The following is a 288,358-nucleotide window of genomic DNA, read 5'->3' as shown; positions in this document are numbered from 1 at the left end:
TAAACAATGAGGAAATGATTCCCTATTTAATAAATGGTGTTAGGAAAACTGGCTAGCCATATGTAGAAAGCTGAAACTGGACCCTTTCCTTACACCTTATACAAAAATTAACTCAAGATGGATTAAAGACTTAAACATAAGACCTAAAACCATAAAAACCCTAGAAGAAAACCTAGGCAATGCCATTCAGGACATAGGCATGGGCAAAGACTTCATGACTAAAACACCAAAAGCAATGGCAACAAAAGCCAAAATTGACAAATGGGATCTAATGAAACTAAAGAGCTTCTGCACAGCAAAAGATACTACCATCAGAGTGAACAGGCAACCTTCAGAATGGGAGAAAATTTTTGCAATCCATCCATCTGACAAAGGGCTAATATCCAGAATCTACAAGGAACTTAAACAAATTTACAAGAAAAAAAGCCCATCAAAAAGTGGGCAAAGGAACAGACACTTCTCAAAAGAAGACATTTATGCAGCCAACAAACATATGAAAAAAAGCTCATCATCACAGGTCATTAGAGAAATGCAAATCAAAACCACAATGAGATATCATCTCAGCCAGTTAGAATGGTGATCATTAAAAGTCCGGAAACAACAGGTATTGGAGAGGATGTGGAGAAATAGGAATGCCTTTACACAGTTGGTGGGAATGTAAATTAGTTCAACCATTGTGGAAGACATTGTGGTAATTCCTTAAGGATCTAGAACTAGAAATACTATTTGACTCAGCAATCCCATTACTGGGTATATACCCAAAGGATTATAAATCATTCTACTATAAAGACACATGCACACATATGTTTATTGTGGCACTGTTCACAATAGCAAAGACTTGGAACCAACCCAAATGCCCATCAATGATAGACTGGATAAAGAAAATGTGGCACATATACATCATGGAATACTATGCAGCCATGAAAATGGATGAGTTCATGTTCTTTGCAGGGACATGGATGAAGCTGGAAACCATCATTCTTAGCAAACTGACAGAAGAACAGAAAACCAAACACCGCATGTTCTCACTTGCAAGTGGGAGTTGAACAATGAGAACACATGGACATTGTTGGGGGACATCACACACCGGGGCCTGTTGGGGGGTTGGGGGCTGGGAGAGGGACAATATTAGGAGAAATGCCTAATGTAGATGACGGGTTGATGGGTGGTGCAAACCACCATGACACGTGTATATTTATGTAACTAACCTGCACGTTCTGCACATGTACCCCAGAACTTAAAGTATAGTAATAATAAAAAAAGGAAATGAAAAGAAGTGTAAAGAAAGCATCTACTGTGAATATATATGTAAAATCTATGTAAATATATATGTAAAATCCAACATGCTACTTGAGATTTTTGGTGGGAATTTTGCAGTTAGTGATTTGGGAGCTGCGATTTTTATCGCAGGGCCTTGTGCACGGTGAGTACAAAAATTAATGGGGTTTTGTCGTGGTAGCTCACACCTGTAATTCCAGTACTTTGGAAAGCTGAGGCAGGAGGATTGCTTGAGCATAAGAGTTTGAGACCAGCCTGGGCAAAATGGCAAAACCCCATCTCTACAAAAATTAACAAATTAACCGGGTGTGATGGTGCATGCCTGTGGCCCCAGCTACATGGGAGGCTGAGGCAGAAGAATGGCTTGAACCCAGGAGGTCCAGGCTGCAGTGAGCCATTCTTGTGCCAGTGCACTCTAGCCTGGGCAACAGATCAAGGCCTTGTCTCTCAAAAAAAAAAAAAATTAATTAATGTTCACAGATGGCTTGGATCTCTACTGAGCACACTGCTGCCACCATAGCTATCTTTCCAGTTAACAAGCTGGAGATAGAGTCACTTTCTGAAGGATTCCTGGTGAAAAATCCCTTAGTAATGAAATTGTACTCCTCTATTGTGAAAAATCACCCTGAATCTCTGTTTTTTAGGGTTGAAATTTTAAGATACTGGCCTTTACTCAATTGAGTGGTTGCCATGTATAAAGCACTGTTTTCAATTCCTTTCATAGATTAGATTATTTAATTTTCACAACTCAAAGAGAAATTTTTTAAAATTATTCTCCATTTTGCAGATAAAAAACTGAAGTGGTAAAGGACCAAGAAACAGTTTTCAGGGTTGTAACATTTCAAGAACAAGGAAAGAGATAGAGCCAGGACTTGAACTCAGGCAGCTCAACCTTAGAGTCCACAGTCTCATATATTAGATCACACTGCCCCATGGAGCTCTTCACTTCACATTTCAGTTCTTACCAAGGAAACAGCTACTTAAAAGACAGAACTTACACTGATGAAGTTTACAGCCACTCTTGGAGGATTGTTCGGTTTGTTCACATTTCAGAATACACTGGCACTCTTCAAGGTTATCTTATATCTAAGAAAAAAGGAGAGGAAGAAGAAACGGAGCAATTGAGCACTTGAATACCTACCATGTAAGCAAGTCCATGTTGGGCATTTTTACACATCCTATAAATTAGATTGCATCAGATCTATTTTTCAGACAAGAGAGTTAGAAGCTCACAGACATTAAGTAACTTGACCAAATCATTGGTTAGTAAGTGACAGAGCTGATATTTGAGTCTATAGATCTTTAACACTCATGCTCTGCCACTATTAACATAATACTTCAGATAATAAAGATCTTAAAGAATAAGTAAGAGGGGAATATTTTGTTTCTATTTAACTTTTCAACTTTGTTTATTATTCATGGCATGAGCCATAACTACAACCCATAACTGTAGCCAGAGCCTTCATCTCTCCTCTTTGATATCTTATTCTAATTGGAATCCACAGAAGTCATCATTCTTTTTTGCTGTACCTATTAACTTTGGTTTCATTTACAACATTGCCCTATTAGAATTGTGAAGATTATTATCTTGGATTTTCAGATCAGATTTCTTACAACTCTGCTCAAGGCAACCTTATTTTACCAGTGGAACAATGATGTATTTTCAGTGAGTGGTCGTAAATATTGAAGAGTTAGTTCCTAGCTAATTTAAAAGAATAAAGGATAGGGCATCCTTCAGATTTCATTCTGATCTAATTTTGGTTGAGTAAGCTGTTTGCAAAGGTCACAAATGAAAACAGTCATAAAGAGCACCAAGAGGAATATATACAGGTTTGGCTCTGTGTGTGTGTTTGTGTGCATTTTCACATTTGAAAAAAAGTAAATTTAAGCATGAGGGCATTAAAACAACCAGAAATAATAAAATGCTGAGCTCTTTTTTCGTAGAGCTATACAGTAATTGTTGATATTCCCATCAGTCACCTGAAGCTCTGCAAGGTTTTGAGGCTTTCTGAATTACCAAAGAAGGAATAAATCTCTCTCTGCTTTATTTTATGGTCAGTCATGTTTTCTTATGGTCAAGGCTCTGCAAGTTAGAGATTATACAAGTTTTATAGGTTCAGTAACATTATTAACAAGAATATTTTAAAACCTTGATGACTCTGTCCTACCACTTTTTAAAAAATTAAATAGGGTTTATTAAACTATGAATGATAGAATGTCATCTAACTTTAATGTCTTTACCATATTGCTGTGGGGCAGGTATCATCAATGCCAATTTAAATGTTTCTTCCATCTGACTTTTCCCCCTTTCACTGCTACCTACCTTGTCCAAACACATCTTTGTCCCTGTATATTTCTCTCTCTCTCTCTCTCTGTGTGTGTGTGTATGTATTTTAATACAAACATGCTAGCCCATGCTTTCCTTTGCTATAATTAGAAAAAGGTGCCCCTTCTGGGTGGACAAATTAGATAAAGTTGCTCTTTTCTCCACTTCCTTTCTCAACTGGGCTCCTTTCTGTAAAACCTATTGAACTGTATGCACTTGATTATTAATTGTGAAATATTTATAAGCTCTTAAAATTTATGCCTGAAGTAGTAAATGACCTCATAATTGGTCTCCCTGCCTTCAGCTTTTTGGCATCCCAATGTCTCGTACATGCTTCATTAACCTCCATCTTCAAAGAGCTTTGACATCTCAGCTGTTCATGCAATGCCATCAGTGTCTCCCTAACACTGGCAGAATGAAGTGTCAGTGCTCCCCTGATGTTCAGGAACTTCCAGAGTCTGGCTCTGTGACTTCCTTTTCCAGCCTTAACTCCCACTCCTCTTCACTGTGGGCCCTCCGCTCCTGTCAGACTGGCTTATTCAGCATTTTCCAAGCAGGTTTTGTCATTCCTGCCCCTAAAATGGCATCCCATCTATCTGAAATGCATCTCTGCATTTCCTACGTCTATAGATCTGTGAGCCGTGTGCCACGGCATTCTAGCACCAACTTTCCATCAATGTACAACCGTCATTTTTATTTCCAGTAAGTATACATGTGATTTTGACCATAATGAAAGATTCTGCTAACACACAGTACATCACTTAAGTCAACAACAACAAAAGGGGACAGATTTGGCAGAATGTTCAAGAACCTTATGAGAACCTGGTCAAGACAGTAACAAGTCTCCTCTGGCAGCAGTATCACACTGAGGTGTGAGTGAGGAATTAGGTGATAACTGTACAAGGTTTGTGTTTTTGTTTTCTGAAACTTGCTTTAAATAACAAATAGTGTTTACTTTTTAAGCCCTTCAAGTTTGTTGGTGAAAAACTCCAATATTAGAAAGGGCATCATGAACAAAAAAGAGGTTCACTACTTCTAATATCCAAAACCTTTATATCTGGGTCAGGCTCGGTGTTTGCGCCTGTAATCCCAGTGCTTTGGGAGGTTGAGGCAGGATGTATGCTGTGGCAACATAGCAAGACCCTGTCTCTACAAAAAACACAAAAATTAGCCAGGTGTGGTAAATGCCTGTAGTTCAGCTACTTGGGAGGCTGGAATGATAGGATCGTTTGAGCCCCAAAATTTGAGGCTGCAGTGGGTTATGATCATGCCACTGCTCTCCAGCCTGGCCAATAGAGCAAGACTCTTTCTAATAATAATAATAAAATAAACTTTTGTATCCTTAAAAGACCAGATGAAAGCTTGCCCTGATTTCCTTTGCCTATGACAATATCTCCCTCCCCTAAGCACTGATACCACGAATCCTCTGCGCCACTCTGGAGTAGACAATGTCACTGCTCTGCCCATGTCTCTCGACATAGCTCAGGATTCACTTCCGTTGCACTTCCTGCAAATTTTTGTCTGAGGCTGTCCTCCCAGCTGGGTGCCTCTCTGGTCCATACACAGGGTTGGGTTGGAAGTGTATGGGGATTAATGTCCCAGGAGCTACCTGCAACATATGGGGCACAGGAGTTGATAAATAGTGAACTCATTTATCATGCAATGGGATAATCTTCAGGTGTGTTCCACTTCCTCTCAGAGGGTCTCCAGTAGATTGAGCTCATTACTCATTTTAGAGACTTGCTCAATAACACACCTATTGGCTTTCCTCCCTTTCCCATCTTGCTATTCCACTTCATCTTAGCACATTATGGAATCATCTAAATAAGCTATTTGCACCAAGATTCTGGTCTCTGATACTCTCATTAATATTATACTCAGTTCCTTGTTACCTTTTTTCTTATGTTTTTTGTCTCCTTGAGGATTATTCCAATCCCACCTCTACAACATTCACTCTTAATATAGCACCAGGGACACAGTAGTTGATTAAGGCAGATTTGTTGATCAAATAAATGCTGTGGAATGAAGAAAATCCCGGTGGAATTTTCTGGGAATTGATTCCGTTGGGGGATTTTGAATAAAAGTGGAATTTTATTTCTAAAGTATAGCAAAAATATCAAATGATTTGATAGATTCTTTTTTTATCATACCTGACTGCAACCTCCACAGCTTATTTTCCATATCACTTTGATTCAAGTGATGTTATTAACTCTTTTCCTTTTTATGTATTCCATCCTGCCTCCTGCCTCAGGCAGAAATCAGCACCAGAATTAATGGGGCCAGTGCATGGTGGGGGGACTCCAGGTGTCCTCAGCCCTGTGGGCTGTAGCCTGACAGTCTAGAGAACCCTCAGACAGGGAGCCAGCACTTTTGTCTTCCAGAATATCATCATGCACATTACATCACTGGTTCCTGGCAGCATCTAGAAAATCTAATTAGAAACTTATCCAAGGCAGGTATTTTTCCACTGAATTTCAAGTCCATCTCTTTTGTGATAGCAGAGATTTGACTGCGAGAGGTTTAGGGAGGACAAGTTGCTTGGTTGCCCTTTCATAGTGCAGAGGAGTGCAATTGAGGAAGAAAAAAAAACTACCTTGGAGCTGTGCTTCATTAGTTCTCTTATGAATATTAGATCTTTGGGTGATTGTAAAATTTGCATTTACTTACTTTGTATTCCTTTTATGAACCCTGGTAAGGGAGTGAAATATATAAGATTTTGTTATTACTCTTTGGGTAAGGCAATGCCAGTCAGTCCCATCAGTCTTCCAGAGGCAATCTAAATGATGAATGTTTATTTTCAATATGACATTTTGGTTTGTCTTGGGTTCATTACAGTGTCATGTAGACATTCCACCATTTTTAGTGTGCTTATTGGTCAGAGTTCTCAAGTTTGAAATTGTGCAAAGAACAGTTCTCACCTGAGGTGGACTTTTCTTTCCACACCCCCACTCTCCTCTTCTCTCTCTCTCTCTCAATCCATTCATCTTCTTTTAGGATCAGTTTCTCTTACAGGAGGGTGGATATCTTACTCATAGGAGTAAAACTTGAAATGTTTTCTTAGTATATTTTTGATGAGATCATTTCAAGTATCCAGCACAATAGTATCTATAATATAGAAGGCTCTCAACAAATACCTGCTGAATAAATTAATCACATGGGGAATGGATCCTGGCAACTAAGTGCTCAGATACTTACATTTACATAACTGTGTCTTTCAAGTACACCTATCTTTTGGATGCTATAATGTTACAATTGCATTTACTAGCAAAGATTGAGATGGTTACATTTGAATTTGGAAATCCGAGACTGCAGATCTGAGTTTATAATCAGATATGAAGGACCTAGAGGAACTGCTTGCTTTCAGATATGCCTTAAGAAAAAAATTATACATTAGATAGAAATCAGGAAAGCGGTGTTTTAGTCCTGGTTCTGCCACTAAAAGTCAATGATTGCCTATGTTTCAGGGAGCTTATTTTCCTCATTTATTAAATGTTGTGTCAACAACCTGTACTGTACTGTTTTCCCTCAAAGGATCAAGGACTTCATGATCTTCTCTAAAGAACAAGAGACTGGCTCATGTCTGTAATCCCAGCACTTTGGGAGGCCAAGGTGGGCAGATCACGAGGTCAGGAGATCGAGACCATCCTGGCTAACATGGTGAAACCCCATCTCTACTAAAAATACAAAAAATTAGCCAGGTGTGGTGGCGGGTGCCTGTAGTCACAGCTACTCAGGAGGCTGAGGCAGGAGAATGGCGTGAACCCAGGAGGCAGAGCTTGCAGTGAGCTGAGATCGCAGCACTGCACTCCAGCCTGGGCGACAGAGCAAGACTCAATCTCAAAAAAAAAAAAAAAAAAAAAAGAACAAGAGACATACTTTTGAAATCCTCTTCATGAGAAATGTCCAATATTGTTTAAACAAAAGGAAGTTATTAATATGTGGTTGCCAGGGAAGCTCTGAGTTGTTCTTCCACTTGACCTGCAGGCCTTTCCAGTCACCTGCATTAGAAGAATGTGGTTTCTACTCTTGCACTTTTTGCTAATTATATTGAGAAGCCGAGAAAGACAGAAGAGTAGAAATTCTGTTTCCTGAAATATTTCTTGAGGGGAAAGAGGGAATTGACTTGTTCTGATGTTTTGTTGTCAGAGAAACATTACTTAATGTCTTTATCACACACCTGATTACTCTTTTTTTTTTCAGCTCCATAGTTCTGTTTCAGATACTCAAATGCAATTTCCAGATGGTTGCCTTCTGTAAGGTATGATGCTTCTTTCCATAAGTAATCTTTACCTCCTTTCCTCCCACATTCAATATGTTTCTTATATACTTGGCCTGTAAATTGTTTTCTTTTACATTTCAAATATAATAGCTGATGGTTTTGATTTGTGCTTTCACTAGTAACTGACACTTGTGAAGGACGCTTTATTTCTGTAACCCAAGTGCTGCCACTTTCTTGGTAGAAATCTGCTTCAAAAGATCAATAGGGGTTAATTTCATTAGTCAATGTTAGGTCAGTGCCAATGATAAATCCAGTACAATTTTTCTCAGATTTTATTCAATTATGACTCTACTGCATCCCTTGATCCATCCCTTTTTGTATAAATTGGGTTGAGGGAGAGACAACTATTGCTACTGCTCCATGCCAGAAAATGGGTACATTTCCTTCCATTGACTGATGCTACTCATAGCTCTGAAGCCAGCATATTTAATGTTTTCTTGAAGAATTAAAGGAAGGAATTTTCTCAACATGGTAGGTGATGTTTACTGTAGTCTTCCAAAGAGCACCTGCCACTGAAATGAAGGTAGGAATTGGAATTAAGTGTAACTGGCCTCACATTATGAGTCTGTTTCCAAGCAATCTTATGCTCTCAAACTCTGATTTTTTTCACAGAAAAATTCCATAGACCCACAGTCCACCACTGTCACAATAATAGCCATCTCTGCCAATACCACAACTTCTACCATTTCAATTTGTCTGCTGTCACCTTTGACATAACATAATTACCAGCCACTCATCACCTTACAATCCTAACATCACTTTAAGTATTTTTTGGAATATTATGACTAAAATTTTATAATGAAACTATTTAAAATAATAACATATATTAAATGATTGTGATGTATCATACTGTTTTGTGTATATATTAACTCATTTAATCATTACAACAATTTTATGAACTAAGTAATACTATTAACTATATTTTACATATATAAAAATTGAGGGGAAGTGATATCACTAAGATGGCAGAATAGAAGGTAACCTGCTCATATTCCCCCACAACAACAAGAATGCTGCACCCATCCACACTGAAAAGTCTCTCTGTGGGAGCCTTAGGGTTCAGGTCTGCGAAACCCCAGTGGAGCCAAAACCTAAAAGGGTTATTTTGAGAGTGCAAACCGACACTCAGGTGGCTGATCTACCCTCCAAACTTGCTTCTGGGTTCAAGCCTGGAAATGGCCAAGTCTCCCAAGGGTCTTGGCTACTCCTCCCAGTGCATTGGTGGAAAGGCTTGTCTGCCCGCTAACATTGGTCTTGAAGTGTACCTGAAAGTTCCCCTACTGTGCTGCTCCAGCATTCCTCAGCTAATGTCCCAGCTCATAACTGTTTGCACAAAGACCCAGAGAGAGATGTGCACAAATCTCACAGTCTGGCAGCCTGAGCCTCCCTCATGGGCTTGCAAAACTCCATCCCACAGCAATCCTGAGGAAGTCCAGTCTCAGCTATGGTCCCTCTCACTGCAGTTGGAGATCTATCCCATCTGTACTGAGAACTGCTGGGAGATACATACCTGTCTGGGCCAACGAGATGGGCTCTTCAGCCTCTGTCCCACAGCAGATTCTGAAAGTGAGAAGTCTCAGCTCTAGCCCCTTCTGCTGCACTCATTATCCCATGTATACAGCATCTTCCTGGGTGACAGACACACCTCTGAGCCAACAGAACCAGCATATCAAGACTTCATCACACAGGAGATCCTGAGAGCACCCAGTCTCAGCTCCAGATCCTCTTGCTGCAGTCAGGGAACTATTTCAGATGTGTAAGGTCCTCCTGGGAGATGCATGTCCTCTGAGTCAACAAGACTGGCTCTCCAGCTTCTGTTCCAGAGTAGATCCTGAGAGGGCCTAGTCTTAGCTCCAGCCCCTCCTCTTGCAGTTGAAGAACTACCCTACTTGTGCAAGAATTTGATGGGTCATGCACACCCATCTGAGCTAATGAGATAGGCCCATCAGCTTTCTTCTCACAGAAAATTCTAAAGGCACCCAGTCTCAACTCAATCTCCTGTCAATGTAGTTGGGGACTCATTCCACCTATACAAAGATCTACTGATGGGCATGCCCATCTGGGCTACTGGGACACTTTTCTGGACTCAGTTCCCTTGTCAGCATTCCCACACAACCCCGGTATACTCCTTGGGCCTCCTCCAGGTCTATCTGGGCTGGAAAGCCATGTTAGCCTCAGAGCCCTTGCAGAAAGCCTGGATGTAGAACATCCTCTAGTGCTGAGATGATTGCAGTGGTCACAGGCTCTGGGAACTTAATAGCCAATTGGCTTAGAATCCTTGGAAGGCCTTCTGAAGGACAGGCTCAAACAAAGCCAGACTGTGAAGACTAAAGTATGTACTTAATCCCTCAATATGCAGGCATTATCACACTTCTACAAGCATCAAGAATATTCAGGAAAATATGACCTCACCAAATGGATAAGATAAGACACCAGAGACTGACTATAAAAAGGTGGAGATGTATGATCTCTCAAAGAATTCAAAAGAGCTGCTTTAAAGAAACTCAATGAACTTCATTAAAACACAGAGAATCAATTCATAAATCTTTCAGGGAAATTTAACAGAGAGATTAAAATAATTTTAAAGAAAATCAAACAGAAATCCTGGACCTAAAATATACAATGAATGAAATGAAAAATGCCACAGAAGGCACCAACAGCAGAATTCATCAGGCAGGAGAAAGAATCAGTGAATTCAAAGATTAGTGAATTCAAAGACAGAATATTTGAAATTACACAGACAGTGGGGGAAAAAAGAATGAAAAGAAATGACAAATCTTATGGGATCTATGTGGCAACATGAAAAGAGAAATTATTCAGGTTATTGGAGTGAAATAGAGAATTGAGAAGACAAAAGGGTAGAAAGATTACTCGGAGAAATAAAAACAGAAAATGTTCCAAATCTGGAAAAAATGTAAATATTTAGGTATAGGAAGGTAAATGTCTCCAATCAGATTCAACCTAAATGAGAATACTCCAAGACATATTATAATTAAACTTGCAAAAGTTAAATACAAAAAGAGGAATCTGAAAGCAGTGAGATAAAAGAAGCCAGTAACTTATAAGGGAGATCCAATATATCTTATAGATAGCAGATTTCTGAACATAAACTTCAAAGGCCAAGAGTGAGTGGGACAACATATTCAAAGTGCTGAAGTAAAAACATTGCCAACCAAGAATGCTGTACCCAGCAAATTTATCTTTCAAAATAAAGGAGAAATAGACTTTCCCAGACAAACAAAAGCAGAAGGAATTTATTGCTACCAGATATGTCCTATAAGAGATGCTAAAGGAAATTCTTCAAACTGAAAGAAAAGAATGCTAACATAGTTGTTATACTAATTTTATAATTGTAGTGTTGAAACATCTTATATATTTAGTAAGAAGATGACAAAACTATTAAAAATGATAACTACTCTGTCAAGAGATTGGCAGTATAAAAATATAAATTGTGACATCAAAAATTCAAAATGTGGGGGAGGGGGAGTTAATCTCTACAGGTTTTATTTTGGCTTTTTTCTTTTTTGTGTGTGATAAAAGTTAAGCTGGTATCAGTTTTGAGTGTTTGTTATAATTAAAGAATATTCTGATAAGCCTCATGGTAGCCACAAAGCAAAAACCTATAACAGACATACTAAAAATAAAAAGCAATGAATTAAAAAATATTATCAGATAAAATCACTTCACACAGAGAAAAACATTAAGAAAGAAAGACAGGAGTTGTAAAACAACAAGTAAATAAGTAACAAAATGGCAGTAGTAAGACCTTATTTATCAATCATAACATTGAATGTATATGTACTCAATTCACCAATTAAAAGACATAGAATGGCTAAATGGATAAAAAGCAGGACCCAATTATATGCTAACTACATGAAACTCATTTCACCTATAAAGACACACATTAACTGAAAGAAATGGGAAAAAGATATTCCATGAAAATGGAAACCAAAAAAGAGCAGGAGTAGCTATATTTATATCACAAAAAGTAGACTTTAACTGAAAACTTTAAAAAGAGACAAATGAGAAAGGTGTCAATTCAGCAAAAGGATATAATGATAGTAAATATATAAGCGCCCAACACCAGAGCACCCAAATATGTAAAGCTCATATGAAGAGATCTAAAGGGAAAGAGATGCAATACAATAATAGTAGGAGACATCAACACCTCACTTTTGTAAAGCACAGATCATACAGGGAGTAAATAAGAAATAAACATTGGAATTAAGCTATAGACTAAATAGACCTGACAGACATTTACAGAACATTTTATGCAAGTACTGTAAAATACATATTTTTCTTATGAGCACATGGAACACTCTCCAGGATAGAACATATTTTGAGACACAAAACAAGTTTCAACAAATTCAAAAGAGTCAAAATTGTATCAAGCATCTTTCTGACCACAATGGAATAAAACTACAAATCAATACCAGTAGATACTTTAGAAACGGTACAAATATATGGAAATTAAACAACATGCTCCTGAATGACCAATGAGTCAATGAAAAAATTAAAAAGAAATTAAAACATTTATTGAAACAAATGAAAATGGAAACACAAATGGAACACAGCAACAGTGGCACTAATAGGAAATTTTGTAGCCATAATGGCCTACATCAAAAAACAGACTCCACATAAATGTTCTAATCATGCACCTCAAGAAACTAGAAAGGCAGGAACAAACCAAACCCTAAATTGTAGAAGAAAATAAATAATAAAGATCAGAGTAGAAATAAATGAAATTGAGCCTCAAGAAACACAGAAGGGCAACAAAGTGAAAACTGTTTTCTTAAAGAGATAAAATGAGCAAACTCACAGATAGACTAAGAGAAAACAGATCAGACAGAAATAAAATAAGATATGAAAAAGAAAACATTAGAACTAATTAGAACCACAGAAATGCAAAGGACCACTACAGACTATTATGAATAACTATATGCCAACAAATTGGAAAACCTAGAAGAAATGAATAAATTCTTGAACATGTACAACCTACCAAGATTGAACCATGAATAAAGAGAAAACCTAAACAGACCAATAATGAGTAATGAGATTGAAGCAACAAGAAAAAGTCTCTGATCAAAGAAAAGCCTAGGACCTGATGGTTTCACTGTTGAATTCTACCAGACATTTAAAGAAGAGCTAATACCAATTCTACTCAAACTATTTCAGAAAATTGATGGGTACAGAATACTTCCAAACTCATTATACAAGGCTAGAATGACCCTGATACCAAAACCAAAGACACAACAAAAAAAGAAGACTATAGGCCAATATTCCTGAAGAATATAGATGCAAAAGTCCTCAAAAAATACTAGCAAAGCAAATTCAATAATACATTAAAAAGATTACTCACCATGATCAAGTGGGATTTATTGTAGGGATATAAGGATGATTTAGCATATGAAAATCAATAAGCATACTATACCATACAAGTAGAATCAAGGACAAAAACAATAAAATCATTTTAATAGAAGGCAAAAAAGCATTTGATAAAATTTTGTATTTCTTTATGATTAGAAACCTTCAAAAAGTTGGTTACAGAAGGAGCATAGCTCAACATGATAAAGGTCATAAATGACAAGCCCATAGCTAATATCACACTGAACAGGGAAAAATTGAAAGCCTTTTCTCTAAAACCTAGAACAAGGCAAAGATGCCCACATTCACCACTTCTATTTAACATGGCCCTGGAAGTCCTAGCAGAAGAATTATGCAAGAGAAAGAAACAAAAGACATCCAAATTGGGAAGGAAGAAGTCAAAATATCCTTGTTTGCAGATGACAAGATCTTATATTTAGAAAATAACTAAACACCAAAAAAAAAAAACCATGTTACAACTGATAAATTTAGTGAAGTTGTAGAATACAAAATCAACATACAAAAAACAGTAGTGTTTCTATATACTAACAGCAATCAATCTAAAAAATAATAAAAATAATCAAGAAAGCAATCCCATTTATAATAACTGCAAAAATAAGATACCTAGCAATAAATCTATCTAAATAAGTGAAAGATCTATACAAGGAAAACTAAAAACACTATGAAATAAATTGCAGGGGACACAAAAAAATGGAAGGATAGCCAATGTTCATGAACTGAAAGAATTAATACTGTCAAAATGTCTACACTTTTCAAAGTTATCTACAGATTCAATTCAAGACATCAATGACATTCTTGTCAGAAATAGAAAAAACTTTTAAAATTTATATCGAACCACAAAAGACCCTGAGTAGCTAAAGCATTACTAAGCAAAAAGGACGAAGCTAGAGACTTAATACTACCTGATTTCAGATGAATGTACCAAAAACAGCATGGTACTGGCATAACACACACCAGTAGAACACAACAGACAACCCAGAAATAAATTTACTCACTTACAGCCAACTCATGTTCCACAAGTTATCAAAAACACAAATTGGAGAAAGGAGAGTATCTTGAATAAACGGTGCTGGGAAAACCGAATATATGTGTGCAGAAAAATGAAACTAGATTCCTATCTTTCACCATATAAAAAATAAACTCAAAATGGATTACATACTTAAATATAAGACCTGAAACTATAAGAACACTAGAAGAAAACACTGGGCAAACACTACAGGACATTTATTGTGGCAAAGATATTTTTGGGTAAGTCTCCAAAAGCACAGACAGCAAAAACAGAAATAGACATACAGGATTACATCAAGCTAAAAAGCTTTTGCACACCAAATAGAACAGTTAACAAAATGAAGCGATAACCTACAGAATGGGAGAAAACATTTGCAAACCATCTGTCTGACAAGGAATTAATAACCAGAATACATAAGAAACTCAGACAACTCAATAGCAAAAAAAAAAGTCTGATTTGAAAATGGGCCAAAGACTCGAATAGACATTTATCAAAAGAAGACATAAAAATGGCCAACAAGTATATGAGAAAAATGCCCAACATTACTAATCATCAGGGAAACACAAATCAAAATCACAATGAGCTATCATCTCACACCAGTTAGAAAGGTTACTATTAAAAACACCAAACAAAACAAAACAAAATAAAAATGCTGGTGAGGATATAGGGGCACTCTTACTTTCTTGATGGGAATGTAAATGAGTACAGTCGTTATGGAAAACAGAATGGAGATTCCTAAAAAACTAAAAATAGAACTAACTTATGATCCAGCAATTCTTTACTTATCTAAAAGTATGAAAATCACTATATCAAAGAGGCATCTGTACTCCCATGTTTACCACATAATTATTCACAATAGCCAAGATAGGGAATCAACCTAAGTGTCCATCAATGGATAAATGGAAAAGAAAATGTTGTATATATACATAATGAAACATTATTCAGCCATAAAAAAGAATGAAGTCCTGTCATTTGAGCAACATAGGTGGCGCTCAAGGTCATTATGTTAAATAAAATAAACCAGGCAAAGACTTATACAGAAAGACAAATATTGCATGTTCTCATTCATATGTGGGAGCTAAAAAGTAAATCTCATGGAGGTAGAGAGAAGAATGGTGGTTACCAGAGGCTGGGAAGGAAAGAAGGAGAGGGACATAAAGAGTTGTTGGTTAATGGGTACAAAAATACTGTTAAATAGAATGAATATGCTCCAGTATTTGGTAGTACAGTAGGGAAATTATACTTAACAATAATTCATTGCATATTTCAAAATAGCTAGAAGAGAAGAATTGTAATGTCTCCAACAGAAAGAAAAGATAAATTCTTGAAGTGATGAATATCTCAATTACCCTGACTTGACCAATACATATTGTATATATCTATCAAAATATCACATGTACACCCAAAATATGTACAACTATGATATATCAATAAAATAAAAAAATTGAGGTCCATGAAATTAAGTAGCTTACCCATAGTCATACAGCTAGTAAGTGGTAGAACCTAGATTGTAACTTAGACTAAGAATCTCAATTTTTAGCCACTATGCTAGAAGAAAATTTTCACTGGGAATACTTCAATTTGAAATGTAAACGAGTTTGTCAAACACAAACACATACAAAAGTACTGCTTTAGACAACAACTAGTAAACTTGTAAAATTTATTTCCCTTTGAATTTGCCAGTTCAATGCAAATTGCCTCGTCCTTCAGGGTACCATTCCACCCTATAGTGACTCAGGAACCCAAGCTCTGTCCAGGGTTACTGATGCAAGAGAGACAGCATATGGAAAGCTCATATGCTTTTAAGTACCTCAAATGGAAACTGATACACTTCACATCTGTCCACATATGTTCATAGCCACTAGCCAGAATTGGGTACAAGATCTTAAGCTAACAACAAGGAGCCTGAGAAGTATAGGGATGGCAAGCACATGCAATATTTGAGAGCCCTACTGATATGGTTTGGCTCTGTGTCCCTACTCAAATCTCATCTTGAATTGTACTCCCACAATTTCCATGTGTTGTGAGAGGGATCCAGTGGGAAATAATTTGAATCATGGGGGCAGGGTCCCTCATACTGTTCTCATGGTAGTGAATAAGTCTCATGAGATCTATTGGTTTTATCAGGGTTTTTTTTTCTTTTGCATCCTTCTCATTTTCTCTTGCTGCCAGCATGTAAGAAGTGCCTTTAGCCTCTCACCATGACTCTGAGGCCTCCCTAGCCATGTGGAACTGTAAGTCCAATTAAATCTCTTTTTCTTCCCAGTCTCAGGTCTGTCTTTATCAGCAGCATGAAAATAGACTAATACAGTAAATTGGTGCCAGTAGAGTGGGGCGCTGCTGAAAAGATACCTGAAAATGTGAAAGCGACTTTGGAACTGGGTAACAATCAGAGGTTGGAACAGTTTGGAGGGCTCAGAAGAAGACAGGAAAATGTGGGAAAGTTTGGAACTTCCTAGGGACTTGTTGAATGGCTTTGACCAAAAGCCTGAAAGCGATATAGACAACAAGGTCCAGGCTGAGGTGGTCTCAGCTGGAGATGAGGAACTTGTTGGAAACTAGCATAAAAGTGACTCTTATTATGTTTTAGCAAATAGACTGGCAGCATTTTGCCCTGCCCTAGAGATTTGTGGAACTTTGAACTTGAGAGAGATGATTTAGGGTATCTGGCAGAAGAAATTTCTAAGCAGCAAAGCATTCAAGAGATGACTTGGGTGCTGTTAAAAGCATTCAGTTTTAAAAAGGTAGGAGAGCATAAAAGTTTACAAAATTTGCAGCCTGACAATGTGATAGAAAAGAACAATCCTTTTTTCTGAGAAGAAATTCAAGCCAGCTGCAGAAATTTGCATAAGTAACGAGCAGCTGAATATTAATCCCCAAGACAATGGGGAAAATGTCTCCAGGGAATGTCAGAGGTCTTCACGGCAGCCCCTCCCATCACAGACCTGGAGGCCTAGGAGAAAGTGTTTTGTGGGCTGGTCCCAGGGTCACCGTGCTGTGTGCAGTCTAGTGACTTGGTGCCCTGCAACCCACCCACTCCGGCCATGACTAAAAGGGGCCAAGGTACAGCTCAGGCTGCTGCTTCAGAGGGTGGAAGCCCCAAGCCTTGGCAGCTTCCATGTGGGGTTGAGACTGTGGGCACACAGAAGTCAAGAATTGAGGTTTGGGAACTTCCACTTAGATTTCAGAAGATGAATGGAAACACCTGGATGCCCAGGCAAATGTTTGCTGCAGGGGTGGGGCCCTCATGGAGAACCTCTGTTAGTGTGGAAGGGAAATGTGGGGTTGGAGCCCCCACACAGAGTCCCTACTGGGGCATTGCCTAGTGGGGCTGTGAGAAGAGGACCACTGTCCTCCAGACCCCAGAATGGTAGATCCACTGACAGATTGCACCATGTGCCTGGAAAAGCCACAGATACTCAATGCCAGGCAATGAAAGCAGCCAGGAGGGAGGCTGTACCCTGCAAAGCCACAGGGGTGAAGCTGCCCAAGACCATAGGAACCCACCTCTTGCATCAGCATTACCTGGATGTGAGACCTGGAGTCAAAGGAGATCATTTTGGAGCTTTAAAATTTGACTGCCCAACTGGATTTTGAACTTGCATGGGCCCTGTAGCCCCTCTGTTTTGGCCAATTTCTCCCCTTTGGAATGGCTGTATTTACCAAATACCTGTACCCCCATTGTGTCTAGGAAGTAACTAGCTTGCTTTTGATTTTTCAGGCTTGTAGGCAGAAGGGACTTGCCTTGTCTCAGATGAGATTTTGGACTATGGGCTTTGGTGTTAATGCTGAAATAAGTTAAGACTTTGGGGGACTGTTGGGAAGACATGATTGGTTTTAAAATGTGAGGACTTAAAATTTGGAGGGGTCAGGGGCAGAATGATATGGTTTGGCTCTGTGTCCCACCCAAATCTCATTTTGAATTGTATTCCCCTAATTCCCATGTGTTGTGGGAGGGACCCAGTGGGAGATAATTTGACTCATGGGAGTGGTTTCCCCCATACTATTCTTGTGGTAGTGAATAAGTCACACAAGATCTGATGATTTTATCAGGGGTTTTCACTTTTGCATTCTTCTCATTTTTGCTTGCTGCTACAATGTAAGAAGTGCCTTTCACCTCCCACCCTGACTCTGAGGCCTCCCCAGCCATATGGAACTGTAAGTCCAATTAAACCTCTTTTTCTTCCCAGTGTTGGGTATGTCTTTATCAGCAGCATGAAAATGGACTAATACACCAACCATCTCTGTTGTATTGCCTGGAAAGCATAAAGCATAATCCTTTCAAATAAATTAATTCAATCATAAATTAGTGTATCCACAAGTACAATACCAGGGGACCCTGGACAATCCTGCCTCAGGAATCCAAGTCTCTTGCTGACTTGTGAGAATCCTTCTTTTGACTGAAAAATGTATGAACTTGGTAAACTCTCATGGGATAGCATAGTCCCCCAAGGCTTGAGCTGCTGAATTCCTAAGTTATTTAACAATAAAGGCGAGGAAAGAAGGCATAAAATCTTCTTCAAAATCTTTATATCTTGTTCCATGTCATGTCACATATTGGCCTTTAATTTTTTTAGATATTCAAGAATACAGGAAGTACCACCTCTTGGGCTCTACATAAGAAAAGAAGTGTTATAATTGGGCATCGTCATTGTAATTTGTGTTAGGTATAAAAAAGGGAGACATGTCATTACCTAACTTGCAGGGAAGAAGAAACCAGGGATGTCCATAGGATTTGCTAAAGGATAAGCCTTTCTTTTTCCAACATTCTTGATATGATAGAGTTGCTTTCACTATTCAGCCTTTGGAAGTAGTTTAAGAAAGGAAATTTCACCAGCAGAGGGCTGAAAAACTAGAACTGGTGATATTTGATTATTACTTGATATTACTTTGAATAAAGAATAAAAAGGACTATATTGTAAACCTCTCTGGCTAATATTTGTCTCTTACAGTTCTAAGTCTTTTATTCACTGTCTTACAGTAGGGATTAGCAAGGGTAAAGGAAGTTATTATAATTTTGGGGTACATAAAGGGCACTGAACATTTTCCAGTGTATATTCCCAGTCTTTGTAGACAATATCATGGAAAACAGAGTTACTGTTCTCATACATTCCATCTCAGGGTCTGGCTGCATGCATTTTTGGCCTGTCTTTTGCAGCTTCTCCTACATTCATATAGCCTACACTTCGTCATAAGTGCTGGCTAAAAGAAGAAGGCGTGTGCCTCCATGCTTTGCCTAGGGCTGGAGCCACTTATTTTTGTTCAAATGCAGCAACTTTAAACATTGGCTTTCTTCCAAGAAAAGATATAACATGACCTCAGACTAAAAGTGTCCTGCTATCTCTCAAACAGAAATGTCCCTAGTCCCACCATGTGTAGATTTTCTGCCATAGTTGCCACCTTTCAAAATTTCTTGTCTGGAGATGGAGGTTTTGAATGCACAGTTTCTCATTATCTCTGTTTCTTGTGATGTTCTCCATTTGGTAAGCTGGATAGACCACAAAACTACTTTCTGCACTGTGAACACATCTCAGGGCACAAACTATTTTCAGAAAGATAAGTCACACGTGCATGGTCCTGTGCTTAAAGTGCCTTGCTATCTTTATCTTAAGGCTGTTCTCTCTAGCCATCACACTTTACATAGTCTGCTTTAGCTATTCCATAATAACTTTATTTTCTATTTTACCATCAATCCCTTCTTATAGAATTATACAAAGAAGTCTCCAGTCCTCTGTCTTGTTTATTTCTGGCCCATCAAGTCAAATTTATTCTCAGAAAAGTGTTCTAACTGCATCAAACTCTTTCCTTTGCAGAATCTGATCTCTCTCTCTCTCTCTCTCTCTTTCATACACACACACACACACACACACGCACGCACACATGCACACATGCTGTAAGAAGTTCAGGAGAATTGAAACAGCTATGTATCTGGGAAAGAGGGCCTACCTGTAAGTGGGAAACTATGCAAATATTAAGTATTATTATCTGGAAATGAATGGCTTAAGCTTGAAAGTAAGACCACATGAACTGAAATAGACATCCTTCCTTATGTCCAGTGAAGTTGAAAGAGAAATAGTTTTAATCCATTTCCAGAATAGGAGCATGGGAGGAACTGGTGATGGAAATTTGGAATATCCAAAGACCTGAGCTAAAAAAAAAAAAAGCCTAATTAAGATTGACAAAATAACAAACTAGTAAAGGCCTGATTTAAAAGGTCTATCAAGCTAGTTTAACAGGACTGCTGATATGATTTGGATGTTGATATTTGTCCCATCCAAATCTGATATTGAAATGTACTCTCCAGTGTTGGAATTGGGACATGGTAGGAGGTGAATCATAGGGGCAGATTCTTTGTGAATGGCGCAGTGCCATTCCCTTGGTGATAAGCAAGTTCTCATTTTGAGTTCGTTCACATGAGACCTGGTTGTTTAAAAGTGTGTGGCATCTCCTCCTCTCTTGCTCCCACTCTCATCATGTGATGCACCTGCTCCCTCTTTGTCTTCCAATATGATTGTAAGCTTCCTGGGGCACTTACCAGAAACAGATGCTGGCACCACACTTCCTGTACACCCTGCAGAACTGTGAGTCAATTAAACCTCTTTTCTTTATGAATTATCCAGTCTCAGGTATTCCTTTAGAGTAACAAAAACGGCCTAATAAAAAAAAATTGGTACTGAGGAGTGGGACGTTGCTATAAGGATACTTGAAAATGTGAAAGCAACTTTGGAACTGGATAATGGAAGAGGTTGGAAGAGTTTGGAGGTCTCAGAAGAAGACGGGAAGATGACAGAAAGTTTGGAACTTCTTAGAGAGTTTTTAAGTGGTTGTGACTAAAATGCTGACAGAAATATGGGTAGGGAAAGCCGAGCTGATGAGGTCTCAGATGGAAATCAGGAACTTATCGGGAACTACAGTAAAGGTAATCCATGTAATACCCTAGCAAAGAACTTGGCTGCAATGTGTTCATGTCCCAGGGATCTGTGGAAGTTTGAACTTAAGAGTGATAACTTAGGGTACCTGGTGGAATAGATTTCTAAGCAGCAAAGCATTCAAAATATGGTGTGGCTGCTTCTAAAAGCCTATGATCAGATACAGGACAAAGAAATTACTTAAAGCTGGAACTTATATTTAAAAGGAAAGCAGATCATGAAAGTTTGGAAAATTTTCTCTCTGGCCATTTGGCAGAGAAAGAAAAAGCACTTTCAGAAGAAGAATACAAGCAGGCTTTGGAGAAAACACTTGCTAGAGAGATTAGCATGACTAAAAGGGAGCCAAATGCTAATATCCTAGACCATGAAGAGGTGTTGAAGGCATTTCAGAGATCTTTGGGGCAGTCCTCCGATCATAGTCCCAGAGTAAAATAATCATTTTAGGGGCCAGGCCCAGGATCCTGCTGCCCTGCACAATCTTGGGACACTGCTCCCCACCTCCCGGCTGTTCTAGCTCTAGCCTCAACTCAAAGTGGCCCAGGTACATATAGCTCGAGCTGCTGCTCTAGAGGGTGCAAGCCATAAGCCTTGGTGGCTTCCACTTGGAGTTAAGCCTGCAGGTGTGCAAAATAAAAAAGTGAAGGAATTTGGCAACTTCCACCTAGATTTTAGAAGATGTATAGAAAATTTGGGGTGCCCAGGCAGAAGCTGTTGCAATGGTGGGGAGCCTCCACAAAAAAAAATTTAGTAAGGCAATGCTAAGGGGAAATGTGGGATTGGAGTCCCTACACAGAGTTCCTACCAGGGCACTGCCTAGTGGAGCTGTGGGAAGGGGGTCACCATCCTCCAGACCCTAGCATGGTAGATGCACCAGTTTCTTGAATCCTCTGCCTGGAAAAGTTGGAAACACTCAACTTAAACTTGTGAGAGTAGATACATGGGCTACATCCTGCAAAGCCACAGGGGCAGGGCTGCCCAATATCTTGGGAGCCCGCTCTTCATACTAGGATGCAGGACATGGAGGCAAGGATTATCTTGGAGCTTTAAGATTTAATGCCTACCCTGCTGGGTTTCAGACTTGCATGGGGCCTATTACTCCTTTCTTTTGGCTAATTTCTCCCTTTGGCAGTGGGAATGTTTATCCAATGCCTCAACCATCATTGTATCTTGGAAGTAAACAACTTGTTTTGATTTTACAGGATCAGATGTGGAGGAATATGAGTCTCAGTTGAGATTTAAGACTTTGAACTTGAAGCTGGAATGAGTTAGGGCTTTGGAGGATTGTTGGGAAGAGATGATTGTGTTTTGCAATGTGAGAAACACGTGAGATTTGGCAGCCAGAGGCAGAATATATGGTTTAGATATTTGTCCCCTCAAAATTTCATATTAAAATTTAATCTCTAGTGTTGGAAGTGGGGCCTGGTGTGAAGCGTTTGGATCATGGAAGTGGATCCTTCATGAATGGTTTAACATCATCCCTTTGGTGATGAGTGAGTTCTTACTCTGAGTTTGTGCTAGATCTGGTTGTTTAAAACTATGTGGCACCTCCTATCCCACCTCTCTTTCTCCTTCTTGCATGATGTGATGTTCCTTCTTTCCCTTCACCTTCCACCATGATTATAAGCTTCCTTAGGCCTCACCAGAAGCAGATGCTGGCATCACACTTCCTGTACACCTTGCAGAAGCATGAGCCAATTAAACTTCTTTTCTTTATAAATTACCCAGTCTCAGGTATTCCTTTACAGTAATGAAGATGGCCTAATACAACTGCATACTCAATAGTAGGGTTTTTTTTTTTGCATGTAAGTTAAAGTTTTTATTCCATCACTCTTGTTTTTATTTTTGTCATGCAGAACTTGCCTTATCTGAAGGCTGAGAATCAAATTAAAACAAAGTCTCTCATTATAAACTTAAAAGTTGGCCTGAGGGGAAGTATTGAGCTTGTCTCTCACACATGACTAGGGCTGACCTGGCGCAGACAGAACCACAACCACAACCAGCTTGTGAACCAGCTACTCTATGGCCTCACCAGGGTCACAGGCATTCTTGGGTCTCAGCCAGTTACAAAGCCAAATATTAAACAGGAGGTGATCCCAGTTTGGGGAATGCTTTAGTAACTGCCGTTCTATTGTGTATGTGGATACAGCATAGGGAGAGTCAAATATGGTTATTTTATTATCATCACAATTGCTTTTATGGTATATCATTTCACTAGATCTGGTTTTTTATTCCGATTGGTTTCCGGGGTAGCCTTAAGTTTCAAAAATTATTCTGGTAAACAAGAAAGTTCTCCTTTTTTCTTTGTCATTTCATTTTTCTAAAACTGGAATCTCTTGGTTTACCAACTAGAGTCTCTTTTTATGCAACAGGAAAATTAGTTAACTGACTCAGTCATATTTTCCCATAAATGGCAACATGAGCTGTCCCGTGATATATTTTTAGATACTGGATTAGTCTCAGAATGTAAGTTCTGCACTGTGGGAAGGAATGACATGACCCTACTAAGATTTGAACTCTGCTTTCTGTCACCATGGTTACCATTTGATCATCCTAACTAGCATACTTGGAAAAAAAAGAAAATCGAAATAAAATCCTCTGTAGAAGACACGGGTCAAAACATAAAATATATTGTTTTTTATATGAACAACATGAATCACGTATGGACTGTAGAACAAAAATGCCTGCAGAACAAAACAGAGCAGAGATATGTTTTGCCAGAAAATTCAAAATTTGAGTTGGTCTTTACAATTAATTATTTAAGGAATATAGGTTGCAGAACTGCTTAGCAAAAGTAAAAATGTGATAATGAATGCAGCAGTCCAAATGTTTCATGGAGTCACCATATGGAGCATATTTTACCTGCACCTTGTTGCGCCTTTAAAATCTTCTATAGCACCTAGCTCAATATTTTGTTATCTCAGTGACTGGTCTGGGCTGGATCCTACTTCCTTAACCTTCTTTATTAAAACATAACCTTAAGCAGAATAAAAATAGGCTTTATTAAAAGCTATCAATCTGATCTTAAACTATTCTAATCGTAAAATATCTGAAGGATGGCCACCATTAAATAAGCATTCATCCAGCCCCAACCTTTTGAGAAGATGAGTCTATGGCACCAATAGTAAGATACCTATTCTCTCAAAATGACTTTTTGGAGATTAAATTTCAGGAAAAGAAAAAAAATTAATTAAAAAAACAAATAGCTATTGCAAAGAAGCAGTTATACTTATACTCATCTGGCAATTTTCATCTTGCATTTTTATTTTGCAGAGCACACCTTAACCCTTATAACAAAGTTACATATTTGAGTATATTTTACAGTTTAGGTTCTCCTTTTTGAACCCAGTGAATAGGCAATAAGAAATGTTGAGAATATTATTTCAGCTTTTTTGAAAAGATAAACCTTAAAATTCCTCTATATTTAAAGGATTATAGAAATTCTAGTTGATAAGTTGAGTGGACCAGCCCCATTGTGTATCGTTTTTTTGACTGTGGCATTAGTGGGTATTCATGTATGGGAGGTGGGTGAGGCTACGGCTCACTGTGGAGTTTAGGTAAGTAGAGGGTCTTGATTTCTTTTGAAGGGAGGAGTTCAGCCCTAGAACACTTGCTGGAGGTGGAGCCACGATTTCTTTTCATTGGGCTTAAGGGCTTTTATTCAGAAAGCAGTGGTGCTGGACAGTTCCCTCCCAAATAGGCAAGAGGTGGCCAGGAGTGGGCCCAGGATTTTGGGGTCAGATTAATAATAATTTTTAAAAGTTGATGTTATTGTGACCTTGAATAATAACTTTGTGCTCTGATTCATCATTCATTTCAGATTGAAATTATATATTTTTTAGTTTGATCTAACCCTAATTTGTTTTTGCAATCTTGTTCAATAATAAAACATTTGAAATTTGGAAGTAGGACTTTTGAATCAGTATTAGTAGGAGTGGTCAGGAAATGAGATTTCTTAATCCATGCTCAGGTTTCCCTAATGTACAAGACACTCAACACACTCAACAAACAAACATTGCTGGCTTTTTCCAAGGCCTGTAATTCCACCACTCCTTTGGGTTAGGTATACTTACTCCAGGACCAGTGTGTGTGCATGCACACATGCCCGCCCATGCAAGCATGTGTGTGTCTAGACAGCTAAATGTTAACAAGTATACTAGTGTTTCCAATGCAGGTAGTAACTGAGAAACACCCACATCTAAAGAAAGAGTTTCTATTTTGCATTTGTCTATTCTATCCAGGAGATTGTTCCGGTTACTATTGCTGTGCAACAAACCATTCCAATACGTAGTGGCATAAAATAGCCATTTTGTTATGCTCATGGATTCTGTAGTTTAGATATTTAAACAGAGCACAGCAGGGAAAACTTTTTCTTGCTCCACAATGTCTGGGGCTTTGGCCAGTAAGACTTGAAGGCTGAAGGTGACTCTACTGCTTTGGGCTGAAATCATTTGGAACTTTCTTCATTCACATGCCTGATAGTTGGGAAGATTGCTGGCTAAGCCCTCAAATTGAGGTGTTGGCTGTAACTTCTGCACATGATCTCCGCATGTGTTTTTTTCTCATGGGATAGTTGGGCTTCCTTGAATGTGGTGCCTGGATTCCAAGAGTGAGGTCTCAGGAGAGTAAGATGGGAATATATGTTATTTTTGCAACCCAGTTTGGAAGTCACATAATGTCATTTCTATTGTACTCTGTCAGAGAAATTACAAAGATCTGTCTAGGTGCTTAGACTGCCAAGGGCACATTATAAGAAAAGCATATAGGATGGAAGTATTGTGACTATCTTTGGAAAATATAATCTGCATAGAAATCATTTAATTGAAAACAGTTCAAAAATTAAAGAGGAAAACTGAAAGTCCAATATGGTTGAAAACATTATAATAGAACACTTTTCTTGCTGTAAATGTGTTAAAACCTCTTCACCTGGATGAATTGCATTCCATGGTAATAAGAAAACTCACAAATCATATCACTGAGGTGCTTCAACAATGTTGAAGAAACATAAAAATGGGACACAATGGCATATGGGGAAATTGGTATATATTGTTATGTCTAAAGGAAAGTGATGGACTCTCTAAATGGCAGGCCAGATAAGATTCTAGAGTCTAGTAAATTAAGGTCTAGATTTTAAAAATCCAGGTCAGGGATGACATATAAATATGTCATAAGTGTGCCACCATTTCCTTATCTTGTGTATCCAGGCACTGCTAAATAATCAGGTAATGGTCTTCTTGATGGCTATGCCTGGATAGGACCTAGAGTTATGGTCAAAACTGTGCTCTGCGTAGCCATTAACAATTAATTTTTGTTGACCCATGAGTTAAAACCTATTCCTCATCTATAAACAAAACGCTGGGTACAATGTACACTATTCGAGTGGTGGTAATACTAAAAGCCCAGCCAAGATTTCATCATTATGCAATATACCTATGTATCCAAACTGCGTTTGTACCCCCTAAATTTATACAAATAAAAAAAATTTAAAAATACAAGGAAAATACATAACTGAAGGTTGCTACAGGAGCAGTAACAAAAAGTACTTCCTGACAGCACAAGTACAATGGTGTATTTTAATTTAAAACAACAAATTAAGAATTATTTAATTTCAGTTTATATCTCCTATCTTAACTATGTCAGGTATCACAGAACAAATAAAGATGAGATGCTTTGAAAATAAGTAGAGTTTCCTAGGTCCCAACATTATTTCAATAAAAACAAATTATGCCACACTAACTTTATTTTTTTTTTCTTTTTAAAAGTTGGCAGACTGACAGAGCAAGGTACTGTGATAGACATGGTATAATGTGGCTTGTATCAGGGACTCTGACACATTCTTGTTTACGACATCTTTGTAAAAAAAAATAACAAAACTGGAAAATCGCAGTTGAGTGTAAAAATGATTGAAGAGACCTGCCACTGATATAAACAATCCCTCACAAAGGTTGATGACTTCAACTTGGTTGGAATATTCTAGTGTGTTCAACACTTTGTAAGATCATAGGCTTGAAAAGATTATGGGTATATTCATTATATTTAAGGATGACATGAAACTGGAGTAGAGTAGATAGGTTGCATGACATAATGAGAATCCCAAAATATCTTGATATATCTTGTATCCAACACGATAAAATCCAATAGAATATATAGTCATACAACTTATTTTTAAAAAGCATAAAACATATAAACCTGACTTTGCAACAGCATGGGTAAAGAATACTTCTGTATTTTAATTAAGAGTTAAATTAAATCAACCATGTGATGCAATCTCCAAAACAAAACTGCTATGATTTTAGCATTCGCAAAAGTTCTTTCCAGAACAAGGAAGGTGGTAGTTCCAACCTACTCAGTAGGTAGGTACTCCAACCGACTACTTCCCTGCTCCAATCACAACTGGATAATTCATTCAGTAATTAACATTCCAATGTAAAGGAATAAAAAAAAGGAGAGCATTATTCAGGATCTGTGTTCCCTGCTGAAAACTCAGGGTATTCTATATACATTTAAGTGATATGTGCTAAGCGTTGTATTAAGAACTTTATTAATATTACCTAAGTTAACTCTTAAACTAACGCTGTAAGTTAGGCATTATTATGACAATTTTGCATGTGGGGACACTGAATCAGAGTTTAAATAATTTTTATAGGTACATAGCTATAGAGTGGAAGAGCCAGGATTCTAACACAAGTCTGTTTTCCCCAAAGCCCCTGTTCTTAACATCTGTGATAGGGGTTCACAAAATTCTAGTGTGCATAGGTAGCACATGAGGAGCATGTATAGAAACATGGATTTTCAGGCTTAGATATTATGAGTCAGCAGATCTTGGGTAATTTACTTTAAAATACTTCAGCATAGATTATGTAATTTGAACATGTTTGTGTGTGTTTGTTTTAATCTATACCTTTACTGTGGTTAGTTGCTTTAATCAGAAATATCCACTCCAGAGAAGTTAGCTAACATTTAATAAAAAGGCCATGACCCAGAGAAATTCAATTATATTTATCTCCAGTTAACATAAAAAGTTTTGGTAATTTCACTAGTGAATGATAGAACTGGGGATTTCTTGCCAAAATCAGTGGTTTTCATTTTTTGTAGATTTTCTGGAAATACTAGAGAGAGTCTCGGTGTCTTTGCAGAATACAGACCAGCTGGCTCGGTGATCTGTATCCTTAGGAATGGCACCCAGAGCTTTGAGTCTTCAAGGGCCTATGTTCATCTGATGATTTGGAGACTTCTTGGTCTCCTGTCTCTGACTAGATAGCAGAATCTTGCAGCTGGAGTGTGGCTTCCTTCCCATCCAATGAGATGTTCATGGAAGAGTCCATTAGAGCACTTAGAGGAATGGACAGCTATAACTCCAAGGGGTTTTGACAAACTGGTGGTATGAGTGTTGAATGTTTGCTAAGAAATGCTAAGGTGTGTACCAAGATTCAGTCTGAGATTTGGTTTTAGGGGGGTTGTGGAAAGAAAACCCATAACCTTCACCTACAACTGTTGGAGGAGCCTGATATTTATTTATTTATTTATTTATTTATTTATTTATTTATTTATTTATTTATTTTGTTTTTGATATTTATTTTTAAAACCTTGAAAATTGTGCATACCCAAGTTGGATCAGGTCAGGACTGAATTATAAGGAGCAGCTTAAGTGACTCTGATTTGAGACATGCTCTATTAACTTATATCTTCTTCTCTGTTTAAATGGAGAATGAATGAACATTTGGCAGTGGGTTGTGGGAGTGTTTCAAGCACTGGATAAGTAGCCAGATCTTCCTCAAAAAAAAAAAAAAGTCATTTCTAATCTTGAGATTCAATCAATTTTAAAAAGAAATTTTATAAAAATCTTTTGATCTGGTTAATAAAAAGAATAAAGTTTTGTGATCCTTAGGATATGCCTAAAGCCTCACAACCAATAAGATTTTCTGTGAGTGCTTCTCACTGAACCACTGCAAAGAGCCTCCATCTGTGAGTCAAGATCTTTGCAAAGTAATTTCACAAGCAAACACAATTGAGTCATACACTTTAAAAAAGAAAAAAAGCTATATTAAAGTTGTTTCAGGAAGCTACATGTATCTGTTGGAAAATAAGGGGTGTCATTAAAATGCTGTGCTTAGAGTTCTATTATTATTGTTTATACCTAAAATTATGTTAAGAATGGCACATTAAAGATTTTTTTTTTTTTTTTACAAATAAGCCAGGCACAGAATATTTTTTCAACACTTTAAGGATTTTCTAGAAGAAAATCATTGCCTAACATTATTTTTGCAAAATTTCTAATGATGAAAAAACACTGGAATGTTTCTGGGAATAAATCTTATAGCTATAAATAAACATCAATTCTTAAAATATTTAAGTATATTCTTCAATACTTAGACAGTAAGTGCAGTGAAAGTAATGTGTCTTTCACATAATGGGAACAATATAAATGTTTGCTTATTGACAAACTTTTTGATTGCTATAGACCAAGTGAGGGAAGTATTAAATGTAACAAAAAGTTAAATAGGCACATAGGAATGAGATTACAAAAATAGTGTGTGAAGCTTACGAATCTTGAGAAATTAATAAGGGCAGCAAAGAAACGATTTTAGCACAGAAGACAAAATCATTAAGGCAACATCTGTTCATTCCTAGATGAAAAATGACAATTGCTGAATACTGAGAAGGTCCTTGTTTTGCCTGGAAATTTGTATTGAAGCAATAAGTGGAACTAATAAGTTGGTAGTGGGGATTCTTTAAAATTTTAAAGTGACACGTTATTTTTCACAAGATGTTGGTAGGTTCCATCTAATCTATCAAGCATTTCAGCACTATGCAGCACCGAATAGGTCATGCCTATTCTTGTCTGAGAGAGTGCAAATTTTATATGGCCACTAAGTTATCCAAAGAGAATTAATTATATTGTATGTAGTTTCAGTAGATGTAATGATAATATATTTGAGTTATTTGGCTATGGCAATCAATACATGAGATCTAGTTCCATCTTCACTGATTAACCTACCCCCACAACCCTGTCTCCTTTTCTCAAATACTGCCAATGATAGTGACTTTATATTGTTTTGTTACTGTTTGTTTGATGTGGCTTCCTTTAATAATATGCACCCCTTTTAAAATGAAGCACCTTGAAAAATACCCTTTTCAGGAAAAAGGTTGCTAATTTGATATAATAGACTACCCAGTTTGTTGATATTTTAACACCGATTATACTTCTGATGTTAAATAAATTACTCAATTTAGTTTATCTTGTGTATAAAAGCAGGCTGGTTTATTTGGTGACATAAAAAATAAACAACAATTTGACTGATTGTAATTTTCATTTCTTAATAAGGTGCTTGGGTTTTTCCCTTCTAAAATTGTAAGTTATATTAAAGGACTTCCTGTTTTGCACATTGCCATTCCCCAGAGGGTAGGGCATTAAGAACAAGAATAGTTTGACAATGAAAAGTGTCTGGGGAATGAGGGGGTAATCTGAGTGTATAATGTCAAGAAAATGGTAGAAATGCTGGTTAGCTCTCTTGATTTACAGTAAACAAAATACATTGTTTCATTATGCTATTTTGTAGAACATTACTCGTTTATTAGTAGTCACAACCTTAATGATGAGGTAGTATTTGTTTCAAGTTTTTCTTCTTTCAAATTGTTTCTTTGTTTATGCCATTGCATGTTATGTTTAATATAAGCTAGGTTTGTGTCTTTTAAAATGGTATTTATAGAGACTATTTAAGTATATTACCCACTCAGCCATGGTAGCTTGACTATTCAGAGGGCCCCTCTGTTTCAAGGGCTGTTGTGAATCAAGAGCACCTCTGATATCGCTCAGCTGTAGAACTCCTCAGGATGCTGGGGATGAACTTGTCCAACTCCATTTCACAGATGTTGAAATTGAGGATGAAAGAGGTTGAGTGACTTGGATCATGCTTGTTATGGGAAGGGCCTGAACTAGAACCTGGTCTTGTCAGTCTCAATCCAATGCTTTTTTTTTAATTAAAGTTTTTATTTTGAGATTCTTGCATATGCAGTTGTAAGAAATAATACAGAGGCCCCTTGCATCTTTTACTCAGTTTCCCCAAGTGGCAACATCTTCAAAAACTATAGTACAATATAGTACAACCAAGATATTGACATTGATATTGTCAGGTTACAGAACATTTCCACCATTAGGATGCTTCAGGCCATTCTTTTACAGCAATACTCACTTTCAACCTACCCAATTCACTTTTTCACCATTGGCAACCACTCTAATCTGTTCTCCATTTCTATAATTTTGTCATTTTATGTTGAACAAATGGAATCATACAGTATGTAACCTTTTAGATTGGCTTTTTAAACTCTGCATAGTCTCTGGAGATTTGTTCTTTTTTTGAGAAAGGGTCTCACTTTGTTGCTCAGGCTGGAGTGCAGTGGTGTGATCATAGCTCACCGCATCTTCCAACTCCTGGGCTTAAATGATCCTCCCACCTCCGGCTCCTGAGTAGGTGGAACGACAGGTGCATGTCAAGATGCCCGAGTAGCCTGTAAATTTTTTTCTTGTAGAGAGAGGGTCTCACTATGTTGCTCAGGCTGGTCTCAAACTCCTGGTTTCAAGCTGTCCTCCTGCCTTGGCTTCCCAAAGTGCTGGGATTACAGGCATGAGCCACTGTTTCTGGCTTTTACTTTGGAGATGTGTCACTGGATTATTGTGTGTATCAACAGTTTATTCCTTTTTGTTACTGGGTAGTATAGATATATCACACTAATGCTCTTTTTGTGGCATATTTCTGTTCTAATCTTGGGAAATCTTGGCCATTTCTTTCTTAACTTGGCCATTTCTTAACTTTCAAGTTAAGGAGCATAATTATGAAGGAATAATTCAATTTTGACATTTCTCATTTTGTGTCTGGAGAGACTTGGAAGAGGTGATTATAAAGATAGCAGAAATCTATGCAGTATCAAGGGTGTTTTGGTGATGCCACAGCCTCCTTTGTTTTGTGGTGAGAGTGAGATGGACTTTAGAGAGTGCCTCCAGTATGTTTTCTGAGGGATATGATTAGAAGAGGTCTCTGCTAAATACTGTGTTCATGTGAGGCAGCCTTCCCGGGGAACCAATGTCTCAGCTATTACACAGGGCAAAATGATTTCAGATCTCATTCTAGTGTCACAAAGGGGATTTGCAGGTGCCAGTTGCCATTACTGAAAGTGGAGTGCAGCCAGAAGAGAGGAATTAGCACCTGTCCACCCTGTAACCGTGCCCTGGGTTTTTAATGACCCGAAATAGTTGAGGCTTGACACTCTTAAACCCTAAAGATAGACTCATTAGAAAGACAAAATGCTCCAAGGTGAAGAATGTATTTTAATTCTTACACTAAATTTTAGTTTGCTAAAACTAGTGGGCTGCGTGGCACTTACCCTGTGGCCATTTGTAGGTCTACTCAGTGTCAAGAAAACTTCCACATTTTCAGGACAGTCAGTTAGGAGATGGGAAGTCACAAAGCCGTACCTCCCACTGCATTTATATGTTCTAATCATTTGAAGATGACTTGAAGAACCTATGATGAAAGGAGAAAGATGTGTCCTAGGGGTTGGAATTGAAGTATTGGGAAGGTGGAGAGCAGTCATTTGAATAACTATTAGATAATAAGACAAAGACTTTGGACAAATGAAACAAGTAGCAATATAACATAGTTTGCAAAATCTGGTAAACAACCTTTAAGAAAGTGGGAGTTGAACAATGAGAACACATGGACACAGGGAGGGTAACATCATACACCGGGGCCTGTTGCGGGTGAGGGGCGATGGGAGGGACAGCATTAGGAGAAATACCTAATGTAGATGATGGGTTGATGGGTGCAGCAAACCACCATGCCACATGTGTATCTATGTAACAAACCTGCACATTCTGCACATGTGCCCCAGAACTTAAAGTATATATATATATATATATGTCCCTTAATGTAAGGCAAGGTATGCATGTAGTATGAACCCTAGAATTCTTGAGAGGGAGAAAATGAAAATGTGGGGGTATGGAAAAGGGGCTTGTACAGGAGCATGACGGACTCTTGAGGCTAAGTCAGGTCAATCTCAGGCATTAGAAGGGACTAGAAGGAGCTAGAAGGAACACAGTGATTCATCTAGGTTTTTATTTTCATACCAGCCTTTTTAATGTGAAGTTGCCTGTCTGAGACTCAGTAACACTAATAGATTTTCCTGCCAGTGCTATGAAATCCGTTGTGAAGCTGAGGGGTAATCAGATTAGTATTAAAACTGAACAGCCTGGAGAGTCATTTCTGTAACTTCTGAGGTCAGAAATAAATTATTGTTCTTCAGAAAGCCAGGCCAGGCTGCTTGTATCTCTGATTTCAGGTTCCCTCCCTGCAGTGTGAGCTGGCTTGGGATTTTGCCCATAAACACTTAGGGGTGATTTTTAGGTAACTTGTTCCCATCTCTGGGGTTCCTCGCTCCAAGTGGCCTGTTGTCACAAAGGGAATGCTAGAATTTCTGAAGTACAAAGTCACAGCATAAGAAGTGATCAAAACATTTGGACTGTTGGTAGTTTGGGGGAAGCCAGGTACAATGTTTCAAGTCAGATTAGCACAAATTCCCTGGCACTTTCCACATTGCAAGCCTAGTGTCAAGGTGACCTGACTCCTCCCTAGGGGTCATATCCAAATCACTCTCTCTTTTTCCCATCTTAAGTCCAGAGGGCCACTCTGGGGCCTCCCAGTTGTCTGTTGTGGAATTGCTGCTAAGTATCCACATAATTCCTGACTTCAGGGTTCAGGCTGTAAAACAAAGTTTATTTCTTGTTGCCATTTTATTTTGCTTCTGTAGAGACAGGCCTGGGTATGTTGCCTGGGTTGGTTGTGAACTCCTGGCCTCAAGTGATCCTCCTGCCTCAACCTCCCAATAAAGTTTATGAATTTGTTAAAGCATGCTGGAGAAATCAGTGCTCTCTCTAGGTGTATTCTGTGGTCACATAGGGTAGGAAAATCTAACCAGGTAAAGGAGATGAGGCAGATGACAGCGGAGTGAGATGAATGGCTTCTCCAAGGCTGCCTCCAGCATCAGCTCCTTGTATTGCAGATGTTGGAAGGAATTGGTGCGAGTTTCCCAGAAAGCTTGTACTTGTCCAGTCTCCCATGTAGGGGTGGGATCTAATGACTAAAGCTGGTTTTGAATTGGTAGGTGTGATCTGCTTGAAATAATGGTATTTTACCTCCTATGTGCCTATACACATTTTTTAAAAGATTAGTATATTTTCTTCTTCCCCTACCTCTCACAACAACTTTTTACTTTTCCTTGATCTCAGTGTTTTTTTTCTTGTAGGGAAGAGGCGCATATAAGAAGCAGCATAGAATAGAGGCTAAGAGCATAAACTGATAAACCAGATTGCTTGGATTTGAAACCAAGCCTTGTCACTTTCCTTGGAAAAATTAGGTACTCATTCAGTGCCCTAGTTTTTCCTCATCTGTAAAGTAAAGGTAATCATACCTATTTCACTGAATTTTTATAAAGATTAAATAAGTTTCAAACATCTATTACTGCATAACAACTCCAGAGTTAGTGCCTTAGAACAACAGCAATCATTTTATTATTATTATCACTCCTGGTTCTATCAACTGATTGGGCTCAGCAGGGTAATTCCTGTTTAAGTTCTGTTATGCTCTGGCCGTCAGATGGTGGTGGCTGGGGCTGGAATCATCTTGATCTCAGCTAGGGCTGTTGGTTCGTACATCTCCATTTGGCCTTTTCATGTGGCCTAGACTTCCTCCCAGCATGGAGACTGGGTTCCAAGTGCTAGTGTTGCAATGGAACTCTATGGAAGGTGTATCACTTTTTATGAACTAGCCTGAGAAGTCTCATGGGGCCATCTCTGCCATATGCTATTGGTTAAAGTCATTATAAAGATCCTTTCTGGTTTAAGGGAAAAGATTATAGATCCTACCACTCAACAGGAGGAGTGTCAATAGCACTCTGTAAGAAGAGCATATGGGACAAGGTAAGTTGTGGTAGCCAATGTGCTGCAGAAGATAAAGCACTTATAACAGTATCTGGTGCATAACAAATGCTCAGTAACTCTTAATTATCATCAGTTCCTGGATTCCAAGCCTACTGACCCAATTTGGGACATCTAACCACTTATTCCAGGAAAATTTGGGGAATGTTACTCTACAGCCATGCCATTTTAATGATGCTGCTATATCGCTGTGTCTAAGGCTCTATGAGGAAGAACACCTGGGTCTGAGGCTGTTGTATCCTTTGGAAGCAAACCTTGAAACAAAAGACAAGGAGGAAACGCTGGCCAGGCTAAGAAATGTGTCTGGGTCATTTAGTTATAGCATGGCCACAACAATATTGGAAACCAAGTACATTTCACCCCAGCACAGTTGACCCACAAACTGTCCTAGTCACTCAGCATAATTAATCTCTGGAAGAAGCCAACTAAAGTCCCACCTTCATGTTCATTAAGACTCATCAACTTTGGTTAAAACTGAGTAAAGTTTTCTTTGGCAATGGGCAAGGTCCCTTTGAGGCCGAATACTCCTGAGGCCAATCACCTCATAGATATCCTGGGAAGCATTTCTTTGACTTTGGAGTGACCCTCATTTGAATCTGAATCTCAAAGGCAAATGAATTAGGTGGCTTAGTCATGGGAACACCAATCCAAAGCCAGAGCTTTAGGGCTCTTGTTGCAAGCAAATGAAACATAGGAAAAGTCTTCTTATGTGCCATCTGCTTCATTATAGACCACATAGCAGCAATAGCAAGACTTGGGCTCTGGGCAGTGTGGACAGATTGGAGCAGCTTTCTTCGGATGTGTCTGAGCCCTCCACGACCTCCTTTGCCTTTTCCTAATATATCTCCCACCTTTTAAAAAAATAAACAGTAGCCTTATTCCTATTCTTTATGGAATAAGGAATGTATCTGACTCTGAAACAGAAAAGTAGATATATTGAAAACTGTAGATTTGTCCTAAAAGTATTCAAATAGGAAAATCACTCAAGAGGCTTGTGCTGCTCCTGTTGACGTCATTCAGCCATGTGCAACATTGCCTAGGGTGTTTCTCACTTACATGTAGCTGGTCTAAAGGTCCTAATGGAGATTTGGGGATTAGAGGAAACTATCAGTTAAATTTTATGGTGATTCAGTGGCTCATAATTAAGTCCTTGTGGATGGGTTATACTGAGGTAATATCGATGTGGAGAGAGAGAGAGAGAGAGAGAGAGAAAGAAAGCAAACAGCACAGACCTCCAGACAGATCAATCGAGTCTCTCATTGGCTGGCTCCATCTGCTGAGAGCATCGAAAGGCATTCACGGAAGAGGCGCCTTTCTACAGATGGGCTGAGGGAGAAATGAGAGAACAAGAGAAGTTCATGAGTAAGGGAAATATTCTAATTAACACATGCTCAAAGAGCAGAGGCCAACAAAGGATGAAGGGGCAATAAAAAATAATGAGTGTTTGTTGTATGAGATGGCAATGCCATCTGAAGACTGATAACATCTTGCTATTGTACTAGGCTGAAACTTTTTTAAGTCCCAAACAACAGCAAAGATTAATTATACAATATTTTTATTTCATCTGTGTCTTGTTTGAATTCACCCAAAAGCAACACTGAGACAAGGACTTGGGTGCAAGTAATTTATTTGAGAAGCAGTAAGCACAAGTGAGAGAATAAGGAAAAGTCAGTAAGAAGAGTATTAATAACTAAGTTGAGGGCCTCTAGATCTCAGTCTTGCTGGGGACCCTATGAGGAACCATGTCTAGCACACCAGGACAGAGATATTGGGATATTTAGTCTTTCGATCCAGTCTCTATTGATTGAGGGTTTCCCCCAAGGGTGTTATGTTCCCTTCCCTCCTCTCCCCTACCCTTACCTTCCCCTCCCCTCCTCTTCCCCTCCCATCCCTTCTTCCATTCCCCTCCCTTCTTCCCTTCCCCCATCTTCCCTTCCCTTCTTTTTCCTTCCTTCCTTTTCTTCTTCCTCCTCCTCCTCCTTCTCTCTCTCCTTCTTTCTTTTTTCTCTCTCTTTCTTTCCTCTCTTCCCCTTCCTTCCTTCTTCCTCCTCTTCCTCCTTCTCTTTCTTTCTTTCTCTTTCTTTGTCTCTCCCTTTCCTTTCTCTTCCTTCCTTCTTCCTCTCCCTCCTTCTTCTTATTCTTTCTTTATCTCTCTCTTTCTTTCTTTCCTTTCTTTCTTTCCTTTCTTTCTCTTTGTCTCTTTCTTTCCTCTCTTCTCCTTCCTTCCTTCCCTCCTTCCTCCTCCTCTCCCTCCTTCTTCTTATTCTTTCTTTCTCTCTTCTTTCTCTCTCTATTTCTTTCTTTCTCTCTTTTTCTTTTTCTCTTTTTTCTGTCTGTCTCCTTCCTTCCTTCCTCCCTCCCTCTCTCTTTCTCTTTCCCTTCCTTCGTTTCTTTCCTTCTCTCTTTCTTTCTTCTTTCTTTCTCTCTTACTTTCTTCTTTTTCTTTCTCTTCCTTTCTCTCTCTCCCATCCTTCCTTCCCTCCCTCTCTCCTGTTTCCTTCCCTCTCTCCCTCCCTCCCCCTCCCCTCTCCTTCCTTCCTTCCTCCTTTCCTTCCTTCCTCCCCTGTTTCTCTCCTTCTATCCATCTATCTATCAATCCATCTTTCCACTCTAGACTTGCGTGCTCATTGATTAGATTCTGGTGGTAATGTAAAAACCATGCCCAGTTGAAATTTGATCCAATATATGTAAATGAGAGATAGACAGATAGATATCAATGGAACTATATTTAGAAAAGCGTAGATGGCCTGTTCATACTTTATTTTTGAAACAGTCTTATCTCACTTACCTGAAAGAAGAGGGTGAAATATTTTATCTCTCTCCCACTGTCTACTCTCTGAACAAAAGCTCCAGAGTTTGTTCAAAAAGATAACTGACTATTCATTTCTTTATTCTATCAATTTTGCTTTTGAAAGAGCTGGTATACGATGCCTCTCCAGAATCACCTTGCTCTTTCTGGATCTATTCGGAATCTGAAACTCCTAGAAAAGAAAAATGCAAGATGCATGAGGTAAGCGAGACACTGCATTGAATCTTGATAGATGTGTGATAAGGTTTGGATTTGTGTCCCCACCCAAATCTCATGTCGAATTGTATCCCCAGTGTTTGAGGAGGGGATTGGATCATGGGCAGACTTCATCCTTGCTGTTCTCATGATAGTGAGTGAGTTCTCACAAGATCTAGTTGTTTAGAAGTGTGTGGCACCTCCCCCTTCACTCTCTTTTCATTCTTCCCTGGCCATGTAAGACATGCCTCCTTCCTTTTCATCTCCTGCCATGATTGTAAGTTTCCTGAGGCTTCCCAGCCATGATTCCTGTATAGCCTACAGAACTTTGAGTCAATTACAGTTTTCTTTTCTTTTACAAATTACCCAGTCTCAGGTAGTTCTTTACAGCAATGTGAGAATGAACTAATGCAATGTAGCTCCCTTGAATAAGACTAGGAGCTAGAGGAAGTGACCACGTAGCATTATGCCCTGGGTATTTTAATTTTCAACATAATGCAGTAATTCAGAATATCAGTTATATATTTGGCATTATTCTCTCAATTTTCTTTTTCTAAATTAAAATTTTTTTTTAAATGTACACATTTATGGGGCACAGGGAGATAGTTCGATATGTACAATGTCTAATGATCAAATCAGGGTAACTAGCATATCCACCACCTCAAACATTTATCGTTTCTTTGTTTTGAGAATATTCAAAATCATCTCTTCTAGATAATTGAAAATATACAATAAATTATTTTTAACTGTATTTACCCCACAGTGCTATAGAACACTGGGACTTATTTCTCCTATCTAGCTATAATTTTTTTCTTTTATTTTTAGTTGACATAATACTTATATATATTTATGTGGTATGGAGAAATATCTCAATACATGTGTACCATGTGTAATGATCAAATCAGGGCAATTAACATATCTATCACCTCAAACGTATTATTTCTTTGTGGTATGAACATTCAAAATCCTCTTTTCTAGCATGTTGAAAATACAATAAATGTTAATCACATTTATCCTACAATACACTAGAACTAATTCTTCCTATCTAACTGTAATTTTATATCCTTTAACCAACCTCTCCCTGTCTTCTCCTCTCCCAATCCTTTCTGGCCTCTAATAACCACAATCCTACTCTCTACTTCTATGAGCTCAATTTATTTTTAGCTCCTACATATAATTGAGAATGTGTGGTATTTATCTTTTTGTGCCTGACTTATTTCACTTAACACAATGTCATCCAGGCTCACCGATGTTTCCATGAATGACAGGATTTCATTCTTTTTATGGCTGCAGTATTTCGTTGTTATACATGTCACATTTTCTTTTCTTTTTATTTTTTATGAGATGGAGTCTCACTCTGTTGCCCAGGCTGGAGTGCAGTGGCATGATCTCGGCTCACTGCAAGCTCTGCCTCCCGGGTTCACGCCATTCTCCCACCTCAGCCTCCCTAGTAGCTGGGACTACAGGTGCCTGCCACCATACCCAGCTAATTTTGTTTTTGTATTTTTAGTAGAGACGGGGTTTCACCATGTTAGTCAGGATGGTCTCGATCTGACCTCATGATCCACCCATCTCAGCCTCCCAAAGTGCTGGGATTACAGACGTAAGCCACAGTGCCCAGCCACATGTCACATTTTCTTTATTTATTCATCTGTTGATGGACATTTAGGTTGATTCCATATCTTGGCTATTGCGAATAGTGCTGCAATGAACGTGGGGTTGTAGATATATCTTCAATATACTTTCTTTCCTTTGGATAAATACTCAGTAGCGGGACTGCTGAGGAACAAAAGATGTATTCTGCAGCTGTTGGATGGAATGGTCTGTAAATAACTATTAAGTTCATATTGCAGATTAAGTCCAATGTTTCTTTGTTGATTTTCTTTCTGGAAGATATATCAAATGCTGAAAGTGGGGTGTTGAAGTCTCTATCTGTTATTGCATTGGAGTCTATCTCTCTCTTTAGCGCTAATAATATTTGCTTTATATATGTGGGTGCTCCAGGATTGGGTCCATATATATTTCAAATTGTTATATCCTCTTACTAAATTAACCCCTTTATCATTATATAGTGACCTTCTTTGTTTCTTCTTGTAGATTTTTGTCTTGAAATCTGTTTTTTCTCATATAAGTATAGTAACTCCTTTTTGGTTTGTTTGTTTCCATTGGCATGGAATATCTTTTACTATTCCTTTAGTTTCAGTCTATGTGTGTCTTTTTAGATGAAGAATGTTTCTCATAGGGAACAGGTCATTGGTTTTTTTATTTTATTTTTTTTAAAACCCATTCAGCCACTTTATGTCTTTGGATTGGAGAGTTTAGTCCATTTAAATCCTGACATTTTGTTATTTTTTTTTCTGATCATTTTGTGGTCTTCTCTTTTTTCCTTCCTTCCTTTCTTCCTTTTAGTGAAGGTTATTTTCTCTGGTGGTATGATTTAGTTTTTGGCTTTTGATTTTTTGAATCTCTTACATGTTTTTTGACTTGAGGTTACCCTGAGGCTTGCAAATACTGTCTTATAACTCATTATTTTAAGCTGATAACAAATTAGCACTCTTTCCATAAACAAACAAGCAAAAACAAAACTAATAAAAACTGTACATTTTAACTTTGTCCCCTCACTTCTTAACTTATTGTTGTTTCTATTTGTATTTCATGGTACTTTCCATATCATAGTTGTTATTTTTGATTGAAGTTCATCATGTAGCCTTTTTATTAGAGATAAAAGTATTTTACACACTAGTTACAGTATTATAATATTCTGTGTTTTTCTGTGTACTTACTATTACAACGTGAGTTTTGTACTTTCAGATGATTTGTTATAGCTCATGAACATCCTTTTTTTTTTTTTCTGATTGAAGTATTCCCTGTAGCATTTCCTGTTGGAAAGGTTTTGTCTTCTCTGACTGTGTATTTTTCAATAGCCTGTCTTTGAGCTCACTAATTCTTTCCTCTGCTTCATCCATTCTGCCATTAAAGGACTCTGATGTATTCTTCAGTGTGTCAACGCATTTTTCAGCTCCAGAATTTCTGCTTTATTCCTTTAAATTATTTCAATCTCTTTGTTAAATTTTTCCGATATGAATTCTGAATTCCTTCTCTGTGTTATTTTGAATTTCTTTGAGTTTCCTCGGAATCGCTATTTTGAATTCTCTGTCTCAATGGTCACTTATCTCTGTTTCTCCATGATTTGTCCCTGGTGCCTTATTTAGTTCATTTGGTGAGGTCATGTTTTCCTGGATGGTCTTGATACTTGTGGATGTGCATCTGTGTCTTGGCATTGAAGACTTATGTATTCATTGCAGTCAGTGCAATCTGGACTTGTTTTTTCTCTTTTTGAGACGGAGTCTTGCTCTGTCACCCAGGCTGGAGTGCAGTGGCGTGATCCTGGCTCACTGCAAGCTCCGCCTCCCAGGTTCACACCATTCTGCTGCCTCAGCCTCGCAAGTAGTAGCTGAGACTACAGGTGCCCGCCACCACGCCAGGCTAATTTTTTGTATTTTTAGTAGAGACAGGGTTTCACTGTGTTAGCCAAGATGGTCTTGATCTCCTGACCTTGTGATCCGCCCGCCTGGGCCTCCCAAAGTGCTGGGATTACAGGCGTGAGCCACCACACCCTGGCCAATCTGGACTTGTTTGTACTTGTCCTTCTTGGGAAGGCTTTCTAAGTATTTGAAAGCACTTGAGTGTTGTGATTTAAGCTTCATCGGCATTAGGGGGCACCCCAAGCTCAGTAGTGCTATGGTTCTTGCAGACTCATAGAGATACTACTTTGGTGGTCTTGGACAAGATCCACAAGAATTCTCTGGATTACCAGACAGAAACGCTTGTTCTCTCCCCTTACTTTCTCCCAAACAAATGGAGTTTCTCTCTCTCTCTACTGAGCTGCCTGGAGCTGGAGATGGAGTGATATAAGTACCCCTGTGGCTGCCACCACTACGACTGTGCTGGATCAGAGCTGAAGCCAGCACAGTACTGGGTCTCAGCCAAGGCCTGTGAGTGGTTACATCCAATACTGTAACCACTCCCTGGTTATAGTCTAGGTTCGCTCATGGCCTTGGGGCTCTACAATCAGCAGGTGGCAAAGCCAGCCAGGCCTGTGTCATTCTTTCCAGGGTGGCAAGTGTCCCCAGGCCCCAGATGGGTCCAGAGGTGCTGTCCAGGAGCCAGGGACTAGAATCAAAGACCTTAGAAGTCCACCTGGTGTTCTAATGTAGTGTGGCTGAGCTGGCACTTAAACCACAAGATGCAGTCCTTTCCTCCCCTTTTCAAAGGCAGAGGAGCCTCATCTCATGGCCACTGCCACCACAGGCCCATGAGTAGTACTGCTAGATTACCACTGATGTTCCCTTACGGCCCAGGGGCTCTTCAGTCAGTTTGTGGTGAATGCTTCCTAGGCTGGGACTCACCCTTCAGGGTAGTGGGCTTTCCTCTGTCCCAGGGCAGGTTCAGAAATGCCATCCAAGAGTCAAGGTTTAGAATCAGGGACCCTAAGAGCCCACTTGGTGCTCTAATGCTATGTTTGTGACTGTGCTGGTACCTAAAGTTTAAAATAAAGTCTCCTTTAGTTTTCCCTCTACTTTTCTCAAGTAGAAGGAGTCACTTCCTGTAGCCACCAAAGCTGGGGATGTGCTGAGTCTCACCTGAAGCCAACAAGTGTCAGAGTCTCATCCAAGGGCCGTTGTATACTACCTATGTATCACTGCTGATTATTCAGGGCCCAAGAGCTCTTCAGTTAGCAGGGGATGAATCCTGCCAGGACTGAGTCCTTCCTTTCAAGGAAATGGGTTCTCTTCTGGCCCAGAATGTGTCTAGAAATCTCATTTGGGAGCTAGGGCCTGGAAAGGGAGCCTCATGGCTCTGACTGGTGCCCTATCTTGTTGTAGCTGAGCTGGTATCCAAGGAGCAAGACAAAATCCTCCCCACCCTTCTCTCTCCTCTCCACGAGTGGAAGGAAGGGGCCTCTTTTGGAGTTGCTGTCTGTGCAGCCTGGGGTTGGGTGAGGGGTAGAGCCAGCACTCCCTTAGCCACCCTGGCTGCTCTCTCAGTAGGTTATATGCCCCACTAAGTCCACTGGCTCTGAGCCCAGCTCATCAATAGGACTCATGTGGGAGTTGCAATCCTTGTGACTTAGACTGTCTTTCACATTTATTTAGGGCCCCAGAGCATTTTAGACCATGAGGAGAGGCTTGCAGGAACTCGAGTTTCTACCACTGGGATATGTGATTCCTCTTTGACTAGGGCTGATTTAAATGCACTCTCCATGGGTGGGTGTCAGCTGAGTTTGTTCTGGTTTTGCTTTCTGCTATAATGAAGAGGCACTGAATGCAATGCAATGCTTCACAACTGCTGTGCTCTCCCTTTTCCAAGTGCTCACATTGTCTCTGCACCACACTGTCACTGCCAGGGGATTGGGTAGGGGTGACATTGGTGATTCAAAACTGCTTTTCCTATCTCTTCTGTGTGTTCTTTTGGTCTACATTTCTTTTTATTATTATTATTATACTTTAAGTTCTAGGGTACATGTGCACAACGTGCAGATTTGATAGATAGGTATACATGTGCAATGTTGGTTTGCTGCACCCATCAACTCATAATTTACATTAGGTATTTATCCTAACCCTATCCCTCCCCCAGGCCCCCACACCCCAACAGGCCCTGGTGTGTGATGTTCCCCACACTGTGTCCAAGTGATCTCATTGTTCAATTCCCACCTATGAGTGAGAACATGCGGTGTTTGGTTTTCTGTCCTTGTGATGGTTTGCTGAGAATGATGGTTTCCAGCTTCATCCATGTCCCTGCAAAGGACATGAACTCATCCTTTTTTATGGATGCATAGTATTCCATGGTGCATATGTGCCACATTTTCTTAATCTAGTCTATCATTGATGGACATTTCGGTTGCTTCCAAGTCTTTGCTATTGTGAATAGTGCCACAATAAACATATGGGTGCACGTGCCTTTATAGCAGCATGATTTATAATCTGTTGGGTATATACCCAGTGATGGGATTGCTGGGTCAAATGGTATTTCTGGTTCTAGATCCTTGAGGAATCGCCAAACTGTCTGCCAGAATTGTTGAACTAATTTACACTCCCACCAACAGTGTAAAAGCATTCCTATTTCTCCACATCCTCTCTGACATCTGTTGTTTCCTTACTTAAATGTTTGCCATTCTAACTGGTGTGAGATGGTATCTCATTGTGGTTTTGATTTGTATTTCTCTGATGACCAGTGACAATGAACATTTCTTCATGTGTCTGTTGGCAGCATAGATGCCTTCTTTTTTCTTTTTCTTTTCATTATACTTTAAGTTCTAGGGTACATGTGCACAACGTGCAGGTTTGTTACATATGTATCCATGTGCCATGTTGGTGTGCTGCACCCATTAACTCATCATTTACATTAGGTATATCTCCTAATGCTATCCCTCCCCTCTCCCCACACCCCACAACGGGCCCCAGTGTGTGATGTTCCCCTTCCTGTGTCCAAGTGTTCTCATTGTTCAATTCCCACCTATGAGTGGGAACATGCAGTGTTTGGTTTTTTGTCCTTGTGATAGTTTGCTGAGAATGATGGTTTCCAGCTTCATCCATCTCCCCACAAAGGACGTGAACTCATCATTTTTTATGGCTGCATAGTATTCCATAGTGTATATGTGCCACATTTTCTTAATCCAGTCTAGTATTTTGAGAAGTGTCTGTTAATGTCCTTGCCCACTTTTTGATGGTTTTTTTTTTTCTTGTAAATTTGTTTCAGTTCTTTGTAGATTCTGGATATTAGCCCTTTGTCAGATGGGTAGATTGCAAAATTTTCTCCCATTCTGTAGGTTGCCTTTTCACTCTGATGGTAGTTTTTTGTTTTTGCTGTGCAGAAGCTCTTTAGTTTACTTAGATTCCATTTGTCTATTTTGGCTTTTGTTGCCATTGCTTTTGGTGTTTTAGTCATGAAGTCCTTGCCAATGCCTATGTCTTGAATGGTATTGCCTAGGTTTTTGTCTAGGGTTTTTATGGTTTTACGTCTGACATTTAAGTCTTTAATCCATCTTGAATAAATTTTTGTATAAGGTGTAAGGAAGGGATGCATTTTCAGCTTTCTACATATGGCTAGCCAGTTTTCCCAGCACCGTTTATTAAATAGGAAATCCTTTCCCATTTCTTGTTTTTGTCAGGTTTGTCAAAGATCAGATGGTTGTAGAAGTGTGGTGTTATTTCTGAGGACTATGTTCTGTTCCATTGGTCTATATATCTGTTTTGGTACCATTACCATGATGTTTTGGTTACTGTAGCCTTGTAGTATAGTTTGAAGTCAGGTAGTATGATGCCTCCAGCTTTGTTCTTTTTGCTTAGGATTGTCTTGGCAATGCAGGCTCTTTTTTGGTTCTATATGAACTTTAAAGTAGTTTTTTTCCAATTCTATGAAGAAAGTCACTGGCAGCTTGATGGGGATGGCACTGAATCAGTAATTACTTTGGGCAGTATGGCCATTTTCACAATATTGATTCTTCCCATCCACGATCATGGAATGTTCTTCCATTTGTTTGTATCCTCTTTTATTTCCTTGAGCAATTGTTTGTAGATCTCCTTGAAGAGGTCCTTCACATCCCTTGTAAGTTGGATTTCTGGTATTTTATTCTCTTTATAGCAATTGTGAATAGGAGTTCACTCATGATTTGGCTCTGTGTTTATCTGTTAATGGTGTATAGGAATGCTTGTGAGTTTTGCACATTGATTTTGTATCCTGAGACTTTGCTGAAGTTGCTTATCAGCTTAAGGAGATTTTGGGCTGAGACAATGGGGTTTTCCAAATATACAATTCATGTCATCTGCAAGCAGGGACAATTTGACTTACTCTTTTCCTAATTGAATACCCTTTATTTCTTTCTCTTGCCTGATTACCCTGGCCAGAACTTCCAACACCATGTTGAATAGGACTGGTGAGAGAGAACATCCTTGTCTTGTGCCAGTTTTGAAAGGGAATGCTTCCAGTTTTTACCAATTAAGTATGATATTGGCTGTGGGTTTGTCATAAATAGCTCTTATTATTCTGAGATACATTCCATCAATACCTAGTTTATTGAGAGTTTTTAGCATGAAGTGTTGTTGAATTTTGTTGAAGGCCTTTTCTGCATCTATTGAGATAATAATGTGCTTTTTGTCTTTGGTTCTGTTTATGTGATGGATTACGTTTATTGATTTGTACATGTTGAATCATCTTTGCATCCCAGGGATGAAGCCCACTTGATCATGGTGGATAAGCTTTTTGATGTGCTGCTGGATTTGGTTTGCCAGTATTTTATTGAGGATTTTTGCATTGATGTTCATCAGGGATATTGGTCTAAAATTCTTTTTTTTTTTGGTTGTGTCTCTGCCAGGCTTTGGTGTCATGATGATGCTGGCCTCATAAAATGAGTTAGGGAGGATTCCCTCTTTTTCTATTGATTGGAATAGTTTCAGAAGGAATGGCACCATCTCCTCTTTGTACCCCTGGTAGAATTCAGCTGTGAATCCATCTGGTACTGGACTTTTTTTGGCTGGTAGGCTATTAATTACTGTCTCAATTTCAGAGCCTGTTATTGTTGTATTCAGACATTCCACTTCTTCCTGGTTTAGTCTTGGGACGGTGTATGTGTCAAGGAATTTACCAATTTCTTCTAGGTTTTCTAGTTTATTTGCATAGAGCTGTTTGTAGTAGTCTCTGATGGTAGTTTGTATTTCTGTGGGATCGGTGGTGATATCTCCTTTATCATTTTTTATTGTGTCTATTTGATTCTTCTCTCTTTTCTTCTTTATTAGTCTTGCTAGCAGTCTATCAATTTTGTTGGTCTTTTCAAAAAACCAGCTCCTAGATTCACTGATGTTTTGAAGGGTTTTTTGTCTTTCTTTCAGTTCTGCTCTGATCTTAGTTATTTCTTGCCTTCTGCTAGCTTTTGAATGTGTTTGCTCTTTCTTCTCTAGTTCTTTTAATTGTGATGTTAGTGTGTTGATTTTAGATCTTTCCTGCTTTCTCTTGTGAGCATTTAGTGCTATAAATTTCCCTCTACATGCTGCTTTAAGTGTGTCTCAGAGATTCTGGTACATTGTGTCTTTGTTTTCATTGGTTTCAAAGAGCATCTTTATTTCTGCCTTCATTTCATTATTTACCCAGTAGTCATTCAGGAGCAAGGTGTTCAGTTTCCATGTAGTTCTGCAGTTTTGAGTGAGTTTGTTAATCCTGAGTTCTAATTTGATTGCACTGTGGTCTGAGAGACAGTTTGTTGTGATTTCTGTTCTTTTACATTTGCTGAGGAGTGCTTTACTTACAATTATGTAGTCAATTTTGGAGTAAGTGCGATGTGGTGCTGAGAAGAATGTGTATTCTGTTGATTTGTGGTGGAGAGTTCTGTAGATGTCTATTAGGTCTGCTTGTTGCAGAGCTGAGTTCAGGTCCTGGATATCCTTGTTAAACTTCTGTCTCATTGAACTGTCTAATATTGACAGATTTTTAAATTTATTATTTATTTATTTATTTATTATTTATTTATTATTGTGTGGGAGTCTAAGTCTCTTTGTAAGTCTCTAAGGACTTGCTTTATGAATCTGGGTGCTCTTATATTGGGTGCATAGATATTTAGGATAGTTAGCTCTTCTTGTTGAATTGATCCCTTTACCATTATGTAATGGCCTTCTTTGTCTCTTTCGATCTTCCTTGGTTTAAAGTCTGTTTTATCAGAGACTAGGACTGCAAACCCTGCTTTTTTTTTGCTTTCCATTTGCTTGGTAGACCTTCCTCCATCCCTTTATTTTGAGCCTATGTGCGTCTTTGCATGTGAGATGGGTCTCCTGAATACAGCACACTGATGGGTCTTGACTCTTTGTCCAATTTGCCAGTCTGTGTCCTTCAATTGAGGCATTTGGCTCATTTACATTTAAGGCTAATATTGTTATGTGTGAGTTTGAACCTGTCATTATGATGTTTGCTGGTAATTTTGCGCATTAATTGATGCAGTGTCTTCATAGCATCGATGGTCTTTACAATTTGGCCTGTTTTTGCTGTGACTGCTACCAGTTGTTCCTTTCCATGTTTACTGCTTCCTTCAGAAGCTCTTGTAAGGCAGGCCTCATGGTGACAAAATCTCTTAGCATTTGCTTGTCTGTAAAGGATTTTATTTCTCCTTCACTTATGAAGCTTAGTTTGGCTGGATATGAAATTCTGGGTTGAAAATTCTTTTCCTTAAGAATGTTGAATATTGGCCTCCACTCTCTTCTGGCTTGTAGGGTTGCTGCCTAGAGATCTGCTGTTAGTCTGATGGACTTCCCTTTGTGCATAACTCGAGCTTTCTCTCTGGCTGCCCTTAACACTTTTTCCTTCATTTTGACCTTGGCGAATCTGACAATTATGTGTCTTGGCATTGCTCTTCTCGAGAAATATCTTTGTGGTGTTCTCTGTATTTCCTGATTTTGAATGTTTGCCTGCCTTGCTAAGTTGGGGAAGTTCTCCTGGATAATATCCTGTAGAGTGTTTTCCAGCTTGGTTTCATTCTCCCCATTACTTTCAGGTAGACCAATCAAACATAGATTTAGTCTTTTCACATAGTCCCATATTTCTTGGAAGCTTTGTTCATTTCTTTTTACTGTTTTTTCTCTCACCTTGTCTTCTTACTTTATTTCATTAATTTGATCTTCTATCACTGATACCGTTTCTTCCACTTGATCAAATTGGCTATTGAAGCTTGTGCATGTGTCACCAAGTTTTTCTGTCATTGTTTTCAGCTCCATCAGGTCATTTAAGGTCTTCTCCACACTGTTTATTCTAGTGAGCCATTTGTGTAATCTTTTTTCAAAGTTTTTAGCTTCCTTGTGATGGGTTCGAACATTCTGCTTTAGCTTGGAGAAGTCTGTTATTACTGACCGTCTGAAGCCTACTTCTGTCAGCTTGTCAAAATCATTCTCCATCCAGCTTTGTTCCATTGCTGGTGAGGAGCTGTGGTCCTTTGGAGGAGAAGAGGTGCTCTGATTTTTAGAAATTTCAGCTTTTTCTCCTCTGATTTCTCCCCATCTTTGTGGTTTTATCTACCTTTGGTCTTTGATGTTGGTGACCTACAAATGGGGTTTTGGTGTAGATGACCTTTTTGTTGATGTTGATGCTATTCCTTTCTGTTTGTTAGTTTTTCTTCTAACAGTCAGGTCCCTCAGCTGCAGGTCTGTTGGAGTTTGCTGGAGTTCCACTCCAGACCCTGTTTTCTTGGGTATCACCAGTGGAGGCTGTGGAACAGCAAATATTGCAGAACAGCAAATATTGCTGCCTGATCTTTCCTCTGGAAGCTTCATCCCAAAGGAGCAGCTGCCTATATGAGGTTTTTGTTGGCCCCTACTGGGAGGTTTCTCCCAGTTAGGCTACATGGGTGTCAGGGACCCACTTGAGGAAGCAGTCTGTCCATTCTCAGCCCTCAAATGCCATGTTGAGAAAACAACTGCTCTCTTCAGAGCTGTCAGACAGGATGTTTAAGTCTGCAGAGGTTGTCTCCTGCCTTTTGTTCAGCTATGTCTTGCCTACAGAAGTGGAGTCTAGAGGCAGTAGGCTTTGTTGAGCTGCTGTGGGCTCCGCTCAGTTTGAGCTTCCTGGCCACTTTGTTTGCCTACTCAAGCTTCAGCAATGGCAGATGCCACTCCCCCAGCCAAGCTGCCACCTCACAGTTTGATCTCAGACTGCTGCACTAGCAGTGAGCAAGGCTCCATGAGCGTGGGACCCCCTGAGCCAGGCACGGGAGAGAATCTCCTTGTCTACTGGTTGCTAAGACCTTGGGAAAGCACAGTATTTGGGTAGGAGTGTCCCGTTTTTCCAGGTAGTCTGTCAAGGCTTCCCTTGGCTAGGAAAGGGAAATCCCCTGACCCCTGCACTTCCCAGGTGATGCGACACCTTGCCCTGCTTCGGCTCACCCTCTGTTGGCTGCACCCACTGTCCAACCAGTCCCAGTGAAATGAGCCAGGTACCTCAGCTGGAAATGCAGAAATCACCTGTCTTCTACGTCAGTCATGCTGGGAGCTGCAGACCGGAGCTGTTCCAATTGGGCCATCTTGGAATGCCCCCCACCTTTTTTTTTTTTTTAAGATGGAGTCTTGCTCTGTAGCCCAGGCTGGAGAGCAGTGGCATGATCTTGGCTCACTGCAAGCTCCACCTCCTGGGTTTATGCCATTCTCCTGCCTCAGCCTCCCAAATAGCTTGGACTACAGGCACCTTCCACCACGCTGTGTGTGTTTTTTTTTAGTAATATGAAGTTAAAACCAGGTACCATGAATGCTCACCAGATTTTGCTTCTTATGAAGGTGTTTTTTTTGTTGTTGTTGTTGTTGTAGAATGTTGTTAAATTTGCATTCTTGCAGGGTGGGAGATGAGCAGTGGAGTCTTCTATTCTGCCATCTTCCTCCACCTTCTTATTCTGGCATTTCTGTTGAAGGACTAATTCCTTTTATTTCAGAACAATATTGTGGCTCTTATCCTCTTCCACTTTCAAACATATACATTTTTATATTGCTCCCTCTTTATCACATTATCTGTAAGGTCTAAGACATATTACTTCATAAACTTTATTTTTCCTCAATGCCTAAGACCCAGGCAACACAGATGATGAGATCACCTGATAGGCTGAATGATGCTCAGGTACAATTTTAAGATCTCTTCCTTGTGAAGTGACAGGTAACATGTTGCACAGGTGGGGCAGAAGAGGCAGAGAACCAAATATCACCACAAACTTTCCTAATATCAATCAGTGACTACTGACACATGAAGACATATTAGATACCAGGGTGTCCAGCTCTTGCTTTAGAAATGAGGAGATAGAAGGAAAGAGTTTTCAAGGGGGAACTGCTGGTTAATCACCTTTCAAAGACCAGAATGTAAGCCTCCTAACTCTCAATTTACTGTTTAAAAATTGTGTCTTAGTTTTTTCTTAAAAATGAGTCATAAATGATGAAGCACTGGGTGAAGAAGAAGGGGATAGTGAGGTCCGGAAAGGCCTTCCCAATGAGCCCTCTACATACTATTATCCAAGCCATGGTTAAATTACTTCATGTGTACCTCTCCTTCTTGATCATCACCTCGCAATTAAGCCTACTATTCCCTGGTCTAAATTTTGCTATCAGAGCCATCCTCTGAAATAAGTGACTTTCCGGGTACATGATGTCTTCACTTCCCTTATAAGGAGTCCCTTTGTTTCCCCTGACAATTTCTATCTCTCACTGCTCAGTCTGAGCTGCCTTATGTTCCTCTTAATGGGTTTCTCTCCAGAGGGCATTAGCTGGATGCATCTTTGAATATATGCCATATGCTTTATTTCCCTTTCTTCTTTTGCTTTTTCAGATTTGCTTTCAATCCTAGATTATTGGAAGCTCTTCAGATTGAACATTGAATGCTTTCCAGTTTGTCTGATTTTTTTTTAACAATCTTAACCAATTTTAAATGTACAGTTCAGCAGTTTTAAGTGTGTTCACACTGTTGTACAACAGATCTCCAGTACATTTTATCTTGCAGATTGAGACGCTGTACCCACTAAACAACGACTTCCTTTTTTCTCCTTGGGCTTGATTTTACATTAGGAAGAATAAGAACATATAACAAGATAATTCTCTGGACTGCAATCAGGGAAGGAATCAGCTCCCAATTCCTAGGGCCTAGTTTTATGTAAAGAAGTGGATGCTAGGATGGATGTCTTAAAATTAGGGGGGAAAACTCATCTAGAAGAAGCAGTCATCTCTTTGGATGCAATAGTCATCTCACACAAACACACACACAGCTTGAATGATATTTCTTCTCTGACTCAACAATATTTAAAATACAAAACAACCATATCCATGAGTGATGTGCAGCACACAAGACCCAGACCTTTCTTGTGGCAATTCTTAAATGAATTTGTAGTTACAACACCCTCTCCTTCTGGTCTTCTAACTTTATGCAATTCTAGCCCTAAATCTTTCTATTCCCAGATGAAGCCTGCCATCTGTTCATCAAACTTGTAGTTGGAGGGAGCAGCTGCAGTTTCTATCTGAATCTGAATGTGTATGTGTTAGTCATTAAGAAAAAAATTTGTGCTCCTGTATGTTTTGAGTCATAACTATGCCATCAGTTGGTCCCAACAAAACTGTCAATGCCAATCCCACAGGAGCTAGTCTGGGATCTGCTCCCAGCAATAGGCTCCTGGTGGATCTTGGGCAGCTTATATAAAATCTTTTCTATTTGTCTTTATCTAAACATGGAAATTATTTTTTAAAAAAGTCACCTTTTTTCCTTTTTGAGAATGAAGCAGCAGCTCTTTGATCTCCTTCCTTATTGTCTCTGGGGAGAGCTGCTTATGTTGAGCTCTTGGAAGAAAGTTCTCCTTGAAGAGAGAGTCTAAGTTGAGGAACTATGGTGTCCTAGGACTGGAACAGGCTTTGGAGATCAATTGGTCCAGTCTCCTCAATCTTTATATTTACATATGATCTTGCCAGATTTTGCTGTATCTTTATATTGCTTATTATTTACTTAATATATACTTAAATTCTAGATTGACTCACTTTTAACACTTATCTACACGAAAATATCTGTAAATTATAGCTTAGATGTGTCACATATAATATATTGATTTTATATTATACATAAAAATCTAGAATTTATATATATTTTTCACAAATCACATTAAAATAAATGCAATCTTTAAAATAAAAAATAACAGATTATGTACCATCTAAACTCAGTTGTTCACATATCATACTTCGGAGAATACTGGTTTAAATCAGCTTCATCAATTTATACATGCATAAAATGAGCTTCAGAGAGTACAAGTGACTTTATAAAGTTCCTTGGTTAGGTGGAAGCCAGAACTCCTGAACTCCAGTCCAGTTTTCTAAATCATAGAAATGTAGATGGAAAAAACTTTCTGGGTGATTAAGTTTATCTGGAATTTAGTTTGGGGAATTTGGGGAGATGAGACTGTTTATAAATAAAGCTTGAGAAGATTATGGAGGACCTTAAATATTAGGTATAGGAGTAGAAACATCTCTCTGGGCTTCAAGGTCTTAACCCAGGGATCTAAGGAACATCTAAGGTTGTACATAATGTTTAGAGGATTTATGCCTTTGTATATTTGGGTTAGGAGCGGGGAGATTCCTCCAAAAGAGGTTAATGACCACTGTTCTTGGCACTGGGAGCTACTTTGGTTCTCAAATAGAAGGAAAAGTTTATTTTAAGAAGATCACTGTGGTGCAATATGATAAATAAAATGGAATGAAGGTGCCGTAAAAGATAGAGACCATGAGGTAGTCCCAGCAAAGTTTGTCTGAACAGGACGATAGAGAGTCATTCTTTCAGGATGGACTTAGAAACATGGACTTAGATAACAATGGATCAGATAAAACTGACTTGGATTTTCTTCATTTATTTTCTGAGGACAACCTAATGGAGCCAAATTGTTGAGTGAGAGTTATATAATATAAATATTACTCAAACAAGTCTGATTTCTGTGTGTGGTTGTGTGGGGGGGGGGGGGGGAAGGAAGGAGAACAAAAGGTAGTAAAAGAAGGAGTTCCTGCATTATTGGAGAGCTGCTGATTATGCAATTAGATTGTGCATGTGGGAAGGAATGTTTTCTGTTACTTTTGCTTGAGGTTTAGTAATTTTAAAGTAACTGTTGGCACTTACCTCTGTGAGAGTACTGTGGTGCCTCAAGAATGAGAAACATATTTAATGTACAAAGCAGCCCCCATGCAGGCACTGTGCTGGGTGGTTTTACAGGTTACTTCCCATGGTCATTACAACTGAAGAGAATTAAAATGAGAGATATCTACCCAGAGAATTGAATATTGAGCCATGTAGAATGAGGATTTATTCATTTGTTTACCAAATGTGTATTGAGCATCTATTATGATCATGGTGCTGATGGGCACTAAGACCACAGGAAAGGAAAAGTCATAGTTCTTATCCTTAAGAAAGCCACATTCAGTTAGAAATAGCAAAACAAATACATGCATTTATCTACACACATACATGAAAGCACTGCATAGCAAGTTCAATTAAGAAAGAAAAATAATCATACACTCGAAGATTAATTATATACCATTTTGTTATAATGTTTTTATGTAGGAGTCGGTGCTCCCCCTGCCTCTGGAGATCATTATCTTAATTTTTTAAAGCAGTTTTATTGAAAACCTGAAAAAATAGACTACATAAGGGATGATATAGACGAATGAACACAGAAGGAGATAGCCACTTGGGAATTTACTGATGAATGAGATAGCCTTTACATTGTATGAATGCCTCTGCATGTAGCTCAGATTGCTACCAATGGAAGATCACAATTATTTAATATTTTGGAGATTACATCTATATTCAAGAGATTGCTTCATAAAAACAGGCTCCCATAAATAACAAAGACATGGTCTGCTTCGGAAATTGAAATTGAAAACTGGAATATGACTGTAAGTGGCTAAGAGTAAGAGAAAATAAAAGATGGGACATTCAGGAAATCTATTTTTGGATGGACTGTAATTTGGGAAACACTGATGAAGCATAATATAGAAAACAATAGGCCAAACACAAAGTTTAGATTGTGTCTGGGAAACTAAGGCAAAAAGTCAGGCTGGGAAAATCAGAAATAGAAGAGAAACTTGTGCCTTTTGACTTTGTACAAATAATAATATAAAACTCACTTTTTGAAAAAATGAAACAAAATAATCTTCTAATTTATTAAAACTTGATATTGCATTTGCATGAAATTAAAGCAGGAGTTTAAGAAATCAGCAGAGTGGAATTTACCCCCTCAGATGCTACTGATTTGAAATAGAAAAGAAAATCATTTCCTTTTACTTAACATCTCTTTTTGGAGTTGTTTAGTAGGGCCCATGTCAGTAGGAAAGAAATTAAATAAGTAGATTAGCCAAGTGCAGTGGCTTGCAACTGTAATCCCAGCTACTCAGGAGGCTGAGGCAAGAGGATTGCCTGAGTCCAGGAGTTCAAATCTGCAGTGAGCTACCATCATGGCATTGTACTCCAGCCTGGGTGACAGAGTCAGACCTTGTCTCTCAAGAAAAAAAAAGTAGATTACATGGTGCAGCTCCCCCTTAAATATAAGATATCAAATACCCCAATGACCCTTTTTAACTTCTTAGTAATAACTTTAATAACTTTCTCAAAAATGTCAATTAGAGTTGATCTTCTGGGTTACTATCCTCATAATTGCAAAAACATAAAAATTTTAATGAAATTAACAGTAATGTCAAGCTTAATCTGTTGATAGCATGTACACTGGTTAGCCATTGCTACAAAGCAAACTACCCCCAAATTCAGTGGTTAACAACAATAATAATTTACTATTATAGCTTTATAGCTACAGATCAACTCTGGGTTGGGTGCTTTAGGTGGAGTTTGCCTGGGATGGCTCTGTTCCACGTGTCTCTCATCCTCCCCTTGGGACCAGTGAGCTGGCCTTCACAAACATGTTTCGTGGTCATGGTAGAGGGCCAACAAGGCAAGAGGAAGACATACATGGCCTCTGAGGGCTTTAGCAGACCATAACTTCCCCCCTCATTCTACTGGTGGCAATAAGCCACATGGCTACACCCAAAGTGAAAAAGTGGGGAAATGGGTTTCCTCTGTGTAGTGAAGAGACCTACAGTTATATGCAAAGGTTATAGATACAAGGGAGGGTAAAGACTTTTGGGGGTGGGGTATTATGCCATCTCTCTCACTGTGCAAGGATGATAGAGATGTTGATATAAATTTTAGCCCTATTGTTTCTAATTAAATGTGTTGGAGAGGTTGCTTAATCTTTCTGAATCTTCATTTACTCATCTCCGAAACTGGAATAATGAAATGTTCAGATGGTGTTGGTAAAACGGCTGGGACTTTAAGTCATCCTTTTTCTTTTTCCTATTCTGTATGTATGGCTCTGCTGTTATCACATTCTTGCAATGATGCCCATGCACACCATTTGTGCTGCTCCGGATTGCCTCTATCACCTTTCAAAGATATGTTCCTGACAAAAAAGGAAAAGAGAGTGAGGTGGAATTCTGCTCCAGTGACGTAGTGTCCAATAATGCAAACCTGGGTAGGTGGGAGCATTTCTCTCTTGGTCTTGGGAATGACTATCAACACCATATTAATTTTTTTCTGGCTCTTGCCCTCATCCAGAAATATGAAGGATTTACTTTACTGGAATAACTAGTGCTTTTCCTTTGTACCTCCAATAGTTAACATCAGAATGCTATTTAATATTGACAGTGACATCTTCGTTTGGTCCACTGTGAAGTCTACAAGGGCATCTACAACTGCATGGAAGATTGCATTAGGAAGGTATCCTAGAAAGGCAGTAAGGAACATAAGCTAAGTAGCTAAGTGCATCATATGTCTTACATTGTTTAATCCTCAGGTTCATATTTTTATTTTCCCCATTTTACAGACACATACTTTAATGCTTAAACAGGCTAAGTATCTTGCTTAAGGTCATATAATGTAATTTTAAGTTGTAGAATCTAGTTTTTAATGCAGATCTAATTCTTACCTCTATTACTAACTACCTTTAAAAAAAAAAAAAGCAACAGTATTATAATTGGGAGCTGCATTCCTGATTTAAGATTTAGAATTAAATAGCCATGGATATAATCTTTGCTGCCAAAACATAAAAATACAGCAGCAAAGGCATCTAAAATAATTGAAAATATTATTTTATTTTGTGTTCTCTGAAATATGTTTATATTGTACACATAAGTCTCCAACATATCATTAAAGGTACATATTTCACATAATAATTCAACTTCACAATATATTTAACCTGTCATCAACCCACTAACTCCAGTGAATGTCAGTTGAACATTTGAGTCACAATAATTTTGCTCACTTTTGAAAAAATGTTAAGGCCTATTTTTGGAAATGATTTGAGTGGTCCAGTACTGTTTTAAAAGCAGTCTGGGGAATTCTGAGCTGACACTTTCCCTTTAGCTTTATAAATTTTCCTGTAGCAAGCAGAGGTCCTCTAAGTTATTTGCTTGACCCTAGATTGTGCTCCAAGTTGAGATCATACTTTTCCAAAATAGCAATTGGACATCTAAAGGTTTGAAGGTCTGGCTGAAGATTTAAATGATGAGAATCTAGTAGAAGAGACATCCTTCTAAACCTACTCGCTTTTAAAATCTTTCGTTCTTTGCTTTCCAATATGTCTCTTTTAGTTCCTCTCCCACACCAACTGCTCATTTAAATAAGTCACAAAAGTTGAGTATGAGAGTATGAATGGGGAAGTTATATGAAGGCAGATTTTATGAATATGAGCTTTCTCTTAGACCAACTGGCAACCTCTCAGCTAATTTTCCTTTGCTTTCCCAAGCAATTGCCCAACATAACTCATGTTGCCTGTAACACACCAAGAAATGGGCAGGCAAAGTTTATAAAACATGGAGATATACAGGATAGTAGAGAGTGGAGAAATATTAGTATTCAAAATATACCAAATGTGGAAGTGAGTTAGCTACCACAATTGAGAACCAGGTAAGTTTCCTAAAAGCGAGTAAAGAAGAAATTGTTTTCTTCTCAGATGTCATGACACCACTGTCCTGTTTTTCATTTGCCTCTCAGGCCACTACTTCTTGTTATCTTTGCATTCTTCCCCTTAATCAGGCCTCTAAATGTAGGAGCTCTTAGGACTTTGGCCTGGGCTTTTTTTTTTTTTCCAATTTACATTACACTTACTTTATTAGAAAATCTTGCCCTCTAACAAACTCTTACATATCATTTATAAGCCAATAAGTTAAGCATTTTTTTTCTATCTCTACCTTGAGTTTCTCTTCTAAGTTTCAGATCTATATATACAACTGCTGACTTGATAGCCCCACCCAGATACCTCACAAGCATCTCAAACTCAACATGTTTGAAACTTTAATCAGCTCCCTTTTATTTGTGCTATGTTAATAAATGCTAACTCTATCCACCTAGTTGCTTGTGCCAGGATCCCAGGAGTCATTCTTTTTATTTATTTCCTCTTTTAAATCAGTAATTTAAAGTTTATTTTAGCTATAATGCATGCTTCTCTGGCATGCTTCGGAGTCCATTGCTAAGATATTCTGTTGTGCTCATCTGTCTGATTTATGGATCTATGGGATTTCTGGCACTAGGACATCATCTGAGTTTGGGCTATATAGCAGTGACAAAATGAGTAGAATAACTTTAGAAACAATAAAAGCAAGAGACCACTGTGATTCTAAGACGAATGCTCCCATTATTATTTAATGTTTGAGTGATATATTAGAATCATTCACATTTAAATATTATTTAAAATTTAATATTATGCTAATATTTGGATGACGAATTCCAGTTATAATGCAATATTGTGTCAAAAAGAATATACTGCCTTGATAAGGGCTGTCATTAGGGCCTATAATTGTGGTTTGCCAATCTGTAACAGGCCAAATGTTTAATTTCCTTATCGGTGGTTTTAGTGCCATGATCCATGCTTTTTCTCTGATTTTTCACCTTCCCAGTGTTGATGTCTGACCAAACTCCAGGGTAGTGGAAAGAGTGTCCTTTCGTCTCATATCACTTTTGCTGAACACAGGTGCTAAATGGATGGCAGGTTGAGAGGTGGGTCAGAGCTGAGGGCAGTAAAGGGGAAGTAAAGGATACTCTGGGAGTCATCTTAAACATTTTCTTCCCTCAGCTCACTCTCCACATCCAACCAATCACTCACCCTGACAAAACTTAAACACACCTGGTCTGTCTACTCCACTAACCTCCATGATCTTTCCCCGGACCGTCGTTAATAGCTATCTAGGGGGTCTTCCCTCTTTCAGTCTTTCCCACTTTGAACCCATTATCTATACCACAGCCAAAGTGAGCATAAATGAGAGAAAGGTGGAGCAAGGTGGTGGAATAGAGAGCTCCACTGATCATCCTCCATGTAAGGACACCAAGTTAACAACTATCTACACGGAAAAAACACCTTCATAAGAGCCAAAAATCAGGTGAGCACTTATATACTTGGTTTTACCTTTATAACGCTGAAAGAGGCTCTAAGGAGATAGACAAAACAGTCCTGAATCGGTGACACAACCCCTTCCCTCCCCTTTGGCATCAGCAGAGTGGGGCAGAGAGTGTTTCTGGGCACTTGGGGAAGAACACAGCAATTGTGAGGCACTGAACTCAGTGCTGCTCTGTTAGAGCAGACAGTAAAATCCAGATCAGACTCAGCTGATGCCCACCCACACAGGGAGCATTTAAACCAGCGCTAGTCAGAGGGAAAACACTGATCCCAGCAGTCAGAACTTAAGTGCCTGCAAAACTCACCACTGAGGGCCAAAGGGCTCTGGGTCTCTAAGTAAACTTGAAAGACAGTCTAGGCCGTAAGGACTGCAACTCTTAGATGAATCCCAGGGCTGAACTAGGCCCAGAGACAATGGACTGGGGGGCAAGCAGCATACCGAGACACCAGCTGGGGCAGTCAAGTGAGTGCTGGCCTTACCCCTCCACTAACCCCAGGCTGCACAGCTCATGGCTCCAAGGGAGACCCTTTCCTTCCACTTGAGAGGAGAGGGAGAAGCGGGGAGGACTTTGTCTTGCATCTTGGATACCAGCTCAGCCACAGCAGGATAGGGCACTAGTCAAAGTCATGAGGCTCCCATTCCAGGCCCTAACTCCCAGACAACACTTCTAGACACACCCTGGGCCAGAATGAACTGCTACATAAAAGAAAAAGACACAGTCCTGCCAGCATTTATCCCCTGCTAATCAAAAAGCCCTTGCATCCTGAATAACAAGCAACAATACCCAGGTACAACACTGAGGGCCTTGGTGAGCCTCTGAGATTTGCTGGCTTTAGGTGACACTCAGCTAAAGCCAGCTGTGGTGGCTGTGGGGCAAAACTCCTGCTTGAGAAAAGCAGCGGGAAAAGTAAAGGGAACTTTGTCTTGCACCTTAGGTACCAACACTGCCACAGAGGTGGAGTACCAAGTGGGCTCTTGGGGACCCCAATTCCAGGACTTGACTCTTGGATGGTATTTCTAGACCAGCCCTGGGGCAGAGGGGAACCAACTGCCCTGAAGTATGAGTCCTAGGCCAGGCAGCATTCACCACAAGCTGACTAAGAGACCATGTGGCAGCTTGGGATGAGGCTCCTCTGCCTTTGTAAAGTGGAGGGAAGAGTGGGAAGGACTGAGTTTTGTGATTTTCAATATAAAGAATACCAGGTAGACTTCTAAGGTTTTTGACTCTAGTCTCTGACTCCCAGGTGGCACCTTTAGACTTACCCGGGACCTGGGGACATCACTGCCTTGAGGGAAGGACACACACCTGGCTGGCTTTGACACCTGCTGATTGTGAGCCCCAGGGCCTTGAGCGAACATAAGGGGTAATCAGGAAGTGGTTACAGCAGGCCTTGGGCGAGACCCAGCACTATGCTGGTTTCAGGTCTGACCTAATACAGTCATAGTAGTGGTGGCTACAGGGGTTCCTGTGTCACTCCACCCCCAGCTTTAGGTGGCTCAGAAAGGAGAGAGATACTCTGTATGTTTGAGAAAAAGCAAGAGGAGATGCCTAGTAATCCAAGGAATTCTCCTGGATCTGGTCTAAGATCATCAAGACAGCACCTCTATTAGTCTGTAAGAACCACAATGTTACTGGGCTTGGGGTGACCTCTAAAGTACAAACAGCTTAGATCACAACACCCAAGTCCTTTCAAATATCTAGAAAGCCTTCTCAAGAAGGATGGCTACAAATAAGGCCAGACAATGAAGACTATAATAAATACCTAACTCTTCAATGCCCAGTCACCAAAGAACATCTACCAGCATCAACACCATCCAGGAAAATATGATCTCACAAAATAAACTAAATAAGGCACCAAGGACCAATCCTGGAGAAACAGAGCTATGTGACCTTTCAGATACATAATTTAAAATAGCTATGTGAGGAAACTCAAAGAAATTCAATATAACACAGAGAAGGAATTCAGCATTCTATCAGACAAATTTAACAAAGAGATTGAAATAATGTAAAGGAATCAAGAAGAAATTCTCGAGCTGAAAAATGCAATTGGCATACTGAAGAATGCATCAGAGTATTTTAATAACAGAATGGATAAAGCAGAATAAAGAATTAGCTTGATGACAGGCTACTGGAAAATACAGTCAGAGGAGACAAAAGAAAAAATAATAAAAAAGAATGAAGCATGCCTATAGGATCTAGAGAATAGCCTTAAAAGGGCAAATCTAAGAGTTATTGACTTTAAAGAGGAGAGAGACAAAGAGACAGGGGTAGAAAGTTTATTCAAAGGGATAATAACAGAGAACTTCCCAAACCTAGAGAAAGATATCAATATCCAACTACAAGAAAGTTATAGAACACCAAGTAGATTTAATCCAAAGAAGACTACCTCAAGGCATTTAATATTCAAACTTTCAAAGTCAAGGATTAAGAAAGAATCCTAAAGGCAGTAAGAGAAAATAAACAAATAACATACAATGGAGCTCTAATACGTCTGGCAGTAGATTTTTCAGTGGAAACTTTATAGGCCAGGAGAGAGTGGCATGACATATTTAAAGTGCTGAAGGAAAAATAAAAACTTTTACTCTAGAACACCATGTCTGATGAAAATATCTTTCAAATATGAAGGAGAAATAAAGACTTTCCCAAACAAAGAAAAGCCAAGAGATTTCACCAGTACCAGACCTGTCCTGCAAGAAATGCTAAAGGGAGTACTTTCATCAGAAAGAAAAGGACATTAATAAGCAATAAGCAAACATCTGAAAGTACAAAATTTGCTGGTAATAGTAAGCGCACAGAAAAACACAGAATATTAGAACACTAACATTGGTGTATAAACAACTCAAGTAGAAAGACTAACAATGAACCAATCAAAAATAAGTACAACAACTTTTCAGTACATAGTCAGTACAATACGTTATAAATAGAAACAACAAAAAGTTAAGAAGCAGGAGGACAAAGTTAAGATGAGTTTTTATTAGTTTTCTTTTTGCTTGTTTGTTTGTTTATGGAAATAATGTCATTGTCAGGTGAGAATAGGGGGTTATAAGATAATATTTGCAAGCCTCATGTATACCTCAAACCAAAAACATGCAATGGATACACAAAAAATAAAATGCAAGAAACGAAATCATATCACCAGAGAAAATCGTCTTTGTTAGAGCAAGACAAGAATTAAAGAATGAAGGAAAACCACAAAGCAGCCAGAAAAGAAATAACAAAATAGCAGGAATAAGTCCTTACTTATCAATAACATTGAATGTAAATGGACTAAACTCTCCAATCAAAAGATGTAGACTGGCTTAATGGAGGAAAGAAAAAAAGACTCATTAAAGAACTAGAAAAGCAATGAAAACCAACTCAAAATTAGTAGAAGCAAGAAATAATAAAGATCAGAGCAGAAATAAATGAAACTGAAATGAAAAAAATGCAAAAGATCAATGAAACAAAAAGTTGTTTTAATAGAAAAGTTAAACTAAATTGACCAACCTTTAGCCAAATTGACTAAGAAAAACAGAGTGAAGATCCAAATAAAATCAGAAATAAAAAAGTAGACATTACAACTGATACTGCAGAAATTAAAAGGATCATTAGTGGCTACTATGAGCAAGTACGTACTATAAATTGGAAAATCTAGAAGAAATGGACAAATTCCTAGAAACATACAAACTACCAAGATTGAACCATGAAAAAATCCAAAACCTGAACAGACCAATAACAAGTAACAAAATTAAAGCCATAATAAAACACTTTCCAGCAAAGAAAAGCATGGGACCTGATGGCTTCACTGCTAAATTCTACCAAACATTTAAACAAGAACTAATACCAATCCTACTCAAACTATTCTAAAAATAGAGGAAAAGGGAATACTTCCAAACTCATTCTATGAGGCCAGTGTTACCCTGATACCAAAACCAGAAAGACATATCAAGAAAAGAAAACTACAGGCCAATATCTCTGATGAATATTGATGCAAAATCCTCAAAAGTCAGACAAACAGAGAGACAAATCATGAGTGAACTCCAATTCACAATAGCTACTAAGAGAATAAAATACCTAAGAATACAACTTACAAGGGATTTGAAGGACCTCTTCAAGGAGAACTACAAACCACTGCTCAAGGAAATAAGAGAGGACACAAACAAATGGAAAAACATTCCATGCTCATGGATAGGAAGAATCAATATCATGAAAATGGCCATACTGCCCAAAGTAATTTAAAGATTCAATGCTATCACCATCAAGCTACCATTGACTTTCTTCACAAAATTGGAAAAAACTACTTTAAAGTTCATATGGAACCAAAAAAAGAGCCCACATAGCAAAGACAATCCTGGGAAAGAAGAACAAAGCTGAAGGCATCATGCTACCTGACTTCAAACTATACTACAAAGCTATAGTAACTAAAACAACATGGTACTGGTATCAAAACTGATATATAGACCAATGGAACAGAACATAGTCCTCAGAAATAACACCACACATCTACAACCATCTGATCTTTGACAAACCTGATACAAACAAGCAATGGGGAAATGATTCCCTATTTAATAAATGGTGCTGGGAAAACTGGCTAGCCATATGCAGAAAACTGAAGCTGGACAGCTTCCTTACACCTTATAAAAAAATCAACTCAAGATGGATCAAAGACTTAAATGTAAGACCTAAGACCATAAAAATCCTAGAAGAAATCTTGGGCAATAACATTCAGGACATAGGCATGGGCAAAGACTTCATCTCTAAAACACCAAAAAGAATGGCAACAAAAGCCAGAATTGACAAATGGGATCTAATTAAACTAAAGAGCTTCTGCACAACAAAAGAAACTATCATCAGAGTAAACAGGCAACCTACAGAATGGGAGAACATTTTTGCAATCTATCCTTCTGACAAAGGGCTAATATCCAGAATCTACAAGGAACTTAAACAAATTTACAAGAAAAAAACAAACAACCCCATCAAAAACTGGGCAAGGGTATGAACAGACACTTCTCAAAAGAAGACATTTATGCAGCCAACAGACATATGAAAAAATGCTCATCATGATTGGTCATTAGAGAAATGCAAATCAAAACCACAATGAGATACCATCTCACGCCAGTTAGAATGGTGATCATTAAAAAGTCAGGAAACAACAGATGCTGGAGAGGATGTGATGAAATAGGAATGCTTTTATACTGTTGGTGAGAGTGTAAATTAGTTCAACCATGGTGGAAGACCATGTGGCAATTCCTCAGGGATCTAGAACTAGAATTACCATTTGACCCAGCAATCCCATTATTGGGTATATACCCAAAGGATTACAAATCATTCTACTATAAAGACACATGCACTTGTATGTTTATTGTGGCACTATTCACAATAGCAGAGACTTGGAAGCAACCCAAATGCCCATCAATGATAGACTGGATAAAGAAAATGTGGCACATATACACCATGGAATACTATGCAGCCATAAAAAAGATTAGTTCATGTCCCACATGGATGAAGCTGTAAACCATCATTCTCAGCAAACTATCATAAGAAGAGAAAAACAAACACCACATGTTCTCACTCATTGGTGGGAGTTGAATAATGAGAACACATGGACATAGGGAGGGGAACATCACACACTGGGGTGGGTGGGGGGTGGTGGGCTAGGGGAGGGATAAAATTAGGAGAAATACCTAATGTGGGTGACAGGTTGATGGGTGCGGCAAACCACCATGGCACATGTATACCTATGTAACGAAACTGCATGTTCTGCACATGTACCCTAGAACTTAAAGTATAATAAAAAAAAAATCCTCAACAGAAAAAATACTAGCAAACCTAATTTGACAATACATTAGAAAGATCATTCATCATGACCAAGTGGATTTATCCCTGAGATGCAAGGATGGTTAGACATATGCAAATCAATCATTGTGATACATTATATTAACAGAATAAAGGATAAAAACCATATGATCATTTAAATTGATGCTGCAAAGCATTAGATAAACATCAACATCCCTTAATGTTAACCCCCTCCCCAAAAAAACTGGGATTAGAAGGAACGTAGCTCAATATATTAAAAGCCACATACAACAGATCCACAGCTCGTATCATACTGAACGGAGAAAAACTAAAACTCTTTCCTCTAAGATCTGGAACATGACAAGGATGTTCACTGTCACCACTGCTATTCAACATATTACTCAAAGTCCTAGCTAGAGCAATCAGAGAAGAGAAAGATACAAAGGACATCCCAAATTGGAAAGGAAGAAGTCAAATTATCCTTGTTTCCAGATGATATGATTTTACATTTGGAAAACCCTCAAGATGCTACAAGAAAACTATTAGACCTGATAAATTCAATATAGTTGCAGGATACAAAATCAACACACAAAAATAAGTAGCATTTTTATGCCAACAGTGAACAATGTGAAAAAGAAACCAAAAAGTAATCCCATTTATAATAGCCACATATGAAATTAAATATCTAGAAAATAACCAAAGAAATAAAATAACTCTATAATAAAAACTATAAAACAGTGGTGAAAATAATTAAAGAGGACATCAAAAATGGAAAATATTCAATTTTCATGGATAAGAAGAGTTCATATTGTTAAAATATCCATACTACCCATAGCAAACTATAGACTCAATGCAATCTCTATCAAAATACCAATAACATTCTTCACAGAAATAGAAAAAATAATTCTAAAATTTATATGAAACCACAAAAGACCCAGAATAGCCAAAGCTATCCTAAGCAAAAAGAACAAAAGTGAAAAAATCACCATTACCTGACTTCAAATTATACCACAGAGTTGTAGTAACCAAAACAGCATGGTACTGGCATAAAAACAGACACATAGAGCAATGGAACAGAATAGAAAACTCAGAAAAAAATCCACACGTCTACAGTGAACTAATTTTCCACAAAGTTGCCAAGAACATACACTGGGAAAAAGACAGTCTCTTTAATAAATGGTGTGGGGAAAACTGAATATCCATATGCAGAAGAATGAAACTAGACCCCTATCTCTTGCCATATACAAAAGTCAAATCAAAATGGGTTAAAGGCTTACATATAAGATCTCAAATCATGAAGCTACTGTGAGAAAACATTTGAGAAAATCTCCAGGACATTGGTCTGGGCAAAAATTTCTTGAGCAATACCATACAAACACAGTCAATGAATGCAAAAATTAACCAATGGGATCACATCAAATTAAAAAGCTTCTGCACAGCAAAGGATACAATAAATTAAGTGAAGAGGCAACTAACAGGATGGGGGAACATGTTTGCAAACTATCCAGCTGACAAGGGATTAATAACTAGAATATATAAGGAGCTCAAACAACTCTACAGGCAAAAAAATCCAATGATCTGATAAAAAAAATGGGCTAAAGATTTGAGTAGACAATTCTCAAAAGAAGATATACAAATGGCAAACAGGCATATGAAAAGGTGCTCAAAATTATTGATCGTCCAAGAAATGCAAATCAAAACTACAATGAGATATCATCTCACCCTAGTTAAAAAGGCTTCTCACCAAAAGATGGGCAATAACAAATGCTGGAGGGTATGTGGAGAAAAGGGAACCCTTGTATGCTGTTTGTGAGCATGTAAATAAGTGCAACCACTATGGAGAACAGTTTGGAGGTCCCTCAAAAAACTAATAATACAGTTACCATATGATCCAGCAATCTAACTGCTGGGTATATACCCCATAAAAAGGAAATAAGTATAATGAAGAGATATCTGCACTCCCATGTTTGTTGCAGCACTGTTTACAATGGCTAAGATTTGAAAGCAACCTAAGTGCCCATCAACAGATGAATGGGTAAAGAAAATGTGGCATATACACAATGGAGTGTTATTCCGCTATAAAAGGAATGAGATCCTGTCATTTGCAACAACATGGATGGAACTGGAGATCATTATGTTAAGTGAAATAAGTCAGGCACAGAAAGACAAACATCATATGCTCTCACTTATTTGTGGGATCTAAAAATCAAAATAATTGATATCATGGACAGAGAGAGTAGAAGGATGGTTACCAAAGGCTAAGAAGGGTAGTAGGGGGTTTTGAAGGGAGGTAAGGATGGTTAATGCATACAAAATAAATAGAAAGAATGAATAAGATATACTATTTGATAGCACAGCAGAGTGACTATATTAACTGTACATTTTAAAATAACATAGAGTGTAATTGGATTGTTTGCAACTCATTGGATAAATGCTTGAGGGGATGGATACCTCATTTTTCATAATGTGCTTATTTCACATTAGATGAATGTATTAAAGCATCTCATGTACCCCATATATATATATGTATATATATCTACTATATATATATCTACTATGTACCCCAAAAAATTAAAAATAAAAATTTAAAAAGTGAGACTAAATCAAAATATAGGTATACTTTGGAGATATTATGAATTCAGTTCCAGCCCACTGCAGTAAAGCAATAAAGTGATTCACAGGAATTTTTGGTTTCCCAGTGCATATAAAAATTATGTTTGCACAATCCTATAGTCTATTAAGTGTGCAGTAGAATGTCTTAAAAAATGTACATACATGACTTAGTTAAAAAACTTTTTGTGGCCGGGTGCGGTGGCTCACACCTGTAATCCCAGCATTTTGGGAGGCTGAGGCAGGAGGATCACGAGGTCAGGAGATCGAGACCATCCTGGCTAACACGGTGAAACCCTGTCTCTACTAAAAAAAAAAAAAAAAAAAAAAAAATTAGCCGGGCGTGGTGGCGGGCACCTGTAGTCCCAGCTACTACTTGCGAGGCTGAGGCAGCAGAATGGCGTGAACCTGGGAGGCAGAGCTTGCAGTGAGCCGAGATCGCACCACTGCACTCCAGCCTGGGCGACAGAGCAGACTCCGTCTCAAAAACAAAACAAAACAGAACAAACAAACAAACAAAAACTTTTTTTTTTTGCTAAAAACTGCTAACAATCTTTTGAGCCTTCAGCAAGTCATAACCTTTTTGCTGGTGGAAGATCTTGCCTCAGTGTTGACGGCTGCTGACTGATCATGGTGGTGACTTATGAAAGTTGGATTGGGTATGGCAATTTCTTAAAATAAGATAGCAACGAAGTTTGCTACATTGATTGACTCTTCCTTTCATGAAAGCTTTCTCTGTAGCTTTGTGATACTGTTAGTATTTTGTTGAACAGTATTTTACTTACAGTAGAAATTTTTTCAAATTGGGGTCAATCTTCTTACAGTCTGTTTCTGATTTATCAATGAAGTATAAACTTATAAATCTTATTACTTATAAAGTTATAAGTATATTCTAAATCCTTTGTTGTCATTCCAACAATGTCTACAATATCTTCACCAAGGGTATATTTCATCTCAAAAAACCACTTGCTTTGCTCATCTGTCAGAAGCAATTCCTCATCTGTTAAAGTTTGATCATGAGATTGGAGCAATTCAATCCCACCTTCAGGCTCCACTTCTTATTCTGGTTTTCTTACTATTTCCCCCATATCTATAGTTACTTCATCTACTGAAGTCTTGAACCTCTCCAACTCATTAATGAGAGTTGGAATTAATTTCTTTCAAGCCCTTATTAACGTTGATATTTTGACCTTTTCCCATGAATCACAAATGTTCTGGATGACATCTAGATGGTGAACTTTTTTCTGAAGGTTTTCAATTTACATTGTCCGAGTCCATTAGACAAATCACTCTCTATTGCAGCTATGGCATTATAAAGTATATTTCATAAACAAGAAGACTTGAAATTAGAAATTACCCCTTGATCCATAAGCTACAGAATGGATGTTGTGTTAGCAAGCGGACAATCAACAATAACCTCCTTGTACATCTCCATCAGAGCTCTTGAGTGATCAGGTGAATTGTCGATGAGCAGTGATATTTCAAAAAAGATTTTTTTTTTCTAAGCAGTAGGTCTCAAGAGTGGTCATAATATTCAATAAACCATACTATAGACAGATGTGCTGTCATCTAGGCTTTGTTGTTCCATTTGCAGAGCACAGACAGAGTAGATTTATTAATAGCATCATTCTTAAGGGCCCTAGAATTTTCAAAATGGTAAATGATCATTGGCTTCAATGTAAAGACACAAGCTGAATTAATCCCTAATAAGAGAGTCAACCTGTCCTTTGAAACTTTGAAGGCAGATATTGACTTGTCCTCTTTATGAAAGTCCTAGATGGCCTCTTCTCCCAGTAGCAGTCTGTTTTATTTACATTGCAAAATCTGTTGTTTAGTGTAGCCACATTCTTCAATGATCCTAGCTAGATCTTGTGGATAATTTATTGTAGCTTCTACATCAGCACCTTTTGTTGTAGGTTCTACATCAGCACCTTTTGTTGTAGCTTCTACATCAGCACCTTGCTGCTTTACTGGTACTTCACTTATGGAGATGACTTCTTTCTTTTAACCTCATGAACCAACTTGTGATAGCTTCCAACTTTTTTTCTGTAGCTTCCTCTCCTCTCTCAGCCTCCACAGAATTGAAAAGAGTTAGAGCCTTGCTCTGGATTAGGCTTAGTTCTAAGGGAATGTTTTGTCTGGTTTGATCTTCTGTCTAGACCACTAAAACTTTCTCCATATCCAGAATAAGGCTGTTTTGCTTTCTTATCATTCACACGTCCATTGAAGTAGCACTTTTAATTTCCTCAAGAACTTTTCCTTTGCACTCACAACTTGGCTAAGTGGTGCAAGAGGCCTAGCTTTTGGCTTATCTCTGGTTTGAACATGCCTTCTTCACTAAGCTTAATCACTTCTAGAGTTTGACTTAAAATGAGAGATATGAGACTCTTCTTTCACTTGAACGCTAAGAGATCATTGTAGGATTATTGGTTGGCCTGATTTCAATATTGTTATGTCTCAGGGATTAAGTAGACCAGAGAATAGAGAGAAAAATGTGGGAAAGGCTGATAGTGGAGCAGTCAAAACACACACAATATTTATTGATTAAGTTTGTTATCTTATAAGGGTATGGTTCATGGCATCCTAAAACAATTGTGATAGTAACATCAAAGATCACTGATCACAGACCACTATAGCAGATATAATAATCATGAAAAAAGCTGGAAATATTGCAAGAATTACCAAAATGTGACACAGGCACAAACTGGTCATATGTTGTTGGACAAATGGCACCAATAGACTTGCTCAATGTAGGGTTGCCATAAACCTTCAATTTATAAAAAAAATGCAATATTTGAGAAACATAGTAAAGTGAAGTGCAATAAAACAACATATGCCTGGATGTCTTTTCTTCTCTCAAAATCCTTTGATGGCTTCTCAGGGAACTTATGATGAAATCCAACGTTACAATGCGTCCTACAAAGGCGTGCATGATCTGACTGATTCTCCAACCTCCTTTACCATAACACTCCCTTCCACTGTTTACAATCCAGCATACTTTCTTGTGTATACCCAGGGCTTTCCACATCATGACCTTGGGGCACACTCTTCTGTCTATCTGGAAGCTTTTCTCCTAGGTTCTGATTCTCTCTACCTAATTAACGTCTACAAATCATCCAGATCTAGGCTCAAATGTCACTTTCTCAGAGAGACACTTTCCAAATGTATTGATCTAAATTATTATTCTGTATTTATTCTCACATAATACTTTTCCTTAAGTGCTTACTAAAATTTGTAATTCTGTGTTTATTTATGTAACGACTGTTTCCTTTACCAGCAAGTGAGCCTCACAAGGCAGAAGCAATATCCAGTTTGTTATTATTAGCATATGGATAGCATGTAGTTTGTTGGCAACAAATATTTGTTGGAGTAAAGGTATTATGATTTTTATTGTAAATATAAAAATATATATTTCTGGAAAGTCTAATTTTGGGGGAGACTAAATTTATTTTTGGAAGAATTTATCACAGAAATTCTCATATAAAAGACATTATTAGATAGTGTAACATAATATATTAAACTAGAATTTATGTGAGATATGAAAATATTCATTAAATTAATACTGAAAATGTAATACTGGCTTTTTTTTCAATCATAAAAAGTAATATTTGTATAAGTGGCACATTGAACAGGTAGGACTCTTGGGATGTATTAGAAAAGCACATTTATTTATTTTTTTAATCTCCCACTGTCTGTATAAAATATATTCAGTGGAGAAAGCGTTTCCCCGCCCTGGTTTACTTTTACATAATAATAATAAAAAATAATGTTATAGTCACAATCACGGTTTCAATTCAGAAATTGAGACATCCAGTCCCAAGGAATGATCCAAACTCTGACCTTGATTTAAGGTTAAAGTATTTCCACTCCCTTGGCTGGTGGTTTTCTTCAGGCAGGAAGGCAAGGAAGGAGAGGTATCACCCTTCTCTTTCCTTTCTCAAGTTAGGCTTCCATCCCCTTGTTTTTATGTTGCTAATTGTGGCTTTCTGTCTTTACCAGGATTGGTGTGGTGGTGGGGATGAGGGGTGTAGTGATATAAGAAGGAGAAGCAACAGGGATAGAAAAACTCTAACTGTATGGGCCTTTTTGTTAGATGGCTGTGCATTCTTTGGCCTGGGCAGGTGTTTACTATGGACTCTTCCTCTCTCTTCCTCTTCAGAAGTCTTTCTGAGAACTCCCGAATGTGTGTCCTGAGAGGCAGGCAATGAATTTCCTCCTCCTGGCAGCTCCTCTCTCAGGCTTTGTGTTCCAGAAGCTCACTTGACACTGACTGTATTGGCCAGGGTTCTTCAGAGAAACAGAAACAAGAATGAGAGCAAGAGCGAGAGTGAGAGAGAGAGAGAGAGAGAGAGAAAGTTATTTTAAGGAATTGAGTCATATGACTGGAGGCTGGCAAGTCCAAAATCTGTAGACCAGGCTGGCAGGATGGAAATTCAGAGAGGAGTTGAGCCTTCTCTGAATAAGACTTGAGTCTGAATCTGAAGACTGGAAGCTCGGGTCAGTTTTCTGTGTTGCAGTCTTGAGACAGAATTGCTTCTTCTTTGGGAACCTCAGTCTTTGCTTTTAAGGCCTTCCACTTATTAAATGAGGCCCACCCCCATTATGGAGTATAATCTGCTTTCCTTAAAGTCTAGTGATTAAAATGTTAATCTCATCTAAGAAGTACCCTTACAGAAACATCTAGACTAGTGTTTGATCAAACAACTGGATACCATAGCCTAGCCAAATTGACACATAAAGTTAACTATCACACAGACTATTTCTGGTAAGTCACATCACCCTTCCAGGATACTCTGTTGGACAGATTACTCTGTTCCAGGATACTCTGTTGGACTAGATTTAAAATGGCTTCAGCATGGCTTTTCTCAAGTGACACATCTAGTCTAAAAGAAATACTCATACATCCTTTGTCCCAACAAATTTCAGACTTTTGGGTCACCTAGTGCAACAAACTCACCTTTGATCCCATTATTGAGGGGACTTGCCAGTGCCTTCCAGGTGAGAATCAGACACAAGTTCATTGTTCCCCCTGAACTGTAAGTGGCACATAGGAAACTGAATTGAATGCCCTCTTTATAGGCTTGATGTGAGGGCCAAGCACTAGAATAGAACAGAACAGAAAATTTCCGCAAAGAAATTTTCCTTACAAATCCCTTTTCAGATTCTTTCCCAATCACTAAGCCCCACTGTTCTTTAGCCTTCTTGTGGGTGAGAGGTTTAGGAGTTATGGACTCTTAGAATGTCTAGATATTCCCTTTGAAAATTTGCATCTTTGCCTCATGTCTTACCTTATGTAATTCTACTTAATCTTGGTGACTTAGTCAAAACTTCAGTTGTAATTCCATTTAGAAACTCTGAAACACCTAAAAACACAGCATTAAAAACTTAGAAAATGAAAATCACACTTGTTATCATCATCCAGATCATAGTAAACATTTTGATATACATCATTCTTGTATGGTAGGGACAGACAATTCTTAAAGATACTAAAGTGATATCTGATTAAATTCTCAATATTTCTTGTGGCTTTGGATTTACAATCTAAAGTCATTCTATGTCTAAGGTTACTCTACTGTCACCTCTCAACAGCAGTTGTTTATGACTATGTTCATATGTCATATAAACATATACATTTTAATAAAAATGATGATCATATTTTTCATATTATTTTTTATAATTACTTTTTTCACCAATATTTTGTGAACATGTTTTCATGCCATTAATTTTATTTATTACATAAATTGTAGTGGCTGCATGGTATTCCACTATCCACAATTTAACTAATCCCCTATTGTATACCATAATGTTGTTTCCTTTAAAAATGTTCTTGTTTGCTTATTTTCTTCATAATACAAGCATTCTTATACACCAATAACAGACAAACAGAGAGCCAAATCATGAGTGAACTCCCATTCACAGTTGCTTCAAGGAGAATAAAATACCTAGGAATCCAACTTACAAAGGATGTGAAGGACCTCTTCAAGGAGAACTACGAACCACTGCTCAACGAAATAAAAGAGGACACAAACAAATGGAAGAACATTCTATGCTCATGGATAGGAAGAATCAATATCGTGAAGATGGCCATACTGCCCAAGGTAATTTATAGATTCAATGCCATCCCCATCAAGCTACCAATGACTTTCTTCACAGAATTGGAAAAAACTACTTTGAAGTTCCTATGGAACCAAAAAGGGACCACATCACCAAGAAAATCTTAAGCCAAAAGAACAAAACTGGAGGCATCATACTACCTGACTTCAAACTATACTACAAGTCTACAGTAACCAAAACAGCATGGTGCTGGTACCAAAACAGAGATATAGACCAATGGAACAGAACACAGCCCTCAGAAATAATATCACACATCTACAACCATCTGATCTTTGACAAACCTGACAAAAACAAGAAATGGGGAAACGATTCCCTATTTAATAAATGGTGCTGGGAAAACTGGCTAGTCATATGTAGAAAGCTGAAACTGGATCCCTTCCTTACATCTTATACAAAAATTAATTCAAGATGGATTAAAGACTTAAATGTTAGACCTAAAACCATAAAAACCCTAGAAGAAAACCTAGGCAATACCATTCAGGACATAGGCATGGACAAGGACTTCATGTCTAAAACACCAAAAGCAATGGTAACAAAAGCCAAAATTGACAAATGGGATCTAATTAAACTAAAGAGCTTCTGTACAGCAAAAGAAACTACCATCAGAGTGAACAGGCAACCTACAGAATGGGAGAAAATTTTTGCAATCTACTCATCTGACAAAGGGCTAATATCCCGAATCTACAAAGAACTCAAACAAATTTACAAGAAAAAAACAATCCCATCACAAAGTGGGCGAAGAATATAAACAGACACGTCTCAAAAGAAGACATTTATGCAGCCAACAGACACATGAAAAAATGCTCATCATCACTGGCCATCAGAGAAATGCAAATCAAAACCACAATGAGATGCCATCTCACACCAGTTAGAATGGCAATCATTAAAAAGTCAGGAAACAACAGGTGCTGGAGAGGATGTGGAGAAACAGGAACACTTTTACACTGTTGGTGGGACTGTAAAGTAGTTCAACCATTGTGGAAGACAGTGTGGCAATTCCTCAAGGACCTAGAACTAGAAATAATATTTGACCCAGCCATCCCATTACTGGGTATATACCCATAATACATAATACTATTATGAAAAACCATGTATGTAAATGGTGCATCTCTATTCTTAATTGTTTACTTAAGATTTAGGATTAATTCCTAGAAGTTAAAGTATTTTTGTGGGCATGGTTTTAAGGCTTTCATATGTATTCTTGAATGACTCTCCAAAAACTCTGGAGAATGCATTTTCTACCGTAGTAATACCCCTAACCTGAGAAACATAAGCTACGTCTGTCAAAACATTGTTAAATTGGTTTTTATCTCTCTGATTATTGGCAAAGTTGATCCTTCCTTCCTTCCTTCCTTCCTTCCTTCTTTCCTTCCTTCCTTCTTTCCTTCCTTCCTCTTCGTCTTTTTGCAGATTCTCCATTCAACGTCTGTGCCAATTATTTTATCGGGGTGTTCATCTTATTTTTAAAATCAAGTTCTTCTTAACATAGCAATAATTTAAATACCTGTCAATATGTTGCAAATACATTTATCCAAGTAGTTGCTATTATATATACACTTTTTTTTTCAGTTGAGACAGGATCTCACTGTGTTGCCTAGCATGGACTGGAACTCCTTGGCTCGAGAAATCTTCTTGTCTCAGCCTCCCAAATAGCTAGGACTATACGCACATGCTACTACGCCTAGTAAGTTTCTTTTTAACCTTATAATATTTTAACATATAAAGTTAATTCATTTTTAATGTATATATTAATAAATTTCCTTAGGTTTTTTCCCTTTGTATTTATGCTTTAAAAACTTTTCCTACAATGAAATTACATAAATATCCACCTATTTTTTCTTATAGTTCTAAAATTAAAATTTTTTTTTGTCTGTTTTATTCAACTCTCGTGTGGAAAGACCAATACAGGTATCCGTCATTACCACTGACACCTTCTGAACGAAGAGTCCTATTTAGCTTCTTGTGCAGATTTCCATATGCTCTGTCATGTGACTCCACTTATCTACTCTGGCTGCCACTGAATGAGCCAGAGGTGTGCACCTATCCCAAGAGAACCAATCTTCAGGGAACCAATTTCATAAGTCACCAGCTAGGAGGCTATGAGGTGGCCTTGCATGATAGCTCTGTCCAAATGGGAATGACTGGACAAAGAAGTTTCTTTTATAACTTGTCTTGGGATTGTAAACAAAGATATAGCTGGTTAGTAGCAAAAGGATATGATGAGAAAATGCATGCAAAATTCCCACGAGACAGAGAAAACCATTAGTAAGCAGAAGATATAAGTAAGCAGAAGCTATAAAACAGAGAATATAAAGTAGCTAGCTTTTCGATAGCACCAAGAGTGTAGAAATAGAATGGAAAGGTGCAAGGTCATCTGCTATTGAGGATGAACAATAGAGTAACATTAGATGTAGAATTACTTTAGATTGCAAAACCAAAGACTTGAGAGATATCAAGAATTCAATCAGATGTCACTTTGATATTTGTAAGAGTTTTTTGGTCCTATGAAACGAAAATAAAAGATAGAAATCCATCAAATTCAGAGTGCTTTATAGTTATATGGAAACACATTTACATGTCTTAAAATCCAAAGATTGAAGTCAATTGGATGGAGGCTCCAGATTCTAAGGTAACTTGAAGATTAACAATAATATGAGCAAATCTAGGGTATGTGAGTTACGTGGCTTTCTCCTTTAAATTTTGGAGCCATTGATACAGCTATAAATAGACCCTTCCCATCAGCGTAACAGACAAGGATCTAGCCCCATCCTCGACTGATATCCTCTGGTTACTGGGAAACTTCAGCAAACTAAGAAGACAATGCCCTCCTCTTAATTATTTGGGATGACATATTTACTTCCTTAGTGAGTATGCTGGATATTCTCTTATTTGCTCTTTACTCCTTAAGATTCACTCTCTTTCCCTCTCTACTATTCTCTGAACCCCCAGGAAGCTGATCTGTAACAACCAGATCAACAAGGCTCTCTTGTTTTCTGGCTTCCAGAGGTTCAGAGGGTGACAGAGAAGAGAGGGGTGAAGTATTTGCTCCCCTGTCTTTCTACATGTCAGGCTTCAGATTGGCAGTGGCTGTGCTCCCCGACCCAAAGCCACGGCTCCTGTCAGGGGACCACCCGACAGCTCCAGGTTTTACTGCATTCTGATAAATGCCCCTTTAGACCTAGATACGGTATCTGACCGCTTGTCGCTAGCCCTGGGTTTTTTTTTTTTTTGCCATTATTGTTAGTTTCCACCACATTTTTGTCAATAATCATTTAGCTAAACTTTTGTCCATTACCGTGTCTGAATGTGTCATCAATGTCCTGCAAGCACCCTAATGATTTCATAACTGGTACCAAGAGGGGTCTCAGAAATAAGCTATTAAAATGGGATTTTGGGATCGAGTGTCTCACTTCTTTGATGCAAAGATAAATAATCTTGTTTTTTTTGGCTGGGACACTGGTAATCCATGGTATGTGGTGTTATCATGATTACTCAAACTATCATCAGTAGTAGCATAGAATGGAGTGCAGGTGGAGGGTGAGGGATTAGGAGATAAAGCTGTCTAATTCTCCCGGCATCCTTTATTGAATAACCCAGTTCATTAATTTATATTTAACATTTTAAATGTTTCTTTACTGATTGAAATAGCCTTCTTTACCATAAACTAAATTCTTTTACATACTAAGGTCTGTTCCTGGGCTATTTATTTTGTTCTATTTATTTGGGTAAGTCTCATGAGATCACTTTATTTTATTGATCCTTCCTGTAAGTCAAGACATAACACTGGCTCATAATAATAAAAGCTTCTACTTACACAGCATTACTTTGTTCCAGGCAATTTTCTAAGTGTGTTATATATATTAACTCACTCCATCTTCACAACCACTCTGAATAGCAGCTGTTGTTATCTGTGTTTTGCAGGTGGAAAATGAAGCACAGAGAAGTTCAGTGATGGACCTCAGATACTACCAGCAGAAAGCAGAAGAGCTAGGATTTCAACTTAGGATGTCTGGATCCACAGTCTGCACTCCTACCCACTATGCTACACTGCCTCTAACTATGAGGAAGCAGGGGCATTTTTTTTTTTCTGGTGACTAAAAAGTTAGAGTTCAGGTATGTGGCTCCTGATAATCTAACTTATACAGCCTGGAAAAATTGATAGTTACTATATCCAGACTGTCTCATTCAATTAACAGTTTCTCAAGTAATCTTCTAGTTACTGTCATATTTTATCTGTATCAACTTAGCAAACCAAGTCCAAAACATTTTATATGTGTCTATCTTTCCTGCTGTTCATATTATTGAATTAGCCAAATAAATTCAATTTTTTTTTCTACTGTTTGTTTCTCACAAATTATGACTGGCATCTGTATATCTGTGAAGGTTCTACTGCATTGCTATATTATCACTATATAATTATAAGAGATCACAGAGTGCATTGATGAAGGCCATGATGAGACATGATGAAACAGGGTCCTTGTGACTAGGTGAAACTCTTCAATTTCCTGGTCTATAAAGCAGAGGTGAGAACAACTGACTCATAGCACTGGGGTGAATATTAGGTTAAATAAGATTACGTATGTGAGAGTATCTAATTGTGTCTGGCATGGGGTAGGTCTTCATGCAATGTAAGTTGAATCTAAATCATTGTAGGCTGTGGTTATTATATGGCCAAGACTGTAAGAGGAGATGAGGAGTTTTATATATTCATCGAATACTTTCCATAGTCTAGGCACTATACTTGGTGGTTACATGCATATAGTTTTATATAATGGAATTAGTAAGTACTTTTATAAGATTACTTCCCTATGAGGTATAAGGCCTAAAATTAAGTTCCAACATTTTGCGCTGCCTTTATATCTGGTGAAATCAGGGGCCTGGAGGGTCTTGAATATCCCAATCACAAGTTCTCCCCACTCTGCTCTTGTGGATAAGGTCTCCAACCAGATAACCCTCTTAATCAAAGGGACCAGGGGCAGTTCCTACTTATCCTTGAGTAGGTATTTCAGTTCCTGATAGCCTGTAGATTTATTTTTAAAAGTCACTTATATTTTCCCACAGGAAATAGGGCGCAGCTCACCCTCTTGAAACTAAAATGTCTGCCTCCCATAACCCTCAGTTATTGACTCTATTCCTGAGTGCAATCTCTCCATGGCCCAGTGAATTGTGCTATGTATCTTATGCCACCATGTGCTGTGGGTATATGTACTAACAAACAGCTGTGATCACATTGGTTCAGTTTCAGGTGTTGTGTGTTTTGTCATCCCCATAAGTCTAAGCTGAGAATCCTTTAAACAACAAGGTGAAATAAAAGGTTGTCAAACACCCTAGGAGAAGAAATTGTGCTGAATGAGTCCCACTGAATTTCCCAGATCATTGCTTCCCAAACTTTAATGTGGAAACCAGTTACCTGGGGATCTTGTTAAAATGTTCATCTGACTCAGTAGGTCTGCAGTGGGGCCTGAGAGTCTGTATTTCTAACAAGCTCCCAGGTGATGCAGCTGTTCTTCAGACTGCATATTGACTAACAAGGCTCTAAGAGACAGATGCTAGCCAAGGGAGAATGGAAAATTCACTGTGTCACTTGTTAATGACCTTCCAATCTTCTAAGAATCTGTAGCTCACAGAATGGCTGGTAGCACCCACCAGGATCTGGGACATTCAGCCTGAGAAATAAAACACTCATCAGGATCTGTGAAAGACACGAAGATAGAAATAGTACTAGAAGAAAGAAAATGCTTAGAAGTCATATGTAGGTAGGGGAAAAGGTACTTATTAATCTCTGACACTGATCAAAGAGCATCACCATTTTAAAGAAGGATGCATTAGTACTCATAAAACTTATCATTGGACTTCTTAGCAATAAAGAACTTGGCTTGAGAGGGCATTCCAAGATGGTCAAATAGGAACAGCTTCCATCTGCAGCTCCCAGCATGATCAATGCAGAAAATGGGTAATTTCTTCATTTCCAACTGAGGTACCTGGTTCATCTCATTGGGACTGGTTGGACACTGGGTGCAGCCCACGGAGAGCAAGCCAAAGCAGGGCGGGGCTTCGCCTCACCAGGGAAGTGCAGGGGTCAGGGGATTTCCCTTTCCTAGCCAAGGGAAGCCATGACAGACTACGTGGAAAAACGGGACACTCCTACCCAAATACTATGCTTTTCCCAAGGTCTTAGCAACTGGCAGACAAGGTGATTGTCTCCCCGGTCCATGCCTGGCTTGGCAGCTCCCACACCCATGGAGCCTTCCTCACTGCTAGTGCAGCAGTCTGAGATCGATCTGTGAGATGGCAGCCTACCTGGGGGAGGGGCGTTCCACCATTGCTGAGGCTTAAGCAGGTAAACAAAGCGGCCCAGAAGCTGGAACTGGGTGTAGCCAACCACAGCTCAATAAGGCCTACTGCCTCTAGACTCCACTTCTGTGTGCAGGGCATAGCTGAACAAAAGGCAGCAGACAACTTCTGCAGACTTAAACGTCCTTGTCTGACAGCTCTGAAGAGAGCAGTAGTTCTCCCAGCATGGCATTTGAGCTCTGAGAACAGACAGACTGACTCCTCCTGTGGGTCCCTGACCCCTGTGTAGCCCAACTGGGAGACACCTCCCAGTAGGGGCCGACAGACACCTCATACATGTGGCTGGCCCTGTGGGACAAAGCATCCAGAGGAAGGATCAGGCAGCAACATTTGCTGATCTGCAATGTTTGCTGTTCTGCAGCTTCCACTGGTGATACCCAGGCAAACAGGGTCTGGAGTGGAACTCCAGGAAACTCCAACAGACTGGCAGCTGAGGGACCTGACTGTTAGAAGGAAAACTAACAAACAGAAAGGAATAGCATAAAATCAACAAAAAGATCATCTACACTAAAACCCCATCTGTAGGTCACCAACATCAAAGACCAAAGGTAGATAAAACCACAAAGATGGGGAGAAACCAGAGCAGAAAAGCTGAAAATTCTAAAAATCAGAGCACCTCTTCTCCTCCAAAGGATTGCAGGTCCTCACCAGCAGCGGAACAAAGCTGGAAGGAGAATGACTTTGACAAGTTGACAGAAGTAGGCATCAGCAGGTCAGTAATAACAAACTTCTTTGAGCTAAAGGAGGATGTTTGAACCCATGGCAAGGAAGCTAAAAACCTTGAAAAATGATTACACTTATGGCTAACTACAATAAAGAGTGTAGAGAAGACATTAAATGACCTGATGGAGCTGCAAACCATGGCAGGAGAACTTTGTGATGCATGCACAAGCTTCAATAGCCAATTTGATTAAGTGGAAGAAAGGGTATCAGTGATGGAGGATCAAATTAATGAAATAAAGTGAGGAGACAAGGTTAGAGAAAAAGGAGTAAAAAGAAACAAACAAAGCCTCCAAGAAACATGGGACTATATGAAAAGGCCAAATCTAGTTTGACTGGTGTACCTGAAAGTGATGGAGAGAATGGAACCAAGCTGGAAAACACTCTTCAAAATATTATCCAGGAGAACTTCCCCAACATAGCAAGGCAGGCCAACATTCAAATTCAGGAAATACAGAGAACACCACAAAGATACTCCTTGAGAAGAGCAACCCCAAGACACATACTTGTCATATTCACCAAGGTTGAAATGAAGGAAAAAGTGTTAAGGGCAGCCAGAGAGAAAGGTCAAGTTACCCACAAAAGGAAGCCCACCAGACTAACAGCGGATCTCTTGGCAGAAATCCTACAAACCATAAGAGAGTGGAGGCCAATATTCCACATTCTTAAAGAAAGGAATTTTCAACCCAGAATCTCATATCCAGCCAAACTAAGCATCATAAGTAAAGGAAAAGTAAAATCCTTTGCAGACAAGCAAATGCTGAGAGATTTTGTCACCACCAGGCCTGCCTTACAAGAGCTTCTGAAGGAAGCACTAAACATGGAAAGAAACAATCGGTCCCAGTCAATGCAAAAACATGCCAAATTGTAAAGACTATTGATGCTATGAAGAAACTGCATCAATCAATGGGCAAAATAACAAGTGAACATCATAATGACAGGTTCAAATTCACACATAATAATATTAACTTTACATGTAAATTGACTACATGCCCCAATTAAAAGACACAGACTGACAAATTGGATGAAAAGTCAAGACTCATCAGTGCGATGCATTCAGGAGACCCATCTCATGTGCAAAGACGCACATAGGCTCAAAATAAAGGGATGGAGGAAGATCTACCAAGCAAATGGAAAGCAAAGAAAAGCAGGGGTTGCATCCTAGTCTCTGATAAAACAGACTTTAAACCAACAAATACCAAAAGAGACAAAGAAGGACATTACATAATGGTAAAGGGATCAGTTCAACAAGAAGAGCTAACTATCCTAAATATCTATGCACTCAACACAGGAGCACCCAGATTAGTAAAGCAAGTCCTTAGAGACCTACAAAGGCTCTTAGACACACACATAATAATAATGAGAGACTTTAATATCCCACTGTCAATATTAGACAGATCAACGAGACAGAAGGTTAACAAGGATATCCAGGAATTGAACTCAGCTCTGCACCAAGCAGAACTAATAGACATCTACAGAACTCTCCACCACAAATCAACAGAATATACGTTCTTCTCAACACCACATCACACTTATTCTAAAATTGACCACATAGTTGGAAGTAAAGCACTCCTCAGCAAGTGTAAAAGAACAGAAAGAACAACAAACTGTCTCTCAGACCACAGTGCAATCAAATTAGAATTCAGGATTAAGAAACCCACTCAAAACCACACAACTACATGGAAACTGAACAACCTGCTCCTGAATGACTACTGGATACATAACGAAATGAAGGCAGAAGTAAAGATGTTCTTTGAAACCAATGACAACAAAGACACAAAGTACCAGAATCTCTGGACACATTTAAAGCAGTGTGTAGAGGGAGATTTATAGCACTAAATGCCCACAAGAGAAAGCAGGAAAGATCTAAAATTGACACCCTTACATCACAATTAAAATAACTGAGAAGAAAGAGCAAACAAATTCAAAAGCTAGCAGAAGGCAAGAAATAACTAAGATCAGAGCAGAACTGAAAGAGATAGAGACACCAAAAACCCTTCAAAAAATCAATGAATCCAGGAGCTGGTTTTTTGAAAAGATCAACACAATTGATAGACTGCTAGCAAGACTAATAAAGAAGAATAGAGAGAAGAATCAAATAAACGCAATAAAAAATGATAAAGGGGATATCACCACCGATCCCACAGAAATACAATCTACCATCAGAGAGTACTATAAACACCTCTACTCAAATAAACTAGAAAATCTAGAAGAAATGGATAAATTCCTGGACACATACACCCTCCCAAGACTAAACCAGGAAGAAGGTGAATCTCTGAATAGACCAATAACAGGCTCTGAAATTGAGGCAATAATTAATAGCCTGCCACCCAAAAAAGTCCAGGACCAGACAAATTCACAGCCGAATTCTACCAGAGGTACAAAGAGGAGCTGGTACGATTCCTTCTGAAACTATTCCAATCAATAGCAAAAGAGGGAAACCCCTCTAACTCATTTTATGAGGCCAACATCATCCTGATACCGAAGGCTGGTAGAGACACAACAAAAAAAGAGAACTTTAGACCAATATCCCTGATGAACATTGATGTGAGATTCCTCAGTAAAATACTACCAAACTGAATCCAGGAGCACATCAAAAAGCTTATCCACCATGATCAAATCAGGTTCATCCCTAGGATGCAAGGCTGGTTCGACATACACAAATCAATAAAGGTAATCCATAAACAGGACCAAAGACAAAAACCACATGATTATCTCAATAGGTGAAGAAAAGGCCTTTGACAAAATTCAACAGCCCTTCATGCTAAAAACTCTCAATAAGTTAGGTATTCATGGAATATATCTCAAAATAATAAGAGCTATTCATGACAAACCCACAGCCAATTTCATACTGATTGGGCAAAATCTGGAAGCATTCCCTTTGAAAACTGGCACAAGACAGGGATGCCCTCTCTCACCACTCCTATTCAACATAGTGTTGGAAGTTCTGGCCAGGGCAATCAGGCAAGAGAAAGAAATAAAGGATATTCAATTAGGAAATGAGGAAGTCAAATTGTCCCTGTTTGCAGATGACATGATTGTTTATTTAGAAAACCCCGTTGTCTCAGCCCCAAATCTCCTTAAGCTGATAAGCAACTTCAGCAAAATCTCAGGATACAAAATCCATGTGCAAAAATCACAAGCATTGCTATACACCAATAACAGACAAACAGAGAGCCAAATCATGAGTGAACTCCTATTCACAATTGCTACAAAGAGAATAAAATACCTAGGAATCCAACTTACAAGGGATGTCAAGGACCTCTTCAAGGAGATCTGCAAACCACTGCTCAAGGAAATAAAAGGACACAAACAAATGGAAGAATATTCCATGCTCATGCATAGGAAGAATCAGTATCGTGAAAATGGCCATAATGCCCAAGGTAATTTATAGATTCAATGCCATCCCCATCAAGCTACCAATGACTTTCTTCACAGATTTGGAAAAAACTACTTTAAATTTCATATGGAACCAAAAAAGAACCCACATTGCCAAGACAATCATAAGGAAAAAGAACAAAACTGGGGGCATAATGCTACCTGACTTCAAACTATACTATAAGGCTACAGTAACCAAAACAACATGGTACTGGTACCAAAACAGATATATAGACCAATGGGACAGAACATAGGTCTCAGAAATAATGCCACACATTTACAACCATCTGATCTTTGACGAACCTGACAAAAATAAACAATGAGGAAAGGATTTCCTAGTTAATAAATGGTGCTGGGAAAACTGGCTAGCCATATGTAGAAAGCTGAAATTGGATCCCTTCCTTGCACCTTATACAAAAATTAATTCAAGATGGATTAAAGACTTAAATGTTAGACCTAAAACCATAAAAACTCTAGAAGAAAACCTAGGCAGTACCATTCAGGACATAGGCATGGGCAAGGACTTCATGACTAAAACACCAAAAGCAATGGCAACAAAAACCAAAATTGACAAATGGGATCTAATTAAACTAAACAGCTTCCGCATGGCAAAAACAAACAAACAAACAAACAAACAAACTACCATCAGAGTGAACAGGCAACCTACAGAATGGGAGAAAATTTTTGTAATCTACCCATCTGACAAAGGGCTAATATCCAGAATCTACAAAGAACTCAAACAAATTTACAAGAAAAAACCCCATCACAAAGTGGGCGAAGGATATGAACAGACAATTCTCAAAAGAAGACACCTATGCAGCCTACAGACACAGGAAAAAATGCTCATCAGCACGTTCATTAGAGAAATGCAAATCAAAACCACAATGAGATACAATCTCATGCCATTTAGAATGGCAGTCATTAAAAAGTCAGGAAACATCAGATGCCAGAGAGGATGTGGAGAAATAGGAATGCTTTTACACTGTTGGTGGGAGTATAAATTAGTTCAACCATTGTGGAAGACAGTGTGGCAATTCCTCAGGGATCTAGAACTAGAATTACAATTTGACCCAGCAATCCCATTACTGGGTATATACCCAAAGGATTATAAATCATGCTGCTATAAAGGCACATGCACACATATGTTTATTGCAGCACTATTCACAATAGCAAAGACTTGGAACCAACCCAAATGCCCATCAATGATAGACTGGATTAAGAAAATGTGGCACATATACACCATGGAATACTATGCAGCCATAAAAAAGGATGAGTTCATGTCCTTTGCAGGGACGTCGATGAAGTTGGAAACCATCATTCTCAGCAAACTATCACAAGGACAGAAAACCAAATACCACATGTTCTCACTCATTGGTGGGAATTGAACAATGAGATCACTTAGACACAGGGCGGGGAACATCACACTCTGGGGTTGGGGGTTGGGGGAGGGATAGCATTAGGAGAAATACTTAATGTAAATGATGAGTTGATGGGTGCAGCAAACCAACATGGCAAATGTATACCTATGTATCAAACCTGCACATTGTGCATGTGTACCCTAGAACTTAAGGTTTAATAATAATAATAATAATAATAATGATAAAAAGAATTTGGCTTATTTCTATTAGTTTTCTAGTAAGGTTCATTGGGAAAAATATCTGTTGACTCAGAAGAAGGAGGAATTATTTAGGATTTATTTCATAGTACTCTAATAACAATCATGCCAGAATCTTCTCACTGAGAAGGACAGGAGGAAAAGGAGAGAAGTAGGAGAGGGCTGGATGAAATCAAATCTTGTTTCCTCCAGGAGGTCTGACTTCAGTGAAGATCCAAAGGCAGAGGCCCCATAGGAGTCCTTCTGCTCCCTGGAGACCGTAAGTATTAGATTGGCCTTACACTTAGCAGACAGGCCTTAATACTAATTTCTCTTGACCTTCTCATGTGATTCGTGTCAGCTTGGCCCTCATTTGTTAAGCTTGCTTTAATTATGTGCATAATGCCTCATTATTTTTTATAAAGGAAGCAGCAAAGGAAACAATTATGCAAATGAATGAGGTGTGTTGTTCACTGAGGAGTTGTGGGCTAATTGGGCACTGGAACAAAAATACCATTGCCAAATACAGTGCTGCCAAAAAGATTCCCACCAATTCCTATTTCAGATTAAGTCTATCAGTGCCTACAGGATAAATGTCCAAGAAGATAAAATGCCCTGAGAACTCAGATAGGGCCAGGATTTTCTTGCTAAGGTTGAAGGCTTATCTAAGTTGGCCAAGGTGAAGCTTCTCCTAGAAACATCTTTTTAGTTTTGTCTGTGGTTGTTGCCAAATGGGAATAATTTGTGTGTTGAACCTAGTATTGTTTCCCTTTGTCTCTCCTTTGGAAAGTCTCACTCATTTATTCATTTTGTCTATTTTAATTCAATCTAGTTAAAATCTTCACCTAGGCACTTCATGTGTGATTTGGCGCCTTTATACCTTAACTCAGGTCACCTCTCATTGTCACTCTATCTTCACCCCGCCGTGTGACCCCTAATTCTGTTTTATTAGATCAGGTCAGGAATAGATGTCCTATGCTTCCATGTCACCCTGTGTTTTTCTCTCAGGACTCAGGACATCTGTATTTCAATTCATTGCTGTTGTAAAATGACCTAAGCCACCTTGGTTGTTTGCAATTATCATGTTTTCTCCAGAACGCATAACCAGCGGGGATATTACACTGAAGGAAAGTTTCAAAACAGATTCTTCACAACAAATACCAAGCAGGCATAAAAACTGTCACACAGCTTGTTCTGTTGGCACAGTGAAATCCTCGCTTTCTTTTTTCTTTTTTCTTTCTTTTTTATTTTTTTGAGATGTAGTCTCGCTCTGTCGCCCAGACTGGAGTGCAGTGGCATGATCTCGGCTCACTGCAAGCTCTCCCTTCCGGGTTCACGCCATTCTCCTACCTCAGCCTCCCAAGTAGCTGGGACTACAGGCACCTGCCACCACACCTGGCTAATTTTTTGTATTTTTAGTAGAGATGGGGTTTCACCGTGTTAGCCAGGATGGTCTCCATCTCCTGACCTCATGATCCGCCCACCTCAGCCTCCCAAAGTGCTGGGAGCTGTCTTTTTAGTCTTTTTAAGAACCCAAACTAGCCCTTAATTAAAGAGTTCATTTAAGGCAGATGTGAAAATATTCAGTAATAAGAATCAGCTAAACTTCTAATCAGGATCAAATACTGACTAAATGGTAGGATCCAAAGAAATACCAAGGTCTAGGGCATTATTTCAAAAGATATAAGGCTATTAGTTTTGCTAGATTTTTATATATGTTTATTGCAAGGTTGGGAGTGCCTATAGAATATTTTTGGTCATTCCATACAACTGGCAGATCTTTCATTTGACCAAAGAAAAATCATCTATAATATCCATTGTACTAAGTAACAAACCTGCTGTTGATCAGATATTAAGGTAACTAGCTTTCTGATAGCTGCCTCCTGAGTGTGGATTTTGATTAGTCTTTCAAATGCTAACTAATCATCCTGGAGATTTTCGATTAGGGTAGTTCAGATATTAATCAACCACCTCTAAGATATAAATTAAAATGCCCACTTATTGATAAACACAGTCTATGAAGTATTTAAAGTTACTTGCAGACAACGTAGCAGTTGTTAAACTTGGAAGTTATTGTCTGACTTACTTGCTGAAATGCAAGCCCCATGGAGGGGAGGAGATTTATTCACATCACATACCCAGATTCTGCATGGTTCCAGACCTGGAGCAGGTGACCAAGAAATGTTTTTGGAATAAACGGGGATCATCTGACATCCTCACTTCTTTGCTTCTCAATTCTCCCTTTGCTTCTCATTTTCTTCTAACACTCTTCTTTCTTTTTTTCTCTGTCTCTCTTGTGATTCCCCTCCACCCCTTTTTTTTATTTGTGTGGGAAACTCATGTGGTTTTTAAACAATTGTGGCCATATATTCTGCTGTTGAAGAATTAGGATGTTTGAAGATTTGCTTTATCTTGATTGGGTCACTTGGAGGCTTCATACTTTGTGTTTTTGTCTGTAAAAGAAGGATAGCAGTAGTGCCTATCTGGAGGCTGTGAGAATTTGTGGATTGTGCTTAGCATGCTTAATTCTTCTTCTCCCTCGCTCTTCTGATTTAGCCCTAGACCTGCTTTACTAATAACCTGATTACTTGAATTTCCTTAGCCATGATGTCATTCATTTATCTCTCCTTTGGTCTTGAGAGTGTGCCAACGCAGTGTTTTCTTTGTTGGGTGTGTATATATAATGTAAAGTAGGTGGGCAGGGGCTAGCAGGCCAAGGAGAATGCTTTGCTGCACTTATCCTCTTCTAGCTGGGTTCTCTTAGACAAGCCAGTTAATCTCTTTCAGCTTTTGTTTTCCTATCTGTAAGAGGAGGTTATGACGTCAACCTCACATAGAGACCATAAGAATAAAATGAGATTAGTGTATGTGGAAGACATTCGGCCCAGATCAATGTTCAACAAATGTTAATGGAATGAAATAATCCTTTTTAGCCAATTGTCACATCAAGAGTTTAGCCAGGAAGCTGATCTTTCTGAGCTATGGATATGAGATTTATTATAGGAATGAGATCCTATACAATTGTGGGAGGGTGGGGGAAGTGAAATGAAGGGTGACTGGGGGATCAAAGAAGACATAAATCTGAAAGCCAGGCACATCCAGCCATCAAAGTGAGACCAAGGGAGAGCTGATGGAGAGGTCCGTGGGGGCAACTATTGCCTGTTTGGATCCACAGCCATGTTTGTTAATGGACCTGGGATCTCTTAAACAGCAGAGGGAATGGTCAGGAAGAAAAGCTTGACCTTGAGTGGAGGAGGGTGACAACAATGTGGACCCCTCTGGCATGTGCATCTGTCTGACACCGCATCGAAGGATGATGTTCAGAGAATAATGGCTACTGTTTCATTTCCATCTTCCAAATCTATGCAAATTCCACTGTTGACCAATATAACTCTGTATAATATACAGCATAGGTATAAGCATTCTAGGAAACGTAGCTTCAGCTTTTCCAAGTTGACACAGAACAGACCACCATACCAATATTTTCCAGTTTAGAGTTAACTTCTTTCGGCTTTGATTTAAACTACTCTTCATCCCCACTAAGGAATTCTGAAGATTACCCTTTAACTATGACTTAAGTTTATGGAGTCATATGAAGTATTAAGTCTAAAGAGGCTCAGGATCCCTACTTCACACTTAAAATGCAATCTCACGTAAGGGAAGGATTTTAATGTAATTATATATTAGTTTCCTTACAAATAAGAAAGGGAGTTTTATTGATTATAATTTGGGTTTAAATTTCAAATATACAGTATTACTTGTCAGGTCCTTTATGGTTTATTCATTGGTTTATTATTTGTCTTCTCCCATTAGATTTAAAGTTTTCTGATAATAGAAACATTGTCTCTCTTGCCGTCTTTTCTGGGAGCCCCTTGGGACTCTGGCATGAGAGGTCTGGACTCTTTTGAACCTGTGTCTCTGTATCTCTGGTGGACCCAGAGCATCCATGGGTAAAAAACTGAAGTAACGAGTACCATCTTCCACTTGTTGAGGAGAAATTAAGTGTTACGGTTCTTGGTTTTTTAAGGTTTGTTCCTTACATTTTTCTTAATAAAATTTGCTTCCTTACTTGAGGCTAATAGCACAACTGTGACACTGATTACTTCAATATTTTAGTGTAGGTTAAAAGCATTAATCTTCTGCCTTGTTAAGCATGTGGGAAGGAAAGAGGAAGGAGACGCTGGCATTACTGTCAAAGAATTTAAAATCTAGCGGGTTTCGGAAAAGGGGAGAGTACAATAGTAAGATGACTTTGGTCTCTGGAGGAGAATGTGGCCAGTTCTTGGGGAGGTGAGAACAAAAATCATGAGAAGAAAACTAGAGGGGATGCCCTCAGTGGTCAGCCTTCTAAGAGTTCATTAAGCAAAGAAAGTGGGCAGTGTATGTTTATTCCCAATAGAGGAAACTCGAGGAGATCTGAGGACTGAATTAATCTTTTAACAGTTCTGGTTGAGTGAACTGAGAAGCTTAGTTCTTATTTTAACAAACTGAAACCTAACAAGAATAGATAGAGGAGAAGATAGCAACCAAAATGGAATGTCTGTGATAGCAAACAGGTAAATCGCTAAGGTGGTGAGGTCTATTTTTAGCGTCTCCATTGATCCCCTGGGGGCCTTCTCACCCCTTTGCACCCAGGCACATGGGACCTTTTGCTGTCTGTGGTTGCTCCGCCCGCTTTCATGCTACACCATGGCTCAGCAGGACTCTTTCTCCCATTGAACCTTACCTGCTGTCTTAGTCAGTTCAGACTACTACACAAAATACCATAGACCAGATGGCTTATAATCAACAGAAATTTATTTTTCATAGTTCTGAAGGCTGGGAAGTTTCAGGTCAAGGCACTGGCAAGTTTGGTGTCTGATGTGGGCTCACCTCCTCATAGGTGTCAGTCTTGTTTGTGTCCTCACATGGTGGAAGAAATGAAGGATCTTTCTGAGGTCTCTTTTTAAAACAGCACTAATCCCATTCCTGAGGGCTCCACCCCCATAAACTACTAACCTCCCAAAGACCCCACCTCCTAATAGTACCACCTTGCAGGTGAGAATTTCAACACAGGAATTTGGGAAAGACATAAACATTTAGATTATACTTCCTATCTTCATCTTATTCTTCTGGGGCTCTTTTGTTTATTAAATTATATTTTTACCCAGACAATTACTATCATCATTAGAGTTTCTTACATTTGTAGAGCTTCTTTAAAGTTTGCTAAGTGCTTTTAAGTATATCATGTCATTTGATCAACTTATTAAAATGAATTAATATCTTAATAATTTAGTCCCCCTAGGTAACACATTGATACATTAACTACTGGAAATAGTACCATACTCCCCCAAATATCTTAGATTTGCAGAGTTCTTTATACTTGGCTAAGTGTTTCAATAACAACTGTTATTGAAAAGGCTCTAGAGTATTGAAAATTGGGCACTGGGGTAGACTGGTGGGGACTTTTGGGCCAGGGCCACCACACTGCACAACCTCAGAGAGTGCTGTTTGCACTGTGGACACTGGGAAGAGTATCTGGCAGCTGTGCAGGGTACTGTCTGTGAGTGACCAGATGCAGCAGCTTTGTTTGTGGCCTTTAATTCACCCCCCTGGTTCTGCAGCCCATGCCCAAGAAGATGGCTTAAACCTCCTAGCCTGTAATGGGTTGGGGTAGGGGTTGGGTGGAGGCGATCCTGACCCTTATACTTTCCAAGATGGAATAACTGAAGGCCCCACAACACATCCTTCTTCCTTTAGCCCAGGGGCAGTCATAAAGCTATGCTCCACAGAAATTTTTTTTTCTGAAGATTCAGAGTAAGTCTCCTTGGAGTTGGGAATAAAGCAGAGGTCAGAGATCATAAAAGTACACAAAGCACAACAAGCTTTATTTTTATTTATTTATTTTTTAGACGGAGTCTCGCTCTGTTGCCAGGCTGGAGTGCAATGGCTCGATCTTGGCTCACAGCAACCTTCACCTCCCAGGTTCAAGCAATTCTCCTGCCTCAGCCTCCCGAGTAGCTGCGATTACAAGTGCGTGCCACCACGCCCAGCTAATTTTTGTAATTTTAGTAGAGACAGGGTTTCACCATATTGGCCAGGATGGTCTCGATCTCCTGACCTCATGTTCCACCCACCTCAGCCTCCCAAAATGCTGGGATTACAGGCATGAGCCATTGTTCCTGGCCAACAGGCTTTATTTTTAAAAATATGTAGTCCTCCACAGGAAGGGGAATATCACACTCTGGGGACTGTGGTGGGGTGGGGGGAGGGGGGAGGGATAGCATTGGGAGATATACCTAATGCTAGATGACGAGTTAGTGGGTGCAGCGCACCAGCATGGCACATGTATACATATGTAACTAACCTGCACAATGTGCACATGTACCCTAAAACTTAAAGTGTAATAAAAAAAAAATGTAGTCCTCTCTCCTAGGCAGCTGTCATTTACAGCTCAGTTACTATGCTCATGTTGCCTAGGACTTGCACACAGGCTGCTGCGATCTTCAGATGAATTTGCATATGATACTCTAGTTTTAGACATAGTTTGTTTGAGTGCCAAGCACTGGATGTCAGGTGCCCTTCTTTTTCTTTCTTTCTTTTTTTTTTTTTGTGACTTAAAACAACAGAAATTAATTTTCTTACAGATCCAGAGGCCAGAGTCTCAAACCAAGATGCCAGCAAAGTTGGTTGCTCCTGCAAGCTCGAGGGAGAATCTGCTCCATGCCACTTTCCTACCGCCTTGGCAGTTTGCTGGCAATCCTTGGCTTTCCTGGACTTCTTGATGCCCCGTCTCACACAGCCTTCTCCCCTGTGTATCTGTGTTCGAATTTCCTTCTTATAAGGGCTCACACTGATCCAGTGTGACCTTACCTTAACTAACTACATCTTCAAAGATCTTATTTCCAAGTAGATTGTATTTCCATTCTGAGGGTCTGGTGGATGTAAATTTGAGGGGTACAGAAGGAAAAAGGTGTGTAGGCAAGATCTGGGGACTGCAGAAGTCTTCTCTTCTTTCCTTCTTTCCCTTCTTTTCTACCTGCTGGTGCTTACCTTGAACATGCATTTAAAAAGCAATAGAGCAGAATGGGTTAGGCTTTGGGCCCTCAGTCACAGCATCTGTATATCTCAGCACTGCCTCTCGCCGTGTGAAGTTCTACTTCTTTGCTTCTGTCTCCTCACCTACTAAATGGGGATAATGATAGTCTTCACTTCAAAGGCTTATTCTGAATATTATCTACATTAATTAATGTGGAGTGCTTAGAACAGTTCCTGGCATATGGTTTGTGCTCAGTAAATGTTACCAGCTGCTGCCTATATTTTCTTTTAAATATTTTCAACTTTTAGATACAGGAGGTACATGTGCAGGTTTGTTACATTGGTATATTGGGTGATGCTGATGTTTGGGATATGAATCCAGTCACCCAGATAGTGAACATAGTACCAAATAGGCAGTTTCAACCCCTTTCTCTCCATCCCTCCCCCTCCAGTAGTCCCTGATGTCTACTGTTCCCATCTTTATGTCCCTGTGTACTCAATGTTTTGCTCCCACCTATAAGCAGGAACATGCGGTATTTGGTTTTCTGTTCCTGTGTTAATTTGCTTAGGATTAGAGTCTCCAGCTACATCCATGTTGCTGATATACATGATTTCATCCTTTTAATGGCTGTGTGGTATTCCATGGTGTATATGTACCACATTTTCTTTATCCAATCCTCAGGTGATGGTCACCTAGGTTGTTTTAATGTCTTTGCTGTTGTGAATACTGCTGCGATGAGCATTCGAGTGCTTGTATCTTTTTGGTAGGATGATTTATATTCCTTTGGGTATATGCCCAATAATGGGATTGCTGGGTCAGATAAAAAGGTAGTTCTGTTTTAAGCTCTTTGAGAAATCTCCAAAATGCTTTCCACAGTGGCTGAACCAACTTACATTCCCACCAGCAGTGCATAAGAATACCCTTTTCTTCACAGCCTTGCCAGCATCTATTACCAGGGTCTCTTCTTATCAATCTTTCACATCAAAATGGTGTTTTCAGAACTTCCTGGTTCTTCTGCTATAAACTCACTGTGATGTTTCTGCTTCAGAGGCCCAGGAGCTCTGCAAGGACTTCTGAGACCTTTGGTTGTCCTAGCACTTTATCAAGACGTCATCAGAAAGTGTGATGATTTTACAGGGAAAAGCAATGACCATTTTCTCCATATTTATTTCACATATTTGCAATACTAGATTAATTATAGGCTTTGGAGAAATTCTGTTACATTCTTAACAAACAAAAATGTTCTGAAAGTGTTGCTTCTGTCAAAACACCATGTGGGTCAGCTATTTCTGCTGACATCTGGTTCATCTTCATTACCATGTTCATGTTAGGTTTGAATTTCAAAGAGTTTGGAATCACTTCACCAGACATACAGAGATTTTGTCTCAGGCCCCATAAGGAACAAGAAAAAAATGACAAAATCAAGGTTTCTTTAAACATTTAGGCATTCCCCCTTTCCCAATCTCAATTTGCCATGTAAGGAATGCAGGAGCAGGTGACATTTTCTTCAGATCTTGGTGGGAAACATGGAGAGCCATAGAGATAACACAATACATTTGAGCAGCTCTGCAGGGCTTAGGGCAAATGAATGTACAAGTAGCCGATGCTCCTCACAAACTCTTACATGAAAGCTGCCTGTAAAGCCACTTTGTTTGAGGATGGTTTTGAAAGTCAGAAGGAAGTAGGGTCTGTGGGGTGTGGGAGTCTAACCCTCCAGTCCTCACTGTCATTTCCTCGGCCAGATGGCCATTCTACCTTCCTCTATCTGTCCACAACTGTTTTCTCTGAACTTTAACCCCACAGTCAATTCATGCCAAAACTTAAGAAATGGGTATTACCTGATATTACTGATTTAAAAATATATGGATGTTATCTTAGTGCCCCAATTTATGCCTAACATCTTAATCAATGTCATTCATACTACATGCTTGACACATCTGAACCCTCACATCAGTAACTCTTTGCTTTACAGTTGTGACACTCACAAGCTCTTCATCCAGAGAAACTAAACCATCTCTAGTTGCACCTAAACTGGAGATGAGGTCTTCACAATTTTGCAGAGAAAATCTGACAAGTTGAGTAATTTTTCTCAGCTCCTCTCTAGCATTGTGTTTTACCATTGGTGTTGTTATTTATATTTGTTATTTGTTATTTTGGTTGTTGCATGATATCCTGATGTTGTCAAAGTGATTCAAAGCCCTAAAAGGGTTTATTGATGTATAAACATAATTAGGCACTGTGAAATTCCACAAACTGGGACAAGTAACTCCATGGGGATAATGATTTTACACAAGAAAAAATATATTATTAGAAAGCATAACAATAAATACCTGAATTTGAGTGTTACTGGACTGACAATTTAATTTTCCCTTATAGTGTATTGTCCTTTGGAAAAAATGGCATGGAGTCATTGTACTCTTTTTCAAACAAAGTTTAATAATACACTCATTGGGGATAATTTCAGCTGCATATAAGAAATAACTCCAAAATAACAATGACTTGAGATTCATTTCTCTTTCTCGAAGAAGTCTGGGGTTAGGCAGTCTGGGGTTGGTATAGTGGCACCATGGTGTCATCAGAGCCCAGGTTCTTTACTCTTTATTCCACCTTCTTAGTGTATGGCTTCCTTCTTACCTTTAATTCATCGTCAAAGATGGCTGCTGGAGTTCCAGGCAACACACTCTTACTGTAGCCAGCAGGAAGAAGTAAGGATGGGTGCACCCATTCTCCTTCCAGAAGGTTTCCTGTAAGTCCTAACATAAACACATCTATTTATATCTCATACCAGGATGTAGTCACATAACTATCCTAGCTGTAAGGAAGGTGGGCTGGTAGTCTTCCATCTGAGCATCACAGTGTCCATCCTAAATTTGAGGTTCTAATACTAAGAAGGAAGGGGAATATGGGCATTTTACAGTCAACTAACAGTTTCTTCCACAAATGACCTCCACAGCAAACTACTTTGTTTCCCAAGGAAAAGCACAAAATGATGATTTCTAGTACAATACCAATAAATTTTATTGCTAAAGGTGAAGAGACCAAAATGGAAGAATAAAGTAGTATTGCTTATGACAAAAAATTAGCACTTATTACACAAATCACAAGAATCTTATAAAATTGGTCACAAAGTTAATGATAAATATGTTTGAAGACTATTGGTAAAATTCCTTTATGAATTGGCTCCATTGTGCATTGCTCAGCATCAATGAAATGTAATGTGAAGAAGCAACTATTATCATGATAGCATAATAATGGTAAATATTTTACTTGGCAGTTGTATAAAACCACAGAGATTCAGAGTTTTAAATTAGCCCCGACATTTGTCAAGTTATATATGAAGGAAAATTGCTTGATTTTTTTTGTGTTATCTATTCCTGAAAACCCATGATATAGGAGATTTGTGTTCTTTTAGTTAGGAATAACTTTGTAAATCATGATGTATATAGGAAACATACATGGAGATTAGTACTGAAGAAGAACCAGACATGTTTATATCAGGTCAAAGAGATTCCACTGAAATGTGAAATCACTCACTGTTTTATTTACATGGGATAGTTGGTGGTCAAGCAGGCCATAGGTCTTAATTTTAGAGGGAATAGTGAAAATTGTAAATATACATAGTGGTTACCTAGTGTTTTATGTTCAATGCATTATTCAAAAAGTTGGGCAGCAAGTGAAATCTACTGATGGAAGGTAGAACACAGATAGCCTGAGGCGTGTGATGGTGGTGCAGTTGCTGAACATTTTAATGGTGGTGAATTACATGATGTGCAGCCAACACCCTGACTTTGGCCTTGTGAGATCTTAAACAGAGAACCCAGTTGAGCCTGCCTGGACTTCTGACCTACAGAACTGGGAAGTAATATATGTGTGTTGTTTTAAGCTGCTAAGTTTGTGGTAATTCTTTGTGTAACAACAGAAAATTTAACACAAGATGTTCTAGAGGGTGAGAGATAAACACTAAGAAAATTCAGGGGCTCACAAGATGAATGAGATTTTTGGCCTAATAGTCTGAGGCACCCTGAATATTCTCTCCAAAGTTAGGGGAATATTATTGAATCTTATGCTTCCCATTACCAGGGAGGAACACAATGCCTGGCGGGCATCTTTGATTTATAGAGGCAGCATATTATGCACCTAAGAATATTGCTTCAACCCATATACTGGGTGACACATAAGACTTCCAACTTTGTGTGGGGCTCAGGACAGAAAAGGATCCACAGTAAGTATAGGCTGTGAGACCCCTTCTGCACTGGATTTGACACCTATTCCAGATATGGGTTTGCCTTTTCTGTCTGCAGGGCTTCATCCAGCGCCATTAACCAAGGGCTGAGAGAGAGTTTGAGCTATAGCATGGGATCCCACATAAAGCTGCAATGGGCCAAGATGCCCATTATATAGCAAAGGAGGTGCGGCAGGGGGCACATGGCCATGGTATCCACTGGTCCTATCAAATACCCCACCACCTAGAGGCTACTGGACTGAGAGTAAAGCAGTCTGTCAAAGGCCCAGCTGACATACTACCTGGGAAAGGATGTCTTGTGCAGATGGGACACCATCCTCTAGGATGTAGTATACACCCTAAATCCATACACATACCATGTTACACATATAGTGTTTTCAAAACGTAGAATATATAGATCTGGAAAGCAAGAGGTGAAAGTAGCAGTGACCCTGTTACAGTCAGCCCTAGTGGCCCCCTTAGGGAAATTGTGTGCTTCCCTTCTCTGCAACTCTAGGTTCTGACGTTTTAGTGGCCTTGGTTTTTAGAGGGTAAATCGTTTCACCAAGGAACACAGAAACATATTTTTAAGGTAAGAACTGCTGCTCAGTTACTTCAAAGACCTTGTCCCAAGAGACCAGTAGGCAAAGAAAGTAATTGCCATACTGGCAGGAATAATTGACCCTGATCATCAGCTGCTGCTGAGCAATATGGGAGCAGAGAATGATATATTTGGCACTCAGGTGATCCACTTGGTTTGCTCTTGGCAACCCTTCGCTCAGTTTTGATGGTAAATGAACAAACACAGCCATCATGCCCTAAGAAGGTCATGGTGACCGGTGAGTTGACAATGGCGACCCTAGGAGTCTATCACATCAGCAGCCTAGCTACCTATACCAGCAGAGATGCTAGTTGAGGGAAAAGAGACTCCAGCATTGGTAGTGGAGGACAGGGAAGATGACTGTCTGTTACTTCCTTGAGATAGCTGCAGTGACAGGAATGGTAGTTTCTCGCATTAACCTTTCTCTTGTAAGAGTCCCTCAGAATACTGGAGTTTTCCCAGAATTTATTACATGAAACAAGTGGACCTAAATGGTGCCAAAGTTGTCTACGGTGGAGGTCATGGTGTGCCACCCAGATCCCCTTCCAGGTCTGTTTTTTAATCCCCCCAGCTGGCAGGAGGGTTGGTGGCAGATAGTCTCAGTTGAACTTCCTTTCTGGGACTTGCTATGGAGTGGAGAGAGCTGTCTTGCCTGAATTTATGTCCCTGTGGGGTGAGGAGACAGGTGAACCTGTAATACTCACCAACTTAAGACAAAGCTGAAGGGGCACCTCAGACTCAGAGATCCTCACAGGATTGGCTGAAACCTTTGCTGCAACTGTACTGCAGTTCCAACTTGCCCTCTGCCCAATCCTGCTTCTTTCTCTCCCTTTCAGGTGCTGATCCCAAATTCACTTTCCAATAAGCCTCCTGCACACAAATCTCCGTTTTGGAGAATGATCCTCAGGTTTCTGATCTGTGAGAGGTTTCTGCCAACTTATATTCCACTAGAAAAAATAATCATTTTATTAAAGCATGTCTGGCATTGGATACCTTGATTTTTAAAGTTGGAAATGTGTTTTTTGTTGTCTAATTTTACTATGCAAAAATGGTATATCAGTTTTATTTAGAATTTAAAAAATGACTACCAAGGTTGAAAATATTCTTACATATTCATTTACTAGTTACACTTTTTCTTTCATAAAATGTCTGCAGGCATGAATATTTCTGGACCTGACCTTTTAACGTCATCCATACCAATAACTGTTTCTTTTCCACCTTTCCTACTTCTTTTATGTGGTGCACAGCAGAGGATTTTGAAGCATGCTGATCTTGTTTACTGTCAGGTTTAAGACACTATTCTATTCTTCAATCTCGCAAATTCCTAGAAGGGCCTATTAATAAAATTGGGTAGAATATTGGGTTGAAAATATGCTAAATGCAAATAGGTTTTTTATTAAAGAGCAATAAACATACTTCATTACTCCTTTTGCTTGTTTAAGCTTTTTGAGCTTGTGACTTCAACTTTTCCAAGGCTGGGCTATTTACTCTGGATGTAGGATTACATATTTCAGGACTAAATGTGCAGACATAACACTCAGTATTCATGACTCTGTATTGGGACCCTCTTCAGACTGACAAAAAACTTCAGCCTTCTTTTGACTACTTAGAAAAGATTACACAGACTTAAGGATATTTGGAAGTCTTTTCAAAAGTCAGAAACACTTTTATATCACTCCAAACTACTACTGACATTTAAAAACTTGATTATGCAAAGAACTTCATCTCTAGGACATGGAATTACCAAATGCCAAAAATAACTCAAATGAGACCCAGAATTTTTTCCTAGCTCTAAGAGAAGTGATGTTAGTAGGATTAGTTAACAGGCCAGGGTACTCATTTTGAGCAAAGACATTGTATGTGATTAATGGTATATTTGGAAACAGGCACCACTTGACTTATGATGGTTTAACGTGAGAACTTTCATCTTTATAGGCTTATCATAAGTAGGGCTTTAATCATAAAGAACAAATTTTTATTTACGATTACCTAACAGCTGAAACTGATGTGCTCTCAGAATAAAGTCAATGCAAATAATTAGTGATAAGACAATGTGATGTGCTAATTTGAGAGGTGGAAAAATTGTGATGATATGGATTCATGATTGGCTAAAGAACATGCCCTTCAACTAAGCTATAAATTTCGGCAAGGGCAGTAATTATCTCTTTTTAAAACTCTTACATACAGAGTTTGTGAAAGCATCACAAAAACATGGTAAATGGAGTGAAAGATGGTTTGAACATTCCAAAAGAGAACTGATTGTCAAATTATTAAATTTTAGGGCAAGCTGAAAGGGTTGATATAGAGAAGTTAGCTGAAGTCTTTGCAAATAAAAGCTACTGTTCAAGGTGGGTGCTTAATTTTTGAAAAGGAAACAGGAGATCTCTGTAAGAGAAGTCACCTGGAAAACTCCTCCCTTAGAAATGACCATTCATCTTCACTGGCTTATCAGTGGAAAATTTTGCCCCAGACAATCCAAATATTGAACATTTTTAGGTCTCTGGAGCAAAGAGAATTGCTGATTCTGACTACTTAGAAACCTACCAGGAAAAGAAGGCCTCTTTAGTCCACTGGACTCTCATTTTCAGGAGCTAAACAATTAGCCTATATCCTCCCTCATCACAGACATTTTCAAATGTAGATTTATATCATGTGTTTGGTTTTACATACTAAATATATTTTTATCAAAGTGTGTATACAAAGTGTGGGGGGTTTTCTTTTCATGATTATTCGGCATTTTAATCAAGCGAAATGGGTTTTTAGGAACAAAACTCAAATTTATAAAACTTCAACTAATTTAGCTGACATCCAGAAACTTTATTGTAAATAATTTGTCAACAAGATTTGCATTTCTAATTTCAGTTTTTCATTCTTTCTGAGGCACAGAGAAAGGAAAAGAAAAATGACAGCTAATGTTTGTTGAGCACTATACACAAAGGATCTTATTTAGTCCTTATAAACAACACTGCCAAATAAGACTTAACATCTGTAGTTTTTTAGGTGAGGAATTAGAAGCTATGGGAGACTGAATTATGTGCCCAAGGTCATTAAAGCCAGTAACTGGCAGAACTGAGACTTAATTGCAGGTTTATATTCACATGCCAATTTGCCAATAATCTATCCAACAAGAAGATAAAGATGTGGCATGAAGTTATTAGTTTGAAGGTAAACATTGTGAGTCCAGGCTGGGCGCGGTGGCTCACGCCTGTAATCCCAGCACTTTGGGAGGCCGAGGCGGGTGGATTACCGGAGGTCAGGAATTTGCGACCAACCTGACCAACATGGTGAAACCCCGTCTCTACTAAAAATACAAAAAAATTAGACGGGCGTGGTGGTGGGCGCCTGTAATCCCAGCTACTCGTGCGGCTGAGGCAGGAGAATCGCTGTAACTGGGAGGCGGAGGTTGCGGTGAGCCAAGATGGTGCCACTGCACTCCAGCCTGGGGGACAGAATGAGACTCCGTCTCAAAACAAACAAATAAAAAACATTGTGAGTTTTACTTTGTTTTATCCTACAATACGCCTAGTTTAGGGCTGGGTACATAATAGACGAACAATGGGAAGGTGAGGAGATGGATAAAGCATGGACTTGGGAACTATAGCACTCAGGCTCCAGAGTCTAACCTTTGGGCTGAAATAATCCTTGATTCACCACTAACCAAATAGGTTACCTTGGGTGAGTAACTTTTACCTCCTAGCTGTGCCTCAGTTTCCTCACATGGTAATGTCACAGGATCCTTGGGGTGTTGTTTTGCCAGCTGGAAACCTCTGTGGCTGGTGGCACCTTCTGCCTGAGCATTGCTCAGGCCTGCTGGGCTTGTTCCACCCACTCGGCCTAGCGGGCTGCGCTTGGCTTATTCTTCTGGCCCAGATCCCACACCTGCCAAGGGTGAGCTGGGCATGGAGCTGCAAAGAGTGTGTGGGTGAGTGAGTGCGTGGTCTGGCCACTGTGCACAGCCAGGCATGCTGGCTGTTGCGGCAGGGCAGGCAGCTCCAGGCGCCAGCACAGGTGTCAGCCCTGCGCAAGACTGCGGCTGGACCAGATGGACAGCATGCAGCTTCTGCTGTGGATACCTGCATCTGGACGAGGGGAATGTGTTGGTGCCTAGAAGCTTGGAGATGCCAGGAACTGCAGGGCCTCAAAGAGGATGTCACAGTCCTGACTCAGAGAGCCCCTAGGTCTGGGCTCCCTGAAGGGCCCCAGCTCTTCTCTCCTTCTTGTTGCCCACAGCATGGTAAGGTGGCAAGGGTATTTCAGCTCTGTTTGTGTTATGGCTCTTTCAGTCCTGCCATTTGGCAGGTCCTGAGTTCTTGTCCTGCGTCCAGGAAGAAAGAGGTATGTAGACAACTGGAGGGTGAACAAAGCAGAGAGGAGCTTCATTGAGAGGCAGAACAGCTCTCAGGAGACCCACAGTGAGTAACTCCTTTCCACAGGCAGGTCGTCCCATTGAGTGTCCAGCTCTCAGTAGAGCGGGTAGCTCCTTTCCGCAGGCAGGTTGTCCCGATATCTGTTGGATGCTGGCTGAATCCAGGGTTTTTATACGCTCAGGAGGGAGGCAGTGCTTGCTGATTGGTTCATGGACGACCATGGGTGGGCCTGGAAAAAGTATCATAAATTCTCACTCCTGGCCAGGGACTTCACCCGGAACTGTCCGGCCCCCAGGCTTCAGGTCATCCCTGGCTTGAAGATGGGGTTTCACCAGGGACCCACCCCTTTCAGCCCAGGAAACTGTCTGCCTCCTGCCATCAATGGGCCATCCATGGTGCCCAGGCTGTTCCTGCCAAAGGGTGCAAGCACGCCCCAAGCAGCCCTCAGCACTCCTTCATCCTCCCTCCCATGCTGGTTGGTGCCCAAAGTCCAGAGGGGCCTGAGGTGGCAGGGGCTAGTGTGTCAGTGCTGCCCTGAGCACGTGCACACCCAGCCAGGTTGCAGCAGTGCCTGCCTGGGCTTGGCCGCAACTTTGCGCCAGCCCGGAATGGGCACCAGGAGAGGGAGCAGGCACTTTCAAGCCTGTTGGGGGAGGGAACTTCCTGGACCCCGGAAAGCGCAGTGATGCCTGGGTCCAGAACCATGGCTGGGCGGCGCCCGGGAATGCGGGTCTCCTGTCCCACCAACTGGATAAGGGGTGGGGCCCCCGCCTGTTCCCAGCCTTGCCAGCTCCTCCTAGCACAGCCCCGGCCATGCCTCCCAGGCTGCAGTTAGCATCCCCACAAGGGGCTGCTCCAGACAGGCCAGTGCCGTCATTAGTAAAATGGGGATAAAATACCTATCTTTTAGGGTAATTGTGAGGATTGAGTTGATCTTGGTAAAACACTTAGAATAGTATCTGGCACATAATAAGTGCTCAGTGAATATTAGCTTTTATCATTATGATTAATCAGATTCTACTACACTGTGGCTGTGTTCAACTTGAATGTCTCAGTTTCCTCATCTGTAAAATGAGGAAAATCATTTACCTTACATGGCTATTTGGCAATAATATGCTTTTATTATTTCTAAATGAAATATTTTATTATGCTGTGGATCTAATGAAACAACATTTGTAAATTTGCTCTGTGCCAGGTACTATTCTAAGCATGCTGTTGGCATTGATTCATTTAACTTTCATAACAGCCTAATAAGGCAGATGCCATTCTGATCCCCATTTTACAGATGAAGAAACTGAGGAAACAAGAGGTTAAACAATTTTTTTCAGGGTCACACAACTGGTAATTAGCTCAGCCGAGATTCAAACCCCGACACAGTAGCTCCACAGTAGTCTAAGTCTATGATGACTACACTATGCTATGGATCTAAAGAAATAACATTTGTAAAGAACCTGCCCAGTTCCTGACATAGAGAAGAAGCTTAGTAGATGTGAGCACTTTGCCTATCTTTTCAATAAATACCCTTTGAAAGTCTCATGGAATGCAAAATGATATAAATTTTTCAGCTGGCCTACATGGTTTACTAAAATGTCCACTTTTAAGTAATAGTGGCATCCCTGTACTCTTGGAAGGCACACAGAAATATATGAACACACCTCTCTCTGATTAGGCCCACCTTGGATCATCTTTTCTGTTGACACTTAGGAGTTTCAGTTAGCAAGACATCAACATGCACTCATGTGTGTGCAGTGATATCCTGCAGAGCAGCTGTCCATGATGACAGTTTGGAACAGAACAGCTGGAGGGCAGACCTGAGTTTCTAATGACTGAGAAAAAGTCATGGAAATAAGGCAGCCAAAGGGCTCGTGGCTGACAGTGGTGCGCACCTCCCCACGTTACTGTTCTGGGTTTCTTAATGGGGATGCTGTAAAAATTGTAGGTGGTACAATTCCAGGTTGTGCAGGACTGTCCTGAACAAATCAACCTAGACTATTTCTTTCTCTGTAGCATTTGCAGCATCCTTGACTCCCAGATACTAAATGCCAGTAACTACACCAGTCATAGTAACAACTAAAAAACACAACTAAGAGATGCTGCCACACTTTGTTGCCCTGGGGGAAGATGTGGTGTTATCACCCCTGTTGAGAACTGCATCCTGTGGGGCCTTTTGGGTTTACCAGGCTTATGTGTAGAAGGTTGCGTCTTACGTATTATCTCCCTTCTCAAAATTGGGGGCAGTATCCCAGCATTAGCACCACCTGGGAGGTTATTACAAATGCAAATCTCAGACTCCACCTCAGAACTATGAATTAGAATCTGCATTTTAACAAGATCTCCAGTAAGTTGCATGCGCATTAGAGTTTGAGAAGCATTTCCATCCTAGGTAGAACATGGATTTTGGAGTAAGAAGGTCCAGGGTTAAAATTCAGTCTCTGACTCTTACTAGCTGTGTAACCATGGGAATGTCACTTAACCTTTCTAAGCCTCAGTTTTCTGCTCTCTGAAAAGATCTTAATTCCTCATGTGTAGGCACATAACAGGTATTCAACAAATGTCATTTCTCTTCTCCTCTCCAACCTTTCATCAGAGAACATAGTCAAGAAAACCACTTTAGCTCTTTGGATATCATTAGGGAATTATTACCATAGGACAGTGTGGCAAGATAAAGAAAGATGACTACTTTCTCTCTTTTTCCACAGTTAAAGACACACTATATATCAAGTTCCAGTTGTGGCATTGCTGGGCATGGCAGATACTCGAAGAGGGGTTGATCTGGGTGTGACCAGGATTAGAAAAGGCCAATACCCCTGGTTCAAACATGTCAGTTAGGAGGAACAAATCAAATTCCCAGATGAAATCTGGGACTGATGGCAAAGGATAGATCTTCACAGGGAGAGCCCAGAGAACAAGTTCAGGCCCAGGAAGTCAGTTAGGCAGATGGTGGGGCATGAGAATCAGAGAGACATCTGGAAATAAGGAAGAGAGGAAACACTTATCAGGACGCTCTCACATCCTTTGGCCTTATCCTCTTCTTGCTCCTGGTGTACCCCGCACATTGCTCTACCAAGGTGCCCTTTATACACTACAGAATCATAGATTGGACTGTTTCATTAACAGATTCAAAGCATTTTGAAGATGAGTTTTTGAGAGGTCATGTCTTGTTTTATTGTTTCACCTAAATATCGTATGCAATTTCTAAGAAAGTATCTGGAATGTGTAAAAGAATACTATTTGTTAAATGATTGAAGGGATGAGTGAATGAATGTTTTGCTTCCAACACTGTAATTTCCATCAGAGGCCATTCCTTAGAGAAATCCATGGGGCTTTTAGGAGAGCAAACATTGAGACTCTCTGTGAACAAACACATCCTTGTTGGTTTCAACTCCCATTAGCCTGTAATCAGGTAGCAGCCTGGATTTCCCACTGCCACCTGTCTTCTTACATCCAGTGTCTCAAGCCTATGCTTCTCTATAGGAGAAACCAAAGGAAAAAGGATATAAAGTTGTCAGAATTTTCAGTCTACCAGTTTTTCTTTGCTCATGGTTTTGGCTATGGTTAGATTGAGAGTCTGTTACTTTTCAAGGACCAGCTGCCTAAGTTTCTAGGAGATCAAGGAGGCTAGGAAAGAATGATTGTGCCTTTCTTTACTGAAAAGCCACCTGCCAGGCCCCTGGGATTGCTCAGATGGTCAGTGCCCCAAATTCTTGCTCAGGGATTTACCTGAACTCTCATAGATGAAGCAATGAAACTGGCCTATAGGAGACAGACATGAAATCCAGCCTCTCCACCCTTTGGAGGAGAAGCCAGCAGGTAGGTTACACTGGAAACCCTTAGAAGGGGACAGGTAAAGGCCTCAGGTTGTGTTCCCTTGAGTAGAGCTGCTTGATGAACTTGGCTCCTTTCCAGAAATGGATGTTCAGAAGGAGGATGGGACAACCCGTCAGACAGACCCTGGGCCTAAGGACGTGAGATTAATTGTCATTGAGGATTACTCATCCTATAAAAGTTAAGTGTATTTCATTTCATTGCTTATCAGCTCCAGAGCTTGTTATCAGTGGCTCAGTAAAAGCATTTGCAGCCTGAAATGTGTATGAAATGGCTCATGGCACTTCTAAGTTGGAAGTGAATACATTTAAGAAAACCTTGTTCTTTCTCTCCCCCACACTTCCTGGCATGTCTTTTATCAACTCCTCGCTGTCTGAAGGATGCATAGGTCTTCTCAGAAGAGCTCAAGCAGAGATAGGAGAGCTGGGGGGAGTTAGTGGGCAGATGGGGGCATGGGATGGTCCATGGCTCTTCAGGCATCAAGCCAAGGGCTGAGAATGGTTCTGAATCCCTTCTCTATTTTCTCCTCCACTTTTTCTTTACCTTTTTGGTAAGAGTAGGTGAGGTGGGCTGAAAGGATGGGGGAGGAGAGAGGAAAAAAACAATGAAAATAGGAAGGGGAATGTATTTGGAACATTACATGCAATGTGAGCTGGTCTTTCTTTTCAGTGGTAGAAACATTATTCAGTTTAGCAGCTCCCTTTTTCTTTTCTAGTACCCAAGTGTTAGCCGTATTCTGAAGGCAGCTTTGAGTCACCCTGCCACATAAAGAACCAGGACGAAATGAAATGTCGACTGAGGACAAGATGAACATGCAATGATCAGTGGAAGAAGAAAGTTATAAATATCAATATGGTCATATGACTAGGGGTAAAAGGGAGTCTTTAGTAACTATGCATATTCTCTTGTTTGCTTTGATATGTATATGTGTGTGTGTATAAATCAGTTCTTTTTCTGTCCTTATTCCCTTCTGTCCAATATAAAGTGAGTTAAAGTAACTAACCCTATAATTTGGTATCAAAGGAAGACTGCATCTGAACTGGGAAAGGCATGAACATTCCCAGAGAGAAAAGCAACATATGGAATGATGTGTCTTTCTTTTTAGGGAGAAGGTGTGTGCATCCTCAGTTGTGTAAGGAACAGTTGCATAATGTTACAGATAACATACTGTTGTTATTGACTTTTTGCCAAGTTCTCATTTGGGGTAACAGAGGTGGCCTGTGATTATTTGCTTATTTTTAGCTCAGCATTATCACCTTTTCTAAGATCTTTGTAATACAGAGGAGAAGCCAGAAATTACATTTCTCAGAATGCTCTTTCCCTTATGGCTCTGGCTAGAGTTTGTCTATGAGAGGTTCTCAGGCAAGATATGGAAGATGGAAAAAAGGCAAAGCCATTCTTCTTCAGGAACAGTTGCATCAGGTGTGTGGGCAGGTGTGACTTTCCAGTGAGCTCTTGAGAACCATTCACTTCACTGTTGTAGCCTAAGATGGTGGCCATTTTCCAGAAACCCTGGCATTTTAGCAATTTTCTACTGGTGGTTTCCCTAATCTTTTCTCCTGCTCTCTCAAAGTCCATATAAGAAACTAAGTTTTATATGAAATCCACAACTTTGTATTAAAACTTTTAACATATATTCCAGAAATACACAGAGCAGTTTTTTGGTTTCTCATGTCGAACCTCTGAATGTCTTGGCACAGTGGCTGGCAGTGAGCATTTGTGTCTCACACTACCTGACAACACTTGACTTATGACTGAGGTGAACTTTTCAACACTCTTCTCAGTGGTGTTTGTTGCAGCGAATTCTGTCCAAATGCCGAGGGAGAAATGGCTAGTGGGAGAACAAGACAGTAGTCTAGACTGTCTCATTACAGCTGCTGTATGGACCTGGTGACAAGGGAAGGGTCAGCCTGGAGTGTCCTGCTGTTGAGTTGGTGGTTGTCAGATGAGTGACTTTGACTGGAAGTGCCATGGTGTAGACAGAGACAACTCACAGTCTGCCAGGTCATCAGTTCTGAGGGTGCGACTGCTTTCAAAAGATCCCAAGCTACCATCCTGACAAACATGAATATGTAAAGGCTCAACCACAGAGCTGCCCAGTTGTGGGTGCCCTTAAAATAGGCCCTTTGGGCCACTCTAGAAACCTTCTTCAGGGAGAAAGCTGCTTCTGCATTGGATGCCCAACTTTGGCTTCAGGTTGTCTCACACGGCTGGGCATGTTTGGTGGGCAGCAGCACGTACATGTCAAGAATCTCTGGCATGGAGTGAAAATTTGGCTTGGGAGTGGTCCAGAGCATGGACCCTGGAGACCCATGGTCCCCATTTCAATTCTGCCCCACCGCTGTGTGACCTTGGTCAATTTTCTCCACCTCTTTGGCCCTTAGTTTTCTCTTCTGTACAATGGAGATGTTAATAATATCTATCTCATAGGGATGTTAACCCATGTAAAGTTCTTACAACAGTATCTAGTTCATAGTAAGTGCTATGTGAGAATAAGCTGTCAATATTATTACTACCCTGAGGAAAGACAAGTTGGCCCAGTGATGGAATCTCAGGGTAAGATCAGGGAGAGACTCCGAGGGCAGCATCTCTAGTCTAGGCTGCCATGAATTCACATCTGGTTCTTGGGAAGAGCAGGGAGGCTGCAAGTTGAAATTAGGAGAGGTTTTCACCAAAATTCTGTGAGACAATGGGGCTCTGTGCTGGTGTCCTGACAGGACAGGAGGGAAGGCAGTCTTCCCTTTGGCAGAGAACACAGCCATAGATGTGGGAGTCAGCAGAAAGAGACAGTGTCTGGCAGGGGATATGTGCTTTAAGAGCTGACTGGGCTTGCTCTGGACTGCATGCTAGACACCCTTGAGAGTGCCTGAAATAGCTGAGAGGGACTTTGCAAGGGGCAGAAGGTCTCATATGAGCAGCAGGTATGAGGGTCTTAAGACCCAGGTTAGATTTACATTGGACACCAGTCCTTTGGGTGGTAAAAGACCAAGGGCTCTGGTGCCAGATGGACATGGTTTGAACCCCACCTCTTCCACTTACTAAACTGTAAATACTTGGAGGACAGGGACTATCTTGTTCATTACAGAGTACATAGAAGGATTCAATATGTGGATGAATAAATTTAATATTCTGGAACTTCAGTTTCCCCATCTGTAAAATGGAGATAATGTAATGACCGCTAAAGCAGATGCAAGGATTACACTAGATAATGCTCACAGACACCCAAGTTCCCTAAAGAATATTATACTTCTGTTTTTGTAGTAATTATTGTATATCTTGCTCAGGATAAAAACTCAGTATATGTGTTGACTCAAACTGATTAATGGTGTTTTGGTGCAGTAAATGTAGTCTACATCTGCCAAAGACTAGGTCCTTTAAAGGAAGGCATCATGCCTCTTATAGGTTTTTCCCAACATGATCAGTGCTTTTAAAGGTCATTTATGATTCAGTGCTTTCTGACAGAAGTCAAAACATAGTCAGCTATTGAAGAGTGCTATTGAATTTTGGGGGAGTAAATAATAGGGTTTTTAGTTGCTTTTGTGCCCACGAAATGCTCCTCGAGAAATGACCAAATAATTAATGGAAAGGGCCTGTTTCATGCTCAATCCTCATTCCATATCTTGACTCTTCCCAGTCAATCCTCCATGCTATGTCACTGGGAGCCGAGTAACTAAACTTATGAAATCTGACCAAGTAACTAAACCTATTAAACCTGACCTCAAGTTTATATCCATCATCTAATCAACAAGTTCTAGCTTGCAGGTGATCCATTCCTTTCCTATGGAACAAAATGAATGGGTTTTGCTGCTGCTCTTTTCTTTGGAATCAGAATCATCTTTAGTTTGATTTTGGGGTTTGAAATTATATTTTGGATGACTGAAATTGCCTGCTATTTAACTGTCAGATAAGGATGAGTATGCTGAATTTAATTTTTAAAGGGGAGTGAAGCAAATGTCAAATGTATTACTAATGCCAATATACTTTAATATGACTTGATTATGTATTGCTATCAACTCATTGAATCAAAGTGTTTGTTTTTACATCTATTTTATAAGGTCCAGAGTATATTTGAGAGTAAAATCACTGCTTGAAAAGTTTCTTCAATTCTTCAATTCTTGACAAGTTTCTTCAATTCTGGCATTCTTCAATTCTGTTTCAAGGTCAGAAAGACCTTTCTGCTATGCAGAAAATATTTACTGGTGTGGGATACATTTTCTTTAAGAACAAGTCAAAACTACTTAATATGAATTGTGCTGAGCATATCAATCAAGTGGTTTGAATAACAAAATATATCAAAATGTGAATCACCCACAGCCAGATGGAAGCTTTTATCAACTTTAATTGATATAATTATAATTGGTATGCAATATGTCTTACAACAAATGTGGATACAATGACATCAAATATCAAAGAATTTTCCCACCTTTCCATCTTTAAATGACTTCAGCTAACTTACCCCAAGAGAAAAATCTGGCATTGATCTCTTGGTTAGCATTATTACCAATATCAACTAGCACTATTAAAATCAAAGTTGAAATGGTACATTCATTTGCCAAAAAAAAAAAAAAAAAAAAAAGGCTTAAAGGCAAAGAAGGTGAATCAACGTGCAAATTAGCATCTGGCCCAATTGCAAAATTCATTTCCTGGATGTGAGGGATTGAACCATGCACACTTGCAAGCAAGATGAAGGGCGAACAGATGACATCAAATCAAAATTAACCCCACAAAGAATCCAGAAGACCTCAGATGGTAAAGGACAGAGGTCTACGTCTACTGCTGTTAGTGCTCAGGTATCCATCCTGTTTTCCCTAATCTCCTGATTCTGATCCAAGAGTCTTTGAGACCTATGTCCTAGGCCATCCTTTCATCTAGAAATGGAAACCATGGCTGTGGCACCAGGCATGGTCAACCCTGCAGTGATTCAGCTGCACAAAGGGGTAGTCCAGAGCTTAGATAGCTGTCTGATGTGGCTAGGACACAACTGTCATTTTATGGAATAAGTTAAAACAACACATTAGTATCATAGCAAACAAGAAACTGAGATCACTTATATATCTATGTAATAGTTAAACTGTCTATAAGTATTTTTCTCCAGAAACTGAAAATACCATAGACATAATTTTATTAATCCTCACAACACATCTGTGAGGTAGTATGGGGTGAGGTCAATACGAAAGCATCACCCCCATTTTAGAAATGAAGACACAGACGTGCAGGGAGGGCAGGAGGTTTCATTGGGGCCACAGGAAAAGAAAACAAAGTTGAATCCCGCTCTTTCATCATCTGCAGTCGATGGCCGAGAAGAGGCAGCTTGCCTCTCTCCTGCTCTGACATTCTCTCTAAAGTGTTATGACTAGACCTATCCATGGATAGGATGTGGTTGTTTAGACCCACTGGAGCCATTTCCTTTAGGTAGACCTGGACAGGTGCTCTCCCTGAGGTCAAAGACGTCAATTTTCGGCATATATTTCAGATGTGTGTGTGTGTGTTATAAGTAACATTTGTAGAATATAGTTGCTAAAATCTTTTGCCCAATTCAAAAGCAGAAAAAGATACATTTGGCAAAATAAGGTTCAACCCTTAAATATTTTATTCTCACATAAGATAAGAAGTGTTAGAATTGTTATGGGAAACTGTCACCTTGCTGAATATATCTGCTCTAGGCCCACATCTCTCTCTTTGGCATGCACATTTGGAAGCCAATAAGAGCAACAGACCCATTATGTGCCCTTGCACAGTAGCAGCCTTTCGGTAAGAAAAAAAAAACGCCTGCTTGAGTTCACGGTTTATAGAAGGCCATGGTTCCTGGGAAGAAGCTGATCCCTTGCCCCAGGATTTACGGCAGAGGCAGCATTCAGAAGTGCACCTCTCCAAAGGTGTTTCACAAACATTGTGTCAAAATGTTTTTGGCCAATGGAGAAAGAAACATATGGAATGTTCTGTTTTTATCTGCTTTTCCTTTGCCAAACTGAAAGCCCTGTGATGGGGGTGGGGAAAGAGAGACAGTTACTCAAGCCAAGCACGGCCAGAAGGGGCGCCCTTGGTCATTTGCTGCCCTTTTTTTCTGAGAAGGTCCACTTTTTTAGTTGTTGTTTTCAATATTCAGAGATATCACGATTCCAGTAAGCCCCCTCCTCATTACCCACTCTGGTTGTAAAATACTTCTGGGGCTTGCTCATTCTCCGTCCGTACTTAGAGAGTTTAGGAATAATTTTTTTCAGAATTACTCCAGTGTGTGGGTTGGCAGGTTGTAGAAAGTGGCACTGCCCCTACTGTCTTTGAGACCAGAGGGGTTTTCAGTGCTTTGCCAGGCCACAGCCAGAGACAGGATGAGCCGGGGTCAAGTTTCTGTAAACTAAACAGTCATGGCAGCAAGGTCCAACTTTAGAAACAAAAGTTCATTTTCAGGTTCTTTATGACACTGTAGGACAATACAACACATTTTGAAGTCGGACCCAATGTTTGTTTTCTACTACATGAAATCAGGACATAAGATGCTGCTTGCTAATATCAGCTGTTACAAGAAGACAGAGTTGTTGCCATGAAATAAAGCTCTCTAGGAAGCACACAGAAATAAAAAGGTCACCATGCATACCAAGAACAACTCATCAGCCAATAAACTAAACACTTTGGAAATAAAAACTTAACACATCCTTTCATTTTGTTAAAAATAAAACGTATCACTAATCTGTGAGTGTCTTGTTCTGTCACAGTGGGCATTGTGATAAATCAGGGCTTCTCAATCTCGGCACTACTGATATTTTGGGGTGGATGATTCTTTGCTGTTGTAGGTTGTGCTGTGCATGGTGGAATGTTTGGCAGCATTCCTGGCCTCTAGTAGCACCCCCAAGTCATGACAATGAAAAGTGTCACCAGACATTTTTGAATGTCCCTGGGGTGGAGGCAGGGGGCAAAATCACCTCGTGGTTGAGAATGATTGCAATACACAGATACCTACAAAGAGGAACAATTCTTTCTCAAAATTTATTGTGCAGAATTTTAAGACTATACCCAGGGTTGCTCATTTATTAAAGCGAAGAATTAGTAAGGTAAGTGTGTGGGAAGAATAAATGGATTAATCATAGTCTGTTTCCTATGAAAATGCCTCATTGAATAATTGCAGATAGACTAGTGCCTCTTTTTTGTTTTGTTTTGTTTTTAAACAGTTTACAGCCATTATCCAACAGACAGTAAAGCAGTGGACCAGTTGCTGTGTGGGTATAAAGCAAACAGTCTCTGGGCTCCTCCAAGCTGTGGATATCTCTGGCCATTATCAATAGCTGATTCTCACTTGTCCTAATGAAGTACTCAGTGCAGGTTAGCCTCCTTCTCCCCCGCCAGCTTCTCTTCCACTTCCCCACACCGTACATGCCTCTCTCTTTCTCTCTATAACTCAGCTCATCTCATAGCCTTTTTCTTTGGAAATGCAACTCTGCTGATCACTTGTGGGCTGGGATCCCAGCTGCCTTTTGAACAGAGCAGACATCCTTTACAGAGACAGGTGGCCTGGAGGGGAGAACAGGTAGGGGCACACTGAGATCCCACAGCAACCTGAGAGATTCTGCCCCGTGACCTGCTGGCCCCCTCCAGGGCACTTCCTATTTTCATCTTTCATTAATTAGGCAGCTAAGAAGCTGCTTTCCAGCTTGTAGAGCCAAGCAGGCAGCATCCTGTCAGAAACAACCAGATAAATAGAGATTAAAAAGGAATCTGAGAAAACCCTGCTCTCTCCCATGCAGGGTGAAATCCTCGTAGAGCTCATTTCCTTTCCCCTCATTAATACTTAATGTAATTTCCTAAATAGAAGTTTAAGAAATAACACAAATGAAATGTTCCCCTGAAAGTAACCCCTAACAAAACAACCCAAATCCTCCTCCTCGGTCCTTCTCAAAGTGGGTCCTGCAGTGGGGAAAGAAGCCTTCACCATGGTGGTCTGGCCTGGCTGGTGCAAGGCTGGCCCACTTCAGCTGCAAATCAGCCTCCACTCACCTTTAAAGAATGGTTCTTCTTGTACCAGAAAGGGGAAGTTGTAGCAGCCAGAGGAGAGGGAGGAAAACAAAAACAACCATACCAACAAAACAGGGCTTAAGATTGTCGTTCAATGCGCATCAGGTACTTATTAATTCTACTGGATAAGCACTTATAAATAAAGAACAGTTAATCCTCATCCCAGGCCATATTCCGTTGTTAGGAGTCATCGTACAGAGGGTTGTTGTAGTTTCCCCAGGACCCGTAGTCATGGTCGTCCAAAAGTCTTCCATAGGAGGAATGCCTGGTGGAGAAACAGAAGAGGGTTGTGATTACTTGGAAAAGTTGCCCATCTGAGGACAGCATAATGCCCTGCACTGAACTGGGGATGCTTATGGGGCCAGGGAGAGGGAAAGGTGTGACGTTCTCACTAGGACAGCAGACCCACCCACCGTGGAGGCCTCCGTCTACCAAACACCCTGTCAGTGACAACTCTTCCTGCTAGAATCCTGACTGGCATGTTCTGTTGGGATCATCTGAGTCCTTGTTGTCTTCTGGATCCCAAGTGCTGGGGAAGGAAGAGGAGGCCCCATTTCCATAGTAATTTAATAAGAAGAGATGGGAAAGGGAAGCTTGCATTCCTAACATTCTGACTTAGGTTCTGGGCTTAATTTTCCCTGAAATAATGGTGACACAACCACAACCACTGTTGCTATCACCACCTCTCCTGACACTTATATTGTCTTATAATTTATAAAGTGCTTCTATATTTAGTTTTTACTTGATCCTCAAAATAAGGCCATGGGGCAGGTATAGTTTAAACTTATTTCTCTGACAAGGAAAATGGGGCTCAGAGATGTTAATTGAAGTGCCCAAAGTCATCCAACTGAGCTGTCAGCCAAATCCCCATCTCCATTATCTAAATCCAGCACTTAGAGCACAAGTTCTCAGAGTCTCATTAGCACCTTAATTGAATGGCAATATGGGTTAAGCAGAATTTGGTGGATAATTAATTGTGAGACCCTCTTGCATAATTAATAATATATCTATAAGAAATGAAATCAGATTGTTATCACTCCTCTGTTCAAAACCTTTGAATGGATCCTCATCTCAGAGTAAAAGCCAAATCATTAAAATGCCTTGCAAAGCCCTATGGGGTCTGGCCCCAGCTACTTTTCTAAGCATACCAGCCCCTATTATAGGACCCTTGCTCCCTCTGCTATAACCATACTGGTCTCCTTCTCTTCACTCTCATGCCTGACACACCTTTGCCTCAGGGCCTTTGCACTGACTGTTTCCTTGGCTTGGAACAATTGTCCTCCAGGTCTCCACACAGCTCATTCTCTCATTTCCTTCAAGTCTTCGCTCAAATGTCACCTTCTCAGTGAGGCCTTCCTTAACAACTTGATATGGTTTGGCTGTGTCCCCACCCAAATCTCATCTTGAATTGCAACTCCCACAGTTCCCATATGTTGTGGGAGGAACCCTGTGGAAGGTGATCAAATTATGGGGGCGGGTCTTTCCTGTGCTGTTCTCATGATAGTGAATGAGTCTCACGAGATCTGATGGTTCTGTAAGGGGGAGTTTCCCTGAACAAGCTTTCTTTTTTATTGCCTGCTGCCATCCACTTAAGATGTGACTTGTGCCTCCTTGCCTTCTGCCATGATTTTGAGGCTTCCCCAGCCACATGGAACTGTAAGTCCAATTAAACCTCTTTCTTTTGTAAATTGCTCAGTCTCGGGTATGTTTATCAGAAGTGTGAAAATGGACTAAAACACAATTCAATTTAAGTTTTCAACCCCCACCCCAGACTCCCAGCTTAATATTTCTCATAGTACTCCTCACCTTCTAACATACTATATAATTTACTTGTTATTGCTTCTCTTCCACAACTAGACTGTAACCTCCATGCAGGTATGGATTATTTGCCTGCTGTGTTTATTCTTAGCTCTAACTCCAGCACCCAGAAGAATATCTGACACACAGTAAGTCCTCAATACGTGTTTATGAAAGAAACAGTGATTGGAAAAAATAAATCCAGAGATCCCCCCAAAACTGATCTGTTCATAAGACGGGAGCTCCCTGGAAAGGAATATGGTCATTTTAAGACTAAAACTAATGGCAGGATTAGAAGAGCATCACAAAATGAGCATTTGTTACCTCTAAGGCTCATGCTAGCATATGAATTATTATACCTTGCTACTGGAAATCATGTATGCTAGATACAGTACAAAAAATGACCACTCCCACTAATTTTTATCTCAGCTAGATGTGAAAATTAAACAAAATGAAAACACAATTCGAAGGTGCAAAAAGCATTTGGTATACTTATATCTGTTGCTAAAATAATTGCTATTGCAATTTTGAAGCTTATTTACATCTGCCAGGTATTTGCAAAAAGACAATTTTTTTTTTTTTTTTTTTGCAAAGAACTAGACCTTTGCTGTGCTCGTTTCAAACTCTTAGCCTTCAAAATTCTGATTTATGTCCTGAAGGCTGATTCAGCTGACCTAATCTACGTACCTGAAAACCTGAAGATGTTCCACAATTTGCTTTCCCTAAAGGCTCACATTTATTTCTGTGGGTATGGGAATGAAAGAGACCATAAATAGAAACCCAGAAACACCACTGCTTCTTTGATCTATAGAAATAAGGGAGGTAGTTTTGGTAAACAAAGGTCATGGGCTGTCTATGGCCAACACTCTCCCCAAATGTGAAACCTCCAGTTCCAATCAAATCCTTTAACAGGATGGTTGAGAAATGGAAGCTGTAGAATGAACAAGTTAAAATCCGGTAACAAAAGCCCTGGAGCTCTGCCTAAATTTCAGCATAACTTACTGCTACAAGCCTGGCAAAATATACTCAATAAACATGCTCCTTTATTGATAGGGTACTCCTGCTTCACCTTGTATGGTAATTGAACTTCTCACAGAATTTTTATCTCTATCATATATTTTTATTCCCATAAAATGTGAGTTTGGTCAATAAATGTATGTCCTTGAATAAGTTTTTAACCCCCTGTTTCTTCATCTATAAAATGGAGAAACTTTAAAAAAAAATTGCTTTATGGTTGTTAGGAGGATTAAATAAGGTAATGAATATAAAAGGCCTGCCACATAGTAAATGTGCAATGAATGTTGGCCAATATTGTTTTTAAATTTTTAATATAATAAATCTTATACAAGCACATGGTGAATCTGCCAAATAGTAAAAAATGTCATTGAATGAAAAGTGAACCTCCTCCCACTGGGAACTCTTGAAATTATACCCCAGGCATAGTTATAAAACCAGTTTCTTACATGATTGTTATTGTATTTGAATTTTTAAAGTTTATTATATGTTGGAATGGGGGTTACAGAATTGAAAATCTTCTGGCTGTCAGGTTTACTGGCTATGGTTATTTTAGGCAAGACTATTTGGTTAATGCTATATCTGAATCTCCTATACTGTAAGACACACCTCCTATACAAACACTAGTAAAATAAAGGAAAAAGATTGGCCTTTACTTTGTTTTTTTTTTTTTCCTTCCCATTAAAGAAACAGTGAGTTGAGTAAAATGCTGATAAGTGAGGAAAGATATACAAGAGATATGGATGAACCAAAATTGGGAATGTACTGAACCCATAGGGCTTATTTACCACATTAACGAGCTTAAACAGGAAAAATTGGGTGTACTGGGATTCCAGCCAGGTTTGGACAAATTGGATACTATTGTAGTAAGAGTAAGACAAACACGTTTTTTGTACGTGTGATAAGAGGACAATAATTAGTGAGCATGTTAAACTTTCTCTCTAGGTCAGAACCTCTTAAATCATGGCACATTTTGGATGGAAATGGGGAGGTTTTCAGATTGGCATTTGCATAGTGTATGAGGTTAAAAAAAAAAAAAGACAATCAGAAACCAAAAAACAAAGCAACTCCCATTCTCAAGATAAGTAAAGTGGGACCCAAGGAATTTAGGTGACTTTGTCAATGTTATTTAATGGTAGTGCTGCTAATGAAACCAAGGTCTCTTTGCTTGCTTTACAAGGCAACATTGCTTCATCTAATTTCAACCTGAACAGCAATCTGGATGAATGATGTCATTGTAAGGTCAAAGCAATTTTATTTACTAAAAGTCTTAATAAAGACTGGCACTGATTCAATATAGCCATGTTTTCTCTTTGCTGTGTCTTGGCTCCGCTTAGATGGTAAAATTCTTGAGGGCAGACTATGTCCTACTTTTCTTCTAACTACCTGAAACACCTAACATGTTGCTGTTGATATAATGGTTATTTTATAAATATTTGATGATAACTGCTTATATGCAGCAGCATAGATAGTGTATATGGAGTGTCTATGGGGTTTGGCTAATACCAGCTAGGATTAATATGGCCCATGGAAATTCATTGTATAGTATAATTGGAAAAATGAAAACATCCCATAAGGAATATTGATGGTCAAAGTCACTGTTTTGACTTTAAACATAGGAAGGGGAAAGAGAATTATGGCTGGACTAGCATGCGATGATGTGGCTTTAAGGCCCTTAGCACAGTGCTCACAGCCCGTTAATCAATGGCACTGTGCTTATTGTCAATGTGATTCTATTGTATCACATGGTGCAGTAAGCAAATTAAAACCCGAGGGGGAAAAATGAAGAATGATTTCTTTTAAACTCTTCCCACATTGCTCTCTTTCTCTAGTGGCTTTTCCCTAATAGAAAGCAGCACTCCCTACTCCCTGCCCCTACTTGGTGACCACTTGTTGGTGACAAATGGTAAATGATGTGGTGACATTTGTGGCTTGAGGTATTCTCCAACACTGCAAAATGGTACCTATTTAAAGGTAACTGTAGCATCAATACTTAATGAAACTCTATTGTCTTTGAAAATGAGTGAAGTGTCCCTTTTCTTGCGTTGAAACAAAACATATTTTAGGAAACACCTTGTCCTTTACAAGGGTCAGCCCCAGTTCTCCACAAGTCTCCACCTTTATTTATGACTATGCCCCACAAAGCCCTCTCCTCTTTAGTCAAGCAAGTCTTGCCATTCAATCATTAGTGCTTACCATGTGCTAAGGATATGAAGAAATATGGAAGAATACAAAGATGATTAAGACATGGCTTAGTGCTGGAAAAATACAGCTGAACTTTCAGTTCATTAGCCATGAGTAATTAAGCCTTAGACTCTTGTCGTCCATTAACAAAACTGTTTGATGCAGCTGTCACTGTCTCCTTTTTATTGTTTCGATTGTTTCCTCTTTTTTTCTGATTATCATTTCCTGCCTGGCTTCTTTAAGTATTCATTGAAAACTTACCATCTATCAGGCCCTATTCTAGCACCTGGTTGATACCTTAATAAACTGAACAGATCAAAATCCCTGTCCTTAGGGAGCTTACATTCTACGTGGGGAGACACAATAAATAATATACAAATAATAACATGGTGAATGTTACTAAGTCCATGGAGAAAACAAATAGAAGAAGTGGGTGGGGTGGTGAGGAGTTCCCAGTAGGAGGTGGGGACTGTAATTCTGAATATGATGATCAGGAAGGTCTCACTAAGACATCATTTGAGCAGACACATAGAGGAGATGAGGGATGAGCCATGTGGATAAGCGAGGGATACCGTGTAGACAGAGGGAGCAGCAAGTACAGAGGCCCTGAGGCAAAAGCAAAAAATATATCCTTGTGGTAGCTACTGAGTCATAATTTAAAAAAAATAAACTTTGTATGTTGGAATGATTTTAGATTTAGAGAAAAGTTGCAAAGATAGTACAAAGATTTCCCGTATACCCTTCACCCAGCTTCCACTAATGTTGATACATAATTGTGGTACATTTGCCAAAACTAAGAAATTAATATTGTGAGCCACAATTTTGGGGCTAAGAAAACTGAAATCATTACAATTTATTTTATTCACCCAAAGTTACGACAGCAAGTTAGTGGCAGAGTGAGTATCACAACTAAGGAATCCTATCAGTTCCATCTTTTAAACAAAAATCTCACTGATGGGAATATTTCCAAATATTTATTTTTAAAATCCTTTTTTTCCAGACTCTGGGTTTCTTTTAAAAAGCTGTTACTTTCAAGCATATCTTGAAATAATTACCTTTGCTTTGAAGGGGCAGGTCATATTTGTTTATTTAAAAAATTATCTGCCAGATGGCATTACTATTGGCAGACAGTCATCACAGAAAAGGTCTACACATTGGCACATCTGTTTATTTGTAAACTAGCTCAGTGTCACGACGTAGCTAGTAAAAATCTGTGTGGTTTAACAGATTCCCATGGCTTCCCCTTCCCCAAACCCTGGTTCTTCTTGATTAGGAGTAAACGAATGTTATTGCTGCACCCCCAAACTTTCCTATTCAGACTCATGAACTCATCCAATAAATGTTCATTAAGCAACTACTATACATCAGGTACGGCCAGGGACTTGATATTGTTCTAGTGGAGGAAACTGGTAGAGAATGCACTGATTGCAGTACAGGGAAGCACATGGTATGAGGGAAGCATGCACAGCAAGGAACTCAGTATGGAAAGGTGGATGAAGGCTTCCCAAAGGAGATCTCTCTTGAGCTGGACGACTTGAAATTAGCCAGATTGAGAAAGGGGTGAACCAAACACCTCTCACAGAGGGATCAGCATGTTCAAAATTACAAAGGCAATATATCTGAAACAGGGCAACATATCTGAAATATACATGAAACAACAGGGCAATCTATCTGGGAAACTCTACAGCAGAGAGTGTGTTTGGAGTGTTAGAAATGGGTAAAACAGGGCTACTGGAGTGTTAGAAGCGGGTAAAATAGGGCTACTCAAAGTGTGATCCTTGGACCAGCAGCACTGGCATCACCTTTGAGCTAGTTAGATATGTAAATGCAAGGGCCCCACCTGGACCTACTGAATCTGAATCTATGGGGATGAGACCCAGGAAACTGTTTTTTTTTTTTTTTTTTCTCGCTATGTCACGCAGGCTGGAGTGCAGTGGTGCGATTTCGGCTCACTGCAAGCTCCACATCCCGGGTTCATGCCATTCTCCTGCCTCAGCCTCCCGAGCAGCTGGGACTACAGGTGCCCGCCACCAGGGCCAGCTAATTTTTTTTTGTATTTTTAGTAGAGACGGGGTTTCACTGTGTTAGCCAGGATGGTCTCGATCTCCTGACCTCGTGATCTGCCCGCCTCAGCCTCCCAAAGTGCTGGGATTACAGGCGTGAGCCACCGCACCCGGCCGGAAACTGTGTTTTTAATAAACTCTTCCATTGATTCTTATGCACATTAAAGTTTAAGAACCACTGAGGGAGCAAATTGAGTAAACAAGACCTACAGAACTCCAAAAGGTGACCTGAAAAAGTCAACTGTGTATAACAAATTCTAGAAGATCTTGGCCTTTATGGCTGGCTGGGCCTACTCTAACAACCAGAAGGAATCCAATTGTACAACATGCAATCACTAGAAGACAAAATAGCAAAATCACTAGAAGCAAAATAGGTGACTTCTAACAAGACATCTTAAAAGACAGGTCCTGTTGTGTCTATAAATCAAGACTGCATTTATTTTTGTGAAGAGAACAGCCCATGTAGTCTGTCTGGGTCACCAGCACACCTAATTACAGCAACATCCACATCACTGGTCTTAGCAGATACGGTCTCCTGTGCAGGGAGATTATGTCTTGGCTGAACAGTTTTGAGCCAACTTAAACAAATCAAAACAGACTTATCTCATTCTTCAATCATCACTAATTAAAGATAGTTCTGCAAAAGGCAGACAGGGCCTTTGCTTTCTTTTAAAGTTGCAAACAAGCCCTGGCATAAAGACTGCTCAGAGATAGTTTCCATTTATAAATGTGTAACATGGATTCAACTTCACAGACGTTTCAGAATAGCACTAACGAAACTGCCAAACTGGAACATGGAAGACCGCCATATCAATATTCAATTAGGAAATGAGCTGCTGTGCCATCTTCCTCCTCCTTCTCTCCCCGGTCCTTTGAATCCCTATCCTACTGAATGGAAATGGTAGGATGGAGACTGTGCTCCCAACCTCACAGCCTATGTGTTGGTGGTTACCAGTTTACTGAGTCCCTATTTGCTAAGCACTGTTCTAACAACTACAGCAGTAACAGTAATTCACCTTCCATCATCCTCACCTCATACCAGGCACTGAACGTTTATATGTATCATAATTTAATCTTTGTAACAATCTTGAGTTAGGTACTATTATTATTATAGTCTCATTTTACATGAAGAAACTGAGCACAAAGTGATTAAGAAACTTGCCCCAGGCTGGGCGCAGTGGCCCACGCCTGTAATCCCAGCACTTTGGAAGGCCAAGGTGGGCGGATCACCAGGTCAGAAGAGCGAGACCACCCTGGTCAACATGGTGAAACCCTGTCTCTACTAAAAATACAAAAATTAGCCGGGTGTGGTGGTGTGTGCCTGTAGTCCCAGCTACTCAGGAGGCTGAGGCAGGAGAATTGCTTGAACCCGGGAGGTGGAGGTTGCAGTGAGCCGAGATCACGCCACTGCACTCCAGCCTGGGCGACAGAGCGAGAGTTCGACTCAAAAAAAGAAAACTTGCCCCAGAGTGCATGTTCTTAGTCACCATGCTAGTCTCTCCAGTTACTCTGCATTCATTACTTCATTTCGTCTTTAAAACAACCTTGAAAGATACATATTATTAACTCTATTTTTTGCAGATTGAAGAAATTGAGGATCAAGGAGTTAATAATTTGCCCAAGGCCGCCTAAATAGTAAGTAGAAGAGTCAGCATTAAACTTGACTGCAAAGCTCACATTCTTCCCTCCACACCACACTGCTGCTGGTTAAAAGGTGGGGTCATAAACCAAGAAGGGCCCTGGGTTCAGGGCAGTTCATTTTATAAGTCACATCCAAAAGTGGCTCGGGTCATTGTGACAAAACTAGGGGTAATGGGTCCCTGGAGAAAGGGAGTGTGAAAAGCAGATGGCTCTTAAGTTTACAATGCCTTTAGAGGAAATGAGGATTTGGGAAGAAAGGTGAAAAGTCCCCACCCACTGTTAGCAGAGCTTGCCAAGCATTCTATTTTTCTGATCATGAGGCTGCCTTTTCAAGCAGATTCTCCCCTCGCATTTGCAGAGAACTTGGCTGGGCCAGGGCCATATCCCATGGTTGCAGGTCAGAAGCTAATGGCTCCCTATGGGTTGTGATTTTAGTCACTCGCTGCTCCAGCCAAACAAGCTAAAAGACCACAGAAAACAGATCTTTTGTTATGTTATTGTTTTTAGAAATCTGGGATGAAGAAAGAAGAGTAAGTTCCCAACCAAAGCAAAGCCTATCCTTAGGAACATACATGCACACACACATGTCAATTAAAGTATTTTTGATGAACGATTAATGGGGCTTTCCAACAACCTGGCAAAATAACAGCTGAAGGGGTTTTAGCATAGCCTTAAGATTCATAACAACGATTAATCTCCTTATGTTATCATTTTACCGAAATAATTAATAGAGAAGCAGAAAGGGGCTTTCCTTAGGGGGTTTCTGAAACCCCTTAAGGGTCTAATAACTGTATCCATTCTTAAGTTTATAGTGCTTAAACTTAAGTAGCATAATAGATAAATAGCAGCCTTATATTTATGCCACTGTATATCTTACTACATTTAGGAGACAGAAGCTGTATGGGGAAGAATAATAATGATTTATTCAATTTAATCATTTACTTAATTTATCTGGTGCTCTGAACGCCTGGGGAAAATATAGCTTAAAATAAAATTTTAATCAGCACTCATCAGAGCAAATTGTAATGGCCTGCTAACAAAATTTTCCAAACATGGTAAGTACTGTGATGGCAGAACTGTGTCACACCACTGATGTGGCCTGGCACATGGCTGACGCTCTACAGCTATCTATCAAGGACTGTCTTCCTGGGGCTCCTTCCAGTCTACCACTTTGATGATGATGATGATGTTGGCAGTGCTATGTACTTGCTTCCAAACAACGCTACAAGGTAGAAACTACTGCCCTTATTTTACAGGTGAGGGAAATGAGGGTTAGTGGTGCTCTGTGACATGCCCAGGTCACAGTGCTGGAAGTAGTAGAGCCAGGATTTGAACTGAGGTCTCCCTGCTTCTGGAGTCTGAATTGTTAATCACTGTTTTAGACTGCCTGCCTATAGCCAGTGTGGGTTGAGAGGTGGTAAACTTGAATTCTTGCCAAAGTGAAGAGGAAGAGTCCTTCCAGTTATTTCAGCACCGTTTTGGGGAAGTGTGTAGCAAGAAGGAAGTGTTTCTATTTCACTCCACACTTCAGTGAAGGTCGTATTTTTGATAATGTAGCCTCTTAGGAACTCATCATTGGTGATTCTAAAATGACTCTAAAATTTATGTGTAAGTTCCTTTTTGGGAAGGAGGGGCAGAACATATTTTTCAACAGATACTTTGTTATAAAATAAAAACGAGGTTCCCAGAGTAGTTCATAAAAGCCAATTTAACTCGTAATTAAAATACAGTGTATCTGCAGCAACAAACTAATAATTAAACCAGATGGAAAAAGGTACCATTCAGTAAGATATAATTTATAAAATTAAGTTTAGTGCTCAAGGACATGCAGACTTAATGAAGAGAAATATTTTTTTTAAATCTGGGGGAAACTTCTGGATGCTTTTATAAAATGTTTTATTAGAAACAGGTCATGCGGGCCCTTTAATTCCAATTTCTCTTCAAAACCTGGCTTTCCTGTTCTTTGTATCGTAGACGCAGGTGATATTACAAGGCACTCTCATACTTGACATTATCGAGATTGATTTGATGCACATTTAGAACACAAGATGGAGGGAGATAAAAGGGAAGGAGGAGGGAAGCGCTCCCAGTTGGCACTGGGTGGGGCTGGGTGGCGAGTGGGGATGAGAGGAGGCAGCAGCAGAGTGGATATGTGCTCTGAGATGAGGAATCATATCCATGAGCTCCACGTGGGGTCAAGGGCAGGAGGGAAGGACAGGGTGGCACAGCCTCTTGAGGAAGAAACATGGCTGCTTGGGGGACAAGTCAGGGGTGTCGGTGTGTGTGCGCCACAGTGCCCATGGGATTGTGTGTCCTTATGGTTCACTGCTCATTTGTTCAATATCTCAAGCACCGTCTTGGTCCCTAGCAGTGTCCTCACAGACAAATCCAGGTCGTCAAGGACCTTACACTTTTTGTGGGGAAAAGAGACAATAAACAAGCAACACATATACAAAAACAAAATGATAGCAATAAAATAAAATAATAGACAGTGGTCACATCCAGGATAGACTCAACAAGGCACTAAGAGAGTAAATAACAGGGGCTCTAAACTGGAAAGGACATCTCTCAAAGGAAGTGAGATGAAAGTCAATGTACACAGCATGAGAAGGAGCTAGAAGACAAGCATCTCATGGAGGAAGTAGCAAGACTGCAGGGTCTGGGGAAGGAAGGACGGAACCTGGTGTGTCCTAAGAATTGGAGGGAGCTGGAGTGACTGGAGTTCAGGACTTCAGAGGGAGAGAGGGATGTGATGATTGGAAAAGGGGAGGCAGGCACGGTCCAGGATGACTGAGGGCCACGCTGAGGAGTTACAATTTAATTCTCAATGCAAGGGGAGCTACTGGGGTTTTTCAGGAAGGGAATGACAGGGCAGAGGAGCTTGCATAGAAATGGTTCTGGCTCCTGGGAGGAGAACGAATTGGAGGTCAAGGGTGAGTGTGCTCACCATGCAGCTTGTGTCTTTCTGTCCTTTGTTATGGGCACTGCACAGACTAGGAAATAAGACTGTCACTTGCCATCTGGCATTTTACAGCTGGAAGGACACTCAGAGACTGTGAGTAATGTGGTGTTGAGACTTGATTTCAAGGAGCAATAGAAAACAAAAATGGAGGACTCACAGAGTATTGCAACTTCCTATTAGGCTAAAGAAAGTAAAATCTCAGCTACTATCACTTCATTTCATAGGAGAAAAGATATTTTAAAGCCAAAAATATAAAGACATAATCTCAGGGGAAAAAACGGTTTTATAGGAAATGCCACACCTTCCTTATATTTTTTACATTTTGCATTGGAATCAATGAAAACCTCGTTAACAGATTGGGTACAAATCCACAGTTCAGTATTCGGAACATCAGAATTTAGGAACCATCGATCCCACCTTTCTACCCCCTTTCACAGATGAGAATAGCTGAGCTTTAGGAGGCATGTGGCTTTCCCAGGGTAATGAGGTACATTCGGGGCAGGGAGCCTAGGCTTCAGTCTCCCGACTCCACGTTAATTCTTGTTCCATTGCATCATCATGCTGTATATCTCAGCTTGCTTCTTCTACTTTGCCAAGGTTCAGATACTATACGTCTATACCTGTGTTGTGTGGTGTAGGAGTACACCCGCCATTTTTCACTTCTCTGCCAATATTTCTAAGGGCTAAGATACCTATTAAGGAACAAGTATCCAGCAAAACAGCGCTCAGCCCAGAGCCCAACAAAACAGAATCCTTTTTTTTTAAGAGTAAGCTGCGTCTCACCTGATTTTTAGGTAGGCTGCAACTCCAAACACCAGCAGCACCACGGCAATGACTGTCACGGTAATGGCGGCGATGCTGCCTGTGAAGGAGGAAGGGCACAGAAAAGAAGATACATGAGGATACGGGGCATCATGTGACTTTGGCGTGCATAGTATCCACCTTCTGCCTGATCCCATCTTTTCTCTGAAAGGTGAAAAAGCTACTTCAGATCATTCTGCATGACATTCACAGCTAGAATAAAACCCAGAATTTTAATTCTGTTACCAAAACACTTTTTATGCAGGTGAAATTGGGTAAATGGTCAATATTTATCAAGACTTTTTGGCTGGCCTGGAATTTAGAGAGGAGTAGTACTTAGTCATATTTTGATTATCTTTTTAAGAATGACATCAATCTGTTGTTGTTGCTGCTGCTGTTGTTTTCAGGGGTAGTGGGTTTTAGATTTCTTGATGTCCTATTTTCTTCTTTTATGTGCTCTGCCTCATCTTTCTATTACTTGTGAAATATTGAGAGACTTCGGATGTTTTATTCAAGGGTCAGTGCAAAGTAATTTTTTTTCGTTTTTTTCATAAAAATATTGGCGGTATCCACTTCAAAAAGGTCGTCTTGGTAGGAAATGCACTAATTTTAATGAGGCAATCAAGTCAAAGCATTTTAAAACATTCCTCTGTGGGAAATATGTTCAGTTTTCATTCTCGAATAGTAAACTTGGTTTTATAGAGACTAAAGTGAAGTTTGATATATAGAATAAGGTCAGGTCTGATAGGTAACACTATTTTTTGCTTGTAGAAATATCTTGGTGCAATATAAAGTCACGTGAATATTTTATTCTGTAGTTTGAAATCTGGTTCCAAAAGCAACTATTAATGGGCAGTTTAAAAAAACTCTTTGAGCATGTACCCTTGTAAGAATAACCACACCTCCTCCAAATACTACTTTGAAGCACAACATGCTTTTTGTGTGAGCTTTGCATTAATAATGAATATACTTCAGTTTTATTTCACCTTAAAAATGGCAAGAATCAACTGGGCTCTTGTCCCCTAATACTTAAAGTGAGTTTTCGGCACTAAAGCTGGTGTTAGGGACCCCATTTACTCTTTTAGGCAACTGGGAAATTATTTATTAGTACTTCAACAAATGAATGGGACTCTTAAACACACTGCAAAGAGCACCAGAGATGTGGAGTCTGAATATGTGGATTCGAGTGTGGTTCAACCATTAGTAGCTGTGTGACCATGAACTATTTACTTAACCCTGACGACTCTTATACTACTTACCTGCTGAGACAGAGGAATAAGAGTGTTCTATCCATCTTGCATGATTTTAAGGGGATTAAATGAGATGCCAGGTGTACCAATCTAAAGAGCTATGCAAATATATGATCCTGGACCAATTCTCATCTCTTGTGTACTAGGTCTCAAAAGTGATGAATCTCCCCCATATTTTTGGAGATTTATCACTGTAGATTATTTTAGTATCTCTTCTTTTATTTATTTATTTTTGTCTGCTGGTATGAACGGCTCTTGTTACTGTTCGTTTTATTAGCCTTCCCACCAAAAGAATTGTAGCACAGTTAAGAAGCAAATCAGTCCACTTGTTAATTCTTTAGTAACTTCTAAAAAGCTCTGGATGAAAGAATGCTACATCAGACATCCATGATCCTGCTGGTTATAATTTCTAAAAGACCAAAAAAAAATCATTGCTAACATTAAGACTAAGACCAGAGCTTGTCATGTCTGCGAAGACTGATCATATTCAACCGTTTCAGAGCTTACAAGCTTCTGAACACTCACAGATCCATTTCTTTGCTCCTGGAATCATTTTGAGCCAGATTGATATAATTATCAGAATAATTCTCTTTCCCTTTTTACTATTGTAAAGACAGAATTATGGCACTGAATGCTCAAATGTGCAGACTGGGTCAAGCAGAGAAAGTCCGAGGTCAGTTCCCCTTATGGAAAACCTCCACTCCTACTTTGAAAGGCTCCTCTTGGCTTGTTGGCCTCTAAACTGTGTTGAAATTAGAACAATTCAAAGTTCACTGAAGCCTTGTAATAGCTCTTTTAAAAGCTTATGAAAGGAGGGTTATAACCATAGGGTAAGGTGATGGGAGTATTTTAAGATTCAAAAAGATACAGTCATTGCAATTAAGAGCAGTGTAAAAAACTGACCTTTTAATTTAATTTCTCCTTTTAAAAAATCAAGAAAAGAATGAATATAGCTGATTTTTTTTGCAAGACTCTTCTTTCTTGCTCCAGGGATAGTTTAATATAGGAAATCACAGGTTTGGCCTTTTTTCAAAGATTCTTCTCTAACTTTAAGCAGTTGGGTCCCCTCCAACTTTGTGATTTACTGAATTTATTTATATACCACCTCTTTCTAAAGATAAATCAGGCAGGTTCTCCAACTAAAGTGTGATCTTTTTTTTTTTTTTTATTGTAAGTGATAGAGTGACCACTTCTCCTCCATATGATGGGTGGCTCTCTAGCTCCAAGTGTACCCCCAATCTTCAAATGGGGCTCTTCCATGTCACCCTTCCATGTCCACAGAAGATAGCCTATATGACCAGAGCTGGAATTAGCCAGCTATTTTCCTCCTGATGGGCCCTTGAGGGCAGCTGGGCAAAGGGGCACTTCTAAGAGTTTGTACAGCCCAATATAAGGCCAAATGGTATAAGATAAAACAGATAGTGATTAAATATTTGAACCACTGTATTAACTATTCTGTTACCCACTGGCTCTTCTCAGTGGATGCCATCCATGGGAACAAGAGTCCTCCAAAAGCAGAAAACCTTTATCTGGCCCTAAGCCTAGGAGATCTTGTATCCTGAGCTTGCTGTTACCTCCACAGCAGTGGCTGCTTTCAGAAGCAGCTGGTAACCATCAGCCCTGGGAAGTTCCACACCTGAGGGCATCACAGTTTGAGAACATGAAGGGGTTGCTGAGCCCATGTTAGCGCAACTTTATAGGGTGACTGAAAAGGCTTTATTTCCTCCTTGTGAAAACAAATGCCATTTCCCCCTGAGTTCTGTTTAAACTAAACTGGAATTCCCCTCCTCCTCCTCCTCTTATATTTTTCAATATGAGGAAGGGACAGAAAAAATGAGGAAGGTGTGGCTGGGGGGCAGGGGAGCCTCTGCCTTATGAGGAAGGTGTGGGACACTGACGGGCAGTCCACTGGGAGTGGAGACATGGGGAAGGTGGCTGGCGTTTCATTTCTTCCTCATTGGGTTTGTGAGTTAGAGACTGGGTGTGACTCATGTTATAAAGCCCTGGAATGGGCAGAAATTAAGAACTGGAGGAAACTTATCTATATGTTTTATAATCCCAGATACAAGAATATTCCACTGTGCTAGCACGTTTCACTCTACCAACATGTTCTGCCTATCCAGAGGGCTGGTGAAGGCCTGTGAACCAAAACCTCTTTGAATTTTGGGCCTCCCTGAAGTCTGGAATTCCTCAGGGTTGCATTTTGCCACTTTTTTTTTAATGGCCCAGGACCAGAAATAAATGGGCTAAAGAATAACCATAGCTACCATTTGCAGGTGATTACTTTGGGCTGAGACTATGCACAAAACTGTACAGCTATCATCTTATTTAATTCTCTTTACAAGGCGGGCAGAATTATTCCCATTTTATAGATGAGGAAGTTAAGGCTCAGAGAGATTAAGGTTTTACATGTGGTAAATGATTGAACTATCATTTGGACCCAGTACTATTTAATCCTGGTTTTGCATTTTTAATCATTAACTTTTCTTAGCCTGGCCAGCTCCTATTCTTCTTCACTATCTAGCTAAATATCAACTCTTCTGAGCCGTTTTCCCTGACACCCCTGAGTAAAATTACAGTGTTGCTCTGTGTTCTCAGATCTCAGCATCAATTTCTTTCAAGCATTCTGTATTATGTTTATGGGCTTCCCTAGGTCATTTCTATTCATGGCCATCTTGCATCTCTTCCCATTTCTTTGTGCACTGTTAGCTTAAGGCACCATCTTTGGCCCACAGTGGGTACTTAACTCATGTATTTAATGTTGAATAAACAAATATACTTTTAGCTTAAAAAAGATTACCAGAATTTTTTTTTTTACCCTAATCATTGTCCTAAAAAAGTTTCCACACAGCTGACTCACCACCTATTCACCTTGGAATCACCTGCTCCAGTTCTTACCTGAGTACCTACTCCTATGATTACATCTATGATCCCACCTCCCCAGCCCCCTCCCCTTCTCACTGTGCACTTGAAAGTCCCCATCAGTGACCAAGGTGGTTAGTTGGAGGAGAGTTCTTTTAGGAATGAATTAGTCCATTCTCATGCTGCTAACAAAGGCATACTCAAGACGGTAATTTATATATAAAAAAAGGTTTAATGGACTCACAATTCCACATGGCTGGGGAGGCCTCACAATCATGGTGGAAGGTGAAAGGCACGTCTTACATGGTGGCAGGCAAGAGAGCATGGGCAGGGTAACTTCCTTTTATAAAACCATCAGATCTTCACTATCACGAGAACAGCATGGGTAAAACTCGCCCCCATGATTCCATTACCTCCCACTGGGTCCCTCCCATGAAACATGGGGATTATTACAATTCAAGGTAAGATTTGGGTGGGGACACACAGCCAAACCATACCAAGGAATAATTGTCTAAATAGAGTCAGATAACATCCTGGAAGCAGCCAGAGTAAACTCCTGGTCAGCCTCGTCGGCCACTACTCCACTGCCCTACAACCCTGAGGAAGGAGGCTGCCTTTGGGGGTATTCCTTTCCCTGCCTTAGCTCTGTTCTATACCCTGAGGTAGTCCAGGAATCAACTGTGGCATCATTTAAGAGTCTCTCTCCCCACACTCACACATCCCCATGGGCCCGCACGCCACACACATGGGCCCCTTTTCTTGATCACACACTCAGAAGGGGTTCTGTTCATGTCCAAGCCTCCTGCCTCTCACTTGACCAAAAGGGTCTTTCTATATTCCTGGGCTTAGCAATATTCTCAAACCTCAAATGTTCTTCTAGGGACTCTTCTCATTAAGGGATTTTCTTTTTATTTCACTTTAAACATGAAATAAACATTTTATTTGAGCTCTTTGGAAGAAATATTAATATTCACCAATTGTATCCAAAATGTAAATATTAGAACATGATGGGATGAACCCAAACAACCTCTGAAGAAAGAACTTTGCTGGGCTCTTTAAAGAAGTTGTTACTCTGAGAGAGCTGGGGGTGGAGGAGGTGATGGTGGAAAGTTTCCAGAGGTGAAAAAGAGGTGAGTGTCTCACTGCTATCCATAGATGACTCCTGAGCTACATTCTCCTTGAAAATTCACCAGTCAGCTTATTTAGAAGGTGGGTGTAAATACTTGACCAAGTTCCTGAGTATGTGTGCATGCCTCTGATCTATTTTGAGAAGAGTCTTTAACAAACCTCTTGACTGTTTTTCAATATTCTTGCTCTTTTCTTTCCACTTCCTGGTCCAGAGATTAGGTAAGAATTGGAGAAGAGGAGCAGGTGGCCACTTCAGGGTGTGCGGCAGCTCCTTCAGTCAAGGTCACCAAGGGGAAAGGAACATTTTGTCTCAGAGGAATTCTTTCTCTTTAAAAGCATGTGTCTGTGGATGTGCTGGAGGAGGGAAGTGGGCGACTGGCGAGGGCTTGACAGTTAGAACTCTGTGTGTGCTGAATCTCTATTTATTATGCTAGGCTCTTCACTTTCACAGCAAGAGCATCAGATCACGTCTCCTTCCTCCAAAGAACAACAGTAATAGCAAGAGAAATCAACGACAACAAAAATAATAGCAACTAACACTTTCCTGTTACTTACTGTGTGCCAGGGACTGTTCTATGAGCTTCACTTATTTCAGTTCATTTAATCCTCATGAGAAAGTAGGTATTCTTGTTATCTCCATTTTACAGTTGGGGAAACTGAGTCACAGAGATGCTAAGGACCCAAAGCCACAGAACTGCTAAGTAGAAGAACTGGGATACAAGCACAGGTTCGAGAGTCCATGTGTTACCCACTAGGCTCTCCTGCCACCCTGGGCTCTAGTACTAAATCCTCAACTGTTTTTAAATAAAACCTACAGCTCTGGTACATCCTCTGTCTGCTTTCTGTTAGCTGCCCAGGAATCAGGGCCTGCCTTAGGCTGTGTGATGGCTTGGGTCCTCTTGTACATACTGGTGAAGGAAGAATGAAGCTCAATAATTCAAATTAATTGGGAAGAGGGCTAGTTAGAAGCAGACAACAGTTCTAGAACAGCAACCTTAGATCGTTCGGGTCATTGGTTTCTAGTGTGTGCTGTGGTGCAAAATAACTGCTCAGAATCCTGCCAAATGCTGTTCATTTCAGTGTGTTAAATAACCCAGGGTACATGGTAACTGCAATTTGCTTCTAGTGGGGTGGTAGTGGGAGTGGGGTGTAGTTTGTGAGATGGAGAGAAAGTGAGAAAAGAAAACCTTAGTTCTTAGACACTGCAACCTAGGTAGATCTTAATTTTACCATTATTGGAAGTCTCTTTGTCTTCTGGCCTTGTCTGCTTGGATTTCATGCCCATTCTTCTTTCCGTTCTACCCCATGCCAGAGGAAGCACATCTTGTCTCCTCCCTCTTACCCCAAATCCACCCTACAAGCCTCTCCTGAATGAGCTCCATGGGCTCACCTTAAGCCAGGACAGTGTGGGGTGTAGAGACCCAATAGGCAGGGGCCCTGAGGTTTCACCACTCCATGGCGGAGACAAGTGTCAGGCCCCGGGAACCATTCTGGGGTGTGCAGGATTGGATGGGATAGGCAAGCAGGGAGGTAAGAGAGGTGAGTAGTGCCAGCCTCTGTATTTCTGCCTGTGGGTGGAATGGTGCCTAAGGTGGGTGGGCCTGTAAAGTCTGGAGCAGTCTTGGAAGGAGTTGGGAATGAAGCTGTTCTCTGATGGATGGGGCAGGACTTGGACAGACAGCAATGGAGGATCGAGGCAGGAACCACCTCGGAGGAGGGCAGACACCCAATATTTATGGGCTTGAAGGGTTTGCACTGGGCTTGAAGACAGAGCACCTTGACTGGTGTTCTTAACTAAAAAATGGGTTAATCCCTGTCCTCTCCACCTCATAGGGCTACTGGGAAGATCAAATGCTTTGTAAATTAGCATGAACCAAGGGGGCTGTTGAGATCTTTGTAGAGGCCAGTGTCTTCATTTTATGGATTAGGAGACTGAAATGCTGCAGGACTGACTAAGTAACAAAACGAGGACCACAGGCTATATAAGAAGGCGTAATGGAAATTAAGGAGATCATGTAAATGGTTGAGTACTCAGGACCAAATCAAAAAAACTCTGAAAGCCAGGGATCATGGTGTTTGGGCTTGATAGTTTGGGGAGCAGGGACCATGGAAGTGCTTTGGGAATAAGGATGCACCTTTTATGCAAAATCCTTCTCAAGTCCAACCTTCTCTTGGAACTCATCCCCGATGACAGTCACTATCTTGAGTCCTCTTTTTCTAGACATTTGCTGTTTTTATTTTGTATGGGACAATTTAGTAAATTTGTTTTAGTATGTAACTGATACTGCCATATGTAGCTGTGGGTGGTTATGCATATTATACATATAAGACATAGATGTATGAAATACACTGTAATACCAGTGGCTTTATGAGAATACGTTCTGCCTACTCTCTAGACTGAAAGTCTCTTAAAGCCAGGTATAGCAAATTATACTTTATTATTTGTCTAGGCCCAAAGTAAGTGATTCACAAAATAACTCTGATTTCTTCTGAAGCACAGCTATTTTTTAAAAACCTGAACTTTATTAGTAGTTATGTTGCAAAAAGAAAGCACCTTTCTAACGAAAACAGCTTGCATAAAAGTATGCTACAGAAGTATTTTTAATTAACACAACCTAAGCTTGTCTCTGTAAATTAGTAAATTAGTCCTTTTCCCCATTACTCCTCTCTCAAAATCTTTACATCATTAAGTTACCAGTCATTTGTTTACACAGAGAGGCAGAGGTAAACTTTATAAAAATTAGCCAAGTATTATCACGGCTGGAATGTTTTAGCTCATGTTTATACTGTTATCTACATGCTAGTTAGTGGGCAGAATTGGGATTCGAACTGTGGGGTAGGATCCCAACATCTATATGTTTCCACTTCATGTCATCAGAAGACCTGGTTTAGAGACTGGCTTCACTTTTATCTAAAAGGATGTTACCTACCTAAAGCTTGTAGTTAAAAATATATGCTAGAAATATTAATCTTGGTTGAGATAATAAAATACTTGCACTTGCGCAAGCCCAGTGCTTGTTTCCTCTTCCTTCATTTCTCTCTCATGGGGGCACGTCAGCTGTATTTTAAGGACCTGGGGAGCGCACATTTGCAATTAATGCAAACCAGGCACACATGACGGCACAGTTCTTGGTTACCATGGTTTTAAAGTTTCTTCACTTCACTTAGAATTACAATCTTTTCCCACACGAATGAAGCCTCTTTTCCACTTGGAATTTATTTTAACTGTGTGTTCAGATTGTTCAATCTCAGCTGTCTTTTGACACCTGTAATGTGAACTATACTGGTTTTCTAAGAATAATGAGAGATATTCTTCATTGCCTTTTCTCAAGGCAAAGCAGCTGTCTTCCACCTTAGAACAACCGATTAACACATAGCAACTCCAGCTAAGTGTCTGGGATCAATCTCCTCATTCAGCTGTGCTAATGGTGCTCCCCAGATCAAAAGGAGTGTGCCAGATATGAGGAACAACAGAGGCCAGGCTGGGGAATCTCAACTCCTAGGTCATCTCTGTGAATGAAGCTTAGAGGGGTGAATATGGACTGCAGTTAGCATGCCACCGTTTTGCTCAGTAGGTGCCAGCATCTCCATGAACAATGAGAGAGAAGAGCTTTTTGTTGTTGCTGTTGTTGTTACCCTCTCCTCTATCTCTAGTATTTCAATGATGAAAACAAGGCATGACCATGGATAAAATACTACTAAAGGGGCTGGGAACAGTGGCTTACGCCTGTAATCCCGGCACTTTGGGAGGCCAAGGCAGGTGGATCACCTGAGGTCAGGAGTTTGAGACCAACCTGGCCAACATGGTGAAACTTTGTACTAAAAATACAATAATTAGCGGGTAGTGGTGGCGGACACCTGTAATTCCACCTATTCAGGAGGCTGAGGCAGGAGAATCGCTTGAACCCAGGAGGTGGAGTTTGCAGTGAGCCGAAATCAAGCCATCGCAGTCCAGCCTGGGAGACGAGAGTGAGCGAAATTCAGTCTCAAAGAAAACAAACAAACAAAAAACTAAAGGGAAAAATAAACGAGAAAAGTTTGCATATGTCCTTTGGAAAAATCATCCAGTCTGCTAAGGTGAAGGCTCAGATCCTTGTGGGGTTCACCAACCTTGGCAAGTGAGAGCTTCCACACTGGTATTTTCTTGGTTCAGGGGACATAAGCAAGAAGGAAGAACTTCTAAAAGCCCAGGACAAAGTCCTAACTCTGGTTGCCAAGCAGTGTGCAAGTTTATCTTTTTTAATCACAGAATATGGGCAGGGAACAGAGAGTCATAGTTTCAGGTTACCTATCCTGACACCTTGACCAAGGGCAGTGACATCAATATAATTACTACAGTCCCAAGGACTCAGGGACCTCCTAGGAACCACTAGCTAAATTTAGCCTTACTCCATGTCATTAATCAGCAAGGCCATGCAGGAACTTGCTATTTTTTTTTTTTTTTTGACAGAGTCTCGCTCTGCCGCCCAGGCTGGAGTGTGCAGTGGCGCAAGCTCCGCCTCCCGGGTTCACGCCATTCTCCTGCCTCAGCCTCGGGATTAGCTGGGACTACAGGCGCCCGCTACCACGCCAGGCTAATTTTTGGTATTTTTTAGTAGAGACGGGGTTTCACCGTGTTAGCCAGGATGGTCTTGATCTCCTGACCTCGTGATCTGCCCGTCTCGGCCTCCCAAAGTGCTGGGATTACAGGCGTGAGCCACCGCATCTGGCCAGGAACTTGCTTTTGAATACTGTATTTACCAAGTGTTAATTTCCCCCAGACTCAGGAATTCAAAGTTTTGGAGTTAAAAACGTGGGAAAGAAAAATAATTTCCAACTTTGATGCCAGTTAAGGGAAGAGTACAACTTCTAGGTCTCAACTGTCCAACCTCAGGGGCAGATGGGACCCAGGCTAAATCCTGCAGCTCAGCCTTTTTTCCCCCAACGCCCCAAGATTGCCTTTCTCTTAGCTAGAAATCTTCAGTTGTTTGGACTCTTTAACACTTTTCTTTGGATTTTCCAAGTTTTCTGAAACTGTTATTATTTCAGATGTGAACATAGCTATTTTTCTCCTTTATACTTTTTGGACTATGCTTTTCTGTATTATGCTGTAGGCAGGTACTTAAGTGAACTTTTATTACCTAATATTCACAGTAATAATCACTTTGGGAATCTTAAAGTGTTCTTACAAACATTCTAATTCTTCAAGTTAAGAAAATCAGAGTCTAGAAGAGTCAAAACTCTTGCTGGTTGGTATCCACATTGAGAATTAAGGACCCAACTGTAATAATAATAGCTAACGTTTATGTAGTGCTTACTATGTAAGAGGCACTTTATATACTTGTCTCATTTAACCCTACTAAGAATCCTGTAAAACAGGTACAGTACTATAATTACCCTCATCATATAGATGAGGAAAATGGAACACCTGTGATAAATAAACTTGCTCAATTCTCCCATTTAGCAAATAGCACTGGCGAGATTTGAACCAGGCAGTCTGATGCCAAAGCTTGTGCTGTTACTAACATTCTTGCCTTCCTACAGCCTGTCTTTGAAATGACTCCGTGATTTCTCCACATGGAAATATGGCAAAGTGTTTTTGATGGCCCACATCCATGGACCTACTGAGATTTTATAATTTTAACATAAATTTGCCTTCATCTTTGAGCCTCTGGTCTACCCCTTGAAGGCCATGAGTCTGACAATAAAAGCATTATACTGTTAAATAAAATATCATCTCTTTTGGCCAATATTTTTCTCTCCTAGGACCTGAGGGGGAACAAAGCATGCTGAGGATAATATTAAGTTAGCATCTATTATATGCACTCCTAATGCAATATTCCTGACTTGACTCTCTGAAATGAGTTTTTTGGAACGTTTCTGATAAAGATGATGGGAGGGTGTTGATCCATTCTCATTTCCCTGCCAAATTATTTTGTAACTAAAAAGGCATGCTTTTTGAGTTGGAAGATTAGAGTAAGGGTTCAGTCAGGGTATGGAATCAAGCATATCCATATCCTGGCATATTAATGGTATCAGCTGTGTTTATAAGTTAAATCCCACTTTCTCAGTGAAGCATTTCCACAGCCACTTTCATCATATGCAATTGGTGAAAGCATTTGAAACAGAAAAAGAAAATTGCTCCATAAAGACAAAAACTTTCCAAATGTAATAAAAGGTGACATTGGGACAATTAAAACGTGATAGAGTTATATTGCTACTACATGACAAACTAAATAGATATTAAATAGCTGATTTTATTACCTTGACATGTATATCTCAAAAGATATTTTGGAAATATTTCAAAACCAGATTAAGATTTAGGTAGTAAAAGTGAGCCAAAGGAGAAATATAAGAAGAAGAGACAATAATTCGGAATAATTTTTACTTAAAATAAAATCTGACAGTTGGAGCCCCTTATGGGAGTTTATCTTGTTTTAGGAAACTTTGAGGTTTAAACTAAGTTTAAAGAATAGGCAAACAACAAGTATATGAAAAAGTGCTCAACACCGCTAATCATTAGAGAAATGCAAATCAAAACCACGATGAGATACCATCTCACACCAGTCAGAATGGCTATTATTAAAAAGTTGAAGATAGACACTGGTGAGGTTGCAGAGAAAAGGGAATGCTTATACACTGCTGGTGGAAATTCAAATGAGTTCAGCCACTGTGGAAAGCAGTTTGGAGATTTCGCAAAGAGCTTGAAACAGAATTACCATTTGACCCAGTAATCTCATTATTGAGTATATACCCAAAGGAAAATAAATAGTTCCACCATGAAGACACTTGCACATGTATGTTTATCACAGCACTATTCACAATAGCAAAGACATGGAATCTACCTAAATTCTCACCAATGGTGGATTAGATAAAGAAAATGTGGTATATATACACTACGGAATACTATTCAGCCATAAAAGGAATGAAATCCTGCCCTTTGCGGCAACATGGATGGAGCTGGAGGCCATTAGCCTAAGCAAATTAATGCAGGAACAGAAAACCAAACACTGCATGTTCTGACTTAGGAGGAAGGTAAACCTCGAGTATACGTAGACACAAAGAAGGGAACAACAGACATAGGGACCTAGTTGAGGGTGGAGGGTGGGAGGAGGGTGAGGATAAAAAAAAACTAACTATAGGGCACTATGCTTATTACCTCAGTAACAAAATAATCTGTGCAACAAACCCGCATGACACACAATTTACCTATGTAACAGACCTGCACATGTACCCTCCAAAACTGAAATAAAAGTTGGAAAGAAAAAAAAAAAGAACTGGGCACAAAAGAAAAAAATATGAGTGAGAGTTTATAACACCCCATAGCGTTGGCAGCCTTGGAGTCTATGGGAAAACCAAAGAAGGGAGTCAGAATGGTGAGAAGAGAGGTGGGGTGGGCTTGGTGTGGGCAGCAGAAAGTCCTTTAGACAGCTACACTGCTTAAAGGCATCTGAGGGGATGTCTTTGCAGACACAGTGAGGATGTTCAATTTTTCTTCATTTTCATTTCAAAGCTCAGGATTAATGAGGCTAACATAATACGTGAATTTATTGTCTAAAGATTGATATTGTCACCAAAAATCATTGATTGATTGATTCATTGGACATTTATTGAAAACCTACACTGAGCCAGACACTGTTAGGTGCTGGGAATATATTTGTGAGCCAAAATAGACAAGGACCCACCCTCAGGTACTTTAAAAGCAGCGAAGACAATGAGCAAATAAACACAAGAAAAATGTATAATCACATGCTGTGAAGAAGAGATGCAATTGACTTGTGACAATTTGTAACTGGGAGGCCAACACTGGACAGGGGGCTCCATAAGAGACCTTCTGACCAGGTGCTATTTGATCTGAGACCTGAGGAATGAGCTGGAATTAACCAGGTGAAGTGATGGGTTGTGAGAAAGTCCCAGGTAGCGTCTAAGTGAGTCAAGGCCCTAAGTCAAGAGGGAGACACAGGCGCTCATGGAACTGAGAGACAGCCAGTGTGGGTGGTGCAGAGAGTGAGGGGAGGGTTGTGGGATGACACTGGGGTGACAAGTGGAGCCCACATAAAGTGAAGGTGTGTGGACTTCACCCTAAAAGCAGTGGAGTGCCCCCAGGGGCTGAGATGGTGGTGGTAGTAAGGTTATGTGAGCCTTGATCAGATTTGTGTTTAACTGTCACTCTGGCTGCTGTGTGGACAACAGGGAGTAGGGAGATGGGTGCAGGGGGGGAAATGAGGGGCAGTTGGGAGGCTATTGCGGTGGGATTATGGGAGCTCTGAGATAAAAATGAAGAGAAGTAGATGAATTTGAGAGCTACCAAGAGTTCAAAATCAACAGTACTCAGTGACAGAGGGGAGTTAGGGAGTGGGAAAGAGAGAACTGAAAAGATGGTGGTGACACTCACCGTAAGACGACCAGGCCTGGGCATATACAATGATCTAATATTTGTAAAGCTGAGCGTAAGATACCATACTTGTTAGGATTATTGCTTTCTGATACATTCTGGCCATTTTAAAAGAATCTGACCAGTAAATGTTTGCCATTCTTTAACATGGTCTTCTCACACCTATTTTTTTTTTAATTAAATAATTGTTTTCCCCTTTAACCTATTTTTAATATGTCAGTTAAACATGATGGTCATTAACTTACTACAATATAAATTTTTCGCTTCTGAAATTTTCTAGGTATACTTTTAAAATTATTGTTTCATCTTTTCTACAAGTTGATTCTTTTTTCAAATCTAAGGTTTATGGGTGTCTTGTAGAGCTGAAAGTCCCTTGCAGGTATGGACATAGAGATGTCTAGATGTCTGTGCCTACTTAGTGCCCTTTATTTAAATGTATTTATTGGCATCGCTCATACTGGATAAATACTAGGGTTCAGATCAGCAATTTAATGTTCAATGGTCTTCACCAATTTTCACGGTTGTGTGTGCTTCTCTTTATGGTGAAAATAATAGGATAGTGAAAGACCAGTGGACATGTGGATTTTACAGACAAAAGAGAGTATCTACTTTGCAACAAGCACAGTAACTATAATTTTAAAGTTTGCATATGCAAGAACTGATGATGTTTTGAATATTACTTGTTTTGCAATGTCAGTTAATCCCTCAGGCATGTACTGAGCACCAAATTGTTCATAGCACCATTCAATGTTGTTCAGGGAGTCAAACACACACTGTAGTCATAGTTTTCATCCTTGAAGAGATCTGATTTAATAAAACAAAATGACCCAAATTTAACACATCACATCTTTCTCTCTTCCTTTAAGAGCCAAACAAAAGCTAAAAAATGAAAATCAATCAAAACTCTTCTTCTGCACAGCCAATTTTGCATGGCTGCTACCACCATCTGCTTCCCCTCCCACTGGGCAGCTCTACCCCTGGGACCCAGCTGGCAACATCTGGCAACTAACCCATCTAGCTCATTTCTACAGTAATGCTGAAGCCCATCAGTTCTTCCCCAACTCTGTGTTTCTACTAATTCAGGTAGGATGGGCATTGTGAAAGGAACACTTGGCTTTGGGTCTGTCAGGGGAACTGGATTTCAATCCTGGTCTGGTCACTCAAGTGAGAATTTGAGTCAGTCACTTAGTCCCTCTGGACTTGTTTTGTCACCTGTAAAACAGATACTGCTGAGCTCATGCCACTGGAACGTTCTGAGGATCAGATGAGGGCTACCTGTGTCAGTCGCTAGCCCAATTCCTGGAACATATATATTCTCAGTATGCCTCATACGACCATGAACCTCATGTCTTCTGTAAAGGATAATTGTAATAAATAATTACCATAGTATGAAAAGCCAAAAGGACCTGAGAGACTGCTTCTCTTGTATTCAGTTTACAACCAAGAGCCTTTTAAGTTAGAGTAGCTAAGTGACGTGCCTACTATCAGTGCATGACAATGACAAACCAGAAAACAGTTATAAACTGGCATACATGGTTCCAAATCTGAACTCCCTGCAACTTGACACACATATTCCCACCAGTGGAATACTTTTAAAATATGATTCTCAATATGTTCTTCTCCTGATCAAAAGACTTTGGTGACTATAAATGGCCTAGAAAGTAAACCAATTGTCTTAGGCTGCTCCCTAGGGTTCTCTAACGCTTGTCCTGAAGTCGTCCTTCCTACATCTACAGTGTCTCCCTCCATGTAGCTTGGGACCTAAACTAGGTTACTCACTATGCCATATGCCATGTGCACACTACATTGTAATGTCCATGAGTGAAGTGACTGTATTACTCATGGCTATATCCCTAGTATTTAACCAGATGCCTGGCTCATAGTAGAAGCTCAATAAATATTTGTTGAAGATGGTGGGCATTCTTCAATATGATAAATAAAATAATAACAATGATAATCACACCAGCAGAATAGTAATAACAGTAAATAATAGTAAAGTAGCAACCATAGCCATTGATTGAGCTATTGCTCAATAGCCATATGCTATAAATTTATTAACTTACCTGAACCTTCTAATAACCGCATTATGTGAATACTATCCCTATCCTATTTTACTGACGATAGGATCAAGGCTCAGGGAGATCTAATAACTTCCCTAATATTGGTTGATTGGCTCTTTTATTCATGTATTCAACAAATGTTACTGAAGGTCTACCATGTGTTGGGCTCTGTTCTAGGGGTTCGGGGTGTAGCCCATATCTTCCTATTTGCAAACAAGGTCCTTGCTTTCATGGTGGCATGAAAACAGACACTGACTCTGTCTAGTGGCAGAAAACAGACACTAACTTATCAAATAAATCAGATGATGTCAGAAAATGGTTAAGCGATAAAAAGAAAAATTAAGTAGGGAAAGGGATCAGTAGTGATGGGGGTTACTATTTCAGATGGGGGAGTGAGTAAAGGCTTGCTGAGGAGGTGAGAGGTAAACAGAATCCCGACTGATGAAAAGGAGGGAGCCATTGAAGATCTGGAGGGAGAATGTTCTAGATAGGGGGGATGGTAAGTGCAAAATCCCTGAGACAGGAGTATCTCCGGTGTGTTCAAGAAGCAGTAAGACTGCCAGTGTGTCTGAGGGTGAGAGTGGACGAGGTGAGGGTAGAGGTCCTATGACCTGCTGAGCTTTGTAGGCATGGTAGAGACTTTGGCTTTTTCTCCGATTCAGAGCGGGGAGTGATTGAAATGTGAGAGCGGACGAATAGTGGAGTCTGTTCTGAGTTTTGAAAAGATCTGCCCGACAAGGGTGCAGTGAATAGTGAGATCAGTTGCAGGAATATTAAAGTGACACGTTTGAAAGATGACAGAGAGACGGGAGGCGATCAGCCCAGATCTCATGGACTGGATATACAGTATGTGAGAAAGAAAGGAGTCTAGGATTACTTTAAGGGTTTTGGCCTGAAGAATTGAAAGAAGACAGGAAATGATCAAGGGGCACAGGCTGAGAGTTGAGGAAATCAATAATTTGCCTTAGACATATTAAGTGTGAGATGCCTATGAGCCACCCAGTGGAGACGATGAATTGGCTGACAGCTGGCTATACATGTCTATAGTTCAGTGAAGCAAAATGGGGAGAATTTTACATCTCAGTGTTATCAGCACACAGGTGACACTGAAAGTCAAGAGTCATCCACGCAGGAGTGACAGTGGAGAGATCAGGGAGAAAGGAGGCCTGAGGTGCTCGACCTGGATAATGAAGGAAAATGAGGAAGTGAAGTGAGACAGCAGAGACAGAAGGTAGTGAAAATGCACACTCTGAACGTCGGGCAGAGCCAGTGCTTTAACGATGAGGGCAGTGATCATCTGAGTCAGACGCTGCTGGCAGGTCAGGTCAAACCAGGTCTAAGCACCAGAGAATACAAGAGCAGGGAGGCAGAATGGGGGAAGGGCTGAAAAACTACCTACTGGGTACTGTGATCACTACCTGGGTGATGGGATCAATTGTACCCCAAACCTCAGCATCACGCAATATACCCATGTAACAAACCTGTGCATGTACCCACTGATCTAAAATAAAAGTTGAAATGATAAACAAACAAAAAAAAGGTTTAAGAATTTACCCTTAGATATGGCAATGTGGAGGGCACTGGATTATTCAACAAGAGCAGTTTAAGTGCTTACAACTTCTGCGTGGATTCTGAATGGAAGTGTGTCCACCCTTAATGATCATGCTCTTGGTTCCTTGCCTTTGTAAATGAGCACCTGAAACTCCCTTTGCCCAAATCCCCTTCATCTCTCTTTAGGCTCAAATTTCCTTTATTTCCTGCAACTCAGCTCCCTGCTGTCTCCATCATGGAGCCCTTTCTTAACTTCTATAGTCAAATTTAACTCCCATAATATTCACCTTGTTTCAGAATTATTCATTGGTGACTGTGTTTAGATATTTGTTGAGTGAGGGAATCCTTGGATTAATAGAAAGATACTACGTGAACCCATACAGAAGAAGACAAAATGCTATGCAAAATGTGGTGTTATTACTGTCACTACTAAAGGCAGCATAAAGAATCTCTAAATAAGAGCATCCCAAAATAGTAACCTGAAGCGCAAACCCACAGAGTGTTGCTTGGTCTGCTAGCTAATAAAGGAGCAGTGCAGCAATTCAGAGTGGTGAGAGAGGACTTGACTTGGCTTAGAGCTCTGGGCCCTGGGCGCAGGGCCCAATGCTGCCACTGGGCCATGTGATCTTGGGTGAGGCACTTCAAACTTCTGGGACATAGTTTCTTCACCTTTGAAGTGAGCAGGTTCTAACACATCATCCCAAAGATCCTTCTGCCTACCAGGTTCATTCTCATATTAGAAACTAAGTACTGATATTAAGAGTTACTTGTCCTGTGTCCTTTCTCTCTACTTAAACTATAAAATCTCAAAGGATAGGTCTCGTACTTGTTTTCATGAAGAAGAGGGTCTTGGTAGATGCAATCTAAATATTTTTTGATTTAGTAGGTCATAAGGATACATACTCTCTGGTCTGTGACATGTGTACTGGTCAGTGATGTCCCTCTAACCGGCCACACCTCTCTTCCCCAGTCATTTAAGCATTCTGTCATTTATTCTGAGTTTCTGCTGTATGCAATATTCCCGCGAACTTCAAGGTTTATGAGCCAACTGCCACCAATCTGGGGCCTCTTGACCCTGCTGGCCTAGAGTTGAGGAAATCAAGACATAGAGCCTAAAATCAAGCCAAGATATTAGAACAGAACTGTCTTGAATAACCCAGCCCGTAAAACTAAGGTACTTGTAGGAAGGAGTAGATGTGTCAGTTTAGAGATTCATGTATGCTAAGCTTAGATTTTGTGGTCAGGAATATCAGTCTGCTAGGTCTAAAGTATCCTGAAGGGGACAGAAAGTGAAGAGAGAGTGGCTGGTTAAAAACTGAAAAAGTTGTACAGACAAGTGGTGGTGAGGGCCCGAAATAGGAAAGAAAAAAGATGTGGTCACTGTATCTTGATGATCCCTTTGTTTAAGATGGTTCTTAAGATATCGCATCAAAGTCAACACCAACTCTGCTCCAGGAACCAATGTCAGAGATGTTACCTTCATGCTGGGAACCCGGGGTGCAGGGGTTTGGATAGAGACAGACTGAAGATACACATTCAAGCTCAATGTTTTAAGTGCTGGCCTGGAGGTATAAAAAAAGGTGCTAATGGGGTGATGGGCTGCACAGAGGAGTCAATAGATTTCCTCCCTTCACCTCTGCAGATCCACTTTCCACCCTTCTCTGTGTGGTTCTCTGACCAGCCCTCTAGGACGCCAACCTGCATGGACCACACCAGTGGGTCCCCTTGTTCTTGGCTTCTGGCTGCATATCAGAGGAGCAGGGAGAGGGAGGGCAGAATAGTCATTCCCTTCACTCCAGGGAGGTTAACCTTGAGATCGCTGTGTCCCTCAGCCAAGAGTCACTGCTCCTGATGGCATGGTCAACTGTACTGGGCCTCTCCTTCTGGGTTCTGGTTACTACTCCCTCCTTTCCTCCTAGGTCTGGCCTGTAACAGCCCTGTTATTGTGACCCCCTGTGGTTCTCCCATTTCCCCAGCCAGAACTTTGTCATTAGTTCCTTTATCCCAGTCTCAGTGTCTATCTTTTTCTTGTCGATATCCTCAATGATATACTGGGCCTTTGAAATAAAAATGTGCAATTCTCTGGGACTTCTTCCCTTACTAAATTGTGAGCTCTTCCATGAGGAATCACGTCTTCATTAATCTTAGTTCTATCTCTCCCTACCTCCACTGTCAAGCAGTTTCCATTCATGATGGATGTATATCAATAGTTTGTTAAAAGTTGTGATTCTCTCCTCAGTGATGGCCATTCCTTTGACCCCAACTGACCATGCAGGGTTCTGTCTGGAAATGACCTTCTCAGTCTTCACCTCTCACATGACCACCCAGGGGAGGGGCTGCAGCTCCATTTCCCCCTCTAACTTCTGGCTTATCTAAAATGAGCTCATCTCACTCTTTCTCAGCTAAGTGGAGAAATGCTCCCATGAAAGCCTCTTCCTGCCCAGTACCTTAAATTGTACAGTCTTCACATCAATGTCAGATGCAGGTGACCTCAGAAAGGGCCCTTGATTTCTCTCCACCATAATTTCCAAGATTACAAAACAAAGATAAAAATAATACTAACTTCATATAATTATTGAGAAAATAAAAACAGATGTGACATCTTATAAAATTTATTGTCTTTCCCTTGAAATACATCAGTGACTATAAAGAATAAGTAAGTTTTCTCCACTCCTACTCTACTTTGACTGGTTTCCAAAAGGGAGACACTACTTTAAAACACTGAGCAGAATAATAATAACAAATGACATTTCCTGAGCATTTACTCCCTGCCAGGAACTGTTCTAAGTGCTTTATGTCATTTCGGTTAATCTCCACAAGAACTGTGTGCAGTAGCAACTGTTTTATCCCATTTTACAGACGTGGAAAAATAAAGGCACAAAGAGGTGAAGTAACTTGTCTAAGGTCAGGAGCCAGAGTTGAAACCTAGGAAGCTTGGCCAAAGCCATGCTGTTAATCCCTTTGCTGTCTGGTCTCATGTGCTTACATTCCCTGTAGCATCATTATGACTTGTAAAAACAGGTCATAAAGGTGCAATTGGCCACAGTGAATCATGAAAATTGTTAAGTGACTAAAAATAAAGTTTGCACTCGTGGAAATTCTTGTGAATTATAATTCAACTTAGGTGTTACACTCCAAAATTCAAATTTTCCATTGTGTTTGGTTCACTGAACTGCATTCTTAATGTGAGGATGTAGTAAAGAAAACTAGTGGACTGGATACAGACTCACCTGAACTTAATGCATGTTCTACTTCCTGCATGATCACCCTGGGAAAGGTGGTGGTGGTCTCCATGTCTATGAGCTCACACATCACTTTGCCTGACACAGTTGTTGGGGGTGTTTTCTCCTGGGGCACTGGCTCAGCTGTGGCATGTGAAGTGGGTGTGTGGTCAGAGCTGGACTCCTCTGTTGGGGACTCTTGTGCAGTTGGAGCTCCAGTGGGTTGGGTGCTGGTCACAGTGGAGCTATGGTTGGTAGTAACGGAGGCAGAAAAGACCTCAGGTGGTGAGGTTGATAGGGATGAGGGTGATGAGGCTGGAGCTTGAGGGGAGATGAGTGTGGGAGGCTCAGCAGTGGACTGCGACAGTGTAGCTGCCATGCCCGCTTCAGGAGTGCCCGAGCTGTGTTCCTCCAACGTGGTTGTTAAGTGGACTCCACCGCTTGTTGACGAGAACCCAGGAGGTGAGGGGTCTGTGTTTGTGCCTTCCCAATTCGAACCTGGGCTGGTGATCTCCTCTTCTCTGGACTCTACGGAAATGTTCTTAGGAAGCAGAGATGTTGGGGCTGATGCTGTAACTGGGAGCACCGAGTTGTTGTGAGTGCCGTTGGATGGGGAGGCAGTGTCTGCATCAGTGTTTTGTGGAGAGCTAGTCCAGATGGTGGTCGGTGGCATAATGTTTGTCGGAAGAGAAACAGACAAAGGAGCTGATGTAGGCAGACTCTGTACCCTCCATCCTGTGGAAAAGCCAGTACAAAAGTGGTTAATATGTGAAAACACGGTAATATGTGAAAGAGAGGCAAGGATTTTACCCACAGCTGTTTTACAGCATTTTCACAGGTATTTCTCATTTTGCATTGTGCCCTCCCCAGTTGTGAAGGCAACTCTTAATGGATTTTCTTCCCACCAATTGCTCTACAAATCTCAGTAGGAACTCACCCAAAACTCAGTAAGAACAATTAGTAGGACTGTCAACTCAAGACTAGCCAATGCATGGTATGAACTAATCTTGTCCCTAACTTGCTTAAAATCATGTCCTTAGAGAGTAAGACCCCCTGGAGAATTGATTTATGGGAACTTGTCTGGACTGCCGAGCAGCCAACTCCACAGCTCCTGTAGGAACGATGGGAGTGTGGACATTGGGAGTGGGGAAGGAGTGGTTGGTGATGAGTGTGGTCACTGGCAGGAGGAGGCTTCAGTCTCGTTCCATCCCACAGCTGAGGAGCTCACTGATTGGCTGTTCCATGTCTTGAGGGCTATCCATTCTGCACTTATGCATAGGGATATAAGGGATATGGACCTGCTGGCTGGGATGAATAAATATGTGAACACATTTCCTGCAGAGAAAGAAAAAGGGAGAGGTCCCAGAATAAAAGCTAGAAAGAGAAATCTGAGGTTTGGAAATATTTTCTGAGACTGGAACCCTGTCGTCTGAAATTCCACCCTGAGGTCCTTACCATCATATCACTTGCCAAATGCACTCCTTCATATGTTGTAAAATTTACAGCTAGTTTCCATTCTTCCTTTCTCCTTCCCTGCACTTACTCATTTGGTTTCATTCATTGACTCATTCAATGATTATTTAAGGGCTTTTATGTGCCAGTACTCTCCTGGACATGGGGTTCATGGTTTCACTTTTAGGTAACACATCTCTTGATTGCCTCCCCATACCCCCTTGTCATTCCCTGACTAGTATTTCCCCCAGTCATTTGCATCTCAGTAGATGGGACCCCCATTCACCCGGTTGTGCAGTTAAAAACCAAGATGTCAGCCTTCATGTATTTCTTTCCCTCACATCCCACATCAAATCCATTAGTGAGTCAGGATGAGTCTACCTTGCAAATATAATCCTGATTCAACCACTTGTCACTATCTCCCCTATTATTTCAACATCCCCTGAGCCATTATACTCACTAGCCTAGATGATTGCTGATTAGTTTGGATGTGCCCTCCAAATCTCAGGTTGAGATGTAAATGCCAGTGTTGGAAGTGGGGCCTGGTGGGGGATGTTTTGGTCATAGGGACTGATCCCTCATGGTTTGGTGCTGTCCTCATGGTAGTGAGTGAGTTCTCTCAGGATCTGGCTGTTTAAAACATGTGGCACCTCCCACCTACACTCTCTTGCTCCCACTCTCACCATGAGATGTGCCTGCTCCCACTTCCCCTTCCACCATAAGTAAAGCTCCCTGAGGGCATCACCAGAAGCTGAGTAGATGCTGGTGCTGTGCTTGTACAGCCTGCAGAACCATGAGCCAATCAAACCTCTTTTCTTTATAAATTACCCGGCCTCAGGTATTCCTTTATAGCAATGCAAACACAACTGTAATAGTCTCTTAATTAGTCTTCTAGCCCCCTGGTTTCCTCCTTTTTAATGTGCTTTCCACTTAGCAGCCAGCATGATCTTTTATAGCAGTAAATCAGCTCATGTCCTTTCACTGATCAAAACCCTCCAAAGGTGTTCTGTTGTACTTAGAACAAAATCCAGAATTGCTTCCCTATGTAATCTCATGTTCTCGTCATCACTTTGATTGGTCTTTAATCATATGTCACCTCTTCCTCAAAGGAGTCTTCCCAGACAAGTCTTAACTAATTCTTTTCTACTCTAGCCTGTTGTCTATTTAAAAAAAATTTTTTTAATTTTTTATTGTGGTAAAGTATGCTAACACTTTACTATTACAACCAATTTTAAGTGTACAGTTCAATGGCAGTAACTATATATACATATTGTGCAACCATCATTATTCATCTGCAGAACTTTTTCATTTTCCCAAACTCAAACTCTGTGCCTATTAAACAACTCCCTTTTCCCCATGGGAATGGCATAAAAACAACCAACCATTCTACACTCTACTGTCTCTATGAATTGGATTGCTCTAAGTACCTCACATAAGTAGAATCATACAATATTTGTCCTTTTATGACTGGCTTATTTCACTTAGCAAAACGACTTCAAGTTTCATCCATGTGATAGCATGTGGCAGAATTTACTTCCTTTTTAAGGCTGAATAATATTCCACTGTATGTATGTATCACATTTTTTTTATCCGTTCATACACTGATAGATACTTGGGCTGTTTCCATCTTTGGGCTACTGTGAGTATTGTTGCCATGAACGTGGGTGAACAAATATCTGTTTGAGTCCTTGCTGTCAGTTCTTTTGGGCATATTCCCAGAAGTGGAATTAATGAATCATATGGTAATTTTTTCCTTAATTTTTTGAGGAAATGCCATACCCTTTGCTCATTTTCGTCTTTCACAATAAGAGAAGTGTTTTCCTGAAATTACATATTTATTTATTCACTTATTTATTGTGTCTCTCTTCTACTGGAATAAAAGCTCAATGAGGGCACAGTGACCTGGTCTTACTCATTGCTGTTTCCCCTGAGCCTAGGACAGCATTAGGACAGCATTAGGTAAGTGCTTAATAAGGACTTGCGGGAGAAATGAAGAAAGAGTAGAAAAATGAATTAACCCAAGAACCTTATTCATGAATACTCCAACATCTCTCCACTCTTTTCCACATGTCACTTTAGTTATGGCCACATCCATCATGGCTTCCTCAGGGAGGGCTACCTACCTGGTATTATTTGAGGGCAAGATTCTTGCTTAAAGATCAGCTTCACTCATTTTAATTCCAACATAACATATGCCTATGACTGATGTCTAGTTAGGTCTTCAACTATTTAACTCTATGTACCCTGAGGATATTTCCTTGAAGGTGTCAAATAGGTAAAGGCCAACCATAATCAATATTCAAAAGGAACAGAACATGGCCTAGATGCCAGTCAGAGGAAGGGAGAAAAGACCAAAAGGGAAACATTCAGGTACTAGGCTAAAATCTGCTTACATCATCATTTGCCACTTGGCTGACTCAGGAGCTGATGGAAGGCTGTGCTATAGAGTTTATTCTGAATTTAACATTTGGATTGTCATCAAAATAATTGGCTTTATTTTGTTTAAAAGGAGTTCATCAAGGCCATAAGCTTCAGGAGAGTTAATTTCCTGGTAAAGAGGAGGACAGACCTCCCAACTTAGGCCACATGCTATTCCATGCTGTTACAGTGGTCTTTTGGCAGCTGTGAACTGTCAACAGTTTTAGGATGAATACAGATCAAGAAATCTTTGAAATATGGGCAAAACAACAGTTGGGACAAATATTATTAAAACATGGGATCCTATCTATGACCTTTGGAGCTTACTGGCTTTGCATTCTGGCAGCTGTCATGGCTGATTGAAGATTCCAAGGGCAAAAAAAAAAAATGACACCATTTACCATTCATAGCATCATGTAATAGATAGGCAGATGGAGGTAGAGAGAGCCTCAGTCTGTTAGTCGAGTCAAAGAGTCTTACCAAGCCTGAGATAAATGAGAAATCAGTCATCTACAAAGGAGAACCAATTCATTCATTCATTCATTCAAGAATTTATTGAGCTTTTCCCTCAGAGAGCTCATACTCAGCTTCCTGTAATATGAGATGATAAGTGTTATATAAAAGTAAAACCAAGTTGTAATGGAAACTCTGAGGAAAGATTAATAAATTCTGTACTGATACCATGGAATGTAAAAATATACAAATGTCATTTTCGAATGACATTTAGAAAAGTCACAGAAGAGATGACATTTGAATTCGTCCTGAAAGAATAAGAATGCACAAGATACCACTTAAGATATCTGATGTTCAGAATGACACTTGCATTGTCGTTTCCAGTGGAGCTAAAAGCTGTACCACAGAAATCATTACAGTGCTGAAAATGACAAGCTCTGAGAATTGGTTTTGTTGCTGGAAATATCCATTTTCTTGTTTAATCTTACTAATACACTTTTACAATTCCTACCCTGCCTGCTTCCAAAGAGGACTGGAAGTGGTCATTCATTTCCCATAGCTATCTACTGAGTACTTATTTAAATAACTTTACAGCCAAGTTCAGGCAATTTCTGTTCCTATCAAACTAACAATGCATGAAATTGTATGACAATGTTGGTTATCTTCATTTGAACGAGGCTTTAGAAGCCTCTGCTTTGCCTTATTTGATGGTACATTCCATAATGCACTGACTCCTGGGGCAGGTCTATTTCCAATACAAAGATAGCCAAGGCTAAGGCACCATGATGATCCTAGAGAATGCTTGCTGTCTTAGTCGACTAGGACTGCTGTAACTAAATACCACAGATTGGGTGGCTTAAACAACAGAAATTTAATTTTCGCAGTTGTAAAGGCTGGGAAGCTCAAGATCAAAGTGCTGTCTGATTCAGTTTCTGGTGAGGGCCCACCCCCTGGCTTGAAGATGATCGCCTTCTATCTGTGTCCTCACGTGACCTTTCCTCACATGGCATGCGAGTGAAGACAGAGAGTAAGTTCTTTAATGTCCCTTCTTATAAGGGCACTAATTCCATCATAAGGGCCCCACCCACATGATCTCATCTAACTTTAATTACCACCTAGAGGCCCCATCCTCAAATACCATCGCACTGGGGGCTAAAGCTTCAACATTCAGAATCAGTGTAGAACTCGTGTCTCTGCAGGATACCAAACTGCATAAGTCAAACCAGTAAGAATGTACCCTTTCTCAGGATTTCAAGGAAATTTTAGAGCTAGGGAGGGCCTAACTAATGAGTGAGTTTAACCCTTAATTTGATAAATGAGGGAGCAGACACAGAGAGAGGAAGTGGTGTAACTGACCTTACACTAAGAGGAAGAATTGGACAGTGTCTACCTGGAAAGAACTGTGCAGCAACAGAGTCAGAACTAGAACTCCTGCCCTGTGACCCCCACTGATACCCTGTGTCCCAACCTCAAAAAGGCTGGTGGAACTTACTTTAGCAACCACTACTACAGAGAATGCAATGAGGAGCCCATGTGAGACTGGGCAGCTGAAGAAGTTAAAAAAATGTCTACAGTCCCACTAACAGTGTAAAAGTGTTCCTATTTCTCCACATCCTCTCCAGCACCTGTTGTTTCCTGACTTTTTAATGATCGCCATTCTAACTGGTGTGAGATGGTATCTCATTGTGGTTTTGATTTGCATTTCTCTGATGCCCAGTGATGATGAGCATTTTTTCCTGTGTCTGTTGGCTGCATAAATGTCTTCTTTTGAGAAGTGTCTGTTAATATCCTTCGCCCACTTTTTGATGGGGTTGCTTGATTTTTTCTTGTAAATTTGTTTAAGTTCTTTGTAGATTCTGGATATTAGCCCTTTGTCAGATGGGCGGATTGCAAAAATTTTCTCCCATTATGTAGGTTGCCTGTTCACTCTGATGGTAGTTTCTTTTGTTGTGCAGAAGCTCTTTAGCTTAATTAGATCCCATTTGTCAATTTTGGCTTTTGTTGCCATTGCTTTTGGTGTTTTAGTCATGAAGTTCTTGCCCCTGCCTATGTCCTGAATGGTATTGCCTAGGTTTTCTTCTAGGGTTTTTATGGTTTTAGGTCTAACATTTAAGTTCAACCATTGTGGAAGACAGTGTGGCGATTCCTCAAGGATCTAGAACTAGAAATACTATTTGACCCAGCCATCCCATTACTGGGTATGTACCCAAAGGATTATAAATCATGCTGCTATAAAGACACATGAACACGTATATTTATTGCGGCACTATTCACAATAGCAAAGACTTGGAACCAACCCAAATGTCCATCAATGATAGACTGGATTAAGAAAATGTGGCACAGATACACCATGGAATACTATGCAGCCATAAAAAAGGATGAGTTCATGTCCTTTGTAGGGACATGAATGAAGCTGGAAACCATCATTCTCAGCAAACTATCACGAAGAAAGAAAACCAAACTCCACATGTTCTCACTCATAGGTGGGAACTGAACAAAGAGAACACTTGGACACGGGATGGGGAACATCACACACCGGGGCCTGTCGTGGGGTGCGGGGAGGGGGGACGGATAGCATTAGGAGATATACCTAATGTAAATGATGAGTTAATGGGTGCAGCACACCAACATGGCACATGTATACATACGTAACAAAACTGCAAGTTGTGCACATGTACCCTAGAACTTAAAGTATAATAAAAAAAATTTTAAAAGTCATGCCTCCATACACCTTCCCACCCAAAACACAGCCACTTTTCTTTGAAGAAAAGAATTAGTATTAGTATTTCCTTGAGAAGATATGATGAAGAAACTGAACCCATTACTTTCTCAGTTAGAGGTGAATGAGCATTGTTTCAAAACACAGTGACATTGCCAGAGATGGTGTGTCCTGCTGGGGCAGTGACAGGCCCACAGACATGAAAGGGACAGATTCAGGGAAGGGCATCTCTTAGACTTAGCCCACGTGTGCAGCCTAAAAGCCTGATGACCAGTTCAATCTGGAATTCCTCCTTGTAAGTTTACAGATAGCAGTGGTTCCTGAAGTTTGGTCAGGTTCAAGCTTTTTTGCTGCAAGAATAGCTGATGGATTGTTTCTCTGAAGAAAACCAGATTCTTGGTTGGATAGAAAACTATTTGTTTCCACGTGTATTGTCCTCTATGGGGAGACCACTATTATAGTTTACATCTATTTGATATTTAAAAGAGCTAGTGTTTGGCTTGGTCCTCAGTTTCTAGACCTGCTAGGAGGGATGTGGGGGGCTGATTGTTGGGACATGCAGGTGAGTTCTTACGGTGCTGAGAGGAGGTAGAGGCATTGTAGCGTAGAGAGTCTGCCTTCTGTGCCTCCTGACCTGACTGGGTGTCAGGAATATGGGCAGTGAGTGCCCTGAACTCTGTCACCTTTTCCTGGATTCCATGAGCAACAACCTGGGCCAGTGGCAGAGTTGCAGACAGCCTGATTTTCTGTGTTGCTCACCTATTCTTTTTTTCTGTCCCTGGCCATGTCTTTCCCTGCTCTCAGCTTGTCAAGCACGTGAGAAAACATGTGGCAAAGCTTTGGCAAACTTGGTGAAACTTGATCAAAATGCAGTCAAGCCCTTTCCTGCTGCTGCCAAGTCAGCCGGGAGCATTGCCTGTGGTCGCCTGGCAGAGGCCACACAGCTGCTGAAGGTCTGTGTGCTGAGTAATTGCTACCAGTTTCTCCACCTGTTACAGCCACCATCGTGAACTGCTGAAAAGGCCAGTGGGACTGTTTAACACATATATTAACAAGTGTACTGAGCACTTTACATACATCATCTTATTTAATTGAAATATAACCTCTGTGAGGTAGGCACCATTGTTATCTCAGTTTCACAGATGATAAGACGGAAGCTCAGAAAAGTTCAGTAATTTCCCTAAGGTCACACTGCTAGTACACGGTACAGCTGAAGCTTGAATGCAACACTGTTTAACTTTTAACCACCAGCTTTTTAATGATTCTATAGTATTGAATTGGGAAATGCAAAGGTGTTTTTGAAGTTTGGGCTCCATGTCTCCTTGGAGGCAGTTGGTAACCAGTTTGCTTCTATCTTTTCTAGTACATTCCCTAGTGTGGGCAACTAAGTGACTTTTTAAAAGTTATTAGACTGTATGAACCCTTCCCCTTCCCTTTAATCTGATCACAGGATTCCTACTGTCTTTGGGATAAAACCTGAGCTCCTTGGCACAAGACATGCCACCTTTCACAGTCTCTCCAGTTTACCCCTCATGAGCAGTGCAGTCTTGTCAGTCTGAATCCCTGTAAGCTCCTGAAGTATCCCATGGCCATCTGCCTCCCTGCCTTTGCACTGCTGCTCTTTCTACCCTGACTCTGCTCTCCATGTCTACCCTCTTGCCATCCCAGTTCTGAGAAATCCAGAGCCTTACCTTCTCTATGAAATATTCTCCAACTTGATAGACACTTCCTCCTGTGTGCAGCCACCTCACTTCACACAGACTCTAATGACAGCACACATTATGTTGAGCCATAGTCTTTCTCCAGGCTTGTCCCCCTTCAGGCTAGGAGCCCTGATAATAAAAACTAAACTTGTTCTTTGTGTCTTAGTGCCTGGCACAGAGAAAGTGCTCAATAAATATTCATTGAGTAGAAACATGGATTTTCTACCCTTTGAAAACAGAAATGTTCTCTAGCTTATATGCTGAGTCATGATAGCAGAAATGTATCCTCCCTGTGATTTGTCTGCAAGCTCCATGAAAATGACCTGTTAACACGAAATTGTGGATGGGCCTCCAGACAGACTTTTGTTATATTTGTTTGCTTGTTTTTACTTTGGAGACTGCAGGGATTTCCTTTCTTTATGCATGATCTAGACCAAGGTCACCAGCTTTTGGTGACCACCTATCAGCTGGGGCAAACACAGGCTAGTTTTAACATCTTCACATTGAATGAATTGAATTTCAGCAGGTATTTAAGAGAGAGAGAGAATGTTAAAACGATAATTATTTATTTACATTTCAAAGCTAGGTTTCAGTGTGTTTTAGGTTGAGCCACTGTTAGGGACCTACAAAAGTTTCGCACCTACACAGTTTCCCATGTTGTCTTTGGTGGGCTCTGCTGACGGCACCCAATGCTCCAGAAGGCTCATCTAACATCTACAAAACCATTTCTAATTAGAGTGTGGTCCAACCATATGGTATTTGAAAGCTATCATATGTCAAAACAGAATGTGTATGCCCCAAAACCATCAAACTGTGTCTAAGAAGATACTTGCTTGAAGTAGGAAAGCCATATTCTCCTGAGTATTTTGCTTATGGAAATGAGACATAATTCAATCCAAAAAGAGGAAAGAGCTTCTGTTTTCTAGCCACTGAATCACAACCTGCAGACCTGGTGAATGACTCAATTTCTCCATCCATAAAATCAGTTGTAATCATATCAGCAGGCTCCCCACGGTGCTGTGAATTCTAATGAAAGAATAACATTTGTGAAGAATGCTGTACTTCCTGGGAGAAAAATATGCCATTTTTCTTTTTTTTTTTTCCTTAGATGCAACATCTGTCTTTGTCAGTCCCTTAAACTTACTGCTTCTAGGTTGGGAGGGACTATAGTGGTCACACCAGAAGGAAGCCGAGCTGAGCAAGGACACCAACGAATGTCTGAAATCCCAAATGCCCTGTATTGGGGTTTCTCAGGGTGGGGCCATGGAGAGAAAGAGAGACAATGCAGGAGGGCAAGCAGCTTCTCTTCCACCACTTTGTGGTTGAAGGTGGATATGGGCATGGGTGGTGGGGAGTGGGAAGAAGATTTTCCGAAGGACAACATCAGGTTCTCTGGTTCTTTCCTTTCATAGACCCAGTCCCAACATTTGTGGGGCCCAGGGCAAGAGTACACACAAAGGCCCACACAAAGCATGTCTAAATATGTAACTTACCCATGGCTTCGCCTGTGCTCCATCCTGGGCCCTGCAGCCCACTCCCAGGGTAACCCTCTGCAGACCCAAGACTAATGGGACAAGGGATCTGCTGGGGCAGTGTAGGCCAAAGCTGGGGCTGGGTCCACCAGAGGCCAAGATGGAGACTGACCTGGACATGCTTCCCGGGCAGCTTTGGTGGCAGTCTCCCTTCTCTATGCCTCACTTTTCTGGCAGAATTTTCAGGCGTTTCCAAGCAGAAGGGAGGGAGAGAACTCAGGCATCACTTTGAATGTTCTGCCAGTGACCAGCTTTAAACAAAGACAGACACTCTGATTCTCTAGAGCCAAGGTGGTGATTCACTGCTTCCTATCCTCACTCCTGTGCCTGCAGGTCACACACACTGGCCTGGGAGACCAGTTTACTCCCTGTATCCTTTTCTTGTTTGCTCAATCATTCACTGAAATTAAAAAAAAAAAAAATTCTCATGGGACTAAAAAGATAAAAAGTCTTTGAGTTTGGGTGTTTGTAAAATTCAGACATCTGTTGCCTAGTCGAGGGGTGGCATACCCTTCTACCCACCTCCTATAAGCACAAACTGCTATCAAGTCATTTCTCAAACCCTGCAGCCCCTGGCAAAAATCAGAATTTTACAAAGCCCAAATATTGCCTTGTTTTGATTTGGAACCTCTTACTTCAGAGGATCTTTTCTAGGCTTAGAATTGCCCAAATGACTGAGGCTGCTCTTGTAGCCACTTGTCCACTTCTTTTCCTGATGTCTCTACCTCAGCTAATTGCACCATCCATGACTCCTTGTTCCCCAGAGAGCTGGAGCCCTGTAAGTGGTCAGCTCCATGGCACTTTGCCTTTGAAAGGACAGTTCTCAGTGGCATCCCAGGCTAATGCATCCTGGCCTTCTTTTCGGTGAATCAGTAGGCAATTTGACTGATTATAGAATAATATTCATGAAATGCAACCAGGCTTTGTATTCATGTTGGCTTCACTGCCAGAGTTCATTGCTGACCATCCAGGGAACGGGGAAGGGGACAGAGATGGCTCCAGTGCAAACACATCTCCACAACTGGGAAAACAGCTCAAACTTAGAGGGTGTTTCCTCTGATGAGGGAGAGGAAACCAGGGGCTTTCTGAGAAGGCAAATAATCTGTAATATTGATGTGCCTCTTTCTCTTCTCTCTGCCACCATTTTCTTCTAAGGGTTTTCACCGAAGATGCCAGTCAGCATGAATGGGTATACTTCATGGTTTCTTTTATTTATTTCTATTTACTATTAAAAATGAAATACAACTTGCATGCAGTAAAATGTACACGTCTTAATTGTACAAAACAATGAATTTTTACATGTGTATACCTGTGCTACCGCCAGCAAGATCAAGATACAGAACCTTTTCAGCACCCCAGAACACCCCCTCATGTCCTCTCAACACTTAACTCTCCAAAGGTAATGCTTATTGTGATGGAACATTATGACTTTTAACACAACAGATTAGGTTTTTCTGTATCTGAACTTCACATAAATGGAATTATGCAATATATTCTCTTTTGCCTCAATTCTTTCACTCACTGTGAGACTCACCTCTGTTGTTATGTGTATTACTAACTCATCATTTATCATTGATAAATTGTACTTGGTTGTATGAATATATCTAAATTTTTTCCCATTCTACAAATGATGAGCATTTAAGGCTGTTTTTGGTTCAGGGTTATTACAAACAAAGCTGCTGGCTTCATGGCTTCTTAGTAACCCTTTTCTAATGCTTATTACATGCCATATTCTGGGTATTTTATGAGTAATAAGTCACCTAATCTTTACAATAAACCTATGGGAAATATTATGTCTCCATCTTACAAGAGCAAATTGAGGCACAAAGAGGTTAAATAACATCCCAAGATACACAGTTAGAAAGTAGTACACCTTGGACTAAGTAGTAGTATACCTGGAATTATCTCTTGCCCTCTTAAACACCAAGCCATACAGCTACCTGCAATGGTTAAAACTATAGGTCAAACCACTTATTAGCTTTGTGATCTTGGACAAGTTCATTAATCATTCTGCTTCCTCATCTACTAACATGAAATAACAGCAATATCTCCATTCAAAGGGATATTTTAAGAATTAAATAAATAATCTATCTAAGGCAGATACGATTGCTTGGCTAATCCAACAGCCACTTCCAATCCATTTCCAAGCTAAAGGCTCTTTTGTAGCCTTCTTTGCAACTAAGGGCGTCTATGTGCCCCAGTTCTGTGAAATGAGATTGATGGAACATATGCTATGAGACATCTGAAAAAGTGTTTGCCTCTTTATAAAAGCAATATATAAGAAAGGGAACTCTCTTGGTGACTATTCTTTCCTCCTCCTTCCTGTCCTTAACACAACTGTGTCTAGCACAGTGGCAGCCATCCTGTGAAGCCAAGGATGTCAGTAAACCCACTAAGAATGATGAGAGTGAAAGGCAGAAGGAGACTTTCTCCTTGATGATATTGTTGATCCACCAGGCCAGGCCTAGGATGCCTATCTCCAGACTTCCTGTTAAATAAACACTATATACCTTGTGAGCTAAGGCATGGTTCATCAGGTTTCCCATAACTTGCAATATAAATAAATGATAGGCCACGTAAAGAGCTAATCACAATGCCTAACACAAAGAGCTCAATCAATATGAGGCTACTATGTTAACCTCTGTCTAATTGGAACCTGGGCCCAAAGGCTCTCAACTCTTGTAACTGCTAATGATTTTCTAAAAGTGCTTTGCAGCCGCTATCAGAGGAAGATGATTACTCCTCATGGCATCAGCTCTGAGCGTCAGGAATGGAGTGCTTCCCACATCCTTCAACAAAGCAAGAGGCAGCTGGACCCGTCAGTGTCCCAGAGGTACTCTCCAAGCTGATGCCCAGGAAAGCCAAGCTGCTGCACACACCCACAGATGCATCCAGGAAAAAAAAAGACAAAAACCCAGATAAATATGATTGTGTTTTTCCACCTTATTAAAAAAAAGTCCAGAAACTTCTGGGGCAGTTTTCAAAATGAGTCATGATACGACATGCATCAGGCTGAATGGCTCCCGGAGGCTGAAGAAGCAGAGGAAGCAGCACTCAACAACAATCAGGGACCCACACTTTGTTTTTAGAAAACCTGGCCTGCCTTTATCAGTGCTTTGAGGCATAAGCTAGCACACATTCATTAGAATGGCATTCTATTATACCATTTATTTTATGCGTTGCTTAGTTTATTTTTTAAATATCTTTTAGATTTTTATTTGTTTAAGTTCAATTCAACAACTACGTATAGAGTGCCTGCTGTGTGCAGGGAACCCAGGTATCTAAATTATATGGAGGAAGGCATACTGGAAAAACATATACATTTGTTTTATTAATATATTTCATACAACCTTTCCATTGACTGTTGCAATTTGGTCCTATTTACACCTCATGGATTTTAATGCTTAATGTCTCCTGCACCTGACCTCTCTGAATAAAGGTCTCTGATAGCGGAATAGTCATGTTTTCTCTTCTACCACCTATTCTCCCCGCAGATGGTCTGTTTTGTCAAGCATGCTGAAAGGAAAGGACTGGTAAGTAATTAAGTAATGCACCAATGTAAGGTTTTAATTAATTATGATGTCTGCCTTTCAGCTCCTTTTCTGCCTCCTAAACTGTCTTCTAAATAGCAGCTTTTAAAACTTACAGTGTTGGGATGTAGTTCTTAGAATCTGAGGATCATTGTCCTCTACAGACATCTAAATGAGAATGAAGTTGGTTGCTCCCTTGAGTGTACCAGGCTGGATGTACTGAGGCGGAGTTTGGATCTCTGAAGTCTCCATCTGGCTTTGTGGGTCTTTAGGTAAGCTGCCTCTCATCTATGAGACCCAGTACCTCTGACAATTAACGCTCTTTCCCGTCAGGGACACTCTATGTTGTGTGGTCATTTTTAAAACTAGGATTGGGTGGAAGAAGGAGGCTGTTGATGGAACCACAATGTAGAGCAGGACCTAACTTATCACCAGAGACTCCAGGAGAGCCTTCGGGTTTTATTTTCTTACGGAATGTTTCCTAAGTCCTGATATATTGTCAAAGATAGGCAGGCAATCCAAGGGGAGTAGGAACTGTGTATTCATTCCTTCCCTGAATAAAGAAAGGGGGCTAGAGAATGGAAGTCAATTATTGGGAGATTAGTGTAACACATGCATGCTTGTAGCTCACACCAAAATATGAATAGCATAAAGCTAAGCTGGGACAAATCTTATTTCCAGTTCAGATGTTATTAAGGTAACCTATTAATTTTGTAGGAATGAATACCCTCTGCAAAAGGTGTTCCTCATAATGAACTAAATCAGTTGAAATCAATGTGGGGAACCATGCTTTATGTAAGAGATGTTGTGGGTAATGAATTTTAATTAAATACTTTAAGTGACAAGGGAAACTGGATGTTTGAAGAAACTCCATGGTGAATCCTCATTTTGTATAATTAATTACCTTCCAATTTGTCTCTTGTGCAAGAAGCTTTTAGACTTTTAATTTGCCTAAAAGTACAGACTCTCCTATGCTTTTGTTACCTAACACATTCACTATTCCAGAAACAGGCAGCTTGCTTTAACTACAGAGTTTGCATCTCTGCTGAAAATAACATAAATCACTACTTGGGTACACACAGCCACATAAACACCATCTTCGGTGTTTCATTTGTTAACCAACCTCCAACTGCTGCAACCATCAGTATCTCTCAAACGCCTGCAGCATGGCCACCTCTGCTAAAGACAGTGTTTGCAATGCCAACTGCGGAGTTGTCATTGGCACTGTGATTGGAGTACAGCATATTCTGATGAAAATCTGTGGGAACTATTAAAATGCTACTCTGCAACCATTGCTGACAGATGCTATTAAACACATCAATCTGGAAGGACAGAATCTGGCGACATGAGCTAACTTGGGTGAATTGCGGAAGCTGTATAAAAATTGGCTCTGTTGAGCTCAACTCAAAGAATAATTTTACGTTTGGTGCGCTTATTTAGAATAAATCTATATGTGTCGCTGCTTAGAAAAAATATTCAAAAAATAACTCTGTCCATTTTAAACCTTATAAACCACTTTTTAATATATTCCTATGTTCCCTCTGGCAGTGCTGGGATTATGCAGTGACACCCCAAATATACACATGCTTCATCGGAGGCAGAGTCACCTCTGCTGCATGGCTTTATTTTAAAGGTGAGTCTCAAATCTGAATATCCAGCTTTATGTTCTCTCCTGCATTCCAGTCCTCTGTCTTTTGGGCTTTACATTCAAAGTCAGTAAGTCTAACATATCTGGATTATCTTTCCCTCATTACACCAGCTCCCTTATTTCTGTCATTATCCTGCACCTTATCCAAGTTCTATTTCAATGTCAAGCAGCTCACAAGAGGCAGAGCTGGGATTTGGGCTCAGATATGTCTGAAGATTCCAGTAATCCCTCAGGTCTTTTTGAAGGAGGATCCTACTCCTATAAACATGATGCCCATTAAGGAAAGCACTTCATTTTCAGTGGGCTGAAATATTATCCACACATATACCCTTCTAAATGATCCATCAGAGAGAGAGCTTTTTCTGTCCAGCCAAATGTGCACATTCTTCATATAGCTACCCAGAAGGAAATGGGTGTGTCATTCTTCAGACCATAGGATAGATGCCAACATGTCCCTTGGTAGAAACTACCTGCCAGCCAGACTATGGATACGCCTTCTCTCTAGCTCAGAGGCTGCTTTTAACACGACAGGTTCCCATCTCACCCTAAAGGCACTTATCAGCTGTGAGTCAGGTCTCTGCAGGCAGAAGCACAAGCATGTCAGCCTGGTGTAGCTAGGGGGCTATAATTGCATTCACTAGTCTTCATCCAGAAAATCTACCTTTTATTAAGTCCTTATCAAATAGTCATATATAGAAAAGCCAAAATTATTTTTTGAAAAATCAGAAATAGCATTTCTATTTGCTATGTAATTGAATCAAAAGCATTTCAGCTTTGGCTCTTCTCTCTGGAATCTACCCTTTTGTTCACTAGCTAAGCAAGTATGAGCACCATATAAAAACTACAAGCAAACTTTCTGAAAGATGTAGAGAAAATTAATTCTCCTTTCTATGTATGACTGTACACACAATCTGGAAAGGAGTGGGTCTGGTAATAATTTTGATTTCTGTTTCACTGTAATAAAACAATCAATCTACATAAAAACTACAGAGCAAAGGGAGAACAGCAAAATTCCCTAAGAGAAGAGTGGTAAAATCTCCAGGAATTAGCAAGTCTGAATCTCCAGGCTCATTCTCAAATGAGCCCCAGATCCCATCATTCCAGCTGCACACAGGGCATTCATTTCTTCTTGGATGACATTTTATCACCAAATTCAATAGGTCAATCTACACTAAGCAACTCCCCACTGCCCACTTCCAAAATAATTTTCCTAAATGCTCCCTGATTCTGCCAATAGCACCGGTCAGGTTTAATGTATTTGAAGAAAGTTTGATTTGTTCCTCGCTTTTCTTTTCTATGTTCTGTCAAACTCAATCCTCATTTATTCTTCAATTTAAAAAATTATTTAGAGCCCACTAGGTACCAGGTACCATGCTAATTGTTGGGAATTAAATAATGCACAGAGTCACTGCCCTCACAGCACCAATATTCAGTGGAGTGAGCTGCTACAGAGCATGAAGTTAGAATGTGGTATAATTAGTGACAACACAGGGGCCTGTACAAGGATGTTGGGGGGCAGGCCTACAACAGATGTGGGTCACGGTGTCAGAGTAGACTTTCAAAGGGAAGTGACCTCTCAGATTGGATGGGAAAGATGAGTAAGAGTCGGTCCAGGAAGAATAGTGGTGTGGATGGAAGGGGGAATAATATTTCCAACTTTAAAAGCATTATATCAAAAATCCCAGACATGAGAGCATATGAAGCCTTATGTCTGGGACTTAGGATGCAAAATGGAGAGGGATGAGAGACAAGGCTAAAAAAATCATCCAGGACCAAATCATGTAGGGCCTTGTAAGACACGTATGAGCTCTGAACTTTATCCCAGTGATTTTGAACCAAGGGGTGATGTGATCAGCATGATGCTTTTGGAAGATCGCTCTGGTGAGGGCAGACAACTGATTGATGGAAGAGGACACATCTGGAGGCAGGAAAAGCTGCTAGGGGCTGCTGTGGAGAGGACACTGTCCTGGCCTAAGGTAGTAGCCATGGAGAAAAGTGAATGCACTCAGGATCTCTCTTGGCCTTGGCTTCTTCTTTAATGGCACTCTGAGTACTTCTCATAGGACTCATAAAGAGTGAATGAATGCTTGAGAGGGCACAGAGCATGTGTGAAACTCTGGAGCCAGACCACCCCGTTCAAACCCTGACTGGGCTCCTTACTAGCTCTCTCTTGTGTCTCAGTTTTCTCAAAAGTAAAGTAGGGACAATAATGATATACATTCCATAGTAAATACTCAGTAAATGGACAGTTAATACATGTAAACACTTAGAACAGTGCCAGGCACATGAAAATACTCAATAAATGTTAATTAGTAGTAAATGTGTTCAGGATTGTACCATCATTTCCTTTGTCCACAATCTCACCACATCTCACTCAATCTACCCCATGATGGCCTTTTAATCGCCTTTCTGCCTATTTGTACTCTGCCTAATTCTACTCTGCACATGACTTCTAGATTAATCTTAAAGACATCTTTCATAATGTCACTCTCTTTTTTCAGATCTTATAAGGCTCCCAATTAAGCCCCAAATCCTTAATCCAACAATGCAAACACTTCCCCAGCCTGGTCATATTTAATCTTCTCTAAGTGTATTTCACTTTACAGTTATATCCCAAGGTATGGCCTTTAGTTGACAAAAATTTAAATTTGCGAGGAGTTTTATATAATATCTGCTTTGGCCTATGATGCATGCACTCACATTTATGAGAGCTGTTTTGGATTGTGTGTACCTCCCAAGTAGCTGAGCGCCAGGAAACAACAGCCCTTATGAGGTCATCTTCCCAGTTTTGAAGTGTTCCCAGAAATTTTGGTTTTTAAGCTTATTGTAGTGACAATCTTATGCATCATTTACATTGCCATTTATTTATTTATTTATTTATTTATTTATTTATTTATTTATTTATTTATTTATATTTTTTGAGACAGAGTCTTGCTCTGTCACCCAGGCTGGAGTGCACTGGTGTGATCTCAGCTCATTGCAACCTTTGCTTCCTGGGTTCAAGCAATTCTCCTGCCTCAGGACTGTAGGCATATGCCACCACACTTGGCTAATGTTTGTATTTTTAGTAGAGACAGGGTTTCACTATGTTGCCCAGGCTGGTCTTGAAATACTGACCTCAAGTTATCCACCTGCCTCGGCCTTCCAAAGTGCTGGGATTACAAGTGTGAGTCACCATGCCTGGCCAGCATTGTTTTTTAATTGATTTATTTAGCCTTTTGTGGCCTAAAAAAGGACAGCAAAGGTTTAAGTTTATGGTATGCAGTAGCCGTAAATGAGCTGAGCAAAGACATTCAGCCTTACTACAGAATAATTAATGAAGGGAAATTGCCTGGGAAGGCCATGCCATGACGATGAATGTCATCTGCTGAAGCAACAGTGTCCATTTTAAGGCAATTTGGTGTTGTTTTAGTATAAGTGGCTTAATTTGGGGGCTCAGGATGCATCAACATCTCTTGAAACTAATAGTAATTATGTTTTTGATTTTTAGGAATTTGTATCTTGGGAGTTTTCAGGAAAAAATTACCCTTGCAAGCTGGTTTTCTTCAAAAGGCATTCTTTGCTCAGTGTTCTTTCCTTCTACACATCACACGAATTCCTACTTCTTGGCCTTGGCAGTCTACTGTCCTCCACTTTAATTCCTTCCCTATATTTCTTCTGCCATTTTATCAAAGCCTGATTCTGTTGCTGGGTCCTCTGTGAAGTCTTTTGTAATAATTACACCTACATCAACCTCTCTCTTTTGTAAACTTCTATTGTCTGTTCCTTAGACTTTTATTTATATTTTTGAGGTATAATTGATGTATAATAAAGTACCTATTTAAAGTGTACAAAATGGATGAGATTTGACATATGTACCTACCTATGAAAACATCACCACAGTCAATAATGAACAGACCCATCACCTACAAAGGTTTTCTCATACCCCTTTGCAAATCCACTCTTCATGCCTAGCCCTGTCTCAGACAACCAGTTATCTGCTTTCTGTCATCAAAAATTAAAAATGGTCATACATTTCACTTCTTCATTTGTTATAAAATCATAATCCATTGTTATTCTTTTTACCTGAAACACTCAATTATCTTTTAAAGTCATGTAAAAAATAAGGGAAAATATTTTATTTTGATCCTCATATACACTTTCATTTCACTTCTCCTGATGTATCAGTTATACATGGCTGCATAACAAATTATCCCAAATCTTAGTAGCTTGAAACAACATTTATTATTTCACAGGTTTTGTGGGTCAGGAATTTGAACTGGGAGCAGTTCAGCTGGATCCTCTCTTGGGGCCTTGCACAAAGCTGCAAACAAGATGTAGCCAGGGCTTCAGTCATCTTTAGGCTCAACTGGGGAAGAAACTGCTACTAAGCTCATTCATACGGTGGTTGGCAGAATTCAGGCCCTGGTGACCTTTGAATGGAAGACCTCAGTTTCTTCACGGCTACTGGCCAGAGGCTACCCTCAGTTCTTTGCCACATGGGCTTCCATACAGGGCAGTACACAAAATGGTAGATTGCTTCATCCAAGCAAGCAAGCAGGAAGAAACAGGGAAAGAGTTTAAGCAAAATGAAAGTCACAGTCTTTTATAACCTAATCTCAGAACTGATATCTTAACACTCTTGGCATATTCTATTCATAAGAAATAAGTCTCTATTCTATTTTACATACAAGGGAAGAGGATTACATCAGGAGGTGGGGATAATTAGAAGCTATTCAGAAGCTGTCTGCTACTTTGTTTTATTTGTATATATGTTATAATGCTCATAACACACTATTATTATTTTTATTTTAAAAAGATACTTTCTGGAGCACTTCATTCCTTTGTTTAGATCCAGATTTTCATCTGGCATCACTTTCCTTCTACCTGAAGAATTTCTTGCATTGCTTATCTGATAACTGCATTCTTTCAGATTGTGTATGTCTGAAAGAGACTTTGCCTTTGTTTTTAAAAATATATTCTTGCTGGGTATAGAATTCTAAATTGAATGTTTGTTTTCTTTCAGTACTTTAAAGCTGCTTCTTCACTTTCTTCTCACTTGCACTGTTTCCATTGAGAACTCTGCTGTTATTTTTATCTTTGTTGCTCTATACTAATTGTGGTTTTATTTCCCCTCTGGCTGATGTAAAGACTTCTCCTGCCCCACTGGCCTTAAAAAATTTCATTAAGATGTGCCTTGATGCAGTTTTCTTCATGTTTCTTTTATTTGAATTTGTTGAGTTTCTTGGATTTCTAAATTTATAGTTTTCATCAAATTTGAAAAAATGTAAGCCATTAGGTCTTCAAATATTTTTTCTGCACTGCCCCTTTCTTTGAGGACATGTGTACTAAGCCTCTTGAAGTTGTCCAACAACTCACTGCTGCTCTGTTATTTTGTTTATTTTTTGTTTTATTTTCTTCATTTTATTTTGAAAACATTCTATTACTTTGCCTTCAAATTTACTCATTTTTTATTAGGTGAGAGACATTGTGATGATGCTGCTGGGTGTTATGCCCACCTAATGAAGTATCCATAAAAACCCAAAAGGAACAGGTTTGAGGACCTTCCTGATAGCTGAACATGGGGAGGTCCCTGGAGGGTGGCTGCCAGAGAGGGCATGGAAGCTCCACATCCCTTCCTACACACCTTGCCCTATTCATCTCTTTATTTGGCTGTTCATCTGTATCCTTTGTAATATCCTTGAATATAAGCTGGTAAATGCAAGTGTTTTCCTGGATTCTGTGGGCAGCTCTAGCAAATTAATTGAACACAAGGAGCGGGTATGGGAATCTTGATTTATAGCCAGTGGGTCAGAAGTATAAATAGCAACTTAGTTCCTGGGATTTTTTTTTGTTTGTTTTTGCATTACTTTTACTGTTCTTGAACTTTGTTCTGGGACATGTGTAAGTTACTTAGAAACATTTTGATTCTCTCAGCTTGCAGTTAAGTTTTGTTATGGGGGGACCACAGCAGCTTTCATTAATTTGGCCCCTCTACTTATGCAATACCCTTTTGAGCACTCAACCTAATGCCCCATGTATTACAAGGGTTCTTTCCTCTGGCTGCTGGAAACGTGAATTATTTCCAGTCTTGAATTACTGTGAGGAATTGTTCTGTTAATTTCTTTCTGGTGATGTTTCTACATAAGCATGCGCTCATCAGTACTCAGCTTTGGACTTGAAAGGAATCCTCTTCAGGTTCTGGAGCTCTCTCTCTCTGCATCTCTGGTACTCTGCCTCAGGAATCTTAAGTGCTTTAGCCTACCTTAACATTCTCAACTGTGCCTCTCAACTCAGGAAGCTTGCCTGGCTCTGCCTAGGTTCCTTTTCCCTCAACGCAAGCCTGGAAACTCTGTCTAGGTATCAAGCTGAGGCAATTGTAGGACTCACTTTGTTTTTCTTGTTAGAAATTACTGCCTATTGACCAATATTGGAAAACCATTGATTCATATATTTTGTGATTTATTTTTTGTTTAGTTGTTTAAGGTAGAAAGTTGAATCTGGTTTCCATTACTCCATCATGTTCAGAGGTGGAAATATTTCCCATTTGCTTTAATAACCTGTGACATAATTTACCCCCAAACTTTTTATATATCCTTTATGCTCAAGAAAAAGTGCTTCTGCAGGGCAGAACCCATGTTATCTGACTTCTTTTACACCTAATACAGTGCTATGCACATGTTGAAAATATATATTACTCTTTACTTGGTCTCTTGGAAAAGTTGGCTGTGAAGTCTGTTTCCTTTGCTTCAAAAATACTGCATCCTTTTGGTCTTTCTCTTATCTCTGTCTTCTTCACATCTAGCTTCTCTTACCCTTCCATAAATATGACAGTACACCTTTGAAATGTCATCCAATCTGATGGCTTCAGCTATTATCTTTGTCAAATACTGACTGGCAACTTTATAACACTGGAGGGCCTCCAACTGGCATTTATGCGCCAAATACAGTGTTTTAAAGGTGAACTCAAGTGAAAAATTTTGCCATCTGGCAAAATTAGTCTGATTATCCTAATTTACTATGCTTGGTTGACACCCATTATTTTTGCCAACTCCCTATTTTCTGATCCTCACATCCCACTCTCTGCTGGGATTTTTGGTGTCTTCCCAACTCAGCCAGTAGCAACTATGACTTTCCAACACTTTCCCTGGATGGTCCTAAGTTCTTGTCTCTTGAATCACAGACAGAGCCTAAAGTCCATTTGCTGTTTCTGGTACTGTGCCTGCATATCTAAGTTTCATCTCTGGCCAGCTCTGTGTTGTGCTGTAGCCAACAGTATTTTGGAGGAGCTCACTAATCCCTATTTACATTGCAGCTGCAAAACTTTTCCTCCTTCCAGCTGGAAACATTGATATTGTAGATGAAGATATCCATGAGATTACTATCTAATAGGTGAAAGTCAGTCCTTCAAGGACCTACTGCAGTTGCTCCCAGGCCTTGCTTGCTTGAATTAATAACCCTGTGCAATGGATGTACTACACATTTCCATGTGCATACTCTGCTCTCATTTCAAGCCTAGTATATCCAAAATGCATCTTCCCTGCCAATCTGATCCTTCCCCTGTGATCCTTATTTTCATTAATGGTGCCTTTGATCTCCTAAACAGGTAACTGTGAAGCTCAGGAATCATCTATGATGCCTTAGTCTCTTACCATTACTTGATATGTCCTCTAGTTCCATACGTTTTACATGGAAATGTCTCTTATATGTTACAGTTTCTAACCTTCCAGTGTTTCTCATATTCATATTTTTTCTACATTTCCATGATCACTCCCTTGCTACAAGGCCTCATTCCTGATGAGGCCACCAATACAATCCACACAGCATTGCTAGGTGAATTCCTCTGTGATATTGTGATATATATACTTGGTCTTTATCCCATTTTCTGACATACATCTCCTAAAACACTTTGAATCTCTAGAGTGATAATAGTGTCTTTTGTATGCTCATGAGATGACTGGTGGCTGGCAACTCTAGATAGCAGTCAGGATGGGGACTGGTTACCAAAAGACCAAGGCAGGATTAGAGGGTTGGGATTTTCAGCCCTACTCTAAAACTTCTACAGAGGGTAGAAGGGCTGGAGGTGGAGTTGATCATCAGTGGCCAATGATTTAATCAATTATGCCTACCTAATGAAGTATCCATAAAAACTCAAAAGGAACAGGTTTGAGGACCTTCCTGATAGCTGAACACAAGGAGGTCCCTGGAGGGTGGCTGCCAGAGAGGGCATGGAAGCTCCACATCCCTTCCTACATACCTTGCCCTATTTGTCTCTTCATTTGGCTGTTCATCTGTATCCTTTGTAATATCCTTGAACATAAGCTGGTAAATGTAAGTGTTTTCCTGGATTCTGTGGGCAGCTCTAGCAAATTAATTGAACACAAGGAGGGGGTATGGGAATCTTGATTTGTAGCCAGTGGGTCAGAAGTATAAATAGCAACTTAGTTCCTGGGATTGCTGTCTGAAGTAGGGGCAGTCTTGTGGGACTGAGCCCTTAAGCTGTGGGATCTGACACTATCTTCAGGTAGATAGTATAAGAATTAAATTGAATTAGAGGAGACCCAGCTGGTATCTGCTGGAGGGTTGGTTGCTAATGGGGAGAAATCCCCACACATTTTGGTGACTGGAGGTGCTGTGTTGTATTAAGACGTAAAAGAGAATAGGAAAAAAATATTCTGGTTTTTTCTTCTATATCCTTGGACGCCCTCAAAGACAAACTGCTTATAGGACTTCTAAAGTTTCAACAACTCTTTACTGTGCACAAAACTAAGTCCAAACTAGCCCTTCAGCACCAAATGCCCTTTCCTCAGTGGTTTTGGCTTATACTACCTTTGTAATCTTAATCATTGTGCTTCACCTTACATCGCCATCTCCAGCCAAACTTAACTTTGATCTTAGAATTCTCTCAGGCCTATTTTGCCTGTTTAAATCTATCAATCGGGACTTTAAGGTCTAGCATATCAACTCTAGCATGCCAACTCCTTTATGTCATTTTCTAAAAGTTTCTAGCCAGAAGTAATAGCCATACAGTTATGCTTAAAAGAGCCCCTGATACATAGTAGGCATACAAGTGTTTATTTAATGAGTGAATGACTCTCTTTTACACTTTTATAACATTTTGTGCTTGTCCAATAACACTTTTATCATCCTGCCTGATGCACCAGTTATTCATTCAACAAGAACTGAGCACCAGTGATGTGGAAAGTTCCACGCTACAGAGTTTACTGAATTATGGTCATCTTCCCATGTCTCTCTTATCTCTCCCACTAATCATCTTCTCTCCCATATTTACACAGCAGCATAAGTATGTATACTGATACCTGCCATCTCTCCCACCATTATGTACATGTGTCTACTCTATACATGGCCATCTCTCTTACAGTTGCATAAATGTGCCCATTGTATAAACAACCGTTTCTCCTATAGTTGTGAAAATGTCTACTGTATACACAACCATCTCTTCCACCACTGGGTAAATATGTATACTGTGCACATGGCCATCTCCCACAGTTGTGCAAATTATCCACTGTGTACATGGCCACCTCTCCTACAGTTGTGTAAATGTGTCCATTATACACACAGCCATCTCTCCAACAGTTGCATAAAGGTGCCCATTGTGTATACAGCCATGCCTACCATAGCTGTGTAAATGTATCCCCTGCATACACAGCCATCTCTCCCATAATGAAGTCCTCAAGGGAAAAGAGTCCATTTCATTCCTCCTGAACTCATTCACAAGGCTACTAGCCCAGGGCCTCACATGACACACAGTAAATGTGAAATTGAACATAAATTAATTTTTCTGAATAAATGAAATAACACAATCAAGAATCAGAAGGACCCTGATGATCTATCTGCTTGTGTCTCGAATAACTGAAATGAGAACAAAGATCATGTAGTATCCCCAGAGGAAGTAGGTGCCAACTTGCTTCTTTACATCTGATTTTAATCTCTTTCAAAAAAAGAACAGAATTCTGTCCTTCTTGATCAACCATAAGAAAATACAACAAACAACACAGGATCTGTTGAGTTTAGTTTCTTTAAAAGGAGATCAAGCAAATTGCATGGCAAACTTTAAAACTTCAAAATTTCATCTCTTGACGTTGACATAACCTGTCTTAACAAACACCTTGAATATTTTAATTTTTAATATACAAAATAAATATTCAGTATGTTATTTTAAATTTAAAAGAAGTTTTTACAAATAATTTTACTTCATGATCTTCTTAGATACCATTTAGAATAGGTTTTGATTTACATGCATCTTTCCTTATATATTAAGATGTTCTACCATTTATAAACAGTAGAACATTCAATATCAACAACTATTAATATCTATATTGAATTCAAAAGTACTATGGAAGTTCTCTGTCTCTTCTCATGCCCCCAGCTAACAAAGAAATGGGTCTCTGTGGTCACACCTGAACCCTGTGATCCTGTCCTCCAACCACAGCTGATTGGACCAGGAATAGAACCTTACCAGTGCCGGACCAGATTCTTTCCTCTAGGAAACTGTATTTGTGACTGAGGCACTAGGTAGTCCATTAGAATTAATGATTAAATTGGGAAGATATCTTATCACATGCATAAAAAGAAGGGGAAGCCAATTTGATGATGGAAAAGGATAAAGCAAATATGAAAGAAAAGCACTAATAATATTAAACATTTAGTATGTATTAGGTCCTATCTCAATTAATTTTCATAGAACTCAATTAAACTCAAGTGCTTACAGTCAAAGAAACTGACACAAAGAGAGATTAATGGAAGTGCACAGCAGAGGTGTGAATCTAGTTGTCTGACTCCAGAGCCCAACTTTTGACTGACATTCTACTACCCTGGAGTAGTAGAGCAGGTGTGAGGGACCATGTGATCACAGAGAGCTGGTGGGCTTCCTTAGCAAGAGGTTTCCTGATCTTGTCTAAGACTTGTCTGAACTTTCTGCCCTGGATATTATGAGGAAGGTCATTTTTTTCCATTGAAATTTTTTTCCTTTGCTTAAACAATTTCAGATGTTTCAGTTACCTGCAACCCCAAAGTCCCCTGCAACAGCCCCGACCCCTTCATTTCCACCCCCTTGTGTTGGACTTAGCATTGCCATTAAGCTTCATGTGTATGTGCTCTCATTCCTGTTTTCAGCAACCTCTTCTGCTGTTTGTGTTAGTTTTTCACACATAGACACATATGCACAATGCCTCTCTGCACCTGTTTCTATACTATCCATACAAATCAGTTACTGGTTTGTGGAAATGTAGAGAGAGTAACACAAAGGGTGTGGAGGAAGATGTCTGGGACTTCATTTAATTGATGGGACTGGTTAAGTCATGAAGAAATATTTTATTGTGAGTTGCAATTTGTAATATCTGTAATTAGCACTTTGAGTATAATTAGACAGCTCAAACATTAGCTAGAGAAAGATAATTAAATCTGTGTTTTACCTTTCATACTGCAAAGGAAACTTTTTAAAACAACTGGCAAAGGTAAAATCTAGCCAAATCCATTTTTTTTTTAATCAGGAAAGATTTTAGCAAGCTTTTACTAGTATCTGAACATATATAAATCTTAAAATTATTATGCACCAAAGACTCTATGCATTGTCAAAATGCCATCTCTCAGCATTATCATTAAAAGAGGAAAACAAAACAATGAATTATTCTAAGGCCGGGTGCAGTGGCTCATGCCTGTAATCCCAGCACTTCAGGAGGCCAAGGCAGGTGGATCACAAGGTCAGGAGTTTGAGACCAGTCTGGCCAACATAGTGAAACCTCGTCTCTACTAAAAATATAAAAATTAGCCAGGCGTGGTGGCACACACCTGTAGTCCCAGCTACTCAGGAGGCTGAGGCTGGAGAATCACTTGAACCTGGGAGGTGGAGGTTGCAGTGAGCCGAGACCATGCCATTGCACTCCAGCCTGGGTGACAGAGTGAGACTCCGTCTCAAAAACAAAACAAAACAAAAACAAACAAACAAAAAACCCCAATGAATTATTCTCTCAGATACGTAATTTAAATTTGTTCCTTGTGGTTCTCAATTTCCTGCCAAATGGAATGAGGCAGTTGTATGTTGTTTGGGCCCTGCATTCAGACAGAGTAGGGTTAAATCACTGCTCACTGTCTACTAGCTTTGCAACGTTGGGCAAGTTACTTTTGACCTTGGGCAAGTTGCTTATGACCTTAAGCAAGTTGCTTTGTTACTTCCCTTTCACTGAACCTCAATTTCTTCACTTGTGAAATGGGATAATAGTAGCATCTTCTTCTCAGGATTGTGTTAAGGATGAAATGGACCACCCACTGTTGGGAAAGGCAGTCTTCCATGGGCCCCAGCATCTGCACCCATCCTTGCTGAGTATGCCAAAATGCAAGGCCTAGCTGTCCTATGATGCTGAGCCATTTCTGTAGCTAATCACATAGCCAATTAAGTAGGTCATGGTGACACAGACAGACAACCATATGACTACTAACTCCTCAGGGGAAGGATTCTGGCTTGTTCATTACTTGCTGTAAAAGGTATGGAGGGCTTGGTCCTAGATTCCTCAGCTGCAGCACAACTGCCCGCATAGCTGCCACCTGGGCCCTTTGTGTTATGTGGGATGTAATGGCAGAGGAACTGGCAGTATCATGTGATGCTTCTGCTGCTTTCCGTGCTGTAAATAAAAATGGTCTTGCTCAGATCCATTGAATCTCATTGTCTACTTTTGGAATCTATGGGGCTGTGGAAAGCCAGCCTTCCTGATTGCTTACTCATGTCCTTTGGATCTTTTTTGGAGCTTTGTCACTCCCTGCCATCCTCTGTGACGAGGGTTGGCAAACTTTTTCTCTAAAGGGCCAGAAGGTAAATATTTTAAGCTTTGGGACCACACATAGTCTCTACTGCATATTCTTCTTAGTGTGTTTTTTCTTTAACAATCTTTTAAAAATAAAAAAAAAATGTTTAATTCACAGGTTGAACAAAAATAGGCTGAAGGCTGGATTTGACCTCAGCTCCTCAGCCTAGGAGGCTGGCATCTTCTCTGATATCCATGTAAAACACTTAAAACAGTCTACGCTATGTTAATGACATTTCAAAAAAAATTAGCTATTCTTACACTTAATGCTTTTTTATTTTGTTAATCTCTAAGCCTAAGGAAACCCTCCTGGTACTCCAAATAACGTTCGAAAATGATAAAGAACCTTTTGGAAAACATATAGTGCACAGTGACTAGCTATTCTCACTCCTTTAAGTAAATTCTGTGCCTTCGGAAACAGGACAACTCCTTATGTCAGGCTTCCCGACATGGTGCCAAGAATAGGTTACAGGTATGTGTGTAGATATTGAACTCCTCCACCTTCAGGGCAGATGGTCACCTTCATCTGTTTATTCCAGAGCACTGTGCAAATATTTATCATTTTCTATGTGGGTCAAGGCATGAAAAAGGTTGTTAAACCCTGCTTCAGGTCATTAAGTTACCATTTAGTGAAGTACAGGTTTGGTGTATAATAGAACGGTTTTCAATTTTTAGACCACTATTTTCAACTAGAGTGTGGTTGATATGGAATTCAGAGGAGCATGCAGTTTCCTTTACTGATTCCAGGTGACTGTAGAATGGTTTCTCCTCACAGGACAGGAGATAATAAGTCACACTAATTGGTTAACTCTGAATGGTCCAGACACCCTCTGAGGAAAAAGATGATAAGAAATAGCCACGAAAGCCAAATGTGGTGGCACACACATGTAGTTCCAGCTACTTGGAGGGCTGAGGCAATTTTTACAGATGGGGTCTTGCTATGTTGCCAGGCTAGACTTGAACTCCAGAAATATTTCAAGCAATCGATCACTGGAGCCCAGGAGTTCAAGTCCAGCCTGGCAACATAGCGAGACCCCCATCTCTAAAAATAAACCTTAAAAAACAGCCAAGAAGACATCAATGATACAAAGAATAAATACAACAAGAAGTTTTGAAGGATTGCTAAACTGGAAGGTGAAGGGGTGGGGTGGAAAGGGAAGCCAGAAGGAACTAAAATAATAATTGAGTGTCCGAAACTGTCCAAGCACTCGTTCTGGTTAAGAAGGTAAACTCTCCAGGGCCAAATCTAAGAAGAGAGGAAAAGTAATGGATAAAAGTACATGGGAGCAGGAGGGGATGTTGAAGGAATAGAGCCATGGGCAGCAGAAGCTACAGTAGAGAGAAGCATTGACAGGGATGATATAAATCAGGTCCAGTCATGGTGACCAGAATAGCCAGCTTTCCAGATAGGAGGAGAAACTCCTACTGAAGTCTCATAGCTGGTAGTGCTATCCACTGTACCAGCATCCTATGACATCACTCCATCACTGAAGTTCTGTGACAATGACCTTGAGTCATCCACAGATGCAAGAATGATGCAGTCTGTTTTGTCTCCTGAGTCAGAAAAGCATACATTTAAAAGATCTCCCCCTCAAAATAGTTATGAGTTAAGATTTCAGACATTCTCTCCAGAAAAGGATAGATATTTTAGTTTTCTGAAAAACCTATTCCCAGACCATATTCAGTGACCAAAGCCACAACAATCTACTACCTACTGAGATATACAATGACTCTCATAGTACATGAGGGGTGGGTCAGATGAATGCTCTAGAGTCTTCTTGTAAGACCTGTCCTGGTCATGAATTGTAATCAGTTCCTCTAATTTTCCCTCTAACTTAGTATAAGACTCTGAGTTGTCACTATAGATACAAGACAATATCTGGTCCCTGGAACAATTTTTAAAATGATGTCCGTGGTGAGGTAAGGCAGTAGAGATTCAACTTTTTTTTCCTGTTGCAGTGTTAACAGAAAAGTAGGAAAAGATGCATGAAACTAGAAAGTGTACTTCATGGGGCCAGAGAGCTGTCCTCTGAATAGTGAGCTGATTGACTGAAGGAGTGATAATGATTTTGCATATAAAAAGAATTAGGACTAAACCGTATGTGTCATGGAATGGTGACAACTTAATTCAAGCATATCACTAGCGAGATTGCTTGAGAATGTTCTCCTTTAAAGAACTTCTCTGAATATGTTCCCAGAGGGAACTGTTTCTGAAAGTTACCCTGGAAATAAAGAGCACTGCCTCCGGAGTACATTCACATTCAACAATGGTGGCACAGTCTCAAACCCTAATCTTAGGATTCACTGACTTCATTTTAAAGATATACTCAAGAACAGTGGTGATCTTTGGGTGGTGAGAAGAGGAAGTTGCTACTAAAAAAGTTTGTTGCTTGAATTTTCTTTTTAAAAATAGTTATGTGAATGTGTTTATTATTTTTTATTTTCTTAATTTTAATTTTATTTATTTTAAGTTCTGGGGTACATGTGCAGGATGTACAGGTTTGTTACATAAGTAAACATGTGCCATGGTGATTTGCTGCACCTACCAAGCCATCACCTAGGTATTAAGCCCAGCATGTATTAGCTATTTTTCCTGATGCTCTCCCTCCTCTTTCACCCCTGACCCTGACAGGCCCCATTGTGTGTTGTTCCCCTCCTTGTGTCTATGTGTTCACATTGTTCAGCTCCCAGTTATAAGTGAGAATATGCAGTGTTTGGTTTTCTGTTCCTGCATTAGTTTGCAGAAAATAATGGCTGCCAGCTCCATCTATGTCCCGGCAAAGGACATGATCTCATTCCTTTTTATGGGTGCATAGTATTCCATCATGTATATGTACCATATTTTCATTATCTAGTCTATCATTGACAGGCATTTGGGTTGATGCCATGCCTTTGCTATTGTGAATAGTGCTGCAAGGAACATATGAGTGTGGGTATCTTATAACAGAATGATTTATATTCCTTTGAATGTATATCCAGTGATGGAATTGCTGGGTCAAATGATATCTCTGGTTCTAGGTCTTTTTTTTTTTTTTTTTTTGGAGATTGAGTCTCACTTTATCACTCAGACTGTTGTTTGTGCAGTGACGAGATTTTGGCTCACTGCAACCTCTGCCGCCCAGGTTCAAGCGATTCTTCTGCCTCAGCCTCCTGAGTAGCTGGGATTACAGGCAACTTCCACTGTGCCCGGCTAATTTTTGTAGTTTTAGTAGAGATGGGGTTTCACCATCTTGGCCAGGCTGGTCTTGAACTCCTGACCTCATGATCCACTCGCCTCGGTCTCCCAAAGTGCTTGGATTACAGGCATGAGCCACCACGCCTGGCCCTGGTTCTAGGTGTTTGAGGAATAGCTACATTGTCTTCCATAATGGTTGAACTAATTTACATTCCCACCAACAGTGTAAAAGCATTCCTATTTCTTCCCAGTCTCACCAGCATCTGTCGTTTCTTGACCTTTTAATAAGTGCCATTCTGAATGGCATGAGATTGTATCTCATTGCGGTTTTGATTTGCATTTCTCTAATGATCAGTGATGTTCAGCTTTTATTTTCATGTTTCTTGGCCACATATGTTTCTTGGCCACATAAATGTCTTAAAGAAGTATATGCTCATGTCCTTTGCCCACTTTTTAGTGAGGTTGTTTGTTTCTTCTTGTAAATTTGTTTAAGTTCCTTGTAGATTCTGGATATTAGACCTTTGTCAGATGGATAGATTGCAAAAATGTTCTCCCATCCCGTAAGTTGTCTGTTCATTCTGATGATAGTTTCTTTTGCTGTGCAGAAGCTCTTTAGATTAATTAGATCCTATTTTTCAATTTTTGCTTTTGTTGCAATTGCTTTTGACATTTTCATAATGAAATCTTTGCCTGTGCCTATGTTCTGAATGGTATTGCCTAGACTTTCTTCTAAGGTGTTTATAGTTTGGGGTTTTACATTTAAATCTAATTCATCTTGAGTTAATTTTTATATAAGATATAAGGAAGTTTCAATTTTCTGCATATGGCTAGCTAGTTTTCCCAGCACCATTTATTAAATAGGGAGTCTTTTCCCCCATTGCTTGTTTTTGTCAGGTTTGTTGAAGATCAGATGGTTGTAGATGTGTGGTCTTATTTCTGAGTTCTCTATTTTGTTCCATTGGTCTATGTGTCTGCTTTTGTACCAGTACTGTTTTGGTACCAGCCATTTTGGTTACTTTCACCTTGTACCAGTTTGAATCAGGTAGTGTGATACCTCCAGCTTTGTTCTTTTTGCTTAGGATTGTCTTGGCTATACGGGCTATTTTTTGATTCCATATGAATTTTAAAAGTTTTTTATAATTCTGTGAAAAATGTCAATGGTAGTTTAATGGGAATAGCATTGAATCTATAAATTACTTTGGGCAGTATGGTCATTTTCATGACACTGATTCTACCTATCCAGGAGCATATAATGTTTTTCCATTTGTTTGTATCCTCTCTAATTTCCTTGAGAAGTGGTTTGTAGTTCTGCTTGAAGAGGTCCTTCACTTCCCTTATTAACTGTATTCCAAGGTATTTTATTCTCTTTGTAGCAATTGTGAATAGAAGTTCGTTCATGATTTGGCTTTCTGCTTGTGTGTTGTTGGTGTATAGGAATGCTTGTGATTTTTGCAAACTGATTTTGTACCCTGAGACTTTGCTGAAGTTGCTTATCAGCTTAAGAAGCTTTGGGGCGGAGATGATGAGGTTTTCTAGATATAGGATCATGCCCTCTGCAAACAGAGACAGTTTGACTTTTTCTCTTCCAATTTGAAACACTTTATTTCTTTCTCTTGCCTGATTGCCCTGGCCAGAAAATCCAACACTATGTTGAATAGAAGTGGTGAGAGAGGGCATTTTGTCTTGTGCCAATTTTCAAGGGGAATGCTTCCAGCTTTTACCCATTTAGTATGATATTGGTTGTGGGTTTGTCATAAATGGCTCTTATTATTTTGAGGTATGTTCTTACAATAGCTAGTTTACTGAGAGTTTTTAACATGAAGGGATGTTGAATTTTATCAAAGGCTTTTTCTCCATCTGGTGAGATAATCATGTGGTTTTTGTCTTTAGTTCTCCTTATGCGATGACTTAACGTTTATCGATTTGTGTATGTTGAACCAGCCTTGGATCCTGGGGATGAAGCTGACTTGATCATAACAGATAAGCTTTTTGATGTGCAGATGGGTTTGGTTTGCCAGTATTTTATTGAGGATTTTTGCATTGATGTTCATCAGGGATGTCGGCCTGAAGTTTTCCTTTGTGTTGTTGTTGTGTCTCTGCCTGGTTTTGGTATCAAGATGATGCTGGCCTCATAAAATGAGTTAGGGAGAAGTCCCTCCTTTTCAATTTTTTTATATAGTTTCAGTAGAAATGGTACTAGCCCTTCTTTGTAGCTCTGGTACAATTTAGCCATGAATCTGTCTGATCATGAGCTTTTTTTGGTTGGTAGGCTATTTATTTCTGCCTCAATTTCACAGCTGGTTATTGGTCTATTCAGGGATTCAGCTTCTTTCTGGCTCAGTCTGGGGAGGGTGTATGTGTCCAGGAATTTATCCTTTTCTTCTAGATTTTCTAGTTTGTTTGCATAGAGGTGTTTATAGTATTCTCTGATGGTTGTATTTCTGTGGGGTCAGTGGTGATATCCCCTTTATCATTTTTTATTGTGTTTATTTGATTCTTCTCTTGTTCTTCTTTATTAGTCTAGCTAGTGGTCTATTTTAATTTTTTTTAAAAAAAGAACAGCTCCTGGATTCATTGATTTTTTTGAAGGTTTTTTTTTTGTGTGTGTGCATCTCTATCTCCTTCTGTTCCTCTCTGATCTTGGTTGTTTCTTATTTCTGTTAGTTTTGGGGTTGTTTGCTCTTGGTTCTCTAGTTCTTTTCATTGTGATGTTAGGGTGTCTATTTGAGATGTTTCTATATTTTTGATATGAGCATTTAGTGCTATAAATTTCCCTCCTAACACTGCTTTAGCTGCATCCCAAAGATTCTGGTATATTGTCTCTTCATTCTCATTAGCTTCAAAGAACTTCTTGATTTCTGCCTTAATTGTATTATTTACCCAGGAGTCATTCAGGAGCAGGTTGTTCAATTTTGATGAAATTGTGTGGTTTTGAGTGAGTTTCTTAATCTTGAGTTCTAATTTGATTGTGCTGTGGTCTGAGAGACTGTTATGATGTCAGTTCTTTTGCATTTGCTGAGAAGTGTTTTACTATCAATGATGTGATCAATTTTAGAGTAAAGTGTCAGGCAATTCTGAGAAGAATGTATATTCCATTATTTTTGGGGTGGAAAGTTTTGTAGATATCTATTAGCTCCATTTGATCCAGAGCTGAGTTCAAGTCCTGAATATCTTCGTTAATTTTCTATCTTGATGATCTATCTCATAATGACAGTAGGGTGTTAAACTCTCCACTATTATGTGTGGGAGTATAAATCTCTTTGTAAGTCTCTAAGCACTTGTTTTATAAATCTGGGTGCTCCTGTATTGGGTGCATATATATTTAGGATAGTTAGCTCTTCATGTTGAATTGAACCCTTTACCATTATGACCTTCTTTGTATTTTTTTATCTTTGTTGGTTTAAAGTCTGTTTTGTCTGAAACTACACTTGTAGCCCCTGATTTTTTCAGCTTCCATGTGCTTGGTAAATTTTCCTCCATCACTTTATTTTGAGCCTGTGTGGGTCTTTGCACATGAGATGGGTCTCTTGAATACAGCACACTGATGGGTCTTGACTCTTTATCCAGCTTGCCATTCTGTGTCTTTTAATTGGGGGCATTTAGCCCATTTACATTTAAGGATAATAATGTTATGTGTGAATTTGATCCTGTCATCATGATTCTAGCCAGTTATTTTGCAGACTTGTTAATGTAGTTGCTTCATATTGTCATTGGTCTGCATACCTCAGTGTGTTTTTATAGTGGCTGGTAATGGTTTTTCCTTTGCATATTTAGTGCTTCCTTCAGGAGCTCTTGCAAGGCAAGCCTGGTGGTGACTAATTCCCTCAACATTTGTTTGTCTGAAGAGGATTTTATTTCTCTTTCACTTATGAAGCTTAGTTTGGCCTGATATGAAATTCTGGGTTGGAAATTCTTTCCTTTAAGAATGCTGATGTTGGCCCCCAATCTCTTTTTGCTTGTAGGGTTTCCACTGAGAGGTTTGCTGTCAGTCTGATGGGTTTCCCTTTGTAGGTGACCTGGCCTTTCTCTCTGGCTGCCCCTAACATTTTTTCCTTCATTTCAACTTTGAAGAATCTGGTGATTATGTGTCTTGGAGTTGATTTTTCTCATAGAGTATTTTACTGGGATTCTCTGAATTTCCAGGATTTGAATGTTGGCCTGTCTTGCTAGGTTAGGGAAGTTCTTCTGAATGATATCCTGATGAATGTTTTCCAACTTGGGTCCATTCTCCTTGTCTCTTTCATATACCCCCATTAGTTGTAGGTTCAGCCTTTTTACATAATCCCATCCCATAGTTATCAGAGGTTTTGTTCATTCCTTTTTATTCTTTTTTCTCTAATCTTGTCTGCCTGTCTTGTTTCAGAAGATAGTCTTCAAGCGCTGAGATTCTTTCTTACACTTGGTCTATTTGGCTATTGATACTTGTGGTTGCATTGTGAAGTTTTCGTGTAGTGTTTTTCAGCTCCATCAGGTCATTTATGTTCCTCTCTAAACTGGTTATTCTGGTTAATAGCTCCCGTAATGTTTTATCATGATTCTTAGCTTGTTTGCATTGGGTTAGAACATGCTCTGGTAGCTCAGTAAAGTTTGTTATTACCCACCTTCTGAAGCCTACTTCTGTCAATTCATCCATGTCAGCCTCAGCCCAGTTCTGTTCCCTTACTGGAGTGGTATTGCAATAATTTGGAGGAGAAGAGGCACTCAGGGTTTTTGAGTTTTCGGCATTCTTGAATTCATTTTTTCCCATTTTTGTGGGTTTATCTACCTTCGATCTTTGAGGCTGACGACCTTTGGATAGGGTTTTTGTGGGGTCTTCTTGTCAATATTGTTGTTGTTGCTTTATATTTGTTTGTTTTTCTTTTAACACTCTGGCCCCTCTTCTGTAGGGCTGCTGTGGTTTTCTGGGGGTCCACTCCAGACCCTATTCACCTGGGTCCCTCCCGCACCTGGAGGTGTCAGCAGTGGAAACTGCAGAACAGCAAACATGGCTGGTTGCTCCTTCCTCTTGGCACCCTGTCACAGAAGGGCAGCCATCTGATGCCAGCAGGAACACTCCTGTATAAGGTGTCTGGCAACCCCTGTTGGCATGTCTGACCCAGTCAGGAGGCACCAGATCAGTGACCCACTTAATAATGTACTCTGGCTGCCCCTTGGCAGAGCAGGTGCCCTGCACTGGGGGAAGTCCTCCTCATGTGGACTGCCCAGCCTCTTCAGAGCAAGCAGGCAGGAAAGACAAAGTCCACTAAACTGTGGAAACTGTGGCCACCCCTCCTCCCAGGGTCTCCATCCCAGAGAGTTCAGAGTTCTGTCTGTAAACCCCTGGCTAGAATTGCTGAAATTTCCAGGGAGGCCCCACCCTGTGAGGAGGAATGGATTCAGGTCCCACCTAAAGAAGCAGTCTGGCCATTATCTGTCACAGCTGCTGTACTGCACTGTGGGAATTCCTCCCAGTCCAAACTGCCCAGCTTCCCTGGCACCAGCAGGGGAGAATGACAGACTGGAGCCACAGTGTTGGTCGTCACCCCTCTCCCCAGGAACCCGGTCATCTTAGGGAGTCTCCAGCCTGCTGCCACTGGCTACAACTCAAGCAGCCACCAAGAGTTTACATGATTCTGTGCTCGGGATCCAAGGCCCTGATGGCATAGGCTCACAGGGGGATCTCCTGATCCACAGAAAAAGCATGGTTTCCCTGGTGAGGTAGCACAATCACTCACCATCTCCCTTGGCTGGGGGTAAGAATTCCCCTTAACCTATGTGGCTCTCAGGTGGGCTGTGGCTCCACCTTGCTTTTTCTCACTCTCTGGGTATTGTACCAACTGTCTAGTTGGTCCCAATGAGAAAAACCTGAATACCTGTGCTGAAGGTGCAGGATTTACTTGCCATTTTCATTCTTCTCCATGAGAGCCACTGACAGCAGCTGCTTCTAGTCAGCCATCTTGCCCCCTCCTCCCTATTGCTTCAATGTTCTAATTTTCTACAATATCTATATATTGCAACTATAATAATGCAAGACTCAATTAAAAAATTAAACTCAAGCCATTGTAAGTTGATTATATAATTACACAGAAGTTGTTGAACTACCAATTTACTTGTCTCTCCTAGCCCCGTGAATATAATTAATATAACAAATGTAGTCAAACGTGACTACATGTTTATAAAATATACCTTTGACTTCATGTTCATGAAATACATGCATTTTATAAACTTCTTTGGTGTGCATGTTTTGGTAAAATTTCTGGCAAATGCCAAAACCTAGTAAAGAATATGCCTTCCCTTGTATTCACAGCCATAGTTATGTCTTTCAACTACTCAAAAACTCACACAAACTCAATTAAAGAAATTGAAATAACTGAACTACTTCTAGGTGGAGCTTCACATCCTATTATTTGTTTTGTTTTACAGAAAAATAATACCGCACTCTAACATGATTGGGAAAAGCAAAACTCTCATTAACTGCAGTGTCTTGTTATGACTAACTAGAGTTCATTTAACTCTAAAGCCAGGCTAAAGATGCTTTGTTTTTTAAAGAGTGATACATTAGAATGTGTAATACATCTAACAGGGGATGCAATCTTTTGAAAACCGGATGCCAAAGTCCACCTGTTCTAGCTTTGCAGAGACTGCACTGACATTCAAAGGTTAGGTGAAAGGGGGAATTGGAATGTCTGATGCAGTGTCTGATGCTGCCCATATTACTTGCTTTGGCTGCCATAACAAAATGCCACAGACTGTGTGGCTTAAACAACAAAAAATTTTTTGCCCACATTTCTGGAGGCTAGAAGTCTGAGATCAGGGTCTCAAATGGTCAGGTTCTGGGGAGATGCCCTTTCCTGGGTTGCTAATGACCACCTTTTGCCTGTGTTCTCCCATGATGGAGAGAGACAGAGAGCAGGCTCTCTGGTGTTTCTTCTTAGAAGGGCACTACTCCCATCACAAGAGCCCCATCCTTATGACCTCATCTAAACCTAATTACTTCTGAAAGCCTTATCTCCAAATACCATCACATTGAAGGTTAAGGGCTTCAATATCTGAATTTTAAGGGAATACAATTCAGTTCATAGCACTGCCCTTGAAAGTCACCCCCTCAGGCCAAAGTTTGGGAGGTCACAATAACATGTGCATTCACATATTTACCTTTCTCTACTATGACTGCAATCACCTCCACATTCTATGGTAACAAACCATAATAGAGAATAGAAAACTTCTGACAGGCTAGTGCTGGGAATAAAAGCCTTATATGTCTCCATGCCTCCTGAGCTTGAATGAGCCGAATTATATTGACATAGATACAGGAGTCTGAAAAACTGGACAAGTCTTCTCTTGAAAGCTATTTAACAACTCCCAGTGGCCCATCCTCCTAGGGTGTCACTGCTATGACAGTGGAGACCTGGGGACCCATGATGGTTAATTCTTTGTGTCAACTTGACTGGGACAAAGGGTGCCCAGATTAAACATTATTTCTGGGTAAGCTCTGTGAGAGTGTTTCTGGATAAAACTAGCATTTGAATCCATGGACTCAGTAAAGTAGTTTGCCCTCCTCAAAGTGTGTGGGCATCATCCAATCCGTGGCGAGCCTGAACAGAGCACACACAGAGGAAGGAGGGATTTGTCTCTTCTTTTTCTGCCTCATGGCATAATGTGGGACATCTCACCTCATCTTCTCTGGTCTTTAAACTAAATCACACCGTCAACAACCCTGGCTCTCAGGCCCTCAGATTTGAACTAAATTACACCACTGGCTTTCTTTAGTCTCCAGCTTGCAGACAGAAGATGGTGGTACTTCCCAGCCACTGTAATCATCCGAGCCAATTCTTTATAATAAATCTCTCTCTCTCTTTCTTTCTCTCTCTCTTTCTACACCCACACACAGACACACACACACACATACACGTAACATATTTTATTATTTGATTCTATAATCATGACCAATACAGGATCCCAGTGTCCTAAAATCTGAGGGTGGTGGCCTGGGTTCCTCTGCAGGAACTTGGGTTGAGAGAGGAGACAGCCAGAATCTGCAGAGTGTGAATATTATGGGTTTTATCTACCTAAAAAAAATGGTCTATTTAACTTTATGGCCAACTTTACGCTTGTGCCACTGCAAGAGGGTCCTGGGAAGGATACCTCAGGACAGGACTTTGTATTCAATTTGTACTGCCTTCCAGGACTCAGATGCAGATGAGGAGACCTGACTCTCCAGTGGCCTCTAGAAGATGAATGTCTCTAGCTCTATCCCTGGACTGTGATATATAACTGGGGAGGCGGTGAGGGGGGCGGGGGGTTGGGAGGGAGAGTTTCTTGTTTTCAAGTTGCTGAGATCTTTATGGGGGAAATAAAAGCATTTTATATGCTGAGATCATTTATTCTTTTAAACACCTTAAAAGTCTGTTCATATTTGTTGGAAATTTTTTTATATATTCATATGTACTGTACAGTATCTTTAGATGACAGGTTTCACTAATTTTCCTATTTTAAGTTTATATTACACATAATGTGTACCACTGTGAAAATATTCAGATTTTATACTTCATTGACTGAAGAACAAAATCAAAAATCAAAATTCAAACCAAAAAAATGTTAAAGAAGGGTCCTAAAGGCAGTGTGGACATGGGAAAGAGAAGTAAATTTAAATACCTCCCATGTGATGGGGTTTTAGAAAATCCATTCTTGTTATTTTTTTTAATCTTCAGAATAACACTGTGAGGTGTGATTGACTCATTATGTGCAAGTGAGGACAATGAGGCTCAGAGATCTAAACATCACATGGTAGATAAGGGGCAGAGCCAATGTTTTACTGTCATCTACTCAAAAGCAAAGCCTTGCCTTCTCCACTACACTGTATCAGCTTGCAGATGTCCTCAAGCCTCCTGTCCCCACAGTGTAAGTCTTCATTTCCCCTTACTGCCTAGACACATTGAGGCATCAGCAAGATGACACCATCAAGGACTTAACATTTAAAATAAAATAACCCAAATAACGTAGAGGCTTATCTGTTAGTAGGCTCAGATTGAGCTTATGTTACTTTCTGCTGATCAGAAAAAGAAATCATGAAGTACTACTTTGTGTATTTACCGGAAGAATTTTCATAAGCATGCTAAGTAAGAAACAAGTCTCCCAAATATAACTCTTGGTTCCAAGAAGCTATTTACAGCAGAATGTCAAAACTCATATACTACTACCGAAGAACTGCACTAAAAGACACAATTTTGAGAACATTCAGATCCATCTGCAGATGTTCAAAAAGGTAAAGATTTCAGAAACGTGTTGACTTAGACTTGTGCTTCTTTCTGAAGTTATTTTATTGTTACAAAGCATACAAATACATAACTCAGTGTCAAATAAAGGGATTCTGAAAGAAACAGAAAGTGGTTTCAAAACTAAGTGAATGAATATGAGTGAAAGGTAAGTATTATCACAGGCATTTTCTTTTTGCATTGTAAAAAACAAAACAAATCCAATGTTTAGGACAAAAGTCAGGGCTCCCCAACAGTAGACCACAATCTTGCAGATGCTCAGGCAATCCCAGAGCCATGTGGCCCTGTTTTCAGCTCATGCTCCCTCTGTCCCCGTAGTTTCGTGGGAAGGTGATGTGGGCAGCACTGCTCCACTGAGCATTCTCAGGAATTTCAGTGTTTTTACCCCTTCCCTGCTCAGAGACAGGGCATACATGTTGTCAATATCCTTGCTCATCTTTGCAGACTTACAGCCACACCCTAACTACCAGTAACTTCAAGGAGCTACATATGAATAATAAAATATGTGTGACAGAAAATTATTATGCTGGTGGCTGTGAAAGATGTCCTCTGGTTTTGGTAGGAGCAGACACCATCCAGCTAATCAGTGCTGCAGGAAGAATGTGTCCCAATACCTTGAACTTCTCAGAAACCTTGAAAACTTTATTCTAGAAAGAAGAGTCTAGACTAGGCTGGGAAAAGATTGGGATCAGAGGTAAGGTATTAAAAGGTTAAGCCAGCTCCTCATTAACCCCACTAGTGCAAGTAGGTGATGGAGTGTGCAATTCAGCAAAGCAAGACTCAGAATCTCAGAGAGGAAGGAGATCTGAGGACTTGCCTCACCCTCATGCTTTATTTTCAGATAAACAAACTCAGCTCAGAAACAAAAACATGACTGTATTTCATCAAATCTAAAAAGTGTCAACTATCAGACACATTGTTATTTTATGTAGTCTTAAGAGTGACACAAAATGCTGTTAATAAAATAGGATATGCCATTGATTGTGAAACACATCTCATTTTTAAAGTGGTAAAAGCAAAAACAAAAGAACAAAACAAAAGCTTAAAAAAATCTGATATGATTTTGCTGTATCCCCACTCAAAACTCATCTTGAATTATAACTCCCATAATCCCCATGTGTCGTGAGAGGGACCAGGTGAGAGGTAATTGAATCACAGAGTCAGGTTTTTCCTGTGCTGTTCTCATGATAGTGAATAAATCTCACAAGATCTCATGGCTTAATAAAGGGCAGCTCCCCTGTACACACTCTCTTGCTTACCATCATGTAGGACATGCCTTTGCTCCTTCGCCTTCTGCCATGATTGTGAGGCCTCCCTAGCCACGTTGAACTGTGAGTCCATTAAACCTCTTTTTCTTTATAAATACCCAGTCTTGGATATGTCTTTATTTGCCCTGTGAGAACAGACTAATACAGTGTCTTAGAAGGGGTATCTTGATGAAACATAGTAAGCAACTTGCCTCCAAATGCTCACTTCTCAGTCCTTAGGTCTCCTGTTGTTCCCCACTATGCTCATGCAGCTTCATTTCCGATGAGAAACCTAAAATCCAGGAGTGAGGAAACCATCTCAAAGTCACTGAGTGAAGAAGGAGCAGAGCCAGGACTCATACTAGGCCCCTGATTCCTTTGTGCTGGCTCCCACAACTCTATATTGCCTCTCACTCTAAGGTATTTATCTCTTGCTCTGGAAAACAGAGCTAAATTAGTCAGAGAACATTTGCCTCCTGATTAGGTTTAGCTTATGATAACATAAAAATTAAATTGCTGCCCTGAACACATGCAGGCAGGCTGGAAGCAGCTTGGGTAGACATTTACCAGGGTAAGAGAGGGTCTCTGGATTTGAAACATGCTCGGTAAAATCTATAAAGCAGGTAATCCATGTGCCAGGCAATTGAATAGCTGTTTATCACAGTTAGATTAGATGTTTTACTCAATCTAGACTTACTGGAATATGGGAGAGAGGCTGAGAATAATTTTATTTTCTCATAGACCTGGCCCTTCCCTCTGCCACACAGCTAGAGCACTGGGATTTCTCCACAACGTCTGTGCCACTGCTTAAATGATGGAAGTTTGCCATGTCTGTAACTAAGAGCCTGGCGGCTGACATGTGAGCCGTCCAGACTCACATGGTCCACAACCCCCTCAAACTTGAAAAGAAGGACAGAGCCACACAAGAGGACAGCTCCTTCTGCAGTGCCTCCTCTGGCCTGACTGGTGAGGCACAAGTTAGGCATGGAAGAGAATTATCTGGAATGTCTTATCTGGCTGGTGCCCCAGGAAACCTGAGATACTGTATACCTCCTGTTCACATACTAACACTTCTAAATTTAGCTTAGGGAGGTGTGGCCTCTAATTCTTCATATGAAGATAAGCTTCCTTTAACTCAGTGTTTCAACGTCTGCATCGTGACTAGATGACATGTGAGTGGAGATACTGACCACCCCCTGCCCCGCCTTCATCCCTAGGCTAGTCATCTGGCTGTGAACTGCTGTGATTTTTAAATCTGCCAGTGACTTAGACAATAACAAAAGGTTGCATCCAGACTAACTTGGCCCATGTTAAGAACCCTGGGAGCTCAGCTCACAGATCTCAAGATGAGAGTGCAGTGCGCTATCAATTTCTACAATCTCAAAAACAGTGAAAAACAAAACCCCTGCTGCTCCTTGGCTACTTTATTCTTATCTGCTGGGTGATAGCTGATAGTAAGGTGTTGAGAGCACCCAGAAGAGAAGGAACAGCCCAGCTGCCCATGGTGGGAGAGGAACAAAGACATCTGCCTTCTCACGAGGTATTTAGTTTCATTGCAACACTACTCAGTCTTTTAACTTTTATTTTCTCTGCCTCCCCTGCCTGATGAAGAAAGGAGACAGCCTCAGAGCTATGCCTCCAGACGCATCATTCCTCTTGCAACACTGACTGTTTTCACAGCAAGATGGGCCCTTTAGCTCTCCTCATGAAATGTGAGGCTGTGTGCCCTCTCTGCCTTCCTCTGACTACAGAGGACCACTGGGTGAGTTTGGAAGGCAAGACACATGTCCTAGCACTGGATACAATGGAGTGGTGACTACATTCAGATTTGCTTGTCTGCAACTTGGGTGATACAACATTCTGAGTGCTGTACTATATTTTCTGGCATTTAAGTCCCTTCTTACATTTTAAAATAGAAATTTGGGTTCATGCTTTCCCTCTAAATGCCTACAAACCCTCTTTAAACTGCTTAACACAGCCACAAAAGGGCCTTAGACAGCCACCCCCTAACACAACGACAAGGGACCCATGAGCTTGGCTCTCTCTGGGTACTTCTGTAAGTGAGAAAGAGCAGGGGATGTCGGCTGCCCTTCCGCACCCTCTCCCTCATTGCCAGGAGAAGCCCTGTGTACACACCATCACCTACCTTCACAGTATCCACCTGCAAGGAGAGAAAAGCAGCCAAAACTTGGTTTACCATGTGCTTGTATTTAGTCCATTCTGGTTCTCTGTCAGAAGGTTATTTCCATTTTTGAACATAAACCACCCTGGCAAACCAGCCCATAGCCTACTTTCAAAGCCTGTCTTTCAAAACATTTCTTAAATATGGGAAATCACCACTATTCTCAGAATGACTGGAACCCAAAAATCCTACAGATTTACCTGTATTTCTAGAATTTAATTTTGACATCTTCCAAAACTCAGGCTTGTTTTAATTCTGTTCAAGGAAGTTTCATCGTGTATTTTGCTACCTTTGATTAAAGGGGAACAGAAGTAAATGGCCAAAAGGAAAAGTTCTTTCATTTGTTCTGAATGAATGAATAAAAAATGCAATGAATGAGTGAATGAATAGAACGATCACTGGCAAAAGAAAGCACAATAGACAACTGACCCCAAACTGCCTTATCTCTGCAGTCAACAAGACCACATCCAGGGGCTGAGGCTGGTTTCACAATTAATTAAGTTCCAGAATTATTTTCCCTTCCTCTTTCTTCTTCCATGCACACTGACAAATAACCAGGGTGTGACATGTAAAAATTTTAAATCTCATTTGAAGTTGAAATGGTATAGAATTCAGGAAGTGCTGAAGTCTTATTAGAGACTACAGCATCCTTATAAACAATAATGCTTAAAATCAGAATAATCAACTTTTATGTTTCCTGACCTGTACAGATTTAATTATCTAGACCTAATGTTTTAGTAATCTAATTTTCAAATGATATAATTTTTTAATCTTAATTTTATCTTGAAACAAATGCTCAAGTTTATTTGTAGAAGTTGGGGAAAGTAAAGTTCAATGTCTAATTTCTCTGACAAATTTAGAGCTCTTTCCTCTGCTTTCCAGGAGACAAAATAAGAAACAGAAATAGGATCAAGTTCTATAAATAAACTGTGGTTGGCTTGTCCTTAAATATCATAAACTGTTGAAAAGAAATGAAGTCATAAACATATATTAATTTTATTTTAAAAGCTGGCTAAGAGATGGTGCTAGAATTAAAAAGTTTTGCAAGGAGGAAAATGAAAAGGGGAGGAACCTGCAAACACTTCAGAAATAATGAAACACTTATATTTTCTGGTCAGCTTCTTCTAAGGCAACAGAATTCTGTGTTTGCCACTTTACCACTGTGCTGGTGGGATACTTAAGTAACCTCAAAGCATTGAGGTATTGGCTAACAATCCGTCTATGTGTTGCTTATTAATAATGGTTACATTTTGCCAAATATTTTAACCATGGTTTCACCTTCTCCCTATATTAAAAGATTCCCCAAGGAAAAACCACAAGTTAAATGACAGCAGAACAAGACTTTACAGGTAGGCATGTATTTGGTTGGATTTTTTGACCTTCTTTCATGTCTTTTCAGAATTTATTTATGGAGTTGAAAGAGTCAGAATGCGTTTGCCTATGAAAAATTTTTTTGGAACTGAAACAAAACAAAACAAAAAAGCCCAACCAACTTTGAACTTGTTTTCACTAGCCCAGCCGATGTGCCACTATAAGCCTTCAAGGGCCTTACCCCAGCAAGGCCTCTGCTTTGGTGCTCTCCATGACGCAATCTGTCTCTCTGCAGACACAACTCTAAGGTGTCTCCAGAGCCAAAGTCAGGTGAAGAAATGGGGTTATTGTGTGGATTATTTTAGGTCAGAATACAGGCCAAAAAAACAGAACTGGTTCTGTTTGAAATTGCCTGGCTGCCCTCATTTTGTCACTTGACTTTACATGGAGAGATACTGCTCCAGGAATTACCCAAATGACAAAATAAACAAACCCGTACATTCTGCACCAAGAATAAATAACGCAAAGTGGAGACTGAGCTTATTAATTTTTTCAAAGCCTTCCTTACCTGAATATGTTAATGTGAATTAATGTGCTGGACTGGCCCAGAGGAAAATAAAGTCCTTCTGTAGTTTATCTTCTATACCTAAATTGGCAGATTTATGGAATTCATGTTTGCATTACATGTAAAGTTTTTACAGTTCTTACACCTGGATAAGGATCTTTTGACTGGAAAGGTCAACATATTTCAAGGGCTTTGGCTCTGAGAAAGAACGGCTTGGTGGATTCCAGGTACCAAATCATCTGTAAAATCACATGCCAAATCCCAAAAGCTTACTGTCTCCAGGACCACAAACCAATCAATTTGGGAGGAAATTGGCTCAAATAACATCAACACTCGTAATGCCAATGGCCAAACTCTAGATGGTGAATGTGAAATCTTAAGTGGAATCTGCTCCCAGGCCAAGACAATTAATACAACCAAATCATCTGGATGCAAGTCAAGCTATGAGGTGAATGTGGGTAGTATAGTCACCACTCAAATTCGAACCAGATGGTATCAGTGTGACTGATAATGACAAAGACCCTCTCCTTGACTGAATTTCAGCTGGGTTCCCCTGAGCCCTCTTCTTGACCAGGCCTCAACCTTGGCCCCTGTCCTGTCTGTTGCTTGCCTAGTCCAGTCTCAGCAAGAATTCTGCCAAGTAATTTTATTGAGAATTCCCCCACCCTTGATATCTGATCAAGTTCCTGACCACACACTTTTGATGTATAAGTTTTTGGCTTGCCTTCAAGAATCCTCTTCAGTTGGTTTAGCAACTTCCCCTTACCCTGGATGTCTCCTCCCAGTGATTTGCCATCCATTCACCCCCTCACTCTACTCATTGGTTATAAATCCTTATTTGTCTTTATTGTATTTAGAGTTGAGCCTGATCGCTCTCCCCTCTTAAAATAGTATTGACACATATTGCAATAGTCCTGAATAAAGTCTTCCTTGCCATTTTAAGAAGTATTAAAACATTTTTTTTGACATGATAGCTATGTTTAATAGGAGCCAAAGGTCAAGGCACTTTGGCGACAACCACTGTCCGCTTAGCAAGGAGCTTAGGTTCAGCAAGGAGCCAAAATTGACCATTTTAGTTTTGAGTCTTTACCTTTAAATAAACTATTTATTTTGGAATGAATTTAGATTTATAGAAAAGTTGCTATGTGCTCCTCACCCACTTATTCCCATTGTTAACATCTTACTCATCAAAACTAAGAAACCAACATTGGTAGATGGCTATTAACTAAAATCCAGACTTTATTTGAATTTCACCAGTTTTTAAAATTAATGCCCTCATCTGTTCCAGGATTTCATCTAGGTACTCCGTTGCATTCAGTTGGCATGTTTTCTGAGTCTACTCTGGGATATAATGATGCCTTAGCCTTTCCTTGTTTTCATCACCTTGACACTTTTGAGAATCACTGGTGAGGTATTGGGGAGAATGTTCCCCAGTCTGGGTTAGTCTGATGCTTTTCCCATGATTAGATGGGCCATGATTTTTTGGAAAGAATACCATAGAAGCGAAGTATTCTTCTTATCACACAGTCATGTTTTTGAGATGACTTTTTGATGTGGCAACTTTTGCTCATTAACCTCACAGCAGGATTCTTCATACCTCAAACGTGAAACCCACCTCTCAAGGCTTTATTGAAGAACTTTACTAAAGATTTCATAAGGGAAGGTGGGGAAAGGAAAAGAGGAGAAAGTTATATCACATATAACAGAGCACAAGTTAATGAAAATCCCCTCTAATATCAGTTTTTGCCCTTTTACAAAGGAAGGACAGCACCTGTATCCTCCACTTGCCCAGGAAGTTTCCGGAATCCACCTGCTCTAGCCCATCTGTACCCCAGATCCCCACTTCTTCTTGCTATGCATCTGCATGCTATCATCTAGTTCAGCAAAAGACCTTCTGAAGACTATCTGTGCAGAAGTCACCTGAAGATATTAATAACTAAGAAACAGTTTTTCAGTCTCAAATAACTTTCTTCCTTTATACAAAAAAAGTTTATTAAAAACATTTTTACTCCACAATTTATCAGTCAGAACTGACTTCAGAACAATGCCCCTCATCCATGATGAACTGGAAGGTTGAAGCAAACTGTCTTGCTCCTGGAATCTGGGGGGTGGAATGAGTGAAGAGGAGCTTACTTTGCTCAAGTGTTAAACATTGGACTTTTCTTAACAGTCATATTAACAAAGTATCACAAATTTACTAATTATTTTACTATAGTTGTTTGAGTCTCGGTCTCTTTCTAGTTCTTGGTCTTTAGGCAAGTCTATTCCTAAACTTTCAAGAGAAATAGAAACTAACCTAGATTTCTTATAAGGACAGGTAATTTTTCCATTTACTCACTTAACAAAAAATTATTCATTGTGTTTAGTTGCTAGTCACTACCTATTAATAGAGTTTTTCTTTTATTTACTTATGTTTTAATTCAACAGATATTTACTAAGCTCCTACTAAATGTCTAGGAACAGATTAGACCCTAGGGATAGGGTCTCTACTCTCATAGAACCTATAGTCTAAGGAGGAGATAGATATTAAATAAATAATAATAAAAATGAAGTGTATTAAAAGCTGTGAAGAGAAGCATAAACAAAAGATCAAGGAAGGATGCAATGAGTGTGTGTGTGTGTGTGTGTGTGTTTTGCCAGGTATGGAAGGAGTTGATTTACTTTTTAAGAGTAGAGGTCAGGGAAGGCTTATCTGAGGGAGCAATATTTGCAAATGATCTGAAGACTTGAGTAAGCATTAGCTAAACTGGCTAAAAAGACGAAAAGTACAGACCAATGCTGAAAGCAGGGCCTGCGGGAATGTTCTAGGAACTTAATGTGACAGTGTGTCTGAAGTGGGGGGACTAATGTGACCTCATCAATCATGCGGGCCAGGCTAAAACCAAGTTTAAGATTGTGAATGCTGTTCTCCAGGTAGAGCTCACTTGTAAGCGCTCAGGAGGGCAAGAGCTAAGTATTAACAGCTCCTTCCCATAAAAGAAGAGTATTATTTGAACTGTGAATATAATGCTAATTGACTTGTCCCTCTCTTCCTTAGCTATCCATCCCTGCTCCTACACAACCATGCCCATGTCTTAAGGAGAATGAGGCAGCAAACTTTCAGTGTCCACTCAAACTCCCTGACACCACGCACCATTCCCTAGTGAGGGTCATTTGCAGTTAAAGACTGATATTTCTCTCTGCAGAAGGGAAGAGATACATTTGTGTAGATCAGGTACAACAGTCCCATTAGCACATTTGCCTTAGTTCAAGGATAACTAACTACAATGATTGCTGTAAAGATCTTGTCTTTGTCTACACCTGATTATCCCATTTTTATTTTTATTTTTTGGCACGTAGAAAGATTTGTAATTTTATAATATGTAAACATATTACAAAATTTGCCATTTTAACCATTTTTAAGAGCTTAATTGGGTGGCATTAATTACATTCACAATGTTGTTCAACCATTGCCACTATCTATTTCCAAAACTTTTCAATCATCCCAAACAGAAACTCTGTACCATTAAGCAATCACTCCTATTTCTTTCCTCTCCCTAGCCCCTGGCAGCCACTAATCTACTTTCTGTTTCTTTGACTTGCCTATTCTAGATATTTCATATAAATGAAATCCTATAATATGCGACCTTTTATGTCTGATTTCATTCACTCAGCAAAATGTTTTTAAAGTTCATCCATATTATAGCATGGATCAGAACTATATTCCCTTTCATGATTAAATAATATTTCACTGCATGTATATACCATATCTGGTTATCTATTTATCTGCTGATGTACATGGGTTATTTCTATATTTTGGCTATTGTGAATAATGCCGTTAAGAACATTAGCTAAAAGTATCTGTTTGAATCAAATGTTCAATTCTTTTGGGTTTAATATACATTTTTAAGAAATAACACATTTTTAAAAATTGAAGTAAAATGCATGTAAGATAAAATTTACCATTTGTATTAGTCCATTTTCACACTGCTATGAAGAACTATCTGAGACTGGGTAATTTATAAAGGAAAGAGGTTTGATTGACTCACAGATCCGCATTGCTGGGGAAGCCTCAGAAAACTTACAATCATAGCAGAAGGCAAAGGAGAAACAGGCACCTTCTTCACAGTGTGACAGGATGGAGTGAGTGCTTGCAGAGAAAATGCCAGATGCTTATAAAACCATCAGATCTTGTGAGACTCACTCATTTTTATGAGAAGAGCGTGGGGGAAACTGCCCCCATGATCTGATTACCTTCACCTGTCCCAGCCTTGACATGCGGGGATTACAATTTAAGATGTGTTAACTGTTTTTAAGTGTACAGATCTATGGCATTAAGTATATTTACATTTCTGAGCAACCATCACCACCATCCATTTCCAGAACTCTTTTGATTTTGCAAAACTGAAACTCTACACCCATTAAAGAATAACTCTTCATTCTTTCTCTTCCCAACCCTTAGCAACCACCATTCTACTTTCTGTTTCTATGAATTTGACTACTTTAGGTGCCTCAAATAAATGGAATAAAACAGTATTTTTCTTTTGCTAACTGGCCTACCTATTCACACCTGCTCTCTTGTTTGCATGGCATACTTTTTTCCATGTTTTCACTTTTAACCTATTTGTGTCTTTAGATCTGAAGTGTCTCTGGTAGATAGTATATAGGTGGATCATATTGTTATGAAATCCATTATCTCATTCTGTTTTTTGACTGGGCAGTTTAAACCATTTACATTTAAAATAATTACAGATAAGAAGAGACTTACTTCTGTCATTTTATTTCTATTCTATATTCCTTATAGCTTTTTTTGTTCCTCATTTCCTACATTGCTGTCTTCCTTTCTGTTTAGTTGATTTTTTTTTGCAGTTAAATGCATTAATTATTTTCTCCTTTTTCTGTGTATCTGTATGTTCTTTAACTATTTTCTTTGTGGTTCTTATGGTATTACATTTAACATCCTAATGTTATCACATTCTAATTTGAATTTATACATCTTAACTTCAATAACATACAAAAACTCTGCTCCAATACAGCTCCACTCCCACCTCTTTTTAGTTATTGATATTACAAAACTGTATCTTTACACATTGTGGGTCCAAAGGTATAAACAAATTTTTATGCATTAATTTCTTAAATAACGTAGAAAACAAAATGTAGAATTAAAAACCAAAGTTAAAATAAGACTGATTTTAAAACTGATAATAGTTTTAAAAATAAGCATTAGTCTCTTAAATCATATAAAATACACAAAGTGGAGTTACAAACCAAAGTGTAAAAGTTACCAGATTTTATAACTGTTCATGTATTTATCTTTATTGAGATCTTTATTATTTATTCATATGTCTTCAAATTACTGCCTAGTGTTCTTTCATTTCAACCGAAAGGACTTCTTTTAGCATTTCTTTAGGGCAGGTCTAGTGGTAATATACTTTCTCAGATTTTGTTTTTCAGGAAATGTCTTAATTTCTCCTCTTTTGAAAGACAGTTTTGACAGATATAGGATTCTTGGTTGACAGCTTTGTTTGTGTGTTTTCTTTCAGCACTTTGTATATATCAGCCCTCTGCTTTCTGGCCTCTAAAGTTTAGAATGAAAAATATGCTGATAATCTTATTGAGGATCCCTTATATGTGACAAGTTGCTTCTCCCTTGCTGCTTTCAAGATTCTCTCTTTGTCTTTGGCTTTCAACAGTCTGATTATAATGTGCTTTGGTGTGGGTCTCTTTGAGTCCATTTTAGTTACAGTTTGTTGAGCTTCTTGAATGTTTATATTCATGTCTTCCATTAAATTTGGAAAGTTTTCAGTCATTTTTTCTTTGAATAATCTAGCTTCCCTTTTCTCTTTCCTTCTTCTCCTTCCGAGACTTTCATTACATGTATATTTGTCTGCTTGATGATATCCCACAGATTCTTTACACTCTGCTCATTTTCTTTGATATTTTTTTTCTGTTTTCTCCAGAATTGACAATTTCCATTGCCCTGTCTTCAAGTTCACAGATTCCTTCTTCAGTCTGCTCAAAGCTGTCTTTGAATCTTACTGGCAAACTTTTTATTTCAGTTATTATACTTCACAGCTCCAGAATTGCCTTTTGGTTTTGCTTTAGGTTTTTTCTCTCTTTATTAATCTTTCTGTTTTGTTCATACATTGTTTCCTTGACTTTCTCCACATCACTTTTCAGTTCTTTGGGCATCTTTTTTTTTTTTTTGAGACAGAGTCTTGCTCAGTCACCGAGGCTGGAGTGCAGTGGCGCAATCTCGGCTCACTGCAAGCTCCGCCTCCCCGGTTCACGCCATTCTCGTGCCTCACTCAGCCTGCCAGCTACAGGGGCCTGCCACCACGCCCCGCTAATTTTTTTTTTTGTATTTTTAGTAGAGACGGGGTTTTACCATGTTAGCCAGGATGGTCTCAATCTCCTGACCTTGTGATCCACCCGCCTCGGCCTCCCAAAGTGCTGTGTCTTTGAGCATCTTTAAGAGAATTGTTTTAAAGTTTTTGTACCGTAGATCTTCCATTGGGTATTGTTTAGGTATGTTCCTATTGGGTTATTTTTCCCTTTGAATGGGCCACACATACTTTCCTATGTTTTTGTGTCTTGTGATTTTTGTTGCTGTTGAATACTGGACTTTTGAATACAATGATATAGTGATTTTGGAAATCAGATTCTTCCCCTTCCCCAGGGTTTGCTAATTGTTGCTTTTGTTTTTTAATTGCTGTAGGCTGTGTCAGTGCTGGTGATCAGCCCAACATGTAAACTTAAGGTCTTCTTGGTTAGTTTTTAAGACTGCCTTTCCCTGAGCATATGTTGTGACTTTCTAAATGCCCCCATATATGTGGTTGTTTTTAGAAGTCTTAGACTTTAAATGTCTGTCTCCCAAAAGGGGAAGAAGAGAAAAATAAAGTGGGAGGAGGAGGGGAAGAAAAAATAAAATAAAAGTGCACTGGTCCTTTAGATCTTATGGAACTTGCTTTACCCAAAGGGAGAAGGGCTTGCAACGTGAAGAAAGGGGTGCAACAATGGCTTCCTCCTATATGTGTGCACCTCAAAGATTAGACACAGCAATCAGCAATCAGAATATATATCTCCAGTTTTTGTAGGATTCTTTTCGCTCACCCTGGCTCCTACAAACTGCCTGCAAGTTACATATGAAACGTGCACAACTGCCTGCCATGGGGCTGGAAAATGGGTACCTGCTGCCATGTTGCAAGCTGAAATTAACCAAAATTTACTATTACCAATCCTTTCCCTGGAAGTTACAATCACTCTAATAGATTCCAGAATTCCAAAATAGACCAGACAGATTCTGCAACTGCAATTGTTGTTTAGATGGGGAAACTGGTACTTCCTATTCTGCCATATTCCCATAGTGCTGTGATCAATCCTTCTTAACTGATGACTCTGCTAAATGGTTTGATCATCCTATTTTCTTAATGATGAATAATCTGAATTTATGTTTTGTAAGTGCTGTAAAAAGATCAATATTCTTGTTGATACAAGTTTAATACTTAGGCAAAGTAACAAAAATTAATAATAGTATAACAACAAAAACAACAAAATACTAGTTATGAAAATTATGGTGCTGAGAATTTTGTACTAAATGAGTTGCTGCTGATACAAAACGTTCCTATGAGCAGGAACTAAAATATCTATCAGTGAGTTATGGATTACTTGGGATTTACTTGATGCAGCATGCATATTATATTATTTAAAACAAGAAGTAGAAATAAGCATGGTGAGGGGAGGAAAGGTGGCTGAGTGGAACATCAGAACCCACGATGCATTTACAATAGACACTTTCTAAGGTGGAAATAATAATCTAACCAGACTTCAGGATAATAAGAACTTTGCTTAGGATGCCAGAAGAGCTGCTGGGTTCTAGCACCAGGTCTGTCATTAGTTATGTGACCCTGTGCAAATCGATTTCCCTCTGAGAGATATTTGTAAAATAGTGATGGGGGGAGGATAAGAGCTTTATATCAATTTCTAACGTCTTTCACAGATAAAACATTTTATGATTTTATAAATCTAGATCTCTAGTGTCTAATATGATAGCCACTAAGATGCATGGATATTTAAATTAAATAAAATGAAAATTTCAGTTCCTCAATTGCACTAGCCATATTTCAAATGCTCAGTAGTCTGATGTAGTAGTCAGATCATGACTAATAAGTTGGACAACACTGACAGAAAACATTTTCATCATTACAGAGAGTTTTGTGTTGGATAGCCTTATTCTAGATCTTTTTCTTTAAAAGGACTCTTGAGAAGCCTAATGTGAACATTATTTATGTTCCTATGTAGTGCTATTGATTTTGTTATAAAATTGACTATTGCTACTAAAAATACTACAAAGAATTGGCATTTATTGAGCATGGCCATGTGCTAGAATTGTCCAAAGGGGTATTTTGACTTAATCCTCATAACTCTCAGAGATAGGAACTGTTATTAGGCCCATTTTACAAATGAGAAAAACAAGATTCAGGGTGACTTAGTAAGTTCTTCAGAGCCACATTCTAGAAATGGCAGTGCTAGGGCTTAATCCCATTAACTGTCATTTCTCAGAGTACCAGATATTTCACTTTGGCCCCAGGCTTGGTCTCTGGTCTTACTGTCTTATGGTCGAGCCTCATAAATTCCTCACAGTCTTTCTTGTGGACACTGGACCTTTGTATATGCTTTGTCAGAGTACTCCTCTACCCCCAGCTTTTCATTTTCTTTGCTTGGCAAGTTCCTATTTATCCTTTAAAAAGTAACTCAAATATTACTTCTTCATCAAGTAAAATAGTTACCCTGTCTGCTTTGGGTTTCTGCTATACTCCATTCATACCTCCAGCACACAGCCTACTAGGCTGCCTTATAGTCTCAGTACACATGTATGGCCCCCCACCAGACTGTTAGTATATTAAAGATGAAGGCTGTGCCTTAATTATTTTTGTATATCCCTAGTTCAAGGAACGTGCTGAGTCAAGGTTAGCTGAATAAAAATATCAAAATATCTTCCTAGGATTAAGAGTCATCACCCTTTCAACCACTCTGGCTTACATAAGATGCTTTCCATTATTCTTGGAACATGCAGTTTTAGATGCTATTTATTACCTGTAAGCAGAGAGCTCCACCACCTTCAGGCAGGGAGCAAGGTATAAATAAATAAATAATCATTACTTCTGAGATAAGTAGTTATTCCCAAGCCTCTCTATGAGTAGTCTGCCATTTACAGGCAAGAAAATATTGCCATTCCCTACCAATTCTCATGAAGTTCTGTCCACATTCCCTACCATGCACCAGGCATGGGCAGCACTCTGGGCTACCTGCCTGCAATGAGAGGCCATTTGGAATACTGCAGGCCTATTAAGGTGCAGCTTGGCTGTTGTCTAGCTTCAATCCCTCCCTGAAGCTGCTTAAGGAAGGAATATTAAAATTGTTCACAAAGGTCTTGGTGCACAGTTAAGAAGACACCTGGCAACCCCACACACTCTCCCAGGGTACAGAACAGCACCACCCCATTCCCTGCCTGCAGCTCTTTACTCTAGACAAATGACAGAAGAAGAAAATGTTATTCTGGTTCTCCTTGTCTTCTAATGTCATATAGGCACCTCTATATTGAATCATCTTTTTGCTTCTGCATCTTAGAAAAAGCTGAGGTAGGCCCAAATCTTTAAAAAGAACAAAAACCCCTAATCAATCAAGTTAGCAAACAAATAAATCAAACAACAAAATCAGAGCTATTACCAGAACAAAGTGTAGGGAGAGAAATACTATTCATCCAAGACCTCCTGTAATTAGGATTGTTCTGGATAAATTAATCTCTTGTAATCCAGCAGTCCTAAAAGGTATGCTTACTGATCTTATTTTACAGATGGAGACATTAAAGCCCAGATAAGACGTGCTGAATAATAGAAAGAACATGAATTTATTGGCAGAAAGACCTGAGTTCAAATGTGGGTGTCAGTAACTCTGCGGCTTTGGACAAATTATTAAACCTCATTAAATCTCTGTTTTCTCATCTGGAGATTGAGACCAGTAGTACCAGCTTTCCAGGGCTGGTATAGAGCCGAAATTAAAATGTCTGTGAAGTGCCTAACACAATGGCTGGCACCTTATTAGATTTAACAAATGTGAGTTCCCTCTTCCCTTGCCCACTATATGGCAGAGATGTAATTCAAAAGCAGGGAGGTGGGCCTCCAAACCCAAGTTCTTGGCACATCTGTAATGAGAACTTGTCTGAGCTGCTCCTCCACCACTGTGGTGATACAATCAGATTGGCTGAACTTGAATGATTCTTTCCTTTATACTGGCAAACCACTCTCTATTATTTTATGTATTTAGCCCAGATGTAAATCTTGTACAAGTCAAAATCAAAATATATAAATCATGCATCTCCCAGTGCATTCTAATGTGCCTGCAGTACAGCCTGATCATAAAAATATCAGTCATAGACCTACTCAGAAAAAAGGTTTAACATTGGCAAAAGATTATAGAGTAAATACTGGGCTTCAGGTTCTAGGGAATTTGCGAAAAGCCAATAAGACATAGGGAACACCAATAGCCTTTCTTGTGCTAAATCTCTCTCACAGCCCCCCTGTTTTGAATCAGGCCATGTCTTCCCCTGGGAAGAAAAGAAATGCAAGTTCACAAGTTCTCGTGAAAAGTTGTAAGCTGCATTTACAACTGGGGAAGATTTCAGTCTCAGTTGTTTTCTTGCTGGTCATAGATATATTTGTCCTTTGCTTGGTATGGAGAAAGATTCTGAACTTTCAGAAAAAACTTCCAAGTCTAGACTCCAAAGAATATAGTTTATCTTACTATGGCATTTATTTTGCAGACAGTTCCCTCTCCAACACATGAGTCTATACAAATGGTCTCACACCTGGCAGCATATTTCCCAGCCCATGCACCCCTCCCCTATCCCTGATGCCCTAAGGACACTGCAGAGACAGCTGTGGGTGCAATGAAAAAGTGCAAACTTGGAGTAATGAGATCAGCATCGAGTTCTAACTCTGCACTTTTCTCTCTGACTTTGTACATGTCACCTCAATTCTATGAGTTTTGACTTTTGTCATCTCTATAATGGGGACATTAGCTGACTACCAGGTGTTCCACCTGAAAGCTCTGTAAAAGAAAGCACATTGTGTTATATAAATTTTTAAAATTAGAATTTAGAGAGCAGAAACTGAAGAACTGTATGTTCAGCTGGTATTTTCCATTTTTAAATTAAAATTCATACTTGCTACGAGTCTGATTTCTTTTGAATTAGTTTTTTTTGGAGGTCTAAACTTTGGAGACCTTTGCATACATAAGTAGCTTCCAAAATACTGAGCTTTGTGCATTAAAATGTAAGTTTTATGATACTCTACATAATGGACTGTAATGGAAAAAGCACCAGACCAGGAAGCCAAAACATCTATAACTGACTTCTATGTTTACTGACATACCTGAGCATTCTGCTCCTCCATTTCTTCATCTGTAACTTGAGAGGACAATGTCTGCCTTCAAGGGTGATCTGAGGGTGAGATGAATTCATGCAAGAGTGATCTACATGTTGGAAGCTACGGCCACAAAAATATAAAGCCAGTACTAGATATCCTGAGGAGGCTTATGAATTTTCAAAGAAAGGCTACATCACTTAACAGTTAAATTAATCACAGAATGAATGTTAGATATTCTTAACCTTACTAGGGGCACAAAGTTCAGGTCTTGGATAAAATCTTTGGATCATCCAAGAAAAAAATGCAAATAAGTACATATACATAATGTTTGATACAATTTCAGGTGTTTTGTGGGCTTCTTGATGCTCATTTGTGGTTCATTTATGTTTAGATAGGCCTCAGGTTAAGAATCCATTTCAGATCATAAAGAAGAGCAGACACTAATGATCATCTCATTTCATCCTCTTATTTAACAGATGACAACTGGAGGTATGGAGCTTATCAGTGACCTTACCACAACTGCTAAATATAGCTTTAATGAGTTTTTTTTTTCATTTTTCAAAATCTGCAGTCTACATTATATAGAGTAAGCTTAGTTATTTGGAATATGTTTATTAGCAGAACATTTCATTTATCCTCCCTGTTAAATCAAAATAAACTTATGCATATCTTATACATTCTCAATAATATAAATGGAATTTATATTTTGAAATGATGTCATATGGCAAGAAAGCACAGACTGAATTAATCTAGTGCTCCTTTTAAAGCCAAATTGCCAAACACTTTTAGAAGGAAACTTTATCCACCATGGCTTAAGCCTAAATTCTTAGGTGACTTATGATCTGTTAATCAGGTTTCCTGAATTTACACAGCTCCCAGCTAATTGCCTAGGTTCTGTCAAATTCCTCATCAAAAAGAAAAATCAAGTGTTGCTGAAGTCTGATGCTAAGAAAAATGCATTTTTATAAAAATAAGATCAAGAAAATGCATAAACAATATAATTTCTACATTTAGGAGCCTTGGTGAAGAGGACCAACATTCTCATTGCTGATGGGATTTGAGACCTGTTACTTTTCCACTATCATTGAAACCAGCAGAAATTGCTCTCCCACAGGTGCAGGATTGATTGGTGTTTTCTGAACATGATGCGCATGATGCTAGAATGGGCCATCAGCATCATAAGTGAAAAGAAAATGAGCAGGTAGAATCACTGAGTGTACAGCAAGATTCAATCTATACTTTGCTATCTCCATAATTTCAAAACAGCAGTGTTTTTTTTGTTGGGCATTATGAGTCAAACACAGGTCAAGTTTACATTGTTAGAAACTTTGCAGTAAGTGCTCAGCAAAGAACATAGGCACACTTTCAAATCCTAGCTGTCATTCTTGGTAAAGTTGGAACAGAATAGACATGGCTTCAGAAAGAAGATAAATGTCATCATTTTTACTAGTAAAGACTTAGTGAAGTGTCAACTGGCACATGCCAATGAGCCTTGCTTCTCCAGTTCAAGTTTTCTATGCCCTCCTAGAAACCCAAAAACTCAACGCTGATTAAGTAAAAGAAAAATTGGGTCTATTCCCTAAATTCCTGTCCCTTCACATACCATCTCAGAAGGCTTTTGGTTCTTCCTGGGTAGCTCTTGCTGAAATAGTGAATGTTCTCTTCTCAGTAACTTAAGAATAATTTACTGTGGATATTGAGCCTTGGAGCTTCAGAAGATTTATTCCATATCTACTTTTAGTTTTTGCTTCAGGTGCCGTGTAATGTCTTAAGCTGCAGTACATGTCACCTTTGGAGACGAGGTTGTGAGGTGGCCAGGCCAGCCAAGGTAGAGTCTGTAGCCTCCAAATCAGTCAGCTTGACTTGCCAAGAGAGACAGGCCACTTCACCAGGCGTGACCCACTTCCCTTCCTCTTCCTGGGGTTGCAGCCCAAGCTGGCTCACCTGCTTCCCTCAGTCAGATGTCTCTGGAGAGGCCAGGATGTTCTCAGATGTCGGTGGTGGTGGGGATCGCTTTTCAAACTTTAATGTTTCTTGTCAGTTCTTTCATTCTGGAAGAATTATCATAAAGTACAATCTTCCATGGAAAAGTTTGGTCATCCAAAGCATGTGCCCCAAACCAGATATATGAGCTGGTTGACCTGTTCACCCCTTATATAACCTCAGATTTCCTGATTAAGTTCTTTAATCTTAATTGTTTTAGAAAAAGATTCAAAGCTTCTAAAGCTCTTTACTCCTAGCCTCCTGGGCACCGATGTTGGGTCCCAGGCTGTCTTGCCACATTGCTTTGGCAAAACAATGACTTTCTCTGGAATTTTAAAAAATATAATGAGGCTGTTCTCTTGCTTTGTAACTTTTTATCTCAGCATGAACTCAGTTCTCATCAAGGAGCTTTGTTTGCAGCATCAGAGCTTTAATTTTTTTTTATTCCTTAAATAATAACTCATATCAATAAAGGCTTTAGACAGCAGATCTCTCATTTTTTCTTGGAATATTTCTCTTACCTGCATAAGCAGAACTATTTAAGTAGTTAAATCTCCTATAAAGGAAATTATATGTTTTTCCAGAGGAAGAAGTTTCAAATATTGATTTTCACTATGACATATAAAGAAAGCTGTGATTCCAAAAGAACATGAAATAGGTAGCTACAGAGCCAAATAAATGTCCATGCTTACCTAATAAACATTGTAGTTACTAATCGGAAGAAATGGATGTATATGATTATGGCTCTTCAATATATAGACTATCTTACTTTTTGTGGGGAGGGAAAGTGAATTTTAGATGTTCCAGAAAATGTGTTAGTCTATTGAATGTTAATTTTCTCTTAAGAAATTATTTCAATGCTATTTAGTCTCCTTCTTTTAAAGACTTCTAATTAGTAAGGAAGGAAGCAGGTAAGGAAAGAGGAAAACATATATCTCACTCACAAATATATGTATATACACATTTTACATATGCACACACATACACACACTTTTCACATTGGCTAACAGAAAACCACTGTCCTACAAGGTCACATTTTCTATATTTTTCAGTGAAAGATTCTTGTAACATCTTATGTTCTCATATCCAGTAATACTTACACAGAACTGAGAAGAAGATACTTTTAATGGTGTTAGGAAAACTGGCTAGCCATATGCAGAAAACTGAAACTGGACCCCTTCCTTACACCTTATACAAAAATTAGCTCAAGATGGATTAAAGACTTAAACATAAGACCTAAAACTATAAAAACCTAGGCAATACCATTCAGGACATAGGCATGGGCAAAGACTTCATGGCTAAAACACCAAAAGCAATGGCAACAAAAGCCAAAATTGACCAATGGGATATAAATAAACTAAGGAGCTTCTGCACAGCAAAAGAAACTATCATCAGAGTGAACAGGCAACCTACAAAATGGGAGAAAATGTTTGTAATCTATCCATCTGACAAAGGGCTAATATCCAGAATCTATAAGGAACTTAATCAAATTTACAAAAAAAAAATAAACAACCCCATTAAAAAGTGGGCAAAGTATATGAACAGACACTGCTCAAAAGAAGACATTTATGAGGCCAATGAACATATGAAAAAAAGCTCATCATTACTGGTCATTAGAGAAATGCAAATCAAAACCACAGTGAGATACCATCTCATGCCAGTTAGAATGGCAATCTTGAAAAAACCAGTAAACAACAGATGCTGGAGAGGATGTGGAAAAATAGGAACGCTTTTACACTGTTGGTGGGAGTATAAATTAGTTCAACTATTGTGGAAGACAGTATGGCAATTCCTTAAGGATCTAGATCCAGAAATACCATTTGACCCAGCAATCCCATTACTGGGTATATATCAAAAGGATTATAAATCATTCTACTATAATGACACATGCACATGTATGTTTATTGCAGCACTATTCAGAATAGCAAAGACTTGGAACCAAGCCAAATACTCATCCATGATAGACTGGATAAAGAAAATGTAGCACATACACACCATGGAATACTATGCAGCCTTAAAAAAGGATGAGTTCATGTCCTTTTGCAGGCACATGGAGGAAGCTGGAAGTCATCATCCTCAGCAAACTAGCACAGGAACAGAAAACCAAACACTGCGTGTTCTCACTCGTAAGTGGGAGTTGAACAATAAGAACACATGGACACACGGAGGGGAACATCATTTGGGGCCTGTCGCAGGGTTGGGGGCTAGGAGAGGGACAGCATTAGGAGAAATACCTAATGTAGATGACGGGTTGATGGGTGCAGCAAACCACCATGGCACATGTATACCTATGTAACAAACCTGCATGTTCTGCATACGTACCCCAGAACTTAAAAGTATAATAAAAAGAAAAATAGAAAGTGGGTCATGTCCTCCCTTGCATGCAAACAAAGGAAAAGTATGATTTCTACATTGCAATGAGCAATGCTAAAAAAAAGTGCAGGAGGCTATTTTCATCTCCTGCAACTTTGTACTATCTCTCTATACTCTTCCTGACTTTACTGCAGGCGTGGTGATGTAAATGATACGGTGTTGTAAACAACAGAGTATTGAACCTGGCAGAGGAGAAGTGAAATGGTGCCTTTGAAATTTGTCTCTAACATAGTATACCTGCTACTATCCTTGTCCAAGTCAGAATGCTCTGGAATCACCCAGAGACCTCTGACAGCCGCAGTCTGGCTGAGTTACCAGAACGGCTGCTATTGCTCCACACAGCCCATTCTCTGTTGGTCTCCAAGGAGCGACATTAAAGTCCCATCAATTTAGACTGTTGGTTTCAAAGAGTCAGATGGTTTGGAAATGTGTGATGGCATTTCCTCCCTCCATCCTTTCCTCCATTCCTTTTCCTTTTCCTGATTTTCTTTGTTCCTGCTTGTCACAGTGCCTGCAGGGTGCTACTGGTATTTAGTGGTCAGGAACCAGAAATGCCATCTCCATGTAAAAAAAAAAAAAAATCCCCCTCCAAATGCCTAAAATACAGATTGAGAAACACCTGATTTAAACAGTCTCATCAAGAGCAATAAATACGTAGATAAATAAGGAAACAAATAAAAAAAACTTGATGTGATAGTGAATGCTATCTTGAATAAAAGTAATTTATAATCAATTAAGTTCATAACTTATTTTATCTGTGGGGAGGAGTCTTTCATGAACATGATTGAGATGTGAAATTAATATAACTGCTATAAGTTGAACCATGTTCCCCAAAAAGATAAGCTGAACCACAACCTCTAGTACATGTGAATGTGACCTTGTTTGGAAATAAGCTCTTTGCAGATATAATCAGGTTAAGATGAAAATGGGCCCTAATCCAGTATGACTGGATGACTGAATGACTGGTGTCCTTATAAGAGGGAAGTTTGGACACAGAGTGACTCAGAGGAAAGGGGGCCATGTGAGACAGAGGTGGAGATTGAAGTGATGCAGCCCCAAGCCAAGGAATGCCTGGGGCCACTGGAAGCTAGAAGAAGCAAGGAAGAATCCTCCCCTGGAGCTTCAGAGGAGGCATGGCTTTGCTGAAACCTTGATTTCAGGCTTCCAGTTTCCAGAACTGTCGGAGAATACGTTTCTGTTGTTTTAAGCTATCCAAGTTTATGGTAATTTGTTATGGCAGCCTCAGGAAACCCAGACAATAGCTAATCTATATTTATCCAAAGTTTGGCAAGTTGGCATAGTTCAAGGGGGTAGATAGCTCACAGCAGCTTGGGGATAGGACACTTACTTACTGATAACCTTTGCTTCTGGGCAACTGAGAAGACATATTTCCCTTTCTACCCAGGAGGGCACACTTCTTTCTAAATTCCTCTAGTTTTGGTTGATAACACCAGGAAAGATTTCCAGAGTCCCAAGATCAAAGGAAAAAAAGTATCTTTTTGGTGACATAAAAACCAAAAGAACAAAACAAAACTCCTTTCTTTGTCACTCTTTTTCTGTTGCAGAAGCAGATTATGTTGAAAAAAAAAAAAAAAAGAGTAAGAGGCCAGCCATAGGGAAGTGCCTCTATCTGATGCCACCTTCATTTCCACAGGACATGTTTGCCATCTCATGTTTACCATCTTGTCTAGGCTCTCTTCTATAACACATTTCAAACATGACAACTCATGTTTATTGGCCTTGCCTAGGCTATGTTCTAACAACACATTTCAAAGGTTAAACAGTGAACTGCAATATTAAAATAAGAAAACTGACCTATAGGCTGGGCGCAGTGGCTCACGCCTGTAATCCCAGCACTTTGGGAGGCTGAGACGGGTGGATCCCAAGGTCAGGAGATCGAGACCATCCTGGCTAACACGGTGAAACCCCGTCTCTACTAAAAATACAAAAAATTAGCCGGGCGTGGTGGCGGGCACCTGTAGTCCCAGCCACTTGGGAGGCTGAGGCAGGAGAATGGCGTGAACCCAGGAGGCAGAACCCAGGAGTGCAGTGAGCCGAGATCGCGCCACTGCACTCCAGTCTGGGTGACAGAGCAAGACTCCATCTCAAAAAAAAAAAAAAAAGAAAAAAAAGAAAACTGACCTATACAGAGATATAACTCATGCCCATTTCTTACTAAGTACAAAACCAAACAAATAGATGCATTTTTTCTCAGAGGAAACGTGGGTTTTCTCCTTCCTATGGAAAGCTCCCCTGTGGCTAGCACTGGATAACTAACTGTGGATCTTTTAAAAGACAATCCCTATTGCATTCACTTGTCTGGAGTGAAATTTTATTTCATAAGGATGTTCAGGTAATGATGATTGCCCAAATATAACAAGCTTGTCTGTAAAGTGATTACAATGCCCTTTTTTAGGTTCGTTTTTGTTTTTGTTTTTTGGTTTTTTTTGAGACAGAGTCTCGCTCTGTCGCCCAGGCTGGAGTGCAGTGGCATGATCTTGCGTCACTGCAACCTCCGCCTCCTGGGTTCAAGCGATTCTTCTGCCTCAGCCTCCCGAGTAGCTGGGATTACAGGCACCTGCCACCATGCCTGGCTAATTTTTTGTATTTTTAGTAGAAACAGGGTTTCACTATGTTGGCCAGGCTGGTCTTGAACTTCTGACCTTGTGATCCGCCCACCTTGGCCTCCCAAAATGCTGGGATTACAGGCATGAGCCAAGGCACCTGGCCTAAAATGCCTTTTCAAATTTCATTTGCTGATGTGTAATCACAGGAAACTGGCCAACTGGATCTCCTGGACCCTGTCATCTCTCCTGTGTTTCCTCTGTGTCTTTTTGGTGTCCAGTGCATTCACCATGACTCTCACTGTGCGATTCCTGATCCAAGTGGTGTTGCAGCTTCCAGCCCACTTCCCTCTTCCCTATATGATGTATTTATCTTATAGGCCACTCACCCGGGGCCTGTGCTTTTCTACATGCCAGTACATGGTAATGGATAATAACTTTCAGCTACTCTAAGTTAATGTGTTACTTCTCTCAGAGATCATAAAGCCTTTAAATCTTAACTCTCAAGGAAAGGAATGCTGGTGAACAAGCTTGAAGAGGCTTTGGAGTTCCTGAAGTCAGGGGACTAACGTTTACATGAGATTTTTAGTTAAGTTCTTTCACTAACTAGCTGTGAGACCTTGGAGTCCACATTTTGAGCCTCAGTTTCTGCAGTTCAATTTGACAAGCATGGAGCACTTGCCATGTATGTGCTCATACCTGGGAGGAAGGGATATGAAGCTAAGACATGATCTCTGTTCTCTAAAAGCTGAAAGACTAGTAGGGCTGACATGTGAAGAACACAGGGAAAAATTTGAGCCTGCAAAATGAAGAGACTTTTGGTTGGCAGAGAATGGAGGAGTGTGGCATTCTAGAATGAGGAAATGGCATGAGCAAAGGCAGAGAGGCCTGAAAGCGTCCAGCAGTCTTCCTGAGGAAGACTTTCCAAACAAGAATGACCTCTCTGCTTCTCTGGCCTTTCACACCATGGTAAGAGGCACCTCCCTTTTTTTGTTCTACCTCTAGTTCAGATCCCAAGCCACTTGCTAAACACTGTGGACTTGTTTTGCAAGCAACTAGGAGGTCTACAGGACTCATTTTAAAACTTCTTATAATGGAAAAACATAATCATCTGCAAAGTAGGAGAGAAGAGTATAATGAATCCCCATGTTCCTTTCAGCCAGTTTCAGCAATTATTAACTCACAGTCATTTTTCCTATAATATTCCCACTCCCATATTATTTTGAAGTAAATACTAAGCATCATAGCATTTCTTCTATAAATAAAATAGTATGTATCTCTAAAAGATAAGGGTTGTTGAAAACATAAGGGTTATATTATTGTCATATTGAAAATATTAACAATACCTTAATGTCATCATATATCTAGACAGTGTTAAAATTCACAATTGTCTTATAAATGTCATCATTTATTTTTACAGTTTTGGTTTGATTCAGGATCCAAATAAAGTTCATAACTGTGATTGGCTGCTATGTCTCTTAAGTCTCTTTCTAGTCTATAAATTCCTCCTACCTCTGTCAATCTTTCTTTCAATCTCTTTTTTTTTCCTTGCAATTCATTTATTGAAGAAACCTGGTTATTTTTCCCATAGAGTTTTCCATAGTCTGGAGTTTGCTGATATCATCCCCACAGTGTTATTTAACATCTTCCCCAGTCCTCTGTATTTCCTGTGACTTGATTGTTGGAATTAGAAACTTGATCAGATGTAGGTTTCTTTCAATTTGGCAAGACTGCTTCATAGGGCATGGTGCATTCTTCCATTAGGAGATGTAGTACCTGAGTGCATCACACTCCATGGTGTTGGCAGCCACTGATGATTAGTATCCAAGCCCACTAACTCAGTAGGTAATGCAATATGGTGATATTCTATTTTTTCCATGCCTTCTTCATTTATTAGCTGGAATAACCCTATAGAGAAAATTATCCCATCATCTAATATTTGGTCACTCAATGGTACACTTCACAAAATAAAGGCAGGCTTAGATAAATAAATCAATTAAAAAACTTGATTTTTTTTCTACTCATCTATTATGTTTTCAAAATAATGTGCTGCTTATTAGCATTCTCCGATGAAGGTCAATGAATTTTGTATTATTATTGTTTTGTTTTTGGCATTATTGTGAATTTACGAGTTTAAACATATTTAATGTGTTTCAAACTATTACAATTATAACCAACATCAATGCTCAAATTGTCCCAGCTTTGGCCAGTTGGTGCCTCATTAAGTGGTTTTGAGTCCTTTTGACAGGATCCTAGTATTCTTTGAGAATATGTTTACTATCTGGTCTAACAAGATATTCCAGATTCATCTTATGTATTTCCTAACCCAGACCTGGAATTAGCCACTTCTCCAAGGAGCCTTCATTCTTTTTAGCGGAAGTAAAATTTACAAACCATAGTCTCAGCACCTATAAGATTATCCTCTTCCTTTGGAAGAGAGCAGGCAATTTGGCATGGCCTAAATAAGTCCCAAGACTGGCAAGAGACTGTGGGAAGAAAACGGGTGACCATTTAGGAGTTACTGATAAGAGATGATAAGGCTCTCAACCAAGGCTGTGGGGATGGGGAAGAGAATCAAAGTTGGGAAAAATTCTAGAGACTACATTTATGCAAGAGAATTTAGCAACTGATTTGGTAGTTCAAGGGAATGGGGGCAGAGGTGGGTAAAAAATTAGAAACCTGGGTTCAACATCTAGTCCAGTTCTGTTACTTATCTACTGTGTGATTTGTGGCTCATTACTTGACTTCTGAACCTCAGTGACCTGAATGGCAAAATGGGAATAGTACTGCGTACTTTCTAGGGTGTGAGAGGATTAGATGAAGTGGCAGATGAAATGAATGTAGCACAATGTGTGATACCTAGTAAAACTAAAAATTTAAAAATGTGACACTCCCAAGTATCTAGTTTTATCTATAATGTGAGAGGTTGGCCTAGATCACCCCTAAAACTTTCAGTCAGTTCTGCTCCAGCCTTCTCCCCAGTCACACCTGTGCTGCTTTCTGATAATGTCATAGAGTATTAATAACATATCCTCCAGCATGTACCTACACCACATTTTATTGATTATTTTGTTGAAAAGATTATATAAGAAATTTAATGTTGCCAAAAGAAAAATAAATTGTATATTCTTCTGAGGGCTGTTTTTCTTTTTTGATATCTGTGTTGGCCACTTTCATTTTAGAAGAGCTTAGAATAATGTTTTAAGAAATTGCTCCCATATGTGACAAAGAGAGGAGATCTAAAAAACTAACAAAGCATATTAAATACTGATCAGTTAGGAAAGAGTGCCTTAAAATACTATGCAAGAATGTATCTGTCACCTACCCATACCTGATTCAAAGTCCTGTTTGTTTGCTTGTTTGGCTTAAGGACTGTTTTTAATAAAAATAAGTTAGAAACAATGTAAATGTCTAACAATAATGAGCTGGTCAGATAAACCAACATAAATTCAACATTCATACTCTCAACTTTTAAAATTGTAAAGGGAATACAAGCTGTTTATTAAAAGTTCAGGCAACGAAAGAGAGAGGGAGAGAAAGTAAAAGTGACCCAACGTTCACTCATCAGATACCATTGTATCCTTCTAAACCCTTTCTCCACAGGCACACACAACATACATTTAATTTTGTAGCTTGCCTTTCCAACATACTGTGAAATATAAAGTTACAATATATTATGTCAATATATTGTATTCATTTTTGTATGTCAGTACATCATGGACAATTTCATTATTTTAAGCAGTTGCCTAATATTGCCCTGATCAATGATTTATGCAGCATCTGGTTTTAGAAAATGGAATATTTGTTTAAGTCAATTCCTTCCCAGAACCTTCTCTAACCATTACATCAGTGATGCCTGGTAAACGTTGTTGAGGTTATTTGCTTCTCTAAAATCTTATTTTCGAGGGCTCCAGCAGAATGAATTTTGAATCAAGATTTTTAAGATCAAAATAGCCATCTAGCAGTCACTATAGCCACATTAACTGTTGCTAAAAAGTGATTAACAATATTCATAATATCTCAACTTTTAAAATTGTAAAGGGAATACAAGCTGTTTATTAAAAGTTCAGGCAACGAAAGAGAGAGGGAGAGAAAGTAAAAGTGACCCAACGTTCACTCATCAGATACCATTGTATCCTTCTAAACCCTTTCTCCATAGGCACACACAACATACATTTAATTTTGTAGCTTGCCTTTCCAACCTACTGTGAAATATAAAGTTACAATATATTATGTCAATATATTGTATTCATTTTTGTATGTCAGTACATCATGGACAATTTCATTATTTTAAGCAGTTGCCTAATATTGCCCAGTATGAATGTTGAATTTATGTTGGTTTATCTGACCAGCTCATTATTGTTAGACATTTACATTGTTTCTAGCTTATTTTTATTAAAAACAGTCCTTAAGCCAAACAAGCAAACAAACAGGACTTTGAATCAGGTATGGGTAGGTGACAGATACATTCTTATCTATTTCTGTGTAATGTGGCTTTAAAAAACCGTCATTGAAACAAGAGACAGATGTTTCTTATGACATTAATTTTTTCTTAACCAAAATCTTGGCTGTAAATTTCTGAATCTCAAAAACCACACTTCCCTCTTTTCTGTTACCCCTCCAATCTGAAACTCTATTCTCAGTGATGGAACCATTTTCACTTGCTGAGCAGCCACACTTGTCTTTGAGATTGGAGGCATTGAAAGCCTAACTGCTCTTGCTGATGTGCAATTCTTTTCCTTCCGGTGAGAAATTAGGCCCTGCTTTTTATTTCACTCGGAGAACATGGTGACTCCCATGGGAGAAGAGGTGGGGCCATGGTCACCTGTCCTCCAGCACCACAAGCACAAGACCAGACACAGCTCTCTGCTGGGCCTCCAGCACAGGTCAGAGCTACTCTCCGGGGCCACACCTCTGTTTACAGTCAAGGCTGCTGACGTCAAGATGGCTGAGAGCCTGCCCTTCTCAAGAATGGACAAATGGACATCATGGAACAAGCAAAGCAAATATTTTAAATAAACACAGAGTGTCATCCTCTTCTTTGGTTTGTTTATAGGTTGCTCTTCAAGTTGATATAATCTTAAATTTTACCACAATTGCTAAGGCTGCAAGGCAAGCATGTTATTTTTTAAGATCACATTATTTTTCCCAGCCTAAAAATAATTAAACATTATTATTTTGAATAAGCCAGTGTGCACCATGAGTATTTGTTTCATGATGTAGCTGGGGGATATGCCAACCTTGGGGATTTTAACACCAGCCACATGAAGAGGTGTCAGCCCTGCTGGGTAGATGACAAGTGCTTCCTTCCCCCACCTCAGCTAAGGTGCAGGTTTTATTTGAGGCAAGACTTCTGCATCCCTTCTATCCATTGCTTAGTATAAAACACAATTCGTATTTCAGAACAACCAAAGAAGGTAGCACAGGGTCTCTAAGGTCAAGAAAATGCCCATTCTGTTCTTGAGCTTATTAGTGACTAACTTATAACTTTACCACTCATCATCTTAATTTACTTAAATTTCTCAGACTTAACTGGGTAACTTTCAATCGTGCTTCCCTTAGACTCAAATCACTTTTCACCACCAGGTTATTTTTAGTTATTTGGAATTCTCAAAAATGCTCGAATGGTGAAGTTATCTTTATCTTCCCTAGCTGAGCTCAAAGGTGACATTTTCTTAATTGTCCAGGGAGTTTATAAAGTTTTAGCTATTTTTAAATGATGTCTATGGCACCAAATAAAGCTTACATTTTAAGAAGAAAAATTTTGTATGTGTATAGCTCAAAAATAGCTGATTTTCCAAGTTTAGCTTCTGTAATCCTCAATGAAGACTAAAGGCCTGACTCATTTTTTTTTTACAGCTTTTTGGAAGCACTAGACGTAAGCACCTGATAGTAAGCAAGTTTGCCAATGTCTCATTTTTGGGTCATTTAAGGCAAAATCTGAATTAAGTCTTCATTTTGCCAGCCCTCAGAAATGTATTTTAATCATCCAATTCAACAAATAGATTTTTAGTACCCTCATGTGCCCACAAAGAATTCTAACACAGTGGGATACCACAGCAAACAAGAGGAACAAAGTCTCTGTCCTCCTAGAGCTATGTTTTAGTGAGGGGTAAGGAGGGATGGAGGAAGATATACTTTAAAGAAAAAGTAGAGGCAAGAGTCAGATAAGAGGCACTGGGAATATGGTGTTGGCAAGTCGAACAGACTACAATTTTAAGAGGTCGGTCAGGGTAAGTCTCATTGAGAAGGTGACATTTGACAAAAGTTTTAAGGAAGTGAGGGAATTAGTTATATGGGTATCTGGAGAAAGTACATTCCAGACAGAGGACTTAGCTACTATGTGCTTCTGGTAGTCCTGTGGCTGGTGCAGAGTGAGCAAAGAAGAGTATAGAAGATCAGATTCAAGAACCAACGAGGCCCCAGCTCACGGAGGTCTTGATGGTCACTCTAAGATTTTGGCTTTTACTCTAAGAACAAAGAGGAGCCATTACAGGGCTCTGAACAGAGCAGTGACTGACATAGTTCCAATGAATTCGCTGTTGCTATGCTATGTAGAAAACAGACCTAAGAGGCGAGGGGTGAAAGCAAGTAGATCTGAGAGGAGGCCACGGCAGTGCTCTTAGAGAAAGACAGTAGTGGCTTGAACCAGAGTGGGAGAAACTGACGTGGCAAAACGTGGTTGGATTCTGTACATATTTTAAAACTAGAGCAGACAGACTTTCTTGAAGGTTGGGATGAGGAGTGTTAAGAGAAAAACAGGACTCAAGAATGACTCATGATTTGCAGTCTGAGCAACTAGAAAGGTGGCATTTCCATTCATTGATATGGAGAAGGCTTTAGATAAGCCCCCTAGGGGAAGAAAGTCTAGGAGCTCAGTTTTGGATATGTTGAGTTTGAGATAACTACTAGATATTCAACTACTGATTTCCCTTTGACTAAGTCAAAATTTATCATCCTCAAAGAATGTAAATTCCCTGAGGGTAGAGTTTTGTCATTGTTCATTAATGTATATCCAGAGCCTTGGACAGTGTTTAGCACATGTAGATTCTCAATTAAAAATTAACTGAATGAAAATTTATAAAGCACACACTATGTTTCTTGCTCTGTTCTACATGCTGGGGATACAATAGTGGAAAAAAATACCACCAACATTTCTTTTCTCATGCACCTTACAATCTCGTAGTGGGAGACAGAGAAAGCAAATGAAGTAAAATAAAATAAATCCTTTGCCTGTTGGTATACATACTTGATAGAGACTGGTTGAACGTTTAGTCCCATGGCACTCTGGGTATATTGTCATAACCCTACAAGGAAGGAAACTGAGAGCACAGAGTTGGCATTCCTTGCTGGTCTACCTTACTCTAAAGCCTCTGTTAGCACACCATATTGCTTCTCATGTAAAATAACACAAATCCCTTCATCATCGGACAAATATCAGGGCTATGGTTCTCTTCGTATGAACCTCTAAAGGAGAGTCTTCTCATAATCAGATTGTTTTTGAAGAGCAGTTCTAGGAAGGCTGCCTGGAAGTAAGCAACCCCAGACCACTTTGCCCTCCTTAACTGAGCCAAACCATGTAGCTGCTTTCATCTTTACATCACAGGGCATTTTCTTATTCTTCACCCCTTTTCATGATGCCGAGGTTACCTTAATTACCCACCATAAAGTCTAACACATCATTTCATCTGAAAGGCTCACTTTGTAACTTTCCACAGAACTAAGGAGGCATACTAAAACAAATACTATATTCATATAAATTTGAAGAGGTATCCCTTATTCCTCTAAAAATGAAATCAAATGAATTTTTCATATCTAGCAGTAGCATCTAGTGTTGGTTTGAGCCTTAGTACTCCAAAATAATTTTAATCCTCCTCCTCCTCCCCTGATTCAGCCATTTGATGTTTTCTTGGTCTCATGAAACTTTATGCCCCCAGCTTCTCCTCTGTAATTTTTGCAGAAATTCTGAAACAGCCACTGCCCCTGCCTACTGCGCATTTCTTACCACATTTCTGCATGTAATTTGATATCACACTTCCTGCCCCCAGCAACATTTCCTAGCATGTAAATGATGAATATTTTTTCTTGTGCTCTGACCTATCTGAATAGGTCTCCAAAAAGGAGACTATCTGGGCTCTCCTCCTGAATGTCATTTCCATTAACATTGTAATTTTTAAGATAAAACATCCAGGGTTCCCCACTAGTTGAATGTGGTAAAAGTATATGTCTTGATGTTGCCTTTCAGTCAGCAATGTTCATTAATAGCAAGAATTCCCATGATAAGTAGAGTGTGTGATCTACCAATAACTTGCCTCTTTTCAAGGCCAAGAAAGACATCTTCAATCCACCAGATTTTCTTTAGGACCCTCTGGTGAACAAGTAGCAGTGAGGTCACCTCATGTTGTAATTCTGAGATATACTGAAATCCTCTCCTAATAAGACACATTACATTAACTCAATAGAATGACTGGGATCTTAAACATCGCCCTAAATACATACAGACAGCGCATTGTAACTAACATACTAAATAAACAGACACCCTTTAATCTTTAAAATAATTGTTACTGTTCTTCCTGAAGAATCCAATTACAGTACAAAGCAAGAGTCCTATAGTATGGAGTGGTCCTACAGTATGGACCAATCAAATAATGGTCAACACCAGTTAATTGAGGTATCTATCTGCTGTCTATCTGTGGGATTGTGCTATGGTTTCAATATTTGCATTCTGAAAAAAATTCATATGTTGAAATCCTAATCTCCAAGGTAAAGATGGTATTAGGAGGTGGGGTCTTTAGGAAGTGGTTAGATCATGAGGATAGTGTCTTATAAAAGAGGCCCCAGAGGGCTGCCTTACCCCTTCCACCACATGAGGAAGACACAGCTAGTGAACCAGAAAGACAGCCCCCTCCAGACGCAGAACCTGCAGATGCCCTGATCTTGGACTTCCCAGTCTCTAGAACTGTAAGAAATAAATATTGTTTATAAGCCACCCTGTTTATGGTGTTTTGTTATAGCAGCCTGGATGAACTAAGACAGATCACAAAAGCTTTTCCTACAAAACTAAAACCATGTCATAAAGGATAGAGGACCAATAACTATCCATTATGGATACAATAGTGGGTGAATAAACTCTGTAAGTAATGAAGTTACACTTGTGTACTACCCCTGGTAAAAATATCACAACATAAAAGGTAACATGTATTTTGTTAACTTCGTATTAGGAAATATAAGGTGTTCTAACCTCTAGGAAGTCTGAATGGTAGCTCCAAGTTTATAACCATGGCCAAAACAAAGCAAAACAAAAAAAACACACAAATAAACAAAACCCTCTCTCATCTAATTCCTTTCATGTTTAACACCTGCACTAAAGTTCCCAGGTCCTTATTTCCTTGTTCATTGAAAAGAAAATCAAATGTTGGAATTTGGAATGTAAGTGGAAGATGTTATCATCAAAGGTGTATTCCACCACTCACCTTATTTTGTATTGAATAGACATGTTTTCTAAATATCACACCTGGTAATTTATCTTAATATTTTTTCCACTTAACAGTAAGGTATTCACAGATTTTTTGCCTTAGGTATAAAAGGTACAAATATCCACCACAGTTCAATTGATCAAAGGATTTTTTTAAACATCTGTCTTAAAATTCTATATAATATATTGCTTAAGGCTTTATATAGCCACAGCTTCCAAGTAATACCAATAGACTTATCCAGCAGGGATTATGCAAACCTTATATAATTAATATTTGTGAGATTTCTCAAGATCCCGGCACAAAAGACAGCACTGAAATTCAAAGCTTTCAGTTTTAATCATAACTTTCTTTTAAAAAAAAAAGAGTCCAGAAGGCTTCGAGTCCCAGCCCCTATAGCAAGATCATTGCTACCATTAAAAATATACTTTTTTATATAAAGGAAGAGTCAAAGGGGGTTAAAGTCATTTAGGGAGGCTATAGAAATCCCATCAATGTTCAGAAATACACAGTTAGTTAATGGATATATAATCAGAATCAAAATATCTCATTGGCATGAATGCTGCCTCTAAATCCTAATCCATATAGTTGCTAACCCAGAGAGCTGCTCTTAAATCTCCATGTTTTCCCATGAACAGATTATTTCTAATGAAATGGTGCAGGGTAACTAAAGCCCCATGAGGCAGGCTTCAAAATAAAGCTAATCCTGTATCAAAGTCACTGTATAAATGAACTGCAGATGAAAGGCCAAAAGTATGGTTGGCAGTTAAAAAACAAGACAACCAGTTGAATCTGAATTTAAGATAAACAACGAAGAAAGATTTGGTCTAAGTATGTCCCAAATATTGCATGGAACGTACTTAGAATTCACTGTTTATTTTACATTCAAATTTGACTGGACAACCTTTGTTTTTATTTGCTAAATTTGGCAATACTAGCCAAAGGAAAATTAAGACTATTTTCAATTGACATTATACCATCCTGCACCAATGAAAAGCACAGATGAGACAAATTCTATAATTGTCTATTTCATTTTAAAGACTTCTATTACTTATACAACGGCAAAGTTCCCAACATCTATAAGCCATGTTAAAACAGGTGAAAGAAATTGGCCATGCTGGTGTAAAGGATTATGAGGAACATTTAAAGATTCACACATCAGAAAATACAATGTTACATCAACCCTATCATTTAAATAATTTAAGCTGTAACTAAAAAAAGAAATGTCATGAACTACATACACAAATCAATCTTACTGAATAGTTGCCCGGCTTGCAGATTAACTAGATGACAACCTATTAGCTCTGTATTTCTAAGCAAAAAGCAAACATTGGATAAAGCAGACATTCACTATCTGCCCACCTCTTCTCAGAATTACCACTGTCTTGTACATAAAACATCAATTTTTCCAAGAAACTGCTTTATTTGATATCTTATGAACAAGACAAATAAGTTTGATTTCTAAACTAATGTGCCCAATTTTAGTGATACATACTTCCAAACGGAAGCAAACTGTTGTAACTGTTATTGCAGGATTCCTTCATTTAGATTTAAGACAGTCAAATTCATTTTGAAAACACTTAAAAAATGTTGCTGTCCATTGCTTCCGGTGGGGTGCTATAATCCCCTTAGGGTAAATTATTGCTTAAGAAAGTCTGCTTAAACAGTATAATATTTGACCAATATTTTTCTCATGAAAACACATGCACAATTTGACTGGGGTCAAATGCTGAAGTTAAATTAGAGATACGCCAATTATTGATTATTGCTATTGTTTTGGAGCATTCAGACAAAATGACCTGTTTTTTCCTAAGTTATTAATCTGAATTATCTCAAGTTTGTAGCTCTGGGGACCTGACCTTTAAGGTTTAGCTGAGTTGAGTTTTTGAAACACACCAGTTTGCAAAAGTTTCTATGGAAGAAATAAAGTCCTTGGTGAGACTTTACATCTATTTGTTACTGAGCATTTTTTGGACTCTTGCACTAAATCTGAGTTGGCACATTATTAACCTTTTCAAATTAGGCATTTAGTAGGCTCAGCTGAATATTTTCTTAATTTGCACATTGGTTTGCTGGAACAGCTGGCACTGCACTGGAATATTAGTTGAGATCTTTGATTTACATAGTCCAAGTACAAACACATAAACTCTGCTCTTGGAGAGGATGACCTAATTAGTGCAGCATATAGTACACCTCATTAATAAAAATAATAGCAATAACAACAGCTAACACTTATTGAGCATTTGCTATGTCTCCAGCACTGTATACCTATAGGTATATTCAGTTATTGAACACTTTCAATAACTCCAATTTTTTATTCTCCAAATTTTGTAGATAAAAAAATGCAGAGTGGTTAATGTACTTGTCCTCAATCACATAATTAGTAAGTAGTAAAACTTAGATTTCTACCTAGGCAATCTAGCTGCAGAATCTACACACTTAACATCTTGAAACACTGCCTCTGTAAATGCATCAGATAACAACAGAGAGTGTTCATCCACCTTCTCAGGTCAGTTTTCATGTGAAGGAAATGTCACATCTTTGACTGTGACCACAGATTTCAGGGGAATAGGAGTTTCTCAGGCTAAGGAATGCAAGTGACTCTTCACAACCACCCCCAACAAATCATAATCAGCCTTCCTGTTCCTTTACGTGTGTGCACAATTTTGTGTATTTTAATATATGTGTGATAAGGCTACTAAGCTGACATGTATCAAGTACAGAGTCATAAATGTGCAGGGTGAAGTAAGTCTTCCTTCAAGGATAAGGACATTCTAGATGTTAGTTACCTGGAGAAGAGGTATCTACCAGATCCAGAATACAAATAGGATCCCTAGCTGAGTGGCAGACTGGGAATCTAGCTCTCTGGTGATCTACATCTTAATCACCAAGGGACCAATACGTCTGCGCAGGGTGCCTGGGTAATGGGTGGAAGGTCCTGAGAGGAGACAGGGGCAAACAGAGCAGACCCAGGGCGGTAGAAATAGGACCATGAGGTTTGTGCCTCTCTTACCTAGTGTCTTTCCTTTTTGTCCTTCTTGAGTATTCAGAAAATGCCTTTGAAAGTTCTAACATATCTCATACTTCACTGAGGGAGTTTTTAAATAAATAGGGCCATAAAAAACTTGAATGTGGCCGGGCGCGGTGGCTCACACCTGTAATCCTAGCACTTTGGGAGTCCGAGGCTGGTGGATCACGAGGTCAGGAGATCGAGACCATCCTAGCTAACACAGTGAAACCCCGTCTCTACTAAAAATACAAAAAAAAATTAGCCGGGCGTGGTGGCGGGCGCCTGTAGTCCCAGTTACTCGGGAGGCTGAGGCAGGAGAATGGGGTGAACCCGGGAGGCGGAGCTTGCAGTTAGCTGAGATCGCGCCACTGCACTCCAGCCTGGGAGACAGAGAAAGACTCCGTCTCAAAAAAAAAAAAAAAAAAAAAAACACTTGAATGTAACAACCATGGTGGCAAGAACAAAGGAAGAGAATCCCGAGGGGAGCAGGAGAGGGATAAATGTGGAAGCTACCAGGGGCTTGCCATTCTCCTTCCCTTCTTGGTTTTGGGGATAAAGGTTGGAGGCTCTGGTTTGTATTTTAATCTGGAATCAGTACTCCAATATGCCTTATCCTGGCATAAGAAGTGTTTGAAAATGGTTTATAGAATAGACATCTAGTTTTCTACCATAATCAACCTTGAGAGAACTGAAGACCATCTAAGATTTCTCTCTCCTTTCAGAAATAGAAGTGAGGCTGGGCACAGTGGCTCACATCTGTCATCCCAGTACTTTGGATGACCAAGGTGGGAGGATCACTTACGTTCAGGAGTTCAAGACCAACCTGGGCAACATAGGAATACCCCCCATATCTACAAAAAATAAAAAAATTTAGCTGCCTATGGTGGTGTGAGCCTGTAGTCCCAGCTACTCAGGAGGTTGAGGTGAGAGGATGGGGAGGCTGAGGTTGCAGTGGAACTTCCAGTCTAGGTGGCAGAGCTAGACCCTTTGTCTAAAAATATATAAATATATTTATATATACCCGAGTAAATACATGTAGAGATCTACCCTTGTTGGCTTGTTGACAACGCACACATATTTGCAAGTATCCATTGTATGTGCTGGAGGAAATACTATGTATACTTTGAGAGGATTTGTTGAGCCAAAAAACAGGCCCCTGCCTAACGCTGTTCCTGGCTCAAGAAAGTATCACCTTAAGAATTTTACAGAAATATTGTTGAAGCCTATGGCTAGGGGGGGAAAATGAGAAGGAAACAGAAAAGACACAAAGCCTGGTGAAACTAACTAGAGATTTGCTAGGGGAGTTCTGGGACAAGCCCCCAAAACACATGTGCCACTTTCACTTCAAGAGCCCTCATCCCTTTCTTCTTTACCAACACGTCTATTTTTTTCTTTAAAAATGATATTTTACATTCTGAAAACACCTTAGAATTAAGGTGCAAAGAATCTCATGAGGTATTTATGCCAATTTTTATATTATTTTTTCGGACGATTTATTGCAAAGTAGCTCTAACAACAAACTGACGTCTTAAAGAGATTCCTTCAAAGGCACAAACTTCAGGGGGAATGCAGCGTCCATTAGCTTCATCATTTTCAGCTTGGGATATGCACCTCGAAGCATAACTAGGGAAATGAGGCAGTATGTCTTCCTGAGTCTCGAGCCTCACAGCTGGAAGGCTGTGACCATCTGGGCTCTGATCCTAATTAGTGCGTGGGGGTAGGAGTGGTGCTCAGCCGGTCCCTGGCCCACCAGTCTCCTCGCTCTAGCGGTGGGTCAAGGGTGATATTCCTCCCGGAATAGCGGAGCTAAACTGTAACGCTGAATAAAAAAAAAAAAAGAAAAAGAAAAAAGAGCTTCTTGGGGTGGGGGTGGGGAAGCTACAATACACTGTTTGTTAGGGTTAATCCCGGTTTTGACAACTGCCAGAGCTGTTCAAAAAAGGAAATGATTAAATAAACAAGACAAGCCACTAAATCAAATTTGCAAACGAACCTCTCTCTACTGACTCACTCAAGGGTTTCTGAACCTCAAGAAAAGATTTTTGAGTGAGGAGAAGTAAAGGTACCTTCCGTGTCATTACGTAAAAATCTCCTGCTTTGAGGATTACAGGAATTACCACCCGCAGCCAGCCGGGAGCTCCGCTGCCTATTACACCTGCCGGACCCAGGCTCTCTCAGCTCAGCCCGAGGCTGGGCAGCCAAAGCCGCCTGCGAGTATTCGGGAACTGTCCGCGGACGCGTCTCCAAACCGTGCCGAGATACCAGCGAGAAAGAGGTTTTCGCAGACGGACGTTCAGTAAGTAGAGAAAATACGCTATAGTTTCAAGTTGGGAAACTTTTCCTTATAACTGCATTACCCACTGTGAGCTGCCTGAAAACCGCTAGCTTCTTTTCAAGGGATTGCGACGACTCGTGTCCACAACTGTAGGAACCCGACGAACTCAGAGGGAGGATATACAGACTAAAGCATGAGTAGAATCGGTTTGCGCTATGTGACTTTGGGTCACATTTAAACTGAAAATGCCAGTGGCCGCGCAGTCGGGCTACTTTTCCCAGCAGCACCATATCCACAGCCAGTTGTCCCTTTTCGGGAGACGTTTTCTGGAAAAAATAGGTACCTGAACTCTAGATTCAAAGCGTCTTTCTGAATCTCTCCCCGGTCCCCGCCAAGCCGAGCTCAGTCGTCTGGCTCCCCTCTTCCCCATCCCCGCTGCCAGAGGTCGTCGCCGTCTGTGGTCCCGAAACCCGAGAGTGGCTCCTACGAAGCCTTTCAGAGGTGGTGCAGGGGGAGGGGAGAGGATGCTAGTCTAGCCAAGTTAATAGTTTCTTCTATGGGATACGTTTTTGGGGAGCTCTGGGGCAGAAGGTAGCCTTGCTACCCCCAGTGACGATTGCGAGCCTGACCAAGGCCGGGCCGCTGCTGTTAGTGCCACATCATCCTAAGCATAACTAGGAAGGGACGCCGGAGATCAGAGACCGCCAAGACTCGAGAAAGCAAACCAGCCCCGCCAGGCGCGCAGCCGCTGCTGAAGCCTTCCCAGATGTGAACCTCCCACCCCCACTTCCCCGGCTTTTTCATCCTTTCCAGGGCCCAACCGCAACAAGAAGTCTGGTCCCGTACTTTGGCAGAGTGCGCTCCGAAACCCTGGTGAAGAAAGAGAAGCCTTGAGGCGCAGTCCGTGTTGCCCACTCTGGGTTCGAACACGCAGCTCAGCCAGCCACCTGTTCTACAAAGCTGGAGTTTGTGCGGGCGCGGGCTGCGGCAGGAAGGACCCCATCGTCCCCTCCCTCGGTACGATTCGGGACCGCCAAAGGTGCACGTCACCCCAAATCTAAGTGCGCACACACTTGCGCACTCACCCGGAGGCGCGCGGCGACTCACTGCCGGATCTCCTAGCTTCAGCCCCGACCCCGCGCTAGCTACTGGGGCCCACCCCGCGACCTGCCCTTCCGGGAGGATGGCGCCAATTACCTGCAGTTAAGATGCAAAGAGCGAAGAGAGTCTTGTAGACCATGGTAGCCTGGTATTGGGTGCCCAGCCCGGGGCGGGCGGCAAGGAGTTTGCGGACTGACAGAGCGCACTGGGCGCTGGTAGCGACTCCTCTGCCGGGTGGGCTGCGGTGGGAGCCGGGAGGCGCGAAGAGCTCCAGTGGAGGACGCGAGGTAAACGAGGCGAACGCAGCGCAGCTCCGTCAGCTGCGTGCCCTCCGGTGCTCCGCGCGCTTCTGCTCCATCCCAGCCGCCCGAGCCCGGGGCCGCCTCCGCCGCCGCCGCCGCGCCTGCCGCTGCCAAACCCCTCCCACCCGGGCCCCGCGGCGATGACAGGGCCACCCCCTGGCCTTCCTTCTCTCAGCCCTCAGATCCCGAGAGCCCCGGCCCAGAGCGGCCTCTGCTGGACAGTCAAGACACGAGACCCTGGGTTCAGCAAATGTTTGCAGCGCCTTGCACTGTGCTGGGAACTAGGGATGCGAAGACATGTGAGCACATCTCTGCCCTTAGGAATCTAGCTCAGCTTTTCTTACATGAGCTTACAGCCTTTAAAAAGGTGACCTTATGCCATTTTAGGAGTTCCCTCGGAGAACCGGCACATGTTCCAAGAATGAGGACCTTCTTCATTTGTCCAAACACTTGTGCGTGTACATCATTAAACCCTCATCCACATTAAACCCGGCTGAGCTTCCTGGGGCCTGAACCAGGATGTCTGCCGCTGTATTCAGCTTCTTACTAGAAGAAAATACTGTCAGGTGGGATAACTAAGCCAGACACCCTACTAGGCGTTGTTTCATGAATCCTTCTACGAATTATTATTATTCCATTTTACAGGTGAGAAAATGAAGGCACAGAGAAGACAATGTTCTCAAGGTCGCATAACTGGTAAGAATAGTTTGTGCACTAGGCCCATAATAAAGGCTGACGTTTCTTGAGTGATTGCTATGTGCTAGGCACTGGACAACGTGCTGTTCAGGAATCAACCAAGTCATTTAGTTCTCACAACAATCTTTGGAGATTATGTCCTCGTTTTCAGGGGAGAAAGTAGAAGCACAGAGAAGTTTAACTTGCCCGAGTTCACACAACTCGCGAGTAATGATAAGATGCCTGCCCAGCCACCCCGCTCAGCCTCTGTACTCTACTCCCTCTCAAGAGCCTAAAGCTTCTCCAAAGCCTACAGATTAGAACTGACCTTTCATTCAGTTCCCTCCCTGCTCTTGCTACACTTTAGGCTTGCTTAATTCTCACACTTCGATCAAAGCAGATGCCAGGTTCTCTCCCAATTCTGTTATTAATGAACCTATTGGTCCCCTAGTCACTAGAGCTGGGGCACTGCAGGAGTTAACAAGCCTTTGTAAAGAAATGATTTGCGTGGAAGGCAGCTTTCTTTTTTCTGTAATATCTTCTTCATATGCCATGGGCTCTGTTCTCACTTCTTTCTCACATACCAGAAGCTGACTCTAGGAGGCCTGAGCACCTTATCTATGGTCAATTCCTCTGCCTGACTCTATCACACTACCACTTGTAGATTTTGCTCACGCTTCCACAACCAGATTAAATTTGGATCATATTTTTTTCTCTTTGTTTTGGTAAATCTATTAATTTCTGTTGGAATGAGAAACAAAAAATACTCAGACCAAGTGCCCATCCCCTCTCCATCCTCCCTGGCCAGATAAACTGCAAATTCAATTTGTTCAACATGTTCTCTGAATGCTTTTGACTTCAAGGCCCTTCCGGTTTCTAGGGTAATCTATGTGATTAGGAACAATTTCTGCATCTGGGTTTTGGTTGTCATGGATGCAGGGACCACACACAGATGGAGTTATGCAGCGACATTCTATCAGGCACTAGCCCCTTTAAATAGGGCAGGTTAAGTAAGTGACTCTATGGCAGAAATATAGGTTTTTGAAGACCACTTCACAGAAAAAATTTATTCAATTGAAATTCAGCAAAACTTGAAGGAGTCTTTCCGGAGTGCAAAGCATGTGTAACTCTAACCTTGATATCTAAGATAATGGTTTGGTACTCAAAGAATCATGACCCCTACACACTAATCAGTGAAAATTTCCAAAACTTTGCTATTGTACGCAGGATAGAGTTGAAATAATTTCTTTGATTAAAATAGTTCATTTTAATTGCTGATTAAAAATTTTAATTTATTAATTTAGTCAGAGCATATTTAATCACTTATTTTATGCCAGCCCTTATGCTAGGCAATGGGAATACAATGGTTGTAATAGCCAGGGTAGTGTAGGTTATGCTGCTGTAACAAACCAGCCCAAAGTCTCCCAAGCTTAAGCGATAATGGTTTATTTTTTGCTCGTCAGAGTCTACTATGGATCCAGGTTACTCCTCAGAGTAGCTGTCCTCAGGATCAGTGTTGTATCGCCATATCGAAACCTGCTTTTGTTACAGTAGGTAGCTAGATAGGCATGAGTGGGGCAGCAGAGGGCTCCCGCCACACCCCACCAGGAAAGTCAGGTAACCATCATGTGATGGCCAGGCAGTTATTAACTGTCTCTCTAAAATAATAATTGGTTACAGCTGGCACGAGGGAATGGCCATCTCCCCATAAATAGGGAACACATGAAACTGGTAATCAGCAGCTTCCAATAAGATCTAAGGAGGTGGGTGACTGAACTCAAGCATGTGCATTAAGATGCAAAATGGTGGAGTTTAACTGGTATATGACCTTCTGGGGGCATTAAAGCAATGCAAGATGCCAGAAGTAGACCAGCATGTAAAACCCTAAGTCCAAGGTCAAATGGGGCACTTGACGTCCAAGATGCCCTCTTAGGCCTCTTCCAACTGTGCTTTCCTTTCTTGCTGCTCTAAAGCTTTTTAATTAACTTCCACTCTTGCTCTGAAACTTGCCTCAGTCTCTTATTCTGCCTTATGCCCCTCAATTATATTCTTCCTTCCGAGGCAAGAATTGAGGTTGCTGCAGTCCCTGCCGGTGACTCAAATAACTTCCACCTCTAACCATTTCACATCCACTGAGTTAGGGAAAGAGAGAAGTGGAGAATTAAGTATTTAAATCTTCCACCTAAAAGTGACAATTCTGTTCATATTTTATGGGCTAAGGCAAGTCAATGGCCGTGCCCAACTTCAAGAAAGCAAGAAAGCATGTTATTTTTGTGTGCTCGGATAGAGACGAGAACTCTATAGCAGGGAACATTGTGATATGTGCCACAGGGGCTAATTATCCCTGCACCAGGAAACGTATTTTCTAGTAGTGGGGAGTTAAACATTGAATGAATAATCACAAAGACATATGCAATAACATTATATTAAATGCTACAATAATAATAATGATGAAAATTTATTAATTATTTCAAGCATTTTATGTACAGTCATGTGTTTACATTTCTACACTCTAACTTTGTGAGATAGATACTGTAGAAGACCGGAATGTGCCACTTCAGAATATGCCTTTTCAGTATAAGCATTTGTTTGAGAAACAGCAGCTATAGGAGCAACTCTGAGAACAGAGTGGAATTAGCTTTTTGTAGGGTGAATTTAAATCTATAAAGGAAATTTTCATTTGTAAAAATGTCTTCCTCTGGATTCTAGGAAGAAAAGGATGGCACTAAATTACTGGAAACTCTTATCAATGGAGAGGGCTCTGACTTAAATATGCATAACAAACTTTACCTTTGTTTGCCATGCTTTACCTGGTCACTTCCTCATAACTGCACCCCTACCCCCATACTCCTCTTTCTTTGTTTCAGCTGAAGATGGTATTTAAGTTTGAATTCAAAGTCACCTCTTTGAAAATTACTAATTCCCTGACTATCTCCTATACATATATATGAAATATACATGTTAATAACCTTGTGGGGTTTTTGTTGTTGTTAATCTGTCTTTTGTTATAGGGGATCCCAGCTTAGAACTCATAAGGGGTAGAGAGAAAAATTATCTTTTCTCCCCCCAAATACTATTATTATCCAAATTTTACAAAGTAAGAAACTGAGAAATACTTATACAGAATAAAACTTTGAAGGAAACTAAGGGATGCAATGAGATATAATAGCAGGGGAACTAGTACTCCTCAGTGGGGTCAGGGATGGAATTTGCATGTAACCCTTAGTTATGGCTTACAGCAAAAGCCATTTTTTTTTTAGTAGAATTCTTAGTTCTTTTATAATACTCCACTGGGATAAAATCTCACATAAATCTACCTTTTACTGACTTTGACTCTTTTTTGATCATTGTTAAAATGAATTTTTAGTGTTGTGGACTTTTAATATTTTACCAAAAAAAAAATGCTCTTGGCTGACATAGATTTTTACATCCTGAATATATTATATTTTATAATTTTAGATAATACATTTTAGATAATATAGAAGTGTTGTTTCTGGATTCTTTATATCATGAGATGGTTTCATCTGGACTCTTGGCTTAAGTGAGAGAATAACTTGGCTGAGAGAGCTGCAGTGGTTAGAGGTTGGGTCCTAATCCCCTCTGCCATCTACTAACTGAGTGATTCTAATTAATTACTTGGCACCTCTATTCCTTTGTTTCTGTATCAGTCTGCTAGGGCTGCCATAACAGAACATCACCAACTAGGTGGTTTAAACAACATAAATGTATTTTTTCCATGTTATGGAAGTTGGATGTCTAAGGCCAAGGTGATACCAGTGTTCAGGCTCTTGACACCATTGCAAGCAGGAATTCAAGAATGAGTCAGAAAATAGTGACAGTAGGAGATTTATTGCAAAGTGAAAAGCATATACTCAAGAAAGGGGATCGTGGGAGTACTTAAGACAGAGTTGTTTGATGGAGTTTGGAGTTGCTGTCTTTATGGGCTTCTTTAACCAAGGGGTGGAATATTCATTAAAATTCCTGGAAAAATTTAGAGGTTTCTCAGAACTGTGGTGCCACCTATTTTTTTTACACCAAATATGGGTGTTCTCAGGACTGTCATGGCACTGGTGGGTATGTAATTGATAATGTTAACAATAATATAATGAGGTCCTGGGAGAAATCTAGGTGAAATCCAGTGCCATGTTGGATCCAATTGGTCTTAGCCAGCTGGGTCCATACCTTGGGTTTTGAGGGTCTTATCAGTTCCTAGCTTCTGCAGCTATTTCAACAGTTTCCTTTTGCTAGTCGTGCAAAACTGCTGTCTGGAATTTTCTATTCTCCTGTGACTACCCTGTATTATTCCTGTTTCAAAGGTGCTGGCAGTATTGGTTTCTGGTAAGACCTCTCTCCTTGTCTTGCAGGCGGCTGTCTTCTCACTATATTCTCATATGACCTTTTCTCTGTATGTGCACACTCCTGGTATCTCTTCCTCTTCTTATAAGGATACCTGTCCTGTTGGATTAGAGTCCCATCTATATAACCTCATTTAACCTTAATTACTTACTTAAAGCCCTATCTTCAACTATAGTCTATTGGGGGTTAGGGCTTCAGCATGTAAATTTTGGGGGACACATTCAGTTCATAACATTTCACCCTTTGGCTCCCTCAAAATTCATGTCCTGTCACATGCAAAATACATTCACTCCATCCACCCCAACAGCCCCCAAAGCCTTAACCCATTCCAGCATCTAAAATCCAAAGTCTCATTGAAATATTATAAAAATCAGATATGGGTGAGACTTGAGGTCATTGTGAGGCAAAATTCCTCTCTAGCTATGAACCTGTGAAATCAGACAAGTTTTGTGCTTCCAAAATATAATAGTGGTACAAGCATAGGACAGTTTCCTCCTGGCATTACAGGGAAGATTGAATGGATTATATATGTGAGAGGCTTGGTGTGTTCTTATTTTTTTTTTTTTTTTCAGATGGAGTCTTGCTCTGCTGCCCAGGCTGGAGTGCAGTGGCGTGATCTCGGCTCACTGCAAGCTCCGCCTCCTGGGTTCACGCCATTCTTCTTCCTCAGCCTCCAGAGTAGCTGGGACTACAGGCGCCTGCCACCACGCCAGCTAATTTTTTTGTATTTTTAGTAGAGATGGGGTTTCACCACGTTAGCCAGGATGGTCTCGATCTCCTGACCTCGAGATCCACCTGCCTTGGCCTCCCAAAGTGCTGGGATTACACCACGCCCGGCCAAGGTGTGTTCTAAGTACCAATAGATGTCAGCCATTATTAGAGGAGAAGCTTTGGGGTACATTAAAAAATTAAGTGTTCTAAAATACAAGGAGAAAATGGCTGGGTATGGTGGCTTATGCCTGTAATTCCAGCACTTTGGGAGGCTGAGGTGGGCAGATCCCCTTAGGTCGGGAGTTCAAGACCAGCCTGGCCAACATGGTGAAACCCCATCTCTACTAAAAATACAAAAATTAGCTGGGCATGGTGGCACATGCCTGTAAGCTCAGGTACTTGGGAGACTGAGGTGGGAGACTCGCTTGAACCCAGGAGGTAGAGGTTGTAGTGAGCTGAGATCGCATCATTGCACTCCAGCCTGGGCGACAAGAGCGAAACTCTGTCTTAGAAAAAATAAAAAATAAAATACAAGAAGAAAACATTAATACCTGCTGTGGGTATTTCTTGACACACAGAACTATGTGTCTTGGGCTCTGTCTTTAGTAATCACTCTCCTGCTACAACTGAGCTGCAGTGGAAAGCTCTAACCTATCTCTGTCAGCCCCTTCCCTACCTCACCCTCCTTCCCAAAGGCAAAAATGCAGCAGCCTCAAGACCCTGATATATTTTGTCTTGGCTTTATTTCTCTCTCTCCAAGAGGCATTGCAAAATATTTTCTTTGAGTCTGCCACACTTCTCCCCATTACTTTGCTTTTCTCTTCTTAACTCCAATTTTTAATTTTAATGGCAAAAAAGATTAAAGGAAGTAGTGCAATATGTGCAAAAGGGTAAATTTGGAACTCAGTTAAGAAAATCTGCTTGAATGGGGCAATTTTAAAAGAGTATGATGAAACATGATAATTTCTCTGATTTAAATAACATTGTTTGAGGCTGCATGGGGTACTTGAGGACAATAAACCATGTGTCAGTAATTTTTATTTTAATTAAGAATAAAGCCCTCTAAACCAAAAATAAAATTCTAAGCTCCGCAACCAACCCAACTGACCCTTCCTCTTGGTCAAGGGAATTCCAAAGTTAACTGGAAAAACTAGTTCAGGCCATGATGGGAAATAGAGGTCAGATATGCCTCATTAATCCTCCTCCCTTTGGAATTCAGGCATAGACGATCATCATTAACTTTAAAATGGAGACCTTAAGACTGACAAAACAGACTCGTTAAGTCTGATAAGAAACATTTACAATCTATTTTCTCTGAAGCCTGCTACATGGAGGCTTCATCTGCATAATAAGAACCTTGGTCTCCACAACCCCTTATCTTAACCCAGACACTCCCTTCTATTGATTCCAGGTCTTTGGATCAACTCTTTCAACCAATTGCCAGTTGGAAAATCTTTGAATTCACCTATGACCTGGAAGCTCCTAGTTCGAGTTGTCCTGCTTTTCCGGACCAAAACAATGTACGTCTTACATGTATTGACTGATGTCTTCTGTCTCCCTAAAACATATGAAACCAAGTCGTGTCCTGAACTACTTTGGGCACATGCTCTCAGGATCTCCTGAGGCTGTGTCATGGACATGTCCCTAACCTTGGCAAAATAAACTTCTAAACTGATGAAGACCTGTCTCAAATACCTTTTGGTTTACAGCCCTGACAATATTTCAGGAAGGAAGAAACTCCTTCTTGGATGTGACGCACATAATGAAATCTTCTATTTAAACTAGTGTAAAACTTAATTGAGTTGATACAATACTATCCAATAGAAATAAATTACAAGCCAAATAGAAATTTAAAAATTTCTAGTAGACACATTTTAAAAAAGTAAAACTAAGTTATATTAATTTTAATAATATGCTTTAATGTATCTAAAATATTATTTTGACAGGTAATATAAAAAATTGAGATATTTTACATTAAAAAAATTCAAAATCTTCAAATTCTAGTGTATATTTTATACTTGTAGGAAATCACAATTCTGACATGAATTCATCTCAATTTCGAGTGTTCAAAAGCCAAACGTGGCTAGTAGCAATCAAAATGGACAGTGCAGTTTTAGAACCTGGACCTAGTCTTTTGCCATGCCTCTGAATATGTTCTATAAAAGTAAGAAACAGTGCTATTGAGGCTTTCTCAACTGACAGTACTGTGTAGTGGTTGAAAGCTTGAAACTTGCTGATTGCATGGACTGAGGCAACTTACTTAACCCCTCTAACCCTCAGTTTCCCAATTTGTGAAATGGAGATGATAATAATAATCCATTACTTCAAAGCATTGTTTTAAGTATTAAATGCATGGAAATTATTTGGAGTTGAACCTAGACAGAGTAGACTCTTAACAAATATTTGCTGTTATTTTTGGTAGAAATGATTATGGTGATGTTGAAAAATTGTTATTAATAGTAAAATCAGACTGGACATGGTGGCTCATGTCTGTAATCCCAGCCCTTTGGGAGACCAAGGTGGGAGGACTACTTGAGCCCAGGAGTTCAAGACCAGCCTGGGCAACAGAGGGAGACCCTGACTCTACAAAACACAAAAAAATTAGTCAGGTGTGGTGATATGTGCTGTGGTTCTAGTTACTCAGAAGGCTGAGATGAGAGAATCACTTGAGTCCAGGAGGCTGAGGCTGCAGTGACCTGTGATAGTGCTACTGCACTCCAGCCTTGACAACAGAGTGAGTACCTGTCTGAGGTGGGTGGATCATGAGGTCAGGAGATCCAGACCATCCTGGCTAACACGGTGAAACTCCACCCCTACTAAAAATACAAAAAAAAAAAGTAGCCAGGCATGGTGGCAGGCGCCTGTAGTCCCAGCTACTCGGGAGGCTGAGGCAGGAGAATGGGGTGAACCCAGGAAGGGGAGCTTGCAGTGAGTCAAGATTGCACCAGTGCACTCCAGTCTGGGTGACAGAGCGAGACTCCATCTCAAAAATAAATAAATTAATTAATAAATTAATAAAATAAAAATAAAAATTAGTAAATAAAAAATAAAAATAGTAAAATCATGCCAAATATTTTGGTAATATTTGGAAGAATTAGATTCCTTACTACTCAAAGACACTGACAATGTCCCTTATCCTTAGAAATTTACATATGCATAGTTTAGAGTAGCATTTCTCAACCTTTTTGGTCTTAGGATCCCTTTATACCCCTAACACTTATTAAGAACCTGCCCTCCCACTCCTGGCCAAACTGTTTATTTAGGTTGAAGGAACATTTTAAGATCCCCTTCAGATAATTGTGATCTGTCCTCTTTTATACTACATGAATACTCAACAAGCAGTAGTTTCTTAAAAGTTTGGTGCAATACAGAATCCAAAAGCATTTCAGTGTAATTTTCATATTCTGTCAAATTAAAATCCATTGATCTATCTTATATCTTGAATATATCTTTTATCCCTGCATGATTTTATATCATAATGCATTGGTCACATAGAAAGTATTGGTTCACCAAGTTCATTCAAATTTTAACATATTTCATTATACAATATCAAAAAGTCACATTTGTTAACATCTTCACCTATATCATCAGAAAAATCTTTAATCGTTGGAAACCGTCAAACTAATAGTAAAAAATACAAGTTTCCCAGAATTCTAATATTCCCTTGAAAGCTTGAATCTTATTGGTACCAAATAATGTCAATTATTTTATTTCCTTCCTTCCTTCCTTCCCTCCTTCCTTCCTTCTTTCCTTCCCTTCTTCCTTTCTTTCATTTGTTTTTCTTTTTCTTTTTTTTTTTTTTGAGACAGGGTCTTGCTCTGTCTCCCAGGATCCAGGATGGAGTGCAGTGGCATGATCATGGCTCACTGTAGCCTCGAACTTCCTGCTTCAGCCTCCTGAGTAGCTGGAACTACAGGTGTGTATCATCATGCCTAGCTAATTTTTTTTTTAATGTTTTATAGGGATGGGGTCTCTGTGTGCTGCCCAGGCTGGTCTTGAATTCCTGGGCTCGAGCAATCCTTCAGACTCAGCCTCCCAAAGTGCTGGGATTACAGGTGTGAGTCACTGCACCTGGCCAAATTTGTTTTGTTTGACATGACATGCTGACTTCATAGAGAAAATGTCTCACAAATACTGAAGCCTAAATAACCATAGTTTGTCTGTTAATAATGTTTTCAAGTGAAAATAGTGTTTCATAAAAAAGTGGCTAGGTTAGCTTTGAATTCAAGTCATCACATACATACATTTCCTTGGAACAACCACTTACTTTGGTATTCAGCAAAAATGCTTTATGCCTACTTTTCATTCATTTATATGAAAAAGGTGTGTGTTCAAGATCAAGATTTTATAAAAATTAAGAATTTTTGCTGCTTCATTAAGGACATTCATAAGGACATGAATGGTGGTAATACAATGACTACTAGTATAGTTTGGTGCCACTGCCTACATTTGTGTTAAAGCACCAGAAGTTTTATCCACAATTGCTTTTATAGCATCAATGGAAAAATCAAAATGCAAAAAAAGAGATAAATAACATCTTAGTAATATTATGAAAATAGCTTTGACTCCACAGATCTAAAAGGATCAGACTCCTAGGCGTTTGTGAACCACACTTTGAGAACTGCTGGCCTAGAGAAATATCTTAGAAAATTGTGAAGGACATTAACTGTTTTAACTGCCTAGAGTATCCCTTTCTTCAGGTAAGTGTTCTTTCCTCTGCTTTAAGCAACTAGTTTCAATGGAGGTGGCTATTTTCCTATGGAGGCTGCCTCCTACCCTATGGGTGACTGGTATAGGGTAGACACCAGCCTCTTTATATTCAGTATACTTTCTCAGAATTCTTAAACTTGGAACCAGAAAATGTCACTAATAGTTGCTCTCTGGGAACAAAGTTATGAAGTTCTGGCATTTTGGTGAACCACCCAAGCATGTAGAAAAAGCTAGTCTAAAATAGGATAGAGAAACCCAACTCTCAGAGAGAACCAGAAATGGGAGAAGGCTTGGTAGCATTCCAGTCCCTGGTTCCACTTGTCCTTGAGGCTCTACCACATTCTTGCCCTTCCTGCTACTCTGTAAGCATTTTGATAAATTTCCTTTGCCTCTAAACACTTTATATTTTCACAATCTTTATGAGTTTGTCCAACTGTCTTTTTTCTGAACACTTTTGCTAGCATCAGTTGTTACACAGTTTAGTAGATTCCACTTCAGATTACACTGAATTTGAGTTTTCTCGACTTTCAAAATATTCTTGACTGCAGTTTTACTCAGACCATTCATAGAGGCTATGAATTCATGTTATTCACTTCAAAGTCAGTATTAAATTATCAAATAAACATCAACAACTGAATAGTGTTTGGTAACAACTGTCAACTCATCAAGAGCCAAAGAAAAACACTAGAAATTATTTTCCTTCTTTCTTAATTTATCCAAAATTGACTCCTACCATCCTCAACTTATTAAGCAACTGTTCTCACAGAAAGATTAATAATCTAAACAAGTTTACTTTCTTTGTACATCTTCTTTTTGCTGTTATTGTTGCTACAATGGAATAAAATATAATTAACTTGCACCTGGTAAATGGCTTTTCTTGCTTGACTAAAAACCAAACTACTTGGAAACTTACTTTGGTTGAAGATTCATTTCAGACTTTTGTGGGAAAAATATACTGAGATATTTTGTTTTAAAGTTTCAAATTTTTCTGACTCAGGGAGTATTGTACATCAAAGATAGTGTGGCAATTATTTAGTCTGGTACTGTAGACCTATGTTGTATTCTTTTAAAGTAGCAATGACGTAATAACATGTATAAAACACAATGCTTACAATTGATTTAGATAACAAAATAATCTACTTTCCATTCTATTTTTAAAATGTGATATTCAAAATCTGTTTTTCTCTTCATTTTCTTGTTTGTTTTATTTTGGCAAGATGCGTATGCAATAACAATAAAAAAAATAAGATAAAACGCAGTGGTATGTGCTGAATGTGTCCTCTAAAGAGCATGTATTGAAATTTCAATTCCTAATGCATTGTGTTGGGAGATGGGGCTTAATGAGAGATGATTAGGCCATGGGGGTGAAGTGAATGAAGTAATATTATTATCATGAGAATGGGTTTGATATAAAAGATCAACCCCTTTCTCTCTGTTGTGCCCACCTTTGCCCTTAGCCATGAGATGACACAACAAGAAGGCCTTCACGCAATGCCAGCCCCTTGATCTTGGCCTAAGTCTCCAGAAACATGTGCCAATAAATTCATGCTCATTATAATTTATGCAGTGTCTGGTATTTTGTTATAGTAGCACAGAACAAAGACAGGCAATACGTGTGACACTCAAAATGCTTCCAACCTATGCATTTTTCACTGTGATTTGTAGTGCACGGAGAAGCAGTGTGAAGCCATGAAAGTGCCATAGTCTCCGTCACAGCTACTCAACACTAACACTGCTGTTGTATGAAATTTGCCACAAGCAATAAAGAAATGACTGTAGCTCTGTTTCAGTACAGTTTTTGTTATAGAATCTGAAATTTGAATTTCAAATCATTTTCAGATGTTTTTAAATATTCTTTTGCGTTTTTCCAACCATTCTGAGGTCACAGGTTATACAAAAACAGATTTGGCCTGCTGGCCATAGTTTATCTACCCATGCTCTAGAGATTTCCATTTGATTTTGCTACATGTTCTGGATTAGTTCAATCCTGTAACAACTTCAATTATTAGCTTGGGGTTTCTTGAGCTAGTTAGTGTATATTCAAACTCCAAATCCATGTGATATTAGGGCTATGATTCTGATTTATGAGATAGACTATTTTCTGTATTTGTTTTGTTTCCTTTTTCACTATGGAGCTGAGCTGAGGTTTTTACAAATTACCTTCTGTCTCCTTTTACCATCAGGCATATTTTTTTCCTAACATAGCTTTTCATTTAAGCTCTAGCTACTTTTCAAAGGCCCTGACTTTATGAAAGTTCAGTTCCATTATTCCAACTTATTGAAGCCAAGTAAGTCCTTATCTTTTGTGTCTCATGTGGCCATTAAACCTAGGGCATCTACTGCTTCAACAACTGCTGGACACTCTAATTACAGCTCCATTCCCTGCTTTTTGGTAGCCCTAAAAATTTCCCTTGATTGTTTTCAAGTGTTTCTGTTTATTTATAAAAACTAATAGTTTATCCAGCACTTTAAAGATCTTTTGTAGGAGTAGGTATGGTTTTTCAGAATAACTAAGCCTCTATATTTATAGAAGTGAAAGTCCCTTGTATTTTCTTAGTTCTGTTTTTTCTTTCTCTTTTTTTGTTTTTCGTTTACTTTCTCTAACTCAATTTCTAATTTAAGCTTCCCATCTCATTACACTGGTTGAAAACTAACCTTAGTTATTATAAGTTACTCCTATCTTTCTGGATTTTTTATTAACCATAGCGGCGGAATCTTACACAATGCTAAAATCTGGAGTTTAAGTGACAGCATTTGGTTATCGAGTCATCTGTTCATTATGAAACGCTGTTTACTTCTGAGAATAAGTTATTCTCTGTAATACGGCTCTTCAGATCCAAGGGCTGTCTGCTAGGGTTTGAGTATAGAATTCCTTGCAAAGTTGCCTAGATTCCCACCAGTCATTTTATTGCTGAAGTATTCCAACTGCTATAGGGGCTACACTTACAAAGTAGGTCACAGATCTCCTTTGCATTTACACCCTGAGAACTCTCTGTTCTCACTATTCAACCTATCCTTGTAACATCAGGGATTTCTTGTTTTGGGGAAATCATATTCCTATCATGATTCTGGCTTAAATATGCTGTCTATAACCTAATTTTCTCCCAGCTTTAAGAATTAGCTGTTTAGAAACAAAGGCCTGGAAGATTTCCAAGCAATTTCTGATATTTTGCTATTCCACAACTCTTTCCTCCCTGCCCCTCTCCTCCAAGCTGGCAGTGAGAACTGAATCAATTTGTTTGAATGGAGACAGGATAAGAAAAAAGTACATCAATATTTTAAAAAGTATTTTAGCTTAAAATATTTTTCTGCTACATGTTTGAAAGGTAATGATAATCATTCTGACAAAAGCTGAGGGTGGTTGGAATAGGTCAGTGGCAGTCAAGATAGAGAGAAAAAAACAGATTTGAGATACATTTTAAGGTTAAAAGCAACAGGACTATTAACTAATGGCACGATGTGCAGTTGAGGGAGAGGCAAGAATCAAGTATGACTTCCAGATCATGCTGGACCAATTCTGGAGCTTTATTTATTGAGCTGTGGAATTCTGTGGAAATAAAGTATTTCAAGAACCCCTTTATATCCATTTTCCTACTTGAATTAGAATCATATTCTAAATGATTCAATAAATAGAGCGAATAACAGTTAAAGATGTAAATAACTAACGCTTATTCCTACCTTCTACCATCATTGATCCCCTACAAAATTCCACTGAGCGCTCAGTTTATATTTCAACTCTGGAAGATTTTGAAATGGATGAAAGAAATTATTAAATATCCTTTAACTGAAGGCATGCCAGTGTGCACTTTTGCTTTTACTAAATTATTTTACAACTTTGTAGAGTTGTAAACCTGTAGAAAATTCATAGTAATATAAATTATTTTAGTCTAAGATATGCAAATTTTGTGCAGTGGAGTACAATTAATTATCACCCTGTGGATAATGACTAGTTTTTATCAATTTTGCATCCATGTGTAAGCTTATTTCAGCATTTCTTCTCTGCCTACAAATGTATATTTCATGTTCTTCAAAGCACTTGTAATATCTCACTGGTTGCCTCATTTAACCAAGGAGTTAAATAAAACCCTTGACATGTATTATTGTTATTTTTTTGAGACAGGGTCTCACTTTGTTGCTCAGGCTGGAGTGCGGTGGTGCGATTATGACTCACTGCAGCTGTGACCTTCCAGGCTCAAGAGATTCTCCTTTCTCAGCCTCTCAAGTGGCAGGGACCACAGATGTGGGGCACCACACTGGCTAATTTTTACTAACAGTTTTGTAAAGATGAGGTCTCACCATGTTGCTCAGGCTGGGTTTGAACTCCAGCTCAAGTGATCCTCCTGGACTGTATTCATTTTTCTTTTAGTTTAGCTATTATTAGTTTATTACAAAAGAGAGATGTAGAAATTATTTACATAATGAAAGACTTCAGAACTTTAGTGGAATGGGCAGCTTCACTATTATGCCATTTCAATGGTGATTTATTTCAGTCTGCATACTTTCCAAGAAAGTCACCATCTCTAAACCATCTCTAAATAAGAAATAATCCTTGTCTAAAGCACTTTGGTGCTTCCATATTCTGGGAAAATAACTTTATCTCCAACTTGGATGCTAACTGGTTGAATCTCTCCACCCTTTCTTTTAGAGACCAATCTAACAGCTACTACTGATGCATGTAATACTTTTCTTTGACATTTGTTCTGGAAGCATCATGCCTCCTTTGGCTACAGTTTCAGATGCAGTTCTTTCAACAAATACTCGGTCAAAGAGAGAAATAAACTTTCAAATGTTTGTTCTGCCAAGACTCCTGCATCAAAGCTCGTACTCTACATTCCTACTGCAGCTGCAAGAAAAGATCTGAAGTCAGGTTCTTGGGACAGGTAAAAAGACCAGCCACAGTGAATTCACTGCCCTCTGAAGTGAATTCAATTTTTGAATCATGATTTTTTTTCTTTAAAAACTGTTTTTGACAGATTAATCATAGTTTAAGATATGAATATCTTCTGTCTAAATTCCATTTAGAACAATAGAATTTTATATTAGGGTGGGCAAAAATTGTGAAGATTTTATTGTTTAATTTCTCATTTCACAGAGTGGTTAAGTGATATGTCCAAAATTATAGTTAACCATGTTCAGATTAAAATTCATACTTAGCTCAAACAATGACTAGTTCAGTACTCTTTTCAGTACACTCTTTAATTTAATGTAATTTCTTCTCCTTGCCTTTGTGAGTTTAGGTAATACATAAAGAAGTAGTGAGCCAGGCATGGTGGCTCACACCTGTAATCCCATCACATTGGGAGGCTGGGGCAGGTGGATCACCTGAGGTCAGGAGTTTGAGACTAGCCTGGCCAACATGGTGAAACGCTGTCTCTACTAAAAATACAAAAATTAGCCAGGCATGGTGGCACACACCTGTAGTCCCAGCTACTTGGGAGGCTGAGGCAGGGGAATCGCTTGAACCCGGGAGGTGGAGGTTGTAGTGAGCCGAGATTGTGCCACTGCACTCCAGCCTGGGTGACAGAGTGAGACCCCATGTCAAAAAAAAAAAAAAAAAAAAAAAAGTAGTAGACCAGTTGCTTCAGAAAAACAAATTTAAGCTCTAATAACTTTGTGTGTGTGTCTTCAGGACAAATTATGTATTTGAAAAGCACAGAAAAAGTTTAACTTTGAGGCTGAGAAAAACAAAACCAAACCAGCAGATCGAATAATACATTTTCATTGTAGGAAAACACTGTTTACAGGGCTAACACAACAGGTTTAGAGACTCTAAATTCTGTCAATATGACCTTTTTCTTGGTTGTTTTTGAGCAAAAAAAAATCTATTAGAGTTATAAATGCTGACATTTTTACAGTTAATTTACAAATTTTATTCTACTTATTAGTCAAATTTCAGTAATTTTTAAAGTTTTTGGATAATATTTAGACCCATATACAGAGCAAGTTAAACATATTAGGACATTTAAAACTGTAATGTTGGAAAAGAGAAGATGGCTGAATAGGAACAGCTCCAGTCTGCAGCTCCCAGCGAGATCAATGCAGAAAGTGGGTGTTCTCTGCATTTCCAACTGAGGTACCTGGCTTATCTCATTGGGATTGGTTAGACAGTGGGTGCAGCCCATGGAGGGTGAATTGAAGCAGGGTGTGGTGTCACCTCACCTGGGAAGTGCAAGGGGTTGGGGAACTCCCTCCCTTAGCCAAGGGAAGCCATGAGGGACTGTGGCATGAGGAACAGTGCATTCTGGCCCAGATACTACACTTTTCCCACTGTCTTTGCAACCTGCAGACCAGGAGATTCCCTCGGGTACCAACACGACCAGGACCCTGGGTTTCAAGCACAAAACTGGCGGCTGTTTAGGCAGACACTGAGCTAGCTGCAGGAGTTTTTTTTTCCACACCCCAGTGGCGCTTGGAACGCCAGTGAGACAGAACCGTTCACTCCACTGGAAAGGGCTGAAGCCAGGAAGCCAAGTGGTCTAGCTCAGCAGATCCCACCTTCATGGAGCCCAGCAAGCTAAAATCCACTGGCTTGAAATTCTCACTGCCAGCACAGCATTCTGAAGTCAACCTGTGGTGCTCAAGCTTGGTAGGGGCAGGAGGGTCCACCATTACTGAGGCTTGAGTAGGTGGTTTTCCCCTCACAATGTAAACAAAGCTGCTGGAAAGAGTGAACTTGGTGGAGCCTACTGCAGCTAGGCAAATCTGCAGTAGCCAGGCTGCCTCTCTTGATTCCTCCTCTCTGGACAGGGCATCTCTGAAAGAAAGGCAGCAGCCCCAGTCAGAGGCTTATAGATAAAACTCCCATCTCCCTGGGACAGAGCACCTGAGGGAAGGGGTGCCTAAGGGCACAGTTTCAGCAGACTTAACTATTCCTGCCTGCCGGCTCTGAAGAGAGCAGTGGATCTCCCTAGCACAGTGCTTGAGTTTTGCTAAGAGACAGTCTGCCTTCTCAAGTGGATCCCTGACCCCCATGTCTCCTGACTGGGAGACACCTCCCAGCAGAGGTCAACAGACACCTCACACAGGAGCCTGGAACACCAGCGAGACAGAACCATGGCTGGCATATGGCAGGTGCCTATTTGGGAAGATGCTTCCAGAGGAAGGAACAGACAGCAATCTTTGCTGTTCTGCAGCCTCCACTGGTGATACCCAGGCAAATGGGGTGTGGAGTGGACATCCAGCAAACTCCAGCAGACCTGCAGCAGAGAGGCCTGACTGTTAGAAGGAAAACTAACAAAGAGAAAGGAATAGCATCAACATGAACAAAAAGGACATCTACACAAAGACCACATCCGAAGGTCACCAACATCAAAGACCAAAGGTAGATAAACCCATGAAGATGAGGAAAAACCAGAGCAAAATGGCTGAAAATTCCCAAAATGAAAATGCCTCTTCTCCTCCAAAGGATACAACTCCTTACCAGCAAAGGAACAAAACTGGATAGAGAATGAGTTTGATGAATTGGCAGAAGTAGGCTTCAGAGGGTGAGTAATAACAAGCTCCTCCGAGCTAAAGGAGCATGTTGTAACACAATGCAAGAAAGCTAAGAACCTTGAAAAAAAGTTAGAGGAATTGTTAACTAAAATAACCAGTTTAGAGAAGAACATAAATGACCTGATGGAGCTGAAAAACACAGCACGAGAACTTTGTGAAGCATACACAAGAATCAATAGCTGAATCGATCAAGCGGATCAACTTAAGTAAAGCATGAAGACAAGATTAGAGAAAAAAGAATGAAAAGGAACAAACAAAGCCTCCAAGAAATATGGGACTATATGAAAAGACCAAACCTATGTTTGATTGGTGTACCTGAGAGTGACAGGGAGAATGGAAGCAAGCTGGAAAACACTCTTCAGGGTGTTATACAGGAGAACTTCCACAACCTAGCAAGACATTCAAATTCAGGAAATATGAGAACACCACAAAGATACTCCTCGAGAAGAGCAACCCCAAGACACATACTCCTCAATTTCGCCAAGGTTGAAATGAGGGAAAAAATGTTAAGGACAGCCAGAGAGAAAGGTTGAGTTACCCACAAAGGAAGCCCATCAGACTAACAGTGGATCTCCCTGCAGAAACCCTACAAGCCAGAAGAGAGTAGGGGCCAATATTCAATATTCTTAAAAAAAAAAAAAGAATATTCAACCCAGAATTTCATATCCAGCCAAACTAAGCTTCATAAGCGAACGGGAAATTAAATCCTTTTCAGACAAGCAAATGCTGAGGGATTTTATTACCACTAGGCCTGCCTTACAAGGGGTCCTGAAGGAAACACTAAATATGGAAAGGAAAAACCAGTACCAGCCACTGCAAAAACATATCAAATTGTAAAGACCATAGGCACTATGAAGAAACTGCATCAACTAACGGGCAAAATAACCAGCTAGCATCATAATGACAGGATCAAATTCACACATAACAATATTAACCTTATATATAAATGGGTTAAATGCCCCAATTAAAAGACACAGACTGGCAAATTGGATAAAGAGTCAAGACCCATCAGTGTGCTGTATTTGGGAGACCCATCTCACATGCAAAGACACACATAAGCTCAAAATAAAGGGATGGGGGAATATTTAACAAGCAAATGGAAAACAATAAAAAGCAGAGGTTGCAATCATAGCCTCTGATAAAAGTGACTTTAAACCAACAAAGATCAAAAGAGACAAAGAAGGGCATTACATAATGGTAAAGGGACCAATGGAACCAGAAGAGCTAACTATCCTAAATATATATGCACCCAATACAGGAGCACTCAGATTTATAAAGCAAGTTCTTAGAGACCTACAAAGAGACTTAGACTCCCACACAATAATAGTGGGAGACGTTAACATCCCACTGTCAATATCAGACAGATCTATGAGACAGAAAATTAACAAGGATGGACTTGAATTTAGCTCTGGACCAAGCAGACCTAATAGACATCTGCAGAACTCTCCACCCCAAATCAACAGAATATACATTCTTCTCAGCAACACATCACACTTATTCTACAATTGCCCACATAATTGGAAGTAAAACACTCCTCAGAAAATGTAAAAGAACGGAAATCATAACAAACAGTCTCTCAGGCCACAGTGCAATCAAATTAGAACTCAGGATTAAGAAACTCACTCAAAACCACAAAAGTACATGGCAACTAAACAACCTGCTCCTGAAAGACTACTAGGTAAATAACAAAATGAAGGCAGAAATAAATAAGTTCTTTGAAACCAATGAGAACAAAGATACAATGTACTAGAATCTTTGGGACACAGCTAAAGCAATGTTTAGAGGGAAATTTATAGCACTAAATATCCACAGGAGAAAGTGGGAAAGATCTAAATTTGACACCCTAACATCCCAATTAAAAGATCTAGAGAAGCAAGAGCAAACAAATTCAAAAGCTAGAAGACAAGAAATAACTAAGATCAGAGCAGAACTGAAGGAGATAGAGACACAGAAAACCCTTCAAAAAATCATTGAATCCAGGAAGATTATCAAAATAGATAGAACTCCAGCTAGACTGATAAAGAAGAAAAGAGAGAAGAATCAAATAGATACAATAAAAAATGATAAAGGGGATATCGCCAATGATCCCACGGAAATACAAACTACCATCACAGAGTACTATAAACAGCTCTATGCAAATAAACTGGAAAATCTAGAAGAAATGGATAAATTCCTCAACACATACACCTTCCCACGACTAAATCAGGGAAGAAGTCAGATCCCTGAAGAGACCAATAACAAGTTCTGGAATTGAGTCAGTAATTAATAGCCTACCAACCAAAAAAAGTCCACGACCAGATGGATTCACAGCTGAATTCTACCAGATATACAAAGAGGAGCTGGTACCATTCCTTCTGAAACTATTCCAAACAACAGAGAAAGAAGGACTCCTCTATAACTCATTTTATGAGGTCAACATCATCCTGATACCAAAACCTGGAAGAGCCACCACAAAGAAAGAAAATTTCAGGCCAATACCCCTGATGAACTTTGATGCAAAAATCCTCAATAAAATACTGGCAAACCAAATCCAGCAGCACATCAAAAAGCTTATCCACCACGTCCAAGACGGCTTCATACCTGGGATGCAAATCTCATTCTACATACACAAATCAATAAATGTAATCCATCACATAAAACCAATGACAAAAACCGTGATTCTCTCAATAGATGCAGAAAAGGCCATCGACAACATTCAACACCCCTTCATGCTAAAAACTCTCAGTAAACTAGGTATTGATGGAACATATCTCAAAATAGTAAGAGATATTTATGACAAACCCACAGCCAATATCATACTGAATGGGCAAAAACTGGAAGCATTCCCTTTCAAAACTGGCACAAGACAAGGATGCCATCTCTCACCACTCCTATTCAACATAGTACTGCAGGTTCTGGCCAGGGCAATCAGACAAGAATAAGAAATAAAGGGTATTCAAATAGAAAGAGAGGAAGTCAAATTGTCTCTGTTTGCAGATGACATGATTGTATATTTAGAAAACCCCATCATCTCAGCCCAAAATATCCTTAAGCTGATAAGCAACTTCAGCAAAATCTCAGGATACAAAATCAATGTGCAAAACCCACGAACATTCCTATACACCAATAATAAACAGAGAGCCAAATCATGAGTCAACTCCCCTTCACAACTGCTACAAAGAGAATAAAATACCTAGGAATCCAACTTACAAGGGATGTGAAGGACCTCTTCAAGGAGAACTACAAACCACTGTTCAACGAAATAGGAGAGGACACAAAAAATGGAAAAAACTTCCATGCTCATAGGTAGGAAGAATTGATATCGTGAAGAATGCTCATGGATAGGAAGAATCAATATCGTGAAGATTGCCATAGTGCCCAAAGTAATTTATACATTAATACTATCCCCATCAATCTACCATTGACTTTCTTCAAAGAATTAGAAAAAAATTACTTTAAATTTCATACGGAACCAAAAAGCCCATATAGCCAAGACAATCCTAAGCAAAAAGAACAAAGCTGGAGACATCAAGCTACCTCACTTCAAACTATAATACAAGGCTACAGTAACCAAAACAGCAAGACACTGGTACCAAAACAGATATATAGACCAATAGAACAGAACAGAGGCCTCAGAAATAATGCCACACATCTACAGCCATCTGATCTTTGACAAACCTGACAAAAAAAACAATGGGGAAAGGATTCTCTATTTAATAAATGTTGTTAGGAAAACTGGCTAGCCATATGCAGAAAACTGAAACTGGATCCCTTCCTTACACCTTATACAAAAATTCACTCAATATGGATTAAAGACTTAAACATGAGACCTAAAACCATAAAAACTCTAGAAGAAAACCTAGGCAATACCATTCAGGACATAGGCATGGGCAAAGACCTCATGACTAAAACACCAGAAGCAATGGCAACAAAAGCCAAAATTGACAAATGGGATCTAATTAAACTAAAGAGCTTTTCCACAGCAAAAGAAACTATCATCAGTGTGAACAGGCAACTTACAGAATGGGAGAAAAATTTTGCAATATATTCATCTGACAAAGGGCTAATATCCAGAATCTACAAAGAATTTAAACAAATTTACAAGAAAATATGAACAACCCAATCAAAAAGTGGGTGAAGGACATTAACAGACATTTCTTGAAAGAAGACATTTATGTGGCCAACGAACATATAAAAAAAAGCTTGTCATCACTGATCATTAGAGAAATGGAAATCAAAACCACAGTATGATACCATCTCACACCAGTTAAAATGGCAATCATTAAAAAGTCAGCAGACAACAGATGCTGGAGAGGACGTGAAGAAATAGGAACGCTTTTACACTGTTGGTGGGAGTGTAAATTAGTTCAACCATTGTAGAAGATAGTGTGGTGATTCCTCAAGGATCTAGAACCAGAAATACCATTTGACCCAGAAATCCCATTACTGGGTATGTACCCAATGGATTATAAATCATTCTACTATAAAGACACATGCACACATATGTTTATTGCAGCACTGTTCACAATAGCAAAGATTTGTAATCAACCCAAATGCCCATCAATGATAGACTGGATAAAGAAAATGTGGCACATTTACACCATGGAATATTATGCAGCCATAAAAAAGATGAGTTCATGCCCTTTGCAGGTACATGAATGAAGCTGGAAACCATCATTCTCAGCAAACTAACACAGGAACAGAAAACCAAACACTGCATGTTCTCACTCATAAGTGGGAGTTGAACAATGAGAACACATAAACACAGGGAGGGGAAAATCACATACTGGGGCCTGTCAGCAGTTGGGGCACTAGAGGAGGGATGGCGTTAGGAGAAATACCTAATGTAGATGACGGGTTGATGTGTACAGCAAACCACCATGGCACGTGTATATCTATGTAACAAACCTGCACGTTCTGCACATGTATCCCAGAACTTAAAATATATATTTAAAAAACTGTAATATTATAAGCTTAATATTTTTCTTTTTCTTTTAGGTATTTCTGTTTTCAGGCTTACTGAAAACAAAAAACCTCCCTGAATTCTTGAACAATTCCTTTAACTATAATAAATTAAATTTGAGTTATTCAAGAACTCAGAGAAATTTTTGTTTTTTTAAAATATATAACATATAAACTAAAATCTTTCTATTTAAAATCACCAATGTAAATTACAAATCTCTGCATTTTAAAATAGAATTATAAGAATTATTTTACTAATAGGTCACATTTTCTGAAGTGCTAGAAGTACATAAATTACAAAATATGAAGAGATTACTAAATCACAAAAATATTTTTATTATGGATTTTTTTTATAGTTTTGGTTCTCTGAAGTATTTTTATACTTAATTTTAAATCTTCCTGGTTTTAAAATATGTTTACCCACCCCAAAAATATTTACCAAATCTCAAGACATTTTGGGGATATTTCCTCAAATGTGTAATAACTAAAAGATATTAGCTGAGGTAATGACTGGATTCTTGTCTGCAATACTGATGAAACTCCAATTATCTGAAGGATTTCATAATGTAAAGACTTAGTCTCCTAGTCCATGCAGTTCACTTCCCTGCTTTGCTCATGGATGTCTCTATACCCACTGAAGAGGGCTCCTGAATTTGGCTCTTCTTTGCCAGTTAAAATGGCTGTAAATCCTTTACACTTGAGAGGCCTTCTTTCATATTTGTCTATGCGGTAAAATTGTTCAACTGTAAAAAATGCCATCCAGTTGAATCCTGAAAATCTTGTCTTTGAATGACTGTTTAATCACAAATGTTAAAGTCTTTCTATCACCAGATTCCTGAGTTTCAAGCCACAGAAACTGATTCCAGTTAATTTAAGCAAAAAAATGTGTTCATTTGACAGATAGCTCAAAATGGAAAGAAAAGTGAAACATCAAGCCTCAGGAACTAGCAACCCTCCAGAAAAAGGAGAGCAGGAATGAAAGGACTGTTTTTTTTAATGAGTCCTGTCAGAATATTCAAGAATTATCTTCATCCATTTTAGTTGCTAAATTATCCATAAAAGATTAAAAATCTTGAGCAAATGAGTCTGATTAGCCTAACTTGTGTTAAGTGCCACCCCTTGCCCAAGAAGCTCCCCAAAGGAGAACAGATGCCAATACTAGATGAATAAGAAATGGATGAGGCTAAAGAGCCTTCCTGGGATAGAAATTGTTTGCATATCTCTGTTGCCTTCAAGCTAATGAAGATATACCCTTCTGGGTAATCACTGGATGCCAGTAGTGTTGTAAACCCAATCTCAATATGTAACCAATTTTGATGTTATTTTCATCCTAGACAGATCTTATGGTAGAAAGCAAACTTAACAGCAGTGTAACTTTTCTACTAAAATTGACTCCCACATCACTTAATCCTTAAATTAGTAACAAGTCACTTGTCTGGAAGGAAAATAAGGCCACATAAATTATCGGGTCAACCCAGCTGTGCTGATGAGCACAATAAATCTGCCCCCTGAAGCAATCAGGGTGCAAGAGGTCACTGGTGGTGAAACGAATAGATGTTTCTTCATTGCATCAACAGCCATTAGATGGGAGCAGAACATATTGATTATTCAGGAGAGCAGAAATAGTCAACATAGTAGTCACCATCACAGAATCAGCATCCCCACTACAAGTTCAACTTATTAAATCAGTGTGCCCTCACAAGAATGTCATCTTGTGGAAATATAATTCTACTGCCATTTCCCTATAGTACTTCCAAGTAAAGATTATGGTCTTCAGTGAATTTGTTTTGACTGTTACATGCAAAATTTTTTTCTGTTTATTCCATCTGTCATTTGAGTATATGCTTGCAATTATTTAGGTAATATTCTGTGCTTATAAAACATCCAAAGAGATTAACTAGTAATCCTTGTCTTTAGATGTAGCAAGAATTCCTTAAAATCAATTAAAGATCCTTGTATTATTTCTTCCCTTTGATGCTAATTAAAAAAAAACCCACTAAGCTATAGTTTAAAGCCCAGCACTGTTCTATTTTAAATTATTTATATTTAAAAATACTATTTCAAAGCTATTTCTGAGTATGCAGTCATGCTACCTTAGATTACAATACTTATAATTAAATAAGAGTAGGCTTGGTGATTAGAAGAGAATTTTGGCAGTCAAGGCAACATTAAAAATACTCAGATCATTTTGTTATATGTAAAATTTTGACATACTATTTAATAAAGCTATATAATAATGTAAGAAAGCTATAAAAACTTCAAGAAATTTAAGAAGGAGTTTGTAGACTTTACTTTTGATAATTCAAATCAGTGCAAGAAAGGTCTTATTAGGGCCATAATTTCATAGGCAAAATGAAGTAGAAGTCTGCATAATTAGCAAGTGATGTACAGATCAGGGGACTGGAGTGTACTTTAGCTTGAGTTGTCTGGATTGGCTCATTATATATATTTGTGGCCAGTTTTATGTAAGGTGTCCAGTAAAAATTTGAACTCTCCTTTTCACATATGGTATTGTCACTGGAAGGAGGGTGTCCAGAAAAAGACTCCATTTTTCAGCACCTCCTTTTTGCTTCCAGATAATAATTAGTGCTTTTGAAGGGAATGTGACCAGAAGTTGTCTATCTGTGCCCCTTCCAGGCTGAGACTTGTAAGAAGCAGAAGAGGCTTCTCTACTTTGTTCTCTCCCTCTCTCCCCAAGATAGGAGGAGTCTGGGCTCTCTTTTCCATGGAGAAGACAGTGTCTCTCCCCAACTAAGAAAACCTGTAGTAAATTATCATATGACCAAGCAACCAACATCTGTTGCATTAAGCCACTGAAATTTTGGGGTTTGTTATCAAACCTAGTGTTACTCTGATTAATATAGCATGATAATATAGCAAGATACGTGTGTGATCTTTCAATCTGTCTCTATATCCATCTATTTGTCTATCCATCTATTCATTCAACAAATATTTCTTTTGAGGTTTTTTTTATGTTCCAGGCACTATGCTAGGCATCAGCAATGAAAGATGAGCAGGATCCCCTTTTGTTTATAGAGTAGGGGATGGATTAATTGGAATGAATGGGAGGAAGGGGCATGAGAAGACAGATACCCCAAAACATCCTTTGTAAATATGATGAGTAAAAAGAGAATTACAGGAACCTCATTCAACCCAGGGAGTCAGAAAGGCCTTTCTGTAAATTAGGCGTTTGAGTAGGAATGAGCCAGACAGGAGCGAGCTGAGAATTGAGGGGGTGGGAGCCAGAGAATTCTAAGCAGAGTGAGCAGCATGTGTAAAAGCCCTCCAACTAAGGAAAAATGTATGAGTCAGCAACCAAAAGAATATAGTGGCTAAAATCATTTACAGTATTCTTTAGTAAACAAGCAAATTAAAGCACCAACAGTTTCTAAGTTGTTTGGCATAATGGCTCTTTCCAGTCAGATGCTGGTTTCAGTGCTATTGGAAATGTGAAACTAATGATAGAAGTTGGTATGGACTGATTAGCTGCATCTTTCTTCTGTAAGCCATCCTATTGCTGTGTCAGGCTAGGAACAAGCCAGCTAATTATGAACAGACTTTTAGCAGCTGTCTTTTATTGGTGTGGCAATGTTGCATCTCTGATTCCCCAGAATTATCTGTTTTAAGTATTTTGTCCTATTATTTTTTCATATAAATGCACCTCCAAATCAGAAGCCAAATTGGTCATGTTGATTTTACTTTCTTCTTCCGCTTTCTCATCCTTTTCTCCCCCTCCTTCTCTCCTTTCTCTTCCTCCTTCTTCCGGAAAGATGTCTTTGAGAAAAAATTACTATAGGCCAAAAACATATTGTAATACTGTATTGTACATCAATAGAAACTCATGATGAACAAAAACATAGTAAACAAGGAACCACAGAAGTCCTTATTTCACCCACTATCTAGGAGCCTTGTATGACTTTGTATTAGATATAGTAATAAAAAATACTTCTTCTTGAGACTTCTCTTTCTCTTCACTGACACATTATCTTTTTGGGCATTGGTTTCCTCATGTAAAAAACAGGCATAGAACTCAAAGTAGAAGTAAGTCCATTTGGCAAACATCCATGCTGAATACTGTACTATAGTATTTAGTTTTGCAGCCTATAGAAGCACAAAGTAGCTGAAAGATTTGTCTCTAAGAAGATAGTCAAGATGAATTTTATTAGATCTGGATTAGGTTTTGGTAATGAAGAGAAACCAGTTGAATACCTCCTACCAGCCTAAGTGAGAACTACTTACCAGAGAGGTCTCTTCTGTTTCCTTCTAGCTTTGTGTATAAAAACAAAAGCAATAGTTGTAACAGCTACCAGTGATTACATTCCTATTACGTTCCAGATCCCATTGCATTGAATTTCTCCAACAAAGCAGGTTGTTTAGACAGCACTGTTTTGATGCAGCTTGGGTCAGGAATAGGCTGAAGCTCAGTAACAGGATGACATCTTCTGCTCTAGCTACTTTCAGTCAATGTTACTATTTTTGATTGCATAAAAAATGCTTTTTTGGTTTTATTATTTCCATTTTATAGATGAAGAAACTAAGACTCTGAAAAGTTAAATGGCTTTCCCCAAAGTCCCTCACCTGGTGAGCCACAGAGCCCAGAAAGTTCCTGATATAGTTTGGCTCTGCATCCCCACCCAAATCTCGTGTTGAATTGTAATCCCCAGTGTTGGAGGAGGGGCCTGGTGGGAGGTGATTGGATCATGGGGCGGACTTCCCCCTTGCTGTTCTTGTGATAGTGAGTGAGTTTGCATGAGATCTGGTTGTTTAAATGTGTGTAGAACCTCCCCATTCTTCCTCTTCCTTCTGATCCAGCCATATAGGACGTGCCTGCTTGGCCTTCGCCTTCTCCCATGATTGTAAGTTTCCTGAGGTCTCCCCAGCCATGCATCCTGTACAGCCTCCAGAACTGTGAGCCAATCAAAACTCTTTTCTTTATAATTACCCAGTATCAGGTCATTCTTTTTTTTTTTTTTTTTTTTTTTTTGAGACGGAGTCTTGCTTTGTCGCCCAGGCTGGAGCACAGTGGCGCGATCTCGGCTCACTGCAAGCTCCACCACCCGGGTTCACGCCATTCTCCTGCCTCAGCCTCCCGAGTAGCTGGGACTACAGGCGCCCACTACCACGCCCGGCTAATTTTTTGTATTTTTAGTAGAGACGGGGTTTCACCGTATCAGGTCATTCTTTACAGTAATGTGAGAACAGAATAATATAGTTCCTAAGTCCTTGCTCTTTCCTTCAGCAGTTCTGCTTCTTGCAGCTGCCATTTTCAAGAGCCATCATTTATCAAGGTCTCCTGGTACCACTGTCCCTCTGTTATGTGCTCCATACATATGCAATCTGATTTAATTCCTCCTCATCTGGAACTGCAGGAACTGGGGTGAACCAGGGCAGCTGCCAGCTCTGGAGTTATTTTCTGTCTTCTCTGGCCTCTTTGCTGCACTCCATGACCTTACAATCTGGGCTTTTAAGTCAAATAACCTTTTCAACTTGGCTACTTTAGGTTTCTTTTGCTGGGATTTGGCAACGTAGCTTCCGCCTGAGCTTCTTGGCTCTCTAACCCATGGTGTGATTGCTCTGGATTTGATTTTGGATTCCCCATTCGTGGCTTGGGAGGGCTTCTCTCATCCCAGAACACGGAGACAAGACTCCCAGCCCCAGGTCACTGCCTCCTGTCCATCATCCTAGACCCCAAGGCCCCCTTCCTTACTTCCCTGGACTTGCCAGAGGAGGGAGCAAGAACAGACTGGTGAAATAGAAAGAGAATGAACTGGTAGTCAAAGTATTTAATCTTTCCAGAATTCCACTTCTTATTTATAAAATAAAATAATAATACCCAGTTTACTAGATTATTTTGAGGATTAAATAGACAATGATTTTACATGGATTCAGCATATAGCAGGCACTCAATAAATAACGATTATTGTTGGAATCACATTAAAAGAGTTCACATTTTTAAGGTGATTAACACTGAGCTTGGAACATAATAAACTTTACCCAAAGGTGAGCTATCAATCAAACCCCAGGGTCTAAAAGGGATCTTTGAGGTAACCAAGTTCATCTCTTATTTTATTATACTGGGAACTATTCTTTATGGAAATCTAACTATGACCCTTACTTCTCTGTTTTCAGTTAGTAATTATAGTAACAAAATGTCTGTATTGTTGAATAGTGTAGAGTTTTATAGGGAAAATGTCATACCATATTGTGAGACTTACATTTACACTAAATGCAGTAAGATTCAGCTACCTCAATAGAAACTACTTCTTTACTTACACCATTATTAAAGTAAAGTCACATGGTTTTTCACATTCGCATGTTATTTTACTTAAAGCACAATATGTCATATTTATAAGTCCTCTTTATTTAGACTAGTGAGGTTGGGAGCTGATCAGCATTAGTGAAAATTCTGGTTAATGGCTTATTTAAAAACAAATAAAAAAATTTTTTGAACTTACTTTGACTTACGGGTATAAATTACTAATTACTTAGAAACACATTTCTTTGTGGATTAAAAAACTTCAGTATTTTTCTTATTCAAATTATCACATATTCTGAATTTAATAAGTCAGTTAATAAAGTTTTATTATATATTCTTAAATTTCTTTGTGCTGTGGCTACTCTGAATTTTGGCAAGCACAACAAGAAACTTAACTATCAAGAGCTTGATTTAATAAATATCATGTTACATGAACATGATATCTTATAGCCTGAAAGGCCAACCAACCTAGTTTTAACTGGAACAACTAGAAATGAACCTCTCAAAGATGAAGTTTTTTTTTTTTTAATCCCGTCTTACTCCCTTTTTAACTATTCTAACAAGACATCTTCACTGCTTGAATTTTGATATCTGTGGTACAATACCACACTTTTTAATGAAAGGACAGGGAATGATACAATAAAATAGATACTTTAGCTTTGAGACACTGAATGTTTGAAGGAACAATGACCAAATCATATATGACAGCAGAACACTGACCCATAACCTCTGCAGCAACGAGTCCAGAACAGTCAGGACCTGGTCAGTCACTGCCAGCTTCTCTATTTTGTGTCCCTGCTTCCAAGTCTGGACCAACCAAGGAAAGCCAATGTACCCCCCAAAACAATCACATAAAATGCCTCACGTCCAGTTATCCTTTCTCCAGTTTCCCCATCCAAACAGCCTCCAAACAAATCATACCTGAAGCCATCTCTTTATTTTTTTTGCTACAAAACTTCCATATTCCCCCCTCTGTCTTTGAGTGTGTCCCAAACACATGATGATGCTGAGTCCTTTGCCATAGCAAGCTTTGAATATATACTCTCTGCTTGTTCACATCTGGGCAGTCTCTGTTTATTTGTGTTTCTTTGAAATCCCACTAAGATTCAGTATACACTGCTTAATGCTGTGGACCCAAGGCTCTGACCACGTGCAGTGCCCACAGAGGCCTCTGTGCTTTGCTGCTCATGGCTTGTCAAATCCATTCTGACACTGTAAGTCTGCACAGACCTGAACTCTGTTTCCTGTGCGTTGTGTTCCTTGCATATTTATTCACAGTTTGATGCCAAGTTGTCTTATTGTTTTCCGTTTGACATCTTTGGTAGAATCAAGTCATTTCTTTTCATCTCTTTTTGCTCTTTTTGTGCTTCCTGTTTGTATTGTGCAATCTAATAGTATTGTCTGTCATAAGGAGAATCAAACAGTAGAATACAGGCATAGGAGCTCCAGGCCTATTGTTCCAGGTGGCCTCACAGATTGGTGAGCTTGAAATTTTCATTGGACTGGCACCTGTTTGGACACACTATGCTATGAGTCTCCAATAAAACTGGATAAAGTTTTTCTTTTGCCTTGATTTCTGTTTGGAGAACTTGGCTTTGATTCAGAGAAAGCATTCTCACTAGCTTTCCACCTGCCAGTGAGAGGAAGGGGAAAGTAAGTTGTTGGATCTGCATTTAAAGGTGGTATGATGTTCTTTTTATGTGTCAAATTGATTGGACTAAGGGATGTCCAGATAGCTGGTAAAATATTTCTGAGTGTGTCTGTGAAGGTGTTGCTAGAATAAATTAGCATTCGAATGGTAGACTGAGTAAAGATTTCCCTCACCAATGTGGCTGGGTACTGTCCCACCCATTGGGGAACTGAATACAACAAAAAGCTGGAGGAAGGATGAATTCATTTTCCTTTCCTGAGTTGGGCCATCCATCGTTTCTTGCTACTAGACACTGGAGTTTATGGTTCTCAGGCCTTTGTACTCCACAGCTTACACCAGCAGCTACTTTCCTCCACCCATCAGTTCTTAGGCCTTTGGCCTCAGTTTGAATAACACCACTGCCGTTCCTGTTCTCCAGCTTAAAGACAGCAGATCACAGGACTTCTCAGCCTCCATAATTGTGTGAACCAATTTCTACACTAAATCTCCACATACATATTTATATATAGTATATCCTATTTATTCTGTTTCTCTGAAGAACCTTAAAAATACAGGTGGGACAACATCAGGTTGGAGAATTGAGACACAAAGCGTATAAGCATCATTTTTGCCTGACTGTTGGCTATCTGTCATTGAGTTGTCTAGGTTTAAATCTTTTGCTCTTACAGGAAAAATTTCTATGTCTTACATGTACTCTCATTATTTATGCTACCATATCTCTAAATTGTATAACTTCATCAAGGGTCCTTTGAACCTTCAGTGACCACTCGGGGGAATATTTGATCTGAACAGAATTGTTTATTTAAGGCATAACTTAGAAAAGAAAGGAAACAAGATTATTCAGGCACAATGTGCAGTATTTTTTATTATTATGTAACAACATATAGGGCATGATCTCTCTAAGGATGGAAAAACATCCTCTCCTGATAAAGACTATCCAAATTTATCCTAGATTGCTCACAAAATGACAATTGGAGGACTACTAGGTTTAACTGGATATTGCAGACAATGGATGCAAAGGTTTTCTGAAATTTTGACACTTCTTTGTGAAGTGACTGAGTCCTTAGTAAGAGACTCTGTCCTCTGGGAGCCCAAATAGGAACAGGTCTTCTGTAACTTGAGAACTCTCTTCAACAGTGTCCTTTCCTAGGCATCTTTATTAGTTTCCTAAATATTCCATAACAAAAGTACCATAAAATACTTTGGATGACTTAAAACGACAGAAATTTATTGTTTCAGCCTATTGTCTGCAGGCTAGAAGTGTGAAATCAAGGCATCAAGACTATGTGCTCTCTGAAACCTGTAGGAGACACTCCTTCTTTGCTATTCCTAACTTCCGGTATTTTCTAGCAATCCTTGACATTCGTAGGCTTGTAGATGCATCACTCCAATCTCTGCCTCTGATGTCATATGGCCATATTTTCCCTGTGGCATCTTCTTATCTTATAAGGGGTTTAGTCAGGTTGGATTAAAGGCCCACTGTATCCCAGTATGACCTCATTTTAATTTAACTAATTACATCTGCAACCACTGTATTTCAAAGTTAGGTCATGTTCTGAGGTACAGAGGTTAAGGTTTCAACATATCTTTTGGTGATTGTGGGAGCAATTTAACCCGTATCAGCATTCCTAAATACAGAAAACTGTTTTGTCTGCTAGGCGTGGTTGCTCACACCTGTAATACTAGCACTTTGTGAGGCTGAGGCAGGCAGATTGCTTGAGCCTGGAAGTTTGAGACCAGCCTGGGCAACACGGCAAAACCCTGTCTCTAGTAAAAATTCAAAAAATTAGCCAGATGTGGTGGTAGCACACCTGCAGTCTCAGATACTTGGGAGGCTGAGGTGGGAGGATCACCTGAGCCTGCGAGGCTGAGGCTGCAGTGAGTTTTGATTATGCCACTGCATTCCAGCCTGGATGACAGAGTGAGACCCTGTCTTAAAAACAAACAAACAAACAAAACTCCTTTGTCTATTTGCACATAAACAAAATAGATAAGCCCTTGTGGCTTCAACTAAACTTCATGTAAACCACGAAAACCATTACTTACAGCCTCAATCCTGACCTTGCTGCAAAGGCCGTCTTGTCTCAGGATGATAGCTGCAAACTGCCAAATTTGTTCATGCTTCTGATGAACTAGTCCTCTGTTCTCTACTTGGTTCCTCAGACATTATAGACATTCCTACTGACTGAGATTTTGTTACTGTCACTCTCTTATATTACAGTTCACTGTTATATCACCCTGAATCCTGCCACTCTACTATCTCTACCAGAAGAAGTGGAATTTCACAGTTCTTTTCCTTTTCCTAACCTTTGTTAGGAAACTTTCTGTTCCTAAGATTTATTAGAGACTCATTGAGAACTCCAATCTAATATTATTTGTTGATGGATTCTACCTCAAAATTAAAACTAAAACTGGAGGTTATTGAACAGGATATGTTATCATTAATTTAAGTTATCCTTTAGAATATAGTCTCCTGAAGTAAAACTGGGCCGGATGGCAGAATTTATTGTACTTTTTACAACATGTCAATTAGTCAAAAACTAGAGAGTAAACATATATGTAAATATATATACAGAGAACAGGTATATCTTGGAAGTGGTGTATGACTTTGGGATGCTTTGGAAACAGAAAGGATTTCTCACCACTGCTAGAACCTCTATCAAAAATGAACACCAAGTTAAGGAACTGTAAATAAACTCCTACTTCCTAGAGAGGTGGCTATTATAAAGGTTGAGACCCGTGCCAAAAGCGATAACAGAGAAGTGAAAGGAAATGCTCAAGAAGATTATTATGCCAAACAGGTAATCTTAACCAAGGTTATGATATTAACTAAATCCTCAAAGGAAAATTCTGGAGGAAATCAGAGATCATTATAAAATATTAATGTTTGGTTCCTGATTTGGAAAAGGAAGAGTGGAAAATGCATGGTTAGAACTTTCACTAGACTCTCTCTGATGCTCTTGAGTTAGCTGTTTGGTAGCATTAGATGATTTCAAATATATACTGTTAAATTTCTCCATGAAACTACTCATCCTGACATGAACAAGTTGGTTACTATCATCTTAAATCAACATTAATTGGGAAACTTTAAGAAGATAGCTCAACGTCATTTGTCATCTGTCAGTAACATAACCCTGGGGAAGCTCTAAAGGTGAGACATGGTCAGGAATAGAACTTTAATGGCCCTTTGAACTCCAGCAGATGGATTTTATCCAGCTCTCCTCCTTTTTAGGATTCAAATACTTTATTATTGTTATAAGTTTATTTTCAATATAGGGCGAAACAGCATTTCCTTGCCAAAAAGTTATAGCACTTACAGTTGTTAAAAAGCTGCTAATGCTTTCAACTTGGAGATACCAAGTTTATATCAAATGACCAACCTACACATTTTATGAGAACTATTATAAAATAACTCAGTAAGGTTTTACCCCGTACTCAGAAACTACACTGCTTTTACTACCCATGATATTCTAGAAAGGTTCAAAAAACCAGTGCCATCTGTAAATTAAAATTACCAAACCTTTCAGAAAAAGTCCTGTTGCTCCCATGGCCAAAATACTTTCAATGACCCTACTGGCATATGACTGACTCTTCTAGGGATACATTGGTTATCCCTCTGTGAACTGGTAAGTAGAAGGCCCATACAATGAGGAATTTCACCTCCAGTACTAGATCCACCCTGCTTCACATAGAGATGACAAAATATTGAAAGGAGTGCCTGTGCTTTATTCAATCCTGTCGTTAATAGGTTAAGGTCACCTTCCCACAACTTCCTAAAAAGTCTCTTTGTGATCTTCAATCAGTAGGTGTTTTTCCATTGGAAGAGACATGAGAGAAAAACTGCTCTCAAAACTTATTGAATTGAACATTATCAGGTATTGTTAGCAACAACCACAGCCATGAAATGACAGGGAGCCAATCTTCAGGTTTATATTTCATAACTAAATAAGCAAGCAGAATTCCACACAACTGGAAGTCTGCTCCAACAGGGGATCTCAATAATGAGGGTTTTCAGAGACCCTCTAGAAGCTGCTCATCTTCAGAAGCTGACTGCTGACATAAGACTTTCAGAAGAAGCCGATGACCTCAATAGTGGACAGATTCCAAACAAGACCTTGAACCAGAACCCCTGAATAACTTGTTTTTTTGTCACTGCTTGCTTACAGTCATTCTTCTCATTTTCTATAGACCTCTGATTGTCATCCACTCATAACAGCCTCTTTTTCACTTTTCCTTCTTTTTTATGATAATTGTCAGATCAGAATATAATCGTTTTAATTCCTTTATTAGGTTTATCCCAAAGAGTAGTCATTGCCCTCATTCTTGTTGATTGCTGGACATTCCATTCATCACTGAATCCCCACAATAAAACCTCTGGGATAATTTCTGGCTTCATCAAATGAAATCAGAGGAAATTTTAGCTGATGGTGTTTCCACCTGCACTGCCATGGACAGATAACTTTAAACAAATCAACCTATGACTTTGCTGAGTCCCTTTCTCCAAGAAAAAATGACTAATTATTAAAATCTACTGATAAAATCTAGGTTATTCTAAACTTTAATATAACAACCTTCATAGGGTGTGGGCCACAAGGCAGTGGGCCAAATGCTTGCCACTTTATGAGACTAAAAGGGACCCAGATATGTAATACAATTAACATAAGGCCTGGTTCTGACCTCATGTCAAAATGACTCCTTTTTCCTGGTTTTTCATGTGCCCCTAACTGAATACCACTTCCTTTGTGCTAAGGATGCCTGATCCTGTTTGCTTCAGACTATCACCTCATACACTTTAGGAACAGTAGTTGGAGACTTGTTTGTCTCCGAACATAGAGACTGATTCTATAAATCACCAAGACTGTAAATTCTGATTCACACACAAGCTCCAAAACAATGCCACCTTTGATTATTCAGATTTTCTAGCTGGGGAAATTATTGACTCATTGTTTATGCAAAGAATCAGAGTAGTGTTCCCATCCATGGGAATCGTACAGACATGAAACACTGTAAGAAACTGATCATCAACATTGGCAGAAGTTATTAATGATATCACCTTTGCTTTAGATGAAATACAGACCAGTCTCAACTCATTGGCATGAGTAGTGATGGACAATCACATTGCTCTAGATTTCTTATTGCCTAGTAGTGGTAGCATCTGTGCCATTGTTAATTCTTACTCTACTTCTCAGTGAAACAGACAAGGTAGTACAAGCCATACATCACCATAATGAAAAAGCTACTTGTTTCTCTAAGGCTGGTTCTCAGGTCTATGAAATTTGTTTTTGGCCTTGGTTGAGTAATTGGATGGTTTCTGCTTCCGTGCATGTTACAGGGACTATTAATTATTCTTGATTCTCCCATAGTGGTCATTATATTAGTCCATTCCATTCTGCCCAGAAAAACTGCTATCTTCTTACATGATTGCCATGATGATATAACAAAAAGGGCAAGACAGTCTTGCTATGCAGTTGATTGTGGAAGTGGGTGAACAATCCCTGAAAATGAAGGTTTAATATCTAGCCTTTTGTGAAGTAATCAACCTTTTACAAGTGAGATACTGACCAAAAATGAAGACTGAGAAACTGACTATAAAATTAGATGGTGGCCAGATCATCATATCACAATAGAACTCTGACCCACAATCTCTGCAGCAAACAGCCGGGGAAACTAAGCCACAGCTGTGCAGCAACTGTCCTGCAATGATTAGGACGTGGTTAATCATTGCTAGCTTCCCTATGTTTGCCTTTGCTTCCAACTCAGGAGCAACCAGAGAAAGCCAAACACTGTATATTCTCTAAGCCATATGATGCATATCATACATACAATGTCCTTATTTTAGTTATCCCTCTTCCAGCTTCCCAGTGCAAGAGTCTCCAATCAGATCATACTTGAAGCCTTCTTTTTTATTCACTATTAAAAAGACTTCTTATTTGTTCACTTTCCCACTTCTTTGTCCGGTTTTGAATTTCTGCTAAATGGAAGTGATGGTGGCTGACCTCCTTGCTACAGCAAATTCTAAATAAATTGCCTCTGTTTGTTCTTATTTCAGCAGTCATTTATCTCTACAGTTTCTAATCATTGTGACTTAGCTTTGTTTTAGAATATCTAAAACAATGCTTATAAAGGTAGTAAAATATAAAATGAGTTTCAGACATGAAAGGTAACTGTGAGGGGATAGTGAGGAAAGGTTCTTTTGTTTAAAATAAAGGAAAAATGGTTTTGGAAAATTGCCTAGAAATCTTCTGAAAAATATAAAGGAGAGAAAAATAAGTGATTTGTTTGGCTTTGTAAAATGACTTGATGGGCTAGATGGAGTCTTTATTTTTTACAAGTAAAGAAAGAAAAAAAGGTTCAGTGCTTTGTATCTGAGAGCAATCTTCTTACCTAGGTTCTAAAAGCACTTTGCAAGAATCATTTGGTGTCAAATATTATAAATTCTTTTTCAAAAATGAGAAGTGGGAGCACTGTTGGTTTTTCTAGGAGAATAGAATAAAGATTTGTATTTTCCCATTAAATATTATGATAATTATTCTGGCCTGATCATAAGCTAGTCTGTATGACAGGCTTTTATATATTGTGTATGCTATATCAACTCCTAGCAATAAAAACAAAATCCCAATAAATAGTTGCTGAATTTTAAATTTAGTCTGTTTTCTCCTACAATGTAAAGAAAGCTAGTACCAAAGTTACATATTTATATGGAGTAATTTTATGGCTTGAAGTAATCCTCACACCACCCCCTCAATCCTGTTGGCAACACTTTCTATCATATTGAATTTAGTCCCCTTGCCTTGATTTTATATATATAAAAAAGTGCCATACCCTTCATTTTTCAGCTTTAGTATGGAAGAATGCCTATAAATATGACCTGTAAATCTAAATCTTCGAAGCCAAGTTTATTGCTTTAGATCTATCAGAATGGTACTTTTTCCGCCATTTTGGAAAAAATGACTTAGGCATGTGAAATTCAAGTTGCAATACATTATTTTTAAATCACAATTTACCACAAAGATAGTGATTCTCAACTTTCTCAAATGCCTCCAGGATTATCTAAAAATTCCAAAAGGTTATTATTCGAAATAGTAGCAAGTGTAGGGAAGGTGTGGTTCTTTCCGCAGAGAGATGGGTAGCGAAATAAAATTCCCACAGGGCTTTACAATTCCAGGGAGGTTGGCAGAGAATCTCCTTATTCTGGGGGGTGGTCTTTCCTTTGAGGTCTTGGTTTCCTCACTGCCAGTGTGGAATAGGAAATTGGGCTTTGAGAATGTCATAGACTTAATTCAATTCTTTTTTTTTTTTTTGGCCTCTGATTTCTGGTTTGTATAAGTGTTGCTGCTGTCTGCTCACAGAGATGATATAAGAAATTATCACCAAAGTAACGCTGTAATGTTGAGGCTAAGCTTGTCAACCTGATCGTTATTTTTTTCTATAGTCTTTGCACATCTCTATAGTCTTTCATGAGGACTTCATGTTCCCCTATATTTTACCTTCTCTTTTTAATAACTGCAGTGTTACACTTCCAGTTTTATTACTCATACTTTCCAAGAGCAGAACATGACATGTAAATATATGAGTCCTTTTCCTATTATAGGTCTTTGAATATGAATTTACTGCTCTCCTGTTTCCACATTCATTTTTTCATTTTGATACTTTTCTTATACCACCAAGACACTATCTCATCTTGCCCTAATAAAAATGAATTGATTTCTTTATATATTTATCCATTTATTTAACAAGTACTTATTGACTACTTACTATATGTCATACACTCTGCTAGGCACTGAGGGTGCAATGAGGTTTAAGATACATTTCCCTACCCTGAAGGACTCGCTCTTGTAATGGGGAACACGAGGTCAGCTGGTGGACACCAGATGGTACCTGACAACTCCTTTCCTTGGACATTGAAGAAACATTGTTCAGATACTTATTGCTTATCCCAGAGGAAGCCCATGGCGCTTGGCAAGGTTTTGTTGTTGTTTCAGACTCTATGGTCTTATAGTCTCATGATCACCTCATTCTACAATTGATTTTACTTGTTTTTCACCTTCCGTGGCTATCCTATTTTCTATGCCATGCACAGACCGTATGTGGAATTCAGTCCCCTTTTCTTGATTTCCTATGAAACATAAGGCATTAATGCATGTAGTATGCATTATTAAAGGTTTCAGGTGATGTGATGACAAAGGACACGTGGAAAATAATTAAACTTGAGTGTTACTCTCTTTTTAGAATTTCTTACGTCAATTCTACTATCAGGAGCTGGCCGATTTTGCGCTAATGACCTCCCATATGTGGGTGTTGTCTGATCCTTTGCTCCCTCCACAGTGTCCTTATATTTGGAATTTGCTTCCAATTCCCTTAATTCTTGCTCATTTTGAATGCAAGGTAATTTTATTCTTTGTTTCACTGAACCATTCCAAATCATACTCTGGAGGTCTCTCCTTTTACAGCCACAGTGGACTGGGAACCAATTTTGTTAAGTAGAAGGCTTTCTACTCTATGCAAAAAATTTTACACTTCCTTAGGGGCTGAAGTGGCTGCAGTCAGTGTTGGTTTTAAATAGTGATGTAGTTTTCCCCTCCCTTACATATGTGAACTATATATGGTGCTGGGAATCACTGTAGAGATCTTAGACCATGCTATGTGCTGTGGGAGTCAGAGAAGGTACTTCAGAAAGTCAGGAAAGCTTCCCAGAGATGAGATTTGAACTGGTTTTAAAGTATGAGGATGAATTTACCTGTCAGAAAATCGGGGGAAAGGCTGAATGTTTTATTTTAGCTTACTGTATAAATATTCATATAATTAAGTGAATCTATTATTTGTAATTAGCAAAAAGTATAGTAAATCATTTTTCACTTTATATATTAAAATGTTTTTATCCTTTCTCAGCCTAATCTTCTATTATTTAATATTTTCAAATCCTTTCTTTCACTGAAGCTACAATATGTTATCAGCCTCCCCTCCTGCTTTACTACCCTGCGATCCACTATTTCAACTATGTCCTCTGGATCTGGCTTGACTGTTCCCTCTTTCACCATTATCTTATACAGCTTGTCAATTATTAATGCTAGATAATCCCCACATTTCCCTTTTCCTCTGGCTCCTTTCTTACTATCCCCAGAGAAAATTATAAAATGAGAACTGAAAGTAAAACAATCTCTTGTCCCTACGCTAAATAATAACTGTAGGCTTTCCTGTTTCATGTTAAATAATGCCGAGAACAAGAATAACTTAGCTTCTTGTCACAGCAAATATTTACTCCTCAAAATAAGATTCTGAATCAACTAAACTAACAGCTTGATCATCAAGATTTGCTTTGAGACCCTTGCCTTACTGTGCACATTATTCTAAAGCTGCTGGGTCATAATGCTACATAATCCCAACCAGTGACCTGCCTTGCAAGACCTGCCTAAAAACCACAAAGTCAGATCTTAAAGCCTATACATATCCCCTTCTGATTTCCTTCTTCCAGGATGCTACTAAGACTCTATCAAGGGGCTCTTCTCTGTCACTGAAGAAAGTCTAATAAACTTAGTTTTGCTTGCTACATTTTCCTGGTGTCCTTTAGGGGAGTCCACAAGAATCATTCTCATTTGATCTCCTATAGCTCCAGGTATAATTTCAGCTTCATCCTTCCCACAGCTCTTCAATTCTTTCATTATCATCTATTAAATAATAGTATTTGTAAAACTTTTCTCATCCAGTTTTCAAAAGCAACATTATATCCCTCCATTTCAGCAAATGCTCTAACTTCATTCTCTCTTCTGTATCCTAAAAAGATAGGAAATGAGCTATAAAAAGTTTCAATGTAGAGCTATTCTTATGCTCTCTATTGGTGTCTATAGCTCCTGGGGTGGTCGCCTCACTGACTTTTCTCTTTCTTATTCATCTTCAGCCATTTGCCCTTGAAATTAATGTATCCCACAAGATTATCTTTTCTTTTTACCTTTTCTTGAGGCCAGTCTCATTCAGTTCCACAGTTTCAACGATGGTCCTTATGCAGATAATTTTACTAATTAGTGTTACCAGTTCTAATTTCATATGAATTGCAGGCATAAAGTCGTGACAAGAATGAACCCTGGACTCAATACTCTGATCTTTCTCATGATCTTTCTTTCTTGTCCCAGATCTGATCTTTCTCTTAAATTTTTCATCTCAGTTAATAAACATGCTAATGACCATTCCTTGACATGGAAAACCAGTAATAAATGAATAGTAATAATAATAATAATAATAATAATAATAACCAATCTAGTTGTGGTAGGAGTTTTGGTTATGCAGAGCTCATTTTGTTTTTCTCAGCAGTTGTAAAATGAAATCATAAAGCATTTTTGCTCTACCATTCAGATGTGTAAAATAAAAATAGAGCTTCTTTATTTTCTATGTTGGATCAGAAGGAATGAGAGCTAACACTTAGGTGTATGTGCCTAAATCCATCATGATCTTTAAAAACTGACTTGCTTCTTTTCCCCAAAACCCCCAAACTGCAGATATCTGTAAGTCTTCTTTCTGCCCATTCCCTTCCTCATTCTTCCCATTGATGGGGAGCAGAAAGAGTCACAAAAGACCAATATTGTGATAACTCTGCCCAGGAGGACTAGCTACCCTGTCTCCTGTTGGAAAGATTAAGTAAGAAATTGGCCGGGCGCGGTGGCTCACGCCTGTAATCCCAGCACTTTGGGAGGCCGAGGAGGGCAGATCACGAGGTCAGGAGATTGACACCATCCTGGCTAACACGGTGAAACCCCGTCTCTACTAAAAATACAAAAAAATTAGCCGGGCGCGGTGGCAGGCGCCTGTAGTCCCAGCTACTCAGGAGGCTGAGGCAGGAGAATGGCGTGAACCTGGAAGTTGGAGTTTGCAGTGAGCCGAGATTGCGCCACTGCACTCCAGCCTGGGCGACAGAGCCAGACTCCGTCTCAAAAACAAACAAACAAAAACAAACAAAACAAAACAAAAAAGAAATTAGTCTTGTGTGGCTTATTAGTCTTCCATTGTAAATGGCACCTTTGGTGGATGAATAATTTAGGCAATGCAGGGAACTCAGGTTAGAAAGCTATTGTCACTGGTTTCTTGGATGGAGAGGTTGTGGCCAGGAGAGTTGCACCTCCGTTCAACTAGGGCCCTCAGGTTGTTTTGTGCAGCAGGACTGCTGAGTTTTGTCTTAGTCCTCTCTTCTACATGAGAACCAAACACTTGGGCATGCTGGCTTAGACAGTTTATCTCTTTAAAAATGCTGTGCTATCATTTTCACTGTGCTTTTTTGGTATCATGTTACTGTTACCATGGGGCTAAACTGCACTTTGGTCTCCTTCAGAATTTCAAACAGTACATGGCACAAAAATTCTTTAACCTTCACCTCTTTTAACTTATATGCTGTAACAGAGAGATTTTCTGCCTGCGATAGTGCAGGGTCTCCACAAGACATGCTGGGCTGACTCCTGCTTCTGTTCCTCTCTGTTCATTCTCATTCACAGATATTCCTGGGCTGGGACTGAACGGATTTTCTCTTACATCCCTTCTCATCCTTATTCCTATTCATAGAGGGATTTCCTTCACATTATATTGGATTCATTTTCATAGTGGAATGCAATGCCCCCACCCTTCCCCAAAAGTATAATGGTAGAATGGTTACCAGAAACATGCTTTCTGGGTGGAGCAAAGTCCAAATGAATTTAACTCATTTAAAGTATTATCCCTGTTGTCACAAAATTCATTGATATATAGAAGTTTTCTGGGCAGGGTATTGGCAAATTTGCAAAGGGTCCTGGTGAAATTCCTGCAGAGAAAGGACTGAGACCCAATCCTTTCAGCCTGAATTCAAAGTTACAGACATCATATTTGTCAAAGTGGAAGGGATGTCTCTGACAGAGGCCTAGTGTCAGAGAAAGACACTCAGGCCAGGTGGAGCAGATGGAGAGAAAGAAACCTTGGCCTCTGGCTCATCAATTTCTCAGAGAGACTCAATCCAAGAGGAAAGAGATACTTGGCTCGACTGGAGAGAGGCACACATGCATCGGAAGGGACATAAAACAGCATGCTTTGCCATCACCGTTTACCTCATCCAGAAAAAGAATTTCTTTAGGAATTTAAATAGCTGTGAAATAAACTTTAATCATTTGTTGCTCTCAAAATTTAATAAAGCTGATCTGTTCAGTTAGCTTTCTGGCCATCTGTCACTGACAATCTATTCCTCTGTTTTGAAGAAACCTCCATGCTCCAGACATTCTCTGCTACTCTGTCCTGCCCTGTTCCCTGAGCCTGGGGACACGAGGCTGGTGCTGACATTTGGGTTCCCTGACAGCGATGCTGCCAAAATCAGTGATGCAGATTAGGGAATCTGCCAGGCCCTCAAGCCTATTCTGCTGGACAGTTTGGCCAATCACAAGTTTGTCACTTCATCTCATGACTGTGTACCTGCTAATGCAGCTGCTAGGATTTTAGAAAAGTGGGGGTAGCCCACATAGAGGCTGCAAGGCTACTGCTTCCTGATCAGGCTGTCATGTTTTATTATACAAATATGACCCATGCAGTTTCTGACTTGGTGATGGGGATGGAGTGCTAACGGACTGTAGTGTCTTCTCTGTATTATCATATTTCTTTTATTCCAAGGCTCACTATCAACTTAATAACTCATTTTTAGAAAGAAAAAAGCCACACTATTTCCATAACGTTAAATGTATGTATTAATTGCAAGGTGTGTGTCCTGATTTCAGAAACATTTAACCCACAGGGAACACCTTCATTAAATGATCAAGAGAATATAAAGACTTCATGAATATGTAATGATTATGTTGGCCGAGCAGGACTCATGGAGTGTGATGAGAAAACAACTTTACCTCCTGTGCACCTCACCAAGCCCACTTTGACGTTTGTAGGGGTAGCTCTTTTTGGTTACCCTGCATGGTTCCAAAGTGCAGTTTCAATTCAAGACTTAATATATCCAAACCAAGTGAGGAGAGAGAAGAATTAAATGATCCTCTTACTAGGATTTTTTGCCTGAAGTCCATTTGGCACAAGGGAAGGCACTGATTCCATCTGATTGTTATGACTCCTTCCTTTATCCCCAAGCAACCAGTGGAACCTTTCTAGGTTCCTTCTGCTGAGGTCCCTTCGGACCTTCAGGTGTTTTCTTATACAGCATCTTAGAAGCTTCACACCAGCTTTCTCATGCATAATCCTCAGGAAACACCAATGCTTTTTCACCCTAAAACCTTGGGAACACAGGACAATCCCATTAGACCTACCACACCCTCACTTCTCTATCAGAGATATCTCATCAAAACTACTGTGCTGAGACCACATACTGCCAAATTCTGGTGGCTGTGTACTGGATATTGCCTTGTCTTACTTGGTACAACTATTGCTCTGTGGGCATCCCAACTTCTTTGTGTGTAATTTTGGGCCTCCATCAATGACCAATGCAAAAACATAGGAGGCCTTTTGATGCCAGGATTCTGCTATGATTGAGGCAAAGTGAAGAAATGCCCTCTCTCCTTTTGCATCAGAGTTTGTTAGAAGGATCACAAAATACTGTTTTTTTAAAAAAAAATTTCTAGATTTATGGGTACAAATTAAATTGTGTTACATACATAGATTGTACAATGGTCAAGTCAGGGCTTTTCAGGTATCTGTCACCTAAATAATGTACATTGTACTCATTAGGTAATTTCTCATCATCCATCCTCCTGGTATTCCCTCATCTTTTCAAGTCTCTGTTGTCTATCTTTCTACTCTCTCTGTCTATGTGTGTACATTTTTTTATCTCCCACTTATGAGAACATGTGATATTTGACTTTCTCTGTATAACTTGTTTCCCTTAAAATAATGACTTTCAGTTCCACCCATGTTGCTACAAAAAACACAATTTTATTCTTTATATAGCCAAATAGTATTCCATTATGTATACACACCATATTTTCTTTATCCAATTATCTGTTGATGGATACTAATGTTGATTCCATGACTTTGCTATTGTGAATAGTGCTGTGATAAATGTGAGTAAAAGAACCTTTTTGTTATACTGATTTCTTTTCTTTTAGGTAGATACCCAGTAGTGAGATTGGTAGATCAAATGGTAGTTCTATTTTTAGCTCTTTGAAAAGTCTCCATACTGTTTCCCATACAGGTTGCACTAATTTACATTCCTAACAACAGTGTATAGGAATTCCCTTTTCTCTGCATCCTCATCAGTGATTCTTATTTCTTGACTTTTTATTAATAGCCATTCTGACTTAATTTGCATTTCTGTGATGATTAGTGATGTTGAGCGTTTTTTCGTATACCTGTTGGCCATTTGTATGTCTTCTTTTAAAAAATTTCTATTCACATTCTTTGCTCACCTTTTTTGTTTGTTTGTTTGTTTTTGAGACAGGGTCTCACTCTGTTGCCCAGGCTGGAGTACAGGATTACAGTGACACAATCATGGCTCACTGCAGCCTCAACTTCCCAGGCTCAAATGATCCTCCAACCTCAGCCTCCTGAATAGCTGGGACTATAGTGTGCACCACCATGCCCGCTTAGTTTTTTATTTTTTGCAGAGATGGGAGGAGGGTGGGTGGTCTCGCTGTGTTGCCCAGGCTGGTCTCACACTCCTGGGCTTAAGCAGTCCTCCCACTTCAGCCTTCTGAAGTGCTGGGATTGCGGGCATGAGCCACTATGCTTGGCCTCTTTGCCCACTTTTTAATAGGATTATTTGTGAGGTTATTTTTTGGAGTTGTTTGAGTTCCTTATATATTCTGTATATTAATCCTTCATCAGATGAATAGTTTGTAAATATTTTCTCTTATTCTGAAGGTTATCAGTTCAGTCTATTGATCATTATTATTATTTTTTGTCACACAGAAACCTTTTAATTTGTCTCATTTGTCTATTTTTGCCATTGTTGTGTGTGTTTTTGAGGTCTTAGTTACAAGTTCTTTGACTAGATCAATGTCCAGGAGAGTTTTCACTAGGTTTTCTTCTAGTATTTTTATAGTTTGGGGTTCTATGTTTTAGTTGTTAATTCATCTTGAGTTGATTTTTGTATATTGTAAGAGATAGGAGTCCAGTTTAGTTCTTTTGCATGTGGCTATCCAATTTTCCCAGCACCATTTATTGAAAAGAGTGTCCTTTCCCTAATGTGTCTTCTTGTTGACTTTATCAAAGATCAGTTGGCTATAAATATGTGCCTTTATTTTTGGGTTCTCTATTCTGTTCTATTGATTTATGTGTCTATTTTTATAACAGTACCATGCTGTTTTGGTTACTACAGTCTTATAATATAATTTCAATTCAGGTAATGTGATGCTTCCAGCTTTGTTCTTTTTCCATTTGGGCTCTTCTTTGGTTCCATATAAATTTTAGGATTTTTTTCCTAATTCTGTGAAAAACATTGGCATGTTGATAATGATAGTGCACTGAATATTTAGATTGCTTTGGGCACAATGGCCATTTTTACACTATTAATTCTGATTCATAAGCATGAAATGTTTTTCTGTTTGTGTCATCTATAATTTCTTTCATTATGTACAAAACAGTTTTGACCCTATATTTTTAAAAGTTGTTTAGCAAACCCAGTCTTTTGGTTTTTATTAATTAATTTGCTCTTTCTTGAACTTAGACATGGAGTTAGGAGGCAAATAAGAATAATAAACACTTATGCATCCAAAATAACTACCTTTCTGTCAACTAAGGCTTTGTTGCTGTTAGACTTCTGGAGTTTGGTTTTCTCTTCCTTAAACCTGAGTTCTCTCAGGAAGCATCTGGGTCATTCTGCAATGGCCAGCAGGCTGGCTGCCACAGTAATTACCCAAACATGTCCAGACATGTTGCATACTCAAGCTGGGAGCTCAGCTTCTGGTGATGAAGTAATCAAGTGTCATAATAGAAAAGAAGCTGACAAATTCAGATCTCTGTCGTTTGGTGGATGGAGCAACCAAGGTTGAGAGAGGTAAAATTATTTGGTCAATAACATACACTGGTTAGTGACAGAACTCACAAAGCCCCCATCTCCTGATAGCTTGACAAGTGCTCTTTCCACTTCAGAGTTCTGTCTGTCTTTACCAGATGAGGATATACTGAAATTATATATAGAAAGTATCATATGCAGAAAACTACTTTCTGGTTGCAGAATCAAGTAACATTATATATCCCATGTGTTAAAAAGAGGCAGCAGAGTTTAATTCAGGACAATCCTATATATGTGGAATGTCTGCCAGTTCTAGATGGTAATGTTGTCAACTGAAAAAAAATTACAGAAGAGAAGATTCACTCTTTTTTCCCCCTTTCTTTTTTTTTTTTTTCTACTTCAATTACACTATGGGTTTTCCCAGTAGTTTCTTCAAATCTGAGGTAAAGCTTGGCAGATTGGAATTGATTTCTTCTTTATTATTAGTCTAGATGAATGGAAGCTCCTGGTAAATTATGGGGATTTTTGAATAAAATGGACAACGTTTAGCCTTCCAAAATTAGTCAGAAAGAATGCTAGTCTTGAAGATAAACCCAAAGACTTTCCCATGGTAGAGTAACAGAAGCTATGAGAAATGTCTAGGTGGAATATGTTCAAGGCATCCCAATATCGTATGGAAATGCAGATTAAAATTCTTGAGTCCCTAAGGAGGGTGCAGAAGTGGCTGGTCAAGAAAGACCTCAGCAGTGGAATTAGAAAGACAGAGAATTTTAATGAGTGGACTGAGATGTGGAGGACAAGGTGGGATGAGGGCCTCAGTATCATGTGCTAAGAGGAAAATGACTGAGGCCCAAGGCCAGTCAGGATCAACTGTGCCTCAGTGGAGACTGGCAAGGACTGACAAAGACTCTCTCCTTGACCAAAGTTAGGCTCCTCTGAACCCTCTTTTTGACTAGGCCTTGACCATAGCACTATCCTGTCTTTGGTCTGCCTAGCTCAGTCTTAGGAATCCTGCTAAGTCATCTCCCCACCCTTGATATCTGATCAAATTCTTTATCCCCCACCTTTGATATATAAGTCTTTGGACTGACTTCAGAGTAAGAATTCTGTTATGTTAGCTTAGCAAGAAGCCCCCTACTCTTGATCTCTCCTCTTAGTAATTTTCTGTCTAATGACTCCTTCACTCTGCCCATTGGCTATAAGTACTTGTCCTTGCTATATTCAGAGTTGAGCCCAATCTTTCTCCTTTATTGCAAATCTCTATTGCAATAGTCTTGAATAAAGTCTTCCTTACTATTTTAACAAGTGTGAGAATAATTTTTTTCTTTAGCAGGACAGAGGAGGGCACACAGACCCCACGCACCCTCTTTACCCACCAACTGGGGCTGGGATGCTATGTAAGCTTCCCTTAAATCCAGATGCTGCCTGAAAGTAGGGGAGAAACAAAACCCTGAACCGAAGAGAAATTAACCAAAAGAGCCAGAGAAGTAAACCACAAGAACTAAGTTATCTTGAAACGGTACAATTAAGTATTTCTGTTTGCAGTAAAAGTTGGGGCTGGTAAGTCCAGGTTTAGAAAAGTAAAGTTGTATGGCTTTGCGTATCTCAGCTACTTTACTTCATTTAAGAACCATATATTTCTTAAAAATATTGCCTCTAGGGTAATTTAATTTTTTTAACTCTAGAAAAATAAAACGTACCTTTTGCAGAAAGTGATTAATGTGTATTAACAGAGATATTTCCCTTATCACATTAACCCTCTGTGCTTTAAGGAGAGTCAAGAGAGCTGCTCAAATTTTGTTATTTCTGGAAGTTTTTTTTACTGTGAACCTTTCTTACTTAGTAATTTTAAAAAAGTGTTTATAGCCTCAGGTATACCTCTCCACCACATAATTTGCATGTACTTAATCAGGATCTTATTTTTATTATTAAAAAAATCCAATCCCTATGAATATCAGTGTTTATGAGCTCTCCACCTAATAGCCAGAGAGGTCTGTCTCACTCAGTCTAGCTCTCTGCAAAATTTAGTGAGTGGCTGTTCATCAGGCAGTAAATGTCAGGGTGACAAATTGCCAAATCCAGAGCAGCTTCTCCTCCCAGCAGTGAGCACTTTTCAGATCATTTTGCTTTTAAGCGTTTTTCCCCTTGTTTCTAATGGAAGAGAGAGAAGGGGGAGGGAGTAACGATAGTAATGCACTTTGTTCAGTCACTTAGTTCTAAGTCAATAGTTTTCCCCAATGCAAAGAGATGTTATTCCCTTTATAGCTCCAGGTCTGGTTAGATTTCTGAAAGGTCAGGGAGCACATTGAACACATCAAGGAATGATGCCTCATTTTAAAGGTACAATTTTTTCTTTCTTTATCTCCTGAAGGACGATGATAATATTTCAAAAGTGTAAGGAGTAAAATGATGTGTAGTAAAAATACATTTATTACTATCTTTTGCAAATTGTGGAATGGTAGCTCTGATATTCTGACCTATTTGCTGAAGCATTCGGTATGCAATTTGTCAGCTGATATTTATAGTTACAAGAGCTCTTTCTTTAGAAAGAGGTCCCTTTGTACTGGAATCTGAAGGAAAAAATGGGAGTGTAAATTGGGTGTATTTAAAAATAATCTGCTGAACCAACATACTTGGACCAATGTGTCATCAACCATTCTTTCTCTCATTCTATTCTCTAACATATAGTTATATAATCAAGAGAAACTTTGTGGCCAGGGATGTACCTGCAACTTGAGACGAAAACTTGAGGACGAGTACCCTTGCAGTGGTATGAGATTGAACTGAATACTAACAAAATCCCTTCCAAATTTGAAATTCACTTATATAATTTACGCTCTTAAATTTTCTTTGGCATCAATTCTTTGAATAATTCAGGTGATAAGGTGTATGTATTATCCAAGTTCAAGGCCACTTTTTTACTGGTAGCTTTCTTGAGATGAATGAACTTTATTTCCCATATTTCATCTACCATGGAGTCTGGCAATGGTGTTGGAATACTATCAATCATCAAACATTGTGATTCTTTCTAAACTATTACTTTTCATCCTTCAAGCAAAATTCTTCTCTCTCATGAGGCTCCTACCTTCATATTATATCATCTTCCTTGGTATCATTCAAGTTAGCTCACTCCTGGTCTTTCTTTATAGTCTCAGTCTCGTCTCTTCACATTATAATCATCATGTGTGATGTCAGGGCCCATGGCTTTTAATAATGTACCAACCTGGCTTTAGAGTTCCCTGATATCCTTAACTTCACTAATTATCATCCGATGACAGCAATCGATATCCATGGGCACACCTATTATCTTATTGTTACATACAACTGTTCCACTTCTGGAATTCTAAATTCCATTTTAGTCTAACCTCTAAACCTAATTTATATTTGCCTTTGACCTCATGGAAATTCTTGATCCAATCATTTCTTCCTAGCTTTTACCTCCTTAATAACTCAAATTTTCCTCCTATTTAGATCTCTTTTGCCTATTTATATCTAGCTGAGATTCCATCCACTATAAGAAAAAGAAGATTCAACCAGTAGTTTAGTTTAAATAAATAGGTGCTTATTTTTCTCATGTAATAGAACATTTAGAGGTAGGAGTTTACTTTAAGGGTTTTTGATGCTCTGGAGTGTTTTGCTAGGGCTGTAACAAAGTACCACAGTCTGAGTGATATAATCAACAGAAATTTATTGTCCCAGAGTTCTAGAGACTAGATGTCCAAAATGAAGCTGTCGATCTGCATTTCATTGCTTTAGGGCAAAAAAAAAAAAAAAAAAAAAGAAATCAAGGTGTAGATAGGTTTGTCCTTTCTGAGCTTGGTGGGGAAGAAACTGTTCTATGTCTTTCCATTAGCTTCTGGTGGTTTTCAGGCAGTCTTTGTCATTCTCTGGCTTATAGAAGCATCACTCTGGTCTCTGCATCCTCACATGGCATTCCCCTGCATGTGTGTCTGTCTCTAAATTTCCCCTTTTTATAAGAACAACAGTCAGATTGGATGAAGACTCACCTCAATGACATTTTAACTTGCTTACCTATGTAAAATCCATATTTGCAAATAAGGTCACTTCATGAGGCACTGAGGGTTAGGGCTTCAACATTTAAATTTTAGGGGGACACAACTCAGCCCATAACATATTCCATAATGTCAACATGGCCCCAGGCACTTTCTACCTTTCTTCTCACCATCCTCACCCTGTTGGCTTTGATTCTCATGGTTTTTGCCCCAGGCTTAACAGGTAGCTGCTATACCTCTAGGATTGCTCCATACTCCAGACTAGGAGCAGGAGGAAGCAAAAATGGGCCATATATCATCCACATCTTCTTCTTTTCATCAGGAAAGCAAAACCTGTCATGAGGTCATCTTCAGTTGAAATAAAAACTGGGAAATAAGTATTTCCAACTTCAGTAGGAGGGGAAGACAAACTTTTGTTGCCCCCAAACTTGGCTTATGTCTGCCTTTCCTATTATAGCACCCAGCAGTGGTGAGAGCCCCTGGAAAAAAACCATCTTCCAAACTGGAACCACTGCTAAGTCATGGTCTCCACCTGAAGGGGTCTTTAGCATTATTTTGAAACAGTTTTACATACCTCTGATCAGCTCCCTCATCTGCCCACCATGGCAACTCCAAACCTTTACAGTCTTCTTCACTTGCTTCCTGCTACCTGTACTCTCTCACTATAAAACTTGTGGTAATTAATTGTGAACAGTTTCAACTACCCTTTCCCTTACTCTACTGGTTTTCACCTTCCTTCTATCCCCTTTCATTTGTTCAAATATGATTCCCTAATATAAGCACTTCATCTTGTTTCCTCTGCCTCTCCTGGGATTCTGCTGCATGGAGGGTCCATTATCCTGTTTTCATCCGTTCCTTCTCTACTATCTCCTTCAGCCTTAAGTATATTCAAATTTCTTCCACCAAAACATAAACAAATATGTAAATCCTTTTATCAACACATATATACATTCTTCTCTGGCTACCATTCTTACCTTTTCTTCTTATCTTCATGATAAATTTCTTAGAAGAATAGCCTTTGTTTGTTGTCTTCATCTCTTGACCTTTCAATCACTCTTAATGGTACTCTAGTCAACACCTTGCTAATCTACTGAAATTGCTGTGGTGGTAATTTCCAGTGACTTCGAAAGCGCCAAGTCCAATAAACTTCGTCAGTTTCCACTTCCCACCTTATTTGACTTAACTGGGGCACTGGAGATGTTTAATACCATGGCTTCTGAGAGGTATCTCCTGGCTCTTCTCCTCTCTGATTTGTCCTTCTTTCTCTACTTTACTGGCTTCTATTCTTTTACATGTACCTTGAATGTTGTGTTCTCCTTGGAGGTTGTTCTTGGCTTCCTTCTCTGTTTGTTCTCCATTCTCTCTCTGGGCATCTACTTCCCTGTTTTCACCATGACTCAATTCTCTACCCAACTTTCCCCTGAATTCTGATTATTGTGTCAAAACTACCCACAGAATGCTGGTTCCTGGTATTCCACAGGTATCTTAAACTCAACTTACTCAAAGCAAAATTTATTATCTGCTTTCTTTCCTGCCTCCACCATCTTTCTTTCTCCCTTTCTTTCTTTCTTTCTTTCTTTCTTTCTTTCTTTCTTTCTTTCTTTCTTTCTTTCTTTCCTTCTCTCTCTCCTTCCTTCCTTCCTTTCTCTTTCTTTCCTTTTTCCTTACACTAGTAAAAATGAATCCTAAATCATCTCAGATGCTGTTCTTTTTATTCCCGCCACTGAGTGATCACCATGTTTTGAAGTTTCTAAAGCTGAATTTCCTTCATTTCCATTGCTCCTTGTGGTTCATATGATTTTTTGCCTGGTTTAGAGGAACAGGCCAAACTGATGTCCCTATCTCCTGTCTTACACCCATCCAATCCATTTTCCAGTCTTCCACATTTTTAATGTCACAATGCCCATCAATTCATAGACAACGATGCTTCAAAAAACTCTTATTAACAGGACACACCTTCCAATCTTTGGTTTGCCGTGAAGGCCCCGTGTAGTCAAGCCCCTGTCTCTCAGGCCTTATCTCTTGTTGCCTCTCCCATCTCCAATAACCCTATGCTTTTGCTATATCAAAATATTTGCAGTGTTTTCTATATATCCAGTCTTTTTCATACACACACATATATATATGTGTGTGTGTTTATATATATGTATGTGTATACATATATATATATATATATGCTTTGGTAATATAGCCCCCTTGGCCAGAAATATCCTCTGCTATCATTTGATGATTATCTCCTTATCTGAAGTGCTTCTTTTATGGAGACATTCCTCACCCCTTCACCATTCTTTGGAGAAAAATGTCTATCCTCTTTTGTGTTCTTCCATATACTTATGTCAAAGCTTCTCCACACTTTATTACACTTTCTTATTTATATGTCTGTCTATTCCTTTTAGACTGTAATGCAATTGAAGGATTGAAGGTAGGGACTGAACCTCATGCATCTGTGAGTTCGCAGCATCTACAAAGCTTGGTGTGCAGTTGTAGGGATGTATATGTGAACTCTTGGTTAGTGGAGTGCAAAAACACTGAATTTAAATTTAAAAGATGAAGCTTAGGTGTTGACTCCATCATTTATCAGCTGTGTGACTTTGGGTAAGTCATTTGACGTTTCTGATTTTTAATTTTATGTGGGTATTTTAAAACTCTTATCATGTGCTAACCTGTGCATTTAACCAGAGAGTCTCCCTATGCCACCCCTCTGTGGTGAGCCTCAGGCTCACATTTATTGGAAAGCACACTGTAAGCTGTTAAAATTTATTCAAATGTTGGCTGGTATTATTAACGTGGTCAATGCTTAGATATTAGCAAACATTGATGAAAATAAGAGCACAGATGAGTGACTTTCAGGCAACAATGTTCATTTGCTATTACTGGGAATAATGACATGCATTTATCCATTAGCTGAGTAGTGTTCGTAACTCAAGATTAATATATAAAAAGGTCTCACTTTTTGTTAATGCCTGAGCAGGCTGGCATATTTCGTTAGTTTTCTGTCTAGAATAACAATAGATTAAAAGCATTGAGAATACCCTTGAAATGCTAAATTACATTTAGGTTCTCTTTTTGGAAGTGTGCAGAAATTGTTTTTTGTGTCTCTTAACTCATTTGAACAGACATACTTTATCAAAGCCAACTTGAGGTAACACTGATACTGGCCATGAGTGCATATCTTTACATATTTTATATGGTGTTTTGTTCATGTATCAAACTAAGGGCCACCCTGTTAACATTCTGGCCTATGTGCCATAATCCCAGCCTAGTTGGAGAAGCTGCTTTCCTGCCTGTTTTGTGTTCTACTCTTTCATTTGCTCATGAGATTGTGATATTCTCCTTCATATCCTTTTGACAATTGAAAGCAGAAAGTATTCTTGAATATTCTTTTCAGTGAGCTTGTGGGATAGGTAGTATTTACCGAGGCCTGGTAATTTTCATTCCTTTTTGTGTTAATGTTTCTTCTACTACTCTGCCCTACCACAACCTCTTCCTCTGACCAAGCCCTCTGTATCCTTACTCTCTGTCCTCTTTAGCAAAGCCTTTATTGAGCAGAGGAGATAGTAAGTGTGCAGTTTGTTGTTAAGGGCTGAACTGTGTTGTCCCAAAATTCATTTGTTGCAGCCTGAACCCCCGGTACCTTGGAATGTGACTATACTTGGAGGAAAGATATTTAAAGAGGTGGCTAAGTTAAAATGAGGCTGTTAGGGTGGACTCAAATTCACTCTGACAAGTGTCCTTATAAGAAGTGGAAATTTGCACACAAAAACAGACACTAAGGATGCGGGCACACAGAGAAAAGACCATGTGAGGACACAGCAGAAAAAATTCAGATGAAATGAATCTGAAAAATTTAGAGAAACTAGAATTCGTGGAACTTGGTGCTTGAATATGGGAGATGAGAAAGATGGAGGAAAATTAGGATATTTAGATTGTTGGCTTGAGTGGTTAGTTGCATTCTGATGTCCTTAATGGAAATGGTCACTATAGAAAGAAAAGCAGGTGCTATAGTGAAGTGTGAGGAAGGATATTCTGCCTTTGTTTAGGGACATGTTGACTTTTGCAGGGCCCATGGGACACCATAGTGGAGCTGTCCAACAGGTGCTTGTTTATATCAGTCTGGCCTGAGGATTTAGTGTTGGAAAATTACCACCATTCAAAGGTTAGTAACACCTAAGAGCAGTTTGTTTTTTTTTTTGTTGTTGTTGTTTTGTTTTTTGTTTTTCACCCAGAAGTTGCTTGTGAGAAGAAAGAGCCACAGGCAGAAGATGGAACTTAGTGGGATACGAGCATTTAGGGAATGACCAGTGAAATAGGAGCCTAGGAAAGAGATAGAGCACAATTGTAAGAGATCTGGGTAAGTGCACAATCATGAAAAGAAAATGGACAAAGAAAGTTTCAAAACGGAGAGGGTGCAGCTCTTTTTAAAAGCTTCAATTATTGACATTCAGTTACCAACAGTGATGTAAAGAAGTTTTTAAAATGTATATGGCTTTTCCTAGTGTTCCCATGTCACATTGTGGAGATGGCTTGGTATCCTTCTTCATTCTTGGCTCTTAAAACCTGATTCTGGCTGGGTGTGGTGGCTCATGCCTGTAATACCAGCACTTTGGGAGGCTAAGGTGGGCAAATCACCTGAGGTCAGGAGTTTGAGACCAGGTTGTCCAACATAATGAAACCCCATCTCTACTAAAAATTCAAAAATTAGCCAGGTGTGCTCTTGTAGTGCCAGCTGCTTGGGAGGCTGAGGCAGGAGAGTCACTTGAACCTGGGAGGTGGAAGCTGCAGTGAGCCAAGATCATGCCATTGCCCTCCAGCCTGGGCAACAAGAGTGAAACTTTGTCTCAAAACAAAACCACCCAAAAAAACCTGATTCTACTTGACTTCAGCATGACCCTTTCTCCCTCTAAGAAAGTCAACCAGTACTGTTTTCTTCAAGCTGCACAAGGTCCCTATCCTCATCTTTACTCCTGAAACTCTATTGGCTTAAGATTTGGTCTTGCATTAGGAATTCAAGAATCTGGTATCTTAACCTAAGCCAATGTAATAATAATGTTCTCCCTACTGACATACAAGTGGCCAACAAACATATGAAGAAATGTTTCACATTACTAATCATTAGAGAAATGCAAATAAAACCACAATGAGATATCATCTCACATCAGTCAGAATGGCTGTTATTACAAAGTAAAAAAGCAACAGACGCTGGTGGGGCTGTGGAGAAAAGGAAATGCTTATACACTGTCAATGGGAATGTAAATTAGTTCAGCTGCTGTGGAAAGTAGTTTGGAAATTTCTCAGAGAAACCTAAAGCAGAACTACCATTTGACCCAGCAATCACATCACTGGCTATATATCCAAAAGAAAACAAATTTTCCTACCAAAAAGGTACATTTACTTGCATGTTTATTGCAGCACTATTCACAATAGCAAAGACATAGATCAACCTAGGTGCCCATAAACCATGGATTGGATAAAGAAAATGTGGTACATATAAACCATGGAATGCTAGGCAGCCATAAAAAAGAATGAAACCATGTTCTTTGTAGCAACATGGATGCAGCTGGAGGCCATTATCCTAAGAGAATTAATGCAACAGAAAACCAAATACCACATGTTCTCACTTACAGGTGGGAACTAAACATTGATACTTACAGGCACAAAGATGGCAAACAACAGAAACTAAGGACTACTAGAGGGGGAGGTAGGAAGAGGGACAAGGGTTAAAAAGCAAACTATTGGATACTATGCTCAGTATCTGCGTGGTGGGATCATTTGTACTCCAAACCTCAGCATCATGCAATATACCCAGGTGAAAAACCTGCACATATATCCCCTGAACCTAAAATAAAAGTTGAAAAAAAAAAAACTTCCCTTGAATATGTTAGCTTATTTTTGCAATTCCTGATTTATTTCTGGTTTTTAAGGAATTACAAATCTTAGAGTTGGAAGAACTTTCATGGATCATCTTTCTCCATGAAAGTCTTAAACCCCAAAGTTTAAGAGCCCCTTTTAGAATATTCTTGCCAAAATAATTACTTAGGCTGCTCAAAACCTTTCATGAGCTCTTTGCATTCCAGGCAACCCTTCCATTGTTGATTGGATCTCATGGTAATTTTTGAACATGGCCTTGACTAGCCCACAGTGTACCTTTGTGGGAATTGGAAACAGGTGCTCCCTGGGGGTATATGAAAATCCTGTCAAGTTATGACTTTCACTCATTGAATCTAGTTCTGTGAACTACAGAGGGAAGGATAAATTCCATTTTTTTTATGAAAGAGTCATTAAATATTCAAAGAGAACTATCATATTGTTACCTAAGTCTTCTCTTCAGGGGAACCTTCATTCCTTGTAGAAAGGACATGATTTTGATACTCTACTGCTCTGTTCTAGATGGAGTCCAGTTTGTCATTGCTCCTCTGAATTGAGCAAAATATTCCAAATATGTTCTGATTGTGAGGTAGAAGTTTCCTGTAACTACACTCACTGTATTTCTACGAGTGTAGGCCGAAAGAACATTCACTTTTTCTATTCTGCCAGCTGAATTGCCCAATTGTTTAAAGGGAAACTTGAAGTCATGTAAAGAACTTGGCTTAATGAACCTCATATATTGTACAATTTAATTTTTGATTGTAGGTTCAGGACTTTTTCCTGATCTCCATTTTTTTTTTAATACTTCCTTATTAGGTGTTTTAAGAAGGAATTATTACTCAACAGATGTTAGTATCCTTACTCTCAAATAGTAGACTACTTATTCTTTGTTTATATTTTTGTTGTTCATATAGATGTTTTTATGATAAGAGCACTAATATTTTTAACAAATCCTTCTAATTGGCCTCTGCAAATTCCAGACTAAAGTCTCAGTTCAATTTCATAATGGTAACAGAAGTACGAGGCACCCTTGTGTTGTTACTTCCTTTTTATCTGTACTTTGCTCAGGTAGCTGCACTAGTAAACTGAATAGAAACTCCAATTGCATTTGGCTGGTGCAGCTGTGGCATCACTGTGCTAGCTATCATGAAGCTTTCTGCATGTCTCAGGCATCTTGAGAACAGCTCTACCATATCTTTGGAAACTCCAAATGCATTAGAGTCTGGAATATCCTTTCCTCAGAGGCAGGAAAAGGAGGCAAGGAAGTATTCTTTCCACTAAAGTCAGAATAAATAATAATGACTGTCTAAGGTCAATGTGGAGGGGTATCTCACAGCAGCCACTCTTCTTTGCTTGGTGACTTCCTGTTTAGCTAGTAAATAGGAAAACCCAAAGACATTAGTGAAAGTATTTCATTTTACCCAGACTTTGCCTCATTGTGAGCTGGTGAGCAAGTACAGGGGTTCACATAAAATGTTTGGCTGCTTCCAGAGAAACCAAAACCTACTTCAGAAAAAGATCAGCAGTGAGACCAATGTGTGAAGACAATTTTAGGAAAACATAAAGCAAAACAGATTAGTGGCTCTTAACACCAGGTCCAATGAAAGGCAAGTGTTCCTCCAATGTCTTTGTGCTTGATCTGATTGATAATATTTATTTATTTTTTGTTTATATGATAGGCCTAATCTTCCTAGTTGCCCAAGGAAAAACCAATGGCTAAGTATATAAGGCTAAATAAGAGTGGATTCCTCTTCTCCTCTAGGTCTTGTTCAGTTTGCTGTGTTCTAGACTGCCATCTGGTGGTCAAGAAGGATCAATCACTGCCCTTGCAATGAAGAACTCTATGAAAGCGAAGGCTTGGCCATTTTGTGTTCAGCTCCTTCCAGTAAATACTCCATGGCATGATTATTTATTTTTCCTTTTCTCTTATTCATAAATCAGAGTGGCTGTTTGAACTTAACCACCCTTATCAAAATCTTTAAAAATATTTAAAATATTTTGACCCAGTGCTTCCACTTTTATAATCTCAAAGAAACATAAGCAGACAGATTTATGTATGAGCATGTTTCTCAAAGTGTTATTTATAATAGCAAAATTGGAACTACCACAAATGTTCAAAAATAGGAAATGTTAAAATTGGAGTGTTCTGTACCACTATTCACTCATGCTTTAGAAGAACATTTAATGACATGGGAAAATGTTTATAATATATTATGAAGTGAACAAACACAGTTAAAAAGCAAGTAAAACTTCACAATCTCCATTTTGGCTTTCTGTGTATTTCCTCCTTTCAAAGGCATGAACATATAATACTTTGGGAACCAGAAAGAAATGCCACCATAAATATTTTATAAATATGGTTACCTGCATAGTAGAGTATCAGTATCAACTTTTTTTTTTAAAGTAACACGTCTTTTAAGATATCTATCCTAGAACTTTATTACAAACATACTCCTACAGAATATTGGTGCAAAGGATCGTGAACAATTGCTTTAGTGTTCTTGGGATCAGGAATAATCCAGGAAGCCAGAGCATGCAGCTGCCACTTCAGGTTTGCTAATGAGTCTTGTGGCTAAGACAAAAAGCATGTTATTTGTTGCATGACCCTAAAGAGTTATTAATTTGTTCTAAGGCTTATATTTTGCTCCCAAGAGTTGTTGGTGGGGATGTGGAAGATGATGCAATTCAAATCACTGTGCAGTATGTGCAGTAACCAGAGCTCTATTTTATAATTGGACACAGTCCATTTCTTAAAGCTTTTTCAAGACATAGCTTTGAGATTTTTCTTTGTACAATGAAAAGGTACACATAGACTGCTTTGCTTGCTTCACTGGGTAATTAGCCCACAAAGAGAAGATTGAAGGCACTCTCACGGGTTTCTTTAAATGGAGCTAAGAGCAGCTGCCCTTGGGTCCTAGGAGCAGCTGTGTGGCTAGCCAAACCCAGCTAGAAGGTGTTCCTCCTACAGAGCTTTCTGTTTCACATTTGTTCACTTAATACATTTGGACACAATTTCCATATACATGGTTAACATGTCACTTCTGTCTACCCTAAGGGCACCAGGTGGTAGCTCCAAGAAGAGGAAATCATTTTCGGAGTTCCCTGCTGGCTCAATCAACACTTTTCACTTCTCCTAATGAGATGGTTAACCTGTTTTTCTCATTTAGCCATTTGGTCAACAAAACTTTAATGGCTGTTATAGAGTAGTTTATAATTTCCACACTTACAGGCATTAACACCGTTACTATTAGATTGGGAAACAGAGATTCAACTAATCCTCCAGCTTAAGCTGAAAACATATCTCCATAGAGATTTTTCACTGAATTAATTCTGCTAAATTCTTGGGTCAAACATAGTTAATGTTTCTGCTTAGTCATTTTTAAAGAAAAGAAATGAAATCTGGCTGGTATACATTAACCCGTGTGTGCTTCTTAAATAAATGTACAAATATAAATGGACTCAAACATTAATCAGACTATTATCTTGACATATTAAAAAATAAATTTACATAGCACACTGTATTAAAGTGAGTATTACAAACTTTTAGTTCTAAAGTAGTTGTTTCTCTTTGGCATGTTTCATTGGGCATGTTCCAGGAATTCAGTAAGTCCTGAAACATTGTTTTTCTGTATTGGTGCTACTTTCTTTTATCTAAGTAAAACATATTCTCAAAATAACATGCACTGGGAAATATGATTCGACGCACAAATACTGCTTTACACATAGCTTTTGGGGATTATAATACCAGTTCTGTGATTGTCATAAAGATCTTTAAGATGTGGTAGGTGGAGTATATCAGTGTCAGAGTCACAGAAAATCAGGGACAGAAGAAATTGCTTTTTGAATTTAGACCCTTGTTAAGCCTTATCTATTTTGACTTCAAATATGATTTCAACCTTTAAGAAATTGCTTCCATTGTCCTTTCTGCCTAATGCACTTGGCTACTTTCTGAGGCTTATCATTCATCAAAATTTTAAGAAAATAATTTCGTTTTTTATTTGAATCAAGAAGCCTATGCAGAAAAAAATACTTTTCGTAAGTGTCTTGAGCTTAAGTTATTAACCTAGAACTTTAGACATTAGTAGTCCATAAATTGGAAATAACAAATTAGCTACATTTAAATGGATTTATTCCAAGGCTTTATAAATTGATGAATAAAGTGGGCAAAAGTATATAGACTCATAAGATATGTTAACATAATAATAGTTCCAATATATTGGATCCCACTACAGATTTTTTTCTGCATTGAACCAGCTATTTATATACATAAATATCATTTAAAGTATTCCCTTGCCCCAAACTCTCCTTATCTAGTTAACAGTGCTATCCAATAGAACTTTCTGTGATGACAGAAAAATTTTACATCTAGCTACATATGGCCATTGAGGTCTTAAAATGTGACTACTACAACTGAGAAACTGAATTTTTAGTTTTATTTAATTTTAATCAATTTCAACTTAAATAGCCACATGTAGCTAATGGCTACTATATCTGATAGCACAGCTTTAATGCATTAGCTGGCTTTATTATCTTCAGAATACTAGGCACAAACTATGATTATCTTTTTAGTTTCCTTGTTTCCTAGTTATCTGTCTTCTCCTTGCTAGGCTGTAAACTCCCAGAAGGACCTGGTCTGTCTTTTTCACAGCTATA

At 39.5% G+C, this 288,358-nt stretch overlaps 1 protein-coding gene, 1 long non-coding RNA gene and 1 pseudogene across 5 annotated transcripts; 1 reads left to right on the top strand and 2 right to left on the bottom strand.

Moving 5' to 3' along the window:
- Window positions 1-110,075: 110,075 nt before the first annotated feature.
- Window positions 110,076-279,291, bottom strand: PARM1 (prostate androgen-regulated mucin-like protein 1). 4 transcript variants are annotated; one of them, XM_055384496.2, is made up of 5 exons: window positions 278,815-279,291; window positions 219,838-219,942; window positions 146,679-147,404; window positions 126,206-126,284; window positions 110,076-114,026 (listed from the first exon to the last, which is right to left on the bottom strand). In XM_055384496.2, the coding sequence occupies exons 1-5, from the start codon at window positions 278,873-278,875 to the stop codon at window positions 113,942-113,944; spliced, it is 1,056 nt and encodes a 351-aa protein (XP_055240471.2). In that variant the 5' UTR covers window positions 278,876-279,291; the 3' UTR covers window positions 110,076-113,941. The 4 variants fall into 4 exon arrangements, with proteins under 4 accessions (XP_055240471.2, XP_055240472.2, XP_018881328.2 ...); XM_055384497.2 differs by lacking the exon at window positions 278,815-279,291 and adding an exon at window positions 226,939-227,257; XM_019025783.4 differs by lacking the exon at window positions 219,838-219,942 and having other exon boundaries at window positions 278,815-279,286.
- LOC129532992 (uncharacterized) lies at window positions 227,760-238,684 on the top strand. The gene is made up of 3 exons (XR_008678983.2): window positions 227,760-227,840; window positions 234,298-234,406; window positions 236,696-238,684. It is a non-coding gene; the product is annotated as an uncharacterized lncRNA (long non-coding RNA).
- On the bottom strand, window positions 242,083-258,211 carry LOC115934306 (10 kDa heat shock protein, mitochondrial-like; annotated as a pseudogene).
- Window positions 279,292-288,358: the final 9,067 nt, after the last annotated feature.

Source organism: Gorilla gorilla, chromosome 3 (genome assembly GCF_029281585.2).
Source record: "Gorilla gorilla gorilla isolate KB3781 chromosome 3, NHGRI_mGorGor1-v2.1_pri, whole genome shotgun sequence".
Taxonomy (NCBI): Eukaryota; Metazoa; Chordata; class Mammalia; order Primates; family Hominidae; genus Gorilla; species Gorilla gorilla.
Note: the sequence above shows the minus strand (reverse complement) of the source record. Positions and strands in the feature narration are given on the sequence as shown.

Excerpts from the sequence above, each read along its gene's own strand:
- PARM1 (XM_055384496.2), bottom strand. The coding sequence starts at position 278,875 with ATGAAGACAACAAACAAAGGCTATTCTTCTAAGAAATTTATCATGAAG. Across the intron at positions 219,943-278,814 it reads CATGAAGATAAGAAGAAAAG|TTCTAGAGACTGGGAAGTCC; the intron begins GTAAGAATGGTA and ends TATTTCTTACAG. Across the intron at positions 126,285-146,678 it reads AGAACATGCATTAAGTTCAG|GCAGCATCGCCGCCATTACC; the intron begins GTGAGTCTGTAT and ends CCTCCTTCACAG.